This window comes from Erinaceus europaeus, chromosome 1 (genome assembly GCF_950295315.1).
Source record: "Erinaceus europaeus chromosome 1, mEriEur2.1, whole genome shotgun sequence".
NCBI classification, from domain to species: domain Eukaryota; kingdom Metazoa; phylum Chordata; class Mammalia; order Eulipotyphla; family Erinaceidae; genus Erinaceus; species Erinaceus europaeus.
In genome coordinates, this window is record NC_080162.1 from 49,007,320 (window position 1) to 49,295,677 (window position 288,358).

General features: G+C 46.0%; 1 protein-coding gene across 1 annotated transcript; it reads left to right on the forward strand.

Moving 5' to 3' along the window:
- The first annotated feature begins 1,210 nt into the window (after positions 1-1,210).
- On the forward strand, positions 1,211-230,658 carry PREX1 (phosphatidylinositol-3,4,5-trisphosphate dependent Rac exchange factor 1). Its single transcript, XM_007526714.3, has 40 exons — positions 1,211-1,445; positions 98,468-98,539; positions 99,758-99,880; positions 111,310-111,414; positions 121,431-121,532; positions 143,438-143,599; positions 151,538-151,671; positions 160,224-160,342; positions 162,183-162,332; positions 164,784-164,931; positions 175,739-175,839; positions 177,219-177,322; positions 177,491-177,540; positions 180,315-180,390; positions 188,925-188,997; positions 193,847-193,989; positions 196,065-196,157; positions 197,139-197,287; positions 199,283-199,368; positions 203,925-204,061; positions 204,749-204,869; positions 206,466-206,656; positions 207,147-207,308; positions 207,963-208,173; positions 208,945-209,221; positions 210,530-210,739; positions 212,087-212,175; positions 213,666-213,748; positions 213,898-213,988; positions 215,057-215,185; positions 215,756-215,797; positions 218,560-218,780; positions 221,204-221,303; positions 222,807-222,950; positions 223,051-223,165; positions 224,173-224,239; positions 225,079-225,251; positions 227,040-227,142; positions 227,382-227,449; positions 228,998-230,658. Exons 1-40 carry the CDS (start codon positions 1,218-1,220, stop codon positions 229,038-229,040), a joined length of 4,995 nt encoding a protein of 1,664 aa, XP_007526776.1. The 5' UTR covers positions 1,211-1,217; the 3' UTR covers positions 229,041-230,658.
- The last annotated feature ends 57,700 nt before the right edge of the window (positions 230,659-288,358 follow it).

The following is a 288,358-nucleotide window of genomic DNA, read 5'->3' on the forward strand; positions in this document are numbered from 1 at the left end:
AGAGGGGACATACAGGTTAGAGACTGTGGTTAATAGGGGAAGGACCTGGATGATAATAATAATAACCCTTATTGTTGCAATTGTACTGATGAGAACAGGGCACAGGAGGCTAAGAGTCCAGCCCAGGGGTCATCACCCAGTGAGCAAGTGAGAGAGCTGAGGTTTGAATCTCAGAGGCTGACTCTAGGCCTTCTCCATCTTACCTCTAAGCAGGTAAAGGACAATAGTCAAGGTCATGGAGAACAGTTCCCCCGTTGGTGGGTAGGTGGATGCGTGCGGGGAGTGCAGGGCAGTAACATCAATTAATGAATTAATTAGAGTGGGTAGTAATTTCTCTAGGGTAAGATGAAAAGGGAAGGGCCGTCTCATGGGGACAAAGAAGTTTAGGGGAAAAAAGTGGGGGGGGAGAGAGAGAGACGCGAGCATCTTTCTTTCCAAGGTCTGAGAGAGAGGGAGAGGGAGAGGGAGAGGGAGAGGGAGAGGGAGAGGGAGAAAGAGACGGAGACACGCGAGTGTCTTTCTTTCCAAGGTCGTGGCAGCTCCGGAGGGCGCACCAAAGCACCGGGCGGGAGTCCGGGAGGCAGGGAGCCCGGGCGGGGCCGCCACTGTTCGTCTCGGGGCCCCGCGGGGGCGCGCGTGGCTGGCGGGGCGGGCTGCCCCGAACGAGCGGCGCGTCTCCAGCCTCTCGGCCGGGTGTTGACTCAGCCGGCGCGGCGGCGGGCTTGCGTGTCTGTGTCTACGCGCGGGGGTGTCGCGCGTGGCGGGTGGGAGTGGCGTAGTCCGCCGGGCGGGGGCTCCGAGTTGGTATCCTGGTCGCCGCCTCTGGCCCTCCAGGCTCCGCGCAGGCTCCCCGGCAGCCGGCAAACAGCGCTGCGGCGCTTCTCTCAGGGGCCCGGAACGCGCCGAGCGCCTCTCCGGCCCGGGCGCGGCGTGGCACTTGGCGGACGCTCCCTAAGCGGGGGGCCCCGGCCCGCCGTCAGGGAGCCCCGAAGGCCGGCCCTCTCCCGCCCCCGGCCCGGCCTCCGCGCGCTGTCCCCGCCCCCGCCCGCCTCCAGTCCCGCCCGCTCGCCCTCCCGCCACGCCTCGCGCGGGTCCAGCCGCCGAGCCCGGTCTCCCGGCGCGCCCCGTCCGGGATGGGGCTCTCGGTCGCTTAAGTCGCCCGGTTCGGCGCCACCTCAGCGCGAGGGAAGGAACCGGCGCCGCTGGGCCGCGGCAGGATGGAGGCACCCGGCTGCAGCGGCGGCTGCGATCGCGGCGCGGACCGGGCTGGGGACGGCGCCCACCCTGACCCCCGGGTCCCCGGCGCCGCGGCGCCCGGCTCTGGTTCCGGCCCGTGCGCGGCCGCTCGGGAGTCGGAGCGCCAGCTGCGCCTTCGCCTCTGCGTCCTCAACGAGATCCTGGGCACCGAGCGGGACTACGTGGGCACCTTGCGCTTTTTGCAGTCGGTGAGTGCAGCGCGGGGAGCCCGGAGCGGGGCCTCCGCGGCGGAGCGCGCCCCCAACCTGTGGCCGCGGTCCCCGGGGGTTTCCCAGCGTGTCTTCAGGGGCTCCCCGCGGGTTGTTGGGGGGGCGCAGGGACGTGCACTCGGGCTATCGCAACCCCCCCCCCCCCCGGCCGAGCTAAGGTGCATCTACCACCGCGCTGCCCTTTCCAAAATAGTTTTAAACAGCGAGGTTGTGGCTTTCAGGACCCGGGCGCCGCTCCCGTGTTCGTTTCCCGGGGGTTTCTTCTTGCCGGGTGCGCCCCCGACTACTCATCTCAGCACAGACCCTAGAAACCCCGGAGCCGGGGGCCACCCGCGCGGAGCCGAGGAGGAGAAAACCCGGAGTCCCGGGGAGGCTCGGCGGGCGATTCCTCGGGACCCCCGCGCGGGAAGAGCGGGTTGCGGACCCTCCACTCTGCAGCCCAGCCGCACCCCGCCCCCTGCCTTGTAGTTGCAAAAACCACGCCAGACTCGAATAACGACGACTGAGCGCTTCCTATATGCCTGGCGCCTACGTGTGCCCTTAGAGGGTTTAACCTTTACCAGTGGCCCCCAAATAGGGAGGTGGTCACACACACACACACACACACACACACACACACACACACACACACACACACACACCACGAGTATTTACACACACACACACACACACACACCACGAGTATTTACACACACACACACACACACACACCCACGAGTATTTATACACACACACACACCACGAGTATTTACACACACACACACACACACACCACGAGTATTTACACACACACACACACACACAATTTTCCCCATTTCTCAGGAGCGGTGAGTGCAGCACCAGAGAGGTCCAGTAACTTGCCTAGAGTCACATAGCAGGCGCATGGGATCACTATGGCGGCCTGTCCTACTCCCACCACCCCCAGTTCTTTGCTGTGTTTCTTTACTGTCTACCCTCCCTCACCCCACCCCCACCCCCGTGAGAGGGAGGAAGGAGCCACTTCCCCAGTCTCCTAGGAAGTGAGAAAAGTGGCCAGGCTGTGGAGGGAGGGGGTGGGACTGGAACAGAGTCTCGCTGGAAGTTTGAGGACTCCAGGGGCTTTAATCTCCGTGCCTCCTGCTGGGATCTCATTTACTCGGTTCCCTTGGCTAGGAAGTCTTTTAATCCGGGTTCAGGAAGGGCTGGTGCTGGGGGGTGGTGGTGGGAGGTGATAGTTACTTCTGAGACCCCAGAGCCTGGAGGAAAGTGGAACTCTGGAGCATCCTTTGAGGGCCCAGTGGCTTGGGGGTGCAGCTGCTGTGTGAGATCCAGGTCCCAACTCAGGAAGGAGAGAGCTGTGCTTCCTGTAAAAAAAGACCGGGAAGCAGAAAAGAATGGTGGTGCATAGGCTTTGAAAACCATTTGGCTAAAAGGACCCTTTTAGACAGGCTTGCAAGACAGGGTTGGCATTTCTTCCCCTCATAGTATCAACAACAAAACCTGCTCAGTTCAAAACTGGCCGTTTCTGAGTTAAAGTGTGGGCAGTCCTGGTTATCTCTGAGCAGTGGCAAATTCTAGGGAACTCCTCACTTCTCTTTCTAGAACCACTCCCTGCTCCCCAGGCTGGAAGGGAAAGAGGAAAGACAACCAGTTTTTATATTAATGGGAAGGAAAATATACATACCTCTCCCCTCCCTGGCTTGGCTCTAGATGGTGTGGTTTGTTTCAAAACTGATATAGATTGAGTTTGGGTTAACTGTGGTTTGAAATTGTCCACGTGCAGAGTCCAAGGAACTTGGGATAATGGGAATTGATTGGAATCAACTATTATTATTCAAGAAATGAGAGAGGAAAAAATTTCTCAATATCCATGTTAGTCTCCTCAAGTTTTTAACTGCTGAGGTCATCCACAAGCATTTTTGGTTTGATTATCAATTCTGAGATGAGCTAGTACCCACTTCGACATCTTGGTCAGACCACCTGTCTTGGCCTCAGTTTCCCTACCTGTGAAAAGAGGGGGAAGGGAGTCCAGATTTCCTTTCTGACTTGTCCTTTTGGGTGTCCCCCAGCCAGTGCCAGAAAGGCACTGATTGTGTAACCTGAGCAGCTGTACCTCCTGTATGAGTGTCAGGAGGGACAAGTCTCTTGTTTAGCTTCACTAGACATGTCCCCTCAACAACCCAAAGCTTTTCGTCTTGAAAACCAGAGCTTGAAAGTGCCAAGAACTGCTAATTACCAGGGATTTCCACAGCAGTGAGTCTGAAAGCCTGCAGGTTGTGATACTCTTCTGTCTTCCCACTCTTCTCCCAGCCTTTATGCTGGCAAAGGGATTTTTCCCTCTGCCTCCTGCCTCCGAAGAATACTCAGCAATTGCTACCAGCTTTTAGTTCCATGTGGCAGAGGCAGGCCTTGAAGGGCAGTCCTGGTTTTCAGGGCCAGTCGCTGGTAGAAATGAAGCCTTTGTGGTAGATTTAGCATGATGGGAGAGGCAGGGGAGCCAGACTCAGGGGTCTGCCCTGAGGAGAGGACAAGTTGTTTGAAGCAAAACTGGTGTTTACAAAAATCCAAGTGTGAGGCTGGGCACTGGATCCAGACTGCCTGGGATCAAGTCAGTCTCTCTCTATCTCTCTCTCTTTTTCTCTCCCTCCTTCCTTCCTTCTTTCCTTCCTTCCTTCCTTTGTAGAACACTGCTCAGCTCTGGTTTATGGTGATGCCCTGGGGGATTGAGTCTGGGAACTTCGCTGCCTCAGGCATGAAACTATTGCTCTATCCCTGACTTTATGGGACCAAATATTTAGGTGGTGTGACTGAAGGCAAGTGGCTAACCTTTTCAAAATCTTTCATTTTTTAATCTATAAGGTAAAGTAAAAAAATAGGTTTAGGGCAAGGGAGATCACATAATAGTTATGCAAAGAGATAGTCATGCTTGAGGCTCCTAAGTCCCAGGTTCAGTCCCCACACCACCATAAGCCAGAACTGAGCAGTGCTCTGGTAAAAAAAAAAAAAGTTAAAAAAAATTTGATACAGAGAAATTGGGAGGGGAGGGAGATAGAGAAGGGGAAAGACTGAGGCACCTGCAGCCCTGCTTCACCACTTGTGAAGTTTTCACCCTGTAGGTGGGGGCCAGGGGCTTGAACCAGGGACCTAGTGCACTGTAATGTGTGCGCTTAACCAGATGTGCCACCACCTGATAAAAAAAAAAGTTTTTAAAAAAGCATAAAACACACACACACACACACACACACACACACACACATATCCCTATGATAAGGGACTACATAATATTGATTAGATGATCAGGGTTATGACTCCAGTGTCCAGGATGTTAATGGAGGGCAGCTCAGAGGAAGTGAGATCTGAGGCAGCTCTGAAAAGAGGACAGAGACTCTGAGTGAATTTCCTTTTGACCCTCCAAACCCCAGCCACAGGAATCAGTGGTTTTATTTGGTTCCGGACCTGGGGCTCTGTGGTTCCTCTAGAATCACCCCATTTTCCTTCACCTCCTTGAACAACTGGTTTTCATTGCTGACCCCATCTCCAAGGGCAGTAAATGACTTTGGGACTGTGTATTGTGTGTGTTTATTTAAGGATCATGGGAAACAGGGACAACCCTCTTTTGGAAATGCCAAGTCTCTCTAGAGGGATAGCACAGAAGTTGTGGAAGCAAATGCCTGGGTTTTAGCACAGAACCTTGCATCTCTCTCTTTCTCTTTAATAATTTATTTATTTATTTATTTATTTATTTATTTATTTTAAAGAGAGACAGAGAAATTGAGAGGGAAGGGGAAAAAGATAGAGTGAGAGAAACACCTGTAGCACTGTTTCACCACTTGTGAAACTTCCCTTCGGGGGCTTGAACCAAGGTCCTTTTGAACTGTAACATGTACCCTCAACCTGGTTTGCCACCATCTATCCCCTGAACCTTGCATCTCAACATTTAGAAGCCCTAGCTGTGTTGTGTTCACCCAGTGTGCTCTCATCAATGTTAACGATAGCAAAGGCAGCCGTTACTGTAGGAGCTGACACTCATTCACCATTTATGGAGTCCTAGGTTCTGTGTGTGTTTCAACTTGTTTGTTATTCTGGATACCTGCAAGAAGGAAAAACTGTTATCATCTTCACAGATACATAAGGAAACTGAGGCAGAGATAGTGTTTAAGTGAACTGCCATGAGTCATGTAGACAGCCCTGCTAAGATTTGATCTCAGTTACTGATCCGCAGACCCATGTCCCTAGTCACTTTGGATAAGGCCTCTGGCTTGTAAAGGACTTGACACATAATTTATGAAAGTGTCAGACTGGGATTTGTATGCAGGTCTGTGTGACTCTTCGTGGTTACATCTCTGCGGCATAGGTAGAATCTTAGACAAATCGGAATGGCAGGCTGCCCGCTTTCTTTCCCCTGTGTTTTGTGAGGGTTGAGCGCTGACTCTGGAGCCAGGGAGCTAATGTTCAAATTCTGGCTCTTATACCTATACCTGTCACTGTAGGTTGTCTTGAGCAGGTTATACCTCCCGACCGCCCACTTGTGTTCTTGTGTCCCCATCTGCACAGCATGGCTTAGCACCTACATCCTAGGGATGTTGCAGAGCTTGAATGAACTTGAGGTTGAAGCTTTCTCAGCTGGACCACTTGCATAACAGGAAATCAGAATGCCATGGTGGCTTTTGGAGAGATGCATAGCAATGTGTGTAGGGGGCAGAGGAAGTTTTTAGTTTGGGTTTTAAAGAGGAGGATGAGTGAGCTTTGGACCCACCTCTTGATTGGATTGACTTGGTGGTGGACCCTGCCTATATGGGAGAAGAGCTTAGGGACAGGTGCCACTGAGTCCTGTAAGAGTAGTGAGAAGAAAGGGAGGGGGCCTTACAGTGGGTGAATAGAGCATAGGGCACCTCTGAGAAGGACTCCGCTTGATCTGCCACTCCCAGGTCCTAGAGGATCTGCTGGGCTAGCAGAGCTGGATCCCTGGGCATCAGAGGGTGTGTCAGAGAGGTGCTGAATATTTTCTGTGGTTCTGCTTTTTGAGGGTGGAAGATCAAAGCTTTTCTGCTCATCGGAGCTCCATTGCCAAAACAAGAAATTGTGGTTTTGTGTTGTCATTTTTTTTTTTTTTACCAGAGCACTGCTCAGCTCTGGTTTATGGTGGTGTGGGGATTCAACCTGGGACATTGGAGCCTCAGGCATAACAGTCAGCCTGTCTGCATGACCATTATGCTATCTACCCATATATGCCCCCCCCCTTTTTTTTTTTTTAAAGATTTTTGTATTAGTCCTGGTCTCTCTAGGAAACTCCATAGTGGTGTATGTATTTTGAATTTTGCAGTGACTGATGCAGATTTGACATCTTACCTCAGTCACTTGGGAGAATTCTCCTAAAGTTGTGTTGTGAAAACTGGGGTGCTCAGAGGTATATATAATGCTGTTCCACTTCAGGCAAATAGGCAATAGACATAGCATAAGTACATATGTGTAACATTGGAACTTGGAGATAAAGATGGAAAGATGGTTAAAGGTCAGCAGGAAAATATAAAGAAAAAATGTGCTAAAAATCCTTTGTACTAAGAAATCCTATGTGTAATCCTTTTCATATGAATTTGCTTATATATGTGAATGTATTTAAAATACTGATGGAGTCATATTTTTAGCCTCATTTTCAGAATAATATAACAGGAATAGTCATAGCCATTTGTTAACATACAATATAGTGCAGTTTGTAAAGTGCTCCCTGTTTATCAACTTAAAAGTTCCAGCTGTTGTCTGTTTCGTATTACTACAAATGAAACAGAGGTACAGAAAGCTCGTTAGTGTCCCAAGAATACACAGGCATAGGACTTAAACCCAGGTGGCCTGACTGCAGAGTTGACATTTATCTGTTTTATTTTATTTTTACCACTACCCTGAACTACCCCAACATGATGCTATGTTTGTGACCAAAATGATTTTCTTTGTATGTTTCTGGGATGTCCAAATAGACCAGAAAAATGGTCCATGTTTTAGGATGCCTGAGAGCCTGGACCACTCTGCTTTGTATTGGGGCTGAATGTCATCAGGAAGTTAAGTGAAATTGTGTTGGTGATGAAAAACTTAGGTCAGCAAGAGTTAGATTTTTGTATATGACAAACAGCTTTGAAAAGGTAAAACCACAATGCAATTAGACTACTTTCATCAGTAGATAGTGTTTTTTTTTTTTTTTTTTGCTTCCAGGTTTATTACTGGAAGCACCATTGCTCCTGGTGGCCATTTTTTCTGTTTTACTGGATAGGACAGAGAGAAATTGAGAGGGGTGGGGTAGAGAGAGAGAGAGAGAGAGAAAGACAAAGACACCTGCAGACCTGTTTCACCACTTGTAAATTGTCTCCTCTGCAGGTGAGGAGCAGGGGTTTGATGAATCCATATCCTTGCTCTTAGTACTATGTGTGCTTAACTGGGTGTGCTGCTGCTCGGCCCCAGTAGACAGGTCTTTAGGTATTTCTAGGTAGCATTCTGAGCCATGAAAATGCAGCCTTTAATCGGGAGGGGTTGCAGTGGATATATATAGTATTGGACTTTCAAGCAGGGACTCTTGAGTTGGACCTCTGACATAGCATGTGCCAGAGTGATGCTCTGGCTCTCTCTCTTCTCTCTCATTAATAAATAATAAAGTAAATCCTTTTTTAAAAAAGGACACATGTGACTCTTGTCATGTAAAGGTTGACTCAATGGATCCTAGATGCTAGAATATGTAGCATTTGTTTTATTAAGTCTGTATGGAGGGAACATTGCACTGGTTTATAACATTGTAAGGCTCAGGTGAACAGCAATATCCTTTGAGATCTATTCCCACTACACCATGATCACTACCACGGAAGGCCTAGTTTCCATCCATAACTACACAGTCGACCTGCTTTTCACATTTTACCCATCTCTCCAGCTCTCACTCCCTCTGATAAACCATCAGTATATAGAACTCTTACATTTGTACACAGGTAGAACCTGAAATGGAATTGGCATATTGCACCAAAGTAAAAGACTCTGGGGTGGGTGGGTGGGGAGAATACAGATCCATGAAGGATGATAAATGACATAGTGGGGGTTGTATTGTTAAATGGGAAACTGGGGAATGTTATGCATGTACAAACTATTGTATTTACTGTTGAATGTAAAACATTAATTCCTCAATAAAGAATTTAAAAAAAAAAAGAACTCTTACATTTGAGTGTGCTCTTCAAGTAAATGTATTGGGCACCCACTCACTGTTATTCTGGTGTTTGCCACTTTGGGAAAAGATGGACAGTGTGTTCTGAGGAGTGTTTCAGGGGGGTTGGGCAGTGGCACAGCGGGTTAAGCGCACATGGCTCGAAGCGCAAGGAGTGACGTAAGAATCTGGTTCGAGCTCCCAGCTCCCACCTGCAGTGGGGTCGCTTCACAGGTGGGTGAAGCAGGTCTGTAGGTGGCTATCTTTCTCTCCCCCTCTGTCTTCCTCCCCTCTCTCAATTTCTCTCTGTCCTAGCCAACAACGACAACAATGACAGCAGTAACAACAATAACAACAAAAGGGAAAAAAATAGCCTCTAGGAGCAGTGGATTTGTAGTGCAGGCATCGAGTCCCAGCGATAACCTTGGAGGCAAAAGAAAAAGAAGTGTTTCGGTGGACAAGGTGTTGGACTGTCAGACATGAGGCCCCCCAGTTCAGTCCCTGGCATTGTATGTACCAGAATGTGCTCTGGTTCTCCTTTTCTCTCCCTCCCTCTCTCCCGCTTTCCATTTCTCTCCTCACTGATACATAGATTTAAAAAAATATTTATTTATTTATTCCCTTATGTTGCCCTTTTTTATTGTTATAGTTATTCTTGTTGTCGTCATTGTTGGATAGGACAGAGAGAAATGGAGAGAAGAGGGGAAGACAGAGGAGGAGAGAAAGGTAGACACCTGCAGACCTGCTTCACAGCCTGTGAAGCGACTCCCCTGCAGGTGGGGAGCCGGGGGCTCGAACTGGGATCCTTAAACCGGTCCGTGCACTTCGTGCCAAGTGCACTTAACCCACTGCGCTACTGCCCGACTCCCCCCGATTTTTTTTTTTTAAGGAAGAAATGATTGAGGTGGGTATTCCTGACTTTTGGAGACTCCAGGGCACCCCTTTCTTTGAGAGTGTCCCCATTATCAAGTTAGTGAGCAGAGAACTTTGGGCCACTCCTCCAGATGAAGAAACCCACATCCTCTTGCTTCACAACTTCCCTCTCAGAATTTTGCAAGAGTTAGGTTTCAGCAGCAGGTTGTACCTGGCTGCGGAAGAAAGTTGACCTCTCAGAGTTTGTGATTTACCTTCTTTTTTTGCCTAACAGACATAGACTCAATGATGAGAATCCTGGTGGGAGGTGGGTGATCAGAGCAGGTTGGGCCATAATCAAACCAGTGTCTGATTGTTCCCTGTTCTTACCTACCATTATTCTCCAGGATGAAGTTAGAACTGATTCTTGCCAGAGAATTTTAGATACAGAGAACTTATGAGCAAGCCAGGGATGGGAATGGTTCTCCATCTCCTTGTACATGAAGCCACCAAAGAGACCTCTTGTAGAACTTGTGCCCTCCTCAACCACCCCCATTGGGGAAGAGAACTCTGGTCAAGACTGGTGGTACTGTTGATAAATTTTAGTATGCTCAGTAGCACCCCTGATCTCAATCCACTACCTGCTGAGAGCATCCCATTACCTGAGTTGGGGCAACCAAAAATGCCTGCAGATATTATCACATGTCCCCTAGGGGGACGAAATAGTTCCATACTGATAACCCCTGGGCTCTAACCTCCTTTGCCCACCAGTTCTGCTTTCAGACCATTTTAGGGTCTTTACATGGGCATATGCAGATATATGGAACTAGTGTACAGGTATTTATATAAGGAGCCTGGTATAGTTGGCAAGAATTTCACCCAGTAGTTTGGGGATTCTTCTCATGGCTCAGGGTTAAGGCTATGGACTCAAGAGCTGTAGGACCTAGGCTTGAATCCCAACTCTGCCTGGTGTGACTTCAGGCAAGTTCTTTTGCTGCTGTGAGCCCTGGTTGATGGGGATAGGCCAAAGGAGATGGTCCTAGCCTCATGGAATCACTTCAAGGACCGAGTGCTATGATCCACCCACCTGGCATCTCTGAGTGCTGAGACAAGGCTGGGTGTGGCAGATGGGGCCCAGGAGCGCTTCTGTCCTCTGACAGGAAGCCCAGAGGAAGAGGAGTCCTCTTCCCTCCCTGGCAGGTGTTGCTGTTTAAAGTTTATTTATTTATTTATTTATTTATTTATTTATTTATTTATTCTTTCCTCTTAGAGGACCAGAAGGGAATCCGCCTGCCTGTCCTTTATCTTGTGGTTGGACACTCAATCTGTGTTTACCCACCTGGTTCCTTCCCCCAGAGTGGAACTGACAGATGATCCCTTAACTTCAGGCCAGGGGAGGCAAGGCTATTTCAGGCTGAGGGACTAGGGCCATGGTGGGAGGCTGGGGGAGGCAGGTGGCCATCTGCTCCCAAGATCTGGGTCTTGATCTTTCTCCCTTACTGGGAAAGGAAAAAGGGTGGCTATGACAAGGAGCTACTGTCAGGAGGAATTAGGCCAGGGCCGGACTGAGGTGTGGGCAGTCAGGGTTTTCATTCATGAATCCACTTATTTTTTTGTCTGTGGACAGTGAGAGCCTACTGTGTGCCAGAGACTAGGCTAGGTGCTGGCCAAGTGGCCCGAGCAAGATGACAAAATCCCTCATGGAATCTCCAGGCAATTCAAAAAGAGTTCACTTGAGAAAGTGACAAGAAAGAGGTATAAGAACAACAACACATAATCCACTGAGATCCTACTCTGCCAGGTACTGTGCTAAGTGCTTTGTATAGGTTGCTTCTTTGACTCCTTGCGACTAAGGTAGAGGTCATCTTACAACTGTTTTGCAGATGAGGGGTTCAGAGAGTGTGAGTAGCTTGCATACACTTGGGGAAGTGAGTGCATTGAAAAGGAAATAATGTGAAGCTGTGTCAGTGGTCTTGATGGTGGCCTAAGCTTTAGATGGTATGCTCAAGGAAGGCTCCTCTGGGCCAGTGGCATTCGAACTGAGTTCTGTGGCAAAGAAGGAATCCACCTGGGAAAGAATGAAGAGAATGGGGAAAGACTGTGTTTCAGGTAGAGGAAACAGCATGTGCAAAGGTCCTGAGGCAGGACCTTGCTTAGCCTGTTGGAGGAGTCCCAAGAGGCCATAGTAGGTAGAAGGGGATTAAGTGACAGGGGCCAGATGACACAAGTCCTCTGTGCAGAGTGAGCAGCTTGGATTTATTCTTAAGTGGACTGAGAACGCCCTGGGGGGTTTTCAGCAAGGGTGTGGCATATTCAAAATGTTCTTCCCAGGGCCTCAAGAGCCACTCCTGTCCTCCTTGGATACTGACCCAGGAGGGGACTCCATACTATCTGCTCACAGGGGACTGTGTGTCCTGAGCAGTTTCTCTCTGCCTCTTAGCCTCCCTGTAGGTATTGTGTCCTAGAGAGGAGTTTGGGCCCCTGGCTGTCCACACTCCTGGGTGAGGGTGGGCTGTTACTATTGGTCTGGGCCCCTGCTTCCTGTGAGAGGGAGGAAAACACCCCTTTGTTTTCTGTTCAGGAAACTTAATTTGCATGTTTCCATGGCACTTTCTACTCCACCCTACACTGGTAGCTGTCACAGCAACTCTTGATGTGATGTTGACTCTTGCTTCTGCCCTGTGGGAGAGTGTACTTTTCAGACCCATTTCAGAGATGAGGAAAACTGAGGTGCAGGGTGTGATGTGGTCTACCTAAGGACATGTGATATGTTTGTAAAATCGATGGGTTATTGCTGCCATGGCCAGCCACTGATATATATATCTTTATTTATTTTATTTGACAGATCAGAGAGAAATTGAGGGGGAAGGAGAAGAGGGAGAAACAGAGAGACACCTGCAGCACTACTTCATCACTTGTGAAGCTTTCCCCTTGCCGGTGGGGACTGGGGGCTTGAACCAAGGTTCTTGTGCATGATAACTAAGTGCACCACCACCCAGCCTCATGTATTCTTTTCTTTACACTAAAGGAACACTTGAGACAGTTCACACCACTGCTGTGCTCAAATCTTCCTCAGAGAAAAAGCAGAGTCCTTAGAATGGCCTGGAAGGTCCTGCAGGATTAGCCCTCTTGCTTTTCCCATTTCCTCTCCTACTGCTTCCCACCCCCTACATACATGCATATATACATACATACATATACATACATACATACATTCACCAGGGTTTTCATGCCTGCTGTAGTCTACCACTTCCAGCAGATTCTTTTTTTTTTTTTTTTTGAGAGGAGAGACATTACAGCACTATATCACCATGCTGGTAAAGCTACTCCTTTATACATAAAATATAAATATATATATTTTGCCTCCAGGGTTACTGCTGGGGCTCAGTGCCTATACTATGAATCCACTGCTCCTGGCGCCTTTTTTCCCCATTGTGGTTGTTGCTGTTATTATTGTTATTGTTGTTGGATAGGACAGAGAGAAATTGAGAGAGGAGGGAAAGACAGAGAGGGGGAGAGAAAGATAGACACCTGCAGACCTGCTTCACCACCTGTGAGGCGACCCCCCTGCAGGTGGGGAGCTGGAGGCTGGATCCTTGTGCAGGTCCTTGTGCTTCACACTGCGTGCGCTTAACCTGGTATGCTACCGCCCCCCCCCCCAGCTCTAATATATTTTTTATAAACTGAGTTTACGATTCCCCTACCAGAAACCTCATCCTTTCAAGTGTAGAGTCCAGTGGTTTTTAGTACATTCAGAGGAGTGTGCTCATCACTGCTGTCCTAACTCCTGAATTTGTGTGTGTCTGTGGGATAGTCTGTGGGCTATGCGAAATGGCTTTCATGCCTGAGGCTTCAGACTTCCAGGTTCAGTCCTTGGCACACTATAAGCCAGAACTGAGCAGTACTCTGATTAAACAATAAAATAAAATAAAAATCCTGAGTCTTCTTTCGTCCTGACCCTCTCTCTACTTAGACTCTTCTGGCTGTATTCACGCTTCCTCAGGTCCACCAGACTTGCTCCTGCCATCGAGTCTTCTCACTTGTTCTGTCTGTAGTGATCTTCCTGTGCCTCACTCCTTCAGTGCCATATCCTTGGTGAGATCTGCTCTGACTCCTTCTCCCACCATTCATTGTCACCCCATCCCCTCACCCCACTATCTTCTATCTCCTTTCCGTTCCTGCATGATTTTTTATTTATATATTTTGATTTATTACAGCTTTTTAAAATTAGTGATTCAGTATTAATTTACAAAATTACATGTCAGCAGGAGTACAATTCCACATCATTTGTTCCCACCACCAGAGTTCTGACTTCTGATTCCTCCATTGCAGTCCACCGCGCTTCTCCTAAGGTTGCAGACATCATCTCTGCAGCTGTCTACATTTGTACATGATCTCCCCCTTTTCCTTCCAGGTCCAGTCCTCTCTTCCCCTTCAAGTTACACATGACCCTAATCACTTCATCCAAATATCTCCTCCGTTTTCGTCCTCTCTCTCTGGGACTGGATGAAGCTTGAGTTCAGAGCTCTCCTATCCTCGTCCTCCTATCACTTCTCCCCCACTGGGAGTATGGATCACGGTTGTTTTGGGGGTACAGAAGGTAGGAGTTCTGGCTTCTGTAATTGCTTTTCCGTTGGACTTGGGCGTTGGCAGGTTGATTTCATACCCCCAGCCTGTTTCTATCTTTCCCTACTGGGGCAGGCCGCTGGAGAGGTGAGGTTCCAGGACACATTGGTGAAATCATCTGCCTAGAGAAGTCAGGATGGAATCATAGTAGTCTCTGCAATTTGGTGTGTCTGGAAGGGGGCAGGACATAAAGTGAGGCAAAATGGTTAATGAACAGGAACCAAAAGGTAGGAACAAAGCAGATGAGATCAGAAATCCTAGGGTGGAAGAAAGCTAGGAAGTCATCTCTAGGCATGTTTCCAGGGGCCCCATGTCTGTGGTAGCCCCTGCTTGAGTTTGATAACTAGCAGGAAGTTGGATAAAAACATTGTCTGAGAAAATTGTGTCAGAGTAGAGAAAGGGCTAGAAAGTTGGATTAGGGCAGAGAGTAGCTCCCATTCTTGGAAATATTCTGTGGCTAGAACTAACTGTTTACCTCCATCCACCCGACCCAGGGCACATATATATGTTTATATTTAGTCCCAGAGCCTGTGTAGCCTCTGAGTCCCTATTGGTCTGATCTCGAAGCTCATGGTCACAGCTGGGAACAGTGCAGGGTGCACTTATTTCAGGACCAGTCTCGCATGAATATATACATATATATATTTATATTTATTTATTCCCTTTTGTTGTCTGTTGTTGTGGTGGTCTGGTGTTGGGCTGCACCGCGGAGAAGAGAGCGGACGTCCAGAGCAAAGGGGTACACAAATCTTTATTATAGGATGGGGGGGGTTTGGTTCAGACCACGTGGAGCCAGCCGGCAATGGCCGTCCCCACTACCTGACCACGGGGGGGGGGGGGGGAGGGAGAGCAGGGAGCGAGACCTCAGAGAGGGAGAGCTGAGAGCCCAGAGAGGGGTGGTTGAAGGGGGCACTCTAGGATTTTGCGGGCCATAGAAAAACCTGGGGGCGGAGACTGCATCAGAATAACTCCTCAGCAACAGTTGTCCTTTTGTTTTATTGTTGTAGTTATTATTGATGCCATCATTGTTGGATAGGACAGAGAGAAATGGAGAAAGTAGGGGAAGACAGAGAGGGGGAGAGAAAGATAGACACCTGCAGACCTGCTTCACTGCCTGTGAAGCGACTCCCCTGCAGGTGGGGAGCCGGGGGCCTGAACCCGGATCCTTATGCCAGTCCTTGTACTTTGTGCCATGTGCGCTTAACCCACTGCGCTACCGCTCGACTCCCTCACATGAATATTTTTCCAACGGCTGACATACTAGGCATTTTACTTATTTGCTGTTTATTGTCTGTCACCCTCATTGGAATGCCAGCTTTATGAGGATGAAGGATTTTTGTCTGTTTCATTCAGTTTGTTTCTTGGGCACCAGGAATAAACAATGCCTGGCATAGTAGATCCTTGTTAAATATTTGTTGAATTTAAAAATGAATAAAGCTTCTCTAGATGCATGTTTGTTTTCTTGCACAATGTGATTGTTTTGATGTATATAACTACTAAATTTTTTTGTGCAGATTTTTTTTTTGGGGAGGGGGGATGGGTACTAAGATAGTCTGATATTCTCTAACATAACCAAAGTTACGTAGGTGGGTGTGGGTAGAAGGGAGGTTTTCTGTAGTACGGTTTCCAGAATTGCATCTTTGCCCCTTAGTGGCTTTGTGACCCAGGACAAGGAGCCTTTCTGGACCTTTGTTTCTTTACAGGTAAAGTGGATTTGTGTGCTTTGCTCACTTCTTAACACATGGGCAGACTCCAGTCAGTGGTACTGGTCCATTAATTATGATCATTATGGTGTCTATAATTATGATGATGATTTAGTATCTCTTCACTTTATTTTTGTTTAATTAAAAATTATTTATATTTATTCCCTTTTGTTGTCCTTGTTTTATTGTTGTAGTTATTGTTGTTATTGATGTCGTTATTGGGTAGGACAGAGAGAAATTGAGAGAGGAGGGGAAGACAGAGAGGGGGAGAGAAAGATAGACACCTGCAGACATGCTTCATTGCTTGTGAAGTGACTCCTCTGCAGGTGGGGAGCCGGGGGCTCGAACTGGGATCCTTATGCTGGTTCTTGTGCTTTGTGCCATGTGCGCTTAGCCTGCTGCGCTACCACCTGACTCCCTTTTGTTTAATTTTTATTGCCACCAGGGTTGGGGCTCAGTGCTTGCACGATGAATCCATCACTCCTGGTGACTGTACTCCCCCCCCCTTTCTGTTTAATTAGGTAGGACAGAGAGAAATTGAGAGGAGAGTGGGAAACAGGGAGAGAAACTTATAGACCTGCTTCACTTGTGAAGATTTCCCCTTGCAGGTGGGAGCTGGAGCTTGAACCTGGGTCCCTGAGCATGGTAACATGTGCCCTCAACAGGTGCCCCACCCCCTGCCCTTTTCCCTACTGTTTGTACACAGACAGTTATAGGGTCTCATCTTAAGTGACCTATCCCAGATCCTCCCTCAGGCCTCCTAAGTTCATTCTGCTTGGAAGGGTATTGTTCCTGCTCCTTCTCCCAGCCTCCTTTTTAAGGGCTTACCTGGTTATCATACCCACTCCGAGTGAAGTGATTTGGGGCCTGACTTCGATCTGTGAAATCCCTCACCTTTGTGAAAAACTAAGACCTCGAGCTACAGAAATCAAGTCATATGCTTAGCCCTACGTACTTGAAAGGGGGCTAGAATCTTCAGGTTGTGCTTGGGGTAGAGGGTGATGGTGATTATGGTGGAGGCAGGGTTCTTGGGGTCATCTCAGGATTCTATCTACCCATGGAAAGTGCTGGATTTGAGCTCAGGATTGTCTGATTCCAGGGTCCATGGGCTTGACTACTGTGTAGTCACTTGCTCTGACCCTGCCCAGGATGATCCGGAGTGAGGCAGATTGATGGCAGGTGAGGCCAGCTCATTTTGTTTGAGGTGGAGTAGGTGGGGTACACAGTAGGTTACAGTTCCTTTTCTGGCAGGACCTGGTCTCTTGAACACAGACTCCAGCTTGTCTTTCAGTGATTGGCAACATCTTCCCATTTCATTGGTGATAATAATCATGAAGGGTCTCCTTTCTCTCCAGTCCTTAGTGTCCTGAACATGGGAGGAGCAGAGAAACATGGTTATTGAATCCAGACTCCTTTTTATGACTTACAAGGTTTCATGTGATGCAGGCTCTGTTAACTTTGTCAACCTCATTTCCTTCTGCACTCATGACCCTGCCCTCCCCTCCCCTTCTGTCCCTTCCTTTCTTTTTTCCTCCCCTGCTCTCTCTTTCCTGCCCCTTTCCTCATCTCCTTCCTCTTCCCCATTTATCCTCAACTCCCCTTTATTTTTTTCCAGCTAGAGACAGAAGAAAAGATAAACACTGCTCCAGTGCTTTTTTTTTTTTTTTTTTTTTCCAGTGCTGTGGGGATCAGACATGAACTTGGGTCACTGCGTAACAAAGCCGGCATCTTGCCATGTGAGCTATCTCACCTGCCCGTTTTATTTTTTATGTGGTACTAGAAAAATAAACAAACCTAGGCCCTTGTGCATGTGCCACACCAGTCTCCTGACCATATCTATCTGCCTGCCTGCCTGTCTGTCTGTCTGTCTGTCTATCTATCTATCTATCTATCTATTTATCTATCTATTTTTAAGAGGGAGTGAATGGGGGGGTAGATAGCATAATGGTTATGCAAAGAGCCTCATGCCTGAGGCTCCAAAGTCCCAGGTTCAATCCTGTGCACCACCATAAACCAGAGCTGAGCGGTGCTCTGGTGTTTTTCTCTGTGTCTTTCTCTCTCTGCATCTCTCTCAAAAATAAAATAAATAAAATACTTCGAAAACAAATTAAAAAAAAAGAGAGTGAATGAAGGGAGATAGCAGATTACCCCGTCACCATCCGAGTTCCCTTGGTGCTGTCCATGGTGCTCTTCTGTGCTGCATGGTAGTGCTTGTACTTTATCCACTGAGCCATCTTCTAGACAACAGATTTCTGTTGAGGAACTTCTCATTTACTGTTCCTCTTCCCCATAGCATCTTAGCTGTGCCTTGCTTCAGGGTCCCTTCCCTGTATTTTGAGTGTCATTTTTTCTCAGAGTCATCTTCTCTATAAAGCCATACCTGCTCTCTGCTTTTTTTTTTTTTAATAGTATATTTTATTTGTTTTATTTTAATGAGAGAGACAGAGCGACTAGCACCTGCTCAGCTCTGGCTTATGGTGGGTGATGAAGGGATTGAACCTGAAACTTTGGAGCTTTAGGCATGAAAGTCTTGTTTACATAGCTATTATGCTGTCTTCTCAGGCCACCGTATCCGTTTTCTTCTTGGTACCCATCATTCCTTGAAATTATCCTGTCTGGTTACTTGTTTAGTGTCTGATTTTCCTTTTAGAAGGCAGTGTTTCTCTCACAGTGAGTGCTGTGATAGCACTGGTTGAAGGAGTGAAATGAGCAAGTGAAAGGGAGTGAATGGCGTTTCATGGGACAGAGGCTCTTCTGGTTCCTGACACTTCTTACTGGCTTTGACTTTGAGGGGTATGGGCCTCGGTGTGGACAGGGGCTGCAGACTGGAGTTCATGACTTCTAGAGGAACAAGCTCCAGAGGGTCAGAGGGAACCCTGTGTGTGAATTTTTCAGATTTCATTTTCCTTGGACACCAAGATAATAGATGCAACAGAGGAGTATAAGTCAAAGCATAGGTGCTCTCTCTTAAGGTTCTGAGTACTTAGGGTTCTGAGTACAGTAGAACGTTCTGTGTTTATTTCTGGCTAGGTATGTTCTACATGTCTATATATGTGCAGAGGTCTAGACATGAAATGTCTGTATGCTGTATTTATGGGTAAGTTAGTATACTTTTTTCAAAGTAAATGTCTTAGTAACTTTTAATTTTGACATTTAAGAATATGGATCCCTTCTGTGTACCTTTCACTCAGTTTGACCAATTATTCATCATAATTGCTTTGCTAATATCTCCCTCTCCTCCTCGCACCCATGCACACTTGTGCTCACACGCACAAACAATACTATTATTATTTTGATTCACTTGACTGTAGTTGAGACATGATGCCCCTAAATGCGTTAGCATGTATCTTCTACCCTTGTATTTATTTATTTATTTTAAAAAATTTCTTTATTGGAAAATTAATGTTTTACACTCAATAGTAAATACAATAGTTTGTACATGTATAACATTTCCCAGTTTTCCATATAACAATACAACCCCCACTGGATCCTCTGTCATTCTTTTTGGACCTGTACTCTCCCCCCTACCCTTGTTTTTATTTTTATTTTTATTTTTATTTTTATTTTTACCAGAGTACTGCTCAGCTCTTGCTTATTGTGGTACTGGGGATTGAACCTGGGACCTTTGGTGTGTCAGGTATGAAAGTCATGCGCATTAACCATTATGCTATCTCCTCAGCCCATATTTTTCTTTTTGCCTCCAGTGTTATTTCTGGGGTTTGGTGCTTGCACTATGAATCCACTGCTCCTGGAGGCCATTTTTCCTATTTTGTTGTTGTTGGATAGGAGAAATTGAGAGAGGAGAGGAAGACAGAGAGGGGGAGAGAAATATAGACACCTGCAGACTTGCTTCACTGCTTGTGAAGTGACCCCCCTGCTGGTGGAGAGCTGGGGGCTCGAACTGGGATCCTTGTGCTTCATACTATGTGTCTTTAACTTGGTGTGCTACTGGCCAGCCTCCCCACAGCTTCTTTTTTTTTAATGCACTTCTGGGATTGATCCCAGTACCTTACATAGAAGTCTACCTCTTGACTTATCTCTGTGGCCCATTTGTTGTTTTTATTTTTTAAAGATTTATTTAGTTATTAATTGAGAGCGAGAACCAGAGCATCATTCTGGCATATGTGATGCTGAGGGTTCAGCTCAGGACTTCATGCTTGAGAGTCCAATGCTTTTATTCATTGTGTTACTACCCTGGACACAGTGAGCCAATTTTTATATTATTATTATATTATTATTTTGCCTCCAGGGTTATTTTTTGGGTTCAATGCCTACACTAAGAATCCACTGCTCCTGGCAGCTACTTTTTCTATTTTATTGCATAGGACAGAGAGAAATTGAGAGGAGAGGGGAAGATAGAAAAGAGGAGAGAAAGATAGACCCCTGCAGACTTGCTTCACTGCTTGTGAAGTGTTCCTTCTGCAGGTGGGCAACCGAGGGATTGAACTGGGATCCTTGTGTGAGTCCTTGCACTTTGTACTATGTGTGCTTAACCTGATGTACCACCACCTGCCCCCCTTTATTTTATATTATTAGGAGAGAGGGGGAGATACCAAGGTACCACTCCATTACCCATGGATTCCTACCCAATTTTGACATTGGTGCTCTTGTGTGGTAGTGTGGGTTGAACTGAGGGCCTCACACATGTGTTCTGCCCTACCCCTCAGCATCTCTTCCCCCTGTTATATGACCCAAGTCCAAAGAGCAGAATGAAGAAATTTAACATTAAAGCATATAATCCATAGTCCATATTAAAAATGTACCTATTTCCCCCCAGTGTGTCCTTTATATTTATCTACACCACTCACTTCATACTCCCATCCCCTGCAGGGTCCAATCTTAGACCATGTTTTATATGTAGTCACTTTGTCTTTTTGATGATTTTGATTGTGAATGATTAAAAAATTAAAAAAATAATTCATTTGCTTAATAGAGAGAAATCTATAGGGGAGGAGAGAGAGAGAGAGAGAGAGAGAGAGAAAGAGAGCGAGAGAGAGGGAGGGAGGAAGAGAGAGAGAGAGAGAAAGAGAGAGAGAGAGAAAGAAGCACCTGCAGTGCTGCTTCACTGCTCATGAACCTTTCTCTCTGCTGGTGGGAACTGAGGGCTTGAACCTGGGTCCTCTGGTTCTGTTAATGTGTGTGCTCAACTGGGTATGTCACCGACTGCCCCTCTGTGTGTGACTTTTATCCTTAGTAGAAACTCTGCTAAGATGTGGCTCTGGCACTGCCTGTCTAGGGTCACCACTCATCAGTTCTGCAACTCTGGGGAACTGACAGCTAGGCCTCAGTTTACTTAGCTGTAAAGCGGGGGAATTCTTTGTTCCTACTCCATAGGCTTGTTTTCTCCTTTCTGCCTACTGTGTGCCTGCCCCAGGCTGTACATGCTGGGCCCGTTGTAGGTACAGACAGCAGTCACAGCAGGCAAACCTTCAGGTGTGCATGGTGGCGGCAGGGAGGGCAGATACTCCACGTGTGTGACCATGGAAGAAAGAGGATTGATTCCATGGAAAAGAAAAGTAGTGTGAGGAATGTTCCCTTGGCCTGGGCTTGTTTGTTGTCGCCGCTCATTATAGAACACCCGGTGCGGGCGTGGGGGAAGTAGAAGAATTTCACCCTTCCAAACAGTTGCTTCACCTTTCGATGCATCTCCTCCTCCTGTGCATTTCATCTGAACTGAGGTGTGGTCATGCTACATGTGTGATGCCGCATCTTTCTTCTCTTGTTCCTCTGTGCACTCGATGGTGTTACGACCCAGAAGTCTTCATCACCAGACCTTGAGGGGCTTCATGAGGGGACGTGGGCGCTCTGGATCCCCACTGTGTGGGCTGCACAGGACTCTTGATTGTGGGCAGGCTGGCGTACCTGGGTGTGCTTTAGTCTCAGGTCAGCAAATGCTACCTCACTCCTGGATTAAAGGGGAATTAGCCGAGTTTAAGATCTGTAAAACTCTCAGTACAGTGCCAGGCATGTATATTAACTCTAATTATACTAATTATTAGGCCAGGTGGTGGCAAACCTGGTTAATTGCACACTTTACAGTGCACAGGGATCCAGATTCAAGCCCCTGGTCCCCACGAGTGGTGAAGCAAGGCTGCAGGTGTCTCTCTGTCTCTCTCTTCACCTCTCAATTTCTCTCATTCCTGTTATATTGGGCATTAGAAGTTATCTGTTTTTCAGAATCACAGACATCTTTGTTCAAGATGCCAGTCTATTTATTTATTTATTTTACTTTTTAAACTTTAAAAAGTATTTGTTTAAGGGACCGGGTGGTGGTACACTTGGTTGAGTGCACATGTTACAATATGCAAGGATCTGGGTTCAAGCCCCCAGTCTCCACCTGCATGGGGGTGGGGGTGGGAGGAAGGCTTTTTGAGTGGTGAAGCAGTGCTGCAGGTCTCTCTCTTTCTCTCTCTCCCTTTCCCTCTCCCTCACTATCACTATCATTATCACTTATCTCTCAGCTACCAGGGTTTTCACTGGGGCTTGGCGCCTGCACTATGAATCCACTGCAAGCTGATGACCACTTTTTAGTTTTTTTTTCTATTTTTATTTGACAGGACAGAGAGAAATTGAGGGGGGGGCAGAGATAGAGAGAAGGAGAGAAAGATAGATACCTGTAGACCTGCTTCACTGTTCATGAAAGGTTCCCCCTGCAGGTGAGGAGTGGGCTCGAACCCAGATCCTTGTGCTTAGTACTATGTGCACTTAACTGGGTGTGCCACCACCCGCCGCTCTCTCTCTCCCTTTCTATCTGCTCTACCCTCTTGATTTCTGGACTGTCTCTGTTAAACAAATAAATGTAATAAAAATTTAAAAATATTTATTTATTTGATGGAACAAAAAGAAATTGAGAGGAAGGGGGAGATGGAGAAGGAGAGAGACACGTACAACACTGTCCCACTGCTCCTGAAGCGTCTATTTTACAGGTGGGGGCCGCAGGCTTCAACTCTGGTCCTTGACATTGTAATGTGTGCTCAAGTAGTTGTGCCACTGCCTGGCCCTAATGCCAATGCTTGTATTGATTTAGTAACTGAGGGCTGAACAAACATTGTTTTAGGGCTTTTTGGCTTTAATTAGTCAAATAATCATTAGCAGTCAGAACCCTAGAACCATGACAGGCTGGAAGAGACTGAGACATCATCTCACCCATTTGTCTCACTTTTCTAGAAGGGGTAACCAGTAGCCAGAGCACTTCAGTGATTTTTGTCCAGGGGTTACCAAGTGAGTTTTTAGCTAAGATGGAACTTGAACACAGGTTTCCTAACATCTCTTTGGTCATCTGATCTATTTTTGCCGAGCAGCAAAGCTGCTTTGGAGGACAGAGAGAGAAGCTTAAGTTGCATTCAGATTAGTTGGATGATTCTTGTGTGCTCAGAGGATTCCTGTGTCTCTGGGAAATTTCCTTTTCAGATTTCTTTTTTTTAAAAGATCTATTTGTCTTATGAGAAAGGGAATTGCCAGAGCATCAGTTTGGCATACATGGTGCAAGGGTTCAAAGCTGTGGCCCCATGGCAGACAAGGCTGCCATCTTCCCAGCCATTTTCAGACCTTTTTTTTTTTTTTTTTTTTTTTACCAGTGACCATAAATAGTACATGTATGTCTTACTCTTGTTCACTGTTCATGGGTCTGGGGCTGGTGAAATAGCTCACTTGGATAGTGTGTTGCTCTGCCATGTATAAGACCCAGGCTCAAGCCTGGATCCCACCATTGCTATGGTTTTATTTATTATCTCTGCCTTCCTGTCTCGGGGGGGGGGGGCAGGGAATAGGCTGCTGGCACACCTTGTTGAGCACACATGTTACCATGTTACATGTTAATCCTTATCTGCAACGGGAAGTTTCATGAACAGTGAAGCAGGGCTACATGTATCTCTCTTTCCGTCTCTCTTCACTTTCCCTCTCAATTTCTCTCTGTCCTATCAAATAAAAAGTAAAGAAGCAGGGGAGAAAAAAAAAAAAGGAATAACATGGCCACCAGCAGTGGTAGATTCACAAGCCCCAGGGATAATCCTGGCAGCAGTAGAAAGAAGGAGAAAGAAGAAAGGACAAAAACCACTGTTCACAGGTTTGTTGCACTGTCATTTTAGGCTGGGATCATAAGTAGAACTGTTAGGACTGTATAGTATTTAAAAAATGTTTTCACTGCCGATATTGAAAAAAAACTATATATATTTAAAATAATTAGCAGATATCTCTATACCAAGTTCAAATTCATATAGATGAACTCCAGACTGGAGTGTCAGAATGACTGCCCTCTGAAGATAGAGTTGGCAGCCATCAGTCTGCCAGTGTCCTCACTGTTCCCTAACACCCTCACTGCAATAGAACATTGGTTGCCATATTCCACTTGCGTGCCTTGCTGCTCTCTCTCCATGGGATAGTTCTTCTAATTCTGTTTCTGTCAAGTGGAAAACTGAAAGCCAGACTAAGAGTCATGTGTTTTAAGAAAAGCAGGAGGCAGCAGGTTTCTCTTTGAAAGATGTGTTTAATAGAAATGTGCCTAATAAGCAAAAAAAAAAAAGTTTTGTTTTGTTTTTGTTAAAAAGACTACCACTTTCAGGCAAGTGAAATAGCTTTCCTGGATAGTGTGCGATCTGGGTTTGAGCCTGGCCCCACTGCATTGAAGGAAGCTTCAGTGCTGTGCTTCCCTTCACTCTTGTTTTTGTTTTCTCTCTCTCTTTTAAATTTATTTATTATTGGATAGAGACAGAGAAATTGAGAGGGGAGGAAAGATAGAGACAGATAGAGGGGAGATAGGGAAGGTTAGAGGGGAGAGAGACAGAGAGACACCTGTAGCCCTGCTTCACCACTCGTGAAGCTTTCCCCCAGCTGGTGGGGAGCAGAGGCTTGAACGTTGGTTCTTGTGCACTGTAATATGTGCATTTAACCAGGTGCACCACTGCCTGGCCCTCTTTTTTTCCCCCTCTCTTTAGAAATTTATTTATTATTAGATAGAGACAGAGAAATTGAGAGGGGAAGGGAGATAGGGAGAGAGACAGAGACACCTCCTTCACTCTCTGCCTCTGTCTAAAATAAGCAAACACACGAGAAAAATAAAAACAAAAGATTACCACTTTCCTTGCCACTATGAAGAACCCAGAACTGGAGCTCCCTTACCTCCCTTACCTACATGACTCACTTGACCTCTGTAGGCATTTGAGTTTGAGATGCCTGGTACTGTAGTAGGTGACTTTTATAGTTCTCTGGAGTGAAGAGAGGAGGAGATAATGTTTCTCTTTTAGGGTGATTCTAATACCCCAACTTCTACTTTTTGTAGCGTGTGTGTGTGTGTGTGTGTGTGTGTGTGTGTATCTGTCTTTTTTTTTTTTTATTGCAACATCAGCTATTGAGCAGGAGGTTCCCACATTTGTCCACCCTGCTTCCTCCATCTAGCCCTGTACTTCTGCTCCTCTGGGAGGCCCAGGGGGGCAGACCCCAGAGAGGAGGCAGGGGATGCTTGAAGGGTGTCCTGGTTCCCTGGCTGCTGTGTAGAAGTCCTTTGGGTTGCACAGTCCCTCCCAGCCAGGTCTGGTGTCTTCAGATGCTTGGGTAGCCTAGTAACACCTCTCCCCTGTCTTGTTTTTCCCATGTTTAGTTAGTTGGTTTTGAAGTAACAACAACACAAATAGCTCTGTTTTGCAATGAGTTTAGCAAATGCTTTTTGCCAGGTTTCTTGGGTGCAAGTGACAGAAAACCTTGCTCATCCTGAGTATAGCAAAAGCAGGAGTTGCATCGCTTGTGATGAGGAAAGGTGTGTCTGTCACCTTGGGCTAGGCTCTGATCGACCGTCTTGGATCAGAGTTATGGAGACTGGGAGACACAGATTGACCAGATGGGGCTGAAAGGCCCCTCTGTGTCACTTGACAGTGAGGGAGTTATAGCTCTCCAGAAGACCCCTGGGGCAGAGATGTGAGGTGGCCTCTGGACTGGGGCCTCTGTTGCAGATTGGGAGCCTTTGATTTGTCCTGAATCTTGGGTTCCAGGGGAAACCAGGTGACACAGTACTTCTTGCAGTACTTTATGGCCTTTCTAATTTCTGCTTTCTTCTTTTTTTTTTTTTTTAAATTTTTTAAAAAATATTTATTTTATTTATTTATTCCCTTTTGTTGCCCTTGTTTTTTTTTTTATTGTTGTAGTTATTATTGTTGTTGTCATTGTTGGATAGGACAGAGAGAAATGGAGAGAGGAGGGGAAGACAGAGAGGAGGAGAGGAGAGAAAGATAGACACCTGCAGACCTGCTTCACCGCCTGTGAAGCGACTCCCCTGCAGGTGGGGAGCCGGGGTTCGAACCAGGATCCTTATGCCGGTCCTTGTGCTTTGCGCCACCTGCGCTTAACCCGCTGCGCTACAGCCCGACTCCCTAATTTCTGCTTTCAAAGTATTGTTCCTGTCCTGCCTCCTCCTCCTGGGAGGCTGTGCCTATCTATTATGATTCTTTCCATAGCTCTGATAAGAGCATTGTGTCCACTTTTGGCAGGTATTGTGCTCAGGGGATATGTCCCAAGTAACATTTGTAGAAACCTAATTTTTTAAGTTGCCTATTTTATTTATTTATTTTAATTAATTAATTATTGGACAGAGACAGAAAATGAGAGGGGAAAGGGAGATAGAGAGGGAAAGAGACAGAGAGAGACCATTTGTGAAGCTTTCCCCCTGCAGGTGGGGACCAGGGGCTTGAACTCAGGCCCTTGCACACTGTAATGTTTCTGCTTAACCAGGTGCACCACGACCTGTCCCCTGCTGTCTATTTTTTTAAAGATATTTATTTATGTATTCCCTTTTGTCCCCCTTGTTGTTTTATTGTTGTGGTTATTATTGTTGTCGTTGTTGTTGGATAGGACAGAGAGAAAGGGAGAGAGGAGGGGAAGACAGAGAGGGGGAGAGAAAGACACCTGCAGACCAGCTTCACCGCCTGTGAAGTGACTCTCCTGCAGGTGGGGAGCCGGGGGCTCGAACAGGGATCCTTACACAGGTCCTTGGGCTTTGTGCCATCTGCGCTTAACCCACTGCGCTACTGCCCCCCCCCCCCCCCCGCCTATTTTATAGATGTGGAAATAAAGTCACAGAAAGTTCCAGTCACTTGCCTAGGATCATCCATCATCTTTTGGGGACTCAGCTGTGTGCATTTTGTCTTCAAAGGCCCCGAGGCAGCAGGCCATTTCATGAAGAAACAGCAAGGAGGCCCAGGATGAGGCCAGTAGAGAGAGAATTAGAGGGTTTGCCAGGAGGTAATGGTAAAAGTGGGAGGACACTGGTGGGAGGTTGTGACACTAGTGGTAGGCACTAAGGACACTGTTTTAGCCTGAGTGAGGTTAGATACAGCCCTTGCTACTTTGCTTTCCAGGTGCTTCTTAGTGGAGGCAGGGGGAGGAGGCTATCTCAGTAGTGTGGAATGGAACAGGGTGACAGCTGGGATCTGGGTTATACTGCAGGTGGACAATAATTGCCTTTCCTTTGTGCTCCTGTTCTGTTCACTAGTTGTGTGATCATGGGTCCTAAGTTTGAATCTTCTTGCACCTCAGTTTTCCTATCTGTAAATGGATACTGATTTTGCCTTGCTTCTCAATCTGTGAGGGTCCTTCCTTTCTTTCCCTTACTGTCTCTCTCATGCCCTCACTCTCCCTTTCCTTTCCTTCCACCAGGGTTATCTTCTGGTACCACCCCCCCCCCCCATGGAAGATGAGAGAGGGAGAGAGAGACAGAGAGGAGAGACACCTGTAGCATTGCTCCACCACTTGTGAGAAGTTACCCCTTGCAGGGGATGAGCACGGTGACTTGTGTGCTCTCTGGTGTGCCACCACCTGGTCCTGAGGTTGAATGACTTAAGGCCATAAAGTAAAGTGCTTCCTGGAGTGACTGGCACATCCTAAGCACTGAGCAAATACTTGGGGAATGAGGGAGTCGGGCAGTAGTGCAGCTGGTTAAGTGCACGTGGCCCAAAGTGCAAGGACTGGCGTGAGAATCCTGGTTCAAGAGTCACTTCACAGGTGGTGAAGCAGGTCTGCAGGTGTCTATCTTTCTCTCTTCCTCTCTGTCTTCCCCTCCTCTCTCCATTTCTCTCTGTCCTATCTAACAACGATGACATCAATAACAACAATAATAACCACAATAACAATTAAAAAAAAAACACAAGGGCAACAAAAGGGAAAAATAAATAAAAAAGAAAAAATACTTGCAGAATGAACAAGCAAGTGAGAGACAGGGAATTTGAAGTTACTTTGGTTGTGCCTAAGGCATTTGCTCCCAAGGTCAGCCCTAGGGTGGGAATAATCCCGTGTTCCCCACCTTCTTCCCCTTATATAGAGATTTCAAGGAACAGAACCCAGAATGTTCTGGCAACAGTTGCTCTCTCTTTCCTAGTGACAAAGGCATCTTTGTAGCTCTGGGGTGTGAAACCCATTCCAGAAATGAAATAGTCTAGACTCAGAAGTAGCTTGTGAGGTTGGGGAGGGTCTTGGGAGAAAGATGTCTCAATGCCCCATAGGCCTTCTGCCCAAGCCTCTGTTCTCATCAGAGTACAGAGTTAGTAGTACGTGAATTAGTAGTATCTTGTGGAATGAAATGGAGTTGAGAAACCACATTAGTTAATATCACCTTTCACAGCATTACCACTTTTTCACATATAGGCACACAAAAAGCAGTAGTGCCCAGTGGTGGTATGCTGTTGGGAGATGGATAATCTCAAGTGATGCGGGTGGGAGTGTTAGTGACTGCTCTCTTTTTAGGAAATATCTGGCAATACCCCTTGGTTGAGTTCCTTTGGGAAACTGTTACAGAACATATACAAGTAGTGACAAAAACAAAAAACAAAAACAACCAAGCAGAAAACCTGACATGGGTCTTCATTAGCACAGAGAAGTTCAAGGTGTTGGGCTATCAGTCAGCTGTTTGAAGGAAGGAGCTTGAGTTCTTCTTGTTAACTTGAAGGGCTACATAAGCTATACAGTTAGTAAGAAAGGCTGAGCTGTGTGTCAGATGCAAAGTGTGGCCCCAACTTTATAGGAGAAACAGTAACATCAAAAAGATTTCTCTTGGTGGGTATGTGTCAATGTTGAGGACAACTCTAGGATGTGGAGCAGAATGTTAACATTGGCCTCAGGCTAGAGAGAGGAGAAGTATGGAGGAAGATATTTTATTTATCTGCTTTTGGCATTGCTTCATTAGTTGTAATTAATATATTTTCCAAATTAAATTTAATGCCCTTTCCCTTTCCTTTTTGTTAGGTAGGACAGAGTGAAATCGAGAAGGGGGGAGACAGGAAGAAAGAAAGAGAGACACCTGCAGATCTGCTTCACTGCTTGTGAAGTTTCCTCTCTTCATGCAGGGAATGGGGGCTCCAACCCAGGTTCTTGCACGTTGTATTTTGTGTGCTCATTCGGGTTCACCACCACCTGGCCCCAACTAATACTTTTTAAAAGAATAGTTACTGGCTTCTCACCCACTCTGTAGGTATGTATGCTATAAACCCTACCATAGTCCTTTGGGAATCAGGAGAGGTGGGGGTGGGGAATTCTTGAACAAGATTCTGGAACTAAGCCCCTGATGTTACTTACATCTGAGCCTTAGATTTGATCAGTGAAGCAATGACTGATGGAACATAGAACTGTGCCTAGAGCAGTGACTCTCAAACGAGGGCATTTTGTCCCTTTGGCCATTTTTGGCTATCTTTACTGTGGGGTGGGGTGGGGTTGGGAGAGTTACTGGCATCTGGTGGGTAAAAGCCAGGTGAGTAACTAAAGGGTGTTCCTAGAAAAACTTTCCCTAACGAAGAGCCACTTGGTCCGAAAGGTGCCAAAGTTGAGAAACCTTGGGCTGAATCAGTGTCTGACACCCAGTGAGAGCTCAGTATATACCTGTGTGACAGAAAAAGATAACATAACTGTCTCTGCATTTACCCCCCACCCTGCAGATGACAATCAAGGCTGAAGAGGTGTTGCACCCAATGTCGGAGCAGTTGTCCATCGCTGCGGGAGGGAGATGGCTTGGGTGTAGTTTTGGGAGGAGGGAAGACTGTGATGGTAGGGTAACTCTGAGACCATCTAGTCCTGAGTGTGGTCCTGGCTGTCCATCTTGGGCTCCCGGCTGGGTGCCAGCGCCGCCGTCTGTCAGTTACTGTGCTGCCTTGAGCCAAAATGTGTTCTCAGTACCCCCCTTCCCATGTGTTAGCTGTTTGTCAAGTTCTCCATGCTGGCAGCCATGGAAGGCAGGGTGGAAAGGGGTATCTTTGCTCATGAAAAGCCATGTTTGGTAGCTGCCTGTTGTCTGTAGCCAACTGCATTGTTTCAGGTCACTTTGCATCAGCCTGGTTTCCCTCACACTCAGTTTCTGTGCTGGGCAGCAGAATGGAGCAGGAAGGCACATGCAGTCCTGCCCAGCCTACCTCTCCAGAGCAGGTGGGGGCGGAACTCCTTTGTCCACAGCAAGTCATTCCAGAAAGATGAGCTAAGGTCACTGTTCATCTTTGTCACCTCCTTTCCCTGGACATAGAGTCTGGAGGTCAGTGGGAACGGGAAACAGATGGGGTGATTCCTTCTCTCCTGCCATCATTTAAATATCATTCTGTCCAGTTGTTTTAAAATTTTATATATTTGTTTATAAGATTTATTTTAAAACATATTTATATAGTTTAAGATTTATTTATTTATTTATTTATTTCTAAAACAAGATAGAGAACAAAGTGTCACTCTGGCACATGGGATGCCAGGGATTGGACTTGGGACCTCAGGCTTCCAAATTCACTTCCCTACTCACTATTCATTGATTGTCTTTTTTTATCATTATTATTATTTTTATCTCCAGGGTTATCACTAGAGCTTGGTGCCTGCATCACGAATCCACTGCTCCTGGAGGCCATTTTTGCCCCATTTTTGTTGTCCTTATTATTACTGTTGTTATTGCTGTTGTTGTTGTTGGATAGGACAGAGAGAACTTGAGAGAGGAGGGGAAGACACCTATAGACCTGCTTCCCGGCTTGTGAAGCGACCCCTCTGCAGGTGGGGAGCCGGAGGCTCGAATTAGGATCCTTGTGCGGGTCCTTGAGTTTTGCACCATGTGCTATTAACCAACTCTGTGCTACCGCCCAGCTCTCTTCATTTGTTTTAAATGCCATCACTTTGCTGACATCTACTGCATTTGCATGTCCTGCACTGATCTCCAGGCATCTGTATCTAGATCACAGCTGGGCATGTCTACTTAGGTGTCCAGCAGGCATCTTCAGCTCTCAGTTTGCCCTGCTTGTAGTCCCCTCCCGTGTAGTTGATGACTGTTTCTCCTTCTAATTGTTTAGGCTCATCCTTGGCTACTTCTCTGTTCCGACTGAACTATGAGTCACTTACCCTCATCTAGGTTCTCTGGATCTCCTGTTGACTCTGCCTTCAACAAGGATTGAGAATCTAGCCAATTCTTACCCCTCCACACCTGCCACCATGGTCTTGGCTACTGTAATCTCCTTCTGGGACGGCAGAGGCGGGCCACGGAGGAGGTGACTGGAGTAGTTCTCAAGCATGACGTCCAGAGTTCTGTCCCTGCATCATGTGCTGGATGATGTCCTGGTTCTCTCTCCCTACTCCTTTTCCTCCTTCTATCTCTCTGTCTCACATAAATAAATGAATAAATAAATAAATATTTAAAAAGTTTCATCTCTGGGGCTGGGTGGTGGCGTACCTGATTTGAGTATACATGTTATAACATGCAAGGACCTGGGTTCAAGCCCCTGGTCTCCACCTCCAGGGGGAAAGCTTTGCAAATGGTGAAGTGGTGCTGTAGGTGCCTCCCTGTCTTTCTCCCTCTTTATCTCCCCCTTTCCTCTCAATTTTTGACTTTCTCTATCCAATAAACAAAGATAATAAAAAATCAAAAGATTATTTTAAAAGTTTCATCTCCTCTCCTCTTCCCCTTCTGCATTGCATTTATGTTTTTACTCACATGTTTGATTGTCTTCTCTCCCTAGAATTAAAAAAAATCTATTATCAGTGACTTATAAAATTATAAGATTTTAGTGGAGTAGTGTGTGTAAGTCATTGCATTTCATTGAAGAAAGATTGTTTTAAAACTTATCCTTAAGTGGTCCGGGGGTTGCCGCAGTGACTGGGGCACTGAACTCTCAGGCATGAGGTCCTGGGTTCAGTCCCTGGCAGCGCATGTACCAGAGTGATGTCTGGTTCTTTCTCTCCTCCAATCTTTCTCATTAATAAATAAAATCTTAAAAACAAACTTATCCTTAACAACTCACATTACATGCCTAGCCCAATCCAGTGAAAGGGAGTCCCATGCCCTGGGATTTGGAGGTCTAGAACAGGAATGCTTTATCACACATCTAGACAGCCTCATCAACCCTCACTTGCTCCTCCTAGTGACTTTCACATGGCCCAGCCTCTCCCAACCCATCTGCACAACCTTTTCTGTTCAGACCAATTTCCAATAAGCTAGTAGATCATGTCATACAGAAATCTAGTTAAAACTAACTCTTCCATGAATACATTGAAGGTGGAAAGGTTAAGATAACAGAAAAACCAGTTCTAGTTGGCAAAAATGAGGTAGTTCAATAGGCTATGCAATCCAAATAGTTGAACTCCCTGGTGATAAAATAAGAAAAAGTATTCCTGCCGTGTAGACCTGGAACTGCTGCCGACTTATCCCTGCGATTGCTCATGTACCTGAGAATACAGTGCAGGAATGAGGGCCTTAAATTAAAACACACAAAAATACAAAACCAGAATATTTATATAACAACAACAACAACAACAACAACAAAAAGTCAAAATGCTCAAGATACGTCATTCGCATACCACAGCTAGTGCAGTTGGCATCCTGGAGAAAATGGGACCCAAGGGTGCAGTTATCCAAGGGAGCAAATAAATAAAATCATATTGTCTAGAATGGAGAGTGAGTTTTGAAGCAGCAGATGTGCAGCTGTTCCCCTAATCACCTCTTTTGTCTGTCAGCACAAGCCATTACTTGGGACAGTTCTCAGCACCCTAACCCAAGAACGGGGGCATGAGGAGAGGAGGTGTGGAAAAACCCTGCTTATCCCTGAAGAGATGCCTTCCCACAGAATGTAGTGGTTTCAGGTTCACCCTTTGTGCTCTAGCATGAGACATAGTTGCATATCCTTTTTTAAAAGGAAACCAACTTCCCATTCTAAGGTATTTTCCAAAAGCTGGTGATTCTGGGCATAGCGACTCTGACAAAGAGTTTCATGTCCTTTGGATACATGCCTAGGAGTGGTACTGCAGAGTCCTAAGGTGCTTCTCTTTGCATTTGTTTGCGGACTGTCCTCCATCCGGTTTTCCAAAGGGCCTGCACCAGTTTGCATTCCCACCAACGATGTGCCAGAGTTCCTTTTTTTCCCCGCCCTCACTAACACTTGCATCCAGTTTTGCTGATGTAGGTAGGCCATTCTTAAGAATCCCTTCACTGGAATTAAATTTCTATAGGGCAGGGATTTTATTTTTTCCCCTTTGTGGTATCCCCAGAGCTGAAACAGGTCTGGCACGTGTGGATTCGCAGTAAAATCTTTATAGACAGAAGGAAGAGCCATCCCTTCATTGTCACATGTCTCCCGAGATTGCAGTATACACCAGGGCTTTAAGCGTCAGGGGCACAATTAAATCAAACAATGGTGTGTGTCCCCAAGGAGCTTCAGTCTAGAGGAGTGAAGGGACACATACATAATGATGTGACAAGTGCTTGAGCAGAGATAACAAGCAGGGCTTTTTGGGGTTGTAAATGACAGAAAGCTCAACTCAATCAAACAGGGTCTCAAACCACAATAACAAAAAATGGAAAGTAAACTTTCATGAATTTACTTGATCAGCAAAAGGGCTTTAGTTAGGGAGAGCTAGATCCAGGTGTTCTTTGACCTGATCTGTAAGTCACTTACCCATAAACTAGGTCTAGCCCATCTTTGTTCCCAGAGCTCTGACAGGCAGGGCGTGGGCCACACAGTCATCTTTGTAGATGAATGTGAGATGTCAGCTCTTCCACAGCCCTGCACATCACGATCATGATTTTCAGGAGGTCCTATTTTGGAGAACTGTAGAAAGGGTAGAATTTCCATGGATTTCTGGGGTACATTGCAGGTGGGGATGCTGTTGGTGTCAGCCCTCACTCAGCCTCTCCACACACATCTCTTTGCCCCCTTGCCCTGTACTTTCTGAATGCTCTCCTACTCCCTCGTCCCCCGGCTCTTCTCTGTCCGCCCTTCCCTGTACCACAAAGGGGCTCCAGATGGTGCGGCTGTCGGGGAGCCTGCCTGGCAAATCTGTTGGGTTCACATCCCCCCTCCCTCCCTGCCTGCATATGCTGGCTCTGGGCTCCTCAGATGTTATTTCAGACCCGAGGAAAGAAAGATACTTTGGGGTCTTGGATGGACCAGGAGCAGATTTTTTTGTCTTTTAATGTTAATTAATCAACACAAGGTAGAATGGGAGAGAGAAAACCAGAGTCATTCTAGCACATGGGACATGGGGATTGAACTCAAGGACCTCATGCTTCCGTATTCAACACCCAACTCACTGAGCTACCTTCCAGGCCCCCGGAGCAGGAAGTTTTACATGAACACAGACTCCTAGTCCTGTTCTTAGGTCTTCCTGGCCAGACATGCCAGTTGTGCCTACTCATCCTCAGGTGCTGGGCACCTGGAATCTTGCTCCACTGGGGACGTGTCTCCTGAAAATGTAGGTTTTGAACCAGCAGTTCTACACTGGGGCCCGTGACCCTGCTTTTCTAACCAACCCCAAGGAGAGGGGGATGCTCGTGCTGCTGGCCTGGGAATGTCACTCTGGTAGAAGAGAAATAAAGCCCTTCTCAGCTTTCCCGTCTACTCCCCTTCCTAGATCAGTTTTCCCTTTGCAAACTCTCAACAGTACTTGCATTCCCTTAAAGCACATAGCACAAAGAGTATGATCTGCATACCATCTTATACACACTTTAAGCTCCAGTTTTGCTGCCTTCATACTGTTAGCAAATACTGATGCAAATACTCACTATATGCTAGGCACTGGGGAAGCAGCACTGATAAAAGACAGACAGAAATCTCATCTTAAAGATATGACATTTGAGTAGAGTGGGGGGTAGACAATAAGCAAATGACAGGTAAGCAGAGTCCTGCAGATGACACTTGTAAGCATACTATTAATACAATCCTGTGCCTCGTGAAGATGTTTCAGTCCAGGATGGACCATAGATACACAAGGCCAGTCTGCTGAGGTGCCTTTTTGTCATTTATTTATTTATTTATTGCAAGAGAGTGAGGGAGAGAAATATGAGAGCACTGCTCTGTCATATATGGTGCTGGGGACCAGCGTGGGACTTGTGTATTCACTCTACCCACTGAGTCACCTCCCCAGATGATGAGGTGTTTTTGAACTGGACTCTTGATGCTAAGAAGTTAGTCCTGGGAAGGAAGGCCAGGGGAACTGTGTTCCAGGTAGAGGGAACCACCTATGCAAAGAAACTTGAGGCAGCAAGGTAGACCATATGGCTGGGGTGGGTGTGTGCAGAGAAAGTATAGGATAGGAAGTTCTTTTTTCTCTTTCTCTCTTTTTCTTTTTCCCTTCAGGATTATCGCTGGGGCTCAGTGCCTGCACTATGAATCCACTGCTCCTGGAGGCCATTCCCCCCCCCCCCATTTTTGTTACTCTTGTTGTTATTGCTGTTGTTGGATAGGACAGAGAGAAATCAAGAGAGTAGGGGAAGACAGAGGGGGGGAAGAGAAAGATAGATACCTACAGAGGTTGATTCACTGCCTGTGAAGCAACTCCCCCCGCAGGTGGGGAGCTGGGGGCTCAAACCGGGATCCTTACGCCTGTCCTTGGGCTTTGTGCCATGTGTGCTTCTTGCTGTGCTACCACCTGGTGCCAGGAGGTATTTTAAAAAGAAAAAAAAATTATTAGTGATTTGATAGTGGTTTACATGACTGTAAGATAATAGGGGTATAATTCTATACTATTACCACTACCAGTGTTCTGTGCCTCTACCCCGCTTTAGTGGTAACCAAGTGAAGTTCTAGGAGAGGAGGTTTGAGTAGTGTTGTGCCCAGGGCTGGGGGAAGTAATGAGCTTTTATTTCACAATGAAAGCAGTGGAGGGTTTTAGGTCAGGGAGTGATAGCGAATGGCTTGTCTTTTAGAAGAAACCCTTGGCTTCTAGGCTTTGGAAACTAGCCTGGGCTGGGGAAGTGGAGAGGAGGGGCTGGGCTCAGGATGCGAGCTGGGTTCTGTGTAAAAGAGCCAGTTCCTGCAGAGTGGGAACTATGTAGCCTTGGCTCTCACCTATAGCAGGAAGGCGCTTAGGCCAGAACACATCCATTCAAAGAGGTTTTTAAGAAACTCCTGGGTCCCATTGTGCAGTGTGTTAGGACTTGCTTCTGAGGAGGTGGCTGTGCCTGGGAGGCTCACCTCAAGCTCATCAGTTAGTGGGGGTGCCCTACTGGCCTCTCAGAAGTATGTCTTCGACATCAGGGGAGTTCCTGAAAGAGGATGCGCTTAACCTGCTTGCATGGTTTCTATATAAGTTTATGCTGCCTGCAATCAGTGAACACTATAGTCATTAATAAAATTAGCTGATCCTTTTAGATAAGACTTTTTTACTTGTTGAGAGATAGAAGGATAAAGAGAGAGAACTAGAGCATCACTCTGGCATATGTAGTGTTGGGGTTTGATCTGGACTTTACGAGTTTGAGTTCTTACGCTAACACTGCCTCATTTCCCTGGCTGCATGCTGGAAGTTACTGAATGGAATTCCTTTCCAGACCATGTTCTAGGTCTCTTAGTTGTGTGGACTCATTGGATGGAGGCCTCCCTATAAGCCTGTGATGGAATACTCTATTTTAAACAACTTTGATTTATTGCCACTAGAATTATTGCTTGGGACTTGCTGCCTGGACAGTGAATCCACTGCTCCCTCCTTTCCCCCTCTTTTGATAAGACAGAGAAATTGATGGGGGGTGGGTAGAGAAGGAGAGAGACCGAGAGACACCTGCAGCACTGCTTCATCACTCATGAAGTTTCCCTCCTGCTGGTGGAACTGGGGCCTTGAAGCTGGGTCTTTGGGCATGGTAACATGTGTGCTCAGCTGGGCACACCACCTCCCAGCCTGAGAGTCCTCTTCTTATTCCCATTGTGTAGATGAGGTAGCACTCTTAAGACCCAGAGTAAGTAGTGCAGGAAGTTGCCCAAAAACAAGTGACAAGCTTTATTAAGCAATGAGAACTTGGAAGTCCCATAATATACAGGTCCACAACAGTTCGGTTGCATGTCGGCCCTCCAAGATCAGTGTCAAAGCATGCTGTGTTTCTTGAGGCTGTGTGGGCCCTGTCTAAGAGTGCTGGGAACTGTGGAGTTGGCCATTTTTGTCATCTGAGAGGCTATGGCCCTTCACTGACTGTGGCATAATTTCTGCAGCTTCCTGCTCCCCGTCTGGGCAGTGGGGGAGGGGAGGACAGAAGTCCTGCTTCATAGCACTGTGGTGAAAAATGTGATTCCAGGGGCTGAATAGAGGCTGACACAGAGAAGCGCTCAGTGGCCACTAGCTGCTAAGGTAGATAAACTGTGACCAGATGCCTGGTTTGCTTGGTGTGGCTCTAAAACTAAAGTCTAAACTCTGGTTTCCCTTCAGATTACATATATCTTCTGCCTTTTTCTAAAACTGAAGCCCCCCATTCCAGGAAAGCTCTAGGTCTCCTAAGTTCTAGGCAAAGTGGTTTGCCACCCTTCTGATAAGTTGCTTACTTTATCAGTAAGCACTCTGCTGATAACGGTTTAGGCCCCAGTGTCAGCTGAACCTAGACATGATGCCATTTCTGCTGCTTCCTAGCTGACTTTGATCCAGCTGCCGAGCCTTTCTGCAACTCAGTTTCCCCACCTGTAAAGTGGGGAGTGACTGTGACCTTATTAACCTCAGGGAATTTTGTGTGTGTAATAAACGTCTAAAGGCGGAGTAGTTCTATATTTAAATAGTTCTGGATGCCCCAGTGGACAGGAGAAAAGATGAGAGCAGTTTTTTGAAGCCCTAGCTTGGAGCTTGGTCTAGTTGTGCCTGGCCCGCCCCCCCCCCCCCCCCCCAAGTTGATCCTGGCTTCTGAGTCAGGCTGGCTCCATCCTCCACCACATCAAAGCTCTCCCAGCCCCCTTTATGGCAGTATCTGCCAGGCCCCTGGTGCAGAGCAAGATCCTATCTGGATGGTTGGAGGTGCCTAGTAGGGGGTGGAAAAGGGGGGAGGGTGATACCAGGGCTCTGGTTCCAACATCTCTTGCTCTTTCACCCAGCCAGCTCCTTGATAGCCCTCTTGAGACTCCAGATTGGCTGCTCAGCTTCCCTGTGTCTCCTTGTCCTCTTCTGTAAATGGAGCTGCTAGCATTAAGCCATGGAGCACAAGGTGGGGTTGCTGTAGTCTTGGGCTGTAATAAAACGCCAGAAGGATAAAGCCAGGTCCCCAAATGGTGGTGTTGGCAATGTTTTACTCTATGCTGGCTAATGCTTTGACTACACACAGGCTCCAGGGCAGTCCGACTGCTGCCCTGGGACTGGGGTTCACAGAAGTCACTCTGTGTTTTCAGGACATGACAGGCCGTGTGTCTGCATCAGCGTGACTTCAGAGGGGCATCCCAAGCCTCTCCCTCCGCCTGCCTCTTTCAAGCTGCTGGTATGGCCTCCTGGGGTATGGGCACTTTCACTTTACTTTTGCCTGCCAGAGGGTGGGGGTGGGGGTGGGGGTGTCTTGTGAAGTAAGGAAGAAAAAATGTGGGCACTCATATGATAGCTGCTGGTTTTTCTTAAATTAAAGTTTTGGAGGTAAGGTGGTACGCACCCAATTAAGTGCACATGCTACAGTGCACAAGGAGCCAGGCCTGCAGGGGGAAACTTTACAAGTGGTGAAGCAGCGTTGTAGGCGTCTCTCTTTTTCTCTATCTTCCCTTCCCTTCTGATTTCTCTCTTTTTCTATCCAATAAATAAAAAAATAAATTCATTAAAAATAAAGTTTTGTGTATGTTTTGCAGACTTAAGTTAGGGCCTTGCAGAGATCTGAGAAGACTCCAGGTTTTGTTGTTGTTGTTTGTTAAAATTTTATTTTTTATGAGAGAGAGAAAGATACTAGAACATTGTTCAGCTTTGGTATATATATCAGTGCTAGGGATTGAACCTAAGGTCTCTGGGGTCTCAGCTATAAGTACTGCATATTTATTTATTTATTTATTTATTTATTTATGCTAGGGCACTGCTCAACTCTGGTTTATAGTGATACCTGGGATTGAACCTGGGATCTGGGAGCCTCAAGCATGAGAATCTTTTTGTATAATCATTATGCTATTTCCTGAGCCTCTGAGCCCTGCTTTTTTTTTAAATTCCTTTATTTTATTTTCCTTGTATTTGATAGGACAGAGAAAAATTGAGGGGAGAGGTAGATAGGGAGAGAGGAAGAGAGACACTTGTAGCTCTGCTTCACTAATTGTAAAGCTGCCCCTGAAGATGGGGGTTGAGGGTTTGAACCTGGGCCCTTGTGCATGCTAACATGTAAGCTCAACCAAATGTACCACCACTAGGCCCCCGAGAGCCCTGCTCTTGATGATTGTGCTGTACAGTACAATATGCAAAGGAAGGAGTGAATGATTCAAATGTGTGTGAAGGGTTGACAGTGCACGGCCCTGTTTCAGCTGGACCTGCAGAAGAGTAGCCTTTGCCGGCAGAGGAGCAGACCTGGGCCTTCCCTAAAGCTTTTCATCATTTGCCTGTTACTGCTTAGCACCCAGGAGGAGGGCCCTGACATTTCTCTGGGTTCAAACTTCAGAAGTTGTATGGGAATTACAAGCAGGCAGATCCTTCTGGGGAGAGGAAGACAATGCTGGGAGACCTTAGCTGGTCAGTCAGGAGCTAGATAGTGACAGCTGACTAGTAGCTGCTTACTGTCCTGAAGTGTGGACAACTCTTGAATTAAAGATAAAAGGTAATAGTCATTCATGAATTAATCAACTACTCAGTCTTTTATTTTTTAAAAAAATATTTATTTATTTATTCCCTTTTGTTGCCCTTGTTGTTTTATTGTTGTAGTTATTATTGTTGGATAGGGCAGAGAGAAATGGAGAAAGGAGGGGAAGACAGAGAGGGGGAGAGAAAGACACCTGCAGACCTGCTTCACCGCTTGTGAAGTGACTCCCCTTCATGTGAGCAGCTGGGGGCTCGAACCGGGATCCTTACGCCGGCCTTTGCACTTTGCGCCACCTGCACTTAACCCGCTGCCTGACTCCCACCAACTTCATGTTCTAACCCTTTAATAAGGAGCCAGCAGGGAGAGAAATCAGGGGGTGAAGGGGGTGATGAGAAGTGGCAGAGACCCTCCAATTGGGTGCTCTGGAAGCTTTGAATAATGTGTAGGAACCAGGGGCTGAGACACTTTGTGGGAAGAGAGTTCCAGGTAGGAGGAGGAACTGCAAATAAGTGCAAAGCCTGGGAAGGTGGTAAAGAACTGAGGGGAGCTTGAAGTGTAGTAGGTGCTAGAATGGAGGTGGGAATGTGAGCAGGCAAGGTAGAGAAGAAGGGGATCAGCCTAGGAAGCCTGACAGGTAGAGGAGAGGAGAAGGGGTCCCAGCGCAGGGGGCTACCGTGCAGGGGTATAAGCAGACAAAGGGGGTTTCTGATTTATATTTGAGAAAGAGAGAGGGAGGTGTACAACTTCTCTCCAGCCTTTGTAGTGCCTGGATTGAACTCAGAACCTTATGTCTGCAGGTCCTTTCTATATCTGTGCCACCATTTTTTAATGATTAAAACATTTAAAAAATATATTTATCAATGAGATAGCTAGGAGCAGAAAGAGAAAGATTCAGACATCACTCTGGTCCATGTGTTTGTTGGGGATTGAACTCGGGATCTCGTGCTTGAGAGTCCAGTGCTTTATCCACTGTGCCATCTCCCAGACCACTTAAAAAAGTCTTAGTCTTTATTTTATTTATTTATTTGGGATAGAGACAGAGAGAAGTTGAGATGAAGGTGGGATGGGAGAAAGAGAGGTGTGTGTGTAACACTGCTTCATCTCTCATGATACTTCCCCCCTGCAGGTGGGGACTGGGTGGCTTGAATCTGGGTCCTTGTGTATTGTACTATTTGTGCTCTACCAGGTGCATCACCACGTTCCGCCCCCCCCCCCCCACCCCCCAGCCAACGAATTTGTTTTTAAAAGAGGCTGTTTAGGTTGGGGTATGAAGGCTGGATTGCAGGAATGGCATGAATGGTTAAAGATTACTGATTGGCTGAATGGTTAAAGATTACTGATTGGCTGGGTGGCTACTGCAAAGGTTGGCAAGGTACAGTGGTGACCTAGAGAGAAGACAATGAATAGGATGGTGTTGAATTGGTTCAAATTGGGAGGCCAGGTGGTGGTGCACCTGGTTAAGCGCACACATCATAGTGTGCAAGGCTTCAGGTTCAAGGTTCTAGTCCTCACCTGCAGGGGAAAGCTTCACAAGTAGTGAAGCAGGTCTGCAGGTCTTTGTCTCTCCTCCTCTCTCTCTTCTCTCAACCACTATCCAATAATAAATAAATAAAAATATTAAAAAAAAAGAATTGGTTCAAATTGGAACTGGTAGTGGAGGAATGTGAGAGATGAGGCTTTTCAGGGAACTCAACCTGGAAGGCTTCTTGGAGGAGGTGGAGCTTGCCTAGATAGGTGTGATAGGCTTGGGGGGACATTCCAGTAGCAGAAACCCCTTGAGCTAGGGCAAAAGTGAGTTCAGACAAAAGGCAGGAGGTTGGCTTTTAGGACCTCTTTCTGACCCTTAAAGGTCACAGATGAGTTGTCTCTGGGTTTTTTTGAAGCTAGAGGAAAGGTTAAGGGTCAAAGGTTTAGAGGAAAGGTTAAGGGTCAAAGGTTTAGAGGAAAGGTTAAGGGTCAACGGTTTTGGCCATCTCCTTGCATGGAAGCTGAGGAAAAATCGGACTGCCAGGTGCAGAAGAGATTTGAAGCTCTTAGCTGGAGAGGGCAGGCCTGCTGTGACCCTCCAGAGGCCTCAGTTTCCTCAAGCACCAAGTGGGGTTACAGGGAGGCAGGGCATGGGGGTGCCAGCAGCCTGCAGCAGTGAAACAGAGGGAACCATTCCAGGGCCCACTGCCCCTGTGCCTGGGCCAAAAGCAGCTTGGTTTGCAAGGCGTCACTTGTTGGGTGAGAACAGAGCTGTTTGAGGAAGGCGACAAGGGAGGGTGGTGGGGGAGCTTTCTTCTTTCTCTCTGGGGAGATCATTGAGAAAGAGCGGGCATACAGAGGGGCAGTGAACAGAGACAGGGCTGTGGACCTCTTTTTGGGGGGTAGTGTGGAGGAGAGGGAGCTGGGTCAGCTGTATGGGCTACTTAATACCCATGAACTTGCAATTAAATGCGGAAGTGGGAGACAAGAGGGGCGGTAAAAGGGGATATTGTTCCCAGCTCCAGAGAGGAGGGTGACTGGAGCCCTGGGGAAATGGCCAGCCTCCAACATGAATGAGCTTCAGTGTCTGGGGGGGGGGGGTGTTGAAGGGAAGGGGCTGTCATTTGGCCCTTTGTCCTGCTCTGCTGGACTCAGCCACAAAGACCAGCTTGATTCCCATTTCACTTCTTTCTGGGGAGAAGGGGGGCCTCCATCCCAGCTTGGCCCCCTCCCAGGACTCTAAGCAGAGAGCTTCTGGGAATGCAGGGATGATAGAATTTGGAGGCTTTTTAGAAATTCATCCCTTACCACTGTTGAACTTTCTTTTTTGTGACAGATTTTTTTAATGTCAATTTTAGCCATATCTTGTATGCAAAATGCACAGTATCAAATATATGGCTTGATGATTTTTTTCCCATTTGATTTATCTGTGTAACCATCTCTTCAATCAGGTGGTAAGTTTTGCCAGCTCTCCAGAAGCGTTCTTTCTCAGTAGTCCCCGAAGTGACTGTTGCGTTCTGGTGCCAGAGTTGTTTGAGCTGTTTCACTTTATGTGCTCTTTGATCTTTTAGTTAACTTATGTAGGTGCTCTTTGATCTTTTAGTTAACTTAAAAAAATCAGAATTTACATGTATATATAGCATAGCTACATGTATATGTGTATCTCCTATAGAAGCTACTTAGGATATATATATATATATATATATCATATTTTAAGTACCTACATATATGCTGTATGCAATCACTCTCATGGCTCAAGTTAAAAGACATACAATAATGCAGAGTGAAAAGTCAGCTTCCCTAAACTATAGAGACGGTCAAAAGTCAGTGGTTCTCAGGGGTTGGTGGTTAGGGATGGAGTGGAGGGAACATGACTAGGAGGAGCACAGAAGATGTTTAGGTCAGTGCAAATGCTATCTAAGAGGGGCCAGCAAAATAGCTCACTTGGATAGTGCACTGCTTTGCCATGGGTGCAATCCAGCTTTGAACCCGGCCCCCACCACATTGAAGGATGCTTCGGGGCTGTGGTCTCTTTCAATCTCTATATAAATAAATAAATAAATAAATAAATAAATAAATAAATTAATGCATGCTCTCCATGGTACTACAGGGCTGAGTACATATTATACTTTTATTCAAACTCATAGAATGTAAGGTGCTAAGGAAGAGTGAGCCCTAACATAAACTTTGCACTCCGGGTTATTGTGATATGTCCGGGTAGGGTGACCAGTGTACCATCTGGTGGAGTTGTTGAGAGTGGGGCAAAGCTGTATGTGTTGGGGCTGGGGGCAGGGAGTGGTATCTTCCACCTGATTTTTCTTTTTTTTTTTCTTTTATTACTGAACGGAGACAGAGAGAAATTGAGAGGGGTGGGGGAGATAGAGAAGGAGAGAGACAGAGAGACACCTGCAGCCTTGCTTCACCACTTGTAAAGCTTTCCACCTGCAGGTGAGGACCAGGGGCTTGCATTGTAATGTGTGCACTTAACCAGGTGTGCCACTGCCTAGCTCTGGTCCACCGGATTTTTTTTTTTGGTGAAATTTGATTTTTTTAAATTGATTTAATTATGATCTACAATTTTGTTGGATAAGAGGGGTACAATTCCACATAATTCCCACCACCATTGGAGGCTTTCCTATTCTTTATCCTTCTGGGAGAATGGACCCAGGATCATTATGGGGTGCAAAAGATGGAAGATCTGGCTTCTGTAATTTCTTCTCCACCATATATGGGCATTGGCAGGTCAAGCCATACCCCCAGCCTGTTTCCGTCTGTCCCTAGTGAGGCAGGGCCCTGGAGAGGTAGGGTTCCAGGACACATTGGTGAGGTTGTCTGCCCAGGAAAGTGAACTTTGATTTTGCTATGAACATGAAACAGCTCCAGTGAACAAAGTTAGTTCCTGGTTCTCTCCTCAAAGCCACCCACTGGCCCTGCTTTCATAGGGTCTTCTCGATTGTTTGTTCTGCTCCTTTTGCCACACAAATGGTGGATCCATGTATCATCTGTCTGCATTTTGTCTCCTTTTCATCTGTGTTGTGGAGACCCTTCCATCACAATACATCAGATTGCTTCTCTGAAGAAATAGTAGCTGTGTAGAGTTCTACTGTATGGGTATACTGTATTTTACCTTTTTTTTTTTCCCCCTTTCCCCTTTCTTAAACATAGAGGTGGAGGAGAGAGAGCTAGGAGAAAGAAGGAAAGCACGACTTCACTTTAGCACGATTACCTCTCAGTTCCCATCTATTTTGTTCCAAATAATTTAATTTCTTCTTTTTTATATTTATTTTTGATTGCAGAGTAGTATTCTGGTGAATATGTATCCTATAACTTCTTTATCCAGTATCTAGTTGTCTGTCCTTAGGCATTCAGGTTGTTTCCGTATTTGGCTGTTGTGAATAGTATAGCTGTGAACACAGGGGTGCATGTATCCTTAGGATTAGTGTTCTCCAGTTATTCTTATTACTACGAGGTTATCGCTGGGGCTCTGTGCCTGCATGTGAGTCCACCACTTCTCATGGCCATGTTTTCATTTTCTTTTCTTTGATAGGTCAGATAGAATGATAGAGATTGAGAGGGGTTGGGAGGTAGAGAGAGACAGGGAGACACCTACACTCAGTGAAGCTTCTCCCCTGCAAGGGCTTGAACCCAGGTCCTTGGACACAGCATTGTTTGCACTCAGCTGGGTGCATCACTGCCTGGCTCTCATTTAAACTTTTATAGCAGTCTGGCAGAGCAACTTTATGCCAGTTTAGCTTAGTACTAAAAAAAAAAATCTGTTTTTTATACTTTTTTTTTTTCCTAGAGATTTTTTTATTACAAATTATATAAGCATTAGACTCAAAGGAACCAGACATCAAAAAGAAACATAGATCTTCCCTGTAGGAAAGTGGAAGAATGACCCCCAAGTAAGTCTTCAGTGTGAGCTTCACGGATGTTTTGTAATTCCAGCATATGGTGCTTAAGTACAAGGCTGTTGCTTCTGGGAGCTGGGACAAGCTGAGGGACTGCTTCCCCATTTAATGGATGAAGAAATAAGAGACCCAAGCAGGTTAGGTGCCTAGAGGTTGGCTGTGGGCATCTGCATACTTACTGGGACTATTGCTTTACTGACCGTGCCTGGCTTGTAATCTTTTCTTTTCATATGTTTTTTCTTTTTTTTCCTTTACTTTCTCCTTCCTTCCTTCCTTCCTTCCTTCCTTCCTTCCTCCCTCCCTCCCTCCCTCCCTCCCTCCCTCCCTTCCTTCCTTCCTTCCCCCAGGGTTATCACTGGGGCTCAGTGCTTGCACTAAGAATCCACTGCTCCTGGAGGCCATTCCCCCCCCCATTTTATAGGATAGAGATAAATCAAGAGGGGGGGGAGACAGAGAGGGAGAGAGAAAGATAGACACCTGCAGACCTGCTTCACTGTTTGCAAAGCAACCCTCTTGCAGGTGGGGAGCTGGGGGCTTGAATCGGGGTCCTTGAGCAGGTCCTTGTGCTTTGTACTATGTATGGTTAACCCTGTGCACTACTTCCCAGCCCCCAGCCTGGCTTGTAATTTTTCTTGCTGTTTGCCTGGGCAGCTGAATAGGCTCTCTGACCTACAGGCCTTCCCATGGAGGTGAAGTAGGCCAACAGCTTGGAGCCCTGATTAAGGAGACCCTAGGAAGAGGCTGGATTTCTTTGGGGGCTAGAGGTGGTTCTAATCTCTCTTGGGGAATCATCCTGGGCCTCACATCATCCCCTCTCTTTGTTGCTGTGACCATGGCAACCTGGCCCACACTTGGAACTCCCTCCCCTGCTTAGTCCCAAGCCTGACAAGTCTCCTTCCTCTGCTGAGCCCCCCCCCCCCCCCCCAGGCTCCTGCCTGCCTGGGAATGCTTTGCCCTTCCTCCACTGATTCAGGCTCCTGGGTAGGACTGGTGCTGCCCTGCCTTGTGGGAAGGACCACGAAAGAAGGTCACCACTGGGCTTCTGCCCGGCTTCCTGGCCTCTTTGTCCCTGACTTGAAGCATTCTCCTATTTATTCTCCCTATTGGCTTTCTTTTTACATTTTTTTTTTATTGCCACTGGGGTTATTGCTGGGACTTGGTACCTGCACTATGAATCTACCACTCTGGACAGCCATTTATTTATTTATTTATCTATTCTTTCTATTTTTATTTGCTAGGACAGAGAAATTGAGAGGGGAGGGGCATGATAAAGGAGAGAGAAAGACACCTGCAGGCCTGCTTCATTGCTTGGGAGGTGTCCCCATGCAGATGGAGAACAGGGGCTCAAACTCAGGTCCTTGTGCATAGGAATGTGTGTTCTTAACTGGGTGCACCATCACCCACTGCCATCCACACCCCACCCCCTGTACCCCCATCACTGGTTTTCCCTCCCCGTCTTCAGAATTCCCTTTTAGAGCTCTTTGTCTACCTGGCTCTGTCCTTTCCCTTCTCATCCGTCTGTCTGTCTGCCTATCTCATCCTCTTTGTGCCTGTCCATCCCCTCCTCACCCTTCCACAATTTCCAAAACATCACATGCAGGTTGTCTTTGCATCTGAGAATGGGGCTGCTTTGGGAGACTTCCCTATTGCAGGGCACCCTTGAGGATCCCCGTATGTGTAGAGAAAGAACCACAGTACTAAGGGTTTGTTTGCAGAAATTTTGAATTCACTAGCTCCAGCCCCCACCAACCTAGTGAAGCCTTGCTGCTCTAGGGATGGTGAAGAAAGGCTTGGACCCACAAGTGGGTCTTCCCACTTGGACGGATCCTGTGGTGGGGCCTTCTGATGAGAGAGGGGTGTTTTTCGTTTCTTTGCTTTTTTTTTGGTGTCTCTCTTTTAAAATTTTTTATTACTGATTTACAAAAATATAAGGTAATAGGTGTTATAATTCCACATTGTTTCCATCTCCAGGGTTCTCTCCCTTCCACTGGAAACTGCAGTAGTTCTCCTGAGGTAAGGGGGATGTTCTTTTCACTCTGTGATTTAGGGCTTCCTGCTGCAGAGGGACCGGCTCCTTCTGGTTGAAAGAGGAGACCCTCTTCTGCTGATGAATGAGAACCCTGTGGCCTAATGGAGTGTCTTTCCAGGTCAGAGCCTCTGGGGAGAAGGTGGACTGCTCTGCTGCGCCCCCTTTCTCTGACATCTGAGCCAGCCAAGTGCTGGGACTTGAAAAACCCAGATTTTCTTCCCTTGCCTCTGGAGAAGGAGAAGGCCATTTATGGGTTGTTGAAGTCATCATTTATTAATGGGCACAGCTGTCCCTTTGGATAGATGATGCCTCACCACAGGACTCCATACTCTTAGGAGCTTCCCTTGCTTGTAGGATCCTCAAGGGCCTTAGAGAGACCTAGAGAATGCATTGTAGTCTGTCTTTTGACTGCTGCTGCTGAGAGAGAGAGAGAGAGAGTGAGAGAGAGAGAGAGTAAGTATCCTGTGTAGGAGGTGACAATCCCAGTGTCCATGACTTCAACAAGTAGGGGAAGGAGGTGGGTGGAGGAAAAATTTCATCAGTTTCAACATTTATCTTTTGCTTCCCCACTTTCTACATCAACATGAGGTTATTTCTCTCTCTCTTTTTAAATTTTCTCTTTTCTTGCCCTTGTTGTTTTATTGTTGTAGTTATTATTGTTGTTGATGTTGTCGTTGTTAGATAGGACAGAGAGACATGGAGAGAGGAGGGGAAGACAGGGGAAGAGAAAGGCAGACACCTGCAGACCAGCTTCACCGCTTGTGAAGTATTTCTCTATCTTTCATCTCTCTGTGCCTTGGCTTAAAAAAATAAAATGTGGGGGTCGGGCGGTGGTGCAGTGGGTTAAGCGCATGTGGCGCAAAGCGCAGGGACCGGCGTAAGGATCCCGGTTCGAGCCCCCGGCTCCCCACCTGCAGGGGAGTCACTTCACAGGCGGTGAAGCAGGTCTGCAGGTGTCTGTCTTTCTCTCCCCTTCTCTGTCTTCCCCTCCTCTCTCCATTTCTCTCTGTCCTATCCAACAACGAATTGCGTCAACAAGGGCAATAATAATAACCACAACGAAGCTACAACAAGGGCAACAAAAGGGGGAAAAAAATGGCCTCCAGGAGCGGTGGATTCATGGTGCAGGCACCGAGCCCAGCAATAACCCTGGAGGAGGAAAATAAAATAAAATAAAATAAAATAAAATAAAATAAAATGTATAGTGTGGAAATAACATGTGTCTCAGATGGTTCTTTCAAAAAGCACTAAATTAAGATGTAATCTACATATTATAAAATTCTCTGTCTGCTCTAGTGACTCTTAGTATATAAAATTGTGCAACCACCAATTATTCTTGACTCTAGAACATTCTCATTACCCAGAAAGACACCCCAAGCCCATTACCAGTGACTTTATAGTCTTCACCTTTCCATATCCGTGGAAACCACTAATATTTCTGCTGGTATGGATTTGAACATCCTGGATGTGAATTCATAAAAAAATGTGGTCTTTTGTGATCTTTCTTCTTTCATTCAGTGCAGTTATTCTAAGGTCAGTGGAGACAGCATAATGATTATGCAAAAGACTTTTTATGCCTGAGGCTCTGAAGCCCCAGTTTCAATCCCCTGGAGCTGTGTAGTGCTCTCATTTAAAAAAAAGGTTCTAAAATGATCCATACATATAAGTAGCATGTGTCAAAATTTCGTTGATGGCTGGGGGAGATAGCATAGTGGTTATGTAAACAGAGTCTTATGCCTGAGGCTCCCGGGTTCAGTCCCCTGCACCACCATCAGCCAGAGCTGAGCAGTGCTCTAGGGGAAAAAATAATCATTCATTTTTATGGCTGAATAATATTCCACTCTATAGATGCACCACATTTGCTTAGACATTCATTATACATGGGTATTTGAGTTGCTTCCACCCTTTGGGTCTTATAGAATAATGCTCTTCTGAACTTTTCATGTATAAGTTGTCTGGACAACAGCTTGTTTCAATTTTTTTTCCTTGTCTTTGTTTTAATTTCTCATGTCTGTATAGCTCAGAGTGCTTGCCTAGATTTCTTGGGAAGAAATGAATCCATCCATCAAAGTAAAATTCAGAGAATAGTGCCGGAAGCATAGTATGTGCTAGACGTGTGCTGGCTCTAATTGAAAACCACAAATCAGAACCTCAAGCCCTTGATGTTGGGGAAGCACAGTGCTATTTAACATTGAGTGTGTGCTTCCCTGGGTGCCCATTCTATGGGGTGGCTACTTCTGAGTAAACTGAGGCACAAAAGCATTAATTCACACAAGACCAAACATTGGAGGGATGTTGGAGACCAGACAGGAATGAAGCGTTAGTATCTGGCTCAGAGCCCAGGTCTCTTCCATCCCCCATACACACACCTTCCTGAGAACTGGAGAGCTCAAGCCTAGGGTCTCCTGTACCCATGTAAAGGGGCAGCTGCTTCTCAGTCCTGGCCAGCAGGACTGTGTTCCCAATATTGCCACGTCGCTCATCTTTTTTAAAAGATGCTTTCCAGAGATGTGGAGTTTGGGGGTATGAAATCACGTGATTTTTAAAAAAAAATTTACTTATTCCCTTTTGTTGCCCTTGTTTTATTGTTGTAGTTATTATTGTTGTTAAGAAATCACTTGATTTTTAAAAGTTGGTAACTCAGTCATACCTTTAATAGGCACCGAGTTGGCCAAACAAAACACATTTTGGGGCCAAACTCGTGATCTTCCAATTTATACACACTACCCCTGGGGAGTGGGGGCACTGGGATCCCTGACTGCTGATCTGGTCTGCATGTGTTCCTATTTTTGGGTACCCATGTTCCATGAAGGATTCTGACTAGGGTCTGTGCCAGCTTTGTCTAAGTCTGACACCCCCCACCCCCTGTGTTGGGCTTACTGGTAGCATCTGGTGATTATGGGACTCATCCTCTCACCCTGAGGGTCATGAACCGTGGCTGCCTCATATTGGGTGTGCTCTGTGCTATCTTTGCTTTTGTGTGGGCTCCATTATCTCTCTACATTGAGAAACCACCTGACAACCCAGAGTCTGGAATTTGTTGTCTCAATTCCTGGTCCTATCCGAGACTTGCAGCTGCAACCTTAGGTAAGTTGTTCTCATTTGCACATCTGCAAAATCAAGCCAGCATGTTAATGCAGGGATACAGACATAAATTATGATCTGTGTATGTGGACTCTAACGTCCTGGTTCCAGATGTGCTTGTGCAATTGTGGCCAGTCCTCAATGGTGACAGAGGTGACCGGGAAGTGACTCAGTGGTAGACTCAGTGGTAGTGGTAGAGGACTTGCATGCATGAGGTCCTGATTTTGATCCCTGGGACCACATATACCAGAGTGAGGTATATGTGAGGTATCTCTTTTTAAAAGAGATCTTTTAAAAAATGGTGCCAGAGGGTGCAGATTTGGGAACCAGGTTGCCTGGGTTCAGGTCTGGGATTTGCTACTCATTGTCATTGTGAACTTGATCTCTGTGCCTCAGCTTCTTTATCAATGAAATAGGGGTGATAATAAGACCGCCACTGCAGGCTTAATGTATGTGTGGGTCAATGCCTGGCACCTGGCAGAGCTTAGTAACACTAGTCATTGTTATTACATGCAAACAGTCGCACAGACGTGCAGACACATATAGCAGTTGGCAAGGCTCTGGCAGAAATAGTACAGCAGTGACTATTTATTTCTGCATGCTTATCTCTGTATTCCCTGCAGTGAGGGATGTTATTGTGCGCGCATGCATGAATCCGCACAGTCCAGAGCCAGCCCACCGGGTGTGTGTCTCCTTGCATTAATAGAGCGTATATACTATCTGCTTGCATGGGTGCACATTCTCACTGGCGTATTTCCAAAAGTAAGGATATGGTGGGGTTACTGCGCAGGTCTCCCAGACGTCTGGGCAGCTAGTAATGTTTCTGTTGGTTGTGTGGGAGCTGAGAGGTACAGATGGGGGTGGCAGTGGATGCTGGTCTTGAGGTTGACATACGGAAGAGGAAGTGTTCGGTGAGACACACAGCTGCTAGCCCTTGAAATGCTTACCTTGGGCTGGGTAGTGGTACACTTGGTTGAATGCACATGGTACCATATGCAAGGACCTAGGTTAGAGGCCCTGTTCCCTACGTGGTGGAGGGACACTCCACGAGAGGTGAAGAAGGTCTACAGGTATTTTTTTTGTCTCCCTATCTCCCTCCTCCCTTTCAATTTCTCTCTGTCCTATCACATATAAAAAAGAAGGGAAAAAAAAGTAAAGAAATGCTCACTCTTTTGGTGTTCTGCACCAAAAAGACAGACGTATTTCTGGGGTGTGCCCACCCCATAGGTCTCCAAGCTTTCCTCTGTCTCTTTTCATCTTTCCTTTCTCTTCCTCAGCATATGGCAGCCACTAATTTAGGCAAAAGCTCCTCAGAGTCTAAGAAAAGCTGAAGCTATCTAGAGAGGTAGCCTGGACGACTGCATTTCTCTCTCTCTCTGTTTTGTTAAACAAATTTTCCCTTCTATTAAATGTCTGAAATTATCATGCTCTCCACCATTCTTGCTTTTACTTTGATTCTGTGAAGAGTGGAGAATTTTGTTCCTTTCTTTTTCTCTCTTCCTTGCCCAGAATACTTTCTGGGAAGGCCATTGGAGCTTTAGGTTGCTTTTGAAAGACTGAGGTGGTTCAATTTGGTCTTCTTCCTGTTCTGCTTCTAGATGGATCCCATAATTTATTCTTCCTATGCTTTGTTATTTATGAAGCTTTTTGGATATACTGTATCAGAAATCCTGCATACATGAACTCATTTATTCCTTCCAACAGCCCTGGTGGAGTAATTTTACTGGGAAAACTGAGGCACAGAATAGTAATATCACTTTTTTTTTTTTTGCCTCTAGGATAATTGCTGGGGCTTGGTGCCTGCACCACGAATCCACTGCTCCTGGAGACTATTTTTTTTTAAATATTTATTTATTTCCTTTTGTTGCCCTTGTTGTTTTATTGTTGTAGTGATTGTTGTTGTTGTTATTGATGTCGTTGCTGCCCGATAAGACAGAGAAATGGAGCGAGGGGGGAAGACACAGAGAGAGAAAGTTAGACACCTTCGGACCTATTTCACTGCTCGTTTAAGTGACTTCCCTGCAGGTGGGGAACCAAGGGCTGGAATCAGGATCCTTACGCCGTGTGTGCTTAACCCGTCCCCCAGAATAGTAACATCATATGCTCCGGGCTCTAGACTGAGTAAAGGTTCAACCAGGATATGAAGTAGCAGCTATGGTCTAGGACTTGGGTTTTCAGTTGCAGCACTGACCTGTTTTCCTTGCTAAAATATTAACTCAGTATATTTACTGAGAACCTGCTATGTGCAAGTGCTGTTTTCTCCTTTTCTCCCCTTAATACTTTTTCTACTTTTCCTTCCCTCCTGTCCATCCATCCATCCATCCATCCAACCATCCACCCACCCACCCACCCATCCATCATCCAATTAGTACTTCCTAAAATTTACTCATCTCAGTATCAGTCTCTAGGTATTATGGTCTCTGTACTATGTGAACAAGACAAAGATCAACAGCCACTATTACCTGTCTGCAGTCCCATGGGAGTGGGGACAGAGTGAACAAATAGGGGGCCGGGCGGTAGCGCAGTGGATTAAGCACACATGGTGCGAAGTGCAAGGACCCGCATAAGGATCCTCATTTGAGCCTCCAGCTCCCCACCTGCAGGGGGGTTGCTTCACAAGCAGTGAAGCAGGTCTGCAGGTGTCTATCTTTCTCTCCCCCTCTCTATCTTTCCCATCTCTCTCGATTTCTCTCTGTCCTGTCCAACAACAAAACAGCAATAACAACAACAACAGCGAAGATAAGCAACAAGGCCAACAAAAGGAAAAAAAAGAGAGTGAACAAATAAACAAGTAAATGGATGGAGAAACTAGTAGGTGAGAAATGCTAGGGGTGGGAGAAGGCAGGGATGGGTAAGGAGTTTTGAATGGTAGTGAATAGCTTTTCTAATATATTCACTCATGTGATTGTGAATATATCCTAATATATTAGGAAAACTAGGGTCAGATGGTGGCATACCTGGTTGAGTGCACAAGGACTCAGGTTCAAGCCCATGGTCCCCACCTGCAGGGGTAAGCTTCATTGATATAGGTCTCTCTCTTCTTCCCTCTCTCTCTCTCTCCCTTCCCTTCTCTGTCTACCCCTTCCCTGTCAAGTTCTCTCTGTCCATAAAAAGACAAAAGAAAAACACTCCCATTCAGCATATATATTTGAGACAGCGAGAGAGTGAAAGAGACCACAGCACTACAGCACTGAAGCTTCCTTTAATGCAGTGGGGGCTGGGCTCAAACCCAGGTTGTGTACAAGGCAAAGCAGCTCACTTTGCAAATGAGCTATTTTGCTGGTCCTCAGATTTTTCTCCCCCCTTAAATAATCTGAGCAGAGCTGGTGTCAAAGAGACAATGATGTTTGACCAGAGGGTTGGAAGAACTGTTTTAGCATGGGGGATGGGGGTGGGAGTGGGGGGGGGAAGCATTCTAGGCAGAGGAGACAGGAAATGTGATGTCCTGGGGTTGGGGTTATGCTGTGTGTTGAAGGCAGAGCCCCCAGGGGAGCAGCTCGCAGGGAGAAAGATAGGAGTGCCTATGGTCAAGGCAGCCTTGTACGAGGGTGTGGTGAGAGCATGGGATGTTAAATTTTCAGTGGGATGAAAGCTAGTAGAGCTGTTGGAGCAGAGGAGGGGCCTGGTGGAGGCGTTGGGTGATAGTCTAGGACAGACAAGTAGATCCTGGGAAGGGGCTTCCCCTTTATTATCCTCATCTGTGCCCAGAGGACACTAGCAATACCAGACAGGGTGCTATGAGTGTTGAGATCCTAGATGAAATGCTTCCAGTAGATCCTGCTGACCTGCCCTGAGCTCTTGGCAAGACTTTACTGTTGAGATTCAGAAGGTTGTCCTGGGAGGAAACAGATGGCAGATTGCAGAGCGAGGTGGAATATAGCTGGACACCTGTAATCTGCCCTCACCCAAGACACCTAAGAAACATGGTCCATTGTGAGTTGTATGGTTTTCAGTTTGGAAGGGGTAGGTGTGGCTGGACTTCTAAGTTCCTGGTTCTACTAGTGTTTGATTTAATCTTTGGATGATGGATTCTGTGTAAGTTAACTGAAAACCCAACTTAATGGATTTAAACAGGTGATGAAACTTAAAAACCTGTGAAAGTAGGACATAAGCTTGGAGGTACAGTTTGATCTAGGGGCTCACTGTCCATCCCCCTGTTTCAGCACTCCTCCCATTGGCTTCATTTTTGTTCTGTGTGGTTCAGGAGGAGCATGGATAACACCCCCGAGCAATATTGGGGTACTTTACTATAATGGGGGCATTAGGGTTGGTGGCAGAAGGTGAGATGCCTGCCATTGTGAAAGGGACTGCTTACCTGAAAGAGGGAAGATTTCTTTTCGAGATGTGAGTGGGTGAACCCTTGGGTCTGAGCCCTGTGTTCTGCAATGAAAATACTTAAGGACATTTGAGAGTTGCCTTCATGACTCACCCTTGGATGAATTCACTTCATCCAGGTTACATCATATTGCCAAACATCTGTCCAACTTCCTGCAAAAGACTCTAGCACACTGCCTGCCTGTTCCTTGAGGGGCGGAAGGTGTGTGCCGACTTCACAATAAACTGTTCTCAGTTTACAGGCCACTTCCCTGGTGCCTCTTAAACACATCAAGTGAACTGCAAGTTCCTCTTGGGTCCTTGCACGTTCTCTTGGTCCTCCACCCCAGCTGTTGATGTTTGGTTTGGTTTCTGGGTGCACTGGAAGCCTCTGGCAGCCCGCAAGTTAAGTTTGGTCACCACACCAGCAGTTTTCCTAGTTTTTTTTTTTCCTCTGGGTATTTTGTGACTTCCCTAATTTTTAGGTTCCTTAAAAACAAAGAAAATAAAACAAACCGCAGTCATATTTCCAGATTCCAGCATCTGGTGGCCACTTGCAATTTGGGATGTTGGGGGGGTTGTTTTGATCATTTTTCAGAATGAGACTTTAAAGATTTATGATTGGATATTTCTGCATTGATTTTTTTTTTCTTCTTTTAAAATAATGTATTCACACTTCTTTAGGGTTTTCTATAGTCCTCCTCCTACTCTCCAGATCTATTTATAAAATTCCTTGCATTTTTTTAGTGCATACATGTACGTGTGTGTGTGTGTGTGTGTGCGTGTGCGTGTGTGTGTATGTGTGTGTGAATGAACTATAGAAAGCACCCTGGCACATTCTCTGGACTTTGCCTCTGCTGCCAAAGGATATCCGTTACTCCTTCAGACAGTTGTTTTGTGTGATGTTTTGGAATCTTCCTCTCTCTCTTTCTCCCTCCCTTTCTTTCTTTCTTTCTTTCTTTCTTTCTTTCTTTCTTTCTTTCTTGTTTTAAATAAAGGTCCTTTATGACGTCACTACTTAGAACTCCTTGGGCTGCTGGAGCCAAGTCTTTACCCGATTATGAGCTGGGCTTACTCAGAGGGGATGTGCACAAGCAGACACAGGTGGCTCTATTTGCAGGGTTCAGAGACATCCTCCTCCCATTTCAGAAAGGTGGAGGGCTGAGGGGCACCCATCACCACATTTGGGAGGTGGAGGAGGAATGGCAAAAGAGACTCCATTATGATCTTCTGTCTGGCTTTACAGGACTTGTCAGCCACTAGTGAGCCCCCCTGAATGTGTCCTTAGGCTGTGCTTAGGGGATTCTGGAGGGTTCTCTCTCTGGGTAGAGCTGGAAGGTCATTGGCCAGAGATGTCTCGCTCTATCCCAGTGACCTCTTGCCCCCCCTTCTTCTTTCATCCACCTTCACTTCTTTCCTTTCTACCTCTTCTCTCTTCCTCATTTCCCCCCTCCCCTCCCCATCCTTCTCTTTTCTCTCTCCCCCTAAACTTCCTCACTGTTCTGCTGCCCCCCTCCTTTGTGTGGACCCCCTCGAAGCTGGTATTGATGGGTCTAAGCCAGGGGAACTGGTTTGCTTCCTCTGAGAACATGTGCATTTTCCATTTGGGTAGCTGCTGCTCATTTGTCCTCCAGAGAAGCTCAGCCCTTACCCTCCAGGCTCCAACAGGGCCTGTCCACACTGTCTGTCTGGAGCTACACTGACACTGCCTGCACAGCTCTGCCTTCTCTTTAGCTGTGGGACCCTCATCTCATCCCCAGGGCCCTCCTAACCTGCCCCTGCTAACCTCTGCTCCTCAGAAAGTCTTCTTAGAGATACCTTCCCTGGCTGCCTAAGTGAAGACACAGCCTTGCCCCCCAACTTTATCATTTTTAAATTTTATTTTATTTTATTTTATTTTTTTGCCTCCAGGGTTATTGCTGGGGCTTGGTGCCTGTACCACGAATCTACTGCTCCTGGAGGCCATTTTTCCCTTTTGCTACCCTGGTTGTTTTTATTGTTGTTGTGGTTATTATTATCATTGCTAGTGATGTTGTTGTTTTTGGGTAGGACAGAGAGAAATGGAGAGAGGAGGGGAAGACAGGGAGGGAGAGAGAAAGACACCTGCAGACCTGCTTCACGACCTATGAAGCGACTTACTCCCCTGCAGATGGGGAGCCAGGGGCTCGAACCGGGATCCTTACGATGGTCCTTGCGCTTAGCGCCATGTGCACTTAACCTGCTGCACTATCGCCCAACCCCCCATTTAAAAAATTTTAATTTGCATTTTATTTATTTTTTTATTGCCACGAGGATTATTGCTTGGGCTTGTTGCCTACATGACAAAGTCACTGCTCCCTGTAGTTATTTTTTTCTTTATTATAATTTTTTAATAGAGACAGAAATTAAAAGAGAAGGGAAAGATAGAGAGGGAGAGAGAGATACCTGCAGCACTGTTTCATCGCTTGTGAAGCTTACCCCCTGCAGGTGGGGACTGGGGACTTGAACCCTGGTCCATGAACATGCTAAAGAGTATGATTTACCAGGTGCACCATCACTTGTCCTCTGCTGTTCCCACAGTGCCCACCCCAACATGTCTTCTTTGTCCTGTTCCGATCTTTCCTTATGTGCCTGGTGATCGTTTGTGTCTCTGTACAGAACTCAAACTCTAGGCTTGTTCTGTTCCCTGCACCTCCATGGCTTGGCCCAGGGAGGGGGCTCATAAATGCATGTGGAACAATTTTGGATGTATGTGCTCGAATGCTTCTCTCCTGCTGGGGTATTGGCAAACCTCCCAAACTTGGGGGGTGGGTGCAGAGACTCCCAGAGGGAAATAAGGGAGGGAGGTCATAACTAGGCCTGAGTCGCAGAGAAGGTCCCACCAAGTCTTTTTCTTGGCACAGAGTGGGCAGCAGTGGTGCTCCTGCAGCTCTGCTCTCCTCACCCCATGCATATTTTATGAATGAATGTTAATGGTGCTCTCTGGGCCGATGTTGGCCTTACCTACAGCTGTGGGGGTTGGGTAGCTTTCTGTGTGGCATCTGCGAGCTGGTTGTTAGAGGAGACCCCAGGCAACATGTGTCTCTGATGAGATATACAGTAATTACATGTAATGAAGCATATCCACTTATTCCCCCCCCCCTTGATAGGACACAGAGAGAAATTGAGAAGGGAGGCAGAAATAGAGTGGGAAAGAGAAAGACACCTGCAAATCTGCTTTATCGCTTGTGAAGCTTCTCCCCTGCGGAGGAGAACAGGGACTCAATCCAGGTCCTTGAGCATGGTAATACGTATGCTCAGCTGGATGTACCACTGCCCAACCCCAAACATACTCATTTAAAACCTCACTCAGATTTCACAGGGTGGGCTCACAAGAAGGGAGCTGATGGCTATTTTCTGCTTGACCCAGTGGATGGTCAGGTGGGTCAGGAGAGGCACTGAACACTCCCCATCCCAGACTTCTCATTAAGTAGTTCACTTTGTCTTCTGTGGCTTTCTGCTTCTTGTGGACAAATCAGCTTCAAAGTCCCAAGGCAAGAGGTTTTGCCCTGAGGTAGGAGATCTTAAGATCCAGGCAGGAGCTAGTATCCAGGACAACTTCACTGTTACAAAGACTATGCTGTTACGGATTGATGACTCCAGGAAAAGATCTGGTGTTGAGAACCCACTGAAAGTAAGCCCTCAAGGGGGCTGGGCGGTAGTGCCACAGGTTAAGTGCACATGGCACAAAGCTCAAGGATCCGCACAAGGAGCCCCTAGCTCTCCACCTGCAGGGGGGTCGCTTCACAGGTGGTGAAGCAGGTCTGCCGGTGTCTTTCTTTCCTCCCGTCTTCCCCATCTCTTTCGATTTCTCTCTGTCCTATCCAACAACAGCAATGACAACAATAACAATAACAACAACAAGGGCAACAGAAATGGGAAAAAATGGCCTCCAGGAGCAGTGGATTTGTAATGCAGGCACTGAGCCCCAGTAATAACCCGGGAGGCAAAAATAAAAGAAAATAAAATAAACCCTCAGGCAGGGAAGATAGCATAATGGATATGCAGAAAATTTTTGTGCTCTGGGTCCCAGGTTCAATCCCCAGCACCACCATAAGCCAGAGTTAAGCAGTGCACTGGTTGGGGGGAGGGGTAAGAAAAAAAAGGACCCTCTTGTAGCAGCAATAAATTGTGTGTAGAGGTTTGATGAAGACTTTCCCTTGGAGAAGAAAACCAAGACCCTAAAAGTAAGTTGGCTTACATCCTTTGGTTGACTAGGATGTGCTATTTAAGAGATAGTATTAGCAACTTTGTGTGAATTTTTAAAACCAGCAAAGAGGGAACCAAGTGTTGATTTTTTTTCCTATGGGGAATGCATAATATCTCTGTAAAATTAAATACTTGTATGACATAATATAGTTCATAAAAAGTTGCTTTTTAAACGTGATGACAAGGACTATACTGAAAAGAGTTATTTTGCAAAAAGCATTAGAGCTCATTTTCAGCCTCTCTTTGATGCTTAGTTGAGTCTCTTTCTATCTTAAAAAACAAAACAAAACAAAACAAAACAAAACGCAACAACTCAAAAGAAATGTACCAAACTGAATCCCTGATCTTGTCCTTGAAAATGACTCCTCTTTGTCTTTTCTGTCCCTCCATCTTCCAGGATATGTCCAGGCCAAAACTTCCAGCTTGGCCACTCTCCTTTCTTTCCTTTGGTCACCCTGGCATTCAGTTCAGCAACAAACACAGGCTTCCCTTTGAAAGTTCCGATTCTCATCAGTTTTCCTGCCACTACCCTACTTAGCAGACATTCACAGTGCTTTCTACATGGCCGTGTAGTATTCTCTCTCTCAAGCACATCCCTAAATGGTATTTCCTTTCATCTTCAACATACAAAGGAATACACTGAAGTTCAGAGAGGTTGAGTCCCTTGCTCCAAGGTTACCCAGCCTGTAAGTAGCAGAGCTGAGATTTGAACTCATGTTTGTGGGCTCCAGAGAACTACCCGAGACCATCCCTCTTGTCTTTTACTTGGTTATTGCTGTAGTCTTACTTCCCCATGGCAATCTATTCTCCCTCAACAGCAACTGGAAGGATATGAGTAAGACCCAAGTTAGATCAGAATACTCTCGTATCCCCACCAGGGTCTAATCATTGCATTTGGACTAAAAGCCAAAGTCCTTTATTGAGTCTTCTGCTTCTGGACTCTCTAAGCACAGCTCTGCCTCTAGTTGCTTGCCTATGCCAGTCCTTCTGCCCATCTCTCTTTCCTAGCCATCCTAATTGCTTGCACCCGTCACTTTTCTTCTCTGCTCATAACTTAGCTCCTTAAGAGACCTTTCCTCATCAGCTGTGATTTTAAGCCAGCTCTTTTAAAACATACCCTCCAAATATGTTGAAAATCTTTCTTATCACTTAAATAGAGTCAAAAGGGACACATGGAACAAGTTTTCCATATATACATACATACATACATACATATATACATACATACATATATACATATATACATATATACATATATACATACACATACACATACACATACACATACACATACACATATACTCTTCTCCCGGGATTCATTTTTTTCTAGGGACAGAGAGATAGAGGGAGAGAGAGACATCATAGCACTAAAGCTTCCTCCTGTGTGGTCATGGCTGAATCCACACTTGGGTTGCATGCATGGCATAGCAGCTGTGTTACTCAGATGAGCTATTTTGATGGCTCCAAGTTTTCTTCTTCACTCATTGTTGACTGAATGACAATAGAGGCAACTGTGACTCAGCAGGGTGGATGTTTGGCCTGCTCAAGACACATATGGAATCATGTCTCCTGGATCTTGCTCCCTTGAATGTTGTATGGTATGAATTGCTGTAATCAGTTAAATTACTTAAACTCTCATGATCTCAGTGTTACCATCTGTAAAATGTGGATAACTGTATCTACCAGTGGGGGTTATTGTGGACAGATTCTGATCTGATTGTAATTCTGTTCTGTGTTAACTGTTTAACCTTACATAAGTCACTTTGCTTCTCTGAGCTTCAGTTTCCTCAACTGTAAAAATGGGACTGATCATAGGACTGCTGAGAGGATTGCATGCAGAGATGTCTGTAAAATGTTTAGAACAACTAGTACATACCAAATGCTCAAGAAATAAATGCTAGATCATCATTTGCTTGTAGCCTAGCATTCTCAGTGTGTGGCACTGAATTATTATTTTTATTTTATTTTCCAGAGTATGTTTTTTTTATATTTATTTTATTTATTCCCTTTTGTTGCCCTTGTTGTTTTATTGTTGTAGTTATTATTGTTGTTGTCGTTGTTGGATAGGACAGAGAGAAATGGAGAGAGGAGGGGAAGACAGAGAGGAGGAGAGAAAGCTAGTCACCTGCAGACCTGCTTCACCGCTTGTGAAGTGACTCCCCTGCAGGTGGGGAGCCGGGGTTCGAACCGGGATCCTTATGCCGGTCCTTGTGCTTTGCGCCACCTGCGCTTAACCCTCTGCGCTACAGCCCGACTCCCTCCAGAGTATGTTTTGATCTTTGGGACTTGCTTTTGAAAAGTTCAGTGTAGGTATGGCCATTTCCATTTTGTAGATGGGGAAACCAAGTCCCCTAGAGGCAGTCTGACTTCTCTGTCTCAGGGCTCACCCACAGAGCAGGAGCAGGCCTGACGTCCCCACCCTGGTACACAGACCACCCATAGGCTGCCAGGCTTTCATGGGAGGTCAGCAGGGCCGGCCTCCCATTTAGAGTTAGCCTTAAATTAGAAGGGCCCCGGGAGCTGGAGCTTGCTGGCAAGTGGTTAAATTTCTGGCCACCAGGAGTGTGGGAAGTAGAAGAGACTTCATGGAGATGTGGGTGGCATGGCTCTGACAAGGGAAGAAATGTCTTCCTGGGAACCTACCCAGGAGAGGAGGGGTCCTGCCACTACAGATGGTGGGTCTTTAACCCCCCCCCCCCCATAAACTGCCAGCTAGTCTCAGGAGCAGAGACTTTTTTTTTTTTGCCTTCATGGTTATCACTGGGACTTGGTGCCGGCACTATGAATCCACTGCTCCTGGAGGCCATTTTTTTTTTCCATTTAGTGTATAGGACAGAGAGAAATTGAGTGGGGAGGGGGAGATAGACACCTGGAGACCTGCTTCATCGCTTGTGAAGCGACCTTCCTACAGGTGGTGACCCGGAAACCTTGCTGGGTCCTGGTGCTTTGTACTATGTGCACTTAACCCTGTGTGCCTGGCTCCCAGAGCGGAGACTCAGATGTTCAGGAAATTTCTTCAGGGCTGACTCTGAGCCTGTCTGCCTTTCAAGAAGTCAGATTTCTCCTGATGTCACTTAAGGAAATGTAACTGCTCATCCTATGTTTGTGTCTCTTGCCCTTCGTTCTCACCCTCCCACCCCCACTTCATTCCACCCAGCATGAGGACATTCTTTATCCCTCCAACAAACAGTATCCACACCTGCTTCCTCAGGACCTTTGCTCAGGTTTCCCTTTCTGGAACATTCTTTCTTAAATTACTACTGGTCTGTTTACATCTCGGCTTTGATGTGAGAGCCTAAGGTAGGCTCCTCACATCAGGTCTAAGGGAATGTCCATGGCTGATTTCTGGATTATAGCCTTCCCTAAACACTAGAAAACAGTATAGGCACTTACTGAGCAAGTGGCAGAGTCTGGGAGTAGTAGTTATAGCACCTGATTCACAGAATTGCTTTAGCAATTATAATCAAATGTGTTCAACTGGAGTTGGTGTATTGCACCAAAGTAAAAGACGTTGGGGTGGGGGGTGGGTGGGGGAGAGTACAGGTCCTGGAAAAGGAAGACAGAGGATCTAGTGGGGGTTGTATTGTTATGTGGAAAACTGAGAAATGTTATGCATGTACAAACTATTGTATTTACTGTTGAATGTAAAACATTAATCCCGCAATAAAGGAAAAAATGTGTTTATGTTCACACACATAACACCTCAGCACACTCAAGGATTCAGTAAATACTAGTTCAGTGTTCTTTTTATTTCTTATTTGGTTGCTATAGCAAACTCATTATCCCTTTGGGGATTTGATCCGTGGAATCTCAATTTTTTAATTAATTAATTATTATTTTTATTGCCACCAGGGCTATCGCTGGGGCTTGGTGCCAGCACTACAAATCCACTCCTGGTGTCCATTTTTCCCTTTTTTTCTCTCCTAATTTTTATTAGCTAGGATAGAGAGAAATAGAGGGAGAGAAAGACACTTGCAGACCTACTTCACCATTTTTGAAGTGGACCTCCTAAAGGTGGGGAGCGGGGTCTCAAACCCAGGTCCTTGCTCATGGTATTATATGCACTTAACCAAGTGTGCCACTGCCCACTGCCCCTCCCCCATCTGTGTAATCTTTAGGATGACATCCAAACTCTCACTTTATGCTACTCTCCCCTTGTGTCTTACTCCACTCTGGGGTAGACTTAACAACTCACTTCTGAGGAGAAGAATAAGGAGGAGGGAGGAGGAGGAGGAGGGAGGAGGAGGAGGGGAGGGGAGGAGGAGGAGGGGGGAGGGGGAGGGGAGGTGGAGGGGGAGGAGGAGGAGGAAGCAGTTTGGATACTGGGTCATTGTAGGTACCTCAGACATGAAAGTCTTTTTGCATCACCATAATGCTATCTCCCCAGCCTGAATTGTACTTCTTATACCACATTCCTGTGTAGATGTGTGCTGTTGACCACAGATTATATATATATTTGGTCCCTGGGGTTATCACTGGGGTTCAGTGTCTGTATAAGGAATCCACCGTTCCCAGCGACCATATTTTCCATTTAGTTTCTTTTTTTAAAAATTTTATTTTTTTAGTTTCTTTTTTTAAAATTCTTTTTAATATCTTTATTATTTGTTGGATAGAGACAGCCAGAAATCAAGAGGGAGGGGGAGATAGAGAGGGAGTTATATAGAGACACCTGCAACCATGCTTCACAACTCGCAAAGCTTCCTCCCTGCACGTGGGGGCCAGGGGCTTGAACCAGAGTCCTTGGACATTGTCACATGTGTGCTTAACCAGGTGTACCACCACTTGGCTCCTCCTTTTAGTTTCTTGATATAGACAGAAATTGGGAAGGAAAGGGTGGTAGTGGTGGGGGGAGACATCTGCAGCACTGCTTCATCCTTTGTGAAGTTTCTTCCCTGCAGGTGGAGACTGGGGGCTTGAACATGGGCTGTTGCACATAGTAACATGTATACTCTACCCAGTGCACCAGTACTACTAGTGCTGAGGTACTGGTTTTGAGGTATTAGAGACTTATAGCCACACAGAATTCCTGTGCCTCCTTCTCCTTGTATTATATGAACATTTTAGATAGCTATAATACAACATTCAAAACCAAGTCATTTTTTTTTTCCTCCATGGTTATTGCTGTGGCTCGGTGCACCACAAATCCACTGCTCCTGGAGGCTGCCTTTTCCCCCTTTTTTGCCCTTGTTGTTTTATCATTGTAGTGGTTATCATTATTATTATTGTTGTCATTGATGTTGTTGTTGGACAGGACAGAGAGAAATGGAGAGAGGGAGGGGAAGACTGAGAGGAGGAAAGACAGACACCTGCAGATTTGCTTCACCGCTTGTGAAGCGACTCCCCTACAGATAGGGAGCTAGGGGCTCAAATGGGGATCCTTACACCGGTCCTTGCACTTTGTGCCATGTGCACTTAACCCGCTGCGCTATTGCCTGACTCCCCAAAAAGTCAATCTTAATGTGATACTAATAGCTATGGTGTTTGCTTGGATTATGCTAGTTTCTCCTTTCTTCTTTCTTGGATACAATCCAGGCTATTGGGTTGCATTGAGATAGCAAGCCTCCTTAGGCTCCTCTAAGTTTTCTTGTCTTTGGCTTGAATCGGTACATTACTGAGAGGATTCATTCATGAGGGGTATGTCCTGTTCAGTTCATCATATCAGGGCCACATGACTTTGGTATTTGTGACTTATAATATTAACTTTGATTATTGGAAGACATAGTACAAGCCAGTATACTCCATGATACTCACACATACAGAAAAGAAGTTTTTCCTCTGAAATTAATGGTTTTTAAAAAGTATTATTTTTTCAATTTCAATATCGCTTTATTAAGAAATGTTGCTTTCCAGGATTTTTGTTGTCACAAAGATACATTTCCATATTTCTCCAAGATAGGCATCAATTTTGAGAGGAGATTTTTTTTGTTGTTGTTATTGTTTTCTCTATTGCACCTTTGTAAAAAGAAGAAATTAAATGACCATATTTGTATGGTTCTATTTCTGAATTATCTTTTGTTTCTTTGATCTGTGTGTCTGACCTCTTGCTAGTTTCATGCTGCTTTGGTTCCTGTTTATCATATATATTCACATATATAAAAATTTTGGTAGAACCATGGTCTCACACATACACAGTTTTGCTACTCAAAGCTGCTTTTTCATCCAGACAGAGATACATCATGGTGGAGGGAGACACTTTCTCTCCCTTGTCCCCTTTTTCCAGAGCTTTCTTCAGTGTCACAGCACCTCCTGTGTTGTGTCAGGGCTTGAACCTGGGCCACTACATGGCAAGGCATTCTTCCTACCCTGTGAGGTCTCTCTCTGGCCCGATAGCAATTCTTGAAATTGGGTAGTGTGAATTCATCCAATACCTACCTACTTACCTTCCTCCCCTCTCTCTCTCCCTCCCTCCCTCTCTCCCTCCTTTCGATCAGCTCTGGGAAACTGAACCTGGAACTTCTGGTGATCATTGTTCTTTTCAGAATTATTTTGGATAGTCAGGCTTCTTTGCCTTCCACACATATTTTAGAATTAGCTAACATGGTTTTTTTTTTAAAAAAAAAATTATTTCTTTATTGGGGGATTGATGGTTTACAGTTGACACATAGCTTTTACACATATAACATTTCCACATAACAATATAACCGCTAACTATAACAATATAACAGGGCTTTAAAAGTTGGAAAAATGTCACAAAAGTCTTGACTTCTGACTTCTCTTTGAAAGTGGAGGAATCTGTCCATGTCAGCCTGTGACAGGCGATTGGAGCAGAGGAGCAGGTGACTTGTTGTATGCTTTACATTGGGTTGTTCTAGTTCTCCCCCACCAAGAGAATTGGATCAGTCCTGCTAGTTTCATGGGCCCACTTGGCCCCGCCCCAAGGAACCCTGAGCGAAGTGCCAGAGTTCCAGAGTTGGAGAGTTGCAGAGTTAGAGAGTGCTTGTGCCGCTGCGGGGGGGGGGGAAGAGGCAGCAGAGTTCTGTTTGGTGATTAGTTTGTCTTAGTTTATAAATCGTTCCTGAATAAAGAAATACAGCTTCCCTGCCCAGCCGTTGTCTCCACGTCTCTGTTACCCGCCCGTGAAGCTAGCCCGGTCAGCTAGAGCCTCCGAATTTTAACAACAGTGACTGACTGCCCCTTTGACGCATACCTGCTCTCCAGCTGGCCACAGTCCCTGCATTTCCTTCTGTAGCACACCTGTTGGCCAACTTCACTCTACCTGTCTGTCTTTTGTAGGCACTGGTATTTGTAGCCCCCATTATAGACTTTTTGGGCATGTCACGATGGGAGCTGATCATCCTGGTGATGGTAGTGATGAACCAACAGCATTTTCATTCAGAATTATTCTCAATCCTTGACATGCCATATCTTCACATAGGTTTGCCACGACAAGGCTGTCCTCTTGTTATGTCTGTTTTGCAGTGTGGAAAGCTGAGTCTTAGGAGAAATGAAGCAGCTGACCTCTGGCCATATATATAGCTTGGCTTCGTTGGGACATCAAGGCCTGTGGCGATTGTATTACTCTGTACTGTTTGACTCTGGCCGTTGGAGGCCGAAGGCAGAGACCTGGTCAGGACCACAATTCTCACTTCTCCTCATGGGCATACCCAAACACTAACAAGTCATTTATTCCCTTTTAGCACCCATCAGCAGATTATTCTCTGATTAAGAGATCTGGCATGAAGTGAGCCTCTCTGACTCTGTCCCTTCTATATGACAGAGCTTTGCAATGCTTCCATGTCTCGTCTCAGTTTCCTCATCTGTGAAACGGGATCAACAACAAACTACTTATTCTTATTATTTTTAAAAAACATTTTATTAATGGGGATGGGGGGAGGAGACAAGACAAGACTAATCAGAATATCACCCTGGCACATGCAGTGCTAGGGACTGAACTCAGGACCTCATGCTGGAGAGTTCAGTGATTTGTCCATTGAACTACCTCCCAGATTGCTTGCTGATCTTGTTCTAAGTATTGGTGCTGAATTGTCATATATGCCCACTTGGTAAGCACTGGTCTCCCTTCTGGAGAGGAGACTGAGCACTTGCAGAAGCTCATCGAGCCTCCTCGGGACTCAGTGCTGTGGGCAGGCTGGGGAGTGTAGTCCGGGCCTCTAGTCTGGTGAGCAGTTCCTGCTGGGCCTTCTGAGGGATCTGTGATTCACTGTTTAAAGATGAGCCTGGGGAAACCTTACCTAGTCCCCTCCAAAGCAGTGACCAGCCTCCGGGCTCCAGCTGCTGGTTGCCATGGAACTCATTTCCATCCTGCCCCTCTGCTGTGAGCTTGGCCTCTGGTTGCCAGGCGTCTCCTTCTCTGACATTTTGGCTCTCAGAGAGCCTGCCTGAGGGGGGCTGGGTTCTTGGGGGTCCAGTGGACTTTGGAATTTGAGGGGTTCATGCTTGGGGAGGGCAAAAGGGTCAGAGTAGCCCTGAGTCTGAGCCCCTAGCTTCATTGTCTCAGCACATTCCTCAGTGGGTCTCACTGGAGGCTGGGCAGGGCTTGAGATGGGGATGAATGAGGCTCAGCTCAGTCTTAGCAAGGGAACTTGGAGCTGGCATTGGGCCTCCAGGTCCTGTGGGGTGTTGTGGGGGTGGAATGGCGTTGTGTTCATGCTCCAGCATTAAAGGAGTTCTTTCCCCTGATTGTCTGAGCATCTTCTTTCTTCAGGACCTTGCCCAAAATGTTTGCAATGACTCCTGTCTTCTTTGCCTACACAGTCCAACTCCTGGGCACATTTTTGTCTGATTTGATGGAGCCTCCTGCCCGGGTCATCTCTCCCAGCCTTCTCATTCTCTTGTTTACTCTGCCATAGCCACTGTGGTCTCCTTGCTGGCTCTCATATGCACTAAGCAGGCCTCTGCCTGAGGTCCTGTGTCCTCACTGCCTGCACTGCCTGGGCCATTCTCCCCCTGCTGTCCCAGAGCTCACTCCCTTAGTCTATCTGGGCCTCAACTAGGGGTACCTTTCTCAGAGAGAAGCCATGTCCCCTGGGCCTAGCACAATGCCTAGTCCTTGGTGGTTGTCGTAGCTGTCATTTTCTGAGTAAATTTCATGGCCTTGTCAAGGAGGCTATGACAACTGTGATAAGTGGTTGGAAACTGGGCTGTTGAGGGGTTGGCTAGCAGACAGCCCAGAACTGAGGAGAAATTGGATTCTAGTTTCCTGCTGACTGGTCCCTGTGTTGCTTCTCAGCTGTGACCACTGCTACCCCACACAGTTGTTGGAGATTAATTTGGTCTTGGTGAGGAAAAACACCTCTGCCCTGTGTGGACTGAAAGACTGTGCATCTTCAGAGACTTGCACCCATGGAAAATCCCAGCAGGGGTGGCCCGGGGTGGGGGAGGGGCAGGCACTGATGCTCCAGGCTGTGGTTTCAGGTCTGTATGCCCAGCCTGTCTCATTCCTGTTTCTTTCCCATTTCCCCGACAAAGCAGCTTTCACTGAGCCCCTAGGGGAGGTACAACACTTTGGCTGAGGGAGGTAGCCCCTCCCCAAGTCTCCTGAGCTTCACAGTCCCCTGAGAAAGAGGAAAGCACCCCCTTTTATCAGTGAGTAAACAGGCATAGAGGACTGAAATGAGCAGTACACAAGTAGGAGGTGGGTCTGGCCTTTGTACACCTCACTGTGGCTGACTCCACAGCTGTGGTTGCACAGAAGCTACTCCGTCTGCAGAGCTGGGCTCTGTGCTCACTGTGCAGTAGGCAGTGGGTCGAGGAGGAAGTTGGAGAGCACACAGAGGTGGCAGCTTTACCACCTCCTTTGCTGTCCTCTGCAGCTCAGCTTTCTGAGCTCAGCTCCTATGTGCCTCCTCCAGGCAGCCTTCCTTGAAGACGCCTGTCTGGGTCATGTCATCCAGCACCTTGGCAGTTGAGTCCACATTATGAAATGATTTGCTGACAATCTGTCTCCTTTGCCAGATTGGCTTGCATGAAGGCAGATACTTAAAATGTCTCAAAGTGAACTCTCATATACACCCCCCCAAAGCCTTTTTTGTAAAAGTCTTGGTAAAACTGACCTCCATCCTGCCCATGTTTCAGTCTAGATATCAGGGAGGTGGCTTCCATTCTCCTGGCTTATATCCAGCATCTTGTCTGCCAGGAAATCCACTGAAACACACAAGCTGGGAATGTAGCTCAGTGGTAGAGTGCATGCGTTGCATGGATGAGGCCCTGGAGTTAATCCCTGGTACAAACACACCTGAAATTTGTACATTTTAAAGTAATAAGAACACTTATTGTAATTATTATTTTTATCAGAGTACTGTTAGCACTGGTTTATAGTGGTGCTGGAGATTGAATCCTGGACCTCTCTGTCTCAGGCATGAAAGTTGTTTGCATAACTGTCGCTCCAGTCTTGGATTCTGAGCATTTCTCATCATTGCACGGTCAAGTCCACCATCATCTCCCACTATTCACTGCAGGAACCTCCTCCCTGAGCTCCTTCCCCTTGTTCCCCATTACTGTCCATTCTCTGTACATAACCAGGTGGCCTTTATAACAGACTCCCTGCTTCACACAGGTTGCAACCCACCTTTCCCTTCTGCAGTGAGCATTTGCTGAATGAATGGACCAAGAAAGTCACTTTCTTAACCTATGCCTGGTGCATTGCTGGTGTATTCCTTGGCTAGTGGCTATTGGGAACGGGCTAGTAAGGGGGCCACTTGGAGGCCAGTGGGCAGGGCTTCAACTTCTCTAGAGGAGCTGTTGGTAGAATGTGGTAGCCTGACGCAGGATGAAAAGCTTGACCTTAATAAGTGCTAGGGACATTTATGGAACATATAATAAATTTTTGTACTTATTTAAAGCTAGACTGTGGCCTGCCCATTTTATAGTTGAGTATAACTGAGGTTCATGAAAGTAGGGACAGCTGCTGACTTGTCTTGTTTAATTCCTTCAGACGATTTCTTCAACTTCTGCCCTGGCACTCTTTCACGTGTCCATCTAGTCAAGGATGGACTGCCAGGGCAGATAAGATCCGGGCTGCCTCTTCCTCTTCTCAGCAGACATGAAACAATTTGTATTGCTATCACCATCCCTCCTGTTGGGTCATCAACTTCCTTTTTAACTTGACGTGGCGGGAAGTTCCTCAAAGAGAAAAGGGGAACTGGGATGTTTGGAGCTGATCACAGCATTTTGGGTCTATGTCTTGTGGCCCATGGCTAGGGCAATGTTCAGGACAGGGATTGGCAGCGGGCGGGGGGGGGGGGGGTGTCTTCCTTTGTTGGTTCTTGCAGACACAAACCCATTTCATCATCTTTAGTCTCTGCTCTGTTCCTCATGGGTTGGCCTTGGGCTCTTCAGTAGAGTTGAGCATTGCCCAGGGATAGGTGTCCCCTATGTCACAGAGATCACAGTGATGCTTACTGTCTGAAGCTGCCAGCTCTGCATTAGGATCTGAAGCGATGTGAGATGCCATTCCTGTTCCTTCTTGGGGATGTGGGCACCCTGGGGTTCCATGCCTTTCCTCCTCTTCTCTTCTCTTCTCTTCTCTTCTCTTCTCTTCTCTTCTCTTCTCTTCTCTTCTCTTCTCTTCTCCTCTCCTCTCCTCTCCTCTCCTCTCCTCTCCTCTCCTCTCCTCTCCTCTCCTCTCCTCTCCTCTCCCCTCCCCTCCCCTCCCCTCCCCTCCCCTCCCCTCCCCTCCCCTCCCCTCCCCTCCCCTCCCCTCCCCTCCCCTCTCCGTTAGCATATATGTGTGTGTGTGTGTGTGTGTGTGTGTGTGTGTGTGTGTGTGTATACACTTAATAAGTGAGGGAGATGCCAGACACTGCTCAGCTTTGGCTTATGGTGGTGCAGAGGATTGAACCTGGAGCCTTATAGCCTCAGGCATAAAAAGTCTTTTGTATAACCACTATGCTATCTCCCCAGCCCTTTATCCCTTCTCTACCCAAGACACTTGACACAGTTTTTTGAGACCTATTTTCATACAGTAATATGGTTGGAAAAGTCAATTAAAAAGATTTATTTATTATTTCTTATAAATTATAGAGGCAAGGAGAGCATTGCTCAGGATTGACATTTGGAGGTGCTAGGGATTGAGCTTGGAGTCTCTGGGGCCTCTGGTAAGCAAGTCCTATTCTCCAATGCTGGTCTCTCTCCCTGGTTTAGGCAGATAATGTCTGTAGGAAGCTAAGAAAAGTAATTTAAGTAGTAAAGGTGCATTCTGAGTGCTCATTGTATGCCAGTACATAGGCAACAGCTTCTGCTTGCAGGGTGTGGCCAGGATCGTGAGCTCCTGCCCAGAAAGCACTCCGAGCAGCATGCGGCATGAGGTACTGTCTCCAAGAGTATTGCTTATGGACTCTTAGCTCTTGGGTCTCAGTTCCTCCTTTGTTCTGTGATTGGACTGTATTTCTGATAAGACGGATTCCCTGCATACACTATCACTTAGGGCCAGTACAGTACGGAAAAGGGTGCAAACCTTTTCCTGAAACATTTAGCCCAATTAGCAAGAAACCCCCAAGCATGATGCCTGTGGGACACCAGGATTCATTTTTGAAAATACAAAGAAAAAAAAAATCCTATATGTGGGGGTAGGCACAGATACTTTGATGTGCTAAGATGCCCATGGAAGCACCATGTGTGAGGACTTAGTACTGGAAACAACCTTAATGTCCCCAAATGGGGAACTGCCTAGCTAAATGAGCCACACCCAACTCTCCAGCCACCACAGACCAGGGAAAAGTTGACAAGTGATATCGATGACAGCTGTATCTTCAAAACTGTGCAAAAACCAAACCAAACCAAACCAAACCAAACCAAACCAAACCAAACCAAACCAAACCAAACCAAACCAAACTTGCCAAGGTGCCATTGTGATGCATACTTTCCATTTTTCTTTCTGTGATTGCATTACTCTTTGATGAAAGGCAACTGTCCACATTCAAGCTAGATCAGAACCAACCAGCACTTCCTAAATCTTAGTGCCCGTGTGTTAAGAGTGAGTGTGTTAAGAGTGGGAATGAGTTGGGAGGTAGCACAGCAGATTAAGCGCACGTGGCACAAAGCGCAAGGACCACCAGAAGGATCCAGGTTCGAGCCCCCAGCTCCCCACCTGCAAGGGGGTCACTTCACAAGCGTTGAAGTAGGTCTGCAGGTGTCTGTCTTTCTCTCCCCCTCTCTGTCTTCCCCTATTCTCTCCATTTCTCTCTGTCCTATCCAACAACGACATCAATAACTACAACAACGATAAACAACAAGGGCAACAAAAGGGAAAAAAAATCTTTCTAATTAAAAAAAAAGGTGAGAATGAGGGAGTCGGGAGATAGCGCAGCGGCTTAAGCGCAGGATCAGCATAAGGATCCTGGTTTGAGCCCCCTGGCTCCCCACCTGCAGGGGAGTCGCTTCACAAGAGGTGAAACAGGTCTGCAGGTGTCTGCCTTTCTCTCCCCCTCTCTATCTTCCCCTCCTCTCTCTATTTCTCTCTGTCCTATCCAACAACAATGACATCAATAACAACAATAATAACTACAACAATACAACAACAAGGGCAACAAAAAGGAAATAAATAAAATATTTAAAAAAGAAAAATGAGTGAGAATGTGTGGGCTCTTCCCATTGCTGTGGAAAGTAGAGCTCATGGATTGGTTCAGCATGATCTTGCCTGTTCATCAGGGTCTTCTCTGGACTCCTGAGCAGTCTTCCCTGAGCACCTCCTTCCTCCTGACTCCCTCATGTACCCTTGAGTTAGAAACTTTTACAAAGGTGCAAGTTCCCTGGCTTTCCCCAGAGATCTTACATTAGACAAGAATTTCCTGGTATACCTCCTGGTGTCTTTTTAAAAGCCTCTTCTCCCTAGCCCCCCTGAAAATTTTCATGCCATTCTACTCCTCCTCCTTCTCCTTTCCTCCTTTTTTTAATCCCTTTTCCATTTAAGTTTTATAGGCATCTTCAGTGACACAAGTCAAATTGCAAGGAAGACAAAACCAAAAATAAGCAAATGGGATCATATCAAATTGAAAAGCATCTGTACAGCAAAAGAAGCCACCACCCAAACAGAGAGATACACCCACCTTCTTGATATCACAAGAAGGTGATAGCCTGGGGGTAGCCTTCCAAGGGTTTTCTGGAACATCTGGATCTCTAGGTGACCCCGGGGATAGGAAACATCTGTGTGGGAGCAGGGGAAGGAGGCTGAGCAAGAGGAGTAGGAAGATCTGAAGTCTGCAATAAAGGAGGGTGTCTGTATCCTGAGAGCTGGAGCTGGAGGGTTTTGAGCAGGGTTGTGTCCTGTAGGGGTGCTTGATGGCCTGTAATGTGTGGAGCTACTGGGCCCTGGAGATGCTACACTCACAATTGTAGATTGAGTGCCTGATGTGCTGTGGTAGGTGGGGGCTACCTGACCGATGCCCAGTTAGGGGGATCCCTCTGGGAGCTCCAGTGGCGCAATCGGTTAACACGCGGTGCTTATACAGGAGGATCCCTCTGTAGTAATCAATACATGCCTTGGGCCTGGAAGGCAACTCACTGTGTTAGAGCACTCACGTGCATATCTGAAATCCCAGAGGTCTCAGGTTCAGTCCCCAGCAAGCACTACCTTATGCAAGAGCTGAGCAGTGTTCTTGTCTCTTTCTCAACATATAAATAGATCATTAAACAAAACAACCAAAAAAAGAGGATGTGCCTCATTCAGTGGGGAGCTTCTGTGTGCTTCCCTTCCTGCACAGCCATCCCCTGAGCTTGTGCCTCAGAGCAGACAGCCTTCCTGTTGTAGGATCTTCTCTTCTTGGAAGCTGTTCTGACAGAAGCAGTGAAGGGTGTGTGTGTGGAGGTTGCTTGTCTCTTAGACAACGGGCCCCACAGAAGCCAGGTTGCATGGTTGGGGCTCTGCCAAAGTGGGAGGGCTGGGTTGGTTGCCAGAACCTGGGAGACCCAAGTATGGGCTGGTAGGTGAACCAGGGTGGGTGGGAACAATCCCCTTTCACTCACTTTGCTGAAAGAAATCTTTTCCAGGGTAATTTTATGACAGCATAGTTACATAGAACAAAGCACCCGTGTCTTAAGCATACAGTTCTGTGATTTTCTACCTGTATGTTACCCTTCAGCGAGATCTAAAATACTTTCTATCCCAGGGGCCACCTAGGGATCCAGGTCGGTCAGTCCTTGACCTTGAGTGATAACTTTTCTGTGTCATCTGTTGTTTTCGATAGGTTATGTTGTTTTCGCCGGGCTGGCTTCACGGGCGGGTAACAGACGACCAGGGACTTATGGTTGAGCTGTAGGCAGTATCTCTTTATTCATGCAGGACGCAGCACAATCTAAGACGAGCTAAGTTAAACTCAAAGTAAAGTACTCTAAAACTCACAATGCTGTCTTTATATATACTTGCCAAGTAGGGTGGAAACAGGGTGTGACATAGAGAGGGTGGAGAGAAAAGTGACTGGTGAAAATCAGAGTGTGACAAGGAGGGGGGGTGGAGCAAAAACATATCATGAAACAGTGGGGATTGAACCAATGCCCTGGAGGGAGGTGCTTGTTAACAGCGGTTATATAAATAGAATGAAGTGGTTATGTAAATAGAATAGTGTTAAGCAGGGGGGATTTAAACCAAATGAAACAGAAAGGGTCTCATGTATACCAACAGTCATCAAAGAGTAGTTTTGCCAGATTTTGAATTTTGTGGCAGTGGAATTCCACAGGAGGCCTCCTTTTGTGTCTGGCTTCTGTCACTCCAGGTAATGCTTTCAGGACATACCCATGCCAGTTAATTTCGTTAATTTCCTCCTCCTCCTCCTCCTCCTCCTCCTCCTCCTCCTCCTCCTCCTCCTCCTCCTTCTTCCCCTTCTCCTCTCCTTCTCCTTCTCCTTCTCCTTCTCCTTCTCCTTCTCCTTCTCCTTCTCCTTCCTTCTCCTTCTCCTTCTCCTTCTCCTTCTCCTTCTCCTTCTCCTTCTCCTTCTCCTTCCTTCTCCTTCTCCTTCTCCTTCTCCTTCTCCTTCTCCTTCTCCTTCTCCTTCTCCTTCCTTCTCCTTCCTTCTCCTTCCTTCTCCTTCTCCTTCTCCTTCTCCTTCTCCTTCTCCCCCCTCCCCTCCCCCCTCCCCTCCCCCTCCCCTCCCCCTCCGTCTCCCTCTCCCTCTCCTCCTCCTCCTTCTTCTTCTTCTTTTTTTCCCTCTCTCTCTTTGATTGCCAAGCTTATCTATTGAGTGAAGGTACAACAATTTGTACAGTCATTCTCCTTTTGATGGGCATTTGTAATTTTTTTTTCTAAGATTACATTTCGTCCCCTGTGCCAAACACTTGATGTTGCACACAATGCTTCCTGTAATCCTCAAAAGTACTCACAGGCTCTTATTTATCCTTATACATCTTAGAAGTGGAAGCTCAGGGACTTATGTAACTTCTCTCCTTTCTTCTCTTTATAAGTCATCTTCAAGCATTTTGTATTGGCCTCTCCCTACATACGTGCTATGGTTACAAAAGAACCAGGCACACAGGAATCCCTGCCCTTGGGGGCTGGCACCCCAAGGAGAGAAGGACATCTAGTCAGTGCATAAAAATGACATGTAGGTTGTGACAGCAACTTTATAGGGAGATGAAATGGGGCTTAGTGTTATAGTGACCAGGTGGGACCCAGTCAGGATGGTCAGGGCTGCCTGGAAAGGTGGCATCTGATCTATGCTTGAATAATCTGGAAGAATCTTTCAGGCTTTGGGACCTGCTGCTACAAATGCCCTGAGGTGGGAACAAGATTGTTCTGGCCTAATCAAATGCAGACTAGTTAGTATGGCTGGCGAGCATGAAATGCCAGGAAAATCCAGTGCGGTGTGTATGTTAGGGTGGGGATTTCTTTTATAGTGATGCAGCTACAGATAGCAGTATTATCAGTGATGGTAATATAAGTGCTCTCATTTCATGAGGCCTGGCTCTGACATGACACTGAAGTTGAGGTTCATTATCTGTCTCATCTTCAGAGGTAGGTTTTAAATCTCCATTTACAGAAGAGGAAACAGGTTCAGATATTCGTTTACCCTCTTGTGCTGCAAGGTGGGGGCCTAGGCTGGGCCTCTGCTCACTCTGAGGCTCACCCCATTTTCTCCTTTCCCTCCTCAGGGTCTCGGGACTATGGTCTGGTCCCCCAAGGAAGGAACTGTCAGAAGACTCGTAAAATCTCTGCGACCTGCCAGTCTGTAGTGGGACTGTTTGTTACTGGTCTGGCTGGGAGGTGGGGGTTGGGGTGGCTAGAGTAGTCACCTGGCCCCTCCCTAGCTCTACAGACCAAGAGGCCCTTGGGAGCCCCCCTCTTCCACCCTTTGTCACACTTCTCAAGGCTCACAGAGTGAGTCCGTGATAGAATTGCATTTGGAACCCAGGACAGCAGATCTTGAGCAGTGAACACTGTGCTGTCTACAATTGTGTAGAAGGGGAAACTGAGGCACAAATTAGTGGGATTAATTTTTCCCAAATCACCTAATATGAGCATTTCTTATACTCCTCATAGTGATCCTTGAAGTTGATAATGCCATTGTTTCTATTTTACAGGCAAGGAGACCAAGCCCCAGAGAAAGGGATCTATCTTTCTTTCTTTTCTTTCTTTTCTTTCTTTCTTTCTTTCTTTCTTTCTTTCTTTCTTTCTTTCTTTCTTTCTTTCTTTCTTTCTTTCTTTCTTTCTTTCATGGCTTCATTCATCTATTCATTCATCAAAAATCTACTGAATGTCAGGCACTATGGTACTAAGTGCTTTGGATGTAACTATGAATAAAACAGAGTGAAGGAAGCAGGAATGAAAACGTGACTAAGCAAAGCCTCTGGGAGCTCTCAGTGTGGTAAGGAAGACAGCCTTGAAAAACTGAATAGTCTTGTAAATCAAGGTTATGTTATAGCTCAGGTGGCTCCAAGATGGGAGTGTGAAGTTGCTGGAGCCTGTATGTGGGCTGTGACCTCATTGATAGGTCAGGGAAGGTGAATTGAAGTGAAGGGGGTATTGCTTGTGAAGAGAACGTGTGTGCAGAGGCCCTGGGACAGGAGTTGGCTGCAGCATAGACAACTGGTGGTGGTGGGGAACTTTAGCCTGGGATGTCTAATGATACCTGTTCCTTCTTAGTTAAGATCATCCCCCTAGGCCACATTACTCCCCCAGCTCTAGCTCAACTTCTGAGCCCAAGATGCCATATAATCTCATTGAAAGAGTCTTGATTCTAGAGCCCAATAGACCTGGCTTGGTTGTAACACATCTTTTCCTCTTATGTGACCTTGAGCAAATGCCTTGACTGCTGTGACAGTGTTCATTTGTGGAAGGGAGCGGGCAGGAGTCATCTCATTATAAAGCCTTGTTGTTGACACAGTAAACACTATTGCAGCTGGTCCTTGTGTCTGTACTCTACTGGAAGCACAGTCATCACATAATTCAGATGACATAGTTTCATCATTCGATCTTACTAAATGACAGCTTGAGTAGATCTGGCTAGTTAAGGATGATTTCTATTACAATAACATTTAGTGCACATCTGTCAACAGAGATCATTAGGGGTGGGGAAAGAAGACATTTCCTTACACCTTTCTAATTTAAGACTGATGAATGCGTTGTTAAATATATTGTTGAATTACAAGAATATTTTTTCTGTTTTCATAGTAATAAACTAGAGGACTAGGATTGTGTTGGACTATGATTAAGGCAGGTGTGATGGAAGTCTTTTCTTCCTGCGCACCTCTTCAGCTAAGTGGTTATATTAGTTCTCTTTTGCTGCTGTCAAAAATGATCACAGACCTGATGACTTAACACAATGTCTACTTATTATCTTTGATTTCTGGGGGCCGTTGTGTCTGCTGTGGGACTTACTGGGCTAAAATCAAGTTGTTGGCAGGGCTGCATCCTTCCTGGAGGCTCCAGGGAAAGATTTCTGCTCGACTTTCCTGTTTCGAGGACCTGCAGTCATGTCTTGGCTCCTGGCCACTTGCCATCTTCAGAGCCAGTGAGGGACAGACTCATGATGCCTCCCTTTGATGATCCCCCCCACCCCCCAGGTGCTCCCCAGTCTACCCCTGCAGGGTTTTTCTCTCTTCACTTCCAAGGGAACAGAGGACCCTGCTTTTGTGAAGCAGGAGGCAGATGACTTTGGTGAGGTGGCCCCAGCACAAATGGGGCAAGGGTGGGTGGTCAGGGGGAGCTGAGAGTACAAGTCTGGGTCAGAGTACATGAGGGGAAGGCTAGTGTCTGGATTCCGATGGCCTAGAAGTCAGATCCCAGCACTATGCATTTAGTGAGAGTGCTAGGCCTGGAACTTTACCCACTGAGAACCTGGGTCTCCTTCTCTGGAAGGGTCTGGGATGAGGCTGTGTGTGGGAAGCAGGGGGAACATAGTGGGCCTTCCTTGAACTGCAGACCCCAAGCTGCACCTGCACAGCAGAGGTCTGCTCCCTCTTGAGTTTGGGACTGCTGGTTGTGGCCTCTCTGGGCTCTTGCCTTCCCTTCCCAGGATGCCAGCAGTCACAGATGCTGAGAGAAATAAATCAGAGGAAACCTCCACACCAAGTCCCCACCCCAGCCTGATCCCTAAGTGCTACTATTTGTACATTCTTTCACTTTTGTGTATTGTTTTCTAACTCTTCAAATAGTTTTTCATAGGCAAAGTGTGTGTGTGTGTGTGTATGGGGTGGGGTGGGGTGTGGTGGTGCTTCTCTCACTCATCCCAGGACCAATTGTTTGGGGACATGGAAAAAAAAAAGTTGGGCAGAGGAAAAAACAAAACCTCTTGAAAGTCATTGTCTTCAGATGTCAAGTGTCAGCCCCTGGGAGAGGGGACCACATTCCACCCATTGTCCTGCTGCAGACAGGCACAGGGACCCCAGGACTTCCAGCTGCCCCGCCCTGCATTCTGGGGCCCCCAGTAACTTGGTTTGCTTTGTCTAGGACATTCCGGAGGGAAATACCACCCAAAGTGGAGTCTGTTCCCAACTACCACCATCTTAGTCATTTTTTAGGTGTCTTCTCCCCCCCCCCCCCCCCCCCCCCCGCTGCCCTCCTGTGCTGGCTCCACATCTGCATGGGCTGTGCTGACAATAAAGGCTAAGACTCTCACACAGCACAGACTAACTCACTACCCCCCCTCCCCATTCTCACAAAATCTCCGAGAAGTGGAGGTGGGTGCCTCTGCACTGCTGTCCCCCCCCCATATTGTGATAGAATTTTCTCACTGTGCAATTTTCCCACTTGAAGTGTACAATGCACTGAAAAAAAAGGTATACACAGAATTGGGGACAGAAAAAATAGGTCACTTGATAAGTGTACTGCTTTGTCATGTGCACAACTCAAGTTTGAGCGTGGCCTCCATTGCATTGGAGAAAGCTTTTTGCTGAGATCTCTATTTCTCTTTCTGCCTCTACACCGTCTTTGTCTCTATCTAAAACAAACAAACAAACAAACAAACAAATAAATATAATGACAATATATACAGAACTGTGTGGCTGTCACTGCCATTTAACTTAAGAATATTATCATTCCTTCCCTCAAAAGAACCTATTCACAGTCATGTTACTTTTTTTTTTTTTTTTTTTTGGCTTCCAGGATTATTGCTGGGCTCAGTGCTTGCACTACAAATTCACTACTCTTGGTAGTCATCTTTTTTCCATTGTTGTTGTTGTTACTGCTGTTGTTGTTGGATAGGACAGAGAGAAATTGAGAGAGAAGAGGAAGACAGAGAGGGGAGAAAAAGACGGACACTTGCAAACCTGCTTCACTGCTTGCGAAGCAACCCTCCTTGCAGGCGGTGAGCCGGGGGCTTGAACCGGGATCCTTGTGCTTTGCACTATGTGCACTTAACCTGGTGCGCCTGATTCCCTCAAGTTACTATTTAAAAAACTTTAAAAAAATATTTTCCCTTTTGTTGCCCTTGTTTTTTATTATTATTGTTGTAGTTGTTGTTGTAATTGATGTCGTCATTGTTAGATAGGATAGAGAGAAATGGGGGGGAAACAGAGAGGGGGAGAGAAAGACACCTGCAGACCTGCTTCACCACTTACTAAGCGACCCCCCTGAAAGTGGGGAGTGGGGGGCTTGAACCGGGATCCTTACGCCTGGTCCTTGTGCTTCACGCCACGTGTGCTTAACCTTCTGCGCTACTGCCCGACTCCCTCAAGTTAATATTCTTCTGTCCCCATTTTATAGACAAGGAGACTGAGCCACAGATAAGCTGCTCAGGGTGACACAGCCAGTGAATGACTGAGCCAGGTTCTGTGCCCAAATATCACAATGAGGCATGTTCTGAGCTGTGACTAATGCGGTAGTTCTTAGAGGGGAAGTCTCCCCTCTCCCACCCCTCATTGGCCAGTGCTTGGAGACTGAGACACTTCTGGTTTCATATTGGAAGGCAGTAGGGGTTGCTGCTGGTGTCTGGGTTGAGGCTGAGGGTGCTGCTGGACTCCATAACAGCAGCACCTGTTCAGATATAGCATCTGTCTCCTGAAGTGTGGCTGCAACTCTAATCTGATGAACGCTTTTTCAGAAAAAGAAAATGCTGGGGGACCCTGAGGAGTTGCGGAAGAATCCAAGACTATGTAATGGATGCCAAGGGGAGAAGGGAAGAGAAATTTTGAGTAGAACAAACTCAGTAGGGAAGAGGGCTGTGTTCCATTGGATGAGGGAGTGGAGAAGAGGGGTAGGTTTCTCCTTCTTCAGGTCTGTGTGTGTGGGGGAGAGGGGAGTGGGAAAGAAAGAGAGTGAGTGTGTGTGTGGGGGGGAGGGTCTTGCACACAGATGCCCACAGGGCCAGGTAGGAGGTGGAGTTGCGCAGCAGCAGGTGGAGTTGCGCAGCAGGTGGAGTTGCGGCAAACAGAAGCACTCACTCTGGCTAGAGATGGCACCTGTCAGTCACTCTTCAAGCAGCTGTGGTCTTTGATCACCGTTTTAAGAAAATAAATTTTTGGTGGTCTAGGAGGTGGTGTAGTAGATACAGCCCTGACTCTCAAGAAAGAGGTCCCGGGTTCAATCCCTGGCAGCACATGTTTCAGAGTGATGTCCGGTTCTTTCTCTCTCTCTTCCTATCTTTCTCATTAATAAATAAAATCTTTAAAAAAGAAAAGAATAGAAATTTTTTTTGGCCCTGGAGATGGCAGAGTAGATGAAGCCTTGGACTCTAAAGCAGGAGGTCCCAAGTTTGGTTGTTAGGATTGCATGTGCCAGAGTAATGCCTTGGTTTTCTCTCTTTTTAGTCTTGCATAAATAAAATTTCAGTTGGCATAATCTTCTAAATATTTTATTTTCTTTTAAAAATATTTTTCTTTCTTTTTAATCTTTATTTACAATTGGATAGACACAGAGAGAAATTGAGAGGGTGGGAGAGAGACAGAGACACCTGCAGCCCTGCTTCACCACTCGTGAAGTTTTCCCCCTGCAGGTGTGGACCAGGGGCTTGAACCCGAGTCCTTGTGCACTGTAATGTGTGCGCTTAGCCAGGTGTGCCACCAGCTGGTCCCTAAAACGTTTTATTTTTTTTTACGTGAGAGAGATACAGAGAGATAAACAAGGAGAAAGACTAGAGCATTGCTTAGCTCTGGCTTATGGTGGTGCTGGGGATTGAACTGGGGTTCTGGACACCTCAGGCATGGAAGTTGTTTGAATAACTATTATACTGTCTCTCTAGCCCTCAAATAAATAAATCTTAAAAAAAATAGATTTATGCTGTAGTCACCAGGGTTCTTGATGGAGTTTTCACAAGTACAGTTACACTGCTCTAGCAGACCCCTCCCTGCCCTCCCCTCTGGACTCTAGGGGTGGGGACCTTTTGTTCTACCAAAGGCCATTTGGTTATTTATAACATCATTTGTGGGCCATACAAAATTATCAACTTAAAAGTTAACTTTTATTGTTACTGTGGAAAAAAAAAAGAAAAAAACCCCTAAAACAAAACCCAAAGTGCTGTGGTCACCTTGGCAGGGTCACAACAAGCGATTTTGAGGGTCTTCTATAGCCACCACTCGTCACAGCCGCTGCTCTCCTCTGCTCTGCTTGCAGTGCCCTCCCATGTGGTGGTTGGAGGCTTGAACCTAGATCCTTGTGTTTGGTAAAGTGTGTGCTCTGCTAGGTGCCCATGGTCAGCCTTATAATAGAAGTTGTGAAGTGGGATTTTAATGGGAAATCTGCTGTTCAGACCTACACTTGAATTTCCCTTTCTCCCTGCTTCCCTTTCTCCTTCCTTCTCCTTCCTCCCCTCCCTCTCTCCCTTCCTTCTTTTCCTTTCTCTTTCTTTCCTCCCCCCTCCCCTCTTTGTCTCCTTCCTTCCCCCCCTTCCTCCCTCCCTCCCTCCCTCCCTCCCTTCCTTCCTTCCTTCCTTCCTTCCTTCCTTCCTTCCTTCCTTCCTTCCTTCTTTCCTTCCTTCCTTCCTTCCTTCCCAGGGTTTGAGCATTCTGGGCCATTTTTCTTTTTTCAGATAAGAGACAGAGGGAGAGATGGAAAGACTTCACAGCTTTAAAGCTTCCCCTGGTGCAGCGAGGGCTAGGCTCAAGCTTGGGTCACATACATGACAAAGCAGTAACACTGTCCAAGTGAGCTATCTCGCTGACCCTGACCTGGTTTTTCTCAAAGCCCACTGCTGGTGAGACCCAAGGCCATCAATTTGAGACCTGGAGAGTGAATGATAGCTCCCTAGCAGGTATGAGGCCTCCTTATGTGACCTTTTCTGAGGGGATGTGGTTGGGGGTGGCTTCAGGGTGATTGAAGGCTGGGCCCTGGGGTGGGGTCTGGGTGGGGGAGCATGTTGACTTTCTCTCTGACAGCTCCACTATTTCACCAGCTTTGTACACAATAGGGTTGTAGCAACTTCCTCTATGGTGGGGGCTGGGCTAGGTGAGCACTGGGCACCTTATTTCAAAGCAGAGGAGCTGGGTGAGGGTGGGTGGAGGAGTCTTCTTTAGAATGTTGATGAATCAATTAAACAGGTACTTAATTGAAGGTACACTATATGTTGGGCCCAGTCCTAGGTACTGGGGACACAGCAGTGACTTAGCTAGACAACCGTCTTTGCCTCCCTGGAGCTGACATTCTGGTGTGTGAAATAGACACACATAATGTCCAGTGACAGGTACTTTAAGGAAACAGGATGCAATAGGCACAGATGTTTTCTTGAGGATGGTCTTAGGAGTGTGGAATGTGCCTCAGGCCTGTTCCTTCCTCCTAGAATGCTGGATGCTCAGACCCTTGCAGAGTCCCCTGCATGTCTGCTCAAGTGCTCCTTAGAGAGAGAGAGAGAGAGGCATTATTCCCGGAACCCTTCTGTGGATTGGCCTCCCCATCAGTTCCCTAGTCCTCCTTTCTTTTCATGATAGTCATGTCATCTCTGCTTGCTATTTTACTTTAAGAGTTTATTTAAAAAATTATATATATATATATATGCGCCTTTTTTTTTTACACCAGGGTTATTGCTGAGGCTTGGTGCCTGCACTATGAATCTACTACTCCTGGTGGCCATTTCTTTTCTTCTTCTTTTTTTTCTTCTCTTCCTCCTACTTTTTTTTTTTTTTTAACAGGACATAGAGAAATTGAGAGGGGAGGGGAGGGGAGATAGAAAGGGGGAGTGAAAGAAATACACCTGAAGATCTACTTGACTGCTCATGAAGTGGTCCCCTGGCAAGAGGAGTGGGGAGTGAGGGCTCGAACCTGGGTCCATTGTGTGCGCTTAACTGGGTGCACCACTGCCTGGCCTAAAAAATATTTTTATTCATTTTTATTTTATGAGAGACAGAGAGAAATTAATAAGGAAAAGGGCGATAGATAGGCACATATAGCACTACTTGGCCACTCATGAAGCTTTCCCCCTACATGTGGGAACCGGGGGCTTGAACCCGCGTTCTTGCACATGGTAATGTTGCGCTGTACTCAGTGTGTCACTATCTGGCCCCTTTAACATCTTGTCATGGCTAGTCTTGTCACAGATTCAACACAGATTCAGGAGGGCAGAGGTTTGATACCATCTATCGCTGGTGTGTTGTGCAACACAGCAACCTAGCACACAGTGGGTGTACAGATGTAGGAATGAATGTATGGCAGGGCTTGTCTTAGGTCAGTGTCCAGTGCACAGTAGGCTTGTTGACATGCACAGTGCATGCTGATGGCTGGCTCTGCTTACATGGTAACCATCAACAACTTCCTATTTCAATGTCCAGCCCACCTCTCTTGGCACTTCTTCCAGGAAGTCTTTGTAGCTGAAAGTTTTTTTTTCCCCTTCCTTCCTTCCTTCCTTCCTTCCTTCCTTCCTTCCTTCCTTCCTTCCTTCCTTCCTTCCCTGTATTGTCCTGCTTTAACCTCAGCAATGACCTCTTTTTTTTTTTTTTTTCCTAGTGACTTGATGAGGTCCTGTGGTTGCAGTTGACTGGAGCAAGGTGGGGAGTTTTTTTGATGGGCAATGAATGGCTTCTCTTGGTGATAACAAGGATATGACACACTCTGCAATTTATAAAACCTCCCTCTCTCATCTCCTCAAGTCTGTTGGGTGGTTGGGGGCAGTCAGTCAGTAACAGAACTGTTCTGAGAATTGAAAAAGCAAACTGTTGAAGAAAAATTAAGGTGGGATAAAGGTAAAAGTTCCCAGAGCGCTATAAACAGGGTTGATCCAATTTCAGAAATTTCTTTAGAAAACCCAGTGGGTTCTTGTCTGTTAACATGGGAGTTTTGGCTACCAAAAGACGTTCTAGGAACTGGGGGTGTGGAGGAAGCTGGTGCATCTGGTAGAGTCTACATATTGTATGTGAGGACCAGGGTTCAAGACCCTGGTCCCCACTTGCAGGGAAGAAGCTTCACGAGTGGTGGAACAATGCTGCAGGTATCTCACCTTCTCTCTGTGTCTCTGTTTCTCTCTGTCTTTATCAAAAAAGAAAGAAAAAGGAAATAAAAATGGCCGTCAGGAGTGACTGAGTCCCTGTGCAGACACAGAGTCCCAGTGATAACCCTAGTGCCAAAAATAGTAAAAAGAAAAAGAAAAAAAGAAAGAAAAAAAAAAACTAACTCATGATGGGATTGTAGACATACTACTTACTGATGCTTGATTGAGTACTTACATACCAAGCATTGTTCAAATGCCTGTTAAAGGTGTTATCAGTAATCGTTACTGTAATCCTGAGCATTTATTTTATAGAGGTGGAAGCTGAGGTAGAGAGAGGGTAAGTGATTTACTCAGGGTCACAGAGAGAATAAGTAGTGCAGCTGGAATTTGAGCTGACTTAACCTAAGTGGTTCTCCCAGTGCTTTGTTTTAGCCTCCTCATAGCCTGTAATATCATACCTTTTATTATCTTCATGTGTGTGCTGATGAGGTCCAGAGAGGTGTGTGTACTTATCTAGACCACATAGCAGGAGGTGGTGAAGGTAGCATCTGACCCAGGTAGCCACTTTCCTCAACTGCTTCCTTAAGAGATGCAGGGCCTTCCCACATTTCAACAGGAGGGGGAAAGTTTGGGAAGAGTTTGGTGGCCCTCACAGGGGAGTGTGTGTGGGTTCCCTGGGATGTAGCCATACTGAAACAGGCCTGCCTGTCACCCCTTAGCCTTCTCAGACCTCAGACCCCAACACTTAGGAATTTTGCTATTCACTGAAGTTAATCTTAACCAGGAAGGCTCTCGAGGTATAGGGCAGAGGAACATCAGTTCAATTGAAAGTGCCTTTGTTAAGGTAGCCAGCCAGTGTGACTTCTTTCTCTAGAGCTCTGCCCATAGACTTAGTGCAGACATAGTGCTCAGCATGTTCCCAATGGATCTGTGGGCCCTGAACCCTTTTTTCTGTTGGTGGCTTCAGGGCACAGCAACGGGATTGCCTCTTGCCAGCATGTTAGGCTTTGCTCGGTGGCTTTGTCTGGTCAGCAGAGCTGCTGCATCACTCAAGGGACTGGGAATTAACTCCCCTCCCGCCTTCCAACCATTGATGGACAGGTTAGTGAGTAAGCTTCAGGTCCCTTATCTCCAGGGATCATTGAGAGGTGCATGCTATACATAGGCTTTTGGGGTCCCCCAGGGAATTGTATCCCCCATTGCCTGCTGGCATGGTCTCATACTCTGCCTGTTAGTTCAGATTGTCTCCCAGATCAACTCCCTGCACTTGAAGCCTTGTCTCAGGGTCTGTTTCTGGGGTCCCGGCCCAAGGCAGTGAGCATGGTAAAGCTGCTCACAGAGAGAGGCCACACTCACTGGCTGTGCAAATTTGATTAGAGCTGGTACCTGACATGTAGACAGGTTATGCTTTGTAGCTGCTTCAGTCAAGATTATTCATTCTGTTGGCAGAGTTTTCTTTATTGTTTCGAGAGACACATTATTTTTTCAAGCCTCCATCTGTTTCTGTGGTCCAAAGAATGACTTTTCCTATTCCCAAAGACAGTGGTGGGAAGGGACTTCCCTCCCCTTCCCTCCCCTCCCCTCCCCTCCCCTTTCCCCCCTCCCCTCCCCTTTCCTCCCCTTCCCTCCCCTTTCCTCCCCTTCCCTCCCCTTTCCTCCCCTTCCCTCCCCTTCCCTCCCCTTTCCTCCCCTCCCCTTTCCTCCCCTCCCCTTTCCTCCCCTCCCCTTTCCTCCCCTCCCCTTTACTTCCCTCTCCATTTTCCCCTCCCTCTCCACTCCCCTCACTTCACCTCCCCTCTCCTCCCCTCCCCTCCCCTTTCCTCTCCCCTTCTCCTCCTCCTTCCCCTCCTCCATTCCCTCCCCTTACCCCTCCCCCTCCACACCCCTCCCCTTACCCCTCCCCCTCTACACCCCTTCCCTTTCCCCCTCCCCCTCCACACCCCTTCCCTTTCCCCCTCCCCCTTCTCCTCCTCCTTCCCCTCCTCCATCCCCTCCCCTTTCCCTTCCCCCTTCCCTTCCCCTCCCTTCTTTTTCATTCCCTCCCCTCCCTCCCATCCTCCCATCCTCCCATCCTCCCTCCCTTCCTCCCTTCCTCCCTTCCTCCCTTCCTCCCTTCCTCCCTTCCTCCCTTCCTCCCTTCCTCCCTTCCTCCCTTCCTCCCTTCCTCCCTTCCTCCCTTCCTCCCTTCCTCCCTTCCTTCCTTCCTTCCTTCCTTCCTTCCTTCCTTCCTTCCTTCCTGCCACCAGTATTATAGCTGGGGATCAGTGTCAGCACTGTGAACCCATCGCACCAGATGGCCATTCCCTCCCCTCTTCTTATTTTTACTTAGACAGAGGGAAATTGAGAGAGAAAGGGGAGAGAAAAAGAAGGCAGAGAAAGGGAGAGGAGACACCTGCAGACCTTCATTATCACTTGTGTAGTGACCCCCCTGCAGGTGGAGAGTGGGGGGCTTGAACTTGGCTCCTCAAGCTTGGTAATATGTGTATTTGGTCGAGTGCACCATTGCCTGACCCAAAACTTACTTTTATATGGAATTAAAAGTGCTGGGGCAGGGGAGGGGCAGAAAAAAAGTGCCATCCCTTCTGTGTTCACTTCTCAAGCACTTAACTGGGCACCGCCTGTGAGCCTGGCATGGGGCTGCATCCTGGAAGCTTCTAGCTGGTGGTGGGGGAAACACAGAGTCACACATAACTTTCACCATACCACCTTAAAAAGTGGAGCTCTGGGGTCCCCTAGACCCTAGGCTTGACCTTCTGACTCCAGAGCCCCTTGTGGCAGCTCATGCCATAGCTGTCTCTTCCTGAATAGGGGAGCACTCAATGCATTTGCTTGTGGGATTATTTCAAGGACAGATAATCTGGCCGCCTGTTAAATTGACTTTACTGAGCTTCTGCTCTCTGCCAGGCTTTGGTCTGAGCCCTCCGGGTAGCTGCTGCACTGACAAGCACTGTCTCTGGGCTGACATTGCACAAGTAATGAAATAGATATGTGCCGGTGTAGGGTAGTTGCTGGAACTGGGGATAGAAGAGAATAATGGGAGTCGGGCGGTAGCACAGCGGGTTAAGCGCACGTGGCGCAAAGCGCAAGGACCGGCATAAGGATCCCGGTTGGAGCCCCCGATCCCCACCTGCAGGGGAGTCGCTTCACAGGCGGTGAAGCAGGTCTGCAGGTGTCTGTCTATCTTTCTCTCTCCCTCTCTGTCTTCCCCTCCTCTCCCAATTTCTTTCTGTCCTATTCAACAACAACAACATCATTCACAACTACAACAATAAAACAAGGGCAACAAAAGGGAATAAATAATAAATAAAAAAATATAAAAAAAAATAAGGGGATAACAGGTGGTGTGGGGGAAGGGTGGAACTTGTGCTTTAAATGGGGTGGGGGGTGGGGGCTGGGAGAACATCTCCTAGAAGTGACATTTGATTCAGGATGGTGATGGAGTAAGGCAGAGGCCCTGAAGATATCTGGAGAGAATCTTCCAGGCAAAAATAACGGCATGTGCAAAGGCCCTGAAGTGGAATGGGACCTGGTAGGTTCATGAAACAATGTGAAGGCCCCAGTTGTGACTTATTTTAATGTTAACAGGAAGAAGTGAGTTAGCTAAAGATACGCTAAAAGGCAGCATATTAGTGTGGTGACTGTCGGTGACTCGGATTGTATAGAAATAGGTGCTGTTCATCCTGTGCTCAGGTGAGACGTGATGTAGAGGAGGAAGTTTGACATATCAGTCCTTTTGACCGTGGGTCTGTCTGTGACTGACTGGGTAACCCTCCTTAAGAATGATGTTGGCTTCTTTTGGGGGAAGAAGCTCTTTACACCTGTAATAGACCTGATGAGCAGGGGTGCTTGTTGAGGATGGTGTGGAGAATTCTCAGGTTCAGCCTGGATCGTGGTGAGGCCTGTGGCAGGGTAAGGCCTACGGTTCTACTCCAGGCGGTGGAAATACCATGTCAACTTGTGAGGCACCTTTCTGTGGGTCTCGTGGTTTCCATAGTCAGTGGGGAGGAGGTGGAGGGGTGGGCAGCTCACTGTAGCAGAAAAGCATTTCTTTCTTTCAAAGAAATTACTTTATTGTTTTATTTTTTCTTTTATTTTGATAGGACAGAGTAATTGAGAGGGGAGAGGGAACTAGGGAGAGAGAAAGAGACCTTTGGTGACAGGAGTGGTGAAAATAAATAGATAAATAAATAGGAAAAAAAGAAAAAAGAGAGAGAATGAGAGACACCTGCAGGCCACATGTGAAGCTTCCCACACCTCCCACTCCCTGTGGGTGGGAACCGGGAGCTTGAACCTAGATCCTTGCACACAGTAATATGTGAACTTGCCAGATGTGCCACACTGCCTGACCCCAGAAGGAATTTTTTTTTATCTAGTATTTGCCTGACTCTGCTCTCCTCTCTGGAGGTGGGCACTACCCTCTCCATGGTCCACAGGACCCCCAGGAGGAAATGCAAAAATGTGAGAATCTGGTATGCTAGGAACACCCTCTGTCCAAAACAGTGCCTTGAGAATGCCCCAAAACTTACATTTATGTTATGAATGCCTTGATTTTTAAAAATATTTATTTATTCCCTTTTGGTGCCGTTGTAGTTATTATTGTTGTTATTGATGTCGTCATTGTTGGATAGGACAGAGAGAAATGGAGAGAGGGAGAGAAAGATAGAGATACCTGCAGACCTACTTCACCGCTTGTGAAGTGACGCCCCTGCAGGTGGGGAGCCGGGGGCTCGAACTGGGATCCTTATGCTGGTCCTTGTGCTTTGCACCACGTATGCTTAAGCTGCTGCGCTACCGCCCGACTCCCCGAATCCCTTGATTTTTTTAAAAAAATAGTTTTATTTATTTGATAGTGACAGAAATTGAGAGGGAAGGGGGGGATAGAGAGGGACAATGACAGAGAAACACCTGCAGCACTACTTCAGCACTCATGAAGCTTCTTCCCTACAGGTGGGAGATTGGGGGCTTGAACCAGGGTCCTTGCACATTGTAACATGCATTCAACTAGGTGCACCACCACCTGGTTCTGAATGACTTGATTTTCAAAATGGCCTACTCATCATAGAAATTTGGTAAAGAACAAAACTGAAATCACTTATAAGTCCAACCTTAGAATTAGGTTCTATGGCTTGTGATTAAACTCATATATTTTAAACTCTCTGTCCCTTTCTTTCTTTCTTTCTTTCTTTCTTTCTTTCTTTCTTTCCTTCCTTTCTTCCTTCCTTCTCTCTTTCTTTCTATGTATTCCCTTTTGTTGCCCTTGTTGTTTTCTTGTTGTAGTTATTATTGTTGTTGTTATTGATGTCGTCGTTGTATAGGACAGAGAGAAATGGAGAGAGGAGGGGAAGACAGAGAGGGGGAGAGAAAGATAGACACCTGCAGACCTGTTTCACTGCTTGTGAAGTGACTCCCGGCAGGTAGGGAGCCAGGGGCTCTAACCGGGATCCTTATGCCAGTCCTTGTGCTTGGTGCCATGTGCACTTAACCTAAACTTATATATTTTGGTGCCTTAAATGAAATAGAATTTTCTCTCTTTTTTACTGGACTGTAGGCATCCCAGAGCAGATAGATTAACTCTACTGTCAATAGGGAAATGAGCTCCTTCATTGCTATTCATGTCTTCTTCAGCCTATGGCTTCTGATTCATGGTATAAGATGCCTTTTTGACTTCCAGGCATTACATTTGTTAACCAGTCAGTAGGAAGGAGGAATAGCAAAATAGAATCTCTACCTGTCTCCCTCTCACTCTAAAGATACTCCCATTATTTGTACCTATGAAATTCACTTAGACACCCCAAAATTTAGACACAAGTCAAAATTTACTCACCTGGCTTCATCTAGCTGCACCAGAAGCTGGAAGATAGTGTTCTTATTCGGAAACCTGGAGTTCTACTTCTACAGGAAAAGGAGAGACCAGATACTAGGAGTGGTTAATAATCCATACTCTCATTCAGTTTAGTCTCTCCCCCCACCCCTTTCTCTCTCTTCCCCCCCTTTTTTTTTAACTCCCTCTCTCCCAGAACACTAGGTCACGGTGGTACTCTGGGTTATGGTGGTGCTGGAGATTGAACCTGGGACTCTGTAGCCACAGGTGTGAAGGTTTTTCTTTTTTTCCCCTTTTGCATAAAAGAAAATTTATTTTGCTCTCTTCCTAGTCCAAGTTCAGTGCATTTCTTTTCACATTTCTGTGCTTACATGGAGATGATTTCTCAGAAAGGGATTTTATTTTATGTACTTCCCTGCAACTTGTCTTTTCCCCTAGTTAGCCATAGAGCAACCACCTCTTCTGAATCATTAAATGGAAAGAACTCTACAACTCATTTTCTACATGATGGTCCTTTGTTAAGGTAGACTATTTAACTAAACCTCAAGTGATAGAATTATAAATTAGATACTAAAATCTTGACATCATGTGTGAAATTTATTTGTACTCATAGGCTAAATGTTCCACACTGGAATGACTAGAGCAGAGAATTTGGGTTTAGAAGGTGCCTTTGGGCATTCACTCCCCCATAACTCTGGCCTGTGTGTGACTGCACAGAGGAAGCTGTACTAGTCCTACTCTGCTGTTGCTATGTTTCTCTTATTATTACTATTTGGATTCAAGGCCCCTTCAATTCCATGACACTCTGCTTGCCTGGACCCTGGATCCCATCCCCCAGGCTGGGTGTGGGTGTGAGGGGCTCCTCAGGTGCCCCCACCCCATTATTTTCTCCTTGCTGTCATCTAGGGCTGCCCTGCCTCTCACCTCCCCTCAGGTCTGAACTGTCCCCTGACTTTCTCCGATTTCACCATATGTCTGGTGAGGTCACCCCAGCCAAGACAGGGATGTCCCTGGGGGCAGCTGGACCCCTCCTCTCAGTGATCAGGTTGCGGCATTAGCGTGAGTTTTAGAGTGTGACTTTGAGGTCTCTTTCTGCTCTTTATTTTGTCTCCAGGGAGAGATTTATTCTCCTAAGGCTATGATCACAGGTTCCAGACAGCTGGTGGCTCTCCAGGGACACCCTAAGGGCAACTGCTACTTGTTTTGTGCTTATGTGATAATAATCATCTATGGTTACTTACTGATGGCAGTTGTTGGGGGTGGGTGGGTAGGGAACTCATCATCAGGTCAGACTGCCTGGGTTGGAGACCCACCTCTGCCACTTACTAAACGTGTGGCTTTGGGTAAACTCTTTTTTTCTCTTTTTCTTTTTGTTGCCCTTGTTCTTTGTTGTGTTGTTATTATTGCTGTCGTTGTTGTTGGATAAGACAGAGAGAAATCGAGAGAAGAGGGGAAGACAGAGGGGGGAGAAAGATAGACACCTGCAGACCTGCTTCACCGCCTGTGAAGCTATCTACCCCCTTCTCTAGGTGGGGAGCCCGGAGCTCGAACCAGGATTCTTATGCTGGTCCTTGTACTTTGTGCCTTGCGCGCTTAACCCATTGCACCACCACCCAGCTCTTGCTTTGGGTAAACTCTTTGTTAGGCCTCTGCTCCCTCTTGTGAAGTGGGTATAGTAATAAGAGCACCTACCTCCTGGGAGTGTTGGGCATAAATTACTGGAGCGCCTGTCACATAGCCAAGTCTCAAGGTGTTAGGTTCAATAATGATTAATAAACAATAGCCAGTGTGTTGCCTTCATCTTCCTTTTCATTCATTCTTTGTTACCCTTTTCATTCTCTTTCTCTTCTGGTCTCTCACTTCTGTACCAGTTACTTCAGAAGCCTCTTTTGGGCCCTGTTCCTCAGTCTATCTTATCTGCCTGTCATGTACCCCTCCCCACACACACACACACACACACACACACACACACACACACACACACACACACACACACACACACGCTCCCCTGGCCCTTTCTGAGATCTACTATGTGCCGGGCTCCAACTTACTACCAACGGTTGCACACTGAGATGGAAGGTCTGGAACACCTGGGTCCCAGTGGGTCCATTCATTTTAACGTTGAATAGCTTGACCACCTGCTGCACGACAATGGCTTTGTTGCCCTGCTGTTCACTACTCAGCAATGACAGGGACCACTTGAGGCCTTAATGCCAGACTCCCCAGAAGCAGATCCTGAGACTGATTCAAGAGCAAGCAGTTTATTTTTTAAAAATAATTTTTAAATTAGTGATTTAAAATTTATGTACAAAAGTATATGATAATATGAGTATAATTCCATACACTTCCCACCACCAGAATTCTGTGTCCATGCCTTCCATTGGAAAAAATATGGACTGACTCTCTAACTTTCTATCTGTGTCTATATATATATTCCATTTTCTTCAATAGTTACTTCTTTTCTAAGTCACCTCTACACCTATTGCTACTTCCAGGTGTCTTTCCTTTTCCCCTTTTCTCTTTCAGTTAAGAGAAACAGTGCCTAGCTTCCTCTGGTATTTTCTAGATTCACTTTCCTTTCATTAATGGTATAAAAACAAGATTCCTTGAGAGCTTGTTTGGAGATTCTAGCAGGGGAGCACAGATACTCTTATACCCTCGACCGAAGACAGGTCCATCTTTATTTGGGGAAGGTCATACTCTTCTACTGAGTGTGCAGCTTTGGGAGAGACGCACATGGAGCGGTGAGGGAGGAAGGGGACACCCGCCTAGCCAGCCAAATCAGCCGAATCAACCCTGGCGATCCATGAGGTGAAAGATGTCTCAGCCAGATCGATTTCACATCCAAAAAACAGGATTCCTGGTGACAAATTCTTTGGGTCCTGGTGGAGTGGGGGTATAGAGCCCTCTGTTTTTTTTTTTTTTTTCCCTGTCATTTACTTCTCTGGGAGTATGGAGCAAAATTCTTTTTTGGGGTGCAGAAGGTGGGAGTTCTGACTTTTGTAATTGCATCTCTGCTGGACATGGGTGTTGGCAGGTCAGTTCATACTCCCAGCCTGTTTCTATCTTTCCCTAGTGGAGTAGGGAAGTTCAAGCAGTTTACTTGGGAGGTCACCCAGGGAGGATGGATAGGAGAATGGGGGAGTGGAGAGAGTGAGAGGAAGGTAGCTGGGAAAGGTGTTCCAACAAACTGATTACCACGTGAGCCTCAGATTTAATCCTATGAAGGCACACAAGGAAGTGACCTTGATCTTGTTTCCTTCTGCCTTTGTACATGGGAGAGGACCCTCAGACCAGGACATAAGAGTGATAGCCAATGAATGTGGCCTTAGCATGTATATACCCCAAGGGTAAGAAACAAGGATGTGGGTGTAGTCTGGACACAGGTGCTGTCCAGTGGACATGACGATGTGGGGACCTGTGGAAGATGTGAGGTTGAGTGAGACAAGCAAGTCCTGGAAACAAGCAAAGAAAAAAAAAGCTTTTTTCTCCTAGGTTTACCTGGACTGCAGGAGGCATGGGTGGGAATGAGGAGCACGTGCCCTGTCTGGTGGGTGGCTTAGAGGACTGGCAGGTATACGGATGGCTTTCCTTTGTCTGGAATGCTTCATTTCTTCCTGTTCTTGCTATTTTCACAGTAATGTGAATAATTGCAGGTACACATGATGATGCCTTGCATACAGATTCATCTACGTAACCACTGCTTAAGTCTAGAAGTAGGATGGCTTCAGCATCCCTGTGGACCCTCCTAGCCCTCTCTTCCCAGTCTGCTGTGCCCCAAACTTGATGGGAATGGTTAGGAAACTTGGCAATGCTAGGGAGGGACACACTTGTGGGTGTTCGTTAAATTTGCTCTTATATCCCTTCCTGGGTCTTTGATGTCTTTCTTTTTTCTCCTTTCCTTTCCTTTTCTTTTCCTTCCCTTTTTCTCTCTTTCTTTCCTTCCTCCCCCCTTCCTTCCTTCTTTCTTTTCCTACCACCAGGGTTATTTCTGGGGCTTGCTGCCAGCACTACAGATCTACCTATTCTGGCAGCAGCTGTTTTTTCCCTTTTAGTTTATTTGATAGGACAGGAAGAAATTGAGAGAGGAGGGGGAGATAGAGAGGAAGAGAGGAAGATAGATACATGGAGACTTACTTCACTGCTTGTGAAGAGTCGTGCAAGTTAGGAGTGGAGGCTCAAATCTGGGTCCTTGTGCATGGTAAGGTGTGCACTCAACTATGTGCACTACCACCTGGCCTTAATGCCTCTGCCTCCCCATCCTCCTTCTTCATCACCACCATCACCATCACCATCACCATCACCAAAAGGAGAGGAAGACTCGGGCAGATGTCCAGGAGACTGGAGGCAGGTAGATTCTGAGACTGGAGGAGAGACTCAGGTGGTCCTGAACATCCTGAGAAGGAAATTGCCTCTAAGTCAGCTTTCCAAGTTGAGAGCTGCCTTTGGCTGAGTGTTCTTTAGCTGTCAAGCCTTGACAGGGAGTTGCTGGGTGACCAAGGGTCCCTTTTACCAGCCCACAGCACAGAGGGCACCAGTGTCGCCTGGAAAAGCCTGTCTTGCCTTGGGCAGCAGGAGGGCTAGGCCCAGAGCCCCTGCCTGCCATTCTTTCTGGGTCAGGCGCTGCTTGCTCATTGTGCCTCTCACACAGGCCTGTTTGCAGCTCCGCTGTGGGTGGCCTGAGCCTCCCATTGTCCATGCACAATAGTGGTGGCCTGGCTCGTGTGAAAAAAGCAGCACAGGAAGTCCTGATCTAGGTCAGCTGACCAGCAGAGCTGTGCTCTGGCTTCCTGCTCTCCCCTGGGGGATGCTGGGTGAGGCCGCCTTGGTCACCCTCCAGCCTGGGGAGGGGAAGACTGCTCTTTTCCTGCGGCATCTCAGGCTCTGTTAAAACATCCTGTAGGAACTCCTGTCCCATCTCGTCTACTCCACTGTCTTTTAAAAAGAAAGATCACTGGTCTTCCATGTGACCCTAGTTGAGCCTCCTGTGGTGGGCCAGGCACTGTGCTAGGCACATTTTATATCTTCTCTTTATTTTAAAGTGCCTCTTATGTGCCAAACACTACTCTAGGCCCTGAGGATGCAAGAGGCAAGCTTCTCATGGACCTTTCTGTCCCTGTATTGCATTCTGCAGGTAGGACAGTATCTCCATGGTCTCGTTATCTGGGAAAGTAAATCAAGGCTCAGAGAGGATACCAATGCAGGAAGAAGGAGGATCTGAAGGTTAGACCCAAATCATTGGCTTCCAAATCTCCATGTTTGGATTGTGGTAAAGGTTTCGTTCTACTTAGGCTCTCTCATCTTATCTTGGTCTTTCCTTTCCTGTAAATTATTTAATCTCAATCTTTCCATCTCTCAAATGGATTCTTAATTCAAAATGAGAAGGTGGTGGGAGTCGGGCGGTAGCGCAGGGGGTTAAGCGCAGGTGGCACAAAGCACAAGGACCGGGTTAAGGATCTCGGTTGGAGTCCCCAGCTCCCCACCTGCAGGGGAGTCCCTTCACAAGTGATGAAGCAGGTCTGCAGGTGTCTTTTCCCCTCTCTGTCTTCTCTCTCCATTTCTCTCTGTCCTATCCAACAACAACAACAACAATAATTACAATAAAACAAGGGCAACAAAAGGGAATAAATAAATATTTAAAAAAACCAACAACAATAAAGTGGGAAGATGGCATGACCATGAAGATAAAGAGGACCTCTTGGGGGCAGAGCTTAGTTGGGGGTGGGTGGGTGGGCAGAAATATGCTTTGGAGAGTTAAATTTGAGGTGCTCCTGAGACAGAGATCTGGGCAAGAGTCTGGATTCCAGGGATCAGGGCCAGGCCGGGATTGTGAGCTAGGACTGCAGGGACTGGTTGAGATGACCCTGTGGTATGTTTGGACAGAGGTAAGGCCATTTTTCTGTGTCCCAGACTTCTCTGTGATTCATTGTATGCCACCCTAGTGGGCCACCTCCAAGGAGTCTGCAGTGACTGGCTCTGTGACAGCCATGCGTGGCTCACACCTGATGGGAAAGGACCTGGCAGGCGTCTGTGAAGGGCTTGCCTTCCCTCAGCCCTCCCACCCCTGCTGCCCTCCGTCCCTGGCTGTCACCCCCCATCTGCCTGCGATCTGGAAATCTCCTCAGACAAGCATAGTGGATGAGCCTTGCCCTTCATCAGCCTGCATCTGCCTTCTGTGATGGGGACATTGTGTGTCAACCCCGCCCCTCTCTGCATGGGGCAGGGTAGGTGGCTGACACACCAGCAGAGCTCACTGTAGTCCTTATGCCTGCGGTAGGGTCTTGAAGTAGTTTTTGCTGAGGCCTCCATGTGACTGCTACTAGATCAACTTAGGGCCATTCTATTAAAAAGATTTGTTTCATTTATTGTGTGTGTTGTGGGAGGGGGCAGAGAGGCCAGAGCGCTACTCTGCACACACGGTGCTAGGGATCAAACTGGGAACCTCACGTGCGCCATTCCCATGCTTTGCCAGTTGAGCTGTTGCCTCAGCTGCATCTAAAGTCATTTTTATTCCATTTCCTCAGCTTGTCCCTGTGAACCCTCTTCTGCCAGTTTTGCCCCACCTTTTCCAGGGCTAGGCTGCTGTCATCTCTTGTTGGCACTGTGTCAGCCCTCCAGTCTGGTCTCTGACTGCTGTGCAGACCCCTAAAAATCCAATTCCTCACAATGCAGGGGGTTCACCTGCCAACAGGGAAAAGCTGGTAGACTTTGCTCTACATAAATATCCATTTTGGCTTCTCTTGAAAAACAGCTCAGAGCCTGCAGCTTTCCCACCTGGCCACACTGGGAGGTGATGAACCTTGGCCCCTCTTCTGTCACATCTCAGGAGAGCAATGGGACTCTGTTCTGAGCCTCTGGGGGAAAAAATGGTAGAACAGCCCATCCCATGTACCAGTACAGTTAGATTCTGGCAGTTGTGAAAAATGTGAAGAAAGTTTTTATCTAATTGTATAGGAAGGTCACTAAGCTGCATTATTGTTGTGTAAGAGGAGAAAGGAAGAACATATGTATGTATGTGCATATATCTTGCATATAAATAGCTGTCTTTATGTATACTTGTTTCTGCATAAAGATTCCCTGGGAGGAATATATATATATATATATATATATATATATATATATATATATATATATATAGTCAGTAACTGCTTCTAGAAGGGTACATAAAAAATTAGTAGCTATGGTCCATGGGGAAGCTTGAGACTGACTAGAAGGATGGGTGGGTCTAGGGAGAGATAATGATTATGCAAAGAAACTTTCAAGTCTGGAGCTCTAAAATCCCAGATTCAGTCCCAAGGCACCACTGATAAGCCAGAGCTGAGCAATGCAAAAAAAAAAAAAGATAATGGAGATATGAGGTAAAGGAGAGATGCTTTGCATATCTTTTTAAAACTACTTTTGAGCTATATGAATGTGCTATAATTTGGAAAAAAAAAACTGTTGGGGACTGAACCCTGAGACATATGCATGTGTGTTACTGTTGAGCCATTTCTCTAGCCAATTTTTATTTTATATATATAGAGAGAGATACCAAAGCACTGCTCTACCACGCACCCTTTGTTTTGTCCACTTCCCCTCCCACCCCTATTTCTGTGCTATCATGCGGTACCAGGTATTGAACTAAGGGCATCATACATGGAAGAGAGACAACCCTACCTACAGAGCCACTTCCTAGGCAACTAGAACTGTGGTTGTGTGTGTGCGCATGCATGAAGATATGTATATGTATACACACACACGTACACATATACATCCTTCACCTGGAAGGCCTGCTTCACACACACACACACACACACACACACACACACACACACACACACACACACACGGTGAGATAATGAGAGGGAGAGGCATCATAGTGCTGCACTTTCCCCCAGTGTGGTGGGAGTCAGGGGCTCAAACTTTTTTTTTGTCAAAGCTAATGTGGGCCCATCTCCTGGAAGGCAAGGCTTTGTGTCATTTCCTGCACTGTGCTTGGCATAGTAGGTACTTAAAGAAATACTTGTGTTATCTCAATAAAGTTTTCCTTATTCCCTGAACAGTGTTGCCTCTCAGGTCCTACTTAGCATTTGAATCTGTGAGTCTGCCTGTGGTTGACCTTGGGGACTGTAGGCATGGACACTTACCTTTCCCTGCTTCTCTCTTCCAGGCTTTCCTGCATCGCATCCGGCAGAATGTGGCGGACTTAGTGGAGAAGGGCCTCACGGAAGAGAATGTCAAGGTGAGGACGCCTGGGCTCCTTTACAGACAGCCCCTGTAACTCCCTGTGCTGAGTGTACAAGGTTGGGCACTGGCAGGGGTGGGCACTGGCAGCAGACTCTGACTTCATACGGCTCATTCCTGTAGGCTGTGGAGACTTCTTGATCCTATAGGGAAACATGCTTGGTGAATGTTATGGAGTCTCAGCCTCAAGCACCCCCCAGACTCCCATTTTATCTCCTTGCACAGCATGATCCACTTAAACTTCTAGCTTCCTTGGGTCAGCCCCTCTGACTTGGAGATGGAGGAAAATCCCTTCCCAGGTGACTCTGGGAACCTGGCATCTCCAGCAACCCTCCCAGAATATTCAGCCCCTGCCTTGTTCTGGACAGTGAGTGCCGAGGCAGGGTAGATGAGTAGCTGATTGAAGGATTAAATTCTAAAATGTGGAATCTCTGGGTCTGGTTGTAGGTACATTTCAAACTTTACAGATTCACATGGAAAATAGATACTCATATATTACTTGTGAGAATTCAAACAACATTTTTTTGAGCATCTTTCCCTACAGCATTTCCTTCTTCTGTATCACTTTAATAGGTGCCTAGACTTACTATCCTTGTTTTAAAAACCAGTGGTTGGAGATACCAGGTGTGCCTGGCCATTATGACAGTTGTGACAAATGATTTCGTGTATATTTCTTTGTATGCTGAGGGTGGAGTTAAATTCTGGTGCTTACTGGACTGTATGGTCTTGTTTGAGCCCAGTTCTTCATTTAGATGGGGGAATAATTAGTTCTACCTCATGGAGTTATAGTGAGGATTAGGTTCTATAAATGCATATCAAGTTCTTAGAGAAGGATTAGGCATTAATCCTGTTTAGTAAATGTTGACTTATGCTTGTTATTGTGGCTACTTGCCACACTGGCTCTGGAGTCTGAAAGTACCTGTTTCCCCACAGCCTCACCTACTGCAAGAATACCTTCTGTATTTTTTCTTTTAAAAAAAAATCTTTTTTTTTTAAATGTTTGAGTGGGGGAGACAGTATAGCAGTTATGCAAAAGAACTTTCATGCCTGAGTCTCTGAAGTTCTACATTCAATCCCCTACATCACCAAAAGCCAGAACTACCTGGTACAAAAAAGAAAAAGAAAGTAAAGAAAGGCACACACATTTTTCATGCTTGATTTTGCTCTCTTTCTCTGCCTTGATTAATGCTCTTCTTGGCCTCACTTTTCTTCTCAGATCCTGTTCTCAAACATTGAAGACATCCTGGAGGTCCATAAGGATTTTTTGGCTGCCTTGGAGTACTGTTTACACCCAGAGCCTCAGTCTCAGCATGAACTTGGGAATGTTTTCTTAAAATTTGTGAGTAGAGTGGCCCAGCCTCTTCCAGAACCTGTAGCTTTGGGGAGTGGGCTGCTCCCTCTGTGCCTGCCCTGGGCCAGCCTTCTCTATGGGTGTCTTCTGGGGGGGGTGGGTAGGATGCAGTGGGCAGGTGGGCCCACCTCTACCTTCAGGAACAGCAGGTTGGGTCTAGCAGCTGGGGACGTTTTCAGTTGACTCTCCCTCTCCTCAGTATCTTTTCTCGGAATTCTTATTGTATCACTGTATCCCAATGCTCCTGAGACTTCTCAGGACTGGTTTTCCATACCTTCTTATATACTTTTTGGGGAACCCCCTTTGGGGATAAAAGTCCTCACTAGACCTATGGACATGAGGCTCAGAATAAGCAGCACATTGTCTCTCTGAACCTGCTTTTTCCTCTGATTGGGAAGATGGGAATAGTCATGCTTACCTTCACTTGATGGTAATTTAGAGGTAAAACAACTTAGAGGGAAAACAACAACCTGGAACAGTGGCTGTCAATCTGGGGGTGATTTTGCCTCCAGGAGACATTTGGCCCTGTGCAAGGAGAGTAGACTGTGTCGTGGTGGGGAGAAGTTGAGAGCCCAGGAAGAATCCCACCAAGTTTGAGTGCTTAGGAGGAGAGAGCAACATCTGTGGTTCCAGAAAGTAAAAAGACAGGGAGAGATAGATAGTTTTCCCTTTGTTTCTCTGGAGTCAGACAGACCTCTCAGATTCGGACTCCTGTTGCATCAACTGAATGATCTTGGGCTTGTTCTGTCACCTCTCTGGGCCTCAGTCTCCACTTCTGTTTAACAGGGGTAGCAGGGATGCCACTTGTCACACGATGCTGTCATGGTGAAATGAACTAATGTGAGTGAAGCCTTGAGATCTGGCTCTGTGTAGAGCTGATGCTTCATGAGTGTCCACTGTGGATGAGATTCTAGTTGGGGCAGCACGGAAGGCTTTTAGGAGGTGGTGGCTTTGTTGAGACTGACTGAAATGATGACATCTGAACTTAAGAGGGGCATAGTCCACACTTTAGTCAAAGTGTATGTGGAGGGTGGGATACTTTGAGATGCATTATCTGCTTGTTCCAACAATGGGCGTCCTGAGCCCTCTGACCTCTCTGCATAAGCCATAGAGATATGGTATCAGGTCTCTAAGGGAGTCCTAACTCACACAAAAATGTGGAGAAGAGCTGGAGAAGGGGAGACGAGGGCTCAGTGCCCAGGAGACAGTAACCTCATTGCCACCCTCTGTTTTGCACTGCCCAGGACCTTCCTCATGTGATCCTGCGTTGGTGGGCATCTGTAGGTCGGTGGTTATCATCAGGATTCTGATGTTGATAGTGGAAACCAGGCCTTTGTGGGAGATCTTTCTGGGCTGGGGACCTTTCCAGAAATCTGAGAACCTAGCACTCATCCTACTAAAAGAGTAGATCAAGTGAGGAAGGAAAACAGGTCTAATGAAATCAAGGTATTCAGAGTTCAGCTGCCTGACCGTTTCCTCCTGACTCTTGTTTCCCAACTCTGAGATGCAGATCTAACCTGTCAGTGCCTCCATTTTCCCACTTGTCAACTGGAGATGGTGAAACATACCTTCTAGGGAGGCTGAGGGTGTGAATGAAAGGAGCAGCACCTGGCACAGTCAGTGCACAGCAGATGCTGTGCAGTAGTTAGTGAACATATTTGGTGACGTGAGTTGGTACTCTTTGGGCCACTGGGTGACTTATTAGGTCTGACAGGTTCTACTGATCTCTGGGACCTCATTTCTGCTACCTCAGCCAAACAGGTCTCCTTACTGTCCTGGGACAGTCCCACCCCAGAACTCTCAGTGCTCTGTTCCCATCCTCCTGGACTGTTTCTGCCTGACATCTCATGGAGTTTTCTCTCCCTGCCTTATGAGCTTTTGGATACAGCCCTCTTCTCTGTGATCCTCTGCATCTCCACCCACTTAAAAAGTATAGCCCTTCTGCAAATTATAACCCTCCTGCTCCTACCCTTAGCAACAGCTGATGTACTCTGCTGGGTTTTTACCCCTTTTTGATTTTTGCCTGCCCATCTCTAGAACACTAATAGCACAAAGGCAAGGGCTTGGTTGTGTTCACTGCTCTGCCTTTGAATCAAGAATAGAGTCTTACCCCCAAGTTTACCCAGTGATGGAGTCACCTGAGAGAAAGCTTAAACCCAAGTTCATGACTATATGGTTAGAAGAGCAGGGGTTTGAACATCATTGTAGCTAAGCCAGTGTTTTCAGACTTCACTGATTTACACACTATGTTTGTAGTCCTTGTACTCTTTATATTTGTTGAATTTACAAAAAGGAATTCCCTTAAAAAAGTTAAGTCAGGCGGGGGAAGATAACATAGCAACTATGCAAAGGACCCTTTTATACCTTAGGCTCTGAGGTATATAGAGCACTAGCTCACATTACCAGATATGTTCTCTAACCACTGCACAGCATTTGCTCAGACTTTGGCAACACTATAAACCAGAGCTGAACAGTGCCCTGGGTAAAACGATCAAGTTAGCAAATAAACGAACCTAAATAAAAAATGATTATCAATTGTAATAAAGGGAAAGTAGCTATAAAAATAAATGCAGATTTCATGCAGTTGACAACAAACTGTCTCCTTGCGCTTGTCATCCCAGAGTCTAAACTCCAGCCTGCCCCCAGACTGGTCAGAAAGAAGATGAATGTGTTACATTCACTCTCCTAGTACCTACCTCTCACTCTCCTAGTACCTACCTGAGACTCCTTTTTGAGCTAATTATAACAATTGAAAAATGGAGCTTTCTCAGCATGTGAGTCAGTGTTTTAAATTTAAAATCATCCTTTTCATTTAAAATTGTCACCTTTCCCCCCCACAGTCATTGAAGAGTGCACTGATTTTTTTCTTTTCTTTTTTTAAAAGCAGATCTTGATAGATCTGTGCAAGGAGAATAGACTGTGTCGTGTGGGGGAGAAATAGGCTGGGTGTGTGGAAACTGGAGGCTTGTCACAGGTGTCCTGGTGGGAGTTCCGAATCATGCCGAGGGAGCAGGCACTCTTTGCCTCGACCTGTCACTGGGGGTGGTGAGGGCGCTGTCCTGGAGGTGGGTGGTGTGGTTAGAAATCCCCAGGCTGTTGGCTCTCTCAGCCTTTTTGGGGCTGCTCCTAGGAAGATTTGCACTGAGGTCTGTGGGTGCCCTGACTGGCTCCGTGGCTCAACAAATCGAGTGCTCAGGCCCCAGAGGAAGGCAGTATAGAGCCACACCTTCCTCTCTTGTCACCCTGTCATGACTCAGGAGGTACCTGGAGAGTGGTAACCGGGCACTGAGCTCTGGACAGTCTGTCCAGGAAAGAAAGGGGCTAAGACAGACCTGGGTAGAGGGCTGCTTATAGACCAGCCCACTGTTGCCACCCTTTGTCAGACGATGGGAGGATCCCTGCGACACCTTAAACCTAGCCACTAACCACTGGGGTGATCACAGACTTGAGACATCTCATCACCCGGTATTGATGTGAGTTTCTGAGTGCATTTTCTGTGGGAACTCGGCACTGTCGTAAATGCTTTATATTCCTCTATTAATCGAAAATTCACATCTACCTGCAATATTGAGTGCTATATTATTATTATTATTAATATTATTGAATAGAAGCAGAGAGACAACATGTCAGAGAAAGAGAAGAATGGTAAAAAGTCACCAAAACTTCCTTCAGTGTAGTGCAGGCTGGGCTTGAACCTGGGTGGCACACGAAGCTGCGCACTGCCCTAGTGAGCTGTCTCATTACGCCAGGTGCTATATCATTCCTACACTATAAACGAACAAACCAAGACCTAGAGAGGGCTAGCTCAAGCTCATACCGCCTGTGAGTATTGAAACCAGTCCATGCAGTTTCATGTCATATTTTTTTGTTTGTTTGTTTTCTTTTCTTTTGGTTGTCATTGGAGCTTCATTGCTCCAAAGCAATATTTTTTAGAGAGAGCGGGAGACAAAGATGGGAAGACACCACAGCACCAAATTGTCCTCCAGTTTGTGGTGGGAGTCAGGTTCAGGATTGAACCTAGGTCACTGTGCATGACAAAGCATCCAGGTGAGCTATTTTCCTAGCCCTTTTGTCAGAAGCTTTTCACCATGTAACATGATGAAGGCTCCTGAAATGCATAGTAAGTAACACCTGCTGTTGGGCACTGTACTTGACCCTGACGCTGCCAGACTGCTGCTGCCAGGAGGCTTACAGACTGGGAGGACTGAGGGCACACAGGTAATAGAGGAGGTCATTCCTGCTTTTTTTTTTTTTTTTGTCTCCAGGGTTATCACTGGGGCTCCGTGCTTGCACTACGAATCCACTGCTCTTGAGGACATTTTTCTTTTTTTTGATAGGACAGAGAGAAATTGAGAGAGGAGGGGAAGATAGAGAGGGAGAGAGAAAGACAGACACTTGCAGACCTGCTTCACTGCTTGTGAAGTGACCCCCTTGCAGGTGGGGAGCTGGGGGCTCAAACTGGGATTCTTGTGCTGGTCCTTGTGCTTAGTACTATGTATGCTTAACCTGGTGTGCCAGCGTCCAGCCCCTAGGAGGTCATTTCTGATGGCGATGTGGATTGTTAAGAATATAAAATGTAGGGGCCAGGTGGTAAAGGTGTGCAAGGACCTGGGTTAAAGCCCCTGGTTCCCACCTGTGAGGGAAAGCTTCATTAAGTGGTGAAGTAGAGCTACACGTGTCTTTCTGTTTCTCCCCCTCTTACTCCCCCCCTCAATTTCTCCCTGTCTTTATCTAATAATAAATTAAGAACAACAAATACAAAGAATATAAAAAGGGGGCTGGCGGTAGTGAACTGGCTTAAGTGCTCATAGTATAAAGTGCAAGGACCCGAACAAGGATCCTGGTTCAAGCCTCTGGCTTCCCACCTGCAGTGGGTTGCTTGGCAAGTGGTGAAGCAGGTCTGCAGGTGTCTTTCTCTCCCCCTCTCTATCTTCCCCTCCTCTCTCAATTTCTCTCTGTCCTATCCACCAAAAACAACAACAGTAGCATCAGCAATAATAAGAATGGAAAAAGGATGGCTGCCAGGAGCAGTAGATTTATAGTGCAGGCACAGAGCCCCAGTGATAACCCTGGAGGCAAAAAACCCAACCCAACCCAAACAAACAAACGAACAAACAGAATATGAAGTGTAGGGGCTGGGTGGTGCTCCACCTAGTTGAGTGCACATGTTACAGTGCACAAGGACCTGGGTTCAAGCCCCAGATCCCCACCTGCATGGGGAAATCTTCACGAGTAGTGAAACAGATTTTCAGGCCTTTACATCTTCCCCTTTCTTCTCCATTTCTGGTTGTCTCTATCCAATAAATAATGTAAAAACAAACAAAAAAATATAGAAACTTAAAAAAAAGAATACAATATTTAGGGCTGGAGAGAATGTGCAGAGGTAGTGCGCCAGACTTTCATCCCCGCTGCCTGCTGGGTCACAGATTCAATTCCTGGAACCATGTGCCAAAGCTGAGCAGTGCTCTGGTCTCTCTCTCTCTCTGAAAAGAAACAAGTGTGATTCTGCTTGAACTGCCTTAACTTGGAAAGACTGGGATATGGTTGCTATGGATAGACTTAGCAAATCTCAGTAAATTTGGAAGTCAGGTAGATGTCAAATCAGTTTTTATTGTATGTAAGTATATCTAAATAGAATGGATACAGATTAGTATATCCCAGGCACTATTTGGGTGAATCTTTGCCCTGTGAGATGACTTGTTAATCTGGGCTGAGAACTCTGCTGGGTGTCTTGTGTTCTAACCTGCAACTCTGGTCAGGGAGTGCTTCTCTGACCACATGGGCTGATCTTGGGAGGGTGTTTCAGATGGAGAGAATAATCAGAGCAGAGCCCTGGCTTTGAGCAACGCAGGGAGAGAGCAGTATGGCTGGAGCAGAATGAGGGAGGGAGGAAGGGCAGGTCCGGAGGGACAGGTCCTGGAGGGATTGTTTTCTAAGAACTTTAGGTCTGTTGCAGGAAAGTGGCTTGGTCTGATCACTTTCTAATCTCTTCTCTCCACAGCTGCATAGATATGTGGCTGATAGCCTGGGGAAACCCTGGCACAGCGAGACCTGAATGTCACACTGCTCTCCCCACTGGCGGAGATGTTCATGTGGCCCGCCTTTCTTTCCTCTCCGAGTCTCAGTCTTTTCTGGGTGTGAAGTGAGTGGTTTGTAACAGATGGCCTCCAAGGATCCAGTGCCACCCCCTGTACTGTGGATAATAGGCACCACCTCTGGTGACCCTGGAACCCTCCTTGGGGACTAGACTCTCTTCTTCAGCTGTCCCCAGCTGGCAGCTGTCTCCTTCTCTTCTGTCACAGCCTAAATCCACAGGCACACATTCTCCACCCACCACATCTGTGTGCACACAACTGCATGTCCATTTTCTTCCTGGCGAAGCTAAACCCCATGTGGGCCCCTTGGGGGTAGGAAATTGAACACTTGGACTTTGAACCGTCAAAAGCAACATTTCCACATTGCCAGGTCACAAGCCCGAGATGCAGCTGGGATGGGCTCAATTAAAGGACAAGGGGATGATGTGGTTTTGAAGAGAGGGTGTTGTCATTTGCTAAATTTAACTTGCCTGAGCTTCAAGCCTCGGTGTGTTCCCCACTCCATTCTTTTCACAGGCTGAAGGAGAGAATGACATTGTAGAGTCTGTCAGCGAAGGGGCCCAGGGGATGAGGAAAGACAAACTTGCAGTGATCTTATCACTTGCTCCCCTCCCCTGCATCATGAATCAATCACAGCATTCTGCCTCTGCTCCCCAGGGAGTTCCAGAATTCTCCCCAGTGCTCCAGCCTGCACAACCCATCGACTGGACAGGGCTTGGCATGTGACAATAAACACGTTTGTCTTTGCTTTTGACTCCACCCCTTCGTGGTACTGACAGAGATAGACTATGAGATGCTGTCATTTCCTCAAATAGGGGTCCATTTTTTCAGTTTTATTCCATCTCTTAGAATGTGCATCTGTGAGGACCATCTTTGCTGAAAGTGCCCAAAACACCAGCACACATACAAGCATAAACAAAAAAGAACTTTTTTGAATGAGATGTTCAAGGGGTGGGTTGACTTTAAATATAGCTGAATCCAAGACTCCATACAATGTTTTTAGAACTTTACCTTTCTCTCTCTAGGCTTTCTCTGCTTTCCATTGTGTTGAGTTCATTCTTGGAAAGAAGAAGGAGGTGTGCGACTCACTGGGTGGCAGAGATACCCCCTTAGTAATTCCAGGCTGGTACTCTGTTAGCTCAGCAAAAATTGTTCAAAGAGAACTTTTTGCACTAGGAACACAAGTCTTTGAGGGCTCTCATTGGCCAGGTTTGGGAAACATTGCTACTGTTGCTACAACAGACCTCCTAGCTTGGTTTGACCTGGGTCACATACTCACTAGTGGCACCTGGGAGTAGAATAGGGTCAGGGGGTTGGGAGCCAGATTTCCTTAGGGGGAAAAATTGGGGGCTATGATCAGAACAAGGGGAATGGAAGCTGGATGCATGCAGTTGTTTTAACAAAGAGTTGGGGCTGTGTTTATGGTGGTCATGCCTCACTTGGAAGAAGTATGGGGGCAGGGTAGAGGGTCCCTGGGCCCTTCTCACTTCCTCTGTCTGATTTCTTGCTTTCCTTCATCAAATAGAATGTCTGCTCTCTGCCACGGTCTGTGGTTCCCACTAGTACCACAGCAGTGACCTTGGCAGATGCAAATGCCGCCCCCCACAGGACTCATGGTCTAGGGGGTAGCTATGGGGACAACGGACCATGTCCACATGAGACAAGACATTCTGGGAATAGAGGCCCATCCACACCATCCTCAATATCTATTATTACTGCTATTTTTGGCAAACGCTAGAAGAAGAAGAAGACTACTATTATTTATTTTACTTTTTCCTTTATTGACAACTTTTGATGCATACATAGGGTTTGGTTCTTAGAGGACATTTTTACAAATCTTAAAGCTCTACCCTTACCCGTCTGTTTTCTTTTTCTTTTTTGGTGCTCCAGGTGAGGCACGAACTCACAGCCCTTATCCATTTTGTCAGCCTTTTTCTTGTCTGTTATCTCCTTGATTCTGTTCATGTATAACCTAATTCGTTCCAATTTTTGCTGTATTGGCTACTTCCTGAGTATCCAGTTAAGCCGAAAACATTGAACTTAACTTATAAACAGAAACTAAGTCCACTCTAGCTTGTTCCAGTGGGGTCGACATCTGTAACAACTCATTTCAACAAGGAGACATCATAGTTTTTAGTATCTCATCCACAACACCAATAGAATTCTCAATGTTGATAGATATTCATGAATTTTTACTGAATAATAGTCTTCATTAATTTCTTTTTAATGTTTTCACTTCTTTTTATATATTTGTTTTAATGAGTGAGATACAGAGAGACCAAAGCACTGTTCAGTTCTGGGTTATGTTGGTTCTAGAGATTGAACCTGAGACCTCAGAGCCTCAGGCATCAACGTTTTTTGTATTTCACCAGTCCCAAAGTTCCTCTTTTTCTTCTCTGTGGCAAGTTCCACTATAGTCTGTAGTTGAGTACTGATACTAGATGTGCCTGGCAGTCTCCCTCACTTCTTCTTCCTTCTTCCTTCTTCCTTCTTCCTTCTTCTTCTTCGCCTCCAGGGTTATTGCTGGGGCTCGGTGCCCGCACCGTGAATCCACTGCTCCTGGAGGCCATTTTTTCCATTTTTGTTGCTTTTGTTGTCCTGTTGTTATTGTTGCTGTTGTTGGTGGATAGGACAGAGAGAAATTGAAAGAGGAGGGGAAGACAGAGAGGAAGAGAGAAAGATAGACACCTGTAGACCTGCTTTACCACTTGTGAAGTGACCCCCCCCCCCCACAGGTGGGGAGCTGGGGCTGGAACTAGGATCCTTGTGCCGGTCCTTGCTCTTCACACTATGTGTGCTTAACCCGATGTGTTATGCGCCCCCCCCCCCCGTTTTTATTCTTGTCTGAGTGAGTTCCTGCAAACTAGACTTCTCTTTACCTTTTTCCACTTGGCTGGATGGTCCCCTAGGCTCTGTAGAGAAAAGTGGAAATAGAATAGGATCTGCTTGGGCAATATGAGTGATACTAGTGGTTCTTTCATTTCTGTCACTGTCTGTCTCATGCCCCCACCTCCTGTGTGTGTGTGTGTGTGTGTGTGTGTGTGTGTGTGTGTGTGTGTGTGTGTGTGTAGATGGTAGCTGGTGACGCAGTGCATCTTGATATTGATAATGGTATTTGGAGCATGTAGCTTGTGTGCTGTAATGTTTCAGATCCTTTGGTGTTTCCTTGGACTATATATATATCCAGCCAGACTGTTCCAAGTGTGTGCATACTTTGGATAATTGTGGCATTGTTTGTTTTGGTGTTCTCATGTACTTCATCATTAACTGTACTGCCCCTCTGAGCTTAGGTTGTGGTTTTATCTCTGGAAACTTGTACCCTGTGTTTTGCCTCCTACCCTCCTCCTGTGCCATGAACTTCAACGTGGGGTTAGGAAAGAAAGGGTCTTGACCATGCCACATCACAGGTGTGAGATATTAAACTTGGGACTTTCTTTTAGTTTTTCCCTGTGTGAACGGGTAGAGTTCAGTAGTTGCCACATCGGGTAGTTATGAGAAGTGACTGAGTTTCCCTTGTCCCAAGAAAGCAGTGTGTGGTGTGTACCAAGCGCTGAGCACACAGTTCATGTTGGCTGTGACTCTGATTGTGAGTGCTTTGCTGCTCAGTCATCTGCTCAGATGGTGCACATGGAGCACCCTGAGTGAGCTGGGGGTGGGGGATTGGGTTGTTTATTGATTCTGAAACCTACTCCCCCTCCTCCTTGGTTTCCTCTTTCCTGTAGACACCCATTGGTAGGATGACTGGGGGCTTGTTTAGAAATACAACAAGCTGTTTGCACTTCCACCTCTTCCTTCCTTCCTTAGCTTCCTGATGTCTCTGCACCCCAAGGCTGCTGCTCCCCCACTACCCCCCTCCCCTCCCCAGTTAAAGTCCTCCAACGAGCCTTTCCTCTCCAGTAACCTTACCCAGGACATCCTTGTTTGGGATTTGAAGGGGTAAGAGGCAAAGTTCTGTGAAACCTTTGCAGTAGAAGATACTCAGTGGAGAGCTTCCTAATAAAAAAGCTTTCTTCTTTTCCAATCTTGGAAAACTCTGACTGATGGTTAATCTTTGTCACCTACAAGTGACCTCTAGGCCAAAAAGAGTCCACCTGTGACCTCAGGAGCATCTGAGGGTTAACAGAGCTATCCCCGTTTCAAGGCTGCTACTGCTATGTGGCAGTGGACAGACAGACGTCTACTTGTCTCCTCAAATTCTCAAGTCTTATGCAGATTTGTCTAGCTCATATATACAGAGCAAAGTACAAAGTAGGTAAGTACAGTTCATTTATGAAGCATTTGTGGAGAGTCTACTGTGTGTCGGGCATTGTGCAAGAATCTGATGATACTTATGTGGACAACAGAGATGTGGTCACTGCTTTAGAGGAACTGACTGCTAAATGAGAAGGGACAGATGTTAATCCAGATAATTCTGGATGATGAGAGCACTATAAAGAAAATGAAGACAGGTGGGTGAGTGATAGAGAATGGAGTATCATTTGAGGAGGTGGCCTTTTAGTTGAGAACCCAGTGGTAGGGAGTAGCCAGGCCAGGTGGGGACGTAGATCTGTGTTGAGGAAACAGAAAGTGCAAAGACCCTGAGGTAGGAACAGGCTTGGCAGATTGAAAGGACAGGTGAAAAGTGAGATAAATTTAGAGAAAGGCAAGTCCACAATATCTGGTTTTTGAAGGTGCTCAGTTAAGATTTTGGATTTTGTTCAAAGTGGTATAGAATACCATTGGAGGAGGCTTAAACAGGGGTGTGACATAGTCTGACTTGTGTTTAATATTGAAGATAGATAGTTATTGGTCATTTACTGTTGCTGAAACCAACCTTCCTTCCTTCCTTCCTTCCTTCCTTCCTTCCTTCCTTCCTTCCTTCCTTTCTTCCTGGAAGTATGTGAAGCATGCATTTAATTACTAAACTGCATCCTTGTCACAGAAATTTCACATTTTAATGTATTCAATCCTCTTAACAGTTCCATGAGTTTGGGATTCCCCCCCACCCCCCCAGCAGATAGTTGAGGAAACTGAGCACAGACATTAGGTAGCTTGTCTAAAATCATAACTGGAGATGCAGAGCCAAGGTTTAAGTCCTCACCACTTGACTTGAATCTGTGCACTTGACCTTGGGCTATGCCTCTTGCCAGCAAGATTCCTCAAGCTGCTGTGTACAGAGGGAGGAGGGAGGAGAGACCCATAGGGAATGGCCACCATTTTACTTGAAATCCTTCTTGCTGTGCAGAGTCTCTCTGTTTCTGGCTCTCCTTCTCCTATTGGCTGGCAGCACATCTCAGAGGATCTACCTTCCGGTCCCTCACAGCCCCTGTCTTTGTCTTGCAGAAGGACAAGTTCTGTGTATATGAGGAATATTGCAGCAACCATGAGAAGGCCTTGCGGCTGCTTGTGGAACTAAACAAGATCCCCACTGTGCGTGCTTTCCTTCTGGTAAGTGTGCCACCACCCATTCCTCCCTCCCTTCCACTCTGTTTTAGCCTTAGGAACCTCTGGGCACAGGAAAGTTTCATGTTGGCCACCACGGGGCCCATCCCAATAAAATTTTATTTACAAAAACAGACGGAAGACTGGGTTCAGTGTAGGGCCAACATTATAATTCCTGATTTAAAGTAATGATCCTAAACAAAATTGATAGCAATAAGCAATAGTAATTGTATTACTAGGATCATTTAATTCCAGGTACCAAGTAAAAGATAAAATCCAGTTAAAATTGGCATAAGCAAAAAAAAAAGGATTCTATGTGTTCACTTTCCTGAGAGGTTTAAGATTTGAGAGGGCTTTCAGGCACAGTGGAATCTGGGTGTTCAATTGAATGATGTCATCAGGAATCTGTCTCTTGGCTCTACTTTTCTCTGCCTTGGCTCCATTCCCAGGCAGGCTCTCCTCAAAGTGGTGGCAATGTGGTATCCAGAAACTCCACATTAAAAATTTATATCTCTCATAGCCCAGCAGCTCTAGGGTAAAGAGAGCTCCCCTTCCACAATGCTGATAATGCAAAACCTGGATCTTATGCTCATTCACACAGCTGGGCTCCAGACCTTATCTCTGAACCAACTGCTGTATTCAGAGGGACTGCTTGGTACTCTGGTCACTTCTGGAGCTGGAGGACACCATAGACATGGATTCCTAAAAGACAGTGTGTTAACACTTGTGAAAATAGGTTGAGAATGGATATTGGTCATATATAATAGTAGGCACCCAGACTTCCCATATACTTGGTGTTAGAAGAGATCTTGTTTGTGATCTGGGAGCTTCACTAGCCACTCTCTTTTGCACGTGAGCTAAGATATATATTCATCTTCTTTGCAGACATTCCAAACTGGTGGTTTAAACAAGACAGACAACATCTTTCATGTTAGTAAGGTGACTATAGTCAATCCCAGGCTGGTAGAGGGACTTTGTTTTTAGGGATTAAGACTTTAAGGAGTCTTCTCCTTGTCATGGTCTAAGACAACTGCTTACTGCTTCTTTTTAGATGTTGGGGTGCAGGAAGGGTACAAGGGCTGGTGAGATAGCATAATGGTTGTGCAAAATGTCTTTCATGCCTAAGATATCAAAGGTCCCAGGCTTTATCTCCACTAGCAATATCATAAGCTGAAATTTAGCAGTGCTCTAGTTAAAAAAAGGTGGGGGGCGGGTATGGGGAGAAGAGGGTCTCCTTTCCTTTTAAAGGCACAACAGGAAACTGTACTCACCTCTTTTGGGCATAGCCTATTGGCCAGAACAAAGCCACATGATCATACTTGCCCAAGAACTTATTTTTTATTCTAGGCAGTTTGCGCAGTTAAAATTTTTGTTGCTGTGGAAATATACATTAGCCTTTGCAACAGGTTATTTTAATATCAACTGACTTTTCTTTTTTTAAATTTTTATTTATAAAATGGAAATATTGACAAGACTATAAGACAAGAACAGTACATTTCCACACAGTTGCCACCCTTAGAATTCCATATCCACCCCCCTCCCTTGATAGCTTCTCTATTCTTTATCCCTCTGGGAGTATGGACCCTGGGTCATTATGGGGTGCCGACGGTGGAAGGTCTGGCTTCTGTAATTGCTTCTCTGCTGAACATGGGCATTGGCAAGTCAATCCATACTCCCAGCCTGTCTCTTTCTTTCCCTAGTGGGGCAGGGATCTGGGGAGGTGGGGCTCCAAGACATAGTGGTGGGGTCGTCTGTCCAGGGAAGACAGGTTGGCATCATGGTAGCATCTGGAACCTGGTGGCTGAAAAAGAGTTAAGACAGAAAGCAAAACAAATTGTTGACTAATCATGAACCTAAAGGCAAGAATATTGCAGATTAAGCTTTGGGGTCTCCATTTTGGAAAAAGCTAGTAGGTCTATTCTAGGTATATTACAAGGGGCCCATGACTTTACTAGTTTTTGCCTGAGCCTGACATCTAATATGCAGGTAAACCCAGGTTATTGTCTGGGGAGGTGGTGTCATAGTTGGAAAAAGGGCTAGAAAGCTGGATCAGGGGAGAGAGTAGCTCCTAAATGTGGGTAAAATATATAAATATTGTTAACTGTAAGCCCCATCAATTTCATCTGGGGTCAGTATTCAGCACAAGAGCCTGTGTAACCTCTGCATTCTTGTAGGTCTGAGCTTGCATTCTGTGGTCACGGCTAGAAACATACTGGGCTGCACTAATTTCAGGCCCCATCTTCCTCACTGAGTATGTTCTTTTCTTGTCTCTGACCAGAGTACTTACTGCTCAGCTCTGGCATATGGCGATTCCAGGAATTGGGCCTGGGACCTCCTATATACAAACTCTGTGTTCTATTACTGTGCTATTTCTCTGGACCTTAATTAAGGACTTTGTAACAGTATATATATATTCCCACCTCACCCCTACCTGTCTGTATCCAAAAGTAGGCTGTTCCTATTTGGTGTAATTTGGTAGGGCATTTTCATATGTACACACACAGAGATAGACACACAGAGATATAAATGTGTGTGTGTGTGTATACAGTATATATACACAGTAATAACACTCCCAGGACAACCTTACCCCATAAACTACTAAATGATAGCAAGTGGGAATATTTGGATAGCAAAAGTCTGTACATGAAAAGTAATTGAGTTTCTCATGGGTTTTAATTCTGGTCTTTCACTTCTAAATTTTCTGCTCATTCAGTCACAGTGCAACATCTCCCCCCCCCCCCCATCCCGCCTTTATTTCCTGACAGTGCATATAAAATTCAGTATACAAAAGCAGGGCCGTTAGCCGACATAGCATAAGGAGTGTTAACCGTGTACCGAAAGCACTCAACTATGTCATAAAATTCTTAGCTGTGCTTCTCCCTAATGCAGCCTCCAACAAAGTATTTCCAAATCTTGATTCCAAATATATGTATGTTCATGCTTACTTGGCCCAGTTCCAGTGAGCATCTGAAGAAGGGCAGATTGGCTCTCTGATTCCCACTTTGTCTCAAATGCCTCAAGTGTATGTGACATGCTTTTTGTTGCTGGTATCCACATCTTTACACATCTAGTTTTGCACTCAGAGTTATAAAGTAGTCTGTTCAGAGAGCCAGGATAAAGTCAGGTAGCATAAGTATACACACAGGGTTGTTTCTGTGACTGGCCTATAGACTTGCAGGCAGCACCTTGATTATTCCTGCTTCCTGGGTTCTGGACTCCCTGACTTAGGGTCCCACCCTCTGAGACCTCATGAGCTCAGCTGAGTTTTTGAACAAGAAGATGCCAGGAAGGAATTTGCAGGTGCGCAGAAAGAGAAAAGCCTCCTTTTTTTTTCTTCTCTATTCTTTCTTTCTCTCTCTCCTGCTGTCTTTTCAGTGGACCAAACTGCCATTTTCCTTATAGCAGCTGGGATGGGCTGGGGTTGGGGTGGGGGGACGTGTGGGGTGCCAGCACACGCACCATCTGTCTCCTTTCTTGCTGGCAGCACCCAGCTTTTGGCCACCTGCAGAAGAGTCCTCTCAAGTCTATTATGGGATGTTAAGGCGTTGGGAACAGATGGAATCTGGCTTTCCATTCATAATGTATTGTGCACATGCCCAGAGATGGGGAGGTGGGGGCTTCATCTTTCTGCACATTGACTTTCTTGCCTGGAAAATGGGGCTTATTTATTCAGTTATTCCTTCAACAGTTTTTTAGAGAGTACCTACACTGTGCAAGGTATCATTCTAAGTGCTGAGGAGACAGTAATGACCAAGGCAAAGAAAGTTCCTGCTCTCATGGAGTGGTCATTATAGTCAGGAAACCTACATGACCTGTCACTTGGCATTAAGACCTCTAGAGGAAATAAAGTATACTGAAGACAACATGAGCCAGCAAAATAACTTACTTGTGCTGGTTTGCCATGTGTGCAACCCAAGTTCAAGCCCAGTCCTCAAGGCTTTGTAGGGAACTTGTGTGGGTGCTGTGCTCTCTTCCACTCTCTTTTTCTGTCTCTCTCCTTTCCTCTGATAAAATCATCCCAGAGCAGTGAAGCCCCAGTGATTATAGAAACTAAACAAATAAAGTCAACAGGAGCTAGGTAACTATTTTAGACTGATCTTTAGCAAAATGGTTTCTTACATAACATTTAAGTAGAGACCTGGGTAAAGAAATGAGTGCGACCAGGGAGTATCTGGGAGGGAGTATTTCAGGCTAGAGGAAGTGCAAGTACAAAGAGCCTGAGGTAGGAGTATATTTGAGATCTAGCAAGAAGAACAGGGAACAGGCTGGAGTAGAGCATGTGAGAGGAAAAATGGAAGGAAATGAGACCAGAATCTCATCATTGGGCCCAGGCGGTGGTGCACCTGGTTAAGGGCACACATTACAATGTGCAATGATCTGGGTTCAAGCCCCTGGTCCCCACCAGGAAAAACTTCATGAGTGGCGAAGCAGGGCTGTAGGTATCTCTTTGTTTCTTTCCCTCTATCTTCCTCTCCCCTCTTGATTTCTTTCAGTCTCTATCCAATAATAAATAAATAAAAATATAAAAATATATTAAAAAAAGAAAAAAAAGAATCTCATCACTGAGAGGTCAGGTGATGAATGAATGTTTAAATAATGGGAAGGATGTTTGTTCCTTTTCCTAATATTATTTTAAATGGAGCTCTGCTAAACTCTGAATTCTGTGGTACTGGGGTTTGATCCTGGAACCTTCGGTGCCACAAGCATTATGCTGTTTTTGTGTAACCACTATGTTATCTCCCCTGGGTTTTATGTGTGTGTGTGGTGTGTGAGTGTGTGTGTATGTGAGAGAGAGAGAGAGAGAAAGAGAGGGAGAGAGAGATGGAGAGGACACTCATTCTACTGTTAAGCCATCTGTCTGGTCCAGGGTTCTCTCTCTCTCTATATATAAATATATATTTTTATTTAATAAATGTATTTTATATTATATATATTTACCTCCAGGGTTATTGCTGGGGCTTGGTGCCTGCACCATGAATCCACTGTTCCTGGAGGCTATTTTTCCCCCTTTTATTGCCCCCTTTTTAAAATAATTGTTGTGGCTATTATTGTTGTTATTGCTGTCATTGTTGTTGGGTAGGATAGAGAGAAATGGAGAGAGGAGGGGAAGACAGAGAAGGGGAGAGGAAAATAGACACCTGCAGACCTGCTTTACCACTTGTGAAGCCACCCTTCTCTTTATGGGGAGCTGGAGGCTCAAACCTGGATCCTTACACCAGTCCTTGTGCTTCGCGCCATGTGTACTTAACCACCAATCAGATAAAAATTTTAAAGGCTTCTTATTACAGTGTAGCATGCATTTGCAGTGTGGCGAATATTCACACATGTACACCCACATGGAATCACCACTAGCATCAAAATTGAGAACATTTTCATCTCTCCAAAAGTCCCCTTGTGTGTCCAGAGGTAGCCTCTGTTACCTGTTTTCTTTTACCAAGAATCATTTGACCGGTTCTAGCGTTTTACATGGTTTGCATCCTACAGCATGCCTTTGTGTCTGGTTCCTTTTGCTCAGCATAATGTCCAACATTCTCCCACACTGGAGCATGTGGCAGCACTTTGAATAGAATATTCAATTTTAGTCTGAGTGGGCTGGGCTGTTATGGGAGAGTTTCGAGCAGAGGAATGACTTGAACTAATTTACATTTTGAAAAGGCTCCCTTTGGCTGTGAGAGAAGCAGGGAGGCAAGGGACGGGCGGGAGCCTGCATAGGTTTCCTAGAGTGCCTTTAATAATTACAGCAAACTGGGTGGCTTAGCACAGCAGCATTTCTTTTCTCCCAGCTCTGGAGGCCAGAAGTCTGAGAGCTAGGTACTGGCCAGGTTCTACCCCCTCTGAAGGTTCTATGGAAGCTTCCTGCCTTTCTTCTTCTGGTGTTCCTGGGCTTATGGAAGCACAACTCTAAGCTCTGCCTCCCCTCTCATGTGACTGTCTTTCCTGCTTATAAGGGCACTAGCCAGTTGATGTGGTCTCCACCCTAGCCCAGTATGACCTCATCTTAAACTAATTACATCTTGCTTCCAAATAAGATCACATTCTAGGAGCTTGACATTTGGAGAGATGGAGGTAGTGGGGAGACACCATTTGATCTACTTCAGGGCTGCTACAGTTCAGGCATTCAAAGATAACAGCTGAGCACAGGTTAGGTAGTAGTAGTTCTGGAAGTCTTTGGACTCACATGGGGTTTGAGAGTATTTCGAATGACTCCAGGGTTTTGGACCTAAACAAGTAGAATAATAGGGATGGTGAAAGTTGCAGAAGAAATAGATCTAAGAGGCAAATTAACATCTGATTTGATGTATGAGGTTTAAGATGCTCATTTCAAATCCAGGTGGGGATGAAGGTGGGCATGGAATCAGAGTTTGGGAAATCAAGGGGCCAGACTGGAGATTTGAGTAGTTTTAGTCCAATGATGGTGTCAGGGCAACGTGTAATACCCAGGTTTGAGCCTGGCTCCCCCCACACTGAAGGAGGCATTGTTACTGTAGTCTCTTTCACTCTCTCTCTCTCTCTATCCCTCAGTCTCTGTCTTAAAAAAAAAAAGGTGGTGTCAGGGAGCTGATGAGCTACCTTCCTTGGTGGAACACCTGCCTTACTAGGTGTGCCCTCCAGGCTCAAGCACCTCATGTGCCACATGGGGGCTATTTCCCCTGTTGCACTGGTGGAAGCTTTAGTGCTGTGGTCTCTTTCTCTCTGAAGAAATCAAACCAAAATGGTGAAGCCCTGGCAACAACCAGAAACAAAGATGGTGTCACAATGATGGATGTGGCTGATACCAGCGACCAGTGTGTACGGAAAGTGCGCCAGGGCTACACCTGGCCTACTGCCCTTAGGAGGCTGGGAAGATGATAAGGTTAACACCTCACTGGGATCAGTTCAGTTCTGTAATTAGGAGGGTCTTCTAAAGAGTTAATTTCCCAAAGTTCTTACCATAGTGTCTTACTGGAAATAATGAATGGTAGCTTTGTGAGTGTTTGCTTAAGAAACAAACAAACAAGCAAACAAAACAAAAAAAAAAGAAGAGAGAAAGAAAAAGAAAACAAAGTGAAGCAACAATCAAGGCTATTTGGAGAGAAGTGTAGTTGGTGGCTGTGACAGTCTTGTGAAAACTCCTTGATCCTGGACAAAGAGATAGGCCCTTTTCCTGCCAATACCTGGGGGCTTCTGGAAAACACTCCCCAGCCCCAGGCTGCCCTCTCTCTGCCCAGAGCTGACATCACCAGGGCAGCTTGTGGTGAGCGCTGGATTGGTGGACAAAGGCCTGAGTGAGCAGTGTGGGGCCTGGCATCTCCCAGCTGCTGCAGCCCTTATTCCCCATCTGTGCCAGGGCTAGGCCTGGGGGTGGAAGCCATGGAGCTCCTGCCAGAGCATGAATCTGAGGTTCCTGGACTCTGTATCTCCAAAAACGGCCCATGACGATCTCTAAAAGGCAGTGGACAAGGCTCTGAGTGAGACTTGGAGACAGTCCTCTTAACTCTCTGGCAATTTCCCAATTTTGACAGTCCCTGTTTATTCTAGGGCATGAGGGTAAACTTCACACACAGGTGAAGCATGAAGCATAACACCTAGCCCATGGTGAGCACATAGAAAATGTTTTCTGGTTTTACTTCTCTTGACTGAAGCAGAGAATTTGTCAACTTTGTTGGATAGTTCCTCTAGTGTTTGAAACTGTCCAACACATAGGAAGCAACATGTGCATTTGTAGGATGAATGTTGAATGGTGGGATGGAATGGGAATCCCTTTTCCTGTTTATTTCCTAATATGCATGATATCGAGGAAGGATGTGCCCACACTATATTAATGAATTAAGTAATTCATGCTTACATAGGGCACATAGTGATTCTACATGTCTCAGGACTGTGTGGGGCCACAGACATCTAACTCATGTTTTCTAGCATTCAAATAAGGGATTTCCTTGACTCCAAAGGGGATCTCTTCAGAGGAGAGGACAGTTGTTGTGTGTCAAGTCTAGCCACATGGAACAAATTACCTACCAGGCAGGTGCCAGAAGGAAGTCTTAGAAATTGAGAGCAGATGGGAAAGGATTCCTGGAGATGGGGTGGCCGGGCTGATCTTGGAGAATGGTGTTCCCGGGTTAGGGACAGCCTGGTACCAGAGTCATGAGCCTAAGTTCTTCATCATTCTGCTTGGAGTTAAGTCTCACCTACACAACTTACTTGCTCTGGGGTATCTTTGAGGGAGTGAAACACTGAACTTCCCAGCCACCACTGCCTGAGCTGTGAATGGGAAGACTATGAGTGTGTAGCTCATAGCGAGGTCAGTGGTCATGATTAGAGTCCTCAGTTGCCTGTCTGTCACAGCATCTCTGACTATGCTCTTGGTTGGTGTTGGCTATAAATGATAATAGTTTCCTTGCTGGGGCAGTGGGTGGTGGGTAGGGATTTTAGGCAGGGGCTCAAGAGGAGCAGAAGCGAGGGGCATGGCATGAAGGAAGTAGTTCTGTGCTGTGTGTGGATGGAGCTAGACACTGTGTGACCAGTGTGATGAGAACAGTGTAGCCTATGGGTGATGTTTGAGTCTGGCAAAGTTTCAGTTTTCACTCTGCACGCTGTAATAGAGGTTTACCTGTGGGAGTACTCAGATACCCATCTTCTAGTTAGAGACACCTTCAGTAACAACTGAAGATTCCCAGCTCACTTTCTAAATTTATTACCTTCCTTCCACAGATGTATTCCCCAGTAGAATCTGGTGCTTTTCTCTCCTGTGCATTTAAAAAAATCAAACTCTATGCCACATGTTTTATATTTTACATGTATATTCTCAATCAACAATGTCTACTTTTGTTTCACATACTTTAAAAGCTATGTATGTTCATACTCTGTGTATCCCTTTAATTTTCTTTTTTGCCTGAGTGTTTTCAGTGATTACCTACTTTGCTATGCATAACTTTAGTCTTCCATTTCTGTAACTATGCAGTGAGTACTGTTGGACAAGCCTTCTGTAAACTTATTTTTCAACTCTCTAGTTGATGGCTAGGTTACTTCCCACTTTTGTTATTCTAAACAAGTCATTTCCCCCCAAATAATTTTATTGGGATGTTAATGATTTACAGTACAGTTGTTGACACATGGTTACAGTTCCTCAACTCCCTGTGACAGGAGTCTGCAAAAATACTCTCACATCTAACTTAGGTCCTTTTTTTTTTTTTTAAAACCGTCGTGTACCAGGACCCAAAGGCCTGTGCCACAAGGCAGTTTTTAATGTCCATGTACCAATCTCCCAGAATGTATATATGTGAACACTTCTGGAGATCAAGTGTTAGCAAACTTTTCTGTAAAAAACCAGGCCATAAATACTTTATATTCTGCAACTGTATGGCCTCTATTACATCTACTCAATTCTGCCATGATAGCTTGGTAGTATTCATAGACAATATGTAAACAGATGAATGTCACTGTTTTTTATTGAAGGAGTCAGAGGACTGATGCAAGTCAAAGATTCAGTGCCTTTTGGAGGTCATTGTGGGGCCTTTTTAAAATTATCTTCATTTATTTATTTATTGGATAGAGACAGCCAGAAATTGTGAGGGAAGGGGGTTATAGAGAGAAAGAGAGAGAGAGATACCTGTAACACTGCTTCACCACTTGTAAAGCTTTCTCCCTGCAGCTGGGGGCTGGGGGCTCAAAGCTGGGTCCTTGTGAATGGTAACACATGCGCTCAACCAGGTGTGCCACCACCCGGTTCCTGTGGGGTCTTTTCTCCCTGTGGGTTTTTTTCTTGGAGACACAGAGTCCCAGGGACCCTGTTCATGCTCTTTGATTCCCCACGTAGAGAATGGGCTGGCTTTGATTTGTAGGCCATTGCTTGCCAAATTCTGACCCAGGTTTTGTGTTATATCGTAGAATGAACACATTTTCACTTCTCCTAAGTGTTGCTGAATTGCTTCCAGTTCCAAGTTTGTAGCTGCATTTTGAGACTATTTTCCCTGACTGTTTAGGGTGACTTAATTCCCTTTGCTACCTATGGTAAGTTTTAATGATGGTCTTCTGTCCCTTTGCAGAGTTGCATGCTTCTAGGAGGACGGAAGACCACGGATATCCCTTTGGAGGGCTACCTGCTATCCCCAATTCAGAGGATCTGCAAGTATCCTCTCCTCCTCAAGGTGAGACTTCATAGGATTTCTTTCTTATATTTGACACGATAGAAAAATCCAATTCTGACACACTTAGTGAAAAAATAAAATGTGTTAGTTCAAGTAGCTGAGTTAGCAGCATGAGCTTCACACTGGGCTGGATCCTGCTGAGACTCAGTCTCCCTTATTCAAGTGTTGCTTTCCACTGTTTACCTTTATCATCAATATTATAGTAGATAGCTGTGGTTATTTTCACTTCTCATCCTCTCCAGTTTAAGAATAGTGAGATAAAGAACTATTCTAGTGACTTAGACAGAAGTCCTGAAATTCGCTCAGACTTTGACCATCTGCAGGCAGATTTTTAAAAAAAATATATCTTTATTAACTTATTGGACAGAGACAGAAACTGAGAGGGAAGGGGGAGATAGAGAGGGAGAGAGAAAGAGAGACACCTGTAGCACTGCTTCACCACTTGCAAAGTTTTTCCCGTGCGTTTGGGGAATAGTGGCTCAAACCTGTGTCTTTGTGCATTGTGACATATGCGCTCAACCAGGTGTGCTACCACCCAACCCCCCTGTTGCCAGATTTTGGACGTGGATTCTAAACAGTCTGGCTCTGAGTTGTGTACTTTATTCATTTATTTATTTTTACCAGAGTACAGCTTATGGTGATCTGGTGGCTTATGGTGGTCTGGATCTTGAACCTTGGGCCTTTGGTGTCCCAGACATGAAAGTCTTAATTGAAGTTGTAACTTGAATCCTTTGAGTCATTTATCATTCTCCCATTTGCTTAGAATTAGTTTTATTCCAAGCACTAGTACCCGGACTGCTTTGTGCTCTGATTGGCTGAGACATGGGTCAATGACAGTGAGTTTGACAATCTTGTACTCTGATTGGCTGAAATTTAGTCCAGTGATTGTAAACAGGCCCTTGTTATGCTCTGATTGATTGAGATTATAGTTATCTGCTCCATCTGACAACGTCACTCTGAGATGTAATTGGCCCAGACTTGTGGCATGTCCTGCAGCTTCCAACCAATCACTGGATTCCACTAGGGAAAAACCCAATGTGGGGCACAAAGGAACTTCCTCTTGGTAATATGGACTATTAATAGAATATGGTACAAAAATTGGGTGGACAAATTCTACCTTTCCACCCACCTGCTCCTAATCAACTACTTTTGACTTAGTCTTGGCCAAGTCCACCAGGGGACAGTTTGCTTCTTGGAGTGAGAATGTATATGTATGCTGGGGGAGGAATCTTATGTCTTAACTTCACAGCTGACTTCTGCGAAGATCCCATGCTGGGTGGGTGGTTCCTCCACCATTCAGTTCTCTCAGCCCAGGGTTTTTAGCCCTTGAAAGTGGTGCCAGTAGATTACTGAACTTTTATGACTGAGGCTTCAGGTTTGATCCTGGTACTGCATGTACCAGAGTAGTTCTTTGGTCTCTCTCTCTCTCTCTCTCTCTCTCTCTCTCTTTGTGTGTGTGTGTCTCATGTGAAACCCTCACACTCATCTATAATAAATAAAATATCAAAAGAGTTCATTAAAATAAAAGATGTATCATCTTGCTATATAGATATATAAATAATAGAAAAGAAAGTGGCACCTTTTGTCCTGAATCTGCCGTGAATCCATTCTTATTACCCTGTGTCTGACAGGTATTTTCTGGTGTCCTTGCTGCTGGATGAATTTGACTGCTGGTACCTCATACATGAACAAGAGGCTACATGAAACTTTATTCCAGAAGTAGGGATGAGAATGAGTACTAGATGATTCTTGAACATGACTTTCTTCTGAGCCTTTGAGCTGGACCAGACCCTGTCAGCTTTATTTGCCAATACAGGGATTTAAATTGTGCTATTGTGGATAGTGGCACTTAGCTCTGCCTGCACTTCCTCTTCTCTGCTGTTATTTATTCTTCCCAAGATCTCAAAAGGACTTCTGCACTTTTTGCAGCTGCCTGGTCCCAATTCTAGGTGTTGGAAATTCACTCTTTAGCTAGCTCTTCACCTTGGCAAAGCAGCTCCAGATGGATTTTTTTTTTTTTGGTAGCTAATTAGGACTTACAAGGTGTGCTTCATTTCATCTGTTTGGTGTGTCTTTTGACTTAAATTGTCTCCAGCATTTAAGAGGTAGTGTTCTGTAGAGGTTTGGGGCAGGAGTTGACAAAACTGTGAAGTTTAGTCAAATCTATTTCCTAGTCTGTTTTTGTACAATCTATAAGCTAAGAAAGGTGTTTACATTTTTTAAGGGGTTAAAATAAAACTCCAGATAAACATGGAAGAATATGCAACAGAGACCAGATTGGCCAGCAAGTCTAAAATATTTACTCTCTGATTCTTTCAGAAAAAGTTTGCAGATTCCCGAGTTGAAGCCAGGTTCTGCATGCATGGAAAGGTTTAAATTTTCAGTGCTGCCATTTCCTAGCTGTGTGGCCTTGGAAATGCCATTTCTCCATGCCTGGAATGCTTTGTATCTAAGAGGTGGCGGTCCGGGGAGATCAGTGACCTTATGTTTCATGGTGTAATGTGTGGCATGCTCCTGTCCTGGGTTCTAAGACCTTGACCATCAGCAGCCCAGGAGTTGCTCAGTGGGGAAAGAAAGAGCTGGATTTTCTAGCACGAGGTTTTCAGTGTGAACCTGGGCATTGTATGTGCCAGCATGATACTTTGTTGTGTGTTTGTGTCTTCCCCCCATAAATCAATCTCAAAAATCTTGAATATATTTTATTTATTATTGGATAGAGACAGAGAATAATTAATAGGGAAGGGGTTATAGAGAGGGAAACAGAGAGACCTGATTTTACCACTCACGAAGCTTCCCCCTGTGGGTAGGGACCAGGGCCTTGAACTTAGGACTTTGTGCATTGTAATGTGTATGCTTAACCAGGCATGGCCACCACCTGGCCTCCCAAGTTGAAGTTCCTTAGGTGTTAACCACTGGGCTTCTTGATCTTGGGAAAGTTGGGTCCTAGCAGGCACTGGGAGTGGCAATTCCCATAATATATTGAAGCATCCAGTGGGGCTGAGCCTGGGTGTCTGTACTCTCTAGGTGAGACCCAGGTGTTTCTGAGGTCTGCTCAGCTACAGAGACCACAGTTTGGTCAGATAGGAGTCCTGGGCTCTAGGATGCCAGGAGAACAGAGACAGAACCAGCCAGTAGTGGATGGAGAAATAACTGCCTACAGGAAATGACAGTGAAGCTGGACTCTGGCCTTGCTCTCCTGATCAGCTAAATAGCTGTTTACATGCCCTGTTTCCTTCATCTCCAGCTGTGTTTACAGAGGGGCTCAGAGAGTACTGGGGACCAGCCAGCAGGGCCTTTGGTTCCTGTGGGGACATGCCATGGTGTCCCCCCCCTTCCCCTGAATTACTAACTGTCCTGGCTTTTGGCACTCACAACTGGAACTTTTGCATCAGAAAACAGATGGGGCTGAGGAACTCTTTATTCTTGTCCTGAGTTCCTCCTTTCTGTCACATTTTCCAGTGACTTTTAAAAGATAGTCCCATGTTCTTGGTGCAGCTGAGCTCAAATCCTCATTCCTTCCCATCTTGGCCCTGCTAGTTCTGACCCCCTCACAGATGTCTTGTTGGCCTTCGGAAGCCCTGCATTTGAGCTGAACTCTGAACTGAGTAGGTGATCAGAGTTAGGGAGCCTGAGTGAGAAGAGGCATGAGGTGAGAATTAAAGCCTGTTTGGAAACAGCTTTTCCAAAATGAACTTGAACATTGCTTAAGAATAGCTGGAACATTTTATTTCAGCCTACAGTCTAGGTTTGGGATAGACAGTTGGCAGACTTTGCTGAGTTTTTCCATCAGTGTTGCCAGAGAAATGATACAGTTTTGAGGTGGTGCCCTGGGAGCCCAAGTGGCAGGTACCCCAGAGAAGACCAACTCTCAGTGACTCTCCTGGTTTTATCCTGTTACTACAGAAATAACAGAGTCTGTCAGGGGATTTACTGGGCACAAGGCAGATACAACCCTTCCCCCTTAGAGCTCCCAGTCTTGGATAGTTCAAACACCAAGTAATCATAGGACAGGGAAGAAAGAGTGGGGCGGACTAGTGGAAGAGGGCACATCTGTCTAAAGTGGGGAGCTGCCACTCCATCTCCATGCCCTTTACCTCTTGGCCCTCTGACCCTTTCTTCCTTCTACTGCTGCTACCTTACTTTCTTTTTTCTTTTTAATTTCTTTATTGGGGAATTAATGTTTTACATTCGACAGTAAATACAATAGTTTGTACATGCATGACAAACTATTTTATTTTTATTTGTCAAACTAATAGTTTGACAAACTATTCCCAGTTTTCCATATAACAAAATAACCCCCACTAGGTCCTCTGTCATCCTTTTTGGACCTGTATTCTCCCCACTCACCCATCCCAGAGTCTTTCTTTTACTTTGGTGCAATACGCCAATTCCAGTTCAAGTTCTACTTGAGTTTTCTCTTCTGATCTTGTTTTTCAACTTCTGCCAGAGAGTGAGATCATCCCATATTCATCCTTCTGTTTCTGACTTATTTCACTTAACATGACTTTTTTCAAGGTCTATCCAAGATGGGCTGAAAACGGGGAAGTCACCATTTTTAATAGCTGAGTAGTATTCCATTGTGTATATAGACCACAACTTGCTCAGCCACTCATCTGTTGTTGGACACCTGGGTTGCTTCCAGGTTTTGGCTATTACAAATTGTGCTGTTAAGGGCATATGTATACACAGATCTTTTTGGGTGGGTGTGTGGGTTTCCTTAGGAGGAATTGCAGGATCATAGGGTAGGTCCATTTCTAGCCTTCTGAGAGTTCTCCAGACGGTTCTCCACAGAGGTTGGATCAGTTGACATTCCCACCAACAGTGCAGGAGGGTTCCGTTGATCCCACAACCTCTCCAGCATTTGCTGCTGTTACCTCTTCTGATGTGTGACATTCTCACAGGAGTGAAGTGGTATCTCATTGTTGTCTTTATTTGCATTTCTCTGACAATCAAAGACTTGGAGCATTTTTTCATGTGTTTCTCGACCTTTTGGAACTTTTCTGTGGTGAATATTCTGTCCATGTCCTCTCCCCATTTTTGGATGGGGTTATTTGTTTTCTTGTTGTTGAGTTTGGCAAGCTCTTTATATATTTTGGTTATTAGCCTCTTGTCTGATGTATGGCATGTAAAGATCTTCTCCCATTCTGTAAGGGGGTCTCTTGTTTTGGGTAGTGGTTTCTTTTGCTTTGCAGAAGCTTTTTAATTTGATGTAGTCCCATAGGTTTATTCTTGCCTTAGTCTTTTTTGTAATTGGATTCATTTCATTGAAGATCTGTTTAAAATTTATGCAGAAAAGAGTTCTGCCAATATTTTCCTCTAAGTATCTGATATTTTCTGGTCTAAAAATCAAGTCCTTGATCCACTTGGAATTTACTTTTGTATTTGGTGAAATATAAAGGTTCACTTTCATTCTTCTGAATGTTTGAACCCATTTTTTCCAAGACCATCAGTTGAAGAGACTCTGCTTTCCCCATTTAATAGTCTGGGCACCTTTGTCAAAGATTAGATGTCCATAGGTGTTGGGGCTAACTTCTGGGTTCTCAATTCTATTCCACTTGTCAGTGTGTCTATTCATGTTCTAGTACCAAGCAGTTTTGATGACAATGGCCCTATAATACAGTTTGAGATCTGGGAGTGTGATGCCTCCAGTTCTGTTCTTTCTTCTCAAGATTGTTTTGGCAATTCTGGGTCTTTTCTGGTTCCAGATAAACATCTGTAGCATTTGTTCTGTTCTCTTAAAAAATGTGGTTGGGATCTTGATGGGGATAGCATTAAATTTGTAGATGGCTCTGGGTAGTATATTCATTTTGATGATGTTAATTCTTCCAACCCATGAACATGGAATATTTTACCACTTTTTTGTGTCTTTTTCAATTTCCTTGAGTAATGACTCATAATTTTCAGTATACGTCTTTCACTTTGCTTAGGTTTACTCCTTGATAGTTTATTGTTTTGGTTGCTATAGTAAAAGGAATTGATTTTTGGATTTCATTTACTTCTGAGTGTTTGCATAGAGGAATGCCACTGACTTTTGAATGTGAATTTTGTAGCCTGATACCTTACAGTATTGCCTATGCTGTCTGCAGATAGGCAGAGTTTGACTTCTCCTCTCCCAATCTGTATCCCTTTAATTCCTTGCTCCTGCCTGATTGTTATGGCAAGAACTTCCAACACTGTATTGAATAGTAATGGTGATAGTGGGCATTCCTATCTAGTACCTGATCTGAGTGGAAATGCTTCCAGTTTTTCGCCATTGAGTATGATGTTGGCTGTAGGTTTGCTACATATAGACTCTGCTATCTTGAGGAATTTTCCAGCTATTCCCATATTTTATAGTGTTTTGATCATAAAGGGATGTTGTATTTTGTCAAAGGCTTTCTCTGCATCTATTGATATGACCATGTGGTTTTTGGTCTTGCTTTTGTTGATGTGGTGGATCATGTTGATTGATTTACGTATATTAAACCAACCTTGCATGCCTGGGATAAACCCCACTTGGTCATGATGAACAATCTTTTCAATATACTGCTATATCCGATTGGCTAGAATTTTGTTGAACATTTTTGCATCTCTGTTCCTCAGAGATATTGGCCTGTAGTTTTCTTTTTTGGTTGTGTCCCTGTCTGCTTTTGGTATCACAGTAATGTTGGCCTCATAGAATCTGGAATGGAGTATTCCAGTGTCTTCAATCTTCTGGAAGACTTTTAAAAGTAGAGTCATTAGTTCTTCTTTGAAGGTTTTTAGAATACATTTGTAAAACCATCTGGTCCAGGACTTTTATTTTTGGGATGGTTTTTGATAACTGTTTCAATTTCGTTAGCTGTGATGGGCCTGTTCATATTATCTAGTTCCTCTTTAATTTTGGAAGTCATAGTTATCTAGGAAATCTTCCATTTCTTCCAGATTCTCTTGCTTGGTGGCATGTAGTTGTTTATAGAAGTCTCACATGATATGTTAAATTTCTGCAGTGTCATGATATCTCCTCTTTCATTTATGATCTGATTTATTTGGGTCTTTTCCCTTTTTTGTTTTTTGAGTCTGGCTAAAGTTTTGTCGATTTTGTTCACTCTTTAGAAGAACCAACATTTACTTTTCTTGATCTTTTGTATGGTTTTCTTGTTTTCAGTGTTATTTATTTTTGCCATAACTTTAGTTATTTCTTTCCTTCTGGTTGCTTTCGGGTTCCTTTGTTCTTCTTCTTCTAAGTCTTTAAGATGTGCAATCAGGCTGTTGATTTGTGCATTTTCTTCTTTCCTAATGTGTGTTTGTATGGCTATGAACTTCCCTCTCAGTACTGCCTTAGCTGTTTCCACATTTTGGGACTATTACTAGTATTTTGTTGATTGTTAAGTCTTAGTTTAATTCCACTGTGGTCTGAGCAGATGCTTGGGATGATTTCAATTCTCATGAATTTGCTGATGCTGTCTTTGTGGCCTAATATATGGTCTATCCTTGAGAATGACCCATGTGGGCTTGAGTAGAATGTGTATTCCAGTTTCTTGGGGTGAATGACTCTGAAAATGTCCAGTAGTTCCAGTTTATCTTTCTCATCATTTAGCTCCCTGATTTATTGATTTTCTGCCTGGATGATCTGTCAAGTTGAGAGAGTGGGGTGTTGAAGTCCCCTACTATGACTGTGTTGCTGTTAATATATTACTGTAATTCTTTCAGTAGATAGTTGATGTATTTAGATGGCTTCTAATTGGGTGCATAGATGTTAATAATTGTTATGTCCTCTTGATTGACTGATCTTCTGAGCATTAAGTAATGCCTATCCCTATCTGTTTTAAATTTATTGATTTTAAAGTCTGTTGTGTCAGATATGAGAATAGCTGTTCCTGCCCTTTTTTGCGGGCTGTTGGCTTGTGAAACCTTCTCAGACAAGCAACAGTTGGTTGTCTTGTTGAGTTAGGTGGATTTCCTTTAGACAGAATATTGTTGGGTTGTGTTTTCTGATCCATCTCCTTACTCTGTGCCTTTTAATAGGTGAATCAGGCCATTGACAGTTATTAATATCAAAGACTGAAGACATTTTAACGCCATTCTTGTAGTTTTTAGAGTGTTCTGACATATAGCATATTTATGGTTGTCTGCTTGTTTATAGGAGACCTTTCAGAACTTCTTTCTTGGCAGGCTTGGTGATGGTTGATTCTTTCAACTGTTGCTTGTCTGAGAAGGTTTTGATGCCTCCATCTATTCTGAATGACAGTCTAGCAGGATATAGTAGTCTTGGCTGAAAGCCTTTCTCAATGAGTACTTGACAGATAATATTGTCATTCTCTTCTGGCCTGTAGTGTTTGTGTGGAGAAGTCTGCTGCTAATCTTATGGGTTTTCCTCTGTAGGTGACTCTTTGTTTTTCTCTTGCAGCCTTCAGGATCCTTTCTTTATCCTTATTCCTTTCCATTTTAAATAGGATGTGTCTTGGTGTTTTTAAGTCTGGGTTAATTCTGTTTGGGACCCTCTTGGCTTTTTGAACTTTTATGTCTTTGATGTTGTCTAGACTAGAGAAGTTTTCAGATATTATGGCCTGAAGAATGCTTTCTTCCTCTCCCTCTCTTTCTTCCTCTGGTAAGCCAATAATGCGTATATTATTTCTTTTGAAGTCATCCTATAGGTCTCTGTTGTTGTTTTCTGTATCTCAATCTCTTTTTGAGACCTCTTACTTCCTTTTTAATTGTCTCTAATTTTTCCTCGATCTTGTTAATTCTGTCTTCAGCCTCATTTGTTCTATTCTCTCTCCCCTTTTCAGTTTTCTGTAGTTCATCTATTTTCACCCTGTTCTGATACTGTTTTAGCTTGTTTAGCTAGTTGTGTACTTAGCTCAGCTATTTCAGTTTTCAGCTCTCTAATAACCTTGAGATAATTAGTATTTTCTTTCAGAGTCTCATTTGTTGTTTCTGTATTTCTGATGTCAATTCTTTCAAACTCTTTACTCACTCCTGTGATTAATTCCTTAATCAGTGTTTGGATGTTGACCTCATTATTTTGTGGTTCAATCTTTGGGGGGATTTTAGCTGGACTCTTGTCCTGGTTCATTTCTCCAATATTTCTTCTTGTTGGTTTAACCATTCTATATAGTATGTTATGAGTTCCCTCTCTCAGTACTTTTCAAATTACTGATCACTCTTTCCTAGGTTGACTTGTTTCTAAATAAGGTAATTAAAGGATTCACAGTTGTGAAAATTGACAGTTGTTTCAATATTATTTTAATCCCTGAGTTGGAGCACAGTGGTTTTAAAAGCCTCTTTTGTTCTTTTTCTTCCCTGTAGGCTATAGAAGCCTGAGGGCTTTTAAACTATCAGTAGCTTTCTTAGCTTAATCCCTCACTCCCGACTAGGAGATAAAGCCGGGTGGAGCAGAGATAATACAGTGGTTATGCAAAGATACTCACAGTCCCATAGGTAGGCCACCAAGGTATAGATCTTCTCCTGAGTTTCCTGGTTATTTCTCTGTCCCCTGGTCTCAGCACAGGGCCTTCCCCCCCTGCTGCTGCAGCTTCTGAGGGCAGTAGCAATGGAGATTCACAGTTGCATTTGGTGAGTCTTAGGGGAGTCCCTCTCCTCCCTTCAGCAGTCTTTTTGTTGGTGAAACAGACTGGAGATGGTGTCTCAACTGGTAAGCTGCTGGACTGTTACCAGCCACTTAATCTCTCCCTAGGCTCTTGTCTGTCCGTGAACCACACATATTTGCACTCACCAGTGATTTGGTTGGTTCCTGAAGTCGTTCTAGTCCTGTCTTGTTGAGATCCCAGATGATCTCCTTTGGTATTCCTAGTTGACCCGGGAGAGGAGAGGAGAGAATACACAGCTGCTCCTGCTCAGTACCCCCACCTCCAGAAGCCACTTCCTTCCTTTCTTTTTTTTTTAAACACTTTTTTTATATTTATTTTTATTTATTTATTCCCTTTTGTTGCCCTTGTTGTTTTATTGTTGTAGTTATTATTGTTGTCATTGTTGTTGGATAGGACAGAGAGAAATGGAGAGGGGAGGGGGAAGACAGAGAGAGGGAGAGAAAGATAGACACCTGCAGACCTGTTTCACTGCTTGTGAAGCGACACCCCTGCAGGTGGGGAGCCAGGGCTTGAACCAGGATCCTTATGTGGGTCCTTGTGCTTAGCGCCACCTGCGCTTAACCCGCTGTGCTACAGCCCGACTCCCTTCCTTACTTTCTTGACCCTCAAGCTTAGTTGGGCCCAAGGCTCAGTTATTCGCCCTTCTGTTTCTATGTCTGCTCCTGTGGTGGCCTTACTCACACTGTGACTTTATTTATTTTTTCAAGTATATCCAGTGGTTGTGCAGTCATTGTGAGAACATTTTCTTTATCCCAAAAAGAGATTTTGGGCCCATTAGCAGTCACTTCTTTCTCTCTAAGAATTGGCAGTCACTCATCTGCTTCCTATCTCCATGAATTTGCCTAGCCTGAGCATTCATCTAAATGGAATAATATAGTACACAGCCTTTTATGCATGGCTTGTTTTTCTTAGCACAGTGCTTTCAAGGTTTATCCACATAGCTTGTTGTACCATGTACCACAACTGCATTCCTTCTTCTTATGGCTGAGTAACATTCCACTGTGTCCCACTCAACCACATTGTTTTTCTATTCACCAGCTGATGGACATGTGGGTAGTGTCCACTTACTTATTGTTATGAATAATTCTGTTGTGAACATCTATGTATATGTTCTGTGTGGACAGGCCCGTGATTTCTAGCACCATTCCCACACCACCCCTTGCCTTAGCTCTGTGACTAGCCCTCCATATTTCTGGATGCTCAGATGCCTACACTTTCATTCCATTAAGAATTTTATTGGATGACCCAGAAGGTGGTACAGTGTATAAAGCATTGGACTTGCAAGCACAAGGTCCCAAGTTTGAGCCCTGGAATTGCAGTACCAGTGTCATGCTCTGTTGCCTTCTACTCCTACTCCCCTACCCCACTCCCTCTTTCCTCTCTTTTTATTATAAATAACCCTGAGAGAAGATTTATTTATTAATTCATTTAACTTTTTTATTTGTTATTAATAGTATGTTACAAGATTGATTGTAAGATTACAATGTATAGTTCTACACAACACCCACCACCAAAGTTCTGTATCTGTACTGTCTCACCTCTAAAAGATAACCAAGAACTCTTGGCATTCCCATCAGAATCTATCCCTTGTACAACCCTATATAGCTACTGTATACCACTTCTCTTATATATTAATAGCTTTTAAGTTTTCTGGTTTCTATATTTCTCCTTTATAGTCTTCCCTTAACTTGGCAGCAAAACCTGAGTCAGCTCATGTCATGCCACTCTTCCCCGCTCAGAACCCTCTAGCTGCTACTTTGGAACACAACAAACATGTTTAAACTGCCTCAGGGTCTTTGCGCTTGCTATTTCATATGCTTACATATTGTCATATCGCAGAATCCTGTGATTAACTTCTGAACCTTGTCAGGTCTCTGTTCCTCAAGTAACTCCTCCATAGGGACATCTCCACTGATGTTTCTAGCCACAGAAAAGCTGCTTCTGCTTGCCTCTGTCCCCTTAACTTGCCTTCTTTTTTTTTTCCTTTTTGAAACATTAATTTATTTTTTATTTGATAGGACAGAAAGAAACTGAGAGGCGGTGGGTTAGAGGTAGATAGAGATAAAGATAGAGATAGGGAGATCTGCAGGATTGTTTCACCACTTATGACGTTTCCCCTCTGTGGATGGGGGCTGGGTTCTTGAATCTGAATCTTTACACTTGGTAAAGTTCATGCTCAACTGGCCCTAAGAAAAAAGTATATCTATCCTTTTCTTTTTTCCTTCCTTCCTTCCTTCCTTCCTTCCTTCCTTCCTTCCTTCCTTCCTTCCTTCCTTCCTCCCTCCCTCCCTCCCTCCCTCCCTCCCTCCCTCCCTCCCTCCCTCCGTCTGTCTAATTATCTCCAGAGCACTGCTCAGCTCTGGCTTATGGTGGCGTTAGGAATTGAACTTGAGGCACCTTTGGTGTGTCAGGCTTGAAAAACTTTTGCATAGCTAGTATGTTGTCACCCCAGTCATGCTTTTACTTTTCTTCCTGGTGTCCTTTTTGATTTTTTTTTTTTTGTCTTTTGCAGTAGGATGTCAGCTCCACAAGGGCATGAATTGGTGTCTGTTTTGTTCATTGTTTTCTCCTCAGTGGCCAGAATAATGCTTGGCACAGAGTAGGTCCCCTGACTCCTCAGTGAATGTGTATGGAGCCAACCATGGGGTGAACTGTTTCAGAATTCAGAAATTGGGATTTTTTTTCATGAAATCTCCTGATCACCAAATGTCAATTTTATGCAAAACTTTTCAAACATGCTGAGGAAAAACAGGGCCGATCCTGGGACCCATCAGTCCAGAACAGCTGCCACATTGGGTTTATGTCAGAGGTGCTTTTTGCAGAATGACTGCCTAGGGTGGAGCCTTGGGGCTCCACAGAGTCTCCGGAGTCGCTCAGGCCTCCTACATCTGTGGGTGTTGCAGCTGCTGCCCACCATCAGTGTGAGGGACCACCCCTCCCCTCAACGCACAGTCTGCTTGCTACCTCTGCCTCCTTGGGAATTTGAGCAGAGGAGATAGACTCCAACTTAGTCTAATACCATCCTCTGAGCAAGTGTGGAGAGTGGATGGGTGCTGAGGGTGGAGGTGGGGACACCAGAGGGTTTTGATTTCCCTGGTCCCAGCAGGAGATGACTGAGTGAGGGGCTGTGGCTGTGAAGGCAGGTTGCATTTTTATCAGATTTGCCATTTCATATACTTGCCCATTTCCAGGTGGATTTTTAAAATTGATTTGCCACACAGAATTAGTGACTCTACTATTGCCATGAATTTTATTTTTTATCTACCTTATCTATTTATTTATTTTTGGTTGGTCATCTTCACAGATCTAGACTGACTGTTCTTTCTTTTTTTTCTTTAAAGATATAGACAGAGGGGCTGGGGTAGGGCTTGGGTAACTGAGACCACAGCCTGGGAGCTTCCTCCAGTGCACTGAGACTCAGGCTCGAACCTGAGTTGTGCACTAGCGAAGTGAGCTGTTTTGCTGACTCTGCATTTAACTTTCTGTATACTTTTGGATAAGTGAGCTGTCCCTTTTGTCATCTCTTTGGATTTTTCCTCTGACCTTGAGGTTATGAAATGAGCTCCTCACCTACTGGAGACTTGACATTGTCACCATCTAGCTGAGAAGGCACAGGAAGTCAGAGGTGTCTTCACCGCCCTGTGGCTCTAGCTCCAGCCCTCCCCTAACCACAGTACCCACTCTCCATCCTGCCTCCCCAGCAGCCTGACACCTTGCCCACAGCTACTCCAGCTCCCCAAAACTACACCAGCCCTAGCTGAGGCTCTTTCCTGTGTGGTGAACAATAATAATCTGGGGGATGCTCAGGGAGCAGAGTGTCCTTCCCTCAGGGTGTGTGTGGAGGTACTCTCACCTTTTCCTTTCAGAGGTAAATTTCAGATTCCTCCTCTTCCAAGGAGCCATAGACCTCTCTGATCCTGCGAGTCTTGACTATATTCTGCTTTCTGTCACTGTGTGTGAGATTCTAGCCCCACTTTTTCTTAGCTGTGTGCCCAAGAACAAGTGGCTAAACCTTACCTCCATTTCTGTTTCCCCACCTGTAAAACAGGGATGGTTGTTGCCTCCTGGTTTGCTGCAATGCTTAACTGACACAGTGCAGGAAAGAGCCAGGAGAACGCTTGATGTTACCAGGCAGATTGTCAGTTAGCTACTCTAATATTGCAATACATTTTATTTTTATTATGCTCAGCTCCTGAAGTTATTAGTATTGCCTCTTTGAGAAGTGATTTAATGTCCTTCTGTTAAATAATGCCTTAGGCATGGATTACTGTGAAGAATAAAAAATTACATTTGTAAAGTGCTTAAATACCTAGTAGATTTTTTTTTTTTTTTTTTTAGAATTTATTTACTTATTCATGAGAAAGATAGGAGAGAGACTGAACCAGACATCACTCTGGTATATGTGCTGCTGGGGACTGAACTCAGGGGATTGAGAGTCCAATGTTTTATCCACTGCACCACCTCCCGGACCACATGTTGGCTTTTTTAAATTTTATTTTTAAAAATTTTATTTATTTTGGATAGAGGCAGAGTGAAATTAAGGGGGAATGGGGAAGTAGAGGGAGGGAAGGAGGGAGGGAGGGAGAAAGCAGGGGTGGAGAGACACCTGTAGCTCTGTTTGACTGCTGGGGAAGCTTTACCCCTTGCAAGTGGGGACTGAAGGCTTGAACGTGGATCTTTGCCTGCTGTAATGTAACCAGATGTGCCAGTGCCTGCCCCCAATGTTTGCTCTTTTAAAGATGATGTTAAAATTACATATCAGTAAGAATTTCTTTTTATTATTATTATTATTTTATTTATAAAATGGAAACATTGACAAGACCATAGAATAAGAGGGGTACATTTCTACAAATTCCCACCCATAGAGCTTCATATCCAACCCCCTCCCTTGATAGCTTTCCTATTCTTTATCCCTCTGGGAGTATGGACCCAGGATCGTTGTGGGGTACAGAAGGTGGGAAGTCTGGCTTTTTTAACTGCTTCTCCACTGAATGTGGGTGTTGGCAGGTCGATCCATACTCCCAGCCTGTCTCTCTCTTTCCCTAGTGGGACAGAGATCTGGGGAGGCAGGGCTCCAAGACACATGATGGGGTCCTTTGCCCAAGGAAGTTGGGTTGGCATCATCAGTAAAAATTTCATATGAGGGAAGGTGGGAGGGAGGGAAAGAAGGAGGTTGAAAGAGAGAAGAGAGAAGCCAGAACACAACTCTGGCCCATACTTTGCTAGAGATTGAATCAGGAACCTCAAGACAAATAGGTTCCTTAGTTCTACCAGTTAAACCTTTTCTTTAGCCATAGTGCTTACTTAAGTTTTTATTTTTTATTTAAGAAAGGAGACATTAACAAAACCATAGGATAGGAGGGGTACAGCTCCACACAATTCCTACCACCCAATCTCCATATCCCATCCCCTCCCCATTAGCTTTCCCATTCTCTATCCTTCTGGGATTATGGACCCAGGGTTTTTGTGGGTTGCAGAGGGTGGAAGGTCTGGCTTCTGTAATTGCTTCCCTGCTGAATATGGGTGTTGACTGGTAGTTCCATACTCCCAGACTGCCTCTCTCTTTCCCTAGTAGGGTGGGGCTCTGGGGAAGCAGAGCTCCAGGATACATTGGTGGGGTCTTTAGTCCAGGGAAGCCTGGCCAGCATCCTGATGGCATCTGGAACCTGGTGGCTGAAAAGAGAGTTAACCTACAAAGCCAAACAAATTGTAGAGCAATCATGGACCTAAAGGTTGGAATAGTGGAGAGGAAGTGTTGGGGGGGGGGTGTTACTCACTGCAAACTCAGTGTACTTCTGCTTTCAGGTATATATTTTGCACTTGTTTATGGATATATGTGAACATAAGCTCTCTCTCACAGAACCTGGTGTATATCTAGGTTTTGGGACTTTGTTAGGAAGTGAACCACCTGGGATGGAATTAGAGAATACTATGAAATTTTAAATTGCCTCAATCTGGAGTCAGGGAAGACAACATAATGATTATGCAAAATAACTTTTATACTTGAGGCTCCAAAGTTCCAGGTTCAGTCCCCAGCACCAACATAAACCAGAGCTGAACAGTGCTCTGGTTTATAAGCAAACAAACAACTTCTTTGGCCCAGTATTAATGACAGTACAGTGGATTACTTTTGGCTACTATTTAAATGAGATATTTTGTTTTATGCCTTTATTAACAATCACTCTTTGATCTTGAATTTTAGGTACTTCTTAACATTAATAGTTACAGTAGTGTTACTATTTAAAATCTGATGTTTATTCTCTAGCTTTTTACATGAGAGTTTGGGTTTATTGCTAAATTTTGACATCTTTCTGCCATCTTTTTAATTTGTGTTTATGCTCATTCTATCATGCCTATTTTTCTTCCTTTTCTTATTCTACTTTGGGGTACTTGTAATTAAATTAATTAATTAATTAGTTTATTTAATCAGAGCAGAACTCAACTCTGACTTGTGGTTGTGCAGGGGATAGGACCTGGGACCTGGAGAAGCAGGCATGAAAATTGCTTGAATAATCATTACACTATCTTCCTTTTCCTGTTTGTTTCTACCGCCACCATCATCACCCCCTCTCTCAGAGAGAAATGTCTCTGCAGAGCCTGGTGGTGGCTCTGCAGTACAGGGGCTGCTGACTCTTTCAGTGTGTGGTCATGCCAGGGTCTCCTCTGGAAGTTGGATATGGAACCTCTGAATTTTAGAACACCATGATATCCATAGAGACCCACTAAACCAAGGCAACACACATAGTTGTCTGCAAGGTGGGTGCAGGACATGAGTAAATAGAATGTGACTCAGTGGTGTGGATGGGGGGGGCAGTGACAGACTGTGAAGCACATGTCCCATTCAGGCTAGCCAGTTGTTATTACTAGATGGAATTGTAGGACCTGGGTGACCAAAGCTTTCTGCTTTGCTGAGAAGCTGACAATAGTGTTTTGGTGGTGGGGCTCAGTTTGTGTCCTGGGCTCTGATCCATTTCCTGCAGTTTATAAGCAGGGAACTCAAGCTCAGAGAGGGGAGCTGACCCATATGTCACATAGCACATCCTCCACCCTCATCCTGGTCACAATGAACACTTCCTGCCGTCTCCCCTTACATCTCCAAGTGGAAAGGTAGAGTTTTAGGGTCTGTAGGCATTACCCGCACCCTCCCACCCCAGACCGCTAATCCATGGGAATGGTTTTCTAAGACATGTGGCGGGTAGGAGCTGGCATTGTTGAAATTGAAAAGATTTGCATAAAAGCTGCATATAGCTTGCATACATGGAGGTTGCTGTTGCTGGGCAGCTTTTCCGTTCTGGGTTTTCTTGGACTTTCAGATGTCTTTCACTTCTTGTTTTTCTTAAAGTGATGGCGGGTCTTGTCAAAACCTGTTCATTTGCCTTTGCTGTCACTCTAGTTTATAGCACAAAAAGATCCCAGTACTGCAGATCTAAGAAAGTATATGGTGGAAGAGAGTGCAGCCCTGCCTTCTAGGTTTAAATAATGGTGTTGAGGGCAGAGCCAACAAGTGGGTGCCAGACTCAGCCCCTGCTGGCTGAAGAGATCATGCATGGGCACTGGATTAGACAGGCTGCAGAGAGGGTGTGGTCTGTGTGATCTAGGTGGTAACTGCAGCCTCATGAGCTGCCCTTTTCTCCTTGTAGAGAGACAGCATGTCTTTCCTTCTCTGTGCCTCCTTTCAGGCCTCCACTGACCCTGGGTCACAGTGCATAAAGGGACTTGCCATTTCTTTCATCAACAAATCCAACTTTGTTTATACACTGCAGTTTTAGGAAGCCCATTGCTTATTCCAGGCTCTGGGCTCTGCCTCTGTTGTCGGCTTCATTCTCAGGAGACTCCCTTCTCATGGAAACTGTCAGGTGCTCAGATCTGTGCTGACCAACATGGAAAGAGAATACATTTCCCAAAGGCCATTTCACTCAAAGTTGGGTCATTTTGGCTCACATGTGTTTGATGTGGTAGCTGTGACTGGGAAGATGCAGTGCTCAGACTTCTCCCCCAGGCCCAGATTTCATAACGGGAGCTGGGTGAGATCCAAGCACCTTGGGACACAGTACCTCAGAGATGGCTGATGAGGTTGGTTTGGTGCCTGTCACATGCCTCTCTTCTTCCTTCCTTCCTTCCTTCCTTCCTTCCTTCCTTCCTTCCTTCCTTCCTTCCTTCCTTCCTTCCTTCCTTCCTTCCTTCCGTGTTGCTTTCACCCCTCTCCTTTCATCTGCAATCTCTGTTCTTCTCCTAGACTTTTTTGGTCTTCCACAGATGAGCAAGAAAGTAGGCGTTTACTGTCGTCATGTTCTGTCGCCCAGATTGGACAGGAATTTGGGGCCTAGTGTTCCAGGCTTTCCTCTCATGACCTCACTATGGGCAAGGACCACACACACCTTTGGGGGATGATGATGCTACTCAGTGTGATTGGAGGGAGTGAGGAAGATGAATTCTGTCACATGCGCTGGCTCCTCTGCTCTGACATCCTCTCTTCTAGGAAGTTCTCACCACAGGCCCCTCTCACATAACCACACTGGGTTCAGGCAAACGCATGTGGTGGATGCTGAGGAAAGGCCAGTGGCCTGGTGGGGGCTTCGGCTGCCAATTCAAGGGTGGCCCTGGGCACACCCCTCCCATCTTTGCCCTCTGGTTTTCTAAGGAATCCCCAGGGCCCTCCTCAGATATTTTGTGTTCAAAGAGCCTTCTTTTGGAGGTGTTCATTCCTACTGTTACAGTTCCTAGAAGGACCTGGAGACTTGATTAAGTACCTACCATGTCCTGTTTTCTCACTCTGTGTAAGAGGCTTTGCCAATCTGTCCTTGTTTGTAGACTGGATAATGATAGCAATAATTATAATAATTCCTACCTCAATGGAATGAGTTCAGATTTAACTGATTTAATAAATTTAAGTCTAGAAGAGTACTTGGCATTATAGTAAATACTCACATGCTTATTATTATGTTTATTAGTATGACTGTCACTTTCAGTGTGATTACCATTACACAGAAATAGTAAATATAAGTTACTATTATTATGGAGATAGTCATAGAGGATGGTATAATATTGTGCTTTTCCTATCTACCTAGACTTTTATTCATCCCTTTTGATCCCCACAACCTTAGGAAGTGATCAGTTTGATTTCACAGATGGGCATATTTGACTTCAAAGAGGTGAAGTCACCTTGCAAGATTGTAGTGCAGGGAGTGGTGGGGATTTGTCTTAAAGCACATCTTCTTCTCCTGGAGCCCATTATTTTTCTTTTAATTTTTTTTACTAGTGATTAATAATGTATAACAAGACTATAAGATAACAGGGGTATAACTCCATACAGTTCCCACCACCAGAGCTCTGTGTCCCATCCCCTCCATTGGAAGCTTCCTATTCTTTATCCCTCTCTAGGAGAATTGGCGGAGACTCCCCATGGGGTGCAGAAGCGGGGAGGTCTGGCTTCTATAACTGCTTCTTCATTGGACATGGGCGTTGGTAGGTCAATCCATACCCTCAGCCCGTTTCTGTCTTTCCTTAGTGGGGAAGGGCTCTGGAGAGATGAGGCTCTGGGACACATTGATGAGGTTGTCTGTGCTGCAGCCCATTGTTTTGACCCCTTAAGGGTTTCTATTTTTGTGCTTTGATAAGCCATTTGAGTTAGGATAGATCAAGTGTAGTTTTGAATTATTATCAATACCTCTAGTGAGGGGAAATTCACTACCTTATAAGGCAGTACACTATATGAGAAACCTCTAGTTGATGGACTAATAGATTAACTTGAACAAACAGTTGCTTCCTTCATGGGTCCACACTGGATTCTGTGAAGTCTTCTATATGGTATGGTTGACTTCTTAGTGATGTTGTCCTTTCAAGATGCTTAGCATGCAGCTCCGGATTCTTCTTCTTTAGACCAATCCTGGAAAGTTCATGTAGCTGTTCTACTGGAGATGTGGAGGCCAGGGTTTTCAACACTGTAGCCTACCACTTTTGGACTTGACACCGTTCCAGTGTAAGACTGTGTGTTCAGTTCTGAACTAGGCAGGAACTTCCTCACCTTAGACCATTGTCATGTTACACCTTTGTCAGTACAGTTCAAATTTCCGTTAGCTTCGAAGATGCCCACATTTTGTGCTTGTCTGGCACTGAGTGGGAGGCCCTTGTGTCTAGTGCATATCAGTGTATCAATAATGAATACAAAGGATGTAGTTACTCAAGAGGAAAGTGCTTTTATTTAAAAGTTTGTAAGCTCCAGTTCTGGAATCAGACTGATTAGCCTTAAATCTGCTGTGTGATTTCAGGCATGTGATCTAACCTCTCTGAAACTCAGTTCTTAGATCTGTCAGGTGAAAATAACAATTGGGAAGTGTGGGTTAAGAAAGCTAGACAGGAGAGTCAGCACTCACTGGCTATTTTTGATAGTGGTAACAGTTAACTTTTGACTGTGAACTCCTTGAAGGCTACCTTACTCTCTGTTCAGTTCCTAGGCCTAACGTAGCTGCTCACTGTGTATTTGATGAGTGAAAAATATATCCTCCTGTTCATGGAATTCTGCTCTGTGTTCCACTTGCCTCCACACCCCTTCCTTCTTGAAGCCTTCTGGTTACATTGCCCTTCCCTTTCATGATTTATCATGAATGCATTCATCACGTGGGGCTGTTTTCTGCAAAACCTCCCCCCCCCCCCAATAGGAGCACCTTTCTCACTCACTTTGCCAAACTATCAGAAAGCAGATTTCTCTTAAGCTCTCTCTCTGGCATATAATGGCGCTTAGCCAACAAACCCTCAGTGTCCGTCCAGATGTTGCAGAACATCTGGGCCACAGGACCATTAAGACTTGCTCTCTGGAGAAGAGGCTGTTCTTTTCCAGGCAGGACATAGATGAAATTTGTGGAGGGAGGATCTTCTTGGAGCTGGTTTTCTGCAGGGCATGCTCGGAACAGCCTGGCATGGCGGATTGCCACTGGCAGTGCCAGTTAACACGTGCTGCCATGTGGTGGCAGCAGGAATTTGAGATTGGCAGAGAAGGGGTGCCTTCCAGGTGTGTTCCTGACTGGCGGGCTTTTTTCCAAAACTATATTTTACCACTCTTCATGACCACAAGCATTGTCAGACAGTGGGCTCATATTCAGGCCTTTCCACTTATTTCTTTGAGGCCTGGGAGGCTCTACCTCTGTCCATCTGCCACCTTATCTGACAGATAAGATGAACCTGCTTCACCAGCACAAAGGAGAGGCTCAGTTGGCCTTGACTGCTGCCATCATCACCATCATGCTAACCAAAATGTGGTGGGTGACAGACCCATGGCCACCCAGGTACTGAAGGCAGAGCCAGCCCTTGAACCCACGTGTGACCATGCTCTTAATCACTATACCAGCCCATGGTCATAACTGATTATTGGGGGTGGGTGGGTGGGGCAGAGAGATGGAGAGACCCTGGAATCTCTGGGTGTGTCTAATCAGAATTAAAGAAGCTTATTTATTTCTGCCACATAGTCCTGCCATTTGAACACATGAATAATTCAAATTGAAGATCACCCCTGGCATCTCGAGTTCCTGTTAGTCACTTATTTCTCAGCTCCCCTCCTCATACTTACTATATAATTGAAGCCTTTGGATTAAGACTGGCCTAGCTTTTGGACAGTTCCAGCCTGTTTTTTTTAAAATATTTATTTATTTATTCCCTTTTGTTGCCCTTGTTATCTTACTGTTGTTATTGATGTCGTCGTTGTTGGATAGGACAGAGAGAAATGGAGAGAGGAGGGGAAGACAGAGAGGGGAAGAGAAAGACAGACACCTGCAGACCTGCTTCACTGCTTGTGAAGCGACTCCCCTGCTCGAACTGGGATCCTTACACCGGTCCTTGTGCTTTACACCACCTGCCTTAACCCGCTGCTCTACTGCCCGACTCCCTCCAGCCTGTTCTTATGTTGGCAAAGGTTGAGGGGGGGTTGGTAGTGGCAGAGGTATAAATGCTAGGGGAATGGGCACATGGATCGACACCTGCCCTGGAAGTAAACTTTACAAGTTCTGTCCCTGTGAAGGTGAGATGTCTTTTAAAAAATTTATTTATTTATTTATTTATTTATTTATTTATTATGGGGGGAGAGAAAGAGAGAGATGGATCGAACCTGAGCATTACTTTGGCAAATGCATGCTGGGGCTCAAACTCAAACCTCGTGCTTGAAAGTCCTGCGCTTTCTCTCCACTGTACCACCTTCCCTGGGCCATGAGGTGAGGCATTTTATACCCATTCAACAGATGAGAAAACCATGTCCGGAAGGTGGCAGTATCTGTGTCTGCCTCCTGATCTATCTGTCTCTCTCCGGGATGATGTTTCTCACTCCTATTTCTGTCTCTGCCCTAGGAGCTGGCCAAAAGGACCCCGGGTAAGCACCCAGATCACCCTGCAGTCCAGAGTGCCCTGCAGGCCATGAAGACCGTCTGCTCCAACATCAATGAAACCAAACGGCAGATGGAGAAACTAGAGGCTCTGGAACAGCTCCAATCCCACATCGAAGGCTGGGAGGTGTGTCTATGGTGGGGTTGGGGGATGTGGTTGCCAGGGAGGGGTGGGCTTCTGAGTTGGAGATGGCATAAGGGCATAGTGATAGGCTCAGATTGTGGCCTGGGTGCAAGATTTGGCTTGAAGTGTGTTCTGTTTGCCTGTATGGCATGTATGGAAACAAAAATAATCCAGATTTTGAGTTTCTTTTGGAAAAGCAGTGTCACTAAAGCACTGGGCCTCTGAAATCTCCAGTTTTCCTTAGTCTCCACCCCCATCTAACTCCTCAGTCATTAGTTTATTGCTTAAATGTTCATAGACTTTGTGTTTTCAACACTAAAGTCAAGGGTAGTATTTAAGGATTTAACTCCAGGAAAGCATTTTTGACTTTGCCGTTCATTTGCTGGTGACATTAAGCAGATGTCTTAAAATTAAGAGAATTAATTATTACCTTTTTTTTTTTTTTTTATGAGTGAGATACTAAAAGACTATTCTGCCATCCATAGGCTTCTGATTGTTTTGTCCTTGATGCTCTTATGTGATGTCATGTGTCAAAACTAGGGCCTTATGCATGTCAGGCGCAAATGCTACTGATGAGTCACTTCCTGTCCCCAAATACTTTAATTTCTCTAAACTTCAGTTTCCTCATCGATTCCTGGAACATACTAGGTACTCAGTCAATAGAACTTGGTATTGTCATCTTGATTAATTGGGGATGAGATCTTCCGATTGTGCTTAATTTATTTGTTTACTCCTTCTCATATCTTCAATAAATCATTAGAGATTTCCTAGAACTCTGTTGAATGAAATGGGAAAATCTGGATAAATTAAAAATATTAATATCACAGTTAATACAGTTGGAATAGAGATTAAGACCAAAGATGAAAGAAACACTCTCAAGCACAGATTGTTCTCTGAATCAGTTGCGCTGGAATTTCTGGCACTTGCTATGTTTGGGATTTCCAGTTCTTTTCTCTGTGTTGGGAAATTGTAAACGTGACTCTGTTGTTGAAGATTTGACTGAGATACCAGGGCCTGTGTTCAGGGAGGAGGTGGGTACTATGGGCTAGTGCTAGCCATGTGCATGACTTTTTCCAACGAGTCTTCCTGCTGAGCCCAGACGAAAGAACAAAGAACTTTGTCAGTCCACTTTGTAAGTCAGCTTTGGGGTATGATTAACCAAGATCGGATCCAGATGCTTGAGACTTTGGTGGCGGGGGGGGTGGGGGTGGGGGGAGATACACAGCTCACCTTCATGGTGGTCGTTTATTTAATTTTTAAGTTTTGTTTTGGTATAGCACAACCATGGCCATGTTGGGCATTCTGTAACAGATAACAGTTTCTTGGCTGCCAAGAGATAGCGCATGGGATATCTGTTTTGTTAATGGTACAGATTTAGCAGACTTTGTAGGGGACAGCTGAGACTACAGTCTAGTTGCACCTTGGCTGGTGATTTCTGGGATTATCACCTCAGGCAAATGGTATTCTGAACTTCCCCTTTCCCCTGTGGGGTAGAGACAGTGATGCCCCTGGAGGATCAATTCTGTAGTGTTCTTGCTTTGCTGGAAGCCCTGGGCTGGACTCCTGAGTCATTTTACCTCTTCCAGGTTTGAGTAAACCCTGCATTGCTTTCTGCTTAAAAAACATAGCTAGGTTTCTGTTTCCTGAAGCTGAAAGTTGCTTGATACTCAGTTGTGCCACTGAAGATGTGCTCTCCAAGGATTCTCATTTCAGTCTTGTGAAGTCAAAGTTCCAGTTTGCTTTTGGGCTTTCCCTCATGGTCGCATGATAATGAGCAATCTCAAGCATTTTGTGTTCCAAACAGGGAAAGAGGCATATTTTCAAGGCAGGGTGTGGGACCTCTCTTCCCCTGTGTAGGAAAATCTTTCCCAGAAGTCCCAGAGAGACTTTCTCTTTCATCTCAAAACAAGAGGGTCATCTTACCACTTTCAGCAAATGTTCTTACCTAATGTGTATCTAAAGTTGACACATTTACAAATCTGTTTAATCTTTGAGCTTCCTGGTAGCCAAAGTGAAAAGAGCAGAGCTCACAGGTGACTTCACATTTGTTGTCAAATAAAAGGAAGAAATGGAACAGTTCTTCTGGTGGGGGGTGGGGGGGGAGGGGGACACTATTTCCTGGCAAGAAACTAGAGAAGAAATTTCTCATGTGGGCCCTGGTAGAGGGTATTTCGCAAGCAATGTGACAATCAGAGCAGAAGTTATTTCCAGATGCCTTCTTCTGGTAAAGGGCTTAGGGAAGTAGAATTTTGGGTCTCTTTCAGTCTCTGAAAAATCTTTGAGAGTGGCCCTTATTGTCATAACTATTTATAATTGTGTTAGGAAATAAAACAACTCATAATAAGAATTGCTGGCAATTATTCAGCACCTATAACATGCTTCCAACACTAGGATGGAGGTGTTGTTCCTGTTTTACAGGTGAAGAAACTGAGGCATGGGACTTGGTTTTGAGGCCCAGCCCTATTACTTACAACTTGCTGTGCTGAAGGCAAATTTGTTTTGCTTGCTAGACTTCATCTCCTCTAGCTAGCTGGGTTCAATAATGACATCTTAAGGTGTCATTTTGAGGGTAAGGTGATGTGGGAAACAAATGTTCTTTGGAAAATGTTAGATGGTTTTCCTTGGAGGAGAAAGATTTTGAGTAGACTTTTGTTCACAATGTGACTTGGTCTAGGCAGAAGAAACAGTTCATTTTTATCATTCCCAGGGTTCCATTGCTCTGAGTTGATTTTTTTTTTCAGATAAAAAGAGAGAGGCAGAGACAGAGAAAAAGACACTGTACCACACAATTTTCCTTGAGGATGGTAGGGGCCAGGCTGAGACTTGGGTTGTATGCATGACAAATCACTGCACTATCTAGATGAGCTATTTTATTGGCCTAAAAATAAATAATTTTAACAGTGAAGCAGTGATCCTATAATCTTATAAACTTATTAAATTGCTAATAAAAATTGTAAACAAACAAACAAAACCAGTGAAGCTACTTGCAGTGTTTTCATGCCGTGAGTAGTCTTAACCTTAATGGATGATAGGACACTATGCAAATATCATGCTTGCAAATGCTCTTCTTGTTAATTTCTAATCTCGTTGTTTGACCTCTTGTCAATCTGATCAGATGGCTGACACCTCTCTCTTGGAATACAGCTGTCACGGACCTTGTTTTGGGGGAAGGAGTTTTTTTTTTTATTATTTTTTGGTGGTGATGGGGGACTGATTCTTTCTAAGCTACTTATTCTTTATAGTTGTGAGACTGGTTTAGTTGAAGCCAGATACATTAATGTATAAATCCTTTTTACTTAGCATGAGAAAGTGGCAGGGTTTCAGAATACTGTGGAAGTGAGTGAATAAACTGGCTCCCCCTGGAGGAGAGATTCCTGTGCCTCAGTTTCCTCATCTGAAAAGTCTGGTCCTTGTTGTGGTCTGTTGAAGCAGATCCAAAGACTCTGTATGGAGGAGGGAGGAGGGATTGAAAGGTGGTTGGGGACCCAGTGCATGATGGTGAAGGGAAGTGTCAGTTGGTGGTGGGTGTGGGGTGGGTGCTGACACGGGTCGTGGGGAGATAAGAAACTGTACTTATGTGACTACACTGCTTTGTAAACCATATATTCCCCTGCCCCCTCACTTTCAGGGTAGAGGGAGAAGTCTGGATAATGGCGGTCCTCTGAGTCATAAGAGGATTCAGAGTGTGAATATATGCAAAACACTTGGAACAGTTCTTTCTTCCTTGGCATAGAGTAAAGAAACAAATGTCAAGAGGATCTGGGGCAGCAAAATAGGATTACTACCTTTTTTTAAAAAAGAAAAAAAAAAGCAAATCTTTGGTTATAGTGCATGGCCAGTGAGGGGTGGCCCTCCTGCAGGAGGACATATCAGATGCACACCCATGAACTCTCATGTGAAGCTTATAATAATAGAGAAAGTTAGCAGATAGTGGTTTTTTATTTCATTTTCTCACCAGAGCACTGTTCAGCTCTGGCTTTTGGTGGTGCTGGCTATTGAACCTGGGGCCTTAGGCTTAGGCATGGAAGTCTTTTGCATTATCACTATGTTGTCTCCCCATAAGGACAGTGCTGTGCTGTGAGAATCAGATATCTTCCCAAGCACACAAGTATGCTTTCAGTTAATGGGTGCCTGTTTCTGTTTTGGGTTGCACAGTTTCTGTTTGCCTGAGACCCTAAGTTCATTCCTTTGAAGACAGAACTATGCTGTCTTTCTTGTTAGCTCTGGAAACCATAGTTTAAAACATCATCAGCTTCTTCCTTACCCATGAGAAGTCAGAACAGAAGAGTGAGGAAACAAAACTGTTTAAAGACCATAGATAAAAGTTCTCGTAGACTCTTTCCACCCTCCTTGGGGTGCCTTGTGCTGCCTGGGGGCTGTGTCCTCCCTCCTTTGGAGACTTCTGCTCTAGAAGAACACTTGCATAGAAATCTTGCTGTTATTTTGGGAGACACTGCTGGTTAGAAGAGGTTTGTCATTCAGAGAGGGAGACCAGCCTGTCTGGTTTTCAGTCCTAGCTTGGACTTTTACTTGCGGTTTGACCTTCACTGTCTGTGACTCAGTTCCTCATGTGTGAGCTGAGAGTTGCTACGAGGACAAACAGCCTGTGTGAGGTACTTAGGACAGTAGTTTGCTGGTGACAGCCTAGTGCCCATCATTTTCTCTCAGCATCACTACTTCAGTTTGATGGTGTCTCTATGCTATCTGCAGCAGGTCTCCAGTCTCTCAGATGGACACCTCAGTGCTCAGTGCTCAGTCTCTTCCACATGTCTCTTAGCACCATGTCTGATGTGGGTTCAAGGATGTTGGAGAGACTGAGGGCTGATGGGGATTCTCAGTATGGCTGGGTGGAAGGGGCATCCATTTTCTTAGTTGTTGAGTGTCTTGGCCAAGGCTAGAGAAGCAGTTCCAGCCTGGATATATATATCTCTATATATATTTTCATCAGGGTTATTGCTAGGACTCAGTGCCTACTGACAACAACTTTATTACTCCTTGTGGTCCTTTTTTTTTATTCCCCCATTATTATTATTGAGTTTTTTATTATTTTATTTGATAGGACAGAGAAGTCAAGAGAGAAAAAAGGGGAATATAGAGTGAGAGAAAGAAACCTGCAGCACTGCTTCCCCCTTGTAGGTGGGAAACTTATGTCCTTGCACAAGGTAATGTGTGCCCTCTACCAGATGTGCCACTGCCTGGCTCCTAGACTGGGTGTACTTTCTCTCTGAGGGCCTCTGAACTTGGCAGGAGGCTCAGGTATAGACCTCGTTGGCCTTGAGCTCTGAGCCTGACCAGGTACCAGATTCATATATAAGCAGCTAAAATCCCCCATTGGAGCCTAGGGGGCCTGGAGGTGGGCCTGAGTGATGAGTGAGGAGGCACAGATGTTGAGGAAGCATTGCACTGCTGTCTATGTTGAGCTGTCTCTCTGACCTTGATGGAGTCTCTTTACTCAGGAAATTACATTCCCCCTGAGTCCAGAGGCTCTTGGTTGTAGAAGTCCTGTCCTCACTGTAGCAGGCTCACTGCCTCATTGCGTGCTGTGCTGTGGGAATCAGATATCTGCCCAAGGCACACAAGTGTGATTTCTGTTAATGGGTACCTGTTCCTGTTTTGGGTTGGGTTGCCCAGTCTTTGGTTGCCTGAGACTTTATGTGGGTCCTAGACTGGTGGACCAGACCAAGAGGCTAGCTCTGCCCATTGGGACTGTGGGCACAAAGCACACAGCTGCATCAGCAGCTGTGGAGCTGTTTAGCGGACAGTAGGCAGTTAACAGGCAGCCGGAGTTCTGAGCTATCAAAACTCAGTTCTCCATACTAGGTCCCAGAAAATTACTAAGTCAGCAAATCTCACTGGGGTATGAGCTCCTTAATAGTTGCTGTTATTGAGTGTTTGGGGAAGCAGATTCTGCAAACAGTTCTCCCTCTTTCCCCCCAACATTTGTTTTCAGGCAGTGACAGCATCTCCTCTCTGTTTCTCCTTTCATCAAAATCTGCAAGTCTGTCAAATGAGCCTACCCCTAAACACTATTTTTGTGTGATAGTCCAGTTGGCTTCAGGCTTAAGTGTTAGGGCACCCTTTCACCCACCTACTGGTGGGGTTCACATTTGTATTATGATTTGTGAGTTTAGTGTCTGGTTGGCTAATGCAAGAAGAGAGAGATAGTGGCTTAAATGAGTTGAGAGGGGGTCGGACGGTAGCGCAGTGGGTTAAGCCGCACGTGGCGCAAAGCACAAGGACTGGCGCAAGGATCCCGGTTTGAGCCCCCGGCTCCCCACCTGCAGGGGAGTCACTTCACAGATGGTGAAGCAGGTCTGCAGGTGTCTTATCTTTCTCTCTCCCTCTCTCTGTCTTCCCCATCTCTCTCCATTTCTCTCTGTCCTATCCAATAACGAATGACATCAATAACAACAATAATAACCACAAGGCTACAACAACAAGGGCAGCAAAAGGGGGGGAAATGGCTACAGGAGCAGTGGATTCATGGTGCAGGCACTGAGCCCTAGCAATAACCCTGGAAGCAAAATAAATAAATAAATGAGTTGAGAGTATTTCTCTATAATCACTCAGGCTGAAGGAGGGGTCGTGCTGCTCTTTCCAGAACATTGCTCTTTGCTAGTGTATTTCACCACAATATCTTCTAGCCTGTGGCAAGGAGAGGGGGGTATTAGGGGAGCAATGTTCAATCAATGAAATAATGTGGAAATGCGCCCCCCTCCCACATACATAGTTCAGTTAGATGATCACACCTGGTGCAAGGGACTCTGGTAAATGGAGTGGTTGGGCAGCTGAAGCTCCATTCCTGTGATAAAAGAGGAGTGTGGATTTGGAGAACAATCAGAGGACTGTCTTAGTTGGCATTCTTTTCCCTCCAGACTTTCTTTTCTGCTTCATTTCTCTTAGTATTTTGGAATATCTCTGTCCCTGCCTTCATCTCTCAGAGCTCCAGATGGGAGTTGGACCTGTGTGGTTTGCAGCTTCCTATCGCTGCCCTAGCCTCCTAATCTTTGTCATCCTCCCAGGTTCCTTCTGATACCTTTTCTGCCCTGAACCTCAAGGTCACTTAGTGTCCTAGCCAGCCCATCACTTAGCCACCCACTGTAGCTTAGTGTCTAAGTTGCACTCTACTGTGACCAAGTAGAGTTTGGGAACTGTTCCCATCTTAACTCACATCCTTATCAGGAGTAAATGTTCTGCAGATTCTATTGCTAATGATGTTCTGTAGCATTTATTGAGCACTACTATGTGCCAGAGAGCATGGTAAGGTGCTGAGCAAAAGGTAGATAACATTGACGACTACTACTACTTCCTCTTCCTCCTCCTCTGCCTTCATCTCCTCCTCCTTCTCCCCCCTCCTCTTCAGGATTTATTTATTCATTGACATAGGAGAGAGGGAGAGAGAACCAGAACATCACTCTGGTACATGCAATGTCAAGGGCATCAACCTTAGGGCCTTATGCTTGAGAGTCCAGTGCTTATCCACTGTGCCGCTAGTGCTGACTTCTTGTGGCATTTTTGTGGGAGAGATAGGATAAGCCAAAAATGTAAATAAGGAAGAAGGGAAAGGCAAAAGAAAATAAACAATCCCAATCCCCAAATAAGACGTTAACCAAAACAGAACTAGATGCCGACTAGGCCTGTGTAGGTGGGAGGAGCCACTTGACTTCCATGAGCCCAGGTCTCTCTTTTATGAAATTATCCCCTTGATCTGCTCTACCCAGCAGGTTCTGGCACTCTCAGCAGGAGCAAACCACTGTCCATATTCTCTTTCTCTCTCTCTCTCTCTCTCTCTCTCTCTCTCATCTGCTGCTAGGTTTTTGTCTAGTGCATTTACTCTCTGGGGTATGAAGGAGATGGGGTGATTTCCTCTGAGGAGGGAGGAGAAAGGCAGGTGACCCTGGATTTGCCAGTTTACTCACTGTGTCCCCATCACTTTGCAAGGGCTCCAACCTCACAGACATCTGCACTCAGCTACTCCTGCAAGGGACTTTGCTGAAGATCTCCGCAGGCAACATCCAAGAGCGGGCCTTCTTCCTTTTTGACAACCTCCTTGTCTATTGCAAGAGGAAATCCAGGTGAGTTCCTGAGAGCACCAGAGGTGGGACTGCTAAGAGGCTGGCATCAGATTGAACCCTAACAGTGTTTTTTTTAATTTTTTTATTTATTTGTGGTGGTTGGTGATATTTTTTGTTAAGTGAATGAGTGGGTTGGTTGCATAGTCATATATATGTGAGGCTGATGGTGATGGAGGCCTGGAGATGAGTGGGTAGTCTGTTGGATGGGTGTGTTGAATGATGATTAGCTGATTGACAGTAGCTGGGTTGCTTGGAATCTGGTACAGAAAACTGAGCAGTTGGATGACTGAGTTGATGGATGGATGTGTGATTGGAGGAAGGAGAAGTTAACAGGTGAATGGGGCAGGTAGATGGAGGATTGCAGGCCCAAGTGGATGTTTCGCTGGCTGGCTGGGTAGGTATATTGGTGGGGTAGAGAGAGTCCTCCTGCTTTTCATTTCTCTTGCTTAGCAAGTAGAGGATGATATTCCTTGACCAATGGAACTATTTTTGAATGTGCCACACACCCCCCCCCCCCCCATTAACTTTGTCTTAGGCCTGAAATAGTGGCTTTCTTAGAGACTTCTTTATGTAAGACATGCTAAGGCTGAGAAAAGTCCAGACCCTGAACCATACTCTTACCATTCCTTCTAGCTTCCTTTGTGTTCTGTGCTTTTGAATGACTGTTTCTGAGACTCACATCTGCTGTCCTCCTAAGGCAATGGTGAGGAACAGAGTTCTTCATAGAATGAATTGTGTGTGTGTGTGTGTGTGTGTGTGTGTGTGTGTAGGAAGTGCCTTTCTTATCTTTGCTTTCTTTCTCTAGCCTAAACTAAAAAAAAACAAACAAAAACACAACAACAACAAAAACTTTTATTAGTGATAGAAGATAAAAGGGGTATAATTCTATACCATTTCCACCACCAGAATTCCACGTCCCCATCCTTTAATACTTTTAATAGTTCTCCGAAGGTCACAGGTGTGGGCTGACTTTGTATCTATAGCTATAATTTTTGCCACTTTTTCCTATGGTCCAAGTCACATCCACACCTACTACTACTTCTGAGTGTCCTTCCTTTCCCCACTTTTCTTTCCTCTCAGATAGGTGAAACAGTGCCTAATTTCCTCTGATATTTTTCAGATTCTCATTCTCTTTCCTTTCAGTGATGGTATAAAACCAAAGATTCCTGGTGACAAATGCTTCAGGTCCCAGTGGAATCAAAGTTCAGGGTCCTCTGGTCATCTTCCCCTATCTTTTCTCCCCTCTGGAAGAATGGACCAAAATTCTTTCTGGGGTACAGGTGAAAGGAGTTCTGGCATTAGTAATTGTTTCTACATTGGATATGGACATTGGAAGGTCTATCAATATCCCCAGCATGTTTCTATCTTTCCTTAATGGGGAAGGACTGTGGGGAAATGAGGTTCCAGGACCCATTGGTGAGGTCATCTGTCCAGGGAGGTCAGGATAGAATCATGGTAGCATCTGCAGCTTGGTGGCTAAAAGGCAGTAAGGTTTTAACAGCAGGAAAAATGTTTAATAAACGGGAACCAAAGAGTAGCAACAGAAGAGATGAGAATCGGGACCCTAGGGTGGAAGAAAACTAGGATGTCTATTTTAGGTTTGTTCCCAGGGGCCCATGACTTTAGTAATCTTTGCTTGAACTAAGTGGAGGTGGATTAGAAATATTGTCTGGGAGGATGGTGTCAGAGTTGAGAATAGAACTGGGTTATGGCAAAGAGTAGCTCCCAAACTTGAAAAAAAATGTACAAATACAATTAGCTGTTAACCACATCGATCTGACCCAGGGTCCATGTATATTCATATTTACCACAGGAGCCTGCATAACCTCTGGATCCCTATCAGTCAGAGCTCGAAGTCCTTGGTCACATCTGGGAACATCCCAGATTGCACTCATTTCAGGACCAGTCTTCCTTGAGTGGCAGAGTAGCATGACCCAGCCTCCCTTCAAGCAGTGGGCAGTCCCTACCATTGCTAGTTTATAGTGAGGGTAAGGGTCTGGAGAGGCCTACAAGAGGGCTCATGATGATGAAGTAAGCAGTGATGGTAAAAGAGGCTGATAGTATCAAGGGTTCCCTGATTAGGACTTAAGGTGATGAGGTTAGCCTGACCTTTTTGAGTCTCAGCTTTCTCTTCTGTGAAGTAGAGATGGTGACCCCTTATAATCATATTTACTTGAGATTGAAATTCTTGACAGCTGAATCCCTATGTAGCCATTTCTCTAGACCTGTGACTTAGACTTTTTTTTTTTTTTTTTTTTGCTTTGCTTCATTTTCCTCATCTGTAAAATAGGGTAGTTTATCCTGTGTACCTCATAAAAAAGAACAATTGTGTACAGTGTGTTTGTTATACACATGCAACAGAATAAAGAGTTACTGTTATCTTACCTCCATTCATGTCGGGTTCCTGTTATAATCATTCAGGTGCAATGCTCAACACATAGTAGGTGTTTCAACTATTTCTTTTGTGTACTGGGGCTTGGTCCTTCTCATTAAAGGCTTTTCACCATTCCCTCTTTCATTGTCAGCTTGTGGCAGGCTCAGTATGTCTTTTTTCATTTGATATATTATTCCTGCTAAGTCTGTCTCTGTCTTGTATCCTTTCATTCTCCCATCAATGACTGTCCTGTCTAACTGTGGTCATCCTAGTAGTCCTCCTTGGGCAAGTGCCAAGACCACTGCCAATGTCAAAAAAAAAAAAACAAAAAAAACCCCATCCTCTGCATTGAGTTGTCTGAGACAGGCCTTTTTCCCAGAATACTAGGTTTTAGAAAACAGAATGCCTTTTCCAGTTTCTGTAACCTGCTTCTAGGTTTGGCCAAGTTTGCTCAGCCCTTCCTCCTGCAGTGTGGTTGTACCTATAGGAATAGCAGCAGCTGGTTCTGATCGCTGTGGATGCCAGGTGAGACTGCCAGAGTCTTCCCTGCAGCTGCCACAGGCTCTTTTCAGGCCATCTCTTGCCTCAGCTCTGCAAGTGAGTTGGGCTGGCTGGATAAAGCGGCACATCTGGCTCCCAACAGAGGGAGAACCTGGCCGGCATCCAGCATTCCTGCCTCTGGATCGGAAGTCAGAGGGCTGGCCTCCAAGAAGTCTCAGAGGGATTGAGCAGTGGCGTATGAGACTCCTGCCCTGACTCTGCCTTGGTCACAGGAAATGCCCAATGCTTTTAGGTGTCTGCTGACGGTTTTGTCTCGGCCTGGGTCATGCAAGGCCTCACCCATCTGGGACATGGGTCAGGAGAGGTCTCTGACTCACATGCCTCTGGTCTAGTTCAAGCATAATGGCTCTAGGGATGTTAGAGAGAGTTTGAAAAGTTTTTGAGATGCCCCCCCCTTCTTCAGAAGGGGAAACTGAGACCCAGAAGAGCTAAGTTTCTTTCATTTCAACGAATTGCTTGGCATCTTAGAGGTGGCACAGCATGTAGTAGTTAAGGATGCCAAGGGTCTTCCATTTATTAGTCAGGTGACCTTATGTTATGACAGCCCCCTGTGACTCATTTTTCCTATCTGTTAAGTGGGGGATACAAATAGCCTCATGTCATGAGTTTTTTTTTTTTAAATAAATGAACTATGCTAAAGCATATCAAGTGGAAGTCCGATGTGTAGCCCAGTGGTGGGGCACATGCATTGCCTGTATGAAGTTCTGGGTTTGAGTTCTGGCAGCAAAAATAAGTTACCAAAACAATTCATGTAAAGTGACTAGAAGAAAGACCAGCAATGATATGTGAAGTAGAAGAAATAGAAATCTGTATCTTTGTTATGTCTAAAGCAAAATTCTTCCTTCTTCTGACAGCTCCTGCGCCCAGCCTTTTTCTCTTTGACTCTCAATCAGGGACTGAGGTCAGAATCCTACTTGCCCTTGATTATGAAATGTCTCACCCCCACACCCACCTCATTAGCAAGTTCTTTTCATACTGTCATCAAAATTTAACCCTGGTGATTCAAATAATGCAATTCCAAATAAAACTCCAGGAGGGGGGTTATGTAAATGATGGGAAATTTTACATGGAGATTTGAGGAGACAAAAATCACTAGGATAATTTTGAGGAAGGACAAAGCTGAAAGATGTGAATTACTGATACTAATGCTTAAGCTGCAGTCACTAAAACAGCAGAGAGTTGGTATAAAAACAGATTAGCAGGTTAATGGAATGCAATAATGGGTCCAGAAGGAAAGCCACACAGAAGCAGTCATTTGAATTTTAACAAAAGCACCATACAACTCAATAGATGGCATTTGGTTAATTTGACATCCAGTTGAAGGAAAAAAGAATCTTGACTTTCATCTCACTCAGTACCCAAAAAAGCAACTTCAGGTGGGTCTACAGATTTAAATATACTTGGTGAAAACCATGCAACTTATAGAAGAATGCATAGGATACTGTCTTGTATCCTTGATCTGGGAGGAAGCTGAGATGTTAAGTAGGACAAGAAAAAAAACATATTCATTACACTACATTAACATTAAAATAGTCTGTCCATCAAAAGATACCACCAGGAAAGCAAAAAGGTAAGTTGTCGGCTAGAAGATGATCACAATCTAACAATCGACAAAGAACTCAGATTTAGAATATATGAAGAAGCCCTAGAAACCAACTCCAACTGTCTGCCATTTCTGTGAGGTTGTATTGGCGTGCGGCCATGCCCAGTCATTTGTAATGTCTCTGTATGCTTTTGTGCCACATGGACAGAGTAGGGAGTTGAAACAGGGACTATGACTTACAGAACTCAAAATGTTTATTCCCTAGCCCTTTTCAGAGAAAGTTTACCACCTTTTCCTATAGTTTTCCTCCTTTTTTTTTTTTATTAGTGATTTAACACTTTTACAACATTGTAAGATTTCAGGGCTATAATTTCATAACCACACAGTCTGTGTGAGTCACCATACTCTCCACCAAAGTTTGATGCCTCCCCCACTCCACCTCCCCCCCCCCCCACACACACACACACAATAGTTCTCCAAAAGTCCAAGAGTCAGTTCGGTTACCATAGTTTTTACAAACTTCATTTGTTTTTCCACCTTCTACTATTAAAAAGATAGACAACCCAACAGAAACTTGATTGAGGGACAGATATTTTACAGAAGGAGATATCAGATAGTCAATCATAAAGTGAAATGTTTGATAAGGTACTGCAATATGCTCACCAGAATGGCCAACATGGAAGTTATTGGGATGTTGGAAAAGTCATGACATGTGTTTGCATAGAAAAATACATCACGGCTTTTCCGACAACCCAGTAAATACCTGTGGCAGGAGGTGTGGAATAACTGGAATGTGCCTGTACTTTCAGGGGTAGGAGAACTGGCTGCAGCGATTTTTGAAAACAGTGCAGCAGTATCTAGTGAAACCTACGATGCACATTCCTTATAGTTAGTCAGTTCAGCTCCTACATAAGGACACGTGCACATACGTTCTGAATAAAACACATGCCAGCACATTGACAGCAGCACCAGGCTGGCAGCCGCCTAAATGTCCGTCACCATTTCCCCCTGTGATTCCACTTACGTGATTTTATTCAAAACAGCTAAGTGAATCCATGGGGCTAGAGGGTAACTGAATGCTTACCCTTGTTTGGGACATAGTGAGTAGAAGGGACTTTAGGGTACTAGAAGTGTTTATACAAGTGAGTTCATTTTACAAGTTTAGTAAGCTGTATGGTTCTCATAAAAACCGATAGATGTTTTCCTATGTGGATTTTATACTTGAGACTGCCGTGTCATATGCAGTGCTGGGGTTCAGACCTGGGGTCTGATCCATTTAAGCACTGAGCCATTTCCCCAGCTGCTGCATTTTGGACTTTTAATAAGAAGTTTATAGAAATATGTATCTGTATGTGCTCACACATGTGTATATGTATAGAGGTGTGAATGCATACATAACAAACTATTACTTTCTTTCTGTAACCTTCTTTCTGGTACTTCTTGTGTTCCATCATCCTTACTTGTTCTCCACAGGATCCAAGAGGACTTCTTAGAAACTGACTAAACCCTCCACAGCTCCTATTTCACACACACAGTAGAAGCCTGTTTTTATCCTGGTTCATAGGACCCTGCAGGATCTTGCTCCCCCCACTCCCCTTGGCTACAGCCATACCAGTCACCTCTCTCTCTCTCTCTCTCTCTCTCTCTCTCTCTCTCTCTCCTCTTTCCCAATGAAATACTATTCTTTTATTATGTTCATAGTAATTTCTACCCTTTTCTCACTTTGACTCCTAAACTGAATACCAATAAAGATTTGCGATTCAGACAGTGAGACAGCATAATGGTTATGTAAATGGATTCTTATTTTCTTTTATTTATTTTTCCTTTTTTTTAAATTAGCTATTCAATATTGATTTACAAAATTATATGTCAACAGGGGTATAATTCCACACCATTCCCACCACCAGAGTTCTGAATCCCGAGTCCCTCCATTGCAAGCCACCACGGTTCTCCCAGGGTTGCAGACATGGGCTAACTGACATCTCTACAATTACCTGTCTACATTTGTACATAATTTCCCCCATTTTCTTCCAGCTCCAATCCTCTCTTCCCTTCCAAGCCACACATGACCCTATTACTACATCCAAGTATCTTTCCCCTTACCTTCCACTCTCTTTGGGACCTGATGGAGTTGGAGTTCAGAGCACTCTTACCCTCTTCCTCCTGTCACTTCTCTCCCACTGGGAGTATGAATCAAAGTTGTTTTTGGGGTGCAGAAGGTAGGAATTCTGGCTTCTGTAATTGCTTTTCCACTAGATTTGGGTGTTGGCAGTACCTCCAGCCTGTCTCTATCTTTCCCTAGTGGGCCAGAGCTCTGGAGAGTCGAGGTTCCAGGACACATTGGTGAGATTGTCTGCCCACAGAAGTCAGGATGGAATCATGGTAGTGTCTGCAACTTGGTGTCTGGAAGGTGGCAGGACATAAAGTGAGACAAAATGGTCAATGAACAGGAACCAAAAAAGTAGGAACAGAGCAGATGAGATTAGGGATCTCCTAAGATCACACCGATCATCTCTATGCCTGGCAGGCCATGGTGTCTGTGTCCTTGAACTTCCTTTTACCTGACCTCCCTCCTGGGCACTCCCTGCTTTTTTCCTCTCACCTTCTGTCGATGCCATCTCTTCTGTGACCGTCTCCCTACCTCAATTATAATCATGACCACTATCTATTTTTTGCATTATTATTACATTATTTATTGTTTTCTACCACTACTATTACTAGTTATGTAGTACCAGAGATAGAACCCAGGGTCTCATGTGGGTGCTGTTCTGCTGAACTGCCTCGCTAGAGCAGTATTTATTTATTTATTTATTTATTTATTTATTTATTTGGGGAGGGCTGAGGGAGAGACAGAAATGTCACCAAAGTTCTACACCACTGTTCAAGGAGTTCTCCCCTATCTCTGTCCTTGGTGTTTTCACAGTATGTTGAGGATGGAACTCAGGGCCTCACACATGGCAAGGTATGCACTCTGCCTGCTTAGTCACCTCCCTGGATTTGTTTTATCATTATGATTATGGACAAACATCAGCATGTTTTAACTGAACACATGTATGTCACATCCATTAAGCATTCTTTTCATACAGAGCCAAACCCTTCATTCAGAGTCTGCTCTCACTCATCACCAAAGCAGCTTGCTTTTAGCAAGTTGATCCAAAACATGCGAGTGCATTTTTCAGAGAGACAACTCTCTTTTCACATTCACATGCCAGTTAGCTTATAGAATGTTTAATGTTCCCAGTCACAGTGACAGCTGCACATCAGGTAGATAACTTTGGGGGCAAGCACAGCTGGTTCTCAGGGAAAATCCCACCTGTCAGAGCAGAGGGGCTTGTGTAGAAAATGGCCTTAGGGTGTTGTGTTTATCCTCTGTTCTGTTTTAACCACAACATTAAGTACTTCTGACGTGTGTTTTAACTTCTGTCTGTCTCTGAGGCCACTGCTCCCCTTTATTAGAAAATGCATGCTTAGGGACCTTGCTTTTCCCACTGTGGCAGCCTCAGAGTAGTACCTGGCATCTTGTAGGTGTTCTCTACTTGTTGAGTGCATGGGTTGTTGAGTCCCAGTGTGGTGTCCTTCCTATAGGAAGTGTTGGCCAGATGTTTATTGAGTGACTGAATGAGTGAGTGATAAATCTCACCTATGTGAATTAAGAAATAATAGTGAATGGGTAAGTGGATGAATGGACTACTTCAAACTCCTCTGGTCTTATTTTAGTAAGTACCTATTTGTAGATACAGTAAGCTTCTACACATTTTCTAGCCAGGAAGATAGAGTTTCTCTTAGTTACTTCTTGGTGGTTTCTCACTCATGTCTCTTGTTTGTTTACTAAAAAGTTGCTGAGTGATATTATCACGGCTACTAGCCCCTATTTCAGATGAGAACAGTTTGGCTTAGAGTTATGAAATGACTTGCTCAACTCACCCAACCACTGGCCAAAAGCTGATGCTCCTGACTCTGGTCCCTGGCTCCTCTCATTCCTGGATGCTCTACTCTTTCTTCTCTTTGCTATATTGGGGACAGCTGAGCCCCTGTAAGGTAAGGCATAGACACGAACTTCCTGCTTCCTCTCAGGGTTACTGGAGGCAAGAAATCTAGCAAAAGGACCAAATCCATCAATGGCTCTCTCTACATCTTCAGAGGACGAATCAATACAGAAGTCATGGAGGTGGAGAATGTGGAAGATGGGACAGGTATGCCCTGACCCCAGCCCCTGATCAAGCCCCAACTACTCCATGCAGAATATCTGTTTCAGTTTATTGTTATTATTATGAAATATTCCAGATGCTTGAAATGCCTATCTCCTCAATGATTCTTTAGTCTTCATGTGGGTTATTTGTTTAAAATTCATGAAATCTGTTATTAATATTATTGTGAAATGTAACCTACCTGCAGAAAGTACGTAAGGCATGTGTACACAAGCTGGTTAACAAGTAGAACATTACACCCCACTAGCCCCCCACATGACCCTCCTTGATCACAGCACCTATTCTAAATTGTGTGATGATCATAGTTTTGCTTTTGACATATATTTTTATCTCCTATTTGTTGTTAAATGTTTTATTTCAAACTGTCTTCAAACCTTATTCAAATGATTATATAAAATACACACACATATATATGCACACATATGAATTTAGTCATAAATACTCCATATTTCTTTGCATCTTCTTTTGAAAATTCACTCCTGTCTATAATTCTGTGTACACCTCTCTCACTGACTTGTTGACTCCTGTTGCTTGGTAGTATCCAGTCTTATGACTAATTAACAGTTTGTCCATTGCCTGTCTGGGCAATGGGTTGTTTCTACTGTTCGTCCCTGCAATCAGGGATGCTGTGCGTGTTCTTGTGCATACCTCTCAGCGTCTGTGTCCTTGAGCTTGTCTAAGGCAGAGGTTTTAATTGGTTTTGAACCACAGGTCTCTATGGCAATCTCACAAACCTGTGAATCCCTCCTCACATTCAGGATGTAGCTTGCATCGTCATTCCTAGATAATGCCAATCTACTTTTTACATAGTGACTTGACAAAGCTTTGCAAAATTATGAAATCTCTAGGGTTTGATTTCATACCCATACATGGTATGTGCAAGTCAGTGTGCCCTTTACTAAAGTCCTGTACCCTCCCCCTGGCTCATGCCAGCCTTTTTGTTTTAGATTTATTTGTTTATTAATGAGGAAAGGAGAGAAAGATGGAGAAAAAAGAAACGAACCAGAGCATCACTCTGGGGGCTGAACTGTGGATATCATGCATGACAGGCCAATGCTTTATTCACTGTGTCAACTCCCAGGGTGCCAACCTATTTTTTTTTTTTGCCTTCAGGGTTATTGCTTGAGGCTTGGTGCTGGCACTATGAACCCACTTTTCCTGGCACCCGTTTATTTTCCTATTGGATAGGACAGAGAGAAATTGAGAGAGGAGAGGAAGATAGAGAGGGGGAGAGAAAGATAGATACCTGCAGACCTGCTTCACTGCTTGTGAAGCCACCCCTGCTTTAAGTGGGGAGCTGGGGGGCTCAAACCAGGATCCTTGTGCAGGTCCTTGCACTTCATACTATGTGCACTTAATCAGATGCGCCACCGCCAGGCCCCCTGCCAACCTGCTCTTAAAAGAGGTTTGTCAGCCCTCATCCTAGCCAGTGTTTGCAAATCCCACTGTGGGTAGTGGTGGGTTTGCACATAGGTTTTCAATAACCTAAGTTTCAGATGAAATGGACGAGGGGAGACATTCCTGGCTCCAGGCAGGTGTCCCTCATGAGTCATTCATATTTATGCTCCAGCTTTGATCTTGAAGTCCCTATAATTGAGGAGCTGAGAGGGGTCTCTTTGCAGATCTTCCTTTTCCTATGAGCAGATAGGTGGCAGAAGTGAGCATCTGAAGGGTGCAAGGTTCAGCTCTCTTATCCTGATTGTGTTGATGCCATTGCATTATCATTTTGGAGGGGAAAGGTTGGCCATTCACTTAGAAGTGTGTAGGGTTGAGAATGTTCAGAGGTGTAGGTCAAGTCCACATCTTTGCCCTCCTCCCTTGCTAGCGGATTACCACAGCAATGGCTACACTGTCACCAACGGCTGGAAAATCCACAATACAGCCAAGAACAAGTGGTTTGTGTGTATGGCCAAGACGGCAGAGGAGAAACAGAAGTGGCTGGATGCTATCATTCGTGAGAGGGAGCAACGTGAAAGTGAGTGACTGGGTCCTCTCTCTTGGCCTTCAAAGAGTGAGTGCTTGTATGGGGTGGGTGTTGTCAAATCCTTAGGGTATATCCAATTTTCCTAGGCTAGTCATGTCTGCAGAGTGAGGGCTGTGTCTAAGGAAGGGGCATATAGTGCTTTCCAAAAAGTTCAAAGTTATAAGACGCAGGTCTTTGAGGGGAAAGGAGCACTGGGACTGCATTCTTGCTTGATGTTGTCTTTAATCACCCAAGGTCTTCTGGCTTAGCTCACTGGACAATTGGTGAAACTCAGACCCAATGACTTGCCAAAGGTCATGCTGATATGCTGGCTGTCCTGACACTCTTGGCAACTTTTGTCTTTGAGGTCACATAGCCAGGAAGCTCTGTATGTCTGTCTCCCCCACGATTCTATGGTCTTCATGTAGGGTATTTGTTTAAAGTTTATCAAGTCTATGTCTAGGAGAAGGATCCTTAAGAGCTTCCCCTTGACTGTGGTCATGAACCTCTCTGGACCCAGTTCCTCTGAGGCAGCTCAGATAAGGAAGTGCAGGTTGTATGTGATAATAGATAGGTTAGGAGTGGGCGGCAGCCACCATGGTGGGCAAAGAGAGGCTTGGCACATTTGGAGGAAAGTGACTTCCACCTCCCAGACCTCAGTGATGATGTCTGGTAAGTGGAGACACACATCTCTGTTGTATAGGATAGAACACAGCTAATTGAGGTTTGGGTTTTGCCACACTGGCAAATTTATTTATTTTTGAAAGAGGCAGAGAACAATTGATAGAGGAGGCAGAAATAGAGAGGGAGGTGAGAAAGAGAGACTTGCAGCATTGCCTAGGAACCTCTTCTCCCTCACCCCCTGTAGTTGGGAGCTGGGGGCTTAAACCCAGATCCTTGCTCATTGTAATGTGTATACTACCAATTGGCCCCTGATTTGACCATATTGGAAATTGAAGATATGATCCAACTTTCTTCTAGTTTTCTAGAAGAGGAACCTGAATTTTGTCTGCATCTATATCCTGCCCATTTAAAATCACGGCTTGGAGGTGTCACAGACATCTCACACTTAAATCAGAACTCTTAATTTCCACCCTATCTTCTGCCCCAAATCTGCTTGTCTCCTTGACTTCCTCATTTCAGTAAATGGCTCCTTCATTTGCCTAGGAGCTCAGACTCAAGCTTCTGGGGCCATCACTGATTTACTTCTGTTCCTCGAAGTCAGCAGACTAAGTACCCTTAGTTCTGCTTTCCATGTATCTCCTTCCATATCCCCCCATTTCTCTTCTCCCTACTTCTTTTTTTAAAAGTATTTATTTATTTATTTATTTATTTATTTATTTATTTATTTATTTATTTATTTACGAGAAAGATAGAAGGAGAGAGAGAAAGAACCAGACATCACTCTGGTACATGTGCTGCCAGACCTCCTGCTTGAGAGTCTAATGCTTTAGCCTCTGTGCCACCTCCTGGACCGCTTCTCCCTATCTGCCAAGAGCAAATCATCCCCTCTCAGGAAAATGGGTTCAGTAAGGCCAGATGAAGTAAAAAAAGTTTAAGAAGCTAGACATCTGAATTTTTTATGTGTATTCTTGATATTAGTTGTTGCATCAGAGTATAATTAAATGCCACTAGGTCAAATAAACTAGTGAACTTGACCTTTAGAAGCCATTTTATTACCTCTGAAACTGATTAGGTTAGGTGTGTAGTCAGGACTGGGCGTGGGGTTCAGAGGTGTGATGTGTCACCGATTACCATCTTTGCTGTCAGAATGGAGGACTGTTGTGGTGGTGCTGGGCATCTCTGGTGACAGGAAAGGTTTGGCTTGAGTAGACCTCAGCCCTTAGTGTCAGGGTGTCATCCATTCTCTGGTTCAGGGATAGATTTACTAGGGTGGTACATGCTGTGGTCAGGAGCTCAGAGCTGCAAATCCTGATTCTGCCATGTCTGGCCTCAGTTTCTTCATCTGTCAACTGGAGAGAATGGAACTTGCCTTGTAGACTTTTTGAGAATTAAGTGGCTTGTAGCTGGTACCCTAAAATCAAGTACTGTTATATTTTGTCTTTGTTATTGTTATATTAATGTTAGGATTAGACAGAATCCAAGCAGAAAATGCAGGGCTTACTTGTGATCTTGTGTGTACTGGTAGAGGAATGGACATATTTTTATCTCTGGCAGGTAGGAAGATCTCTGCAGGCTTTCTGGTACCCTCTGAATCTGGAAATCCATCTTCCACCTAAAGGCTCCACTGTTTATTATTCTGGGACTTAACCTCTCTGGGCTCAGCTGTGCTATCTGTAAAATGGGGGAGCTGCATCACCCTCCCCTACAAAGGTCACCCAACTGTAGGTGGCATGTAGCAAGTGCCCACTGGTAGAGGCAGGGGTGATGGCAGCTGGGGGCAGGCTTCTGGGAGTCCCTGGCACTGGCACCCTCTCCCATACTGATTGTCTTCTTCTGTAGGCCTGAAGCTGGGCATGGAGCGGGACGCTTACGTCATGATTGCTGAGAAAGGGGAGAAGCTTTACCACATGATGATGAACAAGAAGGTGAACCTCATCAAGGACCGCCGGAGAAAGCTGAGCACTGTGCCCAAGTGCTTCCTGGGCAAGTGAGTGTCCTTACCTCCTCTGCTTCCTGTTGGGCCCCTGTGCCACAGCTGGAGACTGGAGACTGGAGACGGGGCTGATACCTATACCCACTTGGTTATTCCCAGTCTAACCCCTTCCCCTAAGAGTCACCAAAGGATCCCAAGTCTGTGTGGAGTAGTCTTCAGAGGTTAACAGGATAGATTTTCCTTTTTTTTTTTAAGTTTTAAAAAATTATTTATTACTGGATAGAGACAGAAATTGAGAGGGGAGGAGATAGTGAAGGATAGAGACAGAGACACCTGCAGACCTGCTTTACTACTCATGAAACTTTCCCCAGCAGGTGAGGACCAGGGGCTTGAACCTGGGTCCTTGTGCACTGAAATATGTGTGCTTAACCAGGTGCACCACTGCCTGGCCCTAGATTTTCCTAATGACTTTGACCACAACTCACTGTGAAACATTAATTTTACATTGTGTTCTAGTACATAATCCATGTAGTAGATATCTGAAGTTTCACGGAACTCAATGCAATCTGAGTTTTCTCCCTTCCCCTCCCCTCCCTTCCTCTCCCTTCCACTCCTCCACCTCTTCCCTCCCCTACCCCACCATCCCCACTCCCCCTCCACTTTTGTCATTTCATTACACTTACATTCATTTCAGAATAATGCTGAGTAAGACTCATGAAAATGATTTCACAGCTACTTACTGGTTTCCCAACATGGCCTGAAAAACTCTGCTTTAGTACTAAAAATAAGAAAAACTTAACAGAGTTAGTCAATATACTAAGTTGATTACAGAGGTGCTGGAAGGACTGAAAGCAAAAGTTGATCCTGACACTAGTTTTCTAGGTGTGCCCTAGTGAAGTAGCACTGACTCGGGGTGGGGCGGGGAGCAGAAATTACTTTTCTTATATTCTGGAGACTAGAAGTTCAAGATCTAAGTATAGTAAGCTTGATGATTAGTGAGACATCTTTTTGAGTTTCGCATAAAAAGCAAACTCAAAAACCTTGCAGTACTTATGCCTCTAGTTTCTCAGTTTCATGCACACATGGTTTCCTAATAATAAAACATCACTGTTACCTGCCCCCATTATATAGCCAAGGATCAAAGGAATTTTGTCTGGAGGAGATAAAGTTGGGTCTTAAGCACAGGCTTATGCCTTTTTCACCAGATTGAGGATGGGGATGGGGCTGAGTAGGAGAAGAAGCAGAAGAAATTACCTCTGTTAAATTAACAAGCTGTTTCCAGGACCTACTGTGTGCTAGAAATGGTAGTTGCCACTTTGGAGAGGTTGGAAGAATTATAAGGGCTCCCAACCTCACCCGGCTTGTAGCTCAGCTGGGAGGAGAAGTTTGCCCCTGATACAGGAACTTGATTTAGAATTTATGAACTCAAACCCGACCCACTTCCCTGACACTTTCAAGGAGGCTTCAGATAAAAGACACCGTTACTATATCAGTGGGAAGCTGACATCTGCTAGGGTGGGCAAAGTGGAGGTGGGGGATGGCTGCATTTTGATCATTGTGGAGGTGACAGCATTTGCTGACAAAATGAGACACAAGGTAGTCAAGGGTGGTTGAGCCCTTGTTTGGTGAGAAGGGGGAGGCAGTGGGGGAAGGGTTTGAGAACTGCAGCTTGGTGACCTATTTGGATAAATTACCTTGAAACTGTCAGGAGCTGCCAGCCCCCCCCTACCCCCCCGAGATGATGATTTGCTAGTTGCATATGAGATTTTTTTGTTGTTGTTGTCATTGTTTTTGACAGAGACAGAAAAATTATGAAGGAAGGGGGCAGTAGAAAAGGAGCAAGAAAGAGAGACACTTAAAGCCCTGTTTCACCACTTGTGAAGCTCTGCCCCCTGCAGGTGGGGACCAGGGGCTTAAACCTAGGTCCTTACACATGATAGCATGTGTGGGCAAACTGATGTACCACCACCTGGCCCCTGCTTAGTTGCAATGAAATCTTGACTTTGGGAAGAACATCTGTGTTGGCGATGTGGCCATTTATTTGGTCTTCAGAGTCAGGAGGCTACAGCTGGGGAGGTAACTCAGGAGGAAGAGCACAGGCTTCCCTATATTAGGCTCCATGCGCGGATCTTGCACCACACTTACAGGAACAGAACAGTGCTCTCTTTCTCACACAAAACAAACACACCTTTCAAATGTAAGGCCACCAACGTCCATGCCCAGTGGAGAGGCAATCACAGATGCCAGAACTCCTTCCCTCTGTACCCCCAAAAGAATTTTGATCCATACTCCCAGAGGGAGGAAATATTAGGGAAAGATGACCAGAGAGCTCCAAACCCCAATTCCAGGGGATCCAGAACAGTAGTGATTGGGAATCTTTGTTTTTATACCATCACTGAAAGGGAAGAGAATATGGAAGTCAGGCATTGTTTCTCTTATCTGAGAGGGAAGAAGAAAAGGGAAGGACACTCGGAAGTAGTAATAGGTTATAGGTGTAACTTAGAAAGGAAGTGAAAGCAGGGCCATAAGGATGAATAAGAATGAGCGAAAAGAATATATAGAGAGTGAGTCAACCCATATTTATGACCTTGAGAGAACTGCTCAATTTCTTCTGGAGGGAGGTGGAGGAATAGAACTGTGATGGTAGGAATGGTGTGGAATTATATACCCTTTATCTTATTATAATTTTGTAAATCACTATGAAGTCATATATATATATATATATATATATATATAGAGAGAGAGAGAGAGAGAGAGAGACAGACAGACAGACAGAGAGACAGAGAGAGACAGAGAGACAGAGAGAGAGACAGAGAGAGAGAGAGGAGAGATGCAACTGGGACTGGGCCCCAAGCTTGACAGTGATTGTGGGATGGAAGCAGCAAAGGCATCTGAGAAAGATTGTACAGATTGCTGAAGGTGCTTAGAGTGGAGAGGCCCTGGAAGTCGGGTGGAGAAAGATTCTGAGACTGTAGGGACCAGCAGCATGGGTTTGGATAGCTGAAGGCTGAACCTCCACATTAGACATTCAGGGATCCATGTTGGACAGGCCATTGGAGACTGGGTGTGGAGCTGGACCTGAAGCTTGTGGTTGTAGTAGGCAGTGAATTGAGGATGGTAATTTGGTCACTACGGGATGACCAAGACCCCTTGGACTAGGACTGCTCTGTTGCCCTTAGGGCTCAGAAATAATTTTAAAGTTCCCTGTGAGGGTCTGTGGAGAAGAGAATTTGGGCCCCAGGCCTGCAGAGAAGTGAGAAAGGGGTGGCCTGGCTGATGTCCAGGAGCTAATCCCTAATCCCAGGGCAGATGGAGGTTGTTTCACTCTGGAAGGGCCTGTTTCCGGCTTCCTCTCCATCCCCACAGGGTCAGAGAACCTCCCCAGCTCCTGCCAAACCTTAGGGGGAGCTTAGCACAGCCGGATGGGATAACCTGTCTGTTATTAGAGTTTTCTGTCTCCTCAGGAAGGATTAGGGGAGATTTCTTTTACTGCCTATTTGAAACAGGGCCAGGATTGAAGCTTGTTTTGTAATCATAGGATCTTTAAGGGACAGACTTCCTGCAGGAGACCCTTCTAATAAAGCTCATCTCTCTGAGTGACTTTGCTTTGCAGTTGGCCCAGGATTCAAGATCTCCCTCCTTCCTCACCAGTACCTGGCTACCGTGCCTTCTCCAGGACAGGGCTCAGGTCTCTTGTATGTAATGGATCTGTAATCACAGAGACATTTTTTCCAGCCTTTCTCTGCTCTGGGTGTTGGCAGGTGGCCTCAAACCCTCATATAAAGCCATGAGGCAGGCTGCTGCCATAGTCCGTGTTTTACAAATGGGGAAACTGATGCAAAGAGAAGGAAAAAGGTCCTGTACAAGGACACACAGCCACAGGCAGGAAAGAGGACTGGGATCTGAACCATTGACTCTTGCTCATCATATTCTACTCTGCTTATCCATTTTTTTTTTTTTAATTTCTGTTCAACACTCTTTTTTTCTTTCTCTTTTGGTAGTAACATCACTCTAAAACTCCACTGCCACACAGGGAGCTCCGAATAAGGAGTGTCTGATGCGTCTTTCTAACTTTTAGGGATTGGACTTTAAGCCAGATGTAGACTTAAGTCAGTTCTCCTGCTTTCTGTCTGTGTTGACTCTGGGTAAAGTTCTTAACTTTTCTGTGTCTCATGGCAGGTAGGGATGGAAAAAAATGAGAAAATTTATGTGGCATAATCAGCCCAATGTTGACAAGAGCGAGGCTTGTGGTTTAAGCACTGAGCTGTTGCTACCTTATGGACAAAACTATTGGGCTGTTGGAAAAGTCATAATGAATTTTCTTACGTTTTTCTATGCAAAAACATGTCATGACTTTTCTGACAGCTCAGTAATAGCCACCATATAAAAAAGTAAGCAAAGAATATTACCTGCTTATTACTGTGGAGGAATCATTGGAGGAATTTGGCATTTGGCCTCAAGGATCCTCAGTTTATGTGAGAAGACAAAAATCCTTTGTTTCCTTCTCCACTCCTTTCTCTCTTCTATTCCCTTCTTCCTCCCTTTCCCACCCTTTCCATTTCTTCATTCCTTTCTTCCTTATTCCTTCCCTTCCATCTTCCATTTGTTTATTGCACATATCCAGTGAGTCCTTACTGTACCATCAGCAGTGAGTTGGACAGACAGAATCTCTGTCTTCATGGTGACACCTCTCAAGTAGAGGAATCAGAAAATAGATAAGCAGGCAAATGGAAGCAGGGAATTTCAGGGCTATGGTGAACACTATAGGGAAATAAACAAGGAGGCAAGGAACTGGAGGGCTAGTTCTGCTGAATGGTGAGGAAGGGTCTCTCAGAGGAGGTGACATTTTAACTAGTGAATGGTTATCTAGACACAAGACCCAACCATAAGATCTGAAGGAGTACAGTCCTAGCCAGGAGACCAGCAAGTACAAAAGCCTAGAGGCTGAGTGAAGTGAGGAGCAGCTAAGAGGACAGTGAGGCTGGAAGAAAGGATTGGCAGTGCCAAATCAGGCAGGTAAGGTTTAAGGGCCTCTTCGTCTAGCTGTTCTGAGATGCCATTCATTAATGAGCCTGAGCAGAAGACTGGGATAAGGATGAATTACCATATAGGCCCCGCAGGAGGCACTGCCAGAGCTTGGATGCAAAGGGTAACAGTGTTCGGAAAGACTGCCCAAAAGGAGAAGGCCCATGGTTTCATCCTTGGCAGAGGTCAGCTGTTGCTCATTTATTAGTGTCTGCCAGAATGGAAGCTCCTGGGTGGAGAGTGTGCCTGGTCTCTTCTCTCTGTGTGCAGGTGTCCATGTGTGACAGGTGGCCAGGAATGCTTTGTCAGACAATGCCAAGACATCTTTAGGAAGGTTCTCCAGTACATCACAGGGATGATTGTAAACCTCTGACTTCTCACACTCCTGGAGCTCAAATGCACAAAGGAGACAGGCAAGACCAGAGTGGTTCTTGTACCCGGTGGTGAGTGGGCAGACAGGTTCAGACTTTCTTAGGGAGACAGCCGAGACGTGCCTATCTCCTGCACCAAGCCTTGCTTTAATGCCAGGGAGGCTCAATGCATGTAAACTGAGTGACTAATTCCCAGGGTAGTGAGGAAGGAGGGATGAAAGGTGAGAGACAGGCTAAGTGTCTCTCCCCAGCCTTCATTCCCTGAATATCAAACTCCCTCCAGAGTAGACCCCAGCTCCTCTCACAATACTCTTTCTAGAAGACTGGCCCTTGCTGCTCTTTCTCCCCAGCTCCCAGCTGGCAGAGCACTGGTTCTTTCCATTTTATTTTATTTTACTTTATTTTATTTTACTTTACCTTTACTTTATTTTATTTTACTTTACTTTTACTATACTTTTTACTCTACTCTATTTTTACCAGAGCACTGCTGAGCTCTGGTTTATGGTGTTGTGGGGGATTGAACCTGGTACTTTGGAGCCTCGGGCATGAGAGTCTCTGCATAACCATTATGCTATCTACTCCTGCCCCAGAGCACTGATTTATGACCTAACTTCTCATTCAACACCTTGTGTATACTAATCCCCTGCTCGGAACAACCTTCCTTATACTTCAGAGGTGGCAAGAGATACTCCACCAATGTCATTCAGATATGTGCTTTCTGTAGGTCATGTGAGGTTTTCAGAAAACTTGGAGTTTGGTATCAGCATCCATCGTTGGGAAGTTTTTATAGGAAGTGCTGGAGTTCTTGCTTCTCTTGATAGCCTCTTAATGTGGCCACTGGTGACCAGAGGGAAGGGTCTTGGTTGGCCGAATAGCCTTCACCTTGGTTCACTGAATACCCTTCTGTTCACTGGAGTTCCAGGTTCCTGAGTTAGAGATGAATTTCATCTGCTTTTGCACTCGGGACCACAACTTAAGATTTCACATGACCAGAAAGTGTGAAATCCAGCAGACCTTTGAATGAATCCCTTGCTGGGTGGACCCTGTTGGAGCCCTAAGAAGAACAGTAACTTGTTCAAATTTGCCCAGCATATGGGCAACCATCTCAGTTCAGGGCAGAAACACAGGTCACAGTGATTGTCCCCTAGGCTATCTTCTTCTGATCTCACAGCTGCTCTAGGGACACTTCCTGTTGTCGTCCCCCCTCCTCCCACTCTCCTGGCCACAGGCCTGTTGGTTAGTACCAGAGGTAGCCCTTGGTGGGACAGCTTGTGGGCTGCCGGATGTGGAGTGTCTTGCTTCCGAGAGTGGGCACTCAACATCTGCTCACCTCCTTTAGCTGCTGGCACCCTTGTCCCCATCTCTTGAGTTCTGGGACTTGGAGAATAAAAATGGGGGTGGATGGGACCCAGAATACTTTCTTTCCCACCTGGAGCTCCACTGTACAGAACTAATCCACTTCTCTTCTGCCCCCCTCTGCCTGCTCTCGGCGAGTCTCTGAATGTCTCAGCACACACTGCTACCTACATACAAGGCAGGTCTTTGCACAGCTAAACACTAGGAAGCTAAAAATAGCTCTGCGCCCCCCCCCCCCCCCCCCCGCCCTGTAATTGGATGAGGGACAGCTGGTTTCAATAAGCAGGGAGCTCTGCACTCTGGCCAGCTGCCACCTGCTTTCATTGAACACAGATTGCCTCAGTGGAAGCTGCCCCATTCCCAGCTCTCCCTTTTCCTGCTGATTTTGAGGAGGCTGAGCCTCTGAGAGCCAGGACCCGGAGGCCTCCAACTGGGCCATCACGTTGGCTGAGCTTGCCTTCCTCTGGGCTGCTTTTCTTGAGACCTTCCTGCTCACCATACACTGTTATTTCATTTGTTCACTAAATAATGATTGCACCCTCCTCTTTAGGTGCAGGGGGAGTGCTGCTGCTGCTGGTGGTGCAGCTAGACCAATGAATAAGACAGACTCAAGGGATGGCACAACAGCTCACTTGGATAGTGCAGTTTTGTCATGTGTGCAACTCAAGTTTGAGCCTGGCTTCCACCCTATTGAAGGAAGCTTCAGTGCTGTGGTCCTATTCACTTTCTTTGCCTCTCTGTTGCTATATAAAATGATAAAATAAACTCTATTTGGGGGCCAGGCAGTAGTGCAATGGGTTAAGCGCACATGGCATAAAGCACAGGGACCGTTGTTAAGGATCCCAGTTTGAGCCCCCAGCTCCCCACCAGCAGTGGGGTTGCTTCACAAGTGATGAAGCAGGTCTGCAGATGTCTTTCTCCCCCCTTCTCTGTCTTCCCCGTCCCCTCTCCATTTCTCTCTGTCCTATCCAACAACGATACCAATAACAACAACAACAATAATAACCACAACAATGTTAAACAACAAGGGCAACAAAAGGGAAAAACAAATAGCCTCTGGGAGCAGTGGATTTGTGGTTCAGGCACCGAGCTCCAGCAATAACCCTGGAGACAAATAAATGAATAAATAAATAAAGAATAATAAAAAATGAAAGACAGAAATCCCTGTTCAGGGGGCCAGGTGGTGGCGCACCTGGTTGCTTGTACATGTTACAGTGTGCAAGGACCCAGGTTCAAGCCCCTGGTTTTCACCTGCAGGGGGAAAGCTTCACAAATGGTAAAGTAGTGTTGTAGGTGTCTCTCTATCTCTCTCTCTCTATCACCCCCTTCCCTCTCAATTTCTGGCTGTGTCTATCCAGTAAGTAAGTAAAGATAGTAATAAAAGAAATTCCTATTCAGTGTGACAATTATGTTCTGGCTGGGGATTTGGCTGATAAATACATCAACAAATCTGTACATCTTTAGACAGTAAGATGTGCATAAAAGTTAAAAAGCAAGGACTGCTTTCAACGAGGTGATCAGGGAAGGCTTCGCTGAGGAGGTAACCTTTGAACTGAGACCTAAAGGCTGAGTAGGAAGAGCTACAGGATGAGCTGGGGAAGGCGTCCAGGCATGGGAGCAACCTGTGCAAAGGCACCGAGGTGGGAAGGAGTCAGACATCTTTTAAAAATGATTTTTTAATTTGTTAATAGTTGGTTACAAGATTGTAAAATTACAATGAAGAGTTCTACAGCACACCCAACACCAAAGTTCCCTGTCCCCACTCTCCAACCTCTCAGAGATAACCACCATAGTTTTTACAAGTCTTGCAGTTTGCTTGCATCTGTTTTGTTGGGATTTTTTCCTTGTTTTTAGCAATTTCATTAAATCAAATCTCTAGATTTCACATCTGAGTGAAGCCATCTGGTAGTTGTCTTTCATCTCTTAGTTCATTAAGCATAATCACCTCCAGTTCCATCCATTTTGTCCCAAAGGATACAGCATCCTATTTTTGATTGCAGAGTAATGTTCCATGGAATATATATCCCATGACTTCTTTAGTGAGTCATTAGTTGGTGGGCATTTAGGCTGCTTCCACTCTTTGGCTACTTTAAATAACACAGCTAGGAACATAGGGGTGCATATGCCACTTTTAATTAATGTTTGAGTGTCCACTGGATAAATGGGAGTCAGGCATTTTTTTTTTTATTTTATTTATAAAAAGGAAACACTGACAATACCATAGGATAAGAGGGGTTCAACACCACACAATTTCCACCACCAGAACTCCGTATCCCATCCCCTCCCTTGAGAGCTTTCCTATTCTTTAACCTTCTCGGAGTATGGACCCAGGTTTCATTATGGGGTGCAGAAGGTAGAAGGTCTGGCTTCTGTAATGGCTTCCCTGCTGAAAAGTGGGTGTTGACAAGTCGATCTGTACTCCCAACTGAGAGTCAGGCATTTTTTTTTTAAGAAGGAAAGATACAGTGTGACTAGAACATATGCTGAAAAGGGAAAGGCATAGATCAGGATTGAGGCAGTTGATGTAGGCCCTTGTTACCATTGGGAAGAGTAGGGATATTTTTCTTTTTTTTTCTTGAGACTTACAGGGAAGACCAATGATGAGGATTAAGTAGGGAATTTCCGGGCTAGCATGGGGGTGCCTCTTCCTGGGCATGTACTCTCTGGGTTGGAGAGAACTCGACCAGAGCCAGCCTGGGCTGCTACTCACTCAACGACGCGAGGGAGATGACTCAGGAACAGACTCATGGTGGCAAGGCAGTGCAGTATCTTTATTGATCAGAAAGCCAAGGCTTTTAAAGGGCAGACCCGGAAGTGGCAAGTTGGAAACAGAAATGGCTAGGAAAGGGGCAGAGAAAGGCAAAAGGGGCTGGGAAGGTAGGAACTTCCTTAGCAACTGTTGCGAGGGTTTTAACTGGTAGGATTAATAATACCCTGCAGGCAGGGAGGGTCTTGAGGGTAGAAAGAAGATAGATCAAAGGAATGGAATGGGTGGGGATCTTTCAGGCAAAACAATGATTATGTAGATAGGCCTTAGTATCAGGAATGCAGGGTGGAGTAGGAGGAGCTGGCTTAATGTTTAAAGGAATGCCAGGCTCCTGGAAGCAGAAAAATGTGGGGTTCTTTGTGAGGTTCCTCACAATTTCCCAACATCTCCCCCTTTCTTTTTATCTAATGGCCATAGTATCAGGAATGCAGGGTGCTTTGTGAGGCAGGGAGTCTGATAAGATGGGGTAAACCTTTGGGGTTACTCCTGTCCCTCCTTGCTCAACCTCTCAGTAGAGAGAGAGACTGACAGGATAGATGCACTCCTCAGGTCAAGCCCTGCCAGGCTCTACCACATCCTCACAATTTCCTGACAGGGAATTGTAGGACTATGTGAAAGCTTGGTAGAGCTTAAGGAAGCAGGGAATGACATGATTCGATCACTAGTAGCTCCCCTGACTCCACATGATCATGTTTCTGGACACTCATTTCATGTTGCTTATTTTTCAGTTCTTTCTTTTCATTCACCCCCTACCTTCTCCCTATCTGTCCTTTTATTATATACTAGTTCACTCATGCTGTCTTCCACCTGCCTGCCCCCCCCCAGATTTTCCCAGATATCTGGCCATTTATCTGTCAGACTATTCACTTACTCAATGAACTTATCTCTCACTTGTCCTTCCTTCCCTTCCTTCTTTCTTTCCTTCCTCCCTCCCTCCCTTCCTTTTTGTCCATCCATCCATCCATCCATCCATCCATCCATCCATCCATCCATCCATCCATCCACCCAGCTATTCATCCATTCAGCCAACCACCCACTCATCCACCCACTCACCTGTCTCTCATTCCTTTCTCTGACACTTACTCTCATCCATCCATTCATCCAGTGATCTTGAGGCAAGACCTGGGGGACTGGTCACACTCACCTCTGCTGTTGTTGCTCGTGGGTCAAAGTGTGGGGTCTCTGTATCACCCTCAGGACTGTGGGATCCTAAGCTGTGCTTCCCTATGGGAAGTTCTGGTGGTCTTTCCTCGGAGTGGGTGGGACTAGACCAGCTTAATACTGGTCCCTGAGGCCCCAGGACTGGAGAGACCCTCTCAGCCATATCTTATGTTCCTGGCAGTGAATTTGTTGCCTGGCTCCTGGAAATTGGTGAAATCAGTAAGACCGAAGAAGGAGTCAACTTGGGCCAAGCTTTGTTGGAGAATGGTATTATCCATCATGGTGAGTGGTGTGGAGTTGGTGGGGGCGGGCTGGACCCAGGTGAGCCCAGGTGTGAAAACAATCATACATCCCCCCACCCACACACACAAAGAACTGTGCTTCTGCGGATTCAGAGGTTATTCCTATACTTTCACACAGTTCCCTGGGCTCAGTGTAAAGTTACTTGTGGAACTAGGAAACCTTGCACTCACCCTAGTCTCGGGCAGGCAGGTATCCCCTGAGCAGCTGGAGTAACTAATGGAGTAGAATTTTCCATGTGTTCCTCCAAAAGGGGCAAGGATCATTTGTGTAAGTTTTCATTCATTCACCAGAAATTTACCGAGTACTTGTGTTGTGCCAGGTACTGTGCACACAACAGTGAACAGGACAGGAGACAACTCTTGTCCTCATGGAGCCCCTGTCTGGCTGTTGGAGAAGATAAGGAAAATCGGTGTATGCAGGTGGTGACAGTGTGAGGAAGGAGAGAAGGTGGGGGATGGTGTTCAACTTTGAGTAAGGAAGCTGCGCAGGCGACAATGGAAAAGGCCCTAGAGGGTGGGGTTCTCTGTGTGTGTGTGTGTGTGGGGGGGGGTCGGTGGTGTCTTGGGAATTGGGGTTTCAGGCAGAGGGAACAAACAGCCAGTGCAGACCTCCAGGGCAGGAGTGTAAGCAATTTGTTCAGGGAATAGCCAAGAGGCCAGTGTGGCTGCAGTGGGGTACAGTGGGCAGCTACAGCAATAGATGATGAGGTCAGAGGGCCTATGGGGGACATGACTTAGAATAGAGGTGCAGGACTCTTAGGAGGAGTTTGATTATGGGGTCTTCCATTCTTAGTGAAATGTGAAGCCACAGACAAGCTCTAAGTAGAGCAAAGACTTATAGGGGCAGGATTTTTAGCAGCACTCCTCTGACCGGCAGCAGTGATCGTCCATGGAGGGTGCAAGTGTGGAGGCTGATTTTTAATGCTCAGGAGGAAGAGCCTGCAGCATCTTCTAATGGATTCACAGTGGGGAGTGGGAGGCAGATAATCACTTAGGGTGACCCAGTCCAGAAGCCCTGACAACGTGGCCTCAGAGTTCAGCACGCTTGGGCCCAGTGCACGCTTTGGTGACCTGACACCAAAGAAATGCTTAATCAGATGGGTCCCCACATAGGCTGGATGGGGGAGGGGGAGCTTGGGACATTTCCCAAGTCCTGCAGATGGCCACCCCCAAACTGCAGGGCTCAACACAACATGGCAGGAGGACCAGTTTTCATGTTAGCACACTGGCCAGGGAGGTGAGGCTCCAGAGCATGTGCTCTGAAACACAGCCTGGCTGAACGAGGTTGATGGTAGTGGGCGTGGGTCACTAGGGGCCAAGGGGATGAACCCAGCCTCATTGGTCCCTGGTTCCCACCAGTCTCTGACAAGCACCAGTTCAAGAATGAGCAGGTGATGTACCGCTTCCGCTATGATGATGGCACCTACAAGGCCCGAAGTGAGCTGGAGGACATCATGTCTAAGGTAGGGAGTCTTCGTCCTTGCCAGTGACCTTGCCCTATAGTGCAGTGGATCTGTGCCTCGGTCTTTTGGTTTTCCCTACTGGCTTCTTTTTCTTAAAGCAGCATGGATTTGGGGATCCCTGAAGGATGTGGCCTGATCCCAGACCCCTCCCCCATTTTTTTCTTTCAGGGTGTGAGGCTTTACTGCCGTCTTCACAGCCTCTACACCCCCGTGATCAAGTAAGTCACTCTCTCTATGCTCCAGTTTGATCTCTGCCTCCTCTCACCTGTGTGGCCTTGGCCACTAACTTAGCCTCTTGGAGCCTCAGTCTTCTTCATCCAGTGGGACTAGTAATTACACTCATCAATCATCACTAGGGCTAAGTGCGTTAATTTGTGGGAAACAGTGTATTATGGTGGTGACAGCATTTGAATCTCAGCCTGTTAGTTATGAGCAGTGTGACTTTAAACAAGATCACCTACCCTTTTGGGGCCTCAGCTTTTTCCCATGTGGAATGGGCATAACAGTCCCAACTCAGGACCTTTGCACTTGTTATTCACTCTGCTTAGTGCATATATCGTCATACCTGCTGACTTCCTTTTAATGTCACCATGACAGAAGGCCCTTCCTTGACCACCTTTCAAAGTGTTGCCATCTGGTACACGTTATTCTCAGACTTTACTTCGGTTTCCTTTCTGAAGCTTGTCAGTCATTGACATAGCATATACATTTGTTAGTCTATGTACTGTGGTTCTTTTGCGACTGCAGCCTTCACGCAGTATCTCACAATTAAATAAGTAGCCACTGAAATACTCAAGTCTGGAACTTTTTACACATTTAATATCCTTTCAAATAGTGCAGCACTAATCATTGGGTCCCCTACCTTTTATTAGGTTACATGAGTGGCGTCCCCAAAAAAGCATACATTAGCAAAAGGCATTAACTAACAGAGGGAACAAAATGAAGAAGGGACATCAGCAGAAGGCCCGAAACGGAGATAACAAATACCAAGACCATCAAGTCTCTTAACAAGCTTATAATATATCAAAGTTTCTTCTAACTGGCACCCTTAATGGAATCTTAGCAGATATGTGGCTGCAGGGCCAACAAGTTAGGTACCTCCTCCTTCACCTTGGATGCCTATCATATGCTCTGGTGTGGAGCTTTGGCTCCATAGACATCTCCTGGTATTTAAAACATTATAGGGTTACCACAGGGTAATTAGGCCAAGGGTTGTGCAAACCTGAGGCCGGGACAATCCTGGCATGCTAAGATATATTTCCTGGATATCTCCACAATGTACTTTTCTTGCTTCCCCACTGCATTGTAAACTCACCAAGGGAGGGGAAATCACTCATAGCTTTCCCCCCAGCTCTTAGGATTTCTGTCTATCATAACTTTCCATACTTCTGGAAACATTCTGCTTTGGCATGGTCTGGTATAGCCACTAGTGACATGTGACTGTCATCAAACCCTTGAGGCTGGAGAATGTGATTTGAAATGTGATTGCATATTAATTGATAGTGGAAAGGCAATTTGTTGGAGACTACAGGCCTAGGGCTAAGTAGCATCTGGTAAATGTTTCTGGAATGAAAGTTGAAAGGCAATTTACCTCTTTGACCTGTTTTTGTATCTGAAAAATGGGCATATGGGTGGCTTACAACTAATCTGGCTCCTACTACCCTGGAGGAATTTTCCCTCTCCATCTGTCTGTCACTGTCATTCTTCCTGTCTGAAAAATCTGGCTAGCTGCAGGGGCGGTACTGAGCAGAGGACTGGACTTGGGGATGTTCCTGGTTCTTGCCTGAGGTAAAGGCTCTGATCTGTTTGTTGCTGAGACTTGTTGGGAAGGGTTGTACTGACCTTCCTGCCAAACTGCAATGCCATTTCTATCTCAGAAGCCACAAATGTTTGTTGATGTGATCTGCTATCTTTGCTCAGTCCCAATTCCCTGAACCAACCCATTTAGAGGAGTCTCTATGTCACATTGTTACCTTCAGAGACACCAACGCCAGCTGGGAAGATAGCATAATGATAATACAAAAGACTTTCATGCCTGAGACTCTGAGGTCCCAGGTTCAGTCCCCAGCACCAACATAAGCCAGAGCTGAATAGTCTTTCTCTCTGAACCTCTGTTTTATTAAAGTAATATAAATAAATAAAAGTCCTGACACTGATGTTAATGACAAAATGTAAACTCTAGGAAAGAACTGAGTTTTTCTCACTATTCTTAGTAATTAGTTTTCTGCAGCCTATGTGCTATTGACATTTTGGGCTGGATAATTCTCTGTGGTGGGGGCTCTTCCGAGTAGTGGGATGCTTAGCAGTGGCCCTGATGTCTTTCTGGTAGTTGCCAGCACTTCCCTCACCCTGCTTCCTCTGCTAGGTCTGCCAGCTGGGGCTCAGTGCCTGCACTACAAATCCACTGCTCCTGGAGGCCATTTTCTTCCCCCATTTTTGTTGCCCTTGTTACTATTGTTGTTATTGCTGTTGTTGTAATAGGACAGAGAGAAATGGAGAGAGGAGGGGAAGACAGTGAGTGGGAGACAAAGACACCTGCAGACCTGCATCACTGCTTGTGAATTGACCCCCACCTCTCGCAGGTGGGGAGCCTGGGGGCTTGAACTGGGATCCTTGTGTCTGTCCTTGTGCTTCTCGACATGTGTGCTTAACCTGCTGTGCTACCACCCAACCCCTGACAGCCACATGTTCTAAGGGTTGGAGGGTGTGGGGTGTCAAAATTGACCTGGCTTGAGAATGCCTGGACTAAAGATAATCTTTAGAGCCTTAGAGACATCTCTTTTTCTTTTTCTAGAATGAGGTTCTAGATTTTTGAGGTGACACTGAAATGTGGGCTGGGACGCCAGCCTAGGGCTCTCCTCATTCCCATCACCCTTACCCCCTGCCCAATGAGTCTGGAAATCCTTGAATCCTGTCTGTGTTTATCAAGGAAATTTAGACAACACTCCCTGCTTCTCATCCCTTTCTTACTGTGTGCTCCCCTTTTCCACAGAGACCGAGATTACCATCTGAAGACCTACAAGTCGGTGCTGCCTGGAAGTAAGCTGGTAGACTGGCTGCTGGCACAGGTGAGCTTCCTCCCTTCTCCCAGAATCCAGTGATCACTCTGCCTGACGCTAAGGGGCTGACAGGAACCTGGCTTCTGTAAATCAATTTGAAAAACTCTCATAGATCTTCATTGAGGTCAAACATGCTAACCCTGACATTTTCCACACTAGTCCCTGCTAGGAGTCGAGTAACATTAAGTGTGTTCACATGACTGTGCAGCCATTACCAACATTTATCTACAGGAATATTATTATTATTATTGGATTGCCTCCAGGGTTATTGCTGGGGCTTGGTGCTGACATTATGAATCCACTGCTCCTGGAGACCATTTTTTCCCTTTTTTTTTTTTTTTGGTAATCAGCTAGGACAGAGAGAAATTAAGAAGAGGGGAGAGTAAGCTAGACATCTGCCAATCTGTCTTAACGTTTGAAGTGACCCCCTCAGCAGATGGGGGAGCCAGGGGCTTGAACCAGGATCCTTACATGGGTCCTTATGTTTTGTACTACATGTCCTTAACCCGGTGTGCCACTGCCTGGCCTACATCTGTAGGATTCTTTATCTTGCTGAATCTGGACTGTGCCTATGTTAAATAACAGCTCCCTATTTTCCTGCCTTCTCCAGCTTCTGCCCCACCCTTCTGCTTTCTGCCTCTACTCTCTGTGCCCTGTGCAATTGGTGCCACACAGCATCTGAACTTCTGTATCTGCCTTATTTTACTGAGCTTGTTTTCTTTTTTAAATATTTATTTGTTTGTTTATTTTCCCTTTTGTTACCCTTGTTTTTTTATTGTTGTAGTTATTATTGTTGTTGTTATTGACGTCGTCATTGTTAGAACAGAGAGAAATGGAGAGAGGAGGGGAAGACACAGAGGGGAAGAGAAAGATAGATACCTGTAGACCTGCTTTACTGCCTGTGAAGCCGGGGGCTCGAACAAGGATCCTTACACCGGTCCTTGCGCTTCGTGCCACGTGTGCTTAACCCACTGTGCTACTGCCTGACTCCCTCTGAGCTTGTTTTCAAGGTTCATTCGTGTTGTAGCTTTTCCCAGAATGGCCTCCTTCCTTTTTAAAACTGAGTAATATTCAGTTGTATGTGTGTGCATTATTTATCTTTCACGAGCACTTGTGCTGCTTCAATCTTGGCCCATCTAGTTTATTTCTAAAGTGGGGCAAACTGGAGCAAGTTGGTCTCATCTTGGAACTCAAACTGGAGCCTGTCCATAGGTAGCTTGTCAAGTTACTTCTTTCAGATACGTTTTCAGTCTATAGAGACTGGGTGACAGCTTGGAAAATCTACAGTTCAAAAACAATTCTTTCTTATTTTTTTAATTGCCACCAAGATTATCATTGGTGCATGGTGCGTGCACGACAAATCCACCACTCTTTGCAGCTATTTTTCCATTTATTTATTTATTTATTTATTTAGACAAATTGAACAGGAAGGAGGGGATAGAGAAGGAGAGAGAAAGAGAGACATTTGCAGCACTGCTCCACTGCTTGTGAAGCTTCTTCTCTTCAGGTGGAGGCCACATGCTTGAACCCAGGTCCTTGGGTATGGTATGTGCTCTACCGGATATACCACCATCCAGCCCGTTGTTTCAGTTTTGAAGCAATGTCTCAAAGGCCTTTGTCCCACTGAAGTGCAATGGATGTGTCTGCATGTCTGCTTCTTCTCCCAGTATCTCCTGGCCGCTGGACTCTTACTCCAGGCCTTGCTGGGTTAGCACGTCATCTCATTAAACCCTCAAAGTATCTACAGGACAGGGCATTGGGGCACAGAGAAGCTGAGTGGTCCAACAGCACACAGCCTCACACACAGTGGCAGAACTTAAAAGGGACTGGTCTTACCCTCTTATGTACGTCTCAGTTCTGTAGACTTCATGGAATTCATGATAATGTTTATCTTTAGTCTATATAAAGGAGTACATTTACTCCAAAGATGGCATGACAACTGTGAGTTCCAAAGGAATAAATGTTTAAACATTTACAGAGGATAGCTTTATGTTAGCCTCATTAATTGTTAAATTTAGCATTTGTAAAACCCTCACTCCATTTGAAAACAATTTGCTGTCTGAGTTTTCACACGTCGCCAAATTCCTGATGATTGCCTAGAAATCATAGCCAATCTGTAACATATTGATTGGCGCCAAATAACATCAAAAGCAACTTTAGAAGAAACCCTGAAAATGATTTTTTTTTTCCAAACTCAAAGGGATGTAATCAATGCAGAATGTAGGTGCGTTTTAATCTGTTTGCTGTGACCCTAAGGCTTGGGAGGTCTTGAAACAACCCTGAATTTGAATTTGGATTTACACATATGGGAAGCATGGAGGCTCTTCTGATCACTGTGCTTACACTGCTATCTCCTTAGGGTTCTGTCAAACCAGCCCATATCATGTGCTTTATTTATAAGCAGGAAGACCTGGGCTCAAGCTCAAGCCCTCTTGCATCTTAGCTGATTGACTTTGGATAAGCTACTCATCCTTTCTGTGCCTCAGTTTCCACACCTGTACAATGAAGAGAAAATAATATTTTCCTATTTAGATGATTTTGAAGACTCAGTGAATTAATCATGAAAGTCTTTAGTGTGGGTCCTGGCATAGACAGAGTGATGATTTAGAGGATGTAACTGTTGTTATAGCTTTGGATTATTATTATTATTATTATTATTTTAACTAAGGATTCAAGGTGGCTTAGAATTTCATGCAAGTTCAGGAAATTGTAGAGCCAGGTTTGAGTACTGTGACACTGAGGGAAGCTTCAGTGATATTGGTATCTGTCACTTTCTGTGTGTGTGTGTGTGTGTGTGTGTGTGTGTGTGTGTGTGTATTTTTTTCATCAGAGCACTACTCAGCTCTGATTTATGGTGGTGTAGGAGATTGAACCTGCGACTTTGAAGCCTTAGGCATAACAGTTTGTATAACTATTCTGCTCTCTACCCCCACCCTGTGTGTGTCTATATCTGGAAAAATTAAGTTGGTGTAGAGTGGTGAAATTTTACATGCATGGGTCCCTGAAAATACCACCCTCCCTACCCCGCAAAAAAAAAACAACAAAACAAAAACAGTTGAAGAGAGATTGGGAGGTGGTGCAAGGACAGCAAGACCAGAAAAGTAATGACTGATGGCAGGGCTCTAGGCAGTAGGTGGCATGAGGTGCTCTGCAAAGTTCTACCTTCTGTGTATGTGGTGACAGGCAAAAGGCATTTTCCTGTGTGGTTTAGGAGCCCAGGTGTGCCCAGGCCAGAGCTTTTTGAAACCTCAACTTCTCATTACTAACTTGAACCTGCCTTTGATCTCCTGTTCCTGGAGCTTTCCCCTTGCCCAGGCTGCCTGCTGCTTACAACGTGGAGTGGACTTGGCATCAGGTGTTGAGTTCTGGGCACGTGCAGAGAGTAGAGTGGGTCACAGGGATGGTGACAAGTTAGCTGATCTGAGAATGTTTGGGGATGGGCTGCATAGAGGGGGTGGGGGTGGGAGTCCAGGGCAGATTCTAAGGTGCTGGCATGATGGGTAATGTTTCACTTATAGCTACAGGAAGTCAGGTGAGCAAACCATAGGGAAATGGAGTTCTCCTTGGGTCTGGTATTTGCACTTCTTCATGTGTGGGTATAAGAGAGCATGGACTTAGTACCCATTGAAGTCAAGTGGTATCTCTACCACAGATACAGGTTTCTTGTTAGCTGTTGGTCTTTAAAATGAGAGGATGATAGAGAATTAGCAAAATTTGACTGGAAGGCTCAGTAACCTTTCCCCCCCCCCCTCCTCCTTCTCCCTCCTCCCCTACCCCCACCCCCACCAGAGCACTCCTCAGTTTTGGCTTATGGTGATGCTGGGGATTGAACCAGGGACATTTGCTGCTTCAGGCATGAAAGTTTCTTTGAATAACCATTATACTATCTCCTGAGTCTGCTTATCCTTTTTTATTTTAAGCACCTGCTGTATGTCAGGCATTATTTTAAATGCTGGAAACAAGCCCAGGTTTCTGCCTTCATAGATCTTACAGTCTACTGAGAAATAGGAGAGACACTTAAAAAAGCAAGAAAAAGGGAAGTCAGGCAGTAGCGCAGCGGGTCAAGCACATGTGGTGCGAAGCGCCAAGGACCAGTGTAAGGGTCCTGGTTCGAGCTCGCGGCTCCCCACCTGCAGGGGGAGTTGCTTCACAAGCGGTGAAGCAGGTCTGCAGGTGTCTGTCTTTCTCTCCCCCTCCTCTCTCCACTTCTCTCTGTCCTATCCAACAACGACAGCATCAACAATAATAACTAAAGGGCAACAAAAAGGGAATAAATAAATATTTTAAAAGATTTAAAAAGACTGTCTTTAAAAAACAACAACAAGAAGAAAAAGAATAATTCTCTCTCCGTACATATTTCTGCTTGGTGCCAGTGTGATCATGAGGGAGTGTGGGGGAGCTGGGCGGACCCATCAGATATGTGTGTGGGTGAGTGCAGAAAGGCAGGGATTGCCAGGGTTAGATCTGGTGATGGCTTTCCTGAGGGCACAGCAGCTTCATGCTTTGAGTTGGGGCAGCTTGAGTTCTGAGCTCAGTAAGGAGACCAGTGGCCCAAGCAGGGGTGGTAGACGAGTGGGGAAGTGGCAGTGAAGTTGGTGGGCATCCAGCCTGGCAGTAGAGTGCATTCCTGTAGGCCTTCAGGAGGGCTCAGACCACTAAAGGACTGTCCAGAGGAATGTAGCATCTTCTCTGGTGGGCCAAGACTCCCTGCCTGTATGTGTTGGGCTATAGGGGGTATGAGGCTGGTGTCAGGGACACTGCACTGGGGAGGAAGCAGCCCCAGGATGCCAGAGCTCCAGGCAGGGAGACACTGGTTGAGTGGAGGTTGCAGCTGCCCACAAAATGTATGTCTGTCCACTCCAGCAGCCTTTGACTTGGTCTTCTCTGCTGGATCGAGGAAAACTGTTGGGTTGTCAGAAACGTCATGATGTGTCTTTGTATTTATATGCAGAAATTCACCATAACTTTTCTGATAACCCACTATCTGGAGCTGTATAGGTGGATAACTTTTCTTTCATATTTATTTTTTTATTAGTGATTTACAAAATTGTAAGATAATAGGGCTTAATTCCATACCTTTCCCACCATCAGAGTTCTGTGTCCCTATCCCCTTCCAGTGGAAACTTCAATAGTTCTCCCAAGGTCAAAGATATGGGTTGACTACATTGATATCTCTCTCTCTCTCTCTCTCTCTCTCTCTCTCTCTCTACTGTCCTGCCTTCACTTCTTTTCTAAACCACACTACACTTAATTACTACTTCTGAGTGTTATTCCTTTTGGATGACTTTTTTCTCTTGCATTCTTTTCTTCCTTCTCTCCCTCCCTTCCTCTCTTCCTTCCTTCTTTCTTGGTAGATGCAGAGAGTCAGAGAGAAAGACAGAGTGAAAGAGACCACAGCCCCAAAGTTTCCTTTAGTGCAGTGGGCGCTGGCTTGGAACCTGAGTCACACAAATGGCAATGCAGCACACTATCCAAGTGAGGGATTTCACTGACCCTAGAAGGATGGCTTTTGTAAGACTGAATTATAGCTGGCTCTGGATCTGCGTCAGGGAAAGGGTCAGAGTGACACATGCGCCCTATTGATAGTGTCATAGCTGTAATCTTGAAGACTGGTTTAAGCAAGGTTTGATTCTAGTCCTTACTTCCACCTTGTCCCTTAGCAGGGAGGTAGGTCAAGAAGAAAACATGTAATTGTGTAATTAAGGAGGGCTATTTTATTTGAACATGTACACATACTTAACTGACAGGCCCTCCTGCTGCCAGAACCAAAATGTTAATTAAAATAGACCATATGGGAGTAAACCTGTGCAACAGCTCACCTGGCAGGGTACACGCCTTACCATGCCATATGCAAGGGTCTGATTTGGAGTCCTTGGCCACCACATGGGAAGGAGCACCATATAAAGTGGGGGTTCACGAACAGTGGAGAGTGCTGTGGTATCTTTCCTTTCTCTTGTTATTCTCTGAGTCTCACCCTCTACAGAGATGAGAGAGAGAGAGAGAGGGTGAGAGAGAGAGAAAGAGAGATAGATAGATATCAGTGTCTTCTGGCATTGGTGGAATCATGGCAGGGTAAAGCTCCAGCAAAAACCAAAACCCACAAACATCCTACTATATGGGTTAGAAATGTTCTTGGCTGTACACAATAAGATACCTGACTTACTAGTAAAGACATTTTTCCCTTTAAGTCTGGGGAATCCCAGACTTCAAATGGAGGACAGGGGTCAGCAGGCTGGGGTGAGAGAGAGCAGGGATGGGCAGGAGCTGGGATGTGGAGGGGAGAAACCTTATACTCCCAGGCTGCCTCAGCATAAATGTGCCTGAGTTTTTGCCACACTAACCCACTCACTGATAGGCAGTAGTGGGTGTTGATGGCAGCAGGGCTGTTGGTAGGAGTTGGGGCTGGGATGGAAGCAGGCTGAAGGCCAGGCAGAGGAGTGAAAGGTTAGACAGGACAGGAATCCTGAAGCCTCAGTGGCCCTGTCTTTACCTTGGTGGTGAAGGGAGGATTTGGCTCTGCAAGATTCTCTTCTCATAGTGTAACTGAGTAAGCTGCCAAACCTGTCTGTGCTCCAGTTTCCTTATCAGTCAAAAGGGATTAAGAAGAAGACTATTAAGAAGATGAAGTGAGATGGTACAGACCTAGCAGTAAGAGGCCTCCTTGGACAATTGTGGGACTTCAGAGTTCTTAAGACAAGGGCCGGCTATTCCTCCTCTTCTTCCTCCTTATTATCTTAATTTACTAGAGAGAGAGAGAGAGAGAGAGAGAGAGAGAGAGAAACACACCAGAGCATCACTCTGGTAATGTCAGGGATTGAATTTAGGACCTCATGATTTGCGACCAGTACACTGTCCACTGCCCTTCTTCTGGGCTGCGCCCCTGCTGTGTTCTGTTCCCCAGCCCTGTTTTTTCTCCGCCACCATCATTCCCAGGAGGTTCTGCCCAGTGAGAAACTATTAGCAGCCCAAAGATACTTTTCTGTGTAGGGCACATGCCTGGCCTTTTGCACAGCTGGGTTTAAATCCTGGAACCACATGAGAGTGCTGTGGCACTGGGGCAGTTACACAGCTGGGGTGTTTCTGTCTCTTTATTCAAAACTGAAAAAAGAAAAAAGGGAGCTGGGTGGTGGCACACCTGGTTGAGTGCACATGGACCCAGGTTCAAGTCCACAGTCCTCATGAATGATGAAGCAGCGCTGCAGGTGTCTCTCTCCTTCTCCATCTCTCCACTCCCCTCTATCAAATAAATGAAGATAATAGAAATTAAGAAAAAGTAAGGATAGCTAATAAAATTTGACTTTTTTTTTTTTTTTCAGTCAGATGGTTATCAGATCTTTACGTGCCATATAATGGGCCCAGAGTCTTCTATGGACCATTTTTTTTCATCCTTACAAGAACTCCTTTCTTCTTTCCACTTTTTGTGCTCCACTAAGTGTGAGATATTGTGCTTCAAAGTGGGATGAGGGGTGACTCGGATGGGTTGCGCTTCTTTGCCAGGGCTCCTCCTAGTGGCTTCTGCTTTTATCTCACTAGACACTTCTTTTTCTCTTTTTTTGAAAAAAATTTTATTTATAAAAAAGAAACACTGACAAAAAACATAGGATAAGAGGGGTACAACTCCACACAGTTCCCACCACCAGAATTCTCTATCCCATCCCCTCCCCTGATAGCTTTCCTATTCTTCATCCCTCTTGGGAGTATGGACCCAGGGTCATTATGGGGCGCAGCAGGTGGAAGGACTGGCTTCTGTAATTGCTTCCCCACTGAACATGGGCATTGACAGGTCTATGCATACTCCCAGCCTGCCTCTCTCTTTCCCTAGAGGAGCAGGGTTCTGGGGAAGTGGAGCTCCAGGACACACTGGTGGGGTTGTCTGTCCAGGGATGTCTGGTTGGCATCATCTTAGCATCTGGAACCTGGTGGCTGAAAAAAGGGTTAACATATAGAGCCAAACAAATAGTTGACTAATCATGAACCTAAAGGCTGTAATAGTTCATATGAAGAGTTGGGGGGGGGGGGTCTTCCATTTTGTAGCTAGCTAGTAGGCATATTTTAGTTATATTCCAAAGAGCCCATGACTGTACTAGTTTTTTTTTTTTTTTTTTTTCTGAGCCTGACACCTGATATGCAGGTGGATCCAAGTTATTGTCTGGGAAGATGATGTCATGGCTGCAAAAAGGACCAGAAACTTCTAGCTGTAGGGGATGTTGGCATTAATATATGTCTAGATAGAGAGAGGCACTGCCATCCACAGCATTGGGGGCTTGGGCACCAGGACAGACAGTGGCATCTCTGCTTATCTGTTGTGTTTATGGAACAAGACACCATATATTTATCACAAATACAGTAAAATAATTTTCTTGGTTGGAATTTATAGATACTAGTCATAATCATGTTTTGAGGATACCACTGTGAACAGAACAGATACAAATCCTTGCCCAGTTTAGGCTTCCATTTAAGGGGTGGTGGTGGTGAGCTTCTTAGCAGCCTTAATCAGACCCCTGGGTACTGTCCTCCTAACGCTTCTCCTTGTGCCATTCCAGGGTGACTGCCAGACACGAGAGGAAGCGGTGGCGCTCGGCGTGGGCCTGTGTAACAATGGCATCATGCACCATGGTAATAATCTCTTTTCCTTTTGCCTAGCCCCCCTGGGACCTTACTTCTTAGGGTGTCTATCTTGAGACAGAGTATCTGTCAGGGGGGCAGGGTCCTAGTGCATATCATAGGGAGCAGAAATGGAGACTCAGAGAGAATAGGCAGTGGGTTGGAGGCTGCCACCCCCCCCCTCCCCTCACACATACATATCGCTGGTGGGTGAGGTCAGAGTTGATGCACTATCTGTGTCCTTGTAGACCACTGAGGTTTGGGAGGGGTGTGTGCTGGCTCATGAGCCCACCGTGTTCTCTTCCTTATTCTGGGCTGGTTGAGAGGTCACTGCAGGTATCCAGACCTCACCCATCAGATAAGTCACTCTTCTCCTGGAGAGAAAACAGAGAGTGAGGGAGAGGGGGGAGATTCTGAGATGATTCTGAGGTAGGAAACTGGGGATTAGGTTGGATAAAGTGATTCAGGCCTGTGGAGATAGCTCAAGGCGTAAGAGCACAGGATTTGAATACCCAAGGTCTCACAGGTTAGGCCCTTGGCACCACTATAAGCCAGGACTGAGTGGGGCTCTGGTCTCTATCATGAAAATAAACAAGAAAATCTTAACTGAAAGAATAGTTCCAGGGAGAGAGAATAAGTGGTTATGCAAAAGGCACTTCCATAAACCAGAGCTAAACAGTGCTCTGTCTGGAAAAAAAAATTCCAGGTACACCATTTTAAATCAAAACAAGAATTCTCTATATGCTTCTTTCTGTGTATGATCCATATTTTAATTATTCCTTCTTTGATGTTAATATTAATACCCCCACCTCACCTTTTTTTTTTTGTTGTTGTTGTTGTTGTTGTTATTTTTGGTCATGATGTTACTTCACTGCTCCAGGCTTACTTTTTTCAGATAGAAAGACAGAAAGATCCCATAGCACCGAAGCATCCTTCAGTGTGGTAGGGACTGGGATCAAACCTGCATTGTGCTTATGACAATCTCCTCCCCATTTATGAGTGAGGAGGTGGAATCCTGTACAGGTAGGAAAATTGCTTAAGGTCAGGTGGAGCCAGGACTTGAACATGAGCAGTCTGGTTTCACAGACTTCACTTTTGACCTTCCCCCTCACTGGTTTGCTAGAGTCTCTAGTCTCCTTTCCTTCAGAAACACAGGTAGACTTCCCACCCCCATTGAGGAGCCTTTCTCTTGTTTCTAGAACAGTCTTCAGACCTTTGTTCTGGAAGCTGCTTTGCTGACCTGAGGTGACTCTTCAGCTGCCCCTTAATGTTTCTGGTCAGTTCACACTGTCTGTGTGAGGCCTCCCTAACCTTCCTGCCTAAACAATTCCTTTTTCGTCCCTTGGCTCCTGGCTTCGGAGGGGCCTCATGAAGCTCTTCTTTCTCTTAGACTGGCTCTTCAAGCTCAAATCTTTTTTTATTTTTTATTCTGCTGCAGGCCAATGGGTGCCTTCTGTGTGCTAGGTTCTGGGGCAAGCACAGTGAATAAGAACTGTAACAAGCCTAACCCTCAGTAGCTCATGGCCTACTGTTTATGTGCATCCAACAAAAAATGAAAGAAACGTGTCTCCCACAATAATTATGAGCATGAGTGTGTGAGGATGATTTTGGCAGCAAGGGGGTAGTGCTGGGAAGGTTTCATCAGAGGATGACATAGGTCTGGCAGAGGCTGGCTCAGGGTCCCTTGGCACAGATGTGCCGAGCACGTCTGCGAGGCCTGTGAAGTAGAGGCTGTTGTATTCCCAGAGGAGGACTCAGGAGATGGTAGCAGAGCATCAAGACTCTAGAATTTCTTTTGACCATTCCTCTTCTTCACTTCTGTCTACAAAAAAATGGCAAACTCTAGGCAGAGGGCCAGACAGTAAATAATTTAGGCTTTGCTGTTGGGGCACAAAAGCAACTAGACAGTATGTGAACAAGTGCCTGTGCCTGTGCAACTTGGTTAGAAGACAAGCTTTAGTTTGCTGCTTCTGATCTAGCTGCTGGGGTTTCTGTATCTTGGGCAGGATGAGTTCTGTGCCACACAACTGAACAGTGCCACCCTCTCCACCCCACATTCTCCAGTCTTCATTCTAGGCCTCACTCAGTGGATTGTCAAAGCTCATGGCTCTCTCTGGGCCTCAGTTTCCCCATCTTTCTGCCAGAGGCTTTACTGTCCCCTCTGCTGAGCTCAGTGTGCCCGCTTTATTGTAGGGTTAGGACTTGTTTCCCCTGCTGAGATGGGCAGGGTGGGCCCAGCCACAGTAGCCCATCCATCTGCTCCATCTGCCCTGTCTCTCTACAGACCTTCATTCCCAAAAGCAGTTCTGTTTCCCGTGGAATCTCCAACAGCCCCAGTCTTCCCCACCAATCAGCTGGGCAGAACTGCTCATTTGTGGGAAAGTAATTAGGGGTCCACCCCAGCTGCTATTCTGGGAAGGCTGCTGGCTGCTACAGGAGCTGACTCGAAGGCAATATCGACACCCTCAGGGCCCTTCAGAGACAGAAATTGCAGGGTGTGGTCAGGCTCCTCTGCCCCCTGTCATGAACTCAGAAATAGGCTAAAACAGAAAAGGGCCCAATCCTGAGGTTGTGGCTGCAGCAAAGTGCAGGGTAGAGTGCAGAGTGAGGGAGGGCCCGTAGGCTGGCTTCTAACCTAATGACACCTTGGGGGTCCAGCCTTCTAGCTCTGGGCACAGAGAAGGAGGCTCACAATTGAGTCCTCTGAGGCCTTCTGGGAAGTTGGTGCTGTTACCATCCCCATAGACTAGGGGACAAGCTCAAATCTGGGACAAGAAGGGACATGGAATTAGGAAGGCACTGGGCAGGGATCTGCTGTCTAATCCCAGAGCTTGGCCTGCGGCCTTGGCTGGAACATGGGGATGGCCAGACCTCACCTGACTGGGCTTGGGAACTCAAGGGATTCCACTGTTTCCCCAAATATCAGTAGAGACCAGTAAGGAGCTCCACCCTGCTACATCCTGAGTCTCTCAGCTTGATGTTAACAGTGGACCTGTAGCCAGCTGGCTCTTTCAGGGCTGGACTCCCCAGCTCTTGTAAAAGCAGCAGTTTATATGTCTGTTCTCTTCAAAGAAGTAGGTAATAGGGATGGGCTGAAGGAGAGGCTCACAAAGAGCTAGGTGAGGAAGAAAGGGTCTCCTGCTGCTTCTCTTTAGTGACTAGATCAGTAAAAAGAAACTTCTGTTTGCAGAGGTGACAGGGATGTTTTCAAGTTAAGGCCCCTGGGTTTCCTCTTTTCAGGTTCCCACTAACTGCAAACAAATGCTTTTTACGAAAACCAAACCACACCTGCATTTATTTGTCCCCAACAGAACAGTCTAGTCTGGGATGAGAACTCTGTGACCTAGAACAGTTGGTTTAGCTTCTCTGGGCATTACTTCCCTCATCTTTAAAAAACCCACCCTACTAGGGAAAGAGAGAGGCAGACTGGGAGTATGGACCGACCAGTCAACGTCCATGTTCAGCGGGGAAGCAATTACAGAAGCCAGACCTTCCACCTTCTGCAACCCACAAAGACCCTGGGTCCATGCTCCCAGAGGGCTAGAGAATGGGAAAGCTATCAGGGGAGGGGGTGGGATATGGAGATTGGGTGGTGGGAATTGTGTGGAGTTGTATCCCTCCTACCCTATGGTTTTGTTAATTTATCCTTTCTTAAATAAAAAAAAAAAATGCATGTATAGCTCCTGGTCTCCACTTGGTGGTGGTGCTGGTGGGGTGTAGTTCATGAATGATGAAGCAGTGCTGACAGTATTTTCTCTCTTCCTCTCTATTTCCCTGTTCTAACAGTTTTTCTCTGTCCTATCACATAAAAAAGGAGGGGAAAAATGGCAGCCAGAAGTTGTAAATTCATTGGCACGAAGCCCCAGTAATAACCCTGCAGGTATACACACACACACACACACATACATACATACATACATACATACATACATACATACATACATACATAAAAAATAAAATCCATTAAATCCTTCATTGTCTAAGGAGTAAAAGGTTCTAAGCCTGAGCCTGCAGAGTAGGTGCTTACTTACATTCTAACCCATTGGGATCAGATGACCCAATCTCATACTGATTATGTCTTCAAGTTTATTTATTGCTTTTTTAATGAACACCTTTATTCTAGGACAAAGATATTTCCCTACATTTTGTTTGATGAGCTTTAACTTTATTACTGTTTGTCTTTAGCTCAGACCCATCAATTCATTGTTGTATGTGGTGTGGGGTAGGGATCCAGTTTTCTTTTCTTTTTTTAAAATTTTTTTATTATCTTTATTTTATTGGATAGAGGCAGCCAGAAATCAAGAGGGAAGGAGGAGATAGAGGAGAGAGACAGAGAGACATCTGCATCCCTGCTTCACCACTCATGAAGCTTTCCTTCTGCCAATGGGGGCCGGGGACTCGAACCTGGGTCCTTGGCATTGTAACATGTGCGCCCAACCAGGTGGCCACCACCTGGCTCCCTCTTTGTTTTTCTACTGAGCTACTTTTTTCTTGCACCATTTGTGGAGAACTCCGCCTGGTCGTTGTTCATCCATCTTATACTGAGTTCCATAAACACACAATGATCCTCCTATGTGATTCTCATTCTCTTTCACTGTTCTTCATCTGTTTATGCTATAATCCCATACTGTTTCTGTTTCTATAACATACCTTTATAGCATGTGAGACAAATTCTGATATTTTCAAGAGTGTGCAACATAGTATGTTAGTGTTGGCGCAGGAATCCATTTAATGAAATAGTATGTTGGCCAAACCAAACTTGGCCAGGGGCCTAGTTCTGACCCATGGCTGTCAGTTGGCAAATGGTATGGAACTCTTCCCACGTGGGCTTGACCATGTGCCTGTGTGTCTGTGTTTACAGTGCTGGAGAAGAGCGAATTCAAAGATGAGTCCCAGTATTTTCGCTTCTACGCAGATGAGGAGATGGAGGGAACCAGCAGCAAGAATAAACAACTTCGCAACGACTTTAAGCTGGTGGAGAACATCCTAGCCAAGTGCCTGTTGGTAGGAGCAGAGCTGACTGCTGTGTCTTTCTTCCCAGACCCTTCTTCAGGCCTCGGAGTTGGAGGCCTTCAGATTATGGGTAGACTGCTGGGCTGGCACCCTGGGCATTTCAGTTGCCACAAATTTCCTTTTAGTTTAGTCGGAGCATTTAGCAGTATGTTCAGATATTTTACCAGCCTAGCTCAGCTCATCTTGTTTCTCTGCCTCTCAATGAGCCACAGCTTCTCTTATACTGTGTGGAACACACTGGGAAGCTGAGAGAGGCTTGGAGGGCTGGGACTCTTGCCATGGTCAGAGGCAGAGCTGAAGCCTGAGTAATATGAAGGCAGCTGCACTCACTTCTCTCCTGCAGTCCTGTGGAGGCTTCTGTCCTCCTTCCAATCCTTAGTTCTCCTGATGCAAAGCCTTCAGATGCACCCCATCACATTTAGGATAAAATTCATCTCTGGGGCTGGCAAGATGGTATAGTGATCTTATGCAAGAAGATTTTGATGCCCGAGGCACCACCATAGGTCCATGGTTCAATCCCCAGCATCACCATAAACCAGGACTAAGCAGTGCTTTGGTAAAAAAATAAATTAATAAATATAAAAATTCACTCTCTTACCAAAGTCTTCATAACTCCTGGCTGCTCATCTTGAACTCCTATGTTTTCCTGTTTCTCATTTCACCTCAGCCATTTAGGTTTTTTTTTTTTTTTTTTTAAGATTGATTTTATTTAATGGGGGGGGCATAGCATCATGTGATGTCAGGAATCGAACTCAGCACCTTGTCTTGTAAACACGCTTTACCCTTTGTGCTACTGCACACATTGCTTTTTATTTTATTTATTTTAATTTTTTTATTTTCAGCACTGAGGGCTGACTCTGGGCATCTGCACATTTTGTGCCCTCTGCCTGTTGTACTTTCTCAACTCTTTTTGTAAAATTCTGCTCCTAGCTTCACTCAGACTCAGCTTAGATATGAACTTCTTTGCCCTCTTGCAATTTCTGTTCTTGTGAGTGTTTTATGTCAACTGCAAGTAGTTCCTGCATCACATTCTGTATTGCTTTGTTGCCTTTTTTTAAAAATCTTTTTAAAAATATATTTTATTTATTCATGATAAAGATAGGAGAAGAGAGTGAAAGAACCAGACATCACTCTGGTACATGTGCTGCTGGGGATTGAACTTAGGACCTCATGCTTGAGAGTCCAGTGCCTTATCCACTGCACTACCTCCTGCTTTGTTTCTTTGTAGTTTGTCCCCCACACTAGATAATTCTCTTGAGTGCAGACACTGTCTTGTTCAGTTGTCCCCACAGTACCCAGTAGATACCTGGTTCATAGACAATAGCTCAGGAAATACCTGTTGAATGAATAAGTGTATTTTCTTTATTTCATCTTTTCTACCACTGTGCCCCAAGCCCTCCACTTGTTCATTCATCCCTCCTAAACCTGCCTTGGAGACAGGTTGCTTTTTTTCAATTTCTGTCTTCAGTGAGTGAGTGAGTGTGTGTGTGTGTGTGTGTGTGTGTGTATTGTGACTTCACCATTCTGGGTTGAACTTTTCAGCTAGGGAGAGGGAGAAGGAAAGAGCATGTTGGGGGCTGTGCACAGCCTGGGTTGTGCCCAGACAGAGCAGGTGCACTATATAGGTGAGCTATATTGTTATCCCTGTCTCCAAATTTTTGGTGACTGGACACCTTTGAATCTATTTTATCCTATAAGCCCGCATATTTTTATTGAGCACCTATGGTATACGAGCAGGGGGGGAGGCAGTGGTACATGAGAAAGGAGATTCTTATCTTGAGTTGAGGAAGAGAGGGGAAATGATCATGGACGAGCCACAAACCAGGTGGTGCATATTTATTTGACAGAGGTGTTTTGTGTGTCTGCCGTGCGCCGCTATTTGTACTTTCCTCCATAATACTGACCTGGCTCTTACCCTTCCCCTGAGGCTCCCTCTCTGCACTGACACGCTGTGCAGGCCGGGGGCACAGGGAGTGGGAAGACCACCATCTTTTGGGTGCTGGGGTGGAGTTGGCTCAGGGACCACCTCACTGGCTCACCTGATTTCTCCTGCCTTGGGCCTTCAGATCCTACCCCAGGAGGAAGACTATGGTTTTGACATCGAGGAGAAGAACAAGGCTGTGGTGGTGAAGTCTGTTCAGAGGGGCTCACTGGCTGAGGTGAGAGCTTGGGGGCTCTATGTGGGTAGGGTATATGGTCTCTCCCCGCTTCCTTGAGGGAAGCTGGCTCAACCAATCAAGGGATGTTACTGGCCTTCTTTGCTCATTGTTCACACGGGTGAACTATGAGGTCTTGACAAGTTGCTGGAGAAACCGGGATCATTCCTCCAGCTTGGGAGTTGGGAGGTGAGAGAGGAGTGTGTATATTTGTGTGTGTCTGCTACTGTCTCCATCTTCTGGCCTTTTAGGGAAGTGCAGTGAAACAGCAAGGCCTTGAATCAATTATGACCATGAGGGGTAGGAGGGCTGGTGGGGGGGGGGGGGGTTGGGGGTGGGGGCAATAACCCAGTGATGGAGCTTAAAGACATTTCTGTCCAGGACATTTTGCTCCTCTGGAGGAGGAGGAAGAGGAAGTCCTCTTCTATCCCAGTTCCAGTATTATTCTATTGAAGAAATGTTGATTTACAGCATTAGAGAGAGTGAATTTATAGTAGACCTAGGATTCAGCCCTGGGGCCTCTTAGTGGCTGCAGGGTAGGGAGGGAGGGGGAGGGAGAGAGGGAGGAAGGGGTAAGGCATAGCAACTGGAGTCAGAACACTCACTTTTTCAGCAGTGCAAGAGTCTGAAGTGTGTGGTTATGAGTCATGGTACAGGGTCATCATCTCCTAGACTTTTATTTTCTGAGCCCTTGTGGCTACACAGAAGTTGCTCAATTTGATAGAAATCAGGGGGCAGGTCATGGAGAGTTTCCCCTAAAAAATAGCGTCTTTCCTGGTTGATGCTCCCACCCCCTCCAGAACTTATTGTCCAGAACAGCTCTCGTGAGCCCCTTAACTACTGCCTCCCTCAGAGGGAGTAGGATTGTCCTGGTGGGCATACTGCAGTCAGGCTTGGTCTCTGCAGCCTGAATGCATCTGAGGTTCCTTAGTCAGGAGCCAGGAGGTCAATAACCTGGTGTCCTGTCTCCCTGCCCCTTTCAAGATGGCTGGCCTGCAGGTGGGGAGGAAGATCTACTCTATCAATGAGGACCTGGTGTTCCTTCGGCCTTTCTCAGAGGTGGAGACCGTCCTCAACCAATCTTTCTGCTCCCGTCGGCCTCTACGCCTCCTGGTAGCCACCAAAGCGAAAGAGTGAGTGTCCCCAGGGCCAGGTGTCTGGCCCACTGTTGCCTCATGTTGAAGAGTTTCGGGGGGGACTAGAATAGCTACGCTTCCTTGTCTTTGGACGAGGCACAGTTGGGAGGCATAGGACGTAAGAACAGTGTCCTCACACATTCAGCAGGTGCTCATCGAGTGTAGCTATGCTGAGTGTCATTTCAGAATTTGATTCTGTCTGGATGGGTCCAGTTCTACCCTTCACAGATCTCAGTCTACTTAGGGGATAAACAGTAAAAGAAGAGAGATAAGGAGGGCAGGGGAGAAAGCATAATGGTTATGGAAAGATTTTCTCTTGCCTGAAGCACCATAGTCCCAGGTTCAATCCCCCATGCCACCATAAGCCACAGATGAGCATCACCCTGGTTTAAGAGGGAGAGAGAAAGAGAGAGAGGGAGAGGGTAGTGTGCCTGCTTTGCCATCTGTGTAACTCAAATGTGAGCCAGGCCCCATTACAGTGGAGGAAGCTTTGGTGCTAGGGTGTCTTCCCTCTCTCACTCTGTCTTCATTTGCGAAAAGGTCGACGGATAGAGGTCAGTAGCATAACAGTTATGCAAAGAGACTCTCAAGCTTGAGGTTCTGAAGTCCCAGCTTCGATTCCCTGTAGCACCAGAGTTGAGCAATACTCTGATTAAAAAAGAAAAAAAGTTGACTTGGAGTGGTGAAACTTTGGTGAAGATAAATAGAGGGAGAGGCTAAAGGTATGGGGGGGGAGGGGGAGAGAGAGGGAGGTGTTGAACAGGTGGCAGTCAGCATGGAGCATACTACAAAGCTGGGCGATGGTGGTCAGGGAGACACTGCTGAGAACTGAGGTAGAGACTTGAAAATGAAAGGAAGGAGTCACAGACAGCTATAGAAGAAGGTTCAAGGAGAAGGGATCAGCTAGGGCAAATGCCTGGAAGTGTAAGCATGGCTGGCATGTTTGAGGCACTGATGGGGCATGAAGGTGGGGTGGGTGTTAAAGGGACCAGGCTATGTAGGACCTTGGACCCCTCCCTGTAGGGACTGTGGAGCTATTTGCTGAAGGTTCTAGGCAAAGGGGAAGCAATGCCCTATGTAGGTTTGGCAGAATCTCTTCTGCTGCAGATGGATTGTTGCGGGGGTTGGAGGGCACTGGGGGTTGGCAAGGAGGCTACTGGCCTGGCCTGGCCTGTGTGGCAGCAATGTGGGTGAGGAAAAGTGGTTAGATACCAGATGTATGCAAGGGAGAAGCATTTTCTATTTTTCAACACTGTGCATTTGGTTTTCTCTTCTCTCTTCTATTTAAGGCAAATGCTCTCAGTTGTCTCCTGACGGGGGTGATGAGAAGCTTTAAATGTGATTATTTTAGTGAACTGGCAAGCCAGTTTAGGGGAGATGATTGACAGTTGGGTTGCTACATGGAAGCGATGGAGATCACCCAGGTGGAATGTGCCTGTTGACTGTTCTGGAAGTACTTAAAGTACCCACTGGTGGGTGGCATGCAGGAGGGGTGAAGCCTGCTGGACTGGACGGGAATGGAGGCCTTCACAGATGGCTCCCAGCTAACGACACCCAATGTGCGATCCTGGGCAGTGGTCTGTGCTCTTCGTTCTCTCCCGCCTGCTGACCCACCTTGATGTTAGCTCTCAAGCTGCACTCTTTAGGGTCTAGCTGTGGCTATCTCTGAGAAGCAGCACCTAGCTGTTCTGAGTCACTCTAACCCTCCCGTCTCTGATTGTGGAATAAAGCATGCACTGACTGACATCCACCAAGAGGCCACTGAACGGATGATGGAGAAGGTATAGATGATGACCTGGATTTTTGTGTGGACGGACCCTCCAAGGGCAGCCAGGGGTTCTGGTTAACTGAGACCTTTCTATGTGTTAGGAACCCAGAAAACCTGACACTGCTACCATTTGGGGCTGGATTTCCCAGAAGCCTAGAAGGCAAGGCCTGCTGGGCTACTGAGAGTGATGCTGTTTTCCTTATGTCTCTTTCTGCCTGGTGCAGGATTGTCAAGATCTCTGACCATCCAGAGTCGCTGTGCTTCCAGATTCGCGGAGCTGCCCCACCGTACGTCTATGCTGTGGGCAGAGGTGAGTGGGGGCCTAATAGGCGGATGGGAGGTCTAGGAGGTCTGTCTGTCTTTCTGTCTGTGTAGTCTAAGCTCAGAGCTGCCCAAATTTACCACCAGGCAAGCGTCTCCGTATCTCATTATCACTTTGCTTGAAGTTAAGACTTGCAAACGCATATACCCTAAGGTCTAGGTGAGGGAGTTACAATGGGTAACTAAGAGGAAGACTGCATGCAATGGTGCAGACTGTGGCAAGGTGAAAAGTACATGTTTATTCTTCAGGGAATGGTGGCTGTTGCTCTTCAGCTCCAGTTCATTACTGCTGGGAAGAACCAGTTCACTTTTGCTTGATTTCTTCCTTCCTTCCTTCCTTCCTTCCTTCCTTCCTTCCTTCCTTCCTTCCTTCCTTCCTTCCTTCCTTCCGGTTCATTCTTGCTTGATTTCCTCCTTCCCTCTGTCCCTTCCTTCCTCCCCCCCCCCTCCCTTCCTTCCAGTTCATTCTTGCTTGATTCCCTCCCTCCCTCCCTCCCTCCCTCCCTCCCTCCCTCCCTCCCTCCCTCCTTCCTTCTTTTCTTCCTTTCTCCTCCTCCTCCTTTTTTGCCTCCAGGTGCAGGCACTGTGAATCTACTGCTCCTGGTGGTCATTCCCCCTCCCCCTTTTAAATTTAATTAAAAAAAATTTTATTTGACAGGAGAGAGAGAAATTGGGAGCGGAAAGAGATGAGAGGGAGAAAGACACCTGCAGACCTTTTTTTTTTTTTTCCCCACTTGTGAAATGTCCTTACTGCAGATGGAGAGAGGGGGCTTGAACCTGTGTCCTTGCACACAGTATTATGTGCACTTAACCGGGTGTGCCACAGCCTGGACCCCTTTGATTTGATTTCTTTAAAAAAATGATTTACTTATTTATTAATTAAAGAGAAGAGTAATAGGAGGAGAGAGGGAACCAGAGCCTCCCTCTGGTACATGCAATGTTGGGGACCAAACTTGGAACCTCATGCCTCAGAGTCCAGTGCTTTATTCACTGTGCTACTACCTCTATGACAATGGCCAGATTTTATTTTATTTTCTGAAGAGAAGCCAGAAGTGTGAAATTTTCCTGGACTTTTGTGGCCAGATCTAGACATAGGCTACCAGTTCAAGCTTCCTGCTTTTGTGTTACCTTTTCTCTGATTCTGTTTTGGGGTCATTTTGTTTCAGTGACAAAGCCAAATAGGTCTGAGATACTGGGCTCCTGATCCTTTCTGCATCTAAGGATATATATATATATATATATTTTTTTTTTTCCCTTTTTGTTGCCCTTGTTGTTTTTTATTGTTGTTGTAGTTGTTGTTGTTGTTATTGATTTCATCATTGTTAGACAGGACAGAGAGAAATGGAGAGAGGAGGAGGAGACAGAGAGGGGGAGAGAAAGAGAGGCACCTGAATACCTGTTTCACCGCTTGTGAAGTGATTCCCCTGCAGGTGAGGTACCGGGGGCTTGAACCGGGATCCGTACACTAGTCCATGGCACTTTGCGCCAGGTGTGCTTAACCCGCTGCGCTACTGCCTGACCCCCAGGACTCCCTTTTTTTTTATTGCTGTAGTTATTATTGTTGTTATTGATGCCATCATTGTTGGATAGGAAAGAGAGAAATGGAGAGAGGAGGGGAAGACAGAGGGAGAGAGAAAGATAGACACCTGCAGACCTGCTTCACCACCTGTGAAGCGACTCCACTGTAGGCAAGGAGCCAGGGGCTTGAACCGGGATTCTTATGCCGGTCCTTGCGGTTTACACCACATGTGGTTGACCTGCTGCGCTACCGCCTGACTCCCTTTTTTTAAATTAATTAATAAAAAGGAAACATTGACTAAACCATAGGATAAGAGGGGTACAACTCCACACAATTCCCACCACCAGAACTCCATATCCCATCCCTTCCCCTGATAGCTTTCTTATTCTTTGACCCTCTGAGAGTATGGACCCAGGGTCATTGTGGGGTGCAGAAGGTGGAAAGTCTGGCTTCTGTAATTGCTTCCCTGCTGAACATGGGTGTTGCCACATCGATCCATACTCCCAGTCTGCCTCTCTCTTTCCCTAGTAGGGTGGGGCTCTGGGGAAGCGGAGCTCCAGGACACATTGATGGGTTGTCTGTCCAGGGATGTCTGGTCGGCATCCTGCTAGCATCTGGAATCTGGTGGTTGACAAGAGAGTTAACATACAAAGCCAAACAAATTGTTGGTCAATCATGAACTTAAAGGCTGGAATAGTGCAAATGAAGAGTTGGGGATCCTCCATTTTATAGATAGCTGGTAGGCATATTTTAGTTATATTCCAAAGGGCCTGTGGCTATACTAATCCCCCCCCCCCCCCAGCCTGAAATCTGATATGCAGGTGGACCCAAGTTATTGTCTGGGGAGATGATGTCATGGCTGGATAAGGACCAGAAAACTGGGTCAGGGAAGAGAGTAGCTCCCTAATATGGGACAGGCAGGACTCCCTTTTTAAAACTTGACACTAATGGTCCACTCTTTTGGTCAGGACATATAAATCCATTCATCCACCAGGGTTGTCACTGGGGCTTGGTACCTGTATGACTCCCATCATTCCTGGCAGCCATTTTTTCCTTTCCCCTAGATAGATGGTGAGTGCTAGAGAGAAATGAGAAGGGGGAAGAGACAGAGAGAGGAGAGAGACTGTAGCACCGCTTCACTGCTATGAAGCCTCCTCCTGCAGATGCTGCTATGAGGCGACCCAGCCCTAAGCCTGGGCCTTTACTTACAGCACTGTGTGTGCTGTGCTGGGTGAACTATCTGCTGGATCCCCAACACACACCAGTTATACTTCTAATATTACTAATAAAATGCATATAACTGGGGGGAATGGTACAATATTGCTGTTGTTTGTTTTGTTTTGTTTTGTTTTACTGAATATTGATGCCTGTGGCCCAGGGACACCAGGTTCCATCCTCAGCACCACCATAAGGCAGAGTTGAGCAGTGCTCTTGTTTTTCTTTCATTCAAATAAAATGTATAAATTATTTATTAAAGTGTGTGCGTGGAGGGTGTTGGTGGTGACAAAATAGCTCACCCGCGTAGTGTGCCTGCTTTGCCATCTGTGTAACTCAGATGTGAGCCAGGCCCCATTACAGTGGAGGAAGCTTTGGTGCTAGGGTGTCTTCTCTCTCTCACTCTGTCTCTGTTTGAGAAAAGGTGGACGGATGGGGGTCAGTAGCATAACGGTTATGCAAAGAGACTCTCAAGCTTGAGGTTCTAAAGTCCCAGGTTCAACTCCCTGCACCACCATAAACCAGAGCTGAGCAATGCTCTGATTAAAAAAGAAAAAAAGTTGACTTGGAGTGTTGAGGCTTTGGTGAAAATAAATAAGTAAAAAAAAAAGAAAATGTACAACCTGGTAGTGGAGCAGTGGAGCTCTTAAGCATGAGGGCTCAGGTTCTGCCACTGGCATTGCACGCAGCAGAGTGGTGCTCCGGTTCCCTATCTCTATCTCTATCTCTATCTATCTATCTCTCCCCTCCCCTCCTCTCCCCTCCACTCCCCTCCCCTCTCCTTCCCATTGCCTCCCCTCTCCTTTCCTCCCCTCCCCTCACCCCCTCTCCCCCCTCCCATCCCCTCCCCTCTCCTCCCCCTCCCCTCTCCCCTCCCCTCCCCTCCCCTCTCCTTCCCATTGCTCCCCTCCCCTCTCCCCCTCTCCCCTCCCCTCCCCTCCCCTCTCCTTCCCATTGCTCCCCTCTCCTTTCCTCCCCTCCCCTCCCCTTCCCCCTCCCCTCCCCTCCCCTCCCCTTACCTCTCCCCTCCCCTCCCCTTCCCTCTCCCCTCCCCTCCCCTCCCTTCTCCCCTCCCCTCCCCTCTCCTTCCCATTGCTCCCCTCCCCTCTCCCCCTCTCCCCTCCCCTCCCCTCCCCTTCCCCCTCCCCTCCCCTCCCCTCTCCCCTCCCCTCCCCTCCCCTCTCCTTCCCATTGCTCCCCTCCCCTCTCCTTTCCTCTCTCATAAATAGATAAAAACACTAACTGTATTTTCCCATGCACGGACAAAGCTGAGCACTTGTTTACATTTCTGGTTCTTTATAATCATCATACAAAACCCAGGGATTCAGAATTAATGATTAGGGAGTTGCGGTTTAGCTAGGAAAACCTGCACTGGGGCCTGGTAGACCTGGATTCTAGTTCTGGCATCTCCTGGCTGTGTGACCTTGAGGGAATCGCCGTGAACCTTTGTTCCCCAGTCCGCAGAATGTGGCCAGTGCTGGTGCAGGGGCCACAGGTTGTTTCACGACTTTTAACGAACGTGATGCTCGAGAGGGAGACAGACACATGCCTGGATTCATGTCTGGCTTTCATTGCTGTGTGGCTTTGGGCTCATTTCTCCTGTCTTTGAGCCTCAGTTCTTTCTGTCAAATGGGAACATGAGTCCTTGTCTTATCTAGAGGACAGTTAGAGGAGGACACCAGGGTGGAAGGTTGGGGTTGGGGTGCTGGGTGGAGTAGGGGACATTGTTTACCTGGTTGGTTGCCCTGGCCTGCCACTGCCCCGTGCCCTCTTCACATGGTGTCCGGCTCAAACACTCCTGTCTCCCCTAGGCTCTGAGGCCGCGGCTGCAGGCCTGTGTGCTGGCCAGTGTATCCTGAAGGTCAATGGCAACAGCGTCATGGGTGACGGTGCCCCAGAGGTCCTGGAGCATTTCCAGGCATTCCGGAGCCACCGAGAAGAGGCCCTGGTGAGCCTCCCGGCAGCCAGTTTCTGAGGACCATCCTCCCTTCTCTGAGGAGAAGCCTGGGGACACTACAGCTGTTTGGGTGGAATGGGGTGGGGTGGGGCTGGTAGGATTGAGCTGGATTTGGGACCCACACCCATTCCGTCTGTTTCATCTGGAAGAGCTAGATCCAGATACTTCATGAGCTCTGCTTTCAAGCTTGAGATGGGTAGAAGGTCTCTTTTCTTATCACACGGGCAAGGAGGGTTTAAAAAAAAAAAAGAAAGAAAGAAAAATCCATAGTCATTTTGGGCTGGTGAGACAGCTTGATGGCTATGCAAATGACCTTCCTGTCTGAGGCTCTGAGCTACCTAGTTCACTCCCCAAATCATGTGGGGTTCCATGGAGGGTGGTGCCATTTTGGTTTATTCTGTGTTTATTGAGCATGTGCTAGGTCTGGTGCATTTCTAGGCCCTGGGAACTGGCAGAGACAAGGTTCTGCTTTCATGGATATGACATATTTTCAGAGGGTCCCCCTCCCCTGGGTGCCACAGACTATTAGAAGGTGTGAACTGTGACAGGAAGGTTCCCGAGTGACATCATGGAGCACTCTCCAAAAGTGGCGTCACTGATGGGGCCAAACTTGAGTCTTGGAGTTAAGGAAGAGTTTCCACCTTAGCTGCCACTCCTCTAACTCTCCTCCCTTCACAGGGCCTGTACCAGTGGGTCTACCACACCCATGAAGATGCCCAGGAGGCCCGTGCCAGCCAAGACCCCCCTGGTGAGGACCCCACTGGCGAGAGGGCCCAGGAGGAAGACCAGCCTGACTCAGGTAACAGGGCAGGCGGGTACCATGACTGAGGTTTCGAGGTAGCTGGTGCCTCTTCTGTGTCTACACGTCTCCCCCATCTCAGCCAGCCCATCTCAACACCACTAAGCTCTGTACTGGTTTCAGATAACTGCTACAGTGGAGTCTCAAAAACCTGGTGGCTGTAAAGCATCACATTTTCATTCCCTTACAGCTCTGGAGGCCAGAAGGCAAAGGTTTCAGTAGGGTTGTCTTCCTTTCTGGGGCTCTTGGGGAGAATCCATGCCTAATCTGTTTCAGCTCCGAGAAGCTACCTACTCTTCTTGACTGGTGTTCTCTTCTTTTTTAACACTGGGTTAGCAGTGTCGCCTCAGTCCTGTGCACTTCTCTTGTTTGGACTCTTCTGACCCGCCCCCCCCATCTTCTCTATTTAAGGACCCTTACAATTACACTGAGCTCACGGCCATCATTTTGACCTGAAGCCATCTGATTAGTAAACTCAATTTCATCTGCAGGGTAGTAATACCCTTTTGCCTCCTAACCTGGTTTACTCACAGGGTCTGGAGAGTAAATGTCCCCTGCTGAGAGAAGTTGACAATTTGAGCTCCTCTGTTCATTGAGATTAAAAAAAAAAACCTTGCTCTGTGCCAGGCTTCATTGTAAGTTAAGAGCTGAGGATTCATGAGTAGAAGAGGCAGACTAGTAGCCCTGCCCTCATGGTGCTGGCATAAAGGGAGATAGATGGTTAGGAGTGGGCTAGGGAGACAGCATAATAATTATGTAAAAAGACTCATGCCTGGGGCTCCAAGATCCCAGGTTCAATCCTCAGTGCCACCAGAAGAAAGAAGAAAAGGAAGGAATTGTCAGGAGTAGCATAGCATGAGGATGGGGAGGAGTGATGGTGTGTTGTGAAGCTGTGGAGCAGTGAGGACGAGTTGCAGTTCTTGCTGACAGAGTATCTGCTTTATTTTCTAGATATGTCCCTACCTAGCTGTGTGGCCTTGGAGGGTTTATTTTCTAGATATGTCCCTACCTAGCTGTATGGCCTTGGAGGGTTCACTTAGCTTTTCTGGACTCATGTTAATGAAGACTGGCTGGGACGTTGGCTCATGAGTTGGGTTTAGCAAGTTTCAGGTCTGCTTTGATCTAGTGATTGATACATTCTCGCCTGGGAATTTTTTTTTCTTCTGTCTTGGCATCTTTTTTACAAGCTAAGTTTTTTTTCCCCCCCTGTATTGTGATACAGGCAGTTCAGAGTCTGTGTGAAAAAGAAGGTCTCCTTTGTAGATCCAACAAAAGTGCCTGACTGGAATATTCATTCGCCTGGGGCCACATGCTCTTTCTGATCCAATGACTATGAATAGGGAAAAATCATATGCTAGTTGACCAGGCCTGCGCCTTTGGGGAGGGGTGTAGATTGGGGGGCTCCTGCTCTGAGCTACTTTAGACTGAGGATGGGATGAGGATGGACAGGAGGAAAGTGTTGCTAGTACGTGGACCGACCCTAGTAGCTGCAGTGCCCTCGTGGACTCCCCACCCTCTGGTATGAGCTGTGCTTGGTTCAGGGGCTGGCAGGTGTTGCCCTGTCCTCAGAGTTGCCTATCTCCCTTTGATTTCCAGTCTTCTTCCCCCTGCTGTCCCTGGGTCCCCAGCTGAGCCTGCATGAGGACAGCCCCATGGTCAGCCTGACTGTGGACAACGTGCACCTGGAGCACGGCGTGGTGTACGAGTACATGAGCACAGCAGGCGTCAAGTGCCATGTGCTGGAGAAGATTGTGGAGCCCCGTGGCTGCTTTGGCCTCACTGCCAAGGTCTCATTTGGGTCCTGCCTTGTCCATGGGGGTGGGGCTGTCTGATTCTTGTTTGTTCAGAGTTAGCCTATAGCTCTAAAGTTCCATCCTTACCCCATACTTGGTAACCGTGGGACTTAAGAGAGTGACATATTAGGCAGCTGGGTGGTAGTGCTTCCAATTGAACACACATATTACTGTGCACAGGGACCAAGGTTCAAGTCCTCACCTGCAGTGAAAGCTTCGTGAGTGGTGAAGCAGTGCTGCAGGTGTCTCTCCTTTTCTGTCGCTCCCTACCCTCTAGATTTCTCTGTTTCTATCCAATAAATAAATAATACAGTAAAGAAGGTTGCGGGGAAAGTGGCATGCTCTTCTCTTAGTCTCAGTTAACTGGTCTGCAACATGGGCCGGGAATCGATCTCTTGCAGGGCGAGATGAGCCACTGCTGATTACACACTAAGCACCCCCGCAGGACATTGTGGGTGCTCAGTAACTGTTCATGCTTCTGCAGATCCTTGAGACCTTTGCTGCTGATGACGGTGTCTTCGTGCAAAACTGTGGGCGGCTCATGGCCCAGAACAACAACATACGGACCATGTCCCACTACGAGTTTCGCAACATTTGTGATGCCAAGCTGGAGAGTATTGGCCAGAGGATCAGATGCTACCAGGAGGTACCAATGCCCTGTGCAGTCCCAGCCTTGTATAGTTTCACTGGAAATGTCAAAACCCAATCCAGCCTAGCTTCAGTGAACAATAGGACTTAGTGGTCTGCATTACTGAAATGTTCAGAGGTAGACTTCAGGCATGGTTGTATCTGTCTCAAGTAGACTTCACACTAGCTCAAGAAAATGCCCATTCTTCTCTTGAGCTTGTTTTCCCTTGGCTGTCTTCACTGTCAGGCAGGTCCTTCTCCCATAGTGATAAAATGACCCCCAGTAGCTCCAGCCTTTGTGATCACAGTAGAAGAAGAACCAGAGGCAGCTCTTAATGACTTAGCTCAGGCTCCTTGCCTAGCCCAGTGTCGCTTACTACAGAGATAACATGGCAGCCTCACCTGGATCTCATGAACCATGGGCTAGGGAGGAGGGGATAGCCCAGATAGCAGCTAAATTGGGACCTGAATACAGATGAGTACCTGGAGGCTTCAGTTTTTTCCAGGCTTTCCAGAAACCTAGAGCCAGAAGAGAGACAGTGCAGGGAAATCCATTCTTTCCACTTGGAGTTGTCGTCATTTTGCCGGATTTCAGAATGCCTGGCCTAGACCCCTGAGTGCTACAGAGGGGCCAGACATCAGACCGTGACCCTGTGTCCCTCTTCTTCCTCAGTTTGCAGCCCAGCTGAAAAGCAGGGTTAGTCTACCCTTCAAACAAGCACCCCTAGAACCTCACCCCCTGTGTGGCCTAGACTTCTGCCCTACCAATTGCCACGTCAACCTCATGGAAGTGTCCTACCCGAAGACCACCCCCTCCATCGGCAGGTCCTTCAGCATTCGATTTGGTCGCAAACCCTCCCTCATTGGCCTTGACCCAGAGCAAGGTACGTGTGTGTGTGTGTGTGTGTGCGCGTGCGTGCGTGCGTGCGTGCGTGCGTGCGTGTGTGTGTGTGTGTGTGTGTATCTAACGCTCCAGGTACTTAAACAGAGACTTGTCTATACAGGTCAATCGTACTGGACTATAATGGCCCCTCCACAGCCATTGAGGACCTAGGCTCTTTTTTTTTTTTAATTGGGGGATTATGGTTTATAGTCGACAGTAAAATACAGTAGTTTGTACATGTGTAACATTTCTCAGTTTTTTTTTTTAATGAGTGCTTTAATATGAGATAAGAGGGTTACAGTTCCTCACAATTCCTACCACCAGAGTTCCACATTGCATCCCCTCCATTGGAAGCTTCCCTCTTTTCCACATAACAATTCAACTTGGAGCATTTTTTCACGTGTTTCTCGGCCTTTTGGATCTCTTCTGTGGTGAATATTCTGTTGATTTAGGTTCCTTTGAACTGTCTGCATCCACCACCTTTAGCTATAGCTTCTGTCTTAAAGGAGGCCTCATTGCATAGAATGGCTATTGGGGTACCAATCTTCATGTCTTCATTCATTCCAGACAGGAAAATGTTGTGCATTGATTAATAACAAAAAACAGACAAACAAAAAACCATTATCAAACTGACTCTTTTATTCTTGAAGTTATCTAGTGAATTAAAAGAACCCAACTTACTGTGACTCTTGAAATGGGTTTGTGTACTTCCTCCTGAGGGTCTTATGAGTGTCTGTGGGCTATTTCTGAATGAACTTTCCCTCCACTGTAGGCCACCTGAATCCCATGTCCTATACCCAACATTGCATCACCACCATGGCTGCCCCTTCCTGGAAGTGCCTGCCTGCTGCGAGTTGGGACCCCCAGGGCCAGGGTTCCAAAGACGGCAGTTTGGGGCAAGCCAATGGAGCCTTGGGCTATGAGGACCGGGGCCTGAGCTTTCTCCTCAAGCAGGAGGACCGTGAGATCCAGGATGCCTACCTGCAGCTCTTCACCAAGCTGGATGTAGCCTTGAAGGAGATGAAGCAGTATGTCACCCAGATCAACAGGTGAGCCCAACCCCAGGGGGGGGGGGCAGATTGGACTCAGAATTCCTTTACCTCAGCTGTTAGGGTCAGATAGCAGGGGGTCTCTTGTATAGGCACATCTCATTTTATTGCATTTGCAGATAATTACTTTTAATTTTTTAAAACTATTTCTTTTAAAAAAAATTTTTTTATTTATAAAAAGGAAACATTGACTAAACCATAGGATAAGAGGGATACAACTCCACACAATTCCCACCACCAGAACTCCATATCCCATCCCCTCCCCTGATAGCTTTCCTATTCTTTAACCCTCTGGGAGTATAGACCCAAGGTCACTGTGGGATGCAGGTGGAAGGTCTGGCTTCTGTAATTGCTTCCCCGTTGAACATGGGCATTGACAGGTCGATCCATACTCCCATCCTGTCTCTCTCTTTCCCTAGTGGAGAAGGGCTCTCGGGAAGCGGAGCTCCAGGACACATTGGTGGGGTTGTCTGTCCAGGGAAGTCTAGTCAGCATCCTGCTAGCATCTGGGAACTGGTGGCTGAAAAGAGAGTTAACATACAAAGCCAAACAAATTGTTGACCAGTCATGGACCTAAAGGTTGTAGTGCAGATGAAGAGTATGTGTGTGTGTGGGTCTCTGTTTTGTAGATAGCTAATAGGCATATTTTAGTTATATTCCAAAGGGCCTGTGGCTATACTAGTGGTTTTTGTTTGTTTGATTTTTGGATAGAGACAGAAATTGAGCACATCTCATTTTATTGCATATGTAGATAATAACTTTTCTTTTTTTAAACTATTTATTTTGGATAGAGACAGAAATTGAGAGGGGTGGGGGAGATAGAGAAGGGGAAAAAAAAACTCCTGCAACACTGCTTCACTGCTTGTGAAGCGAGGGGATGTGTCACTACCCAACCCCCTAAATCTGTATTCTTAATTATTATTACTTATTCTAGGCATTGACACACTGTGGCCCATGGGCCAAATCTAGACCAGTGCTCCCCCCCCCCACACACACACACACCACTACCTTGTTGTTATGCTCATTTATTTACATGTTGGTGCTTTCATGTTGTAGCAGCACCTTTGAGACTTGTGTGTCCAGAAATTGAAAAATCACCCTCTTCATACACATACCCTGTTGGAGAACAGTTCATGTGCATCTGTGAGGCTGCAAGTAGAACTTGAGGTCAGGAACACCAGGCATGTGTGTTGTACTGTTCTTAGGGTCAGAGTCAAGGCCTGAGGTCAGGACCTTGCCTGGAGACTCCATGTAGTCACGTGAAGCCAGGGACCAGTGCCACTAACGTCCAAATTTTTGCTCCTCTAGGTTGCTGTCCACTATCACGGAGCCCACCACCACAGGGGGGTCCTGTGACCCGCCCTTGCCTGAGGAGGTCTCGTCCCCACCACTGGTCAGTGAGGAGAGTGAGATGGACCGGAGTGACCATGGGGGCATCAAGAAAGTGTGCTTCAAGGTGTCTGAGGAGGATCAGGAGGACTCGGGCCATGACACCATGAGCTACCGAGACTCCTATAGGTGGGGCCACCTGGATATGCTATGGTAGTTGATGTGGGGGAGCAGCGGGCAGTTGAGTGCGTGGGCCCAGAGAAAAGTCAGGGTCAGTGGAGTATTTCCCAGCAAGCAGTGCAATGGGACACAATTGCTAAACCATAGGTTTCTGAGCCTTTCAAAACACAACTCCCCTTTTAATTCTCTTCTTCCAAAGCTAACATTTTAAGACTGCCTCCTTATGAATGATGCCACTCCTCTCTTCTGCTTTGGTTCCCCTCTTGATATGTTGATGGGATGTGTTCAGAGAAAAAGTCAAGATTGCATACGCATTGTAGAACTCAACTTAAGACATAATGGTTTCCACGATAGGCATTATTTTACTTGGCCCAAAGATAAAAAAAAAAAAAAAAAGATAATGTTTCCTTTCCTAATTTCAAGAGGTTCTGAATTATTTTTCTACTGGTTACATTAGTAATATAACAATCCTTATCAGCAGAATCCTTATCAGTGGGATAAATAACTAAACACTCAGTTTCCTGTGACAAGCCATATATAGTGGATAATTGAGGTGGTTTTTGTTTTGTTTTGTTTTTACCACAAGCAAACAAGTATAGTGTTGTTTAGCGAAAGGTCATAAAATATTGGACTGTTGAGACTAAAGTAAGTAGTATATTAGTGGGGCATGTCTATTGTTGGCAAAATCCAGAATTGATAGAATTTGATGACAAAGGCTTCTGCCAGTCCTCTTAGCATTTATGTCTCTAAGGGGCCTGACTGATGGACATTTGTGCTTTTTATTGGTGTCAGTGCAGCACAGTACTCTGAATGACTGGGTGCTGTGTGTTCTTGAAGTCTTGTGTCCACAATTCCAGATTTCTTCTTTTCTCTTGGTTTTGAGGTCCTCAGACTTTCCTTTTAATTGTTAAAGAAAGAAGGAAGAGAGGGAGGGAGGGAGGGAGGGAGGGAGGGAGGGAGGGAGGGGAAAGCATTTTAAGACTGTGGCTTTGGTTCTGTGGACCTTTTGAGTCTGGGGGACATTAGCCATCCAAAGAGAGCCTGTGTCCTTCTGAGGTCTCCAGCCAGGCTGGGAAGATAGGCAGTGGAGCTGTGTGGGCAGGTGCATCCAGGGACAGGCTTTGTGGAAGGAGCCTGCATCTGTTTGAACACAGTGCACTGTCCTCTTATTTCTGTGGCCCTAGAAAACCCACCAGTCAGCCTACCCAGCTCTGGCCCTGGTGGTCTGCTTACAGCCACTTGTCCAGAGGGAGGGTCAGGAATTCTGTCTTCATTCCATAAAGTGGATTTTGGGATCTTGGGCCAGAATGTGGGAGCTGGAGCGTGACGCAGTCCTTCCTCTTTGACCCATTGCAGCGAGTGTAACAGTAATCGGGACTCGGTCCTCTCCTACACCAGCGTGAGAAGTAACAGCTCTTACCTGGGCAGTGACGAGATGGGATCTGGTGAGTGCAGGAGAGTGGTGAACCCTTGGGGATTTTGTTTCATTTCTGTTCATTTTATTCTACTTTCTTGCTTTGTTTTATACTGCATTGCTTGGTAGTGCTTCCATGAAATCACTTGGTTAGAAATATCTATCTATTTATTTATTTGTTTTCTTTTTGAGGGCACTGCTCAGCTCTGGCTCACAGTGGTGTTGGGATTGAACCTGGGACCTTTGGTGCCTCAAGCATAAAAGTGATTTTGCATAACCATTATGCTATCTTCCCAGCTCTACAAGATATTCACTGAGCACCAGTTTTATGCAGGACCAGTGCAAGGAATTGAGCAGAGATCTTGGTCTTTATGAAGCTGAAAAATTTTTTTTCCTTTCTTTTGTTTCCAGGGTGATCACTGGGTCTCAGTGCCTATGAATCCACTGCTTCTGGTGGCCTTTTATTATTTTTTTTTCTTCCTGCTTTCTGTTCAATAGGACAGAGAGAGATTGAGAGGGGAGGAGGGAGGGATGGAAGGAAGAAGGGAGGGAGAGAGAGAGAGAGTAGGCAGATGTTTCCCAGATTAGATCCTGAGGTGCTTTCAACTTTTAGGGAAAGCCCGATTTTTGTCTTGCATTTTTATTTGTTGATTTCTGCCCTTAGACATTTTACATTATGACATGTTCACATGTCACAGGCTTGGTGATTCAGAAGTCATGAGGGGTGGGCCATGATGAGTTTCCCTCCACTTTCGCACCCCCCACCCCCGACCCAGCCTCCCCTTCTCATGTTCCTATGGTCACCATTGTCCTTTGTGTCTTTCCAAAGGTAGTCTGTGCATAATATTTGAATTTTAATTATGCTTTGATTAACAGAGTTGAAAAAGCTCAAGTAGCACCAAAGAGAATGCTGAGTATCAGATAAATATTTCATCACAGAGGCTGCTCAGCTGCAGAAGCTGTCCCTGGGGAGGCATTAGCAAGGCCCAGGCATGTGGTAGCCAGTGTCACTGCAGCAGCCCAGGGTGGGGAGTGTGAGAATCAGGAGACTTGAAATCCAGCCTCTTCTCTCTGACTCCCAGTCACAATTTTTTGTGAGAAAGAACAGGGGCGCCAGTGATGGCATGCCTGGTTAAGCACACACATTACGGTGTGCAGAGATGCAGGTTCAAACCCCTGCTCCCCACCTGCAGGAGGAAAGCTTCAGGAGTGCTTAAGCATGGCTGCAGGTGTCTCTCTGTCTCTCTCCCTCTATCTCCTCCTGCCCTCTGAAATTTCTCTTTGTCTCTACCCTATAAAAATAAAATATGTATTATAAATTAAATGAAAAAAGAACAACAGTGGCTAACCCGTGTAATTCTTTTGTGCCTGTTACTCATTTTGCAGATGGATAAACTTAGGTTCATTGAAGTCTAGTGGAGTCTGTCTGACTCCAACTCTCTTGTGGACTCCTGGAAAAGAAATGGGGAAGGTATAAGATAGGGCAGGATAATTGATGGCTGTAACTTCTTTCTCCACCAGGGGACGAGCTGCCATGTGATATGCGTATCCCATCAGACAAGCAGGACAAACTACACGGCTGTCTGGAGCATCTCTTTAACCAGGTAGCACCTGTGCCCTCACTTGGGCTTTCTCCTTTTACCCCTGGAAAGAACTCTTGAGCCAGGAGCCAGGGCTGGGACTGTGGGTCATGGGGTTCTGCAACCAGGAGGATTATGGGGCCCAAACTAACCCCAAACTCCATGTCACCCAGGTGGACTCCATCCACGCACTCCTCAAGGGGCCAGTGATGACCAGGGCCTTCGAAGAGACCAAGCACTTCCCCATGGAGCACAGCTTGCAAGGTGAGCATAGAGGCACCCTGAGACAGGGCTAGCATCACATTTAGTCTTCTTGAAGTGATTGAGAGAAGAAGAAATAACATTTCCTGTGTTCTCTCACTTAACCTTTCCTTTCACCTACCCATTTACTCACCCACCTAAACTTGCATACATCTGTCTGTTTGCTCATCCACTCATCCATCCACCCACCCACCCACCCACCCACCCATTTATCTGTCTACCTACTCACACATCCATGTATACATCCAGTAAATAGTTTTCAAGAACCAGTTTGTGCCATGTCTTGACCTGGGCACTGGGGAATCTCGAGGTAAATGCAAGATGACTCCTGACCTCATGGACTTCCATTAGGGTGCAGGAGACAGGGAATGAGACAGACATTTGCTTCTAATTAAGAGTCAAAAGTGATGAGGAGTTGGGGTGCCCTAACTCACCCGCTCCCCTTGCTATCTCAGGATCATCTTTCCTGGGAAGAATCCTGAGTAGGCATAACCTTCAAACCTGGAGGTACCCAGACCACATACATTTCAGAAACATGAGGCCTTTGGGAGAAAGGTCCAGCCGGGGACAAGTGTCCCCCCCCCCCCCCCCACACACACACACACTCAGTCACTGCCCAGCAGTGTGAATTTAGGCAGATCCTTTTCCCTCTCAGTGCCTGGGTTTCCTCTCGGTGTACAGGGAAGATTAAACTGGCTTATAACTCCTGCTAGCTTGGTTGGTGTAGCTATGAGAAGACAGTACCTGAGAATCCTTATGTAACTACATCCAGACTTGAAGAAAGCTGTGATTGAATTGTGAGGTCTGCACTGGACTGGCTGCAGCTGTGAAGGGTTCTGGCCTCAGACTAGCAGGAAGGAGTACTGAGCTTGACTGTGCTGTCTGCTGCAGGGTGGTAATGTGACTCAGCAACACACTCGGCACGTACTAGGTAGTACCAGGTCCTGCCAACATCTTTGATCTAGGATTCTGAGATTTGGAAACTGATGATGGAGCATGGACTTTTGTGTCACCATCCCCCAAAGCTGCCCCTGTTCTTTCTCTGGCCCTCATGTCATTTTGCTGCCTCAGAGTTCAAACAGAAGGAAGAGTGTACAATGCGTGGCCGGAGCTTGATCCAGATCAGCATCCAGGAGGATCCCTGGAACCTCCCCAATTCCATCAAAACCCTGGTGGACAACATCCAGAGATATGTGGAAGGTTAGTGGCGTGTGGGGAGATGTCTCCTGGGGTGGGCTGTGTGTGACCTCTGGGTGCCTGGAAATGAATTCAGGGCCCAAGGCCTGCATGATACTACTGAGTGACCTTCCAGGCACATTCTCCGTTCTTTTTTTGAAAGTGTGACAGAGGGAGGTAAAGGAGCAAGGTGACTGCATCTACCATGCATGGTGTTCCCTTGATGCTGTCTGTGTGTGCACCTGTGAGTATGTACACACTGAATTGTGTATCCCTGCCTGTGTGCAGCTGTGGGCTGGCGGCTCTGGCCTCGGAGCTGAGGGCTGGCTGCAGTCTCTTTTGCACAAAGGCATATAGACACAATGACAGTTGGGGTTTCTTCCCATGGACATCAAGGGCTCTTGCTACTCACCCAACATTCAATCAAGGCTTCTTGAGCCGAGTGGCTTAGACTCAGAGCTCTCCAATAGAAGGCTCAGAGCAGTGTGTGTGTGTGTGTGTGTGTGTGTGTGTGTGTGTGTGTGTGTTGAGGGTGGGGGTGATTTTCTGTACCTTTATCTGACTCCCTCAGCCCCTGCTCCCTTGTCCTTCCAGATGGGAAGAACCAGCTGCTCCTGGCCCTGCTGAAGTGCACAGGTGAGGGCTTCTGGGAGGGGAGTTATCTGACTCACACTAAGCCAGGTGGGCCCAGGTGTGGCCATCTTAGCACAAGGTATTCATGCACAGCCACAGCCTAGAGAGAATTCCCTTGGTCACTAAGGCCTGTGTGGGAGAGAGGAGCCAAACTGGTTTCTAGAACCTCCAAGAACTTTCTTAGGCCTTAGAACTCAGGATCTGGGAGCCAGCAACCCAGTATCTGACCATCTCCCAGGCTTGAAAAGATCTTGACAAAAAAGATGAGAAAATGCCTGTTGTCTGGGATAGGGAAATTTTGTTAACAGTGCCTGAAGCCCAAGTTTGGAATTTCCTGCTTAGCTAATGAGAGAGAGGGGGAGGGGCTGATCTCGATTCTTCCATCTTCCCAGAACTTCTCAACCAAGGGGCAGTTCAGATAGGATCTAGGTCAAAAATGGTCACAGTTTGCAAAAGCTAGATATGCGGAATAATCCCTTCTAAAAGATTGGAACCTTGGTAACTGATTGCCTGTAATCGGCCAGTTCTACAAACTATGTTATGAGCAGGGCCAAGGAAGGTATGTGTGTGTGTGGGGGGGGGGGGGGGTGGTATGGGAGGGGGTAGTAGGAAGAGTACAAGAAGAAGGCATACTTTTCTTTTTTTTTTTTTCTTCTTCTTCTTCTTCTTCTTCTTCTTCAGTACACCAGACTTTATACTAAAACAATGAAAAAAATAGCCATTAACAATATAACAAGTAGCATATAGTCATATAATAAGATAGTGAACAACAGCAATGAAAATCTAACTGCTGTTGTACTGAGAACACTGATTATACATTGAAACACAGTACTGAGTGAAAAAGATCAAAATCAAGCTCTACTAGTCTATTTAGATAGTTCTTTCTAAATATTTATTTATTCATTCCCTTTTGTTGCCCTTGTTTTATTGTTGTGGTTATTGATGTCGTTGTTGGATAGGACAGAGAGAAATGGAGAGAGGAGGGGAGACAGAGAGGGGGAGAGGAAGATAGACACCTGCAGACCTGCTTCACCGCCTGTGAGGCGACTTCCCTGCAGGTGGGGAGCCAGGGGCTCGAACCCGGATCCTTATGCTGGTCCTTAACACTTTGTGCCACTTTAACCTGCTGCGCTACCGCCCGACTTTCACATTTAGATGGTTGTGTGCATCCAGTTGCAAGATGAGGGGAAGTGATCACAGTGTTAGAAACCAAGTTGTGGTTTGCCAGCAAACAGGTAGCAAGTTGGAAGTGGTACATGTCAGGATTTGTATAACATTCCTCTTCTTGATTTGGGTATAATTTTATGGCTGAATTCTTCTTCTTCTAGCGTTTGCCCTTCTTCCGTAGCCAGTCAACAGTGTCAGGTTGAGCCTGATGTAAAGTTTTGAGACCTCCTTTGAATTTGGAGAGGTGGCAGTCATTGACTATGTGGGTCATAGTCTGTCTGTAGCCGCAGGGGCAGTTCGGGTCGTCTCTGGCTCCCCAGCGATGGAACATAGCGGCGCACCGGCCATGGCCTGTTCGATAGCAATTGAGGAGGGCCCAATCATAACGTGCTAGGTCAAAGCCGGGTTGACGCTTGCAGGGGTCTGTGATGAGGTGTTTGTTCTTTATCTCAGCTGACTGCCAACTCTGTTTCCAAGAGTCTGGAACAGAGAAGTTCAGTGTAGGCGTAGGGGACCAGATTGGGTGACGAGACGTCAAGCGTTGGACAGGGTGGGCAAAGATATCCGCGTATATTGGCAGGTCCGGTCGAGCGTAGACGTGGGAAATGAACTTAGATGATGCCGTATCCTGACAAATATCTGGCGGGGCGATGTTGCTAAGAACTGGCAGCCATGGAACCGGGGTGGAACGGATGGTTCCAGAAATTATCCTCATGGAGGAATATAATTTGGAATCGACCAAGTGGGCATGGGGGCTACGGAACCATATTGGGGTACAGTATTCTGCAGTGGAATAGCATAATGCCAGAGATGATGATCGTAGTGTGGAAGCACTCGCGCCTCATGAGGAGCTGGCCAGTCTTGCAATGATGTTATTCCTCGCGCCCACCTTTGCTGCAGTTTTTATGAGATGTTCGTGAAATGACAGAGTGCGATCGAGAGTAACGCCAAGATAGACTGGCTGGGCTTCATGCCGGATTCTCGTATCGCCAAGCTGCACATTAAGCTCACGCGAGGCCGAGGCATGGTGTAGATGGAAAACAGATGATACCGTTTTTTGCAGTGCTAGGGATTAGTCGCCATTTTTTACAGTAATCAGATATCAGAGACATGTCTTTCGTGAGTGTTTCGTGGCTGAATTCATTTTGGAAAACTGATATGCTCTTTAGGAAGGCATACTTTTCAAAAGTAGAGAAAATGGTAAACTGAACTTCTTAAAATATGGAAATGATGTTCGAGAGTCATTGACCTTCCACCAGTCAAGGTCCAGAAGCCCTGCATGGGCAAGCAGCTGAGGGCAAGGGTGCAGGACAGCCTCGGGAGCATCACAGCTTGTTCTCTCAGAGACAGGCAGGTGGATCACGGAGAGGGTGGAGTTTCTTGGCAAATTGGCTGGCTTTTGGAGAACTGATTTTTGTGGAGTGGGCTCGTGGTGACTGGGATGGCTAGGAAATTAATCTGGGCAGATTGGTCCTGAGTAGGTGGTCCTGTTGAGAGGCTGGTTCTGGCCCTGGGCACTGGGGTGTGGGCCTGTGACTGAAGGGGAGCACCCCCTCAGCCCCCTTAAACACCCCTGCACTGATGCCCTCTGTTCACAGACAACGAGTTGCAGCTGCGGAGGGATACCATCTTCTGTCAGGCGCTGGTGGCCGCCGTGTGCACCTTCTCTGAGCAGCTCCTGGCAGCCCTCAGCTACCGCTACAACAACAATGGCGAGTACGAGGAGAGCAGCCGAGATGCCAGCCGCAAGTGGTTGGAGCAGGTGGCAGCCACAGGTGTTCTCCTGCACTGCCAGTCCCTGCTCTCTCCAGCTGTTGTGGTGAGTGGATCGATGTGGGCAGGGGGATTGAGGGGATGGAGTTGGGGGGGGATGGAACAGAGAGCCCTTGCTCGCTCATTCAGCAGCTTTTTTTTCTTTTTTAAAGATTTATTTAACTTGGATGGAGACAGAGAGAAATTAAGTGGGTCGGGGGAGATAAAAGGGGGGGATGGGCCTGCAAAACTGTTTCACTTCATTACTCAGGAAGCTTCTCCTCTGCAGGTGGGGGCTGGGGACTTGAACCCAGGCCATCTCATGCTTTAATATGCATTCAGCAGTGATTAAGTACCTACTGTTGCTGCTGTTTAGAGCCGCTTTGTGCCTAGTAATGAATGAAAGTCCTCACACTCAGTGATCTTATATCCCAATGTGAGAGGCTAACATAAGAAAGTGAATAAAAGGCACTGACCATCGGTTCTCATCCAGAACAGTTTCATGCCTTTGGGATGTGTGGCAGTGTCTGGAAACATTCTGGGTTGTCACATTTCGTTTGGGGGTTTAGTGGGTGTGCTACTAGTATCTAGTGGGTTGAGGCCAGGGATACTGCTAAGCATTCTGCAGTGCATAGGATCTACCACCTTTCACCCATAACCAGGACCTCTAGTATTTTTTTAGCCACAAATGTCACACCTTTGCCTATGATGTTAAGGGTTCAGGAGAAAAATAGAGCAGGAAAAGGACAGAAAGTTCTGGGTGACAGCAGTTGAAAATTTCATCAAGGTATCCATTGAAAAGGTGACAGCTGACTAAGAGTTGGGGTGGGGTGGGGGCCAGTCAGTGAGAATAACAGATGCAGAGGCCCTGAGTTAAGGGTTTGCATGCAGGATTTAAAAAGCAGCAGGTGCTGTATGGCTGGAATCGAGGGACAATGGAGGGTGGGGAGGCAAGTACTTGGCTGGGATGGACGGTTCAGGCTGTGCTGTAGGTGATTATAAGGATCTTGGGGGCCAGAGGTTGTGAAGAGAAGCGACAGAGTGACCTTGACATTACAGAATCACTTATGCTGCTGGGTGAAGATTCTAGAGAAAGGAAGAGAATCTGGACAACCAGCATGGGACTTTTGTAATAATAGTTTCCTTGTTCCAGTAGCATTCTAGGGAGTTGCTTTTCTGTCTCTCTCTATTTTCTGTTAGTGATTTAATATTGGTTTACAACATTACAAGATAACGGGTACAGTTCCACACTGTTCTTACCATTAGAGCTCTGTGTCCCCATTGTCTCCATTGGAAACTATAGTCGTTCTCCCAAGGTCACAGATATAGGTTGACTGTTATTTCTATAACTGTCTGCCTATCTATCTATACCTGTCATTAATTCTGAATATATTTTCTTTTTTTCCCTCTCTCTCTCTGGGTCCTGATGGAATTAGGAGTCAGAGTCCTCTAGTCACCTTCCCCTAACATTTCTTTCCCTTTGGAAGTATGGACCAAAATTCTTTTTGGGGTGCAGAAGGTGGGAGTTCTGGCTTCTGTAATTGCTTCACTGCTGGACAGGGGTGTTTCTGCCTGTATATTAAGGGGGAGACCACAGCCTCAGGGAGCTGGCTTTGAGCCCTGAAATCTAACTCTTAACCCTATCCTTTTTTTCCCCTCCATATATATATTCTCTTTTGTTGTCCTTGTTGTTTTATTGTCGTCGTCGTTGGATAGGACAGAGAGAAATGGAGAGAGAAGGGAATCACAGAGGGGGAGAGAAAGATAGACACCTGCAGACCTGCTTCACTGCTTGTGAAGTGACTCCCCTGCAGATGGGGAGCTGGGGACTCGAACCGGGATCCTTATGCTGGTCCTTGCACTTTGCGCCACGTGCGCTTAACCCGCTCCCCTCTTAACCCTATCCTATAACCCCTTGGCTGCCTACACAGTCTGCAGCTCCTCTTTCATCCTTGACCATTTGCTGTCAATGAGTAGAACTGGGGCAGGTTTCTTCTCATCTCCTGGGTGGGGAGGAAGAGCCAACCTTAACACTTGGGGGGCTGGTGCTCAGAGAAAATATTCCCAGAAAACGCAGCCTGCCCTGCCTTTTCCTCTGCTTCCTGTGTTCCGGCTGGAACTCTCCACCTCAGGCTGACAGCTTTGTAGATGCTGTCCCTGCTGCTGGCTATTGGGGTAAGCATGACCTCCGTGCGCCCTCTGCTGGCTGATCTGCTATATAAATTCCTGCTGGCTGAGAAAGAAAATGAGCACTTTTTGGGAGGGTTTGTGAAGTTTAAAATGGTTAACAAGTTGGGTGGGATGTTTCAGGTAAGAGGGCCACCCAGGCCATCAGAGCAAAGGTAGGCTCTGCCTTGGGAAGCTGCAGGGTAAGCCAAGGGCAAGTATGATTACATGCACAGCTCAGGACTAGAGCTGAACCATAGCACCCGAGTGACACCCTGGGGCAGGGGTAGCACCTGAGACCCTTTCCCTGTCTTCCTGCTGCAGAAGGAGGAACGGACCATGCTAGAGGACATCTGGGTGACTCTTTCAGAGCTGGACAATGTCACCTTCTCCTTTAAGCAGCTGGATGAGAACCATGTGGCCAGTGAGTGATTGATTCTTCCTGCTCCCACTATAGAAGCCGTGGTTCTGGGGTGGTCGGGACTGCTCTGGGGGTACCTTGTCCTTCCTTCTGCCAACAGGCTCCCCACCCACATTGACTCCATGCTTTTAAACCTTATGATCCTAGCATGAACTGTGAAACTGGACCTCAACACACACATGGACTAAAGAAGGGGTTCTCCTGCGTAGACCCAGTCATCTCCAACAACCCTTAAAGGGAAAGAAGGGCAGGGGAGACAGCATAGTGGATATGGAGAAAGACTTTCATGCCTGAGCCTCCAAAGTCCCAGGTTCAACCCCATTCACCACCATAAGCCAAAGCCAAGCAATGGTTTGTTTGTCTGTTTTAAAGAGAAAAACAACCAGTACCTATCTCTTATTAAAATTCTACCCTGGAATTAACCTTCTTTGCAGTGAAGATTTGTTAAGATTTTCTAAGAGGTTATAGCACAATTAAGTTTCTTCCTTTGTTTTTCCTTCATCTCCACCCAATATATATTTGCCTCTAGGGTTATTGCTGGGGCTTAGTGCTTGTACTACAAATCCACTGCTCCTGAAGGCTGTTTTTTTCCCTTTTGTTGCCTTTGTTGTTTATCGTCGTTGTTGTTGTTATTATTATTGTTGTCATTGTTGTTGGATAGGACAGAGAGAAATTGAGAGAGGACAGGAAAACAAAAGGGGGAGAGAAAGGTAGACACCTGCAGACCTGCTTCACTGCTTGTAAAGTGACCCTCCCTGCAGGTGGGGGAGCCGGGGCCTCAAACCCGGATTCTTATGCTGGTCCTTGTGCTTCACACCATGTGCGCCTAACCCATTGCACTACCGCCCATCCCCCCACCCAGTCTTTTACTTGCCCATCTATTCATGCACTCATCTCTTCATTCTCTGATCCATCCTTCCTCCCTTCATCCATCCATCCATCCATCCATCCATCCATCCATCCATCCATCCATCCATCCACCCCTCTGTCCATCCTTCCTTCTGCCCATTCATAAATAATGAGGATGCAGTACATGCCAGGCATAGTTTCAGGTTCTGGGGCCAGAGAGAAGGGAAGTATGGTCATGAGTTTCCCCTCCCCCCTTGGGGTGTACAGTCTGTCCCAGAGGGTCTCAGAGGTGACTGCACTTGATCTTTCAAAGGCACTGATGTTCCAGCCCCAGCCTCAACCCAGAGTATTTCATTTTATAGAGTGAATTATGGATATTGAGATTCCAGAAAAGCTCTCCAGGTGGCTTATGTAAGGCCAGAATGAGTCCCCAGGGTTGATTCCAAAGCTTTCGTTCTCCCGGTGTGGTCCCTGAACCAGCAGCACACAGGAGCTTGTTAACAGTTGAATTGTCAGACTATTGAATTTAAAATTCTGAAAGTAGAAGGCCAACATTTATACTAGTGAGCCCATCAGGTGATCCTGAAACATGTTGGCTTATGGGCCGCTGCTCTGAATTAGTGCTTCTCAATGTTTTTTTTTTTTTCCCTTCCACAGACACGAACGTTTTCTATCATATTGAGGGCAGCCGGCAGGCAGTGAAGGTCATCTTCTACCTCGACAGCTACCACTTCTCCAAGCTGCCCTCACGCCTGGAGAGCGGGGCCAGCCTGCGAATGCACACCGTGCTCTTCACGAAAGGTGAGCCGTGGGGCCTGTGGGTGAGTCCCCCAGGGACGGCAGGGGCCAGCAGCACACCAGGCCACACTCATCTGCCTCTCTCTCTCTCCTCCCTTTACAGCTCTGGAGAACATGGAGGGGTCACCTCCTCCAGGCAGTCAGGCTGCGGAAGATCTGCAGCAGGAGATCAATGCCCAGTCCCTGGAGAAGGTGAAGCAGTATTACCGCAAGCTCAGGTACCTACCAGGCTGCCTGCTGTGGACAGAAGCTCGGTGATCGCTATGGGGGGAGGGCCAGGCAGGCCCTCTGCGGGGGAATGGGCCTCATGCCCGTTCTGTTTAAAAAGATGTATTTATTGGGCTGAAATAGATCGCTTGGGTAGTGTGCTACTTTGCCCTGTGCTCAGGATTGAACTTGGGCTCCACTGTACTAAAGGAAGCTTTGGTCTTGTCTCTTTCATTCATATTCTCTCTATTCCTATTCCTACCCCTTCCACCTCTCTGATTCTGTCTCTCAGGCCTCAGGCATGTCAGTCTTGAGTTCTGTCAGTTTCACTATTTCTCCACCTTGTCAAATATTCTATTTATTACTGTTACTATTTTTTACCAGAGCACTGCTCAGCTCTGGCTTATGGTGGTGCAGGGGATTGAACCTGGGAGCTTTTGTGCCTCAGACTTGAAAGCCTTTTTGCTTAACCATTATGCTGCCTCCCCTCACCCATGTCAAATATTTTAAACACTGCCTGCAGCATCTTCAGGGCTGGCTCTGTCCTGGAAGACACAGAGATCACACTGAGCTTGTTCCTAGGGAGCATAAATCCTAGAACTGGGGTGGCCCAATCCATCCCATTTTGTGAGTGATGCTTGGCTCCCACGTGGCCAGGTTCATTCCTAGACTGAGCTGAGCAGTGTGTCAGTAGAGGCCAGTTACCCATAGCACCTCAGAACAGAAAATGTCTGCTGATTGCCTGCCGTGGAGGGGATGACCGGGGTACCAGTGGAAGAAGTGTTGAAGAGATGTATGCACGACGAGGGGACTGAGAAAGGGTGCCGTGTGCTGCTTTGGAGAATGGGAGGGGGAGGTGGTGTGTGTGGGGGTGGGGTCCCTTCTTGGGAGGGATGATGACTGGGTGCAGGCAAGTGTACAGGACTGAGTGGGAGGAGGGCAGAGGGCCATGGGTGTCATAGGCAGGGCTTGGAGGACAGTGAGGGTAGCCTGTCCTCAGCCCATCCACCTCTCTCAGGGCCTTTTACCTGGAACGGTCCAACCTGCCCACAGACACCAGCACCACAGCGGTGAAGATAGACCAGGTGAGTCACATCCCCTGGAGTTCCCCTACCCCCCTCCCTCTCCGAATAGAGGCTTAGGATGGGTGGAAATGGAGCCCTAAGAGGTCCACAGCCTGAATCTTGCCAGAGAAGTCCCTGAGGCTTCTGAGCTCCCTCCTTTAGGAAGTCTGGGATGGCTCCCTTCCCTCCTGAAGATTCCAGCTTCTTTCCTACTGACTTGGGATTCCTTAGCAGATTCAGTTCTGTCAGTACCTGCTGCTCACCTGTCTTTCCCCCTGCACCCCATTGTGATGGCATTTCTCTGAGCCCCACCCCAGGTGAGGCCGTGTGGTGCTCCTTTGCCTGTTTCCAATTTACCGCTACTATTGAAGAACCCAGAGGCCGCTCCTTAGAGGGAGGCATCTAGCTTTTCTTGAGAAATGGAGGTGGTGTCTGGTCATCTAGGGCTGTGTTCCCAAATGTGGCTATGGGCTCCATTCATGGCCTGGGGCACTGGCCTGGGGGAGGTGGTGGCTGGAACCTGTGACTGGCAGAGTATTCAGGTGGCGCAGGAAAGACTGGAGAAGCATCTCTGTGTATCTTTGTGGGCAGTAGAGGGAGCTGGGAACAGAGTCTGTTTGGAGAGGGTCTGGGTAGCTGAGAATTATATTGAAAGGTTAGGACTGAAACACAGTGAATGCTGCTGTCAGCTGGTAGGGCAGTGGGAGCCACAGATGGTCCTTGATCAGGGAGCGTGGAAGGTGGCAGGACTGTAACTGCGTCAGGCGAGGTGGGGGCACAGCCATGGTCAAAGGGCTGGATTGGAGTGGGGGATGTGGGGAGGAGGAAGACCTGACTGCCAAGGTCCGTGTACCTTGCAGCTGATCCGCCCCATCAATGCCCTGGATGAGCTGTGCCGCCTCATGAAGTCCTTTGTCCACCTCAAGCCTGGTGCCGGAGCCAGTGTGGGCGCCGGCCTCATTCCCATCTCCTCTGAGCTGTGTTACCGTCTGGGGGCTTGCCAGATCGCCATGTGTGGCACAGGCATGCAGAGGTGAGCCATGCAGCCCTTGGGATGGGGGGTTGTGGGGAGGCCTTGAGGCCCCATTCTGTCACTTCCTGCTGATTCCTGGTGAGTAAATCTGTAACCCTTTCTGGACATCATCAGTTTGTCTATGGCAGGGGCCACAGCTGGAAATGGTCTGAGGAGGGCTGTGGAACTGTTTGGCTTCCCCTCTCTGGTCTGTGTGAATGAATTGGTGCAGTGTGGCTCTGCTTGACTATCTGTCCAACATCAGTGCCTGTGATGGCTCCTGTCAGAGTCAGTGATGACTGACCCCCAGGTGTCATGGGCATTGTACGGCCGCTGCTGCATCCCAGGCCAAGGATGCCACCTTCTGGTGGAGTTTTCCCTGATCTCCCTGTCCTAAGCCATACCCAGTCCCTGCCCCATCCTCAAGTCTACTGTCTTTCTTCTATTAAATATTTTTTTATCTTGTATTTTATTTATTTTTAACATGAGAAGGAGGGGTGGAGAGAGAGAGAGAACAAATACACACCAGAGCATTATTTTGCTATATGTAATGCTGGGGATTGAACTTGGGGCCTCACACTTTCAAGTGCAGCATTTTATCCACTGAAATACCACCCAGGCTGCTGCTCATGTTTTTATTATAAAAAAAGGAATGGGTAAGGAGGTAGTGAGACAGACCAGAGCACTGCTCAGTTCTGGCATAAGGCGCTGTCAGAGGTTGAAGCATGTAAGCTGGGTGCTCTCACGGGCCACCAGGGGGCGCTGTCTTCCTGACTCCTTGATCCTTCCTGGGCAACTCGCATCACTGTCCCATATTGTTCCTCTGTGACTGCACCCTCTGAGACATGGGACTTACTGACTGTTCACTGTGGCATGCCAGCACCTGAAACAGTGCCAGGCTTGCAGCAGGTGCTAGAGAGACAGTTGGCTACTGTGAGCTGGTCCACAGGGATTCATTGATTTCCTCCTCATAGGAGACAACTCAGTAGGGCCTATTCCAGGGGTTCCCAACCAGGGCCTGGCATCATCAGGAGATATTCCTAGTTTCACAAGAAAGAGAAGAGAGAGACAACTGTCATCTAGTGGGTGGGGACTGTCATCTCATGGATGGGGTCCAGAGATACCACTTGGCATTCCGGAAAACACAGGATCCCACCTGCTCCCCAAGTTCAGTCCAGAAAGTCAGCCGTGCATATTTTTCACTATGACTTGCAGTGAAGGGGACAGCCCTGGAGAGGGTCACTGAGTAGTTATGCGCACGGGATTTGGATCTGCACGGTCTTGCTGCAGAGCCTGTGTTCTGGGATTGTGCAGAACGGATGTGAGGGAGGCATGTGTCCATCTCACTGCTGACAAGGCATGAGGTATTAGGGGGTCACTGTGTTCATTCTGAGTACCCTTGAGCTGGCTTTTGGGGCATCACAGAATGAAATAGGCTCAGGTCCTGCTGTATGAGGGCAGTTTATTAGCATCATTGGAGTGCAGACAGCAGAGCAGTAAGTATTTAATGTGTACTAGAGAGACGATGGCTGAGAGGATGAGGGAGCAGGTGGGAGGGAGGAGGGAGGGGTGGGGTGGTCAGAGCACCCCTGAGGGGGGCTACTTGATGGGTTGGGGAGCCCAGCCATTATCAGGTGAGAGGAAAGACAGTTCTGGGACCTGACAGGAGCTCTCCCAGGGAGGAGGAGGTATGACAGAAGGGTGGCGGTGGAATCCAGGCCTTGTGGGGTCTCGGAGGCCATAGTGGGGCAGGTAGCCACCCCCAGCCAGCCCCAGCCTTACCTCTTCCCTCTCACTTGTCCCCTGCAGGAGCACCCTGAGTGTCTCCCTGGAGCAGGCGGCCATCTTGGCGCGGAGCCACGGGCTGCTGCCCAAATGCATCATGCAGGCCACAGACATCATGCGGAAGCAGGTAAGGTGTTCTGGCCTGGGCCAGAGTCTGGCGTGTTCTCAGACAGCTAGGATTGAGGGGTGCTCAGGACACAGTACTCCTCAACTCTAGCTTGGATCTTCTCTCCATCTGGAGGAGCTCAGCATTTCAGCTTCCAGGACCTCCCTCATTCTGCTTGCCCCCACTTACACTCCATGGCTCCCTCAGTCACCCTGAGTGGCCTAGAGAGGTGGCTGGGCCTTATGCTCCTTTCTTCCCAGGGCCCCCGGGTGGAGATTCTGGCCAAAAACCTCCGAGTCAAGGATCAGATGCCCCAGGGTGCACCACGGTGAGTGTCTGCCTGCTCCTCTTCTCTGGGCCTCAGATGCCCACTTCACACCAGGAAGACCCTCTGGTGTTCAGATGGGTCTTCACCTCTTTTTTAGGGAGATCCCACTTTGGGTCACAAAATTGACTCAGTCCTCAGAGGAACTCTCACTTGGGGGATGGGGTGAGGAGATGGGACAGAGTCCCAAAGTGAGCTGCAGGGCACTGATTTGGTGTCCCTCAACCAGAACCGTTGACACTGGCTGCTTTCTGTCCTCATGTCCCATCCGTTTCTCTCTCCACAGTGTTTCTGTACCTCTCTTGGCTCTTGCTGGCCTTCACCCATACTAATAGCACATTAACTGGAGGCTGTCTCCTCACTCCATCCCCACTGCCCCAGTTCACTTGCTTTAATTTGAGATAGTTAGACTCACAAGAAACTGCAGATACCGTACTGAGCATGCCTGTCCCCTTCTCCCCAGCCCTCAGATAATGTTCTACAAAACCATGAGACATTGTCAGAATTACAAGGTGGTGCAGTGCCATGCTAGTAACATACATCTTGAGTTACACTGACTCTCTTAGCTCTTGTTTCCTCTTAATACGCTGATCCAGTGGCCTTCCCTGTAATAACCCACTTGCTCCATACAACAGCCCCGGGGGATGGGGTTGTCATTATACCCAGTTAGCAGGTGGTGACGTTGAGGAATAGAGAGGTCAGGCATCTTCTCTGAGATCACACAGCTAAAGAGAGCTGGGCAGAGACCGAGCCGTCAGCAGAGTGCCACTGTCTGGTTGGTTCACGCCATATGACAGCTCCTGTTTGGTCACCGTCACCCCCACCATTCTCCCTACAGCAGATCTGCCTGATGCCCATTAGCGACTCCTTGCACAAAGACTGGCTTCAGAATTCTCCCTGCGCAACACTGAAGAAAGGCTGCTTTCTCTGTGTGCTGTAGATGAAGTGAAAGACTCAAGGGGCAGGGTGCTGGCAAGGTTGCTTCTATTAGTGTGGGAGCCCTGCACCCCCCCATGTACACATATGTACCCATGTGGGCAGATTAATATACAAGCACACACAGACACATCTGTCAGGGCCAGAAGATGGCTCTTAGACTGGTGGAAAACTTGCTGTATTGTGTGGGGGGCCCTAGGTTCAAAACTCTGACCACCATTGGGGAGCAAAGGGGATATTTTATGAGTGGCTGAACACTGCTGATAGCTCTCCCTCTCTAGTCTTTCTCTCTGTCTCACCCTCTTTTGGGGGGTGGGGGAGGGAGGAGTGAGAGAGCACAGAGAGCAGTAGAGTCAGTGCAGGTGCAAAACCCCAGTGACAAACAGACAGGCAACAACAACAAAAATGAAAACCCCAAAAGAGATGCATTTGTCTTTGTAGCCCCTTTGCCGATCTGGGGGGAAAGCAGTCTGTCTATGGAGAGGGGACAGGGGCAGCATGTATACTACTCCCTCTGCATCTTTTTAAGCCTTTTTGTTTTTGGAACGTAAACACTAAGATCATAACAGGCCTTACCCACCCGCCCACCCTCAGTCTGTCACCTTTGTCCACTAGGCTCTACCGCCTCTGCCAGCCGCCGGTAGATGGAGACCTCTGATTGCCAAGATGCCCCTGCTCGGTTACATCATCGGAGCTGAGATTTGGGTGGACACAGGGACCATGCTGGCCTTCTCCAGTGCCGGGCCCAAGTCCTTTGCCCTCACCTGCTCCAGAATCTACCCAGCCTCCTCCATCGCCCCCTGCAAGGATAAGCAATGAACTAGCTGATGGGCCCAGGCTGCACCGTCTCTGTCATCCTTCGAAGCCTGAAGGGCGCCGGGGACCCACAGAGCTGGTGGACACAGCCAGGGTTTGGGTTCCTGCGAGCCCCAGGGACCTGGGCTAGAAGTCCGGCACTGCAGCTGGAGACTGAAAGGCCCTGCTCCCCCAGAGACTGCTCAACTGCACTTTTGAAACCCCTGGTTTCCTTCCACGGCCACATTCCAGGCAACCAACCTCTTCCTCACCTGAGCTTCCAGGCTACCTGCTAACCCTGTACTAACCTGCTCGGTGGAGCCAGAATAGCTGGACCCTGGCCAGAGAGCCAAAGGGACGGGGCTGCCACCTGCCCGAGGGAGGGCACAGATGAAGCCACACCTTTTCTGTCACCACCGCCATTGGAACTGGAGCCAGTGGCCCTGGCACAAAATCTGCTCTGACTTTATTTATAGGGTGTGAAATCTCTAGGGTTTACTTTGGGGTTTTTATGTTGCTCTTGGTGTTTTTTTTTTTTTTTCCTTTCTTTCTCCCCCTCCCCCCTCTTTTTTTCCCTGAGTTGTGTGATTATATATTTGATGTTTTAAATTTCAAAGAAAGATATATTGTTTAACAGGGGACCAACATAAGATAGCATTGACAACTTTTTTTTTTTGCAGTTCTACTAAAAAACAAAGAACTAAATTATTGAAAATTCAGAAAAATCAGTATTTCATCTCTTTTAATATTAGGATCATAAAGCCTCACTTATAGGCACTGACTATAATATCGTCTCCTACACCCCTCAGTTTTCCAGGAGTTTGGTCAGTATTAGTGGTGAATTAACTGGTTCTCTAGATGACTGGTGACAAGAATTTGAAAGGTGGCTGGGGGCTGGCAGGACTTGGAGTCATCTGCTGAGAGGCTGTCCTGTCCATCCCACATAGGTTTTTGGCCTTTAGGTAGAAGGTTTGCTGGGTGGCACCCCCTGCTGGCGACTTTTGTAATTTATTTTGCTGCTGTTAGCTCAGGGCAGGACCTTAGGGATTTCTCAGCCAGCCAGAGAGCAAGAGACCCAGTGCCCACTTGCTGGGCAGAAGGATCCCCACAGGGAGCCTGCCCTGTGCTGACAGGAGCAGTGTCACTGCCAGGGTGGGTGGGATGTGGGCTGTGCTTCTACAGTCCCGCGCCTGCTGGGGAGTGGTGGGTGGGATCCAGGGCAGGTTTCCTCCTGCCCCTGAGGTGGCCTAACATCCCTCCCTCCCTCCCTCCTGCCTCACACCAGACTTAGGGAGCCAGGCCTGTCCTGGACGTGGACAAACATGCAGATACAAATGAGGCCCCTCTCCAGCCCAGTGGTGGGATGTGGGCAGGTGCTTTGGGGGCCGGGGCTGCAACGGCTGACTTTGTAATGTACAGATTCTTCTCATTAAATCCACAATAGATTTTTTTTAATTAAATGTCAGTTTATAATAATAATACAGTCTGATCTCTGGTGGGTTTCTTTGGGACCAGCCATGGTGGTGGTGGTGGGGGGGGGACTAGAGGGGGGATGACTCTGGTCTCTGCCATCACGACCCCTGAGCCAGAGACCTCACCTCTCTAAGCCTCAGTTCGTGCTTTTCCCATGCATGCTTCCTCTGGATGGGCAGGGGAGTGGTGGGGCCTACCCAGTGCTACACAATGGCCTACCTGCCATGCAGGCACAGCAAGACAACAGGGCTCTTTATGCTGTGTTCACCTTTATTTTACCCCAGCTCCCATTTGGCTGTGGTGGTGGAAAGATGGGACAATTTTTCCTAGTTTTCCTGGCACCTTTCTTAGTCCGGCTGGTGCTCCTCCTTAAGCTCACCGCTTTAATGTCATCAGGAAGCAGCTGCTTCTCCCGCTCTGGACTCCAGGGGTCAGCAGTGAGAGAAGGGGGATTCTTCAGGGCCGGGAGATGGCTTACCAGGCATGCTTCATTCACCATGCGCAAAGGAGGGAAGATGTACACAGGGGGAAGCCTCATGATTGGTGGAGCAATGCTGTTTGTCCATTCTAGAAGTCTCTCCCTCTTGTGATTAGTGGGACGTGGAAGGGGAAAACAGTCCACTGGGACCAGTATTGTTGTGCAGGTATAAAACCTAAGCCAGGCACTAGTAAGAAAAAAAAATAGTGACTTACCCTATAGTGAGGAGAACTTTGGGTTGTCTGCCCTCAGGTACAGCTGCCCCTGGGCCTCTTGTCTCAGGAGGCCCCTCTCTGCACAAAATGGAGCTTTGAAGGCTGCTCACCATTTTATAGGAGACAGAAGGTCTCCAAAGAGTGGCATACATACTGAAACTTGGAAATAATGTGCTTTTTTTTTACATGATGCCTGTAGTTTTTTTGTGCTGTTTATTTTTATTTGTACTGTTTTTATTATGATGATAACTAGAACAGTTTTTTTTTGGTGACTTCATGTGTTTCAGTTCTCTATATTCGACATATGAGTAAAGCTGTCCAGTAGTTGTCTTTTTAAATTTTTTTAACTTTTTTGCCTCCAGTGTTATTGCTGGGGCTCAGCACCCACTGCTCCTGGAGGCCATTTCTTCCCCCTTTCATCGCCCTTGTTGTTGCAACCTTGCTGTGGTTATCATTGCTATTGTTGATTTCATTCGCTGTTGGATAGGACAGAGAGAAATGGAGAGAGGAGGCGAAGACAGAGAGGGGGAGAGAAAGACAGACACCTGCAGACCTGCTTTACTGCCCATGAAGCGACTCCCCTTGCAGGTGGGGAGCCGAGGCCTTGAACCGGGATCCTTCCACCAGTCCTTGCGCTTTGCGCCATGTGCCTTAACCTGCTGCACCACTGCCCAACCACCCCAATAGTTGTCTTTTACCTCCTTCCTCATTTCACTAAATATAATCACCTCAAGTGCCTCAATTTTTGTCCTAAAGAATGCAATCTCATCTTTTAAAATTGCTGAGTAGTACTCCATTGGGTATATGTCCCATAAGTTTTTTCTTTGCTTGTTTTTATTTTTCTTCAGTGTCCCATAATGTCTCTATCCAGTCATCAGTCAGTGGGTATTTCGGCTGCTTCCATATTTTGGCTATTGTGAATAATGCAGTTTATAAACATGGTGGGCTACAGATGTCCCTCCAGATTCATATTTTCGTGTGTTTTAGATGGGTTCCTGAGAGAGCTATTGCTGGGTCATAAGGTATTCCCACTTGTATTGATCTAAGAACTCTCCAGTCTTTGTGATTTTGAATTAGACATATTTAAGATCCTGCAGACTTCATTTCCAAATTCTGATGTTTGGTTTCTCTTGAAGATTCAGAAGCTCAGGTTGCACTGGTCCACATCCCCACCTAGCCACGGCCTCTTGGGCAAAGGCTTGGCCCTCCAGTTCTACTCAGCACTCCCCCGATTCAGTGCTCTGCTCAGCCTGACCCCTTCAGCTCCCTGCCCAGCACTGGCCTCTCAAATTTCCAGATCCTCCCTCTGCAGTCAACCTGGACCTGAAGCCAGGTTGCTGTGAGTGTTAACAGAGCACCCAGGGCTGAAGGGCCTACAGCTGAAGTGTCTTGTAGAACCTTCCACTCTGCATCCCAGGACCATAGCTGGCTCTGGGTAGATAAGCCCCCCTGAGCCTCAAGTTTCTGCAGCTGTTAAATGGAGCTAGTGCAGATACAGCCCCTTGGTGTAGATTGTGTCCAGGGCCACTCAACACCAAAGGAAGGATGAGAGGGGTACTGGCCAACTGCTGTAAGAGCTTGCTGAGAGCAGGAGCCACATCCACCATGTCTCCTGTGTCTCCAGCATCCAGCCCAGTGTTGGGCAGCCTAGAACCACAGCTAAATATAATTTGTGAGGCAGTGTGCTGGGTTATTCAGGCTGTGAAGCCTGGCTTATGACACACTCTCCTGGGTCCTTGCTTCGTGGCAAGGACCCAGGAGAGTTAGCACCTCTCTCCAAACTTTAGTTTGTCTCCTTTCTCTCTTTCTCTCTCTCTCTCCCACACTCCATTATTTCCCTTCACTTCTTCCCTTCTTCCCTCCAACCCTCCCTTTCTTCTTGGGCTCCACTGTACCCGGTCAGCATTTCACAGAGAGAGAGAGAGATACCACCACACCAAAGCTTCCTGCAGTGTTGTAGCACTCCTGTTTGCTTTGCAGGGAGCGGGGCAGGGAGTGGCTTGAACTTGGGTCACTCAAGTGGCAAGGCAGATTAGATTTTATTTATTTACTTACTTATGAGAGAGATAGAGGACAAGAGTATAACTCTAGTACATATGCTGCTGGGAGTCAAACTTAGGACCTCATACTTGAGAATTCAATGTTTTATCCACTGGACCATTTCCTGAACCACTTTTTTTTTTTTCCCAGTTATTTACCTTATAAAACATCTGCAGTGCCTGAGATTGAACCAGAGGCTTCACTCATGCAAGGAAAGTACTCTACCCACTGAGTCAACTCTCCAGTCAATTGAAGTCTCAGTCACCTTGTTTGAAAGTGGAGATGTTTAAATTTACCAGGCTGTGTGTATCTGGGCAGGCCAACATCCAGGGGATGGATGTGGTGCTTGCTTTGCCCAGCAGGTGGCGCCAGGGACCATGTAGTGCCCAGAGGCTGTGGCTACTGCAGCTCTAGTCCTGCCAGGTCTTGTCTACCCAGGTTCCACCTGAAACAGTGCCCACACTTGGGACAGAGACAGCCAGGGACCAGGGCTGTCCGGGTTATGGAGACTGAATTCTGCGCTTTAGAGTGGGTGTAACCCGACTTGGTGGGGATATATTTTTTTCCTTATTTTGCTCTATTTCACTTGTTCTCTATTAGCTTCTTCCTTCCTTCTTTCCTTCCTTCCTTCCTTCCTTCCTTCCTTCCTTCCTTCCTTCCTTCCTTCCTTCCTCTTTCTCTTCTATCTTTATTATACTTTGCTGTACTGTATGACAAATCCACCACTCCTAGTGGCCATTTTTTAAAAAATATATTTTCATTATGATAGAGACAGAGAAATAGACAGGGAGAGAGAAGGATAGTGAAAGAGAGACATCTGTAGCCTGCTCCACCACTCCAGTGCCCATGACAACTGTGAGCAGGCCCAGTTATTTAATGTGTATACCACCTACTCTCCGCTGGGAAACAGGACCTGTGTGGACATGCTGAGCACCAGGTGGCGCTGTTGGCCAGGCTATTCAGGTTGAGCTTCTGAGGGCAACTGAGGGAACTCCCTTTGCCAGTCTCAAACCCTTAGGGACTTGGAAGGTGAGTCAGAGAGCCTGGGTGAGAGCTGCTCCTTTCTGGACACTAATAACTCTGGAGAACCATGTGTGGGTTAAAGGCTGTAGAAATGAGCCTAGTCTGGCCGCAGGGCTCCATTTAGTTTCCCGGTTGCCATGGGACCTTGGAAAGAGAACTGCCCTTCACCATGCCTCAGCTCCTCCTGCCCCTCATCCCTCATGGGCAAAGGGCATCTAGCCACATCCTTCAATAAGGACTTACTTTTTGGCCAGTTGACCTTTCCCGGGCTTCTCTGCAGGGCTGGTGGCCATGTCCAGAATCACTCATATGTGTTGGGCAGAGAGATAGCTCACTAGCTAGGGTGTGTGCTTTGTCACACATGATGCCCAGGTTTGAATCCTGGCAGCAAATAGGAGTCACCATGGCACATGGGGGAAGCTCTGGTGCTGTGGTGTTTTTCTCTCTGAATGGAAAGTGATCCAGAGTGTTGAAATCCCTCCTTCTCTCTCTCTCTCCTCTCTCTCATCTCTCTCTTTCCCTCCCTCCCCTCCCCTCCCCTTCTACACACACTCAAAAGGTATCACCTCATATAATCTTTTCACCAGCCATTTGAAGTGCCTCCCATTAATGGCTTATTTAGCAGAAGAGGATATGTGTTCAGATGTTTTAAGGCCATGAGACTCAGAAATAATGGCACCTCATGTGATTCCAGACCTGTGGTGACAACCTTGCATTTAGCAAGTGGACAGTGCAGTCAGTGATCCCTGGATTTCCCGAGCCCCTTGGAGAAATTGGCTTTTAACCTGGTGGGAATGGAAGTAGGGGTGGGGGGACTGAGGGAGACACAAGGGTAGGGGACGGAGGGACCTGGGAATAAGAGAAGGATGCTTTGTTGTCTCATTGCCTTGGGTGCTGCTCAGGCAAGGGTCCTAGCACCTGCTGTTGCCTGAATCGCAGCCCTAGAGGCTCTTAGTGTCCCTACACTTCTGTTCACTCCGGTCACCCTGTTTTACTGTTCTCTGTAGCACTTATCACCTGGCGGAATCTCTCATTTGTTCATTTTTCTGTGTCTGCACATTAGCCCCATGTGGGCAGGGAGTCTCATCCATCTCATCTGTTTGTGACTCTCAGATCATTCTAGAAAGTAACGGGAAAGACTCCCCACAGCCTCCCCTCTGGTTATAGTGGTTAAACCTACCAGGGGGCCTAGTGACATTAATGCTGAGACTTGCCCTGACTCCAGGATGCTCCTATCTGTGTCCTGAATGACAGTGCCACCAGCATTGGCAAGACCCCTGATCCATACTTGGTGGATGAATTCCCAGTTGAGTGTCTGGGGCAGGGAGTCCTGCATGCCCCCACAATGGAAGATTCTGATCACCAGTCCTTACCCTTTCCATAGTGGCCATGAGGAAAAGGCACACTGATCAGTCCCATTTAAAGCAAAGAACACAGGGCTGGGGAGACAACATAATGGTTATGCAAAAGCCTCTCATGCCTGAGGTTCTGAGGTTCCAGGTTCAATCCCCAACACCACCATAAGCCAGAGCTGAATAGTATTTTAGCCTTTCTCCCCTGCCCCCGTTTAAATTAAGTAAATAAAAAAAAAAATTAAACTCAGTAAAAGAAAGAACCCAGAGACTGGCAAGCATGTTAGCTTGTTAAGCATGGTAGATGACCTCTTAAGGTCACATAGGCCTTGAGGTCGAGCTAAATATAACTGTTCAGTTGTTTTAGCAACAACTGGGCCCCCAGGTGCGCCAAATGGGCACCAGGAGTTCTGGTTTTCCCAGTCTGACCTCCCACACCTGCCCCCTCTAGGGCCTCTTTTCTGTTCCTCGGCTTCTCAGACCTCAGCACCTTTGCACTTGCTGTTTTCTCAGCTTGTACAACACCTGCACTGTGGACGGCCTTCCTGACCGAGAAAGATCCGTGGTTTAGCTTCTCCTGAACAAAATGCCTATTTCCTTCTTCTGTGCCTCAGATCCCAAGCTTTGTTTAATTTGCTTCTGTCCTTTGGTCTGGGAGGTGAAGTAGTAGCTAAAGCCTTGGACTCTCGAGTATGAAATCCTGAGTTCAACCCCTGACACCACCTGTGCCAGGATGTGTTCTCTCTCCTCCTAAACAAATAAACAAAGAAATAATTTTGGGGGCTAGACGGTGGTACACCTGGTAGATCATACACATGACAGTGCACAAGGAGCCAGGTTTAAGCCCCCCAGTCTCCACCTGGCAGGGATGCATCACGATTGATGAAGTAGGGCTGCAGGTGTCTCTCTTTCTCTCTCTCCCCATTCAGTTTCTGCCTCTATCCAAAATAAATAAATGAATAAAATATTTTAGAAATAAATAAAGCTTTAAATTTTTACTCTCATCTTTATTAACTCACTATTGTGGGTCTACTGGTACCAGGCTGCAGGTTTGTGCAGGATATGAACCTGCCTGGCTCACAGCTGACACGCCAGCCTTGCGGTGTGGCTGGTGCAGGGTGGGTGCTCAGACAATCCTGACTGACTTTGGAGTGATGGCTCTGTGGATGAGTGGCTGTGGCAGAGAGAATCCCTGTCACTGTGCAGCAGCCCCCTCCTGTGTTGGCGTTTATGCTAATTAATTCTTGAGGCTGGGGGATATTCTGTTCTGTCTCTCTATGTTCCATGAGAGCAACAGCCTTGGTCCTCCTCAACCTTTCCCCCAGGCCTTTCTGCTCTGTTTCCTTCACCGCTGGTTGATGGCTGAGTGCAACCTCCCCAGGGCCTCGGACCCCAGCGGGCAGCCAGGACAGAGAAGACTATTCCCATGAGACGTGTCTTCCATCTGGCTGGCCTGAATCACTGGTTGCTGGGTTTGATCAGACAGGAGGGCAGAACCTGGCCTGAGGGCACTCTCCGCCACTCCCTTTCCACATCACATCCGTATTTACGTGCTGGTGCACAAGAAATTTGTAGGAGCCCAGCAGTGATCCTGGAGCTGGCCTAGGCCCAGAGCCACATCAATGAAGTGTTGATAGAGTTTGCTTCAGCTGGAAGGAGACAGATAAAAAAGGCTGAGCAAACACATCGGTATGTGATCTGACAGGTGGCATCAATGCCAAGATCAATCCAGCAGGTGGACGACAGGGACAGGTGTGAGTTATTTTATTATGAGGACAATGATTCCCCCACCCTCCAACCAGGGCTTTCTGCATGCCCCGCTTCTTTTCCTTTCTTTTTTCTGTTTTTGTTTTGTCATCACCAAGCTTTGCCACTCTGGGTTGACTTTTTTTTTTTTTTTTTTTTTTAGATAGAAACAAAGAGGAAGAGAGGCAGAGAGAGAATAAAAGACCACAGCACCAAAGCTGCCTTCCATGCAGTGGGGTGAGCTCAAACTAGGTTGCACACATGACAAAGCAGTGCATTCTCCAAGTGAGCTGTTTTAACATCCCAAAGGAAGGTTTATTTTAATTTAATTTAATTTAATTTTACCAGAACACTGCTCAGCTATGGCTTATGGTGGTGCTGGGGATTGAACTTGGGACTTCAGAGCCTGAAAATTGTTTGCATAACCATTACGCTGTTCACTTGCATGCCTGATGTCACTACTCCTAAACTTTCATTTCTTTAAATTTCAGGTAAAGTGACAGAAGGGGAGGGAGAGGGAGGGGAAAGGAAGAAGAGAGATGCCCCAGTAGCTCTGCTCCACTGTCCACAGAGCTTCTCCGGCTGCCATGTCTGGTGCTCCCCTGTGAGCTACGTTGACCACCTGGGCCCTTGCACATGGCAGTGTGCACGCTACTGCGTGAGCTGTCTTCCGGCACAACGTGAGTCGTCTGTATCCAAGGTCAGCACAGGTCTCTGTGGGTGAGACCCCAGAATGGAGTCTGTGGAGAGCATAACAAGCTGTGCTCAGACTGGGGACACCACAGGGGCTAAGGCCTGGTGGGGGCACCCTCCTGCTGAGTGGGAGGGGTGAGAAGGCTTCTGTGGCTGGAGCAGTGAGGGGGCATCCCAGGGATAGGACTGTAGGTGACCAGAGTTCATGTCTAGCATGTGTAAACAAAGAATCAGGTTGGGGGGGGTGTGTGTGTGTGTGTAGGAAGGACACTCGCCTCACTGTGGAACACAGCCTTCGGAGCTCCCCGCCCACCAGACCTGCCCATTTGAGTGCTTTCAAACAGAAGCTGAGAGCACTCTCCAGCCCGAGAGTGGTATTATAACATTTCATTTCTATAATATGTTGTACTTTCCCTATTGTGTTTTATGAAATGTGTAGCATTATGATGACATATAATTATATTCCTGTCTCTTCTCTGAAGCTGCCTCTTTGATGAATTCCAAAGTGCGTTCTTTGGCAGACAGACAGGGTGGGGGTGGGGGCGGGCGAGAAGTACAGGGTGTGGGATGGCCTCAGACACTCAGATGGCTAGAGGTGGGGTGGGGGAAGAGGGTCTCCTCGAGGTCTGGAGTCAGAGCTGGGTGACACCAATATGCTGGGAAAGAAGAGAATCTTGTCCCTAGAAGTCATGAAAATGATAAAGGTCATTGTTTTAAACACTTGATGTCCACTGCCCACATCTTCCCACTACTGTGTTGGTCATGACAGGGGGTGGAAAAGCCAGGGACGGCATCTCATGACCCCTGTTTCTCCACTCTCTGGCCTGAGCCTGAGGCCAGGGCTCCAGCTGGGGTGTGGCCTAGGGAGCAGGTCCTTGGGTGCAGGGTGGGAGAAGTTGGTGGTTTTGGCCTTGGATTCTGTCCAAGAACTTCAGTAGTTTTGCCGCTCTGCTTTCCTCGTAGGAGTGCCAAGGGCCTACAGCAGAGCGGCTGCTCCCAGGTGGCAGTGCCCTCCTAGGCACTTTGGTCAGTCTCTGCCAGGCATGTGTCCTCTGATGTCTCTCTCTTTTTAAAAAGATGTGTTTATTTATTAGATAGAGACAGAAATTGAGAAGGGAGGGGGAGATAGCAAGGGAAAGAGACTGTAAGATACCTACAGCCCTACTTTTGAAGCTCTCTCCCCACAGGTGGGGGCCAGGGGCCTGAACCCAGGTCCTTGAGCACTATAATGTGTGCACTTAACCAGGTGTGCCAGACCTGGCTCCCTGATGTCTCTTTTCTTTTTTTTTTTTCTTCTCCTCCCTTCTCTTCTCCCCCCCCCCCCCCCCGCCCCACACACATTCTATTTCTCTACCTCCTCCTCCTCCTTATCAAAGCACTGCTCAGCTCTGGCTTCTGGTGGTGTGGGGAATTGAACCTGGAACCTTGTAGCCTCAGACATGAGGTCTGTTTGCATAACCATTATACTCTGTCCCCCGCCTCCCTGCTGTTCTCTTCCAGGACTTTCTAGACCCAGGTCCTTTGTGCAGAGACACTCCCATGACCCCACTGTGCTCCTGTGACCCTGTCTTCAGCCTGCAGGGATTTCCAGAAGCTTCTTGCCATGTCATCCTCTCTTAATCACAGTCTACTCATTCTCTGTCCCCTTCCTTCTGGCCTTACACCCTGTTGAAGATATCATAGTACCACAAAGCTGGTGAATAATGAGGAGATGCCTCCCCAGTTATCTTCCCCTAAGCTGTGGGGTGACAAATGGGGACCTTTCAGGCATTATGATGGGACCATGTCTAGGTTCTTCCAGGGACAGGGACACCAGCAAGCTGAGGAGGCCCATGATCCTGCATGGCAGCAGTGACCTGCCGCTCAGAGTGTGGCCCAAATAGTTCTTTGGAGAAGAAAACAGGAGTGAGCGGGGCAGCCGGGGCTGGCGTCCAGGTGCACGACTGCCATGTGTGGATAATGGAGTGCCAGGGTGCTGGGAACCTGCTGCAGGAGAAGCGATAAGACTCAGGGTCAGTGGCAGGGCTGCCCCTCTATTGTCACTCCCACTGGCAGGGGCTGGAGGGTCCTGGGACCAAGACAGACCAGCTGCTATTGCAGACTGGAATCTGAGAAGGAACCAGGAGACCCTACCCCTCACCCCTGCACCCTCCTCTGTTCCAGCTGGGCCTGACCTGACGGACATTAAAGGAAACCTTACTCGCTTCCCCAGTTAACAGAGGAGGGGATCTCTCTCAGTGTCCAGTGGAAACAAAATGATGGTGGAGTGTTAACTGGACACCTACCAAGTTTAAGGCTAGATGTTCATGTGAACATGCCACCTGATTCTTCACAACAGCCTGTGGGGACATCATGGGCCCCACTCTCTCATGTGGAGGTAGAGAGGATGACCAAGGTTGAAGGGCATTGAATTTGGGGGTTGGACACATGGTGTCAGGCCACAGGTCCTCATTCCTGAACCTTAGGCATGCTGCCGTTTGAGGACTGGGGGGCACGGCTGCTGAGGCTGGTGGCCGGGGGTGGGGGTGGGGCCAGAACCCTTTTCTTTGGTAGGGGGTGTGGCTCCCAGATGGTTAAAGAAATGAAGACATGCGACAGTGGTGGGCACAGTCCTTTTATCTTGGTGCCATGCAGAAACACAGAGCCACGCTGAGTTCCAGCAGAAGCTCATGCAGGTGACTCGGGGGAGGCAGCGGTGGAGGGGTGAGAGATGAGACAGGACTGGGACTCTGGGCCTTATGGCCAGACTTCCTGGCTTCCAATGCTGGGACAGCCATCAGTCTTCTCTGTGCCTCAGTCTCCCCATCTGAACATGGGCTCACAGCCACATGCTCCTCCCAGGGTCCCAGGGCTGGTGAGTGAGCACAGCTCAGGCCTCTGGTGAGTGAGCACAGCTCAGGCAGGGGGCGGGGGGCGGAGATTCATGAGTGGTGAAGCAGGGCTGCAGGTATCTAGGTCTCTCTCTTTCCCTTTTTATCTCCTTCACTCTTCTAAATTTCTGTCTCTGTCCAATAACACAAATTAAAAAATTTACAAAAAGAGGAGAGAAATGAAAAAAATCCACAGGCAAAAGAATGAGAGAAAACCACTGCAAGCGACTTCCAGAGACTCTGCCATTGTCCAAGATGCTGCCCTCCTGCCTGAAGCTTACTTGGTCTCTTTGAGCGAGGTGACATGCTCTTCCAGGCAGAGAGCAATCTACTTGTAGCTAATTCTCTCAGATCTTCTTTCCTGGAGGAGCCCTTTAACATGACAAAACTAAACTCCTGAGACAGTATGAACTTGATTTGTTTGATTCTGTAGAAATCGTGCTTTTGTCTACATTCTGGTTCCCCAAGAGAAATGCTTGCTGCAGAAAGGGAAGAGTTCTGTCCTCATTATAGCAGTTAGTAAATAATAGTCTCATGGATATGTGAGTGTACGTGTGTCTGTGTCTATAGATATATATGTAAGTGTGTGTGTGTGTGTGTGTGTGGGGCTTTCTTAAGCCTTAGAAACTCACACACACCTAAACAGACATGAGTTTTATTTGAGGGAAGACTTTGCAAGGAGTGCATTGTATATGCAGCATTCCTTATTCCTGTTCTCTTGGGACAGTGAAGTCTCATGTTTCCACTATGCACTCCTGGAAATGACATCTTGAGCCTAGAAAATTCCAGGACACAGACAGTTCAACCCGGCTTTAAATTGTTCTGGTGCTTCTGCCTGCTCCGACTGCACTGCTAGGTTTTAAGTCCTCCTAAAAATCTAGATGAGGAGGTTGTCTCTGGTCTCTTGCATCACCCTTTTTTTTCATCAAGTTCTCCCCTCATCTCATCACACATTTTTCATGCCAGGCTCCTGGGCACAACAGGTCCTTCTCAGAGACCTGGGTTGCCCTGGGAGAGGAGCTTGCTCTACGATGCGGATCTTAGCATCTTAGCTAGCCTTCACGTGGGTTCTTCACTAAACACCTTTCTTGCCCCCTACCCCCCACCCCCGCTCCCAGAGTAACTGTTTACTCTTATACTGTACTAGTTCCTGTACTCTCGATCGCACTCTGTCATTTCACGAACATCTCATAAAAACTGCAGCAAAGGTGGGCGCGAGGAATAACATCATTGCAAGACTGGCCAGCTCCTCATGGGGTGCGAGCACTTCCACACTACGATCATCCTCTCTGGCATTATGCTATTCCACTGCAGAATACTGTGCCCCAGTATGGTTCCGTAGCCCCCATGTCCACTTGGTCGATTCCAAATTATATTCCTCCATGAGGATAATTTCTGGAACCATCCGTTCCACCCCGGTTCCATGGCTGCCAGTTCTTAGCAACATCGCCCCGCCAGATATTTGTCGGGATGCGGCATCATCTAAGTTCATTTCCCACGTCTACGCTCGACCAGACCTGCCAATATACGCGGATATCTTCGCCCACCCTGTCCAACGCTTGACATCTCGTCACCCAGTCTGGTCCCCTACGCCTACACTGAACTTCTCTGTTCCAGACTCTTGGAAACAGAGTTGGCAGTCAGCTGAGGTAAAGAACAAACACCTCATCACAGACCCCTGTAGGCGTCAACCCAGCTTTGACCTAGCACGTTATGATTGGGCCCTCCTCAATTGCTATCGAACAGGCCATGGCCGGTGCGCCGCTATGTTCCATCGCTGGGGAGCCAGAGACGACCCGAACTGCCCCTGCGGCTACAGACAGACTATGACCCACATAGTCAACGACTGCCACCTCTCCAGATTCAAAGGAGGTCTTGAAACTTTACATCAGGCTCAACCTGACGCTGTTGACTGGCTACGGAAGAAGGGCAAACGCTAGAAGAAGAAGTTCCTTCTTGAGGTTTTGTCAAATTTATGATCCTACTCAAGTGGTTATGGAATATCTTCTCTTAGAAAGTCAGCTCTAGGGCTGGGAAAATAGTTACTTTGGATAGTGTGTTGCTTTTCTATGTGACATATATATATATTTAAATATGTATTTAATTTGCATATATATATGAAAGAACCCAACCGGATCACTACTCAGCTCTGGTTTATGGTGGTGCTATGGATTGAACCTGGTACTTGAAACCTCAGGCATGAAAGTCTTTTGGCATAACTATTATGCTATCTCCCTAGCTTATGACCCATGTTTGAACCTGGCCTGTACCATATTGAAGGAAACGTTGTGCTGTGGTATCTATCTATCATCTATCTATCTATCTATCTATCATGTATTGCCTCTGTATATACACTTTATCTCTCTCCACACACACACACATATATCTATATGTACCCTCAATATATATTCTCTCTCTCCATATATATATGGCTCTGTAGGGGGATGGTTGGGGGCACACCTGGTTGAGCACATACATATTACCATGTACAAAGACCTGTGTTCAATTCCCTGGTCATCACCTACAGAGAATTGCTTCACAAGTGGTGAAGCAGTGCTGTAAGTGTATCTCCTTGTCTCTTTGTCTCACTCTGTAGCAAAATAGAATGGCCACCAGGAATGGAATTGTGCAAGCACTGAGCTCCAGTCACCACCCGGTGGCTAGAAGAAAAAAAAAAAGGTGACAAAACTTGAGGGGGGCAGTTCAAGGCTGAGACTCTAGGACATAGCACTGCATCTAATGTAGCAGACACATTTAATATGGATTCGCTGAGTAAATGAATGAATGACTGAACGCTCACCTTGGTACCACAAGTAGGCTCTGCTCAAGGCTCTCCTGTACCATGCCCCATTTCGTTTAAAGCCTGTGACATCTGAGAACTAATGAGGAACTTATTCATACTGGTGAATATGTATTAGTCCTTTCAGGATGAGATATGCATATTTTAACGTGGGATGTCTAGAGAATCCAGGTTTTTAATCCAGGAAAGTTACTCTGATAATGAGAATGTTAAAGTGAGAGCGATGAGAGGAATGTAGCTATTTAAGACATGGAGCCTTAGAGGAGAAATCAAGTCAGAACTGAGAAGACCTTCTGGATGCAGTGTGAGCTGTTGGAGCTGGCTGTGGGACAGAGGACAAGGGCCAAGTCGCAGCTCAGTCATTGCTTTGGACACACCCATCACTTCTTAGCCTCAGCAATCCAATTTGTAATAAGTGTTGCTATGGATTCAGTATTGAGTCTCCCATCCAATCAATATGTTGAGACCTTATCTCCAGTGTGATGTTTGGAGGTGGGGGTCTTTGGAAGAGGACTAGTGCCTGTACAGTGGAGACTTCTTCCACCAGGTGGGAGAGCACAATGAAAAGGCTCAGCACAATTCCTGCCAGACGCTAGGTCTGCAGGTACCTTGATCTAAGGTTTCCTATAGCCTCCACAACTGTGAGATGTACATTTCGGCCGTTCATAAGTTATGCCTGTGGCGTTTTCTGAAAATATCTCAAGTGGACTAAAATCAGGGATCATAAACCACACTTCGTGGGGCTGTCGGGCTCCAATGATAAGGAATATAATTCCGGTGCTTTGTCAATTATAGACTCTGTACACCAAGGAGAAGGGATTATGGTAATGAGCAAAAGTGACTCTCTACATGCTACAGAGGGGATAGAGAGCCCTCAAGAAAAAAGAAAGACTCCATAACAAATAGCTAATTAATAAGGACATTTTATTATTTTATAAACCAAGCAATCCAAGATAGGAGTTAGGCAGTGCTGAGCTGAGTTTGGCTAGATCAGTGGCTGGGCCTCACCTGAGACCCAGGTTCCTAACAGCTTCCTGCTCTGCTGTCTTTCCCTATTTGGTCTGATTCTTAGGAAGGTTCCATAGTTGCCAGAATCCCATTCTCTCACACACACAAAGTGCCTGGAGACAGAAAAAGAAGAAACTTCTTTGATTTTTCCTGTGGCCTCTTTATAAGACTCCAGAAACCTTCCCTAGCAACTGAGGATATGGTCTTTCACCTGCTCATTCATACACCAGTTGCTGGCAGAAGAAATCGGCCGGTCATGATTGGCAAGTGCTTTTATACCAGAGAGATATACCCTCTGGGGACATGTTGGAAACTTTTACAGGATTTTAATATAGGCTGGATATGCTATTGGTATTAAAGAATTTCATTTTTCTGTCCTTGGGTTGTAGGGCAACTCTTGATCTTCCTTCTATTAAATTCAACTCCCCCCCCCCCCAGATATAGACAAGAATGTAACTATTCATTCTGTGTCTGGGACTACTCATTTGCATATTGAAATATGATTTATTTTATTGCAGATTATTTCCCCTTTATTTCTTTTTTATTATCCATTTAGAGCACTATAATGGATTTTTAAGTATGTGTGATGTTATAGGTTAATTATTTATGACTTTCATGTCAGGGCAGTGGAGAGGTCACTGAGCACATTTCCTCACTGGGGGCCATTGGTTCTGCTAGGCTCAGATCCATCAAGGTTCACATCCTGGGGCTGGGAAGAGAGTCAGACTTTGTGGCTTCCTGGGATGTGAACCACATCAGCTTTGAGTTGAGAGTGAAGGCCAGGGCTGTGGATTAGCTTGATAGTCATGAAGTTGGAGTTTGTCAAGTACAGACTCTTCACTGTACAAACCCTAGGCTGCCACTGAGCCCCTGATTGAAGGGAGGGAGTTCCATGGAGCTGTCCACCAAGAGGCCCGAGGATGCCAAAGGGCCATTGAGGCAGAATAGGATTTATATTCCAGCCTGAAAGCCATTGATGGAATCCCATAATGCTTATGAGTTGCCAGTTTGGGTCACTAGAATTCCATCCACTTGTAACCTTCAGAGAATCTGCTGGTGGAGTGAAAGACTGGCTTATCCCTTTGAGTACACCCCAGAGAAGACAGAGTGGGTGACATATGATAATACTCAATGGAGATCAATGGTTCTGGAAGAGGCCTCTGGAGACAGTTCTCCACTGCCATTTATTCAGCCATGCAGCTAATATTTACTGAGAATCTACTGGATGCAAAGGATCATGTCCCTGTCTGGGAGGTAGCTCTGTATAACGCCTTGTGCATCTGGGGCCATATGAAATCCCATGAAGATGGCTTCCATATGGAACCATACAAATCCCTGGCGCTATTGGAAAGCAACAAAGACAAGACATGTCTGAACTCCACAGAGGGTGGAGCAGTATTTTGTGCTTTCTATCTCAATTTTCATTTTAAAAATAAAAGGGCTATGTGGTGGTGCACTTGGTTGAGCTCATATATTACAATGCGCAAGAACCCGGGTTCAAGCCCCTGTCCCCACCTATAGGGGAAAAGCTTCACAAGTGGTGAAGCAGTGCTTCAGGACTCTCTCTCTCTCTCTCTCTATCTATCTACCCCTTTCTCTAAATTTCTGGTTGTCTCTATCAAATCAATAAAAATAATTAAAAAATTAAAATAAAAAATAATAAAAATATTGGAGCAGTTCAGTTGTAAAGCATGTGTGCGAGACTAGTATTGCATAAACGAACACATAATCCACAGGCCAGAAGATAGCTCATCTTCTAGAGGGGACACCTTAGCAAGCACAAGGGTCCAGGTTTGAGCCCCAGGACCACGTGGGAGCACATGAATGAGAAGCCCCACCAGGAGAAGTCTGTGGGTGCTGGCTTCATGTCTTTTCCTCTTTCCTCCCCTTCTCCTCTCTTTCAAATAAAAAAGAATTACAGTTCAGTCCTGGGCGACTGCTTAGTGGTAGTTATGGCATGTAACTGAGGCCCTGGATTCATTCCCTACATTGTCAAATGTAGTCATGTTCCTAGGTGTGAAGGTTTGGTTGGTGTCAGAACTGAACTTTCCTCCCCAAAGGAAAGGGTTTCCTTTTAACCAGAGGTATAGTTTGTGAGGCAATGGGTAGCTGGAGGGTTTTGCTCAAGTGGGACTTAACCAGAGGTAAAGGTAAAATTTTGACAACTGCTCTATTATACATTTAAAAATGAAGATGGAATTTCGAATGTTTGACCCTTACCCTCATAGTGCTTTAATTATTAACCCATCAAAAAATACTGTGTACTTACTTAATGTCTGCCCTCATTGTGAGCACTAGAGATCACACAAACGTTGAACAAAAGGAACAGGAACCAAGCAGAAGCAGCCTGCCTCTCAGACCTCCCTAAAAGGTTATTACATGGTTTCCTGTCAAGGAGCTATCGATTCCCCCTCAAGTCCTCCCTGATTACCCTTGTTGCTACTGAACTAAGGTCAGATGTCAGCATGTTCCATGGCCAACATCACAGACTCTGACCTGGGAGGAAATAACATAACACCAAAATCATTATAAGATGTGATCAGGCAATGGCACACCCATTAGAGCACAAAATTACCAGCTTACATGGGGGAAGGTTTACAGGCGGTGAAGCAGTGCTACAGGTGTCTCTTGTTTTCTTTTTTTAAGAAATATTTTATTTATTTTAGTTTTGAGAGATGGAGAGAGAGAGAGAGAGAGAGAGAGAGAAACACCAGAGCACTGCTTAGCTCTGGCTTATGGTGGTACAGGGTATTGAACCTGGAACTTTTGGAGCTTCAGGCATGAAAGTCTACATAACAATCACGCTGTCTCCCCCGCCCTTGTTCTCTTTACCTCTCCATCTCCCCCTCCTCTCTCATTTTCTCTCTGATAAAATAAAATAAAGTAAAGTAAAATAAAATAAAATGGGAAAGAATAGCCCCTGGGAGCAGAGTGATGGATTTGTCCTGCAGGCAGTGAGCTCTAGCAATAACCCTGGTGGCAAAAACAAACAAAAAGACAATTGCCAGATTTTATTAGTTTATATTGGTTTTCCTATTTTAAATTTTTAAAATTCATTCATTTATTGGATAGAGACAGAAAAATTAAGAGAGACTGAGGCAGAGAGGAAGAGAGAAAGAGAGACACTTGTAACACTGCTTCATCACTCATAAAGCTTACCCCCTGAAGGGAGGGACTAGGGGCTTAAAGCCAGGTCCTTGTGCATTGTAACAAGTATGCTCAACATTCAACCAGGTGTACTACCTCCTGGCCCCTTGTTGGTTTATATTGGCAGAAACCTAGAGAGTATGCATAGGAGTAGATTATAAATGCTATACCAAAGAGCGTTACATACAATATTGGATCAACATAAATGTTTTGCTAGGGTTGCATTTAGTGGGGTTCTGAATTAGATAGTTAGCTCAGGAAGCTGGAGATGGCTCTGCTTAGTTGGTTAGGGCCATCCTTGCTCACAATGGAAGCCCTCATTCAATGAGGTTGGGGTAGCAGAGTGCTTCTTGCATAGTATAAAAGAAGAGCTCCAAAGGTTTAGAGATATAAAAACACAGGAGTGACCTTTTATCGTGAATAATATGTGCAATGCCTCCCCCTAACTGACTGCATGCCCCCAAAGCATGCGGTGGACATCTGTTCACTAAGGCATCGACGAATACATTAATGGGAAAATAATTGCATCCTTGAAAAATTTAAGTGGTTATTCTAATCCCTGAAAGGTCAGCTCTAGTGGCAGAGATGCCACAAAGAGATACCAGATGGGAAATGCCAGTGGGGATGAAAGCAAGTGACAGCATTTATTCCCCAGACAAGATGGGCATACGTGCCACACTTGCCAGAAGGAAAGAAGTAATCAGAATGTCTCAGGAAGCCTTTTGCATGGCTTGTTCTTCACAGTATTTAGAAATAAAATAGGTGGGCAATGCACCAAAATATGACTTGAGCTACATAGTAGAAAATCCTCTGGACCAGCAAGATCTCTTACTTGTATAGCATGCTGCTTTGTCATGTATACAGTCCGGGACTGAACCCAGCCCCCACTCCATTGGAGGAAGCTTTGGTCCTGTGGTCTCTTTCATTCTCTCTCTGTTCTGCCTTCTCTGTCTCTGTCTTAATAAAAAAGGAGAAGAAGGAGGAGGAGGAGGAGAAGGAAGAGGAGGAGAAGGAGGAGGAGGAGGAGGAGGAGGAGGAGGAGGAGGAGAAGGAGAAGAAGAAGAAGAAGAAGAAGAAGAAGAAGAAGAAGAAGAAGAAGAAGAAGAGAAAAGCTCTGTGCTGAAAGCAACCACAATAGAGAATCACAGCATCTTGTCTAATATTTTGTTTTTACAGAGAGATCATGTAAGAAATGGAATTTTGACTCATTTCAAAACATGGTGGGCTGCAGATCCACCTGGGAAAATTTCCTGAGTTCTTTGGAAAGTGAGAGAGCAAAATCCATTATACTAGTAAGACCAAAGTAGCCAGTGCATTAAATTCCTTTTTTTTTTTCCAGTAAGTCAAATGTGAACCCTAGTCTTGGCTTTAATTTCTATATGGGTAAGAGCCCAGACAGGAGACAGAAAAACCATGCCAATTACTTGAACAACAATAACAACAATTCATAATGTTGTCAAAACAGATGTAATTGTTACTAGGCATTGGAGAATTAAAATGTGAAGAGAGGGCTGGTGAAAATACCTCACCTGGTTGGCTCACTGCATGGCCATGTGGGCAGCCCAGATTTGAGCCCAGCCCCCACCAGATGGAAGGAATCTTTAGTGTTGTGTGGTTTTTTTTATTGGGAAATTAATGTTTAATATTTGACAGTAAATACAATAATTTGTACATGCATAACATTTCCCAGTTTTCCATATAACAATACAACCCCCACTAGGTCCTCTGTCATCCTTTTTTGGACCTCTGTTCTCCCCCCCCCCCCCAACCCAGAGTCTTTTACTTTGGTGCAATACATCAACTTCAGTTCAGGTTCTACTTGTGTTTCTCTTCTGATCTTGTTTTTCAACTTCTGCCTGAGAGTAAGATCATCCCATATTCATCCTTCTGCTTCTGACTTATTTCACTTAACATGAGTTTTTCAAGGTCCATCCAAGGTCGGCTGAAAACGGTGAAGTCACCATTTTTTATAGCTGAGTAGTATTTATATATATATATATATCTCACAACTTGCTCAGCCACTCATCCGTTGTTGGGCACCTCGGTTGCTTCCAGGTTTTGCCTATTACAAATTGTTCTGCCAAGATCGTATGTGTACACAGATCTTTTTGGATGGGCGTGTTGGGTTCCTTAGGATATATCCCCAGGAGAGGAATTGCAGGATCATAGGGTAGGTCCATTTCTAGCCTTCTGAGAGTTCTCCAGACTGTTCCCCACAGTGGTTAGACCAATTGACGTTCTCACCAGCAGTGCAGGAGGGTTCCTTTGACCTGCCAACCTCTCTAGCATTTGCTGCTGTTACCTTTTCTGATGTATGACATTCTCACAGGAGTGAAGTGGTATCACATTGTTGTCTTTAATTGTATTTCTCTGACAATCAAGGACTTGGAGCATTTTTTTCATGTGTTTCTCAGCTTTTTGGATCTCTTCTGTGGTGAATATTCTGTCCATGTCCTCTCCCCATTTTTGGATGGGGTTATTTGTTTTCTTGTTGTTGAGTTTGGCAAGTTCTTTTTATATTTTGGTTATTAGCTTCTTGTCTGATATATGACATGTGAAGATCTTCTCCCATACTGTGAGGGGTCTCTTGGTTTGGGTATTGGTTTCTTTTTCTGTGCAGAAGCTTTTTAATTTGGTATAGTCCCATAGGTTTATGCTTGCCTTAGTCTTCTTTATAATTGGATTCGCTTCATTGAAGATGTGTTTAAAATTTATGCTGAAAAGAGTTCTGCCAATATTTTTCTCTAAGTATCTGATACTTTCTGGTCTAATATCCAAGTCCTTGATCCACTTGGAATTTACTTTTGTATTTGGTGAAATATACAGGCTCAGTTTCATTCTTCTGCATGTTTCAACCCACTTTTTCCAACATCATTTGTTGAAGAGACTCTGCTTTCCCCATTAGATAGTCTGGGCACCTTTGTCAAAGATTAGATGTCCATAGGTGTGGGGGCTTACTTCTGGGCTCTCAGTGCTATTACACTGGTCAGTGTGTCTATTCATGTTCCAGTACCAAGCAGTTTTGATGACAACAGCCCTATAATATAATTTTAGATCTGGGAGTGTGATGCCTCCAGTTCTGTTCTTTCTTCTCAAGATTGTTTTGGCAATTCTAGGTCTTTTATGGTTCCAGATAAACATTTGTAGCATTTATTCTATTTTCCTAAAAATGTGGTTGGGATCTTGATGGGGATAGCATTAAATTTGTAGATGGCTGTGGGTAGTATATTCATTTTGATTATGTTAATTCTTCCAATCCATAAACATGGAATATCTTTCCACTTCTTTGTGTCTTTTTCAATTTCCTTGAGTAGTGACTTGATTTTTAGTATACAAGTCTTTCACTTCTTTGGTTAGGTTTATTCCTAGATATTTTATTGTTTTTATTGCTATAGTAAAAGGAATTTATTTCTGGATTTCATTTCTTCTAACTTAGTGTTTGCATAGAGGAATGCCACTGACTTTTGAATGTTAATTTTGTAGCCTGACACCTTACTGTATTGCCTGGTGATCTCCAAAAGCTTCTTGCTGGGTTCCTTAGGCTTTTCTATGTACAGTCTCATGTCATCTGCAAATAGAGCTTGACTTCTTCTCTTCCAGTCTGTATAGCTTTAGTTCCTTGCTCCTGCCTGATTGCTATGGCAAGAACTTCCAACACTCTGTTGAATAGTAATGGTGATAGTGGGCATCCCTGTCTAGTACCTGGAGGAGGCTGAAGCCAGTGAGGTTGGAGGTGGTTGCAGACTGTTGTCCAGTGTGGCCCCGGGCATCAGCTGCTGCCTGGCTGGCTGAAAACTCCTCCCGCAGGGCGCGTGAAGGCCCTGCACACCACCTGTGCCCTCACCACAATGATCTGGGCTAGGTAATTGGCCATGATGGCCGCTCAGCCTCTGCAGCATGGGCAACTTCCCATCCCATGGTACCGACTCAAGGGTGGCCAATGGGTCCAGTACTGTGTGGTTTCTTTCATACTCTTTCAGTCTCTCTATTCTCTGTCTCCATCCTTATTTAATTTTTTTTTTTCACATTTTGTTGGTGAAAATTCACGTTTAATTGGAGTTAATGGTCCACAGCACAGTAATCTACACATGGGCACCAACCATTTCCTAGTTTCACATCACGGATGTCTGCAAAATACTCTCACCTCCAGCCAAGGACCCCAACCCCTGCCCCCAGACCCTTCTTTCATTCCTTCCCTGAGTCCCTTGCTTTGGTACAGTACACCGCCTCCAGTCCAAGTCTCACCTTGCTGACTTTCTCTCCTAAGTTCCAACTATATATAAGGTCATCCAGTATTTACTTCTCAAACTCTGACTCATGTGACCCACCACTTTCCCTTCAGGTTCCAACCAAGGGGAGGCAAAGATTAGAATTTTAGAGTTTCGGATCTAATATCTAGGTCTTTGATATTTGGCCTTGGTTCACCAACATCAGTTGTATTGTTCTATCCATTTTGTCCTTCCTAAGGACTGGTGGATGCTGTGGGGAGTGGGGGTGGGGTGGGGTGCAGATCCGAAAAGGTTTGTGGCTCTGGGTGTCTCTGCCAGCATGTAAGAAGGCTATTATCACCCACACTCACTGTCATAGTCCTGAGTCTAGCTGTGCCATCTGGCTAATATTACTATCCCTTTCCCCACTCTTTGTCAGAGCCCTCATTTCACCCACTTCACAGACCTTATTGTCTGGCTTTGTCCAGGCAGCAGGTGTCTTCCCTGGCTTGTTCAGGCTCAGCCTATTGAGGTCAGGGGTCTTGTCCATCCATCCTAGTCTCTACTGTGCCCCCAGAAAACAGATGGGACTTAGTGCATAGAAAGTACCACTGAAGATTCCATTCAGAACTGCACTGATCCCTTTTATAAGGTTTATTTATTTATTTATTTATTATTGGAAAGAGACAGAGAGAAATTGAGGGGGAGGGGGAGGTAGAGAGGGAAAGAGACAGATACCTGCAGTCCTGCTTCACCACCGTGAAGCTTTCTCTCTGCAGGGGTGGAGCAGGAGCTTGAACCTGTGTCCTTGTGCATTGTAATGTGTGCACTGAACCAGGTGCGCCACTGCCTGGCCCCTGCACTGAACTCTTGATCACTGGTTTAGTAGACTGTGTTGTCCTCAGTGACAGATGAGGGTACTAAAACTCAGAGGGGTAAAGTAACCAGCCTGATGTCACAAAGCAATGAACATGCATACAGGTCTCAGGTCCAGGGCTCTTGTTGTGTGCTTGCTACAATACCGAGCAGCCTCTGTTGTGACTTGGCCTTTCTCAGGCCAGCCTGCACCACTCAGAGAGTAGTGCCACCCACTGCAGTAGTAAGACCAAGGGTGATAGGTTCACAAGTGACCAGCCATGAGTCTACTCCAGACCACCATCCTCTCCACTCTGTTAGCTGAACAAAGGACATAAACCCAGAACAACGTGTGTGATTGGCTGCCCCGTATTTTCCTTCTGAAGAAGCAAAAGGCATCCACACTCAGGGGCCATTATTCCCAACAGTTTATGGTATCAAGGCTCCTTTAATTCCCTGCAATAAGTCTAATTCTTATGGACTGGAAGATCCTGGCATCAGCTTGTGAATCATTCAAAGTGCTTTCAGAAACCTGAAGAGATTAAGGTTTTGCATAATGCAAATCAGAAAGAGAAGATGTTTGCTCGGTCTCACTGTGGATGCAATTAGAGCAATGAACACCAGGGGAAATTCATTTTCCTGGCACAGAAGAGGTTTGTCTGTTTGGTATGCAAAAGAGTGCAGTTATTTGCAACATAGGAGCCTGGAACTTGGTTAGCAGAGCACCCACTGACTGTTTGATTTGCAGCTTTAAAGAATTTAAGGATGAATAAAACATTGAATAAATTTTCAAAGAATCCTTGTCAGAGAGCCTAAGATCTAAGCATTTTAGGGGAACAAAAGCAAGACCTGTGATGCCCCAGCTGCAGGTCACAGGCACTGTGTTTGGTTTTAAATCTTTTATGTTACCTAAGATCCCCAACCCCCCTTCAACGGTAAGCCTCTCCTAACCTCGCCAGCTCTAACTCAAGCCCCCTTTGCTAGGAAGTCCTCCCTGCTCACTCTAGCCCACTCACCCCACGCCCTCCTTCTCACCTCCAGTGCACTCACTGACTCATCATTTATTGAACATTTATTATGTGCCAGATACTCACTAATCTAAGATCATGAGATAGACCAACGAAGAAAAGAGATACAAATCCCTACCCTCATGAATCTGATGTTCTGGTGGAGAAATGTAAAAAATTTAAAATGAAATAAAAATAGAAAAGGCAGTGTTATGTGAGAAGATGCCAAGTGCTTGCATAAAAGGAAGCCAGAGTAGAAGTTGGAGATAAGGAATGCCAGGAGTAATGGTTTTCAGCTTTAGATAAAATGGTCAGAAAGAAGCTGTGCTGGAATTGGCGTATTGCACCGAAGTAAAAGACTCTGGGGTGAGGGTGGGGGGGAGAATACAGATCCAAAAAGGATGACAGAGAACCTATTGGGGGTTTTATTGTTATATGGAAAACTGGGAAAAGTTATGCATGTACAAACTATTGTATTTACTGTCGAATGTAAAACATTAATTCCCCAATAAAGAAATTAAAACAAAGAAGAACAAACAAACAAACAAAACAACAACAACAAAAACCTCTATATGCAGACCTTGGAGTATTTCCACTCTAACTGTAGCTCAGCTACATGTCACTAAATTTTTAGAATAAAAATTTCTACAGAAACTCCGAAAGAAATAAATAAAGGAAGAAAGAAAGAAAGAAAGAAAGAAAGAAAGAAAGAAAGAAAGAAAGGAAGGAAGGAAGGAAGGAAGGAAGGAAGAAAAAAAGGAAGGAGCTGTGGTGGTGGCATTTACAGAGAATTGGGGCAAGACATGAGCTGTTGCTGGAGCAAGGGGAGCATGTGCTCCTGGCAGTCCTGAGGTAGGAGTAAGTGGGAGGGGGGATGGCTTGGGATGAAATCGAGACAGGAGGGCTGGCAAGATAGCTCATTGGCTACAGCACTGCTTTGCCATGCTCATGGCCCAGGTTCGAGGCTGGTCTCCACCATATTGAAGGAAACTTTGGTACTATGGTTTCTTTCACTCTGCCACTATCTGGAGAAAAAAAGAAAAAGAAAAAAGGGAGGAAGGGAGGAAGACAAATCCAGACAAGTAGCAAGGCCAAGGTCATCTCAAGTCTACTTATCCATTTATTTATTTATTTTTTTACTTATTAATTTTTAAAATTATTTTATTTATTTTCTCTTTTGTTGCCCTTGTTGTTTAACATTGTTGGGCTTATTGATGTCGTCGTTGTTAGATAGGATAGAGAGAAATAGAGAGAGGAGGGGAAGACAGAGAGGGGGAGAGAAAGACAGACACCTATAGACCTGCTTCACCGCTTGTGAAGTGACTCCCTTGCAGGTGGGGAGCCGGGGGCTGGAACCGGGATCCTTATGCCGGTCCTTGCACTTTGTGACACGTGCGCTTAACCTGCTGAGCCACTGCCCGACTCCCCCATTCATTTTTTAAAAATTCTTTCATTTATTCACCCACCCAATCCATTCATCCAATAAACACTTTCATAGCCCCATTATGTGCTGTTTTAGAGTTTGGCAGCCCATATTAGTCATGGGACACAAGTCTCTGCTCTCCAGGGCCACACATTTTGGCAAGAAAATAGAAAACTAGGAAATAAATCAGGCGATTTCAGGGAGTGATAAAGAAGCATAAAAGGATGACGTGGGGAGCTAGGTGGTAATGCAGCTGTCAAGCACACACATTACAGTACACAAGGACCCAAGTTCAAACCCCTGCTCTCCACCTGCAGGAGGAAAGCTTCATGAGTGGTGAAGCAGATCTACAGGTGTCTCTGTACATCTTTCCCTATCTCCCACTTCCTGCTCAATTTCTCTCTGTCTCTATCTAGTAATAAACAAAATAAATAAAAATAAATAATATGAAAATAATTTTAAAAAAGAAGAAGAAGATAATATGGTAGAGAAGGTAAGCAATGGAATCTAATGACTTCGCTTCCAGATCCAGGATCTCTGTGGAATTCTCTCAAGTGATTCATGTCTTGACCATAAGTGAACTGAGCAGATGAAGAAATTAAGGCTCCTTTATGACAGAATGCTGGTCTCTGCTTTTGGGGACTCACCCCTTGAGGTTGGGGATTTTCAGAGGTGGAATGAACTCCCTGTCCTCACAGAGCCAGCAGAGCTGGGAGGAGACTTTTGGATGATGATGCTTCTCTGATCTCACCTCCCTGAGGAGAACCGTGACCGGCTCCAGGGCCAGGTGCTAATGGCACACAAAGAGCAGCTGGTTCCTGGAGTGGAGAAGCCCAGCCAGGAAGGTGATCCCACTTCACCCTGCAGATGCTCTGAGGTGAGGGGTGGGAGGATTCTGGGAGTTTTCTGCTGGGCTGCAGCAGTGGGTGAGGCATTGGTACAGGCTGGGAAGGTGATAGGGCCAGACGAGGATGGAGACCAAGGCAGGGCTGTGTGGGCTCCACTTCCCACTCTGACCTGAGTCCCAAGAGGTTCTCTGGGAGCTGCAAGCCCCTCTGGGGGCCCCTGGGCTCTTGCTTCCATGACGTCCATTCTCCATGCAGCTGCTGGAGTCCCTCTGGAAGCCTGATGTACTCACGCCCCTCTGCTCAGAGCCTAGATGAGCCCAGGCCTCACCAGGCAGCAGCTCTCTGAGTTGACTCAGTGCTCCCAACATTGGTTCAGAAATTCTCCTCCTCCTCTCTTCCAGGGTGCTGACTACCCACCTCTTGACTGAGGACTCCCCTCCCCCACCCAGTGCACTTGCTGAATGAGGGAGTGAATGAATAAATGGCAGTTACTAGGGTAACTGCTCCTTTATGTAGATGTGACTCTGTGGGTGGAAGAGGGAGGGGTCCCTAGAGTTCAGAGCTTTGGGAGGGAGGGGACTCCAGGGGGCATGTGTGGGGCTGCTCAGCCAGTTGGTGTGGACACAGCCTCTTGGCCAGGCTGGTGTGGGCATCTGGTCACTGTCTCCCCACTTTCCTTTGAAAGGCAGGGGGCTGGGGTGGGGGAGCGGCCATCTGCTTCAGGAGCGCATTGTGCTGAGATCCTAGGGGAGGAGAGACCCACAGAAGGGGTCTCAGGGCAGCTGCAGAGGGTATGCTCTGGAGGTAGGCGGTCCTGGAGGCTGCCACTATCTGTACCCCTCCCAGGTGGCTGTGGGCTCAGTCAGGCTGCCCTCTCAGCTAAGCCTGCAGTGCTGGGCCTGCTCCACCTGCCCAGTTCTGAGTCTGCTGCCATCCTGCCCTGGTTGCTGGACAGCAGGTGCAGGGACAGTCCTTAAGTCACACCTGCCTAGAGGCCAGGAGGCTGCCCTTCTGAAGCTGTCTCCAGCCTGGCCCAGGTGTGGGGACCCTCTAGCCAGTGGTGGCCTAGTACAAGGACTGAGTGGCCTCTCCCTGGAGCAACAGGAGGGCAGGGCTGTGGTCCTTGTGGTGCTGCTGCAGATACATGTCAGTGAGGGCTGTGTGTGTAGGTGTCTCTGCCCAGGGGGTTCCTGTGTCAGTAGCTCCTGGGTGGGGCTCCCAGTGGCCTCCCTGCTGACAGTGCTCTGCATCCTGAGCTGGGTCATGGGGACAGAAGTGACCCCATGTCATTTCAGATGACTGTTCCAGTTCCTTCGGAAATGTTTCAGGGCTGGGAGGTTTGGTAGTGGGTCCCACCAGCCACTGCAGCTACAGCCAGGGCCCAGCAGAGGGCTATGGGGGTGGGGTGGGAGGGCACTGGCTACAAGCTGACTACCTTTGATGCTGGTACAGATGACCACAGGGTGGTTCTGGCTTCTGCTTTCTGGGAGCCTCTCCTGCTGAGCTGTCTGCATTTCCCTCCACAGCCACCCCATCCCTCAGACAGAATGCACAGATATTGTCTGTAATTAAATAGTAATTTAATTATCTGCTGAAAATGAGGCTCCAGAATCCATGCTGAAATGAGTGCTAGCTGTGCCAGCCTGAGGCATTTCCTCTCTGCTTGTCAGACATTGGGCAGGTTCATCAGGTGGGTCCAGGACAGTGTCCCCAAGAGGAGGAAATCCACAGGGCCTCCAGGAATTTGTAAATCACACAGTAAAGGACACCTTATTAACTACTTACAAGGCAGGAATGGCAGCTTTGGGGGGTTAAGGTAACTGGAGTCCTTACCTGCCCTCCTCCCCCCACTTATGGTGTACCCCTGTAGCCTGCCTTCTCCAGAAGCCCCGTGTCTGGCCAGTGCAGTGAGGACTGGCTCCAGGAGCTCTGAGGTCCTGCAGGAAACCTGGGCAGCTCCAGGCTCCCATCAATACCCCACGGGCTCAAGCTTCCTGGCAGAGGACTTGTTCCCAGAACTAGGATCTTAGGACAAGAGCTGTGAGAGGCTGGGGACCTGGTTTTTGGGATGCTCAGCCTGCTGAGTGGATGTAACTGGGTAGAGGCCTTGGGAAGTGACCCTGAGGAGGGCCTCATAACAGTAAGAGGGGCCCACAGTCTGCAGGCAAATGAGGGCACATTCCAGAGCAAGTCTTTATGACATGGGCACCTGCTGGGCTGTGCTGCTAATGCAGGAGTATTGTGTGATCTGACAATTGTCAGATGAGGTGAATAGCCTTCTCTTGTGGGCTGGATTTGACCCTGGGGTACGGAGCTGTGACCCACGCAGGGGGCTCTGTGTGAGTATCTGCTGAGCTGGTGGTAGGAGGCCTGCCATGACAGGCATCAGAGGCCCTGACAACTTTCAGAGAGATGCTCTTTCTGAGACTCAGAGAATTCTCCATTCGATGATCTTTTCTTTCTCATGCTGCTCCATCTCCCTTCTCAGTGCCATGACTGACACTTTAGCCCCTGAAAATTATACATTATTGGGTCTGCACTGACATGGGACCTACCTGTGAGCCAACTCTCTCTGTGAGCCTACCTTGGTTTATGTTAACATTTTTCATTTTCCAATTTATTACCTATATGTAGAAATATAGTGAATTTTAAAATTTTCTAAAATGTTAATTTTGTAAGAGATAGGTAGACTTAGAGAGGAGAGACAAGAGTACTGCTTAACTCTGCCATATAGTGGTGCCAAGGAGTAAGCCTGTGGCTTCTATGGACTGAGGCAGGCCAGTCCTGTGCTATACGTTTGAACTATTTTCCTGACCCTTCAGTTGGATCTCTTAGTCTAACAAACCGTTCCTCTGTAGGTGAGGACATTTTATAGCTATCTATTTTGCATTTAGAGTGATAGTTTACTTTGAGTAATTTTACATTACAGAAGTTAATTGATTTTCACTCATTGACCTTGCTAACTTGACTATAAATTTCTAGGAGTTCTGTATTTGTGTGTATTACTTGGAAATTTCTACATTAGCAGTCCTATAAATATAAATAATCTTATTTCTTCTTCCCAATTATTATGCTTTTTATTTCTTTGCACAACAGGGATAAGGAAAATCTGTATGGTGGCCATCTGAGGCAACACTCAGGACCCTGGCTGAGGGATAGAGGTCTCAACAAGTGTCAGCTACAGTATTGTTAAGGTGTTACCTCAGTCCAACTTTCTACCCTGATTTCTGTTGGCAGCCTTCTCAGACACACTATTCCAGGTGGAGACCCATAGTGACCAGCAGTTCTGGACTTTCTTGCAATATACTTAGTGGGGTTGGGAGAAACCAGCCACCTCCTTCCAAGATCCAGCTAAGCCCCAGGGAGGTGATGCTCAAGGGCAGTAAGATAGCAAGGGTACAGTTCCATACAGTTCCCATTACCAGAGTTCTGTGTCTCATCCCCTCTATTGGAAGTTTCCCAGTTCTTTATCCTCCTGTGAGTATGGACCAAAATTCTTTATGGGGTGCAGGAAATGGGAGGTCTGGCTTTTGTAATTGCTTCTCTACTGGACATGGATATTTGGCAGGTCAATCCATACCCCCAGCCCATTTCTATCTTTCCCTAGAGGGTAGGTCTTTAGAGAGGTTCGGTTTGAGACACACTGGTTAGGTCCCGGGACACTTTGGTGAGGTTGGCTGCCCAGGGAAGTCAGGATAGCATCATAGTAGCATCTACAACTTGATGACTAAAAGGCAGTAAGATACAAAGCAGGACAATTTTTTAAATAAACAGGAACACAAAGGCAGGAATAGGGCTGATGAAACTAGGGGTCTTCAGATGGGAAGAGGCTAGGAAGTCAATCTTTTATTTTTAAAAGAAATTTCCATGTGACTTTTTTTTACTGCCACTAGGGTTGTTGCTGGGGGTCAGTAGTGACATTATGAATCCACTTTGTTTTCCTTTCTCTTTTTATTTGATGGGGCAAAGAGAAATTGAGAAGGGATGGGAATATAAAGAAGGAGAGAGTTGGAGAGACACCTGCAGTACTTGCTTCATTGCTTATGAAGTTTCCCCTCTGCAGATGGGGAGTGGGGGCTTGAGCCTGGGTCCTTGTGGATGGTAATATGAGTGTTCAACTGGGTACATGACTGCCTGGCATCCAGGGAATTTCCATGTGGTTTTCCATGAAGACTGCATCAGTTCTCTCCAACAGTGCATCTGAGTCTCTTGCCCCCCACATTTTTAGGCTGTAATTTTACTGGAGCAGCAGCCCGACTTCCAGGTTACCTTGCTGACTCGTGTGTAATGCAGACCCAGGTTTAAGCAGTAGATGAGTAAAAAGTGAATCAGTCAATATCCACATGTGAATGAACATACATTATGAACACACACTCCTACTTCTACCCCTATACACATCTCTATAGGCATTCACAACACATTTGCTCATTCATTCACTCACAGTATTTATGGAGTGGGTGCTTAATAACTAATGTTGAGCTCAAACCAATGGTTACACAAACATGAGCACATCCACCCAGGGGTGTACATATGTCTAAACACTCATGTCTAGTATGGAAGGGACTGGTGACTATTTCTCCAGTACTGCTGTCCCTTTGCCTAGGGTAGGTGGAATTTTGACTGGACACGACTGTCCCCTGCCATGACTACATCTCTCAGTCTCCTCTACAGGTCAGTGTGTCTATGTAATCAAATCACTGTCAATGGTATGAGAGCAGAAGTGCCATGTATAGCTTCCAAAAAGCATCTTAAAGGAAGAGGAGCACACATACCTGTACGTACTTTTCCACTGCTGACTGGGAATACGAGTGTGATGGCTGGAGTTCATGCATGGAGCCAGCATGGACCACACTGTGTAGGTCATGTGTAGTGGTTGGCATAGTAAGTTAGAAGAAGCTTAAGTTGTTGATCAGTATGAAGTCATTCCATCATCCTCTGGCTGCTTCCTCCTGGGTTTAATTTAGCAGAGGGGAATCATCTTGCTACAAACACTTTAGAAATAAGTTTGCTGTCACTTGTCGCAGAATCTACTGCTAATCCTCACATGTAAGGACACACACACTTCCACGCACACATGTGAACCTACCTCAACCAAAAGAAGATCCATCTCCAGATCCGATCCATAACAATGACTTATCAACCGGCATCCATCCACAAGTCCCACTGATAACCGCACAACTAGGACAAGATACTTACTTATATTTATTGGGGTGCTCCATTCTTTGGGAGCAGAAAATTATTAAAACTATGCAGATTTATGCTGTCTTCTTTCCATTTCTCTGCTGCAAATGTGTTTGGGGAAGAAGTAATAAAATGAAACTTGGGTTTCTCAGAGCTGGGGGACATCAACAGTGCATTTCCATGATGGCTCCTGCCCAAGCTCTATCTCCTGAGGCCCCACTTGTTATTCAAGACCTAGTTTGGTGCAGTATCTTCCCAGAAGCCCCCTCATCCATTCCTGTGGAGGGTGGCTAAACTAAGCCTCGGGCAGTCCTGCCTGCCTTTGGGGGTTAGTCCCTTCAAAGTTTTGTCTTCTCTCCAGGCCCTGGCCTCCTGGGGTCCTCAGAACATAGCTCAAGTTCCCTGAAGACCCAAATTCTCCTTGGGGGTTGTTTTCAAGTAAGAGCTTAGCCTCAGAGAAATAACAGATGCCATAAAAGTAAAGCAACTTTAAACCTCTGTAAATATTGGAAAGTAATGAAATTATACTCCAAGTCTTATAAAAGAGACCATAAATCTGTAGTCCATGTTGATTATATGTGGACCCTCCAATGTAATAAAAATGTACGCATCATACATTATAAATGTACCTCTCCAGGCCCATAAATTTGATGTAAAACTAACATATGAGCTATAACAGGCATTAAACATTTCATTAACACCAGCTTTGCTTGTCTTCATAGAATTTAGGATGTCTGTTTTGGAGTAATTTGGGTGGCCTGAGACTGTGATAAAAAGCTGATGTGGCCAGGTATGTCACCTCAGCAAGCAAGGGGGTATACAACTTCTGCTGTTGACTTTAGAATGTCATTGGTTTTGAAAGCCAGACTGTAAAACCACCCTTCTCTTCTCCTTGCTGGCAAGTCCATGTGTGAGCCTGTCTGTGTTGTAAAGTGAGGAACAAATACTGAGAACCTACTGTGTGCAGCCTTCTCACATTTAGTTATGGCACTAGCCTATGGATGTTGGTATGCTTCTAATTCTGCTTCTAAAAACCCCGTCTGTTTCATTGGTTTAATATCCCCTGCTTAACACTGTATTCTATTTACATAACCACTGTATTCTATTTACATAACCACTGCATGGCATTGGTTTAATTCCCACTGGCTCATGATGTCTTTTTGCTCCGCCCCCTCTCCTTGTCACACCCTGATTTTCACCAGTGACTTTTCTCTCCACCCTCTCTATGTCACATCCTGTTCACACCCTACTTGGAAAGTATATATAAGGACAGCATTGTTCGTTTTAGTTAGTTTTTAGTTTTAGCTTAGCTTGGGTTAGATTGCGCTGCGTTATGCATGAATAAAGAGATACTGCATACAGCTCAACCATGAGTCCCGGGTCGTCTGTCTCCCGTCAGTGAAGCTCAGCCCGACATATGGAGGCATAGGTATACTACCATTCTTTTTAGCGAGTATAGTGTGATGTTAAGCAAAAGGCTATTTTTTTTTGTAATTACTCTAATTAAAAAATTATTAGCAATTTAATATTGATTTACAAAATGATAACAGGGGTATAATTCCACACCTTTCCCACCACCAGAGTTCTGTGTCCCTATTCCCTCCTTTGGAAACTACACTAGTTCTCCCAAGATCACAGATATAGGTTGACTATTGTTTTTATTTATTATTACTGATTTAATAGTGACCATAGGATAAGAGGGGTACAATTCCATACAATTCCCATCACCAGTTTCACATCCCATCCTCTCCACTGGAAGCTTTCCTACTGTTTATCCTTCTGGGAGCATGGACCCAGGGTCATTATGGGGTGCAGAAGGTGGGAGGTCTGGCTTCTGTAATTGCTTCTCTACTGGACATGGGTGTTGGCAGGTCGATCCACTCCCAGCCTATTTCTATCTTTTCCTAGTGGAGCAGGGCTCTGGAGAGGTGGGGTTCCAGGGTACACTGGTGAGGTCATCTGCCCAGGGAAATCAGGTTGGCATCTGACTTGGTAGCATCTGCAACTTGGTGGGTGAAAAAGCATTAAGATATAAATTGTTTATATAGTAGAACAAATTAATTAATAAGTAAGTATCTAAAGGTAAGAATATAGCTGATGAGATTTGGGGTCTCCATTTAAAAAAGCTAGGAAGTCTATTTTAGGTGTATTCCGACTGCTAATTTTTGCCTGAGCCTGACAGTTAACATGCAGGTGGACTAAAGGTATTGTCTGGGAAGATAGTGTTAGAGATGCAAATAGGATTAGAAAGCTGAATCTGAGCAGAGTAGCTCCCAAATATGGGAAAACTTTATATTGTTCACTATAAACCCCACTGATTTGATCTGGAGCCCATATTCAGCACAGGATCCTGTGTAACCTCTGCATCCTTGTAGGTCTGAGTTCACATTCTGTAGTCATAGCTAGGAACATTCTAGGCTACACTCATTGCAGGACCTGTCTTCCTTAAGTGACAGAGTATATGGACCCAACCTCTCTTTAGAGAATGGAGCAATCCCTACCATTGTTGTTCCACATTGAGGGCAAGGTCTTATAGAGGTCCACAAGAGGGCCCACTGTGTTTTTCCTAATGGAAATGACCAGTGACAGTGGAGAGAGGGATTTAAATTTTTTTTTCTTTATTGGGAGATTAATGTTTTACATTCAACAGTAAATATAATAGTTTGTGCATGTATAATATTTCTCAGTTTTCCACATAACAATACAACCCCCACTAGGTCCTCTGTCAACCTTTTCCAGGACCTGTATTCTCCCCCCCACCCAACCCAGAGTCTTACTTTGGTACAATACACCAACTTCAGTCCAGGTTCTGCTTAGTGCTTTCTCTTCTGATCTTGTTTTTCAACTTCTGCCTGTGAATGAGATCATCCCATATTCATCCTTCAGTTTCTGACTTATTTCACTTAACATGATTTCTTCAAGCTCCGTCCAAGATGGGCTGAAAATGGTGAAATCACCATTTTTAGTAGCTGAGTAGTATTCCATTGTGTATATAGACCACAACTTGCTCAGCCACTCATCTGTTGTTGGGCACCTGGGTTGCTTCCAGGTTTTATTTTTATAATTTTTCCTTTTTTACATTTATGTATTTATTCCCTTTTGTTGTCCCTGTTGCTTTTATTGTTGTAGTTATTATTGATGTCGTTGTTGTTGGATAGGACAGAGAGAAATGGAGAGAGGAGGGGAAGACAGAAAGGGGGAGAGAAAGATAGACACCTGCAGACCTGCTTCACCACCTGTGAAGCAACTCCCCAGCAGGTGGGGAGCCAGGGGCTCGAACCGGTATCCTTATGCTGGTCCTTGTGCTTTGCGCCATGTGCGCTTAACACGCTGTGCTACCGCCCGACTCCCTGCTTTCAGGTTTTGACTATTACAAATTGTGCTGCTATGAACATGGGTATACACAAATCTCCCCAACATGTCTATGTGGGAATTCAGGATTCCCTGACTAGAGCCCTGGATGATAAGGTGTCTTGGTATTGACTAAAAGAGCCATCATTAAAGTATGCTTGTCTCTTGCGCTTATCCAGCTTTTGTAGTCCTCACTTTGTCTGACAAGTTTAGCCTTGGAGTGATTGAGGGCAATGAAATATTAGTAGGTGAGAAGGGTATCTAGGTCTAAGTAGAAACTTATTTGACTAAGTATGGTATTTAATAGAAAAAAGTGTTTTTTAGGTCTTCCTACTTGCTTGCTGTACTTTCTGAGTCACTTAAACTATTGTATACTTTTACATTAAGTACATACATTTTACATTTTGTAAGTTGACTATTCTTTCTATAACTATCTATCTAGATTTGCCCATTTGTTCTATGGTCCTTTCTAAGCAGAATTATTTCTTAAAATTCATGTGTGACTAATAGTAGTTTACAAGATTGTAAGGCTACAGGGTATAATTCCACCACCAAAACTCTGTGCCCCCATCCTCCTAACGATAACCATTGCAGTTCTTACAAAGTCTTACAAACAAATTGTTTACTTCTGGGTTTTTTTTTTTTCAAGTTCCACATATGAGTGAAACCATTTGGTAATTGTCTTTCATGTCTTTACTTATTTCAGTAAGCATAATTACCTCCAGTTCCACCTATTTTGTCCCAAAGGACACAATGTTATCTTTTTAAATTGCAGAGTAGTATCCCATAACTTCTTTATCCAGTCATCTGCCAAATGTGAATGAACATTTAATAGGCTTATTCCATTCTTGACTGCTGTGCTGTTGTGAATAATGCAGCTATGCACAGAGGTACATATATCCCTTTGAGTTAGTGTTTGCATATCCTGTGGATAAAGGCCTAGGAGTGGTATTGCTGAATCACAAGGTAATTCCACTTTTATTTAAGGACTCTAACACACAGTCTTCCAAAGGGGCTTCACTAGTCAAGCAGAGTATTTTAATTAATTTATTGTTTTGATCAGACATTTTCTCGGTCCTCTCTCTCCCTCTCTCTCTCTCTCTCTCTCTCTCTCTCTCTCTCTCTCCCTCTACCTCACCTCCAGGGCTATCACTTAGGCTCGGTGCCCTCACTATGAATCTACTTGCTCTGGCAGCCATTTTTTCTATTTTATTGGATAGAACAGAGAGAAACTGAGATAGGAGAGGGAATTAGAGAGGGAAAAAGACCCCTGCAGATCTGCTTTACCACTTGTGAATCTGCTTTACTCCTTCCTGCAGGTGGGGAGCTGGGGGCTTGAACCCAGATCTTTGTGCGGATCCTTATCCTTAGTACTATGTCTTCTTAATCAGATGTGCCACTGCCTGCCCTCCCTCCACTCTCTCATATGCAAAATTTGGGTGTTACTATTGTGTTATCTCCCTGGCCTGCCAGAGGTATTATGACTATAAAGGATATGTGCCCAACTCAAACTGAGTTAGGTAAGGAATGAAAAGTTATTGACTTAACAATTAGGAGGTTTAAGGGTTTCAGGAGGGGTGAGAGCCAAGAGCTGAGATATTATTGTGAGGTATGTCTCCTTCTGTCCTTCCTGATTGCTCAGTATTGCCTTCATTCTCTGGGAAGATCTCTCACAGTGAGGGAGATTACTCTCTCGAGCCTGTGCCCACTTTCTCACCAGCTTAACAGCACCAGTGGAAAGATACTCCTGTGAGAGTTCTGGTGAATCCCAGGTGGGCAGTCATTGGATTAAAGTGAGCATCATCCACTCTGGCTCAAGGACTGGATGCTCTGACTGGTAATGCTCAGGTCACATGCCTGTTATGGAGTGGGAGGTGGGACTTGTCCCCACCCAAAACACAGGGACCAAATGCAAGAGCGAGCTATAAATTCTGCTCCCATGGTTCTCAGCATCATAAACTGAACTCAGCTAAATTAAGTAAAATGGGCATTTACTGTATGCAGGAAGAATATTCTGAGGGTCAGAGGGGACTGAGAAACAGAAAGGGTGGCAGCCAGGAGAGTTCCAGAATGACCCTTCAGCTTTCAAAGTGGGTGGTAACCTTGAGAACAATAAACAATGGAATGAGATTAATATATATTTGTTGGTTGGGTGAATGAATAATTAATGTCAAGGAAGGAACTCAGAAGCAGGTACTGGGAAAAACCACAGGTATCCATTATATCTTCGCTTTTCAAAGACTTTCCCCACTGCTTATTTGGCACAGTTCTGTGGGCCCCAAGCCCCACAGGGACCTTCAGCTTCCTGATGCCCTTTTACTCTCTTGGCTTCCACATTATGTCAGGATTTTCTTCCTTTTCTCATCAGCTCGGCTCGAGTGCTCCCTCTTCCTGCTTCCTAATGTCACATATCCTCAACATTCTGCTCCAGCTCTCTCCCTCCACCTGTTCTCTTATGTGACTACTTTTTTTTTTTCAAAAAATTCTATTAAATTTTGGATAAAGACAGAGATAAATTGAGAGGGAAGGGTAAAAAGTAGAGGGAGATGGTGGAGGAGGTGGAGAAAGAGACACATCCATCACTTTTGCCAGTCTTGAAGCTTCCCCTCCACAGGTGAGGGCTGGGGACTTGAACCAGCATCTCTGTGCATGGTAATATGTGTGCTTAACCAGGTGTGCCATCACTGGGCCCAACATGGTTCCCTTTTGCTCACATTTTCAAGTGTCATCTCATGTCTGGTGCCAATATCTCTCTCCAATTCTATTCTTAGTGTTCCCAAATCTGAGACTCAGACTCCACTAATTAGGTACCTAGAATATGTTGAACCCTTTGCTTAGCATATACAACATCTCACTCATTGCTGTGACAACTCAGAGGAGATATCAGTTCTTGTGCTCATTTGCAGATAAGGATCATGAGTCTTGGAGAGGTCAAGGACCTTACCCACTGTTTCTCTCAGGTAATCACAGATCCAGGATCCACCACCCGACAATCTTTTAGCCCTGCTTTCATATTTTCAGTCAAGTCAGCAGCTGCTTCATTTTTCACCCATCTTCCTTAGGATGACCATTCCACTATTAAGTCTCCCTAGCTTTGGGATCTTCCTAGCCGGTGTCCTTTGTCTACTATGTCCAAGCAAACAACTGGTCCTACTTTTGTCAGTCTTCATGGATTGCTTCTTTTATGAAATAAATAAATTTACATTTTATGACTGTGTTGGGATAAAGATCAATTTATTCCAAGATGAGTTATTTTTTTTTTCCATGAGTCTTGAGTTCCTGAAGGTATTATGAGTCCTAGGCACTGCTTCACTGTGCCTAATCAGAGTCAGGTCCATCTGGATCCAAAGCCTCTGCTGAGTCTGGAATGAATTAATGAATTATGGCTTGAATGCATGAGAAACACATGAACAAAACCTACCTCAAGCCCCTCCAAGCAGAGGCTCTATGACAGTCCTTTGGAGCAGCCCCAGGGAGAGTCATTCCACTCTATCCCTCTCCTTCCCCCTTCGGATTTTCAGTTCTCAGGTGTTATTTAGAACCAAAGGTAAGGAACTTGACCTTTCCTATGACCCTGTTCCACAGATGTCTTTGTTCCTGAACCATGGTCGGCTTGAATTATGTTGGCAGATTTCTAACTGCAGCCTTGGAGGGATCCTGCTTAAACCTCCTCTGTTCAGGACCCTCTCATTTATTGAGAACAGAAGCCAGAGTCATGACAGGCTCTGTGGCCCTACCTCCTTGCTTTTCTGCTATCTCCCTCCCTCTCTCCATGATTTACTCTGCCCAGGTCACAAAGATTTTTTTGCTGCTTCTCAAACATATCAGTAACATGGCTGCTGCAGTGTCTCTGCATGTGCTCTTCCCTTTGTCTGGGAACATATTACCACATAGCTCTCTCCTCACCTCCCTGAGGTCTTTGCTCAGGGCAGGCCTTTGACCACCTGGCTTCTATTTTGGCCTCACACTACGTTTCCTTCCTCTCTTCACTTTTCTCTAGTATTTATCATCATTAGACATCTTTTTGTTTTGTTTTATGAAATTTATTAGCTGCCTTTCACAGACCACAAGCTCCACTGTAATTCCACAAGGCAGCAATATTGTCTATTTGTTTATTATTATATCCTTAGGGCTTAGAACTTGATTGGGCACAAAAAAAATGGTCCATAGATATTTGTGAATTGAATGGATGTCAAGGGAGGACGGGAAGTAGGATAAATAGGAATGACTTTTGTCATGGAAGGTGACACACATTTGAACTGAAATATGAATGTTGAGAGTCTAGGGAAAGAAAAAAGAGAGAGGGCCTGGCACTGGTGCACCCCATTAAGCACACAAAAACCTGAGTTTGAGACTCCACTCCCCACTTGCATGGGGGATACTTCATGAGTGGTGAAGCAGACCTGCAGGTGTCTCTCTTTCTATCTCCCCTCCCCCTCAATTTCTTTCTGTCCTATAAATTAATAGAAATAAAAACAAACAAAAAACAAAAGACTGGAAAAAATGTCCACTGGGAGTGGTAGATTTGTAGTGTTGGCACTGAGCCCCAGTGGCAATAAATAAATGTTTAGCACAATAGCACACACACACAAAAGTTAGCCAAAAAAGAAAAAAGGAGATATACGAAACAGTAAGTGCAAACAACCTTGGGGCAGAAACGAGCTTGCTGAGTTGGGGAAAACAGCCAGGAGGTCAGTATGGCTGCCACTGAGTGAGCTGGGATGGGTAGGGGAGAGCGGGGGAACTGAGTCTGAGGTCAGTAGGGACTCCATTATTCAAGACCTTGGAAACAGTAATGGGGAGCCTTGTTCACACTTCCTAGTAGGGTGACTTTGGACCTTCACTGAAGTGTAACAATGGGAGCAAAATAGTACCTGCAAAATAGCGTTGACATGCAGGGAGCTCTCACTGAGTGAAAGCACAAGCCCTCTGTGGGCAAGAACTTCCTTCCTTCCTTCCTTCCTTCCTTCCTTCCTTCCTTCCTTCCTTCCTCCCTCCCTCCCTCCCTCCCTCCCTCCCTCCCTTCCTCCATTCTTTCTTTCCTTCCTTCCTTCTCTCCATCCTTCTTCCCTCCCTATCCTCCCTCATTCTTTCCTCTTTACCTCTTGCTGCCTCCTTATATCCCCTCATTCAAGTGTGAGCATCCTAAGGCAGTGACCTGCATCTGTCTGCCTCACTGTTCCATGCCCACAGCCCAGGGCCCTGCCTGGCACAGGATGTGCTTTCTGTATATACACATTGAGTGGATGTATCCCCGGAGTCTTGAGCAGGGGGCAAACATCTTGTCTGGGTCTGGGTTGACTGGAGAGGAGATTGGAGTTAATGCCAAATTCCAGACATGCATATCAAGGAAGGAGCACAGACAGCACAAAGGCATGTCCACAGGGAATGGGCTCACTCAGCAGAAAGTGGCAGGCATCACCAGACTGGGTTCTAAATCCTACCAAGGTAAACAAACGAGCGTTAATGAACTGTTTGATGTCGACCCTGGCTCATGTAGAAGTTGTAGGTCAAATTTATGGACCAGAGAGAGTCGTATTTTAAAGTGCTGCACTCTCATGATTTACTACACTGGGGCTCGCTCTGTAATCAATATGCTTTATTAAGTCTCAATGCATATGTTCATTGTCTTAACTATTGATGGAGGTATGGTGTGGAATCTCTGTCTGGGGAGCTCAGTAGAGCCTGAGGTGTTGGGGGTGCTCCCTGGGAAGGGGAGGAAGAGAACACACCATGGCCAAGTAACAAGTGAGAGTTTCTGATGAAATGAATGCCAACTGCAAGCTGGGTCCTGCGTGCGCCACTCAAAGGAGACATTTCACTAAATCTCCCACTAAGGAAAACCCAGCAGTGGAAGCTGGAGAGCAGAAACATCTGACAGTTTTCACCCAGGTCTACCTTGACTTATCCAAAGCTCGGTTCATCACTGCTACAGTTGGACTGGGGCTGTGCCCATCTGGAAACTGAAAGTCCCAGATCCTGGAAGCCCCTTGAGTCTTAATCTTCTATCCAGGGTTCATACTTTGAACCACACCTCTGACCTCATCACTCTTGGCCTCTAACAAGAACTCACCTCTAGTGTGCTCTACTCCCAACATTCTGTCATGCTGGGGCCACTTGGTGGGGGTGCACCTCAGTGGTTCCCTTTAGAAACTGCAGGTTTTTGCAGTAGGAAAACACTGGAGACTTCAGAGCAGAGGATGACATGATTTGATTTACATCCAAAAAAAATTCTTTTAAAATTGTCACCAGGGTTACTGCTGGGGCTCAGTGCCTGTATGACAAATCCATGACTTGTGATGGGAATTTTTCTCTTTCTTTTTCTTTTTTTCCCCCTTTTATTTGATAGAACAGAGAGAAATTGAGAGAGGAGGAGGAGATATAGAGGGAGAGAGAAAGAGACACCTGTGGACTTGCTTCACTGCTTGTGAAGCTTTCCCCCATAGGTGGGGACATGGGGCTTGAACCTGGACCCTTGCACATAGTAATGTGTGTAGTTAACTCCAGATGCATCCCCCCTGACCCTTCCACCCCCCATCTGACACCCCCTACTCTGGGCCTCCCTTGATTTACATTTTTAGAGTTCATTCTGACTGTTTTATGTGTAGAGTGATTATAGGTTTGGATTGAAGGGGTCTGGGCAGAACTGGTAGCCCTGGGAAGATGCTGACATGACCCAGGGGGTCATGATGGATGACAGGGCTCAGACCAGGGAAGCAGTGACAGTGGAGAAATGTGGGTGGACCCAGGACACACTTTGGAGACAGACTTGGTATTGCAGCTTGGGCTGAGCTGTAGTTGGGGATCAGGAGGGCTTAGCTCTACCTGGACTTTCTCTTCATTCTTGAGCATATTTCTCAGGGCAGAGGAGGAGGTGAGATGCAACTTTAACAGCACCCCAAGTCACCACTTTCTCTGAGAGCCTCGGAAGAGGTCTTAATCCCTGGGTTTCTTGCCTCTAAGGTCATTCTTCACTGTGAATTCGCACAGTTCTCATGCTTATGTTTCCTAATTGATATAAATGACTTGCCTGTGCTAAAGCACATCAGTGCTGTGCGCTTTCATATTAACTGGCTTGGAGGAGGAAAATTAAGTGTTTCAATTTGCCATCTTTCTAGATGACAAAATAGGAGTGCAGAAAATTACTCGGCTAAGGGGGGGAGCACCAAGTAGTTGAAAATCCCTTTGGAGAGGAGCAGAGGCTGCCCTGAAAAGGGGTCTGGACCCCTGGGGGGGAAGAGGCAGAGACCACCAGCGGGTCCATCAGTCCCTTCTCTGCAAACACATCTTTCATAAGCAGGGTCTCATCTAGCTATACCTTTAGCGTGTCCTAACCTCTCTTCCTGTCAGACAGGGCTCTGGCATTTGTTAGTGTCAGAAAGCTCAATTCCAGTGGACTTAAACAAAAAGAGGTCTGGTCTCATAGAATGACAAAGCCCCCAGGGTAGAGGTTCTTAACTTTCAAGATGAGCTGGTTCCAGGGACCTTATGCAGTTTTCCCAGTCTTGTAGATGCTTCCTTCTTTTCCTCAGAGCTTCCACTCTGTCTGTACAGCAACAATCCCAAGACAAGATTTCCCCCTGATAACACAAGACATAGTATAAAGTTATGGTAATAAAAATCCGGTTTTATCTTAGGGAGAAATATATAGATCACTGAAACAAAAGAGAAACTCCATAAATACACTCACTCATATATATTCAATTGATACACCACAGAAGTGGTCGGACCTCTCATAGAGGCAACAGAAGTCCTTTTTTGACAAAAATGTTTAGAAGTAAACATATGGAGGAAGAAAGTGAACTTCAGCTTCTAAGTGGATCTTAGATTCAAACATACAAGCTAAAACTCCACATCATAGAGGGAAAAACACTAGGTGAGAATCATTGTGACCTTGAGGAAGGCTGGTATTTCTCTTGCAGGACTTATACAGCACTAACAACAGAAGAGATAAATTGGATCTCAGCCTATCCTTTGGCCTATGCCTTGTTGCTTCCTTTAATCTGGGGCCTCCTTTCAAATACTCCCTCCTTTATACTCTTCTCAATCTCTCTATTGAGATATGCCATCTCTTTTGTACTGGGACACACTCTGAGACAGAGGCTGTGAAAGTTGCAGGTAAAAAGTCTGGAGAGTCAACCACAGGTCAGCAGCACTAGAAGTTCAAGGATCAAAGGGTATTGTCCCTGAGAGCAACCCTCCCCCAACCCTACATACACATGCTAATCACCTGGGAAAGAAACTTCACATAATCAGAATGGACAGGAATGGGGAATCTGTCATATGGACTTCATTTCATTTATTTACTTATTTATTTTCAAGAAAGAAAGAGGGCTGGGGAGATAGAATAATTGTTATGCAAATGAATTTCATGCCTTAGGCTCTGAAGTCCCAAGTTCAACTCCCAGCACCACCAAAAACCAGAGCTGAGCAGTGCTTCTCTCCCTCTCTCTCTCCCTCCTCCAGGGCTACTGCTGGTGCTCTGTGCCAGCACTATGAATCCACAGCTCCTGGTAGCCATTTCCTTCTTCCTTCCTTCCTTCTTTATTAGTTGGATAGGACAGAGAGAAATTGAGAGAGGAGAGGAGATATAAAGGGAGAGAGAAAGACACCTATACACCTGCTTCACCACTTGTGAAGCGTCCCCCTGCAGATGGGGAGCAGGGGCTCAGACCAGGATTCTGATGCAGGTCCTTGCACCTCACACTTTGTGGGCTTAACCGGGTATGTTACCACCCCCCTTTCTCTCTCTCATCTCTTATAAATAAATAAAATATTTTTTTTAAAGTAAGGGAGAGAAACCAGAGCATCACTCTGGCACATGCAAGCCCATAAGTGAAACTCACTTTTTGACACTAAATAAAACAAGAGGGACAGTGAAGGGTGGGTTAGAGACAATTACCAGTTCCTCCTCTTTTTTTTATGTGTTTGGAACCTCAGCTTTCTCACTTGTCAAATGGGTGCACTGATCCTGCCTACTGCACATGTCATGGCACTTTGGATTCTAAATGACGAAAAAAAAATTTAGGGCTGGGAATCAGAATAGTGGTTATACAAAAGACTTTCCTACTTGAGACTCTGAAGTCTTAGGTTCAGCCTCCAACACCACCTTAAGCCAGAGTTGAGCAGTGCTTTGATTGGGGGGTGGAGGGAAGGAGAGAGAAAGAGAAAATCAACTTAAGCACAAAGGGAATTGGTTGGCTCAAATAAACTCAGTTTAATCCTCATGCAGAAAATGTAATAGGGAGTTCTTCAATTTCCACAGTGGCTTTTCTATAAGGTGAATCTTCCACTGGGTGCAGGCAGGTTGACCTCCAGTAACTCTGAGCTAATAATACCCTCCTAGCTCAGACACTTAGGCAGAAAGAAAGCACCTCATTCCCAACCACTGGACATTCCCTGGTACCACTGGTTTTGGAGCAACATGGGCCAATAACTTCTGCAGGAGAATGGTGTGCTTTGCTGAGTCAGACCTCAATCACATGCTAACTTGGGTCCACCACTGACCTTGCTTTGGTCTAAGAACGAGTCTGTTGCTTAGCAACCAGATCCTGTCTCCTTTCTGACATCAAGGAATGGCAAAGCGTGACCACAGTTCCTGGATATTGAATTTTAGGGTCCAGGATCTGACTTTCAGCTACGGATGCTCCTTGGGAGAGAAGCAAGATAAATAGCATAATTAAAACAGAACCTGTGACGTTTAGGGAGCGATGGTTCAAATTATGACAGTACTATATGCTCACCTGGGTAAGTTACTTACTCTTTAGGTGACTCACTTCCATGCCTCTAAAATGAGGCTAGTTATGCTATGCACCTATGGGGTTGGGAGGGGTCAAGTAAGGTGATTCATGCAGACAGATGGCTTAGAACCAGCTTCATCTACCATGGGGAAGCTCAATAAAGGTGAGCTAAATGTTAGCTGATCCTATCATAACACCCAATAGATCCTCTCTATTCCACCACCTCATAGTGACCACTCAACAGTCAGGGTCCTTCCACTTAGTGTCTCAGTCCAGTCCAGTCCAGTGCTGGCCACACAATAAGGTGCTCAATAAATGTTCACTGAAGGCATGAGTCTATACACTTTAGGAAGAATCAACCCCATTCCCACACTTCACAAACCATGACGCAACAGTTCTTTGTGAGAACTCATCCTCTCCGGGTCATCACAGAACATCTGAGAAGTGAAAAAGGAGCAAAAGTTGGCTCCCCATCAGCCTGTTGACCCTTTTCCCTGAACACAAGGGAATAATTTACCTGGTACAGATGGCAACTCCAAATGCTGTGTTGGCAAAAAGCCATAAAACTAGAATCTTGAATGCTGATATTTCCATCCTACTGATTTCAGAGGCAAATAGTTGTTGGGTGTTTTTGTCTGTAATCTTCTTTGCACATTTACTTAGTCGACACACTCATTCTTGGCCCAATAACTGAGGCAAAGATTTATGTCAACTTGCTATGAAAGTACAACTTTAATAATCCTTTACAATGACAGCAGCACTGACATATAAGTAACACAACATGTTAAACCTGCCCCTTGGGGACAGTAACCTGCTTTATTAAAGCAACTGTAATGAAGAAGTGCTACAAATCAGCATCTTTTACACAAAAACAAATGTTCTAAGTGCCCACGCAGCCCAGCCCTGTTCAGGTGGACAGTGTGGATGGGAGGTAAGAACCTGGAAGATGTCACCTTGAAGGGTAGAGAAGACACTTTTAAATATTGTTTTTTATTATTAGTGATTTTAATAATGATATAACAAGATTGTAGGATAAGAGGGATACAATTCCATGTAATTCTCACCACCAGAGTTCCGTATCCCATCCCCTCCATTGGAAGGTTTCCTACCTTTATTCCTCTGGGAGTATGGACCAACATTCTTTATGGGATGCAGAAGGTGGGTCTGGCTTCTGTAATTGCTTCTCCACTGAGCATGGATGTTGGCAGGACGATCCATACCACCAGCCTATTTCAATCTTTCCCTAGTGGGGCAGGGCTCTGGGGATGTGAGACTCCAGGACACATTGGTGAGGTCATCTACCGAGGGAAGTCAGGATGGAGTCATAGTAGCACCTGCAACTTGGTGGCTGAAAAGTGGTAAGATATAAAGCAGGGAAAATTATTTAATAATCAGAAACCTAAAGCTAAGAACAGAGCAGATGGAACTAAGGGTCTTTGTGTGGGGAGAAGCTGGAAGGTCTATTTTAAGTATATGCCCATGACTTTAGTAATTTTTGCCTGAGCCTGATAGCTAACATGTAGGTAGGATTAAAGTATAGTCTGGGAAGATGGTGTCAGAGTTGAGAATAGGACTAGAAAGCTGGATTAGGTCAGACAGTAGCTTCCAAGTAATAAGGAAGAATATAAATATTGCTAACTAAACCCCATCAATCTGACCTAGGCCCATATATTTTTCTATAGCACAGGAGCCTGTGTAACCTCTGCATCCAAGTCAGTATATGATCACATTCCATAGTCACAGATAGGGACATTCTAAACTGCACTCATTTCAAGACCAGTCTTCCTCAAGTGGTAGAGTAGGTAGACAGTTTTCAATATTTTAAGTGAAGCCCCAGCAGCCAACCAAAATTTATTTCCTCTAACATTTCTCGTGAGAGTTGTAGAGAAAAACAGACCCTATTATGTTCAGTGACCAAACCCTCTCACTGTATTTCAGGGTATAGTCACTCTATCACTCTAGTGGGGTGGCAGTGGGGCCTCACCAAACCCATGGGACTTAAAAATTCAGTCCAGGAACTCAGAGTTTCCCAAAAGACATCCACTTCTTTTTTTTTTAATTTAAAAAAATATTTATTTATTCTCTTTTGTTGTCCTTGTTGTTTTATTGTTGTAGTTATTGTGATATTGTTGTTTGATAGGACAGAGAGAAATGGAGAGGAGGGAAAGACAGAGAAGGGGAGAGAAAGATAGACACCTGCAGACCTGCTTCACCGCCTGTGAAGCGACTCCCCTGCAGGTGGGGAGCCGGGGGCTCGAACCGGGATCCTTCCACTGGTCCTTGTGCTTTGCACACCTGCGCTTAACCAGCTGCACTACCGCCTGACTCCCAAGACATCCACTTCTACACAATTGTTATTTTGGGTCATTGCACCTGAAATATTATTGAATATGCTTTAAATAACTCATGGGAGTCCAGGGGTAGGTGGGGGTTGGATCAGCAGTAGAGTGCATTCCTTGCATGATTGGCGCTGAGTCTGAAGCCTGGCATTGCATGTGGTGGAGTGGTGGTCTGGTCTCTTTTGCTCATCAACCCATTATTCATTCATTCATTCATTCATTCATTCATTCATTCATTCATTCATCTCTCCCTAAAACCCCAGGTCATCCAGTTCAGACTGCATAGTCATGGAGCTCAAGTCCACATTTTTTTCCCCCTAAATATACATTAAATGATTTGGTCCTAACATCACTTCTCTTTAAGGCTTTGGGTGAACTCTAAAAAGACTTGTAAAAATGATAGGAGTCCTTATCCTTAGAGATCTAACTGCAATTAGTTTGCAGTTAGATCTAATTCCACTGACCAGGCAACTATGCCTGTGGACACAGAGCCTCCTGCACCTGGAGCTGAGACAAGAAGCTGTAGCTCTGAGTAGGAATATACAGATGCCCTGGGGGAGCTCTGCCTCTATTTCCTCAGTGGTCAAAAGAAAATATTGAGCTTCCTCTGTCCTTAGGTTTTTTTCTAGCTTGGGGGTCTTGACGCTAAGGTAAGGGGACTTAGAAGCTGCAGTCATGCTTGGTGACCTGACCAGGTAGGACAGCACCAGGGAGCACTATTCCTGGTGCAAGTGCTCCAGACCACTCCCAGGCATTGGTTATCTATCTGCTGGGGTTTTTTGAGATCAGCCTCCATCTATGAGCAGTGTCTGGAAAGAAATGGGAGAGAATCATTCCATCAAGTGGGGTATCACTAGGCCAATTGCTGAGGGAATTCCCTTCTCCCCAAGTTCCATCTTCTCCTGGCTGCTGGCCAGTGTTCTCTTCACAGACTGGGGAAACTGTTCAAAGCCTGTGAAAGAAATAGATATTTATAAAATAATCGTAGTAAAATTCTAGTGGTGGAATCTAGGTGGCAGGTGTAAGGTGTTTGTAGTGAAATTTGGATAAATATTTTCAAAGCAAAAAAAAAACAACTAGGGGAAATGACATTTGCATTCTTTTTGTTCCTGTAAATTTTTTTTTTTTTTTTTAGTAAAAGATCAAAAGATTGGGTGGGAGAGACTCTTTAAAACTTTTTAAAACTTTATTTATTTGTTATTGGGTAGAAACAGAGAGAAATTGAGAGAGAAGGGGGATATAGAGAGGAAGAGAGACAGACAGACACCTGCAGACCTGCTTCACCACCTGTGAAGTGATTCCCCTGCAGGTGGGGAGCCAAGTCTTGAACTGGGATCCTGACCAGTCCTTGAGTTTTGCGCCATGTGCGCTTAACCCTCCGGGCTATCACCGGACTCGCTGGGAGAGACTCTTATGTCTAAGGTTCCCAGGTCTCCAGGTCCCAGGTGTCAGGTTTCAGATTCAATCCCCTGCACCATCATAAACCAGAGTTGAGCAGTGCTCTGAAAAAAAGAAAAAAAGATTGAAAGATTTTATTTTTCATGAAAGATTGAATTCAAAGGGCCTCTAGTACACAAGCTATCCAATGTCCACTGCATAACCACACCACTGGGCTCCTTCCTTTCTCCTGCATCTTTTTCTGGGTCCTGAAAAAGACTGCCAGCTCAGGAAATGGTCTGTGAGAACTCATAGTATGCAGTGTTTAGAAACAACACTCTTGGAGTACCAGTGGCACAGTTGGCGTGCGGTACTTATACAGAAACAACACTCTTGCTTCAGGATGTTTCAACTGACTTGTATAAGGACCAGGTCTTAGAATGGTGAACCCAGACCCTGCACAGTGCAGTTTCAGTGAAATGCTGGGACCTCATTAAAGCCTGGCCAGAAAGACCTAGATGCTGTTTCTCTCTGAGGAGTCTCAGATCCAACAAGAGGAGTGAAGAGCTGAGAAGAAAAAATAGCCAGAGACACAGCATGAGGGATCAGCAGGGCAAAGAAGACTACTGTGAGGAGAAAGAGGATTGTAATAGTGAAATAGGCGCTATGTGGAACTACACAAGAGCTAGGGCAAGAGCCCTGTGACTGAGGCAAAGGACACTTTTAGGAAGGTTAGTGAGCCCAATCACTATGTCTTCCTTCATACCATGAATATTTTTGGATGACTACTTAGGGACCAGGTACAGCATTAGGCTCTGGGAATAGTAACTTCCTATCAGATTAATCCACTGTCGCCTTCCTTCCTGGAACTACCCAACAGCCAGTGGAGACACTTAAATTCAGGGCCTTTGCACTCACTACTCCTTGTGCTCAGACAGCTCCCCTTCCTCCCTACTGTTGTGTGTGATGACTCTTCTGGTCCCTTTCTGTAGGTGTCTCCTCAAATGTCGGTTGTTCAGTTATCTCTCTCTGACTACTGACTCCATTCAAAATTGTAGCCTTCCTCCCATTCTGCCCTGTTTCTACTCCCCTTGTCATCACTTAGCACTAACATGACACTCATCTTACATGCATGCTTAAACACCCTCATTAAAATATATGTTGCACGGTTCAAGCCCCCGGCTCCCCACCTGCAGGGGAGTCGCTTCACAGGCGGTGAAGCAGGTCTGCAGGTGTCTATCTTTCTCTCCTCCTCTCTGTCTTCCCCTCCTCTCTCCATTTCTCTCTGTCCTGTCCAGCAACGAATTGCATCAACAAGGGCAATAATAATAACCACAACGAAGCTACAACAAGGGCAACAAAAGGGGGAAAAATATATATGTTGCAGGAACATTTTGTGGGCTCTGTATCCCCTGTATCTAAAATAGTGCCTGGTGTATGATTGGTGCTTAAATAGAATTATTGAATGAGAAAAAAAAGTCTTCCTCTGTTTTAAAGTATAGTGTATTAATAGAAAGTGTGAGGAGCAGATAAGCCCACAAATCAGGAAATGGCTGTCCCAAGAGAGAGGAAGAGACGTGCCACACCCAGGGTGATGGGGCCCCACAGGGGTATGCCTGGTGGAGGCAGAGGGAGAAGAGGAAGCTGTGGAAAGGTGCTTTTCGTGTGTGTGTGTGTGTGTGTGTGTGTGTGTGTGTGTGTGTGTGTGTGGTTGTCTGGAACCTGGGGTCTCAAGGCCAGGTGGACACTGGTCTGGAGCATGAGAGCCAGAAGAAGGAGGTGGCTGAGGGAGTTGGGCAGTAGTGCAGCGGGTTAAGCACTCGTGGTGCAAAGCACAAGGACTGGCGTAAGGATCCCGGTTCAAGCCCCGGGCTCCCTACCTGCAGGGGAGTCGCTTCACAGGCAGTGAAGCAGGTCTGCAGGTGTCTATCTTTCTCTCCCCCTCTCTGTATTCCCCTCCTCTCTCCATTTCTCTCTGTCCTATCCAACAACGACGACATCAATAACAACAACAGTAATAACTACAGCAATAAAAAACAAGGGCAACAAAAGGGAATAAATAAATATTTTAAAAAGTTAAAAAAAAGAGAGAAGGTGGCTGGAGTGTAGGCTGAGTTAGACTCCAGCACCTAACACCCAAGCGCAGGCAAACAATATGAACCGCAAAGCACACTCAGGTGAGTTGTTTTCTAGCCCTTGGAGGTGATAATTGAGGAGCCTCTCCAGGGCCAGCCAAGGCCCTGTACCACACAACAGGGCCTTGAAGGAGGAGGAAGAGTTTGAAGATACTCAGCATGCACACTCCTCCTGGTGATAACACTCCACTTGGGCTTTGTGGACACTGTCTCCATTATTCCTCTGGCTTGACTACAGGGTGGAAGGTGGGAAATAGGCTTGGTCTACCAGTAATTTCCATTCCTCTGCTTCACTGATGGGTTCAGAGATAGACATATGAAGTAGACATGGCAAATTAGACATAGGGATGCAGATTAATGGAAGGATATAGGGTTGGGTGGGATTTTTGGGGGGGAGTATGGGGCTGGAGGGTAAATCAAGTATGATGATCCTATCTCCTTTTGCTTCTGGTTGGCATATGGGTGGGTGTATAACTTGGGCCAAATAAAATTCAGATTTCCCATTTAAATTTGAATTTTAGATAAACAATGGATAATTTTTAGTATAAAATGTACTGATTTAAATTCAAGCCAGCCTGTAGATTTATTTGCTAAATCAGATAATTCTCTGTATAACCCATCTGGACCAAAAATATATAAGGAAATGTCTAAGGGGAAGTGAGTGGGGGTGGCTGGCAGATAGGCTACATGTAGGATTTATCTTAGAGAAAGGGGGATGCAGAGGGAACCTTGGATTTTTTCTTTGTTTTTTATTTTAATGAGAGTTATAAAGATACAGAAGGAAAGAGAAAGTATAGAACACTGCTTAGCTGTGTCTTATGGAGGTGTGGTAGATTGGACCTGTGGTTCTGGAAACTCGGATGTATTTTATTTATTCATTTATTCTGCATAACCAGCATACTATCTCCCCTGCCCTTGGCTTTTATTTCTACCTCTGTATATGAGGATTTGATGTCTGGAGATGTACAGCCATTTTGAGATTGTTAGGTGTTAAACTGTTAAGTTTGAAAACATAATGAGGAGGTTTAAACAGAGGGGGCAGAAAGATTTGATTCCTTAAATACATCATTCTACTTCCAAACTTTCCCCAGGAACACCCCTCTCTGACCAGATCGGGCTTGTTTGGGGTGATATGGCCATAGACAGACCACCCCTCTATGTATTTGTTATTATGTGAGTTAATTAAATGTCTCGTCTGCTTAATCCTGTGGTTCTCAAACTTGGCTGGATTCTAGAAGGTCTTGGGGAGATTAAAAATGTGCCAAAACCAACACTATATTCCATACCAATTAAATCAGAAATTCTGACACTAGGATTCAGACATCGAAGTGTCTCCACCCCCAGGTGATTGCAATGTATAGTCCTTTGCTACTCAAAATGTACCCTGGATAGAAACATGGGCTTCACCTGGGAGCTTGTTAGAGTGTTCAGCGCAGCCCTGATACATTAGCAGCTGCTAGAAATACGGGGTTTTCAAGCACATGACTATTTGGGAAACATTGGCTGCAACCCCTGTGATTTGCTCTACATCTTGCAGTTGAACAAATGTTGATTCACATCCTAACAATTAGGACTAAGTCACGAAGAACCCCAGCCCACCAAGGATCTCTTGTTGTCTGGAATAGCCAGGTGAGCTGCATTTAGAAGTTGGTGTTTTTTAGACTGTATTCGCTTCCAGAGTAGGCCGCATGTAGTTTTGGGGTGGTCTGATTTTCACTAGAGTGTGAATCTCTTGTGAACTTCTGTGCACAGTTTTCTCAGCCTTTTAGCCAAAAAGCACCCCTCCTGTGGCCTCTGAGGTGGGCCAAGACACCTCTGGGGCCAGACAGGGAACCAATAAGAAAGGCTGTTGGTGACATTCTTCCCCTAACACATGTGGCTTCTACCTGGCCAAACACTTCTTGGGTCCTGGGGCTGCTGGGAGGGAGGTAGCCCCACCATCAGCTTACACATGAGAGCTACTCATAAAGTGATTCTGGGACCAGGCTAGAGTTTAGCTAGGTCTGAAGCAGTTTCAAAGTATGCAAAGCTCTGTAACAGGTCTTTCACCCAGTGAACTTGTGAGTCAGAAACCAAGGCCAAGGGATGGTGGGAACTTATGTTTCAAAGCTGTGTGAAAATGGCACAAAGAGGTGATGTCTAAGAACAGATAAAGTCCACCACTGGTGATTATGGGCAGGGAACAGCTCCAGCACCCATCCAACCCAAACTATCCTGAGATGCAGGTCTTAACACTTCCATTGGCCAATTCTAAACAATTGGAGAGAAAAACCACCCTCTCTCTGTCAGGGTTAAGGAGCTTTAAATAGCAATGGACATACTCTGATGTCTTTGCAAATACACTAAGGAATCTTCAGGATCACTGAATATGAGTTACATTGTGGGGAGACAAACAAAGGCTTATATGTGGTAAGGACTAGCCTGTGTGTGCACCGGCAAACACAGAGACACAGTACACATAAAGACACACTGTCATTCTCCAAGACAGGCTTCTTATAGTCAACTTACCACTCAAGCAGTAGGTCTGGAAACTTTCCATGTTTCATGTCTCTGGAGAAATCATAAATTAAAAGAAAAGCTGAAATACCTAGTTCCTAAACCTCTTTCCCACCATTTGGCTGCAGCATGCTTATAAAGTTGGTCCTACCCAAAAAGACACCATAAAGTACCTAATGAAATAGTTCCTACTTAGACTTAGATACCCTCCTCACCTACCCCCTATTGCATGTCCCTCAATCACTTCAAAGCTAACCTTGTCAGACAAAGTAAGGACTACAAAAGCTGAAAAAGGGCAAGAGACTGGCATACTGTAATGATGACTCTTTAGTTACTACTAGGCTACCCCATCACCTGGGGCCCTCATCAGGGAGTGCTGGGATTCCCACACAGACATGATGGGCCTAGGCCTCTAACAGATCCCTGTAGCCACTGTCACTGGTCATCTCCATCAGGAACAACACAATAGACTCCTCTGTGGGCCCCTATAGAGCCTTGCTCTCAATGTGGATCAGTAATGGTAGGGAATGTTTCATTCTCTGAAGAGAGGCTGGACAACATACTCTACCTACTACCTGAGAAAGAGGGGTCCTGAAATTAGTGCAGCCTGGAATGTTCCTAGCCATGACCACAGAATGAGAGCTCAGACCTATAGGGATGCAGAGATTACATCTCCCCAGACAATAACCTGAACCCACCTGCATACTAGATGTCAGGCTCTGGCAAACACTAGTAAAATCATGGGCCTCTTGGAATATATATAAAATAGACCTACTAGCTTTTCCAAAACAGAGACCACAAATCTTCACCTGCAATATTCTTGCCTTTAGGTTCATGATTAGCCAAAAATTTGCTCTGCTTTATATCTTAACTTTTTTTAGCCACCAGGTTCCAGATGCTATCACGATGCCAACCTGATTCCCCTGGGCAGTTCACCCCACTAATGTGTCCTGGAGCTTTACCTCCCCAGATCCCTGCCCAACTAGGGAAAGAGAGAGACAGGCTGGGAGTATGGATCAACCTGCCAATACCCATATTCAGTGGAGAAGCAATTACAGAAGACAGACCTTCCACCTTCTGCACCCCATAATAATCCTGGGTCCATACTTCCAGAGCGATAAAGAATAGGAAAGCTATCAAAGAAGGGAATTGGATATGGAATTCTGGGGGTGGGAATTGTGTGGAAATGTACCCTTATTATCTTATGGTCTTGTCAATATTTCCATCTTACAAATAAAAATTATTTAAATAATCAAAAAATAAATAAAGTTGGCCCTAAAGAGGCAGGTCCTTCATGTGCAAACACCAGCCTTTCCTTAGTCACACGTGCCACCATTGTCCTGTGAGCTGCCATTCAAACACTCAGTCATATACCTGACAGGCTATTCTGATGAGTTTTTTTTTTATTGATTGATGTATACACTGATTTTGTAGCCTAACACATTCTCATATTGCCTAATGATTTCCAGTAGCTTTTTGATGGATTTTTTAGGTCTTTCTATGTATACTATCATATCATCTGCAAAGTGTGAGAGTTTGACTTCTTCCCTTCCAATCTGTGTTTCTTTGATTCCTTTCTCTTGCCTGTTTGCTATGGCGAGAACTTCAATACTATGTTGAAGAGTAATGGTGGTAATGGACAGCCCTGTCTAGTCCGTGATCTGAGGGGGAATGCTTTCAGCTTCTGTCCATTGAGTACGATGCTGGCTGTAGGTCTGTTGTATATGGACTCCACTATCTTGAGGAATTTTTCATCTATTCCCATTTTTTGTAGTTTTTTGAGCATGAATGGGTGTTGGATTTTGTCAAAGATTGATTTTTCCTTTTTACAAAAGAAGAAGACAAACAAAAGAGCCAGAGGTTTTCTAGCCTGTCTTCCCCATCCCCTTTCTATATTTAATGAATGACCTTAGTTTAATTAGATGTGTCTGATGCCTATGTAATAGCAGTAGGAAATCCCCATCTCTGTTAATTACAAGCTGAACAAATCTAAGGCAAGACACTGAGAGTCCTTCAAGGAGACTCCCTCCTACCTACTTCTTTTTTTTTTTTTTAATTTTTTATTTAAGAAAGGATTAGTGAACAAAAACATAAGGTAGAAGGGGTACAACTCCACACAATTCCCACCACCCAATCCCCATAATCCCCCCCTCCCATGAGACTCCCTCCTACCTACTTCTGTATCGCCTGTGAGAACTTACTGAAGGCAGACTCACCTTCTATGTCCTAAGGAGAGGCAGGTGGCACTGTAAGAAAGAGATAGGGGACAGGTGTAGGGGAGAGGCCTTCCTGACATATGCACATGTGCAAATGTCCAGATTCCAAGGTAAGCTGAATCTTAATGATCAACTGACTCTCAGAGAAGTAAAGGGCCTTGCTCGAGGCCACAAGGTTGGCAGGTGGGGTTTGAATCTACACACAGCTGTGATGAAATCCTTCACCTTGCACTAATTTTCTAACTGGACTCTGTGATACTTCAGGCATTTGGGTCAGAGACCTTGGGGGCAGGTTCTGACTTTTAAATGTTTTTAATTTTTTTTTATTTTTAATTTAATTTTTTCCTTTTATTTAAGAAAGGATTAATTAACAAAACCATAGGGTAGGAGGGGTACAACTCCACACAATTCCCACCACCAATCTCCATATCCCAGCCCCTCCCCTGATAGCTTTCCCACTCTCTATCCCTCTGGGAGCATGGACCCAGGGTCGTTGTGGGTTGTAGAAGGTGGAAGGTCTGGCTTCTGTAATTGCTTCCCCGCTGAACATGGGCCTTGACTGGTCGGTCCATACTCCCAGTCTGCCTCTCTCTTTCCCTGGTAGGGTGAGTCTCTGGGGAAGCAGAGCTCCAGGACACATTGGTGGGGTCTTCAGTCCAGGGAAGCCTGGCCGGCATCCTGATGGCATCTGGAACCTGGTGGCTGAAAAGAGAGTTAACATACGAAGCCAAACAAATTGTTGAGCAATCATGGACCCAAAGCTTGGAATAGTGGAGAGGAAGTGTTAGGGGGCTACTCACTGCATACTCACTGCTTTCAGGTATATATTTTGCAGTAGTTTATGGATACGTGTGAACATATGCTCTCTCTCACAGAACCTGGTGTATATCTAGGTTTTGGGACTTTGTTAGAAAGTGAACCACCTGGAATGGAATTAGAGTATACTATGAAAGGAAAAGTCTCACCCGAGTAATGAAACTGAAGGGTTGTCATTTCACATGTGAAGTCTCTGGACACAGTCTGAAGTGAAGCATGTTGAGGTGGAAATCATTGCGTTGATTAGGTTGTGACTGGCAGATGCAGTATTATTTGATATGGATTGGGAGAGACATACGGGAAAGTGGGCCCTTTCCAAGGGTTCCAGGACTGGGGGAAGTAGAGGCTCTATAGTGGAGATGTGAGGTTCCTGCTGTCTTAGGGTTCAAAAAGACAATCGATAGTTAATGTTATCATCACATTATTTGGTAATTTTTTTTTGCCACCATGGTTATCACTGGGGCTTGGAGCTTGGTGCGAGCATCACAAATTGAATGTTCCTGGAGGTCACCCCCCACCCCAATTTTACTGGACAGGACAGAGAGAAATTGAGAGAAGACCTCCCTCTGGGGGTCATGGTCAAACTTCTCTGTTTCTGAGTAATGCATGAGTTTTAAAACCAAATTCAGCATCATCTGTCGAATACACTCTTGTGGTTAATTCTGCCTGAGTTTTCATTTCAATGTAAACTGTCTTGTTGGTAGAAACACAATTACATTAGAGAAAAACTGTTTATATGTCTCAAGATATTATGATTGTGAAAAACAGCAACATAAACTCCCATTAAGTGAGAAGAAAGTTAGGGAGGGGGAGAGAAAGACAACTGCAGACCTGCTTCACTGCTTGTGAAGCAACCCCCCCGAAGATGGGGAGCCGGGGGCTTGAACTGGGATCCTTGCGCAGGTCTCTGTGCTTCATACTATGTGCATTTAACCTGGTGTGCTACCGCCCTGCCCCCTTTTAAATGAGGAACCTCAGGGATTAAGATGTCCCCACTGGGAATCCTCAGCCAGGACTCAGCTGGACCCACATGGGGCTTAGCAGGATTCTTTCGATCCTGGGGGCCTCTTGGTTTCATGTCCTCTGATAGTGTCAGCCTCATTCTGGGATGACCTTTCTTCCCTGTTTCCTTTCCTCTTCACGCTTGTGGCATCTCTTGCTGGGACCATCCATGCTGAGAATCTGGCTTTTTAGGTTCCTCATGTCACTCCCCATCAACACCCCTAGTCTCTTGATACCTGTCCTCCATTCTCCACTTCATCTTTCCTGGAGGCATATTATAGAGAATACCCAACTTATGCTCAATGAAAAAAAGATTGCTTTTCAAATGAACTTAAAAAAATAATAATATAGACTCTCAAGCATGAGGTCCTGAGTTCGATCCCTGGCAGCACATTTACCAGAGTGATGGCTGGTTCTTTCTTTCCTCCTATCTTTCTCATGAATAAATAAAAAATGAATATTAAAAAAAAATAATAACCAGACTGTCTCTTAGACGGTGTGAGAACTACAATGGCTATGGGGGACGAAGGGCACAGAACTTTGATGCAGGGTGTGGTGACTTACACACCATGTGGGGGTGTGAAATTACACCCCTGACATCTTATAATTTTGTAGAACACTGTTAAATCACTAGTAAAAAATGTAAAAAGCATTACTTTACCTCTGTGTGTCTTCCATCAAGAGCTTAAATCCACTCTGAGTCGTTTTTTTCTGAGCACTTTCTGGCTGGGTTAGGGTTGGAGCAGATGGGGTTTTATGAGGGTTGTAAAAGTCAAGCTTTTAATGTATCACAAACAGATCAATGTGCAGAGGAGAAAAGGTAAAAATAGTAAAAATGACCAAGGTCTGGGATGTGTGTGGAAGGTTCCAGAGCAGCAGGACATAGAACAGGGGCCCAGGTGGCTTTAATGGCTCACAAAATTGGGCTGAACTGTGTTTCCAGAAACTTAAAAGAGGCTCTAGGACCTCCCTCTGGGGGTCATGATCAAACTTCTCTGTTTCTGAGTGGTGCATGAGTTTTAAAACCAAATTCAGCATCATCTTTTGAATACACTCTTGTGGTTAATTTTGCTCAAGTTTTCAATTCAACCTAAACTGTCTTGTTGGTAGAAACGCAATTACATTAGAGAAAAACTGTTTATATGTCTCGAGATATTATGATTGTGAAAAACAGCAACATAAACTCCCATTAAGTGAGAAGAAAGTTAATTGTGTTTCATGCTGTCTATCCGGGCCAGTGCTCTGGCATAGACATGATTTACCTCAGCAAAACAGGGCTAATCTTTTGTAGCACACTACACACACCCCTCTTAATTACAAATAATTGTATAGTGTAATTCAT

Bases quoted from the DNA above. Each gene is read 5' to 3' on its own strand.
- PREX1 (XM_007526714.3), top strand. From the start codon at position 1,218: ATGGAGGCACCCGGCTGCAGCGGCGGCTGCGATCGCGGCGCGGACCGG. The intron at 180,391-188,924 runs GTGAGCTTCCTC...GTGCCATTCCAG, and splicing joins TAGACTGGCTGCTGGCACAG to GGTGACTGCCAGACACGAGA. The intron at 212,176-213,665 runs GTGAGTGCAGGA...TTTCTCCACCAG, and splicing joins CAGTGACGAGATGGGATCTG to GGGACGAGCTGCCATGTGAT.